Raw genomic sequence first — 288,110 nt, forward strand, 5'->3', positions numbered from 1 at the left:
TTAATTAGTCTTTTGTGTATAGCATGTGTGGACTGCATAGGAAACAATGGAGGAGGGAGCAGTACCATGCTAACTCTGCCTCTCACACCAACAACACATACTCAGTCAAATAGAATAATCCCTTGTCTAACTCATGACAGCTGTTCCAGCTCAGCTGAGAGGCTCAGCCTGGCCCCAGGCATGCACCCATAATTCAGCCAAATCATTGATGTGCTATTAACACTGTCTCATCTGAAACCAGAACAGGGACAGGGCACAGTGCAATTCTAACCACTCCTTGCACCCACCTTGCGTACAGAGTCAAATTGCAACCCATGTATATTACCCAGTACATGTGGTTGTGCTGCTTGGTAAATAAAACATGGTGATATTTCAACCTACCTGATGTGGTCTCAAAAGAAATGAAAACTCAAATCTGGCCAGTCTAGGCTGATTTCATCTCAACTATTTCATGTTACTAAAGCTTTGCAGACTAGGGCCTTTCTCAGGTTCCTGAAGAGCCAACAGATATTAGGGCAATTCATTTTTGTATTTTAAAACATCACTTCATCTTGACTTTATTTTTTTTCAGTCATCTTGTAGCACTGATCTATTCTGAACATCTGGACAGTGAAGAGGGGCTGATCCTCTTTCTTGGGTCATGTCTGCATTCAACATCCTGCTGACAAGATGGGCTCACCTCTTACACTCCTGTTGTGGTTTAACCCAGCTTTCTGTGTGGGATGGAGGAGAGAATCAGAAAAAATAGATAGAACTTGTAGTTTGAGATAAAGGTTATTTACCAAGACAGAGATGGAAGAAACGAATAATAGTAGAGATGATGATATACATACATACATGTGTGTGTGTGTGTGTGTGTGTATTTAAAAAACAAGTGATGCACAATTGCTCACCAACTGATGATCAGCCAGTTCCCAAGCAGTGTTTGAACTCCCCGTCCAACTTCCCCTTTATTATACTTCATCATGATGTTGTATAACATGGAATATCTCTTTGGCCATTCTAGGCCAGCTGTCCTGGATCTGTTCCCCTATGGCCCTTGTGCATCTCCAGCCCCACCTTGCTGACAGGACAGTAGTAGAAGCTGAAATGCCCTTGGCTCTGTACAGCACTGCTCAGCAACAACTAAAACATCAGTGTGTTATCAAAATTGTTTTTCTCTTAAAGCCAAAACATAGCATCATACCAACTACTATGAGGAAAACCAACTTTGTGCCAGATGAAACCAGGAAAATTCCTTTAACTTTCACCTGATTAAGAGTCCCGGCCTGAGTAGCCAAGTCTTCAGATCTACAACAGATCCTGAAGTTATGAATACAGTTTTCTGACTTCTTCCCAAATGTTTTAATGTTTCTGAGGCTGTTCATCATTAGAAAGGAGTGCTGTGCAGAAAGACTGTGTGTCTTCAGAAAATACTGACAGATGTTGTTAGCAGGAGAGCAGCGCTGAACATTGGACTCTTTGAATGAGAGACTAACTATACTAGCAAGTTAATGCCTTATGAAGGAGATCTGACAGACCATTTAGGAATGTCAATAGAATTTCCAAGAAAACAAATATTATTTGGGTAAATTTCATTAATTTAGGACCAAATTTTTCTTCCTAGGAACTAGCACAACTCAGAATGGCATGTGCTGTATCCATATGACAACAAAGTAAGAAAATTGCCACTCAGGCTTAGAAAATGAGCCTTCTCCATTTTTTAACATCCATTTATCCAGAAGAAATCATGTAATATCTGAAATTACACAAGTTATCTGGAAAAAAAAAAATTGTATTGAATCACAGAAGCTGTCAATACAGTCATAAGGTTCGAAGAAATACTTTGTTTTCAAAAAGGAATCATGTTGTCTTTTGCAAGGATCATTCTTGTAGCAACCCATAAAAGTATTGCAGTACATTGCCACAGTATCCAACATTCTCTAAAATGATTTTACCCCTTCTTATTGTAACTTGCTATTTCAAGGAATGGTATTTCGCCTACGTGTTATTACAGCAAACAATTAGTAGTAAAATACATGAATTAGTATCTACTTTTAAGAAATCAAAATTTGAAGAATTATTCCCATGTGTTTGCATAATAACAGATAACTTACTTGAACAGTTCTAATATGTAAATTCTTGGTTTTGCCTTCTTACTTTATATATAATTTCTAACCTTTACCTTTTATTAATTTCTGCAAAGAAGAAACCAATGCCAATACAGAAAAGGCTGCTCAAAAGAAGAAAAACATATAATGCTTGGTCCAGCAATATATGCTTAAGACAACCCTAAATAAAGATGAGAATGGTCTATCTTACCTATTCTTCTCTTAATACAGTTTTGCTTCTCAGGAATGACTTTGTACAGTCTAACTCAATTCATATAGGCAGTGCTGCTGCTGCTACTTTTCTTGATGCTATTTATAACCTTCACAAATTATGTTTAGGAATTACTCACGGTTTCTCATCCTTGGTTTTCTTTTGCTCAGTTTTAGTCTATTATTCCTATTTAAGCTCCTCCCTTTATTCTTTTAAGTTGCTGTTGTAAATCATGAATGTAAATACAGCTACACAGACAGTATTCTTTCACACAGTTTTAAGCAGGCAAAAAAATCGTTCAAACCAGTGACAACTTCTTACACATCTATAATCAGTGTAAGTTGCTTCACAGTACTAGAGTTGATTGACTTATTCAGAATGAATAAGGTACCTGATGAAGAAAATCCTGTTCCTGTTCACAAAGCATCTGCAAACTGGTCATGATTTCTGTAGATTTGTTGCTGAATTCTTTGACAAATTCCAATATGGAGTTCAACCTAATGGTTGAAGTAAACTATTCACTATTGCCTATACTTCATTTAAAGTTGTGATTGGTGGCTCATATTGCATATCATTTCTTCAGTCAAGAGAAACGAAAGCTTATGGGCACTATTCAACAGTCAACAGAAAACATTGCTCAGGTACAAGTTTGAAATGAAAACTCACTTAGGTAAAAACACATAAAACTCCTCATGAGTAAACTGGTGGTGACCCAAACACTCAGAACAAGTGGGTACACACAAACAGACCACACTTTGTCAGAGATTGTTTGTGAAAACATTCTCAGGACTTCTTTTGGCTAACTTTGCAGAAATACTGAAGATGTCTAAACATTTCACATTCTTTAGCATATTGGAAAATAATACAAAGCTATTCTTTATGACTGTGAGGAAAACCGTAGAAAGGACACATTTTAATACATCAAAAGATAAGAATCAATACACAATGTAGAATTTATGAGGAAAACATTTGAATCAAATAGATAGAGTTCATTAGCAACAAAAAAAAACCTGTTCTCTGAAATGAGGTTGATGAGGACATCATCAGTGTGAAAAGAGCAATTTTCAAGAGCAATTATGTGACTTTGATGTCTTCTTGATAAACTAGATGTTTTTCCCTACAATCAGGGCTATGATTACAGTATATAATCCACACTAGCTGTAAAACTGAGCAAGTATTGAGAGGGCAACGAACTAACTTCTCGCAAGCTATAGATGTCACAAGGGACTTGCTGCACTTAATGAAGCCGCCAGTACATGATCCTCTCTGTTACTCCTCACACGGGGATACGAGGTTGTGCTTTCACTCCATTCCAACTGCAGGAGTCAGCATATGTGCGTCAGAGTTTCTTGTATTTGTATTGGCTTTATACCATTGTAATCACTTTGCCTGTATGGTTTTTTCTTATAACAAAGGCCAAAACAAGGAGATTAAAACTTTGTTCAGGAAATTAGGAATTTTACAAAGCTAATGCAAATGGAAGAAGATTCCTAGTTTCCCTCACATTTAATGACTTTCTGTATTACTGCTAGAGCAAACTCTTAATTAACAATGATGTCCTAGCAGGTTCTTATTCTACATTCTCTTACAGGAATATAAGGCATTACGCTGAAAAAGTAGAAACGACAGAGCACCAGTCATCACATCTGCTATTCAGGAAATTGATCCTTCCGCCTGTTACTCTTCCTAATCTATAGATTTTCCTTTGCAAATTTATCTACCAAGACTGAAAACATGTCAACAGCTACATCTTAAGTGCTTGCAGTCACTGGGCCAATCAGAAAACACACCCATGAAGTTATGACCGAGTTGTCAATGTGAGAAACAAAGTGAGCCAACTAAAAAGGTGTGTATGATGCAGTAATGTAAAGGTTTGGAGCATCATCAATTATCAGCATTGCAAAATGAATACTATTGCAAAACACATTTCAGAGACAGTGTGTACCAGTTCAGCTGCTCCCCTGATTCACTCACGCCTACAATATGAACAAGTATCTGAAATCTCACTGTACGAGAGAGAAAATATGACATTTCTATATCATTTCATGAACGGGAGTGTAACACTTCAGTCTCCAGAAAATCTTGGATTTGTTTTTTCTTGAGCAAGAGACAAAATGCGGTATGACAGTTCACGAACTCATTTCAGGAACAGTCCATTTGAAGTGTAGATTTTGAAGTAATGATTGCTAATGAACCACAAGCTATTAATCAATCAATCAATCAATCAAGATCCAAGTGACTGAGAGCTTTAAACATTTTTAGAGTATAACCGAGTAGAATTGTAAGGTCATGTTTACACAAATGTATGTTCAAAGCACTCAGACAGCAAGTTGCAGGAATCTGGGGAAACAAGGGGCTCACTTAATGTGAATTTCACTATGGGATTGGCTGATGCTGTGTTTGCTTGCTCTCTTCCCTTTCTGTGCTGATTATTCCCTCAGTTTTATGTTTCTCATTATTTTCTCTAGAACGATCCACTGCTTTTTCTCTGACCTTCACTCCACACCACAAATCCATTTCTTCAGCACTCTGTTTGAATTCCTTTTTTTTTTTTCCCTTGATGAAACTAGGTCAGCCTTGCTGTCTATGCCCACCAGTGCTTGGCATATATTTTACTCTTTCTGGCTACTGTGCACACATGCAGTCACCACAGCTGCTCCTGTATCCTGAAGGAGCTGAGCTGTTGCCAAGCCAAGGACAACTGACTTCTTACTATCAACATCTAAGGTACCTCAAGCTCCCCCCTCCAGCACCCCTTTGAGCTCAAAAGCATTTCCAAAAGCATAGCCAAGTTTGAGAAACATTGATCTCACCTCCAACTGTGGCCAATACCAGATGCTTCAGAGAAACAAGAAATCCTGTCTGGAAAAATATGCCAGAATTTGCTGTGATCAGATGGACAAAACCTACAGCTAAAGGAAGATGAAATGTCTCTCGTGCAAACAAGACCCAGAATTTGACCCTAGCCTGAAATATACAATATATTCAACAACATCAGATTTGGAAAGAACTTCTTTATGGAAGGAATAAAAGAAAAACCTTCCAGACATAACCTGGAAGAGAAGGATTTTGTTCATTTTGTTCACTGCTGATTTACAACAGTGAATCCTATCCAGATTTTCATTTTAAGCTAAGAGTTTATCTTTCCTGTAGTGTCAATTACTTGATATGTTTCTACCATGCTATTTCTACCACATTGTTTGTTTTCTAAACTAAAGGAAGAGAAGAATATCTCTCATTTTTGTGTCTTAGTTCTAAGAAGAAAATACAATCTTCTCACACAATTTAGCACATGATTCTAGATTTTCTTACCTACTCACATGCTATTTCTTTACAAAAACAAGGCTACCGTAGCCAGATACTGTACTGCCTGCAATGAAGGACAACGTATCACCATCATTTGCATTATCTATACTGTTTTCTTCACAATATTATGTCTTATATTTTATTTTTTGGCCACTTCTGTTTTGTTCTCTAAGGCACATAGTGCAACAACTGATGACACTTTGTCATGCTGAAAATCAATCTTTTAATTCTCTTTTGTCTTTAACTTGCAATCCATGATGACACTTCAGGTGAGTACCTTTTTAATAACTTTCTGACAGACTACGTCAAAGGCCTTTGAAATTCCAGATAAATCTTTTATATTAGCCTCTGGGGCTCAGGAGGAGTTAAAACTTCCCAGAACCTTAAAAAGTAAAGGTACTTCTTTATGGTCTAATTCTCATGAGAAAATTTCAGATAGCACTTCAAATAATATCTTAAAAATACTAAAACCATTTCATTTTCAAGACCATTCCCACACACAAAATTCCTAAAAGTGGCTTGTATCAGAACTCTTCAGGTGAAGTACTACACTTGTACATTTCTCACTATTGATATTTCAAGCATACTGTTGTTTCTTCATACATCATCACTCTCAGAAAAACGTTCTTTGCTCCTTCATCTAAAATAACAGCAGACGACATACCTAAGATTTTCCAGATAAGCTATTATTTCTGTACAGAACATCAATTATCCATTCTGCTAGGAGCCACAGATCAGATGGAGGAAGAATTAGTAATTTTGTCTTAGCAGAACTCTTGTATCACCAGTGGCTGTCTACATCTCTACTTCCAGTCTTGATTTTCAGCAATATTACAGATTTAACAGCAAAGTTCTTATTCCTATCTCACTCTGTTGCAACATTATTAAATGTTAAAATGCACAGAGGAATGTCTTATAAGTTCTATCTGACAGCTGTACTTCTTTAGCTGGAACAGATAGAGATTGTGTGTCCTTGTATCTCAGCCTCTCCCCCACATTTCCAGAAGGCAATCCAGTGATTTCTATTTCAAAGAGCTGAGTTTTGTTTTCTCTCCTAATTTATGCTCCCTTCTCCAAGACAAATGAATAAATGAGTCACAAAAACAAATTTGTTAAATGAAATGAATAGACTAATGCAAAAGAAAAAACATCCATAAATAAGAAATCACTAATCAACACCACGATCATTTAAACTTTGGCAGCCCCTCTGAGATGCATACGTAGCCAAAAGGAAAGATGGGACAAAATAAAAAATTAAGTACTTTCTGATGCTGGAGAAAAACAGTGAAATTAAATTGCAATGTGTGTTAGCTCTGAAAATAAAGTCAGACTGACAAAACAACCACTATCTTTGTCTTACAGCACATTTATAACAGTGACAAACACTCTTGCAAAAAAAATTTCCAAATTATGTGTGCAAACATTTAGCCATTGCTTTGATCTGATATGGGCCTATGAGGTTGTTTTAATCACATGCACATCCTTCACCACTCTCCAATTTCTAGGTAACTCTCATTCTTATACTATTGACTAGTGTATCTGTACAGAGGATAAATAATGAAAAACAGTTGTGTAAATTAAGAAAGTATAGGTTACTTAAAAAAAAAAAAAGACTATCAGTCTTTGTTTTTATTTAAGTAACTGTTGAAATAGCTCAAGCATTTTACTGTTTGTCATTTGTAAGTACACGACCATTCCTTTGAGGTTAGCTGGGGATATTACTTTTGCTAAGTCTTTAAAGGCTAATATTTATAAATCTTAATTAAGAACATCATCATCAAATCACAGACACTGTACCTGACATAAGCTTTGTTTTGCACAGCTAGACTTTACACAAAAGCCGAACTGCTGACACACGACTCTGTGAGCATCATCCTCAAACAATGAAAACAAAAGCTCAGAGACACCTCCTCAATGAGAGCTGACACTAATGTTTTATAATATAACCCAGCTATAGATAAGCAAGTTTACTGAAGTACTTGCAGCCAGAGGGGCATTTGTTATATTTAGCAGCTATTATCAGTTCGGACACTGATACTGCTGAGTTGTAAACATCAGCTAACAACTTCTCCAAAATTAAAGTTAGAAAAAGACCTGTAATCACCAGTAAGATTTCTTCTCCTGGCCAGTTACCTAACTTTTATTGTTGTACAAAAGAGAAATTACTTGATTTCACTGTTTCTGCATACATACTTTACTGAAGCTCTCTTCTGCCTCAGGCATTCCACAAGTTTAATTCAATTATTCTCAGGAAAACTGTGGAAAGCAATATTCATATGATGAGGAAAAAAAAGTGGGTGTGCTAAACCTATTATCCATCTGCAGAGTTATTCTCTCACCTGCCATGAATTGGGTCCCTAAAGCCAAACTTCACTGTATTGTAATGCTGCTCTCCTTCAGATAGCACTGATGGTCACTGCAGTCATTACAGAAAGATTGTTTTCTGTTCTTTACATTAAGTATCAGCCTTTTTACTTTCCCCAGAGCCCTTCTAATTTGAGGTGAGATGAGATGATGCTGCTAAACAAAGTGACAGAAATTCTCAAAGGCCAGGTTGAATGGGGCCCCAGCCAGCCTGAGCTGGTGCGTGGCAGCCCTGCCCACAACAGGGGTTTCAAACATGGTGGACTTTAAAGTCCTTTCACACCCAAGTTATTCTGTGATTCTATGAAATATATGAGTTACACCTGAGAGCTGACTACAGAAATAGATTATACTTACTATTCTTCAGAAAAAAAAATAGATTTTGATATATTTTTTAAATAAATTTTTGCCAGCTTGGAATGAGTAGTAACAATTAAGATCAATTTTTATTATAAATGCTTATTTTCATTTCTTATATAAATGGTTACTCAATAAGAAGCATCAAAACATTTCTAGGAGAGGAAGATGTTAATTGCTCACTGAGATAATGGAAGCTAAGCACAAAAAATAAAGACTCATGATGCATATGAAGGAATTACAAAAGGCTTGGTTTCTTACATTACTCATGAGTGACAAAATCTCAAGAGAATTTTGCAAGTCATTTTAAGTGTCAATTAGACTGCCATGCCCAGAGACACCAACACTTTTCCATCTCTCCTCCTGTATTGCATTTCTGTACTGCTGCATTTCCTCAGTGCTATTGGTCTAACAGAGACTCAGAAGCTTCTAAAATAAAGCCTAACACAAATGAAACACCATTACATTCTGGAAGAAACCCCTTCGGGAATTTCAACTACCTAATGATGTTCTGGCCCACATAAGTTTGGAGAACTAGGCAAAAGTGAGTTTATATCACTCTTATCTTCCCTTCCTGTGACATGCATTACTGTCCTTTTTAAGCAGCTTTCCTGCAGTTCAAATCATTTTTTGAATGCAGGATTGCCAGCTCACAGACAAATATCCCAACCCGAGCATTGTTAATGCTCTTGCCCTACCACAGGTGCTGAAAGCTGCTCAAGGAATGTGCCAATAAATCTAGCAGAAAAGCATTTGTGGTCAGGGAGGCACAAGGCAGATGCAGTATGAGAATTAAGGTTTAGCACATCAATATTACTATCCCATTTATATACTGCAGATAAAACCCAATGCCACTGAGACAATAAGGTCCTCCCCTCAGACCATTCTCTGCCTACAATTTGAGCAGTCCCAGAAGAAACTATAACCAACAATGGAAGCAAGAACATAAATTAGAATACTTCAGAGAGGAAAAGAACAGCCTGTACCTATGTCTGAAAAAGATTTATGCACAAAAGGCAATCAAGGAAAGCCAGAAAGTCTTTCTGAGAGCTGTAGGTTTCCTCCTCCTCCTCCTACTGCTAAGGATTGCTGAGTGCTCTGCCAGAAAAGAAGTGAGGCTGTCTGTCAGGAAGCAACCCTGACCTGAGTGGTGGACAATGGTAAGGAAACTGGCCTCTGCTCACTCTCATACAAACTCTACATGGAATATTACTTCACCACTGTGTCCCACAGCCAGGCACTTCATAAATACAAGGCCTTTATCCCTTAAACATAAGCTTGTATTAAAAAAAAAAAAAAAAAAAGAAAAGAAAAAAGAAACAAAAAACAGAAAACAAAAAAACCTTACCTACTAGTCATAACTCTTACGTGTCCATAATCAGTGTAATCAGACTGGAAAATGCTGATAACTGTCCTACTGAATATATCTATTGCCACAGTCAAACATGTTATTTCATAAGGTAAATCACTTGAATAAATAACTTGAATAAATGAAGAACAGCATTACAAAGAATGGACCATTTTTGACCTAAAACGTGATCATTCCTACGCATAGAAACAGGAATTAAAACAAATGCAACATACTGTTCATAGTCATCTTATTTTTCATCTTACCACTTTCCATGAACACAGTTTTCAATTTATTTTTTTCTCTTTTACTGATAAGTGTAGAAAAAGACGAGAGAGAAAACTGATTAAGGCTCTGTCAGGCCTTGCCACATTTAATAATGGTGAGTTCAGGCATTGCCCTCTAAATCAAACAGAAGTTAGCAATCTGAGCGCTAAACTTTCTCTGCTGCAAATAGATCTTTGCACAGACAAACCTTCAGGCCTGCAAGGAGCTCACCAGAGATTTGGGATATAAATGACCATGATAACCAGCATGATGCAGAAGAATGAAACATGAACTAAGGAATGAAACAAAGGAAAGTGGTGCCTTGAAACAGGGAAGAATTCCCCTCGTCACGTCACAGCAGAACTCTGAAATACTGTGTGTAACAGTATGAAGCATAAAACAAAACATGAAGCATATAAACAAAAGAAAGATTTTTAGATTGGTGGTTACTCTCTACTATCAAAGGAGGTATTTGCATAGCATATAAATTTTATTTTTCCAAAGGGTGTTACTACACATGCTGTAAAAGCAAGATGACCAACCTAGATTTTGAGATGAAATGCTAAGATCTGTGTTAGATTTTGCTGCCTGTGCTTCCCATGCATTTCCACTGAAGGCAGGTTGTATCTCAACATAAAAATTTTAATGACTTTGACCTTCTTTTAGTCAATCCAAAACCTTGGTTTAAAACTGCAGCCCCAAAGCAGAGTTAACCTTGTGCTGAAAAAAATCTTCTGGTTAGCATACTTATTAGTGCCATGGGAAGTACATAGACTGGGTGGATGATTTTTCTTCCATCTAGCTTTTGCAATCTAAAATGTAGGCTTATAGTGAACACAATTAGTCCCTCTACAATTTAGAAAAAGGCAGGGCGGCCAAATTGCAGGGGTGATTTCAATTCACGTAAAAAAAATTTTAAAATTGGGATAAGCATCCCTCTGGAAGTGCTTAGTTTTCACTACTGCCTACAAAGAAAATCAAGACAACCTTGGGAAGACACATCCAAAATCTGTATAGCAAATACAATAAGAGTAATTCTGTCATTCAAATGAATAAAGGCAGATAAGGAAAAACATTAATCTCATCATCTATGGGGTCCATACAGTTACAGGTATAATTTTAATTCTGTAATACAATGCTATATGATTTAAAGATTTCCCAGCAGACAGTTTACAGTATTCTTCCCATTCTGGCAAGCTTGTTCATAAATCAGAAGAACTAAGAGCTGAATTTGAGCCAAATAGTTACAGCATTGTGACAATTTAAAGAAAATTTTTCAAAATAAACCCAACTAATTTAATTCACAACTTATACAACTCAGAAAGTGATTTAAATGAAACAATAACCACAGGAAAAAAAAATCTTATAAAAAAGCATAAACGTCCACACAAAGACTTAAAAGATACTAGTATAAGCATTAGAGAAAAAAATAATATTAAAAGAGGTCTGAAGAAAAGATGGGAGAAATTACTGAGCAGCTCAAAGGAGATCAATGACAGTTTATCATATTTGCATTCTTTTTCTAAGGTAACTTTAATCTCTTCAAGGCTAAAATCCCTAGCAGATTCTTCAAGAAGCTTCTTTATTCTAGATAATCTGTCTCCTCAATGGGGGTGGTCTTTTGCAGCACTTTGGCTAAAGGATGTAAATGATGCCCTGAGAATTTTATTGCTGGGTGAAAAAGCAGACCACATCTTCATTTTCTCAGTTGTGAGAGGTACGTGAATTAAATTTTGACATACATATTTTATAAATGGAAAAGGAGACCAACGTCCTGTTTAACTTAGTCTACAGGCCTTTACTTAGAAGTATCCTCATTACTTGCTTATTTCTTCTTTACTACAGAAGGTAACAGCAATGCAACAGGAAAAAATATTACCCACTATGTTAAAAACTGAATTAGATCATGGTTCAGTGTTATGTTTTCTAGTCACTTAGTACACAGTTTTTGGGTTATTGTAGAGAATGCCCCCTCTTTTTTGTTTTTTCCTATGTTAATCTAAAAGAAACATAAATCCATAGAACTATTTATTAGAAAATCTATTTCAAAAACAACATTTGCAAAGCCAAATGAGGACTTTCAAATGTGGTGAAGAATACATACTCCCAACACAAGGCCATGAAGATAGTCCTCATGCATCAGCATTGTGATGAAAAGATGTCCTTCTAAAACACACCGGAAAAAATCAATAGTTTAACTAGACTGTTGTTTCCAGCATTGGACATTGCTGCTTCCAAGGAGAAAAAAAAACTACCCAAAGGAGGACTAATTTTGAATCAATACATCACTGAACAATATTTTTCCCCACAATAGATTAGTCCATACTCTGCAGAACAAAAAATGAAAATAAAAAAATCCTGTGATTCTTTTCCAACACGAGCTTTGTTGATTTCATTGTTTAACCACAGAAGCAATTTATGTTCTAGAATTACAATAACTGTTTCAATATTCAATATTCAGTAACAATTAGATCCCCCAGACTGGGCTACATCTTGGATATAAAATGTATTTTCTTTCTGAAAAGCTCTCAGGGAAGTGAACTGTCACTCAGCATGCTAGAATCTATAATTTTGGTCACAGAGGATCATTTATGAACAAAAGCAAGATAAGAAGCACTTTGTAGAACTACTCTTAGAAATGCTTTTCTTGAAAAGAACCTTTTTATTTTGTCAAGGACTCTAGGCAAAAATGAGACTAAAACATCTTGAAATGTAACTAACAGCATAAACTAAATCTCGCACTTTTAACACAGTCATTTTATTTGCAGGCTAAAGGAGAAAAAACACAGGGGAGGAGAGACGTTACTGAGAAACAAAGGATATGTATATTTAGGAAAGCAACATCAAGACCATTAATACTGTATGTAAACAATACCACAGGACTACAGGATTTTCCCCAGTGTATCACAGAAAATGTCACCTCCAAATATTTAATTAGATAAATTGCCTGCAATTGTACTCTTTCAGGTGATCTTTTACATCTAAATGTAATCCTTACTGGTCTATGTCACCACAGCCTTTGCTGCTATAAATCTTACTAATGACAACATCTCCACAGCTTTTTTGTTTCGTACCCTAAGCACAGCAAAATTGTCAGATCAGTTCATGAGGAAGTGACAAGCTATTGTTCTTCCTTGCATTCCTGAACAACTCATTAACACAAATTTAATGCCCATAACATTTTAGAGGCTTCGATTAGGTATGAAAGTATCACTACTCTGTGTAAGGGATAAAAGTGTGCCATCACTTCACAGAATGTAACTGAACGTGTACAACACTCAGTTATTATCTTCCTAATTGGAAACTAGAAAAAAACTTGCAGCTTCATTAAAAGCAATCCCTTCCAGCCCTTCCTTAAAGACAAATATTTCTGTCTTGAGGAAAAATCAGTAAATTATTTTATGTCAGTCAAAACAGAGTGGCACACTGCTTCATGGTTCTGTAGCTTCTACTCAGATTCAGCTGACTATAAGCTATAAAAATACCCAAGGGAAGTTAGTTTCATTTGGATTAGCACACATATTTAGTGTATAATAACTCACAATACAGAAAGAGCTCATACTGGGATTGAAAGAATGCCTTTTAATAAAAGAGATCTGGATTGCAATGAAGCCATGAGAATTTCTAGTCAATGGCGTATGAAACACAATTTAAAAGTTGGTTATTTCACAATCTTCGGTACCATTGTAAGAAATAAATAGTCTTCACTTTTTCACAGTGCATTTCATCTGGGAGAAGTGAGGAAAAGGCCATTGAAAAAACAAGTTGTCCTATAGGGCCAGCAGCAGGAATATATTAGTAGTTAAAACATGTTGAACCAGTGAGGTTTAAGCAGAAGATTACAGTTTGGTTTTCTGCAAAGTGTTTCCTGAGGGGCCTAGTAAGCCAGTAGCGCTAGACGTTTTTCAGTCATCTCTTCAGCTTTAAGGTCCAGTACTTTCTTCCATCCAGAAAGCTACTAAGAGAGAAGTACTACAAATACAGTTCAAGTACAGTGAAAATGATTCAGGGATAGGACTGCTAAGGTCTGCAGGAAGTGATAAAGTTACAATGTTGTTGTATCGACACAGAAAAATGGATGAATGAAAAAAGAAAAGGCAGGAAAGAAGAATTTTCCTCATAGAGGCTCTTGCCTGAGATTTGGTTGGGGAACTCATTCTCATCTTCCATTGTGACCCTCAACCTCAGCCAGTTTGATCTAACTCCCATCTGCTCCCCTACCACAGTCAACTCAGAAAGCATGGATTTCAGAACAGGCACATCACTCCAGTGCTCTAAGTAAATGAAAATTAATAAGGCTACAGAAATTCAGTATGATCAGCTTGTAACCTACCAACCACATCCACCTTCAACCTGTTGCAGTTGTTACAGGTTTCAGTTTATAAAACCTGCACATTTTTCTTGCAAGACTCCCCAGCTGAGAAGGTATTCATCACTGCTTCGCAGGCAGCTTCTGTGGCTGTAAGGCTGAGCATAATTTCTCAGTCCTGAAATGCTGTTCCAGTACATGTTAGTAGTACTCACAGATTTCCTGAGCTTTCAACAAGATTCCTACAAGTGGCAGTAGGAATACATCTTTACTCATTGAAACACTGAGGCATCTGCTTAGTATTTCCTTGCAAATCAAACCCAACAGGAAAGCCTGCAGGGTTTCAAGGCACAACTGAAGCCTCCTTTCTCTGGTGGAGACAGCGTTTACAGCATCTTGTTTGCATGAATAATGCAAACCATGAGGGTGATGTTTGTGCACACTGAAAAGTAACAGCATCTTGCTACTGTGCAGTCAGTGTCCCAAAGGCTTTCAGATAGAATTTTCACAGTTTACAAGCACAAAATGATTTTTCTCCTAGCTGCTAGCTCTGAAAATTTGGAAAGTTGGTCTCAAATTCGGGCAAAGCTCCCTTTTATTGCACATTGCAAAGATTTTGTGGGCTAAACTGCACTCTAAATTACAGGTATGAAACTGCATTTGTCCTCAAGGTCTTTGTTTCTGCCTTGGTAATTTGTCCCTGTAGCTGAAGCTTCATAAACAATTGTGGCTAATGTATGAGTCAGATGGAATCCATTTTGCCTTTTTATAACTGTGGGTTCTGTGATTTGAGCAGAAGTAAAGCTATAATAAAGCCCTTTTATCTGCAAGAGTGATAACCATCATTACTGAGTCAGAAAACGTCATTCCCACTCTTATATCTCAGCAGTTACAACTTCAGGAACTACAGAGTATTAATTGCATAATGAGGGTGGACTTCCTGAACAATTTCAAAAAAAAAACTTTTGAAAATATAGTGAAACCGAAAAGTTAGAAAAAATACCACCTTTCATGTGTGATCTCTAGCACTGGTTTCACACTACCAATAAACATAAAAATCCCAATGTTACCTTCAATGCAATCATTTAGTGGAGGTGTATGTAGCTGAGAGATAACTCACATTTCAGTTGCATATAGATCCTCACCACAGAACCACAGCCCTACTTGCCTGAAGTCAGTGCTCCTGATAACGTGTTCCTGGTAGCTTCTCCAAATCTATACCTCTCATGAAAATCTGTTGTTACTTAAGGTAAACCCCCAGCACTCTTTAGCTTACATAACCTTTCTGATTCTGAGACATGTAAAGTGATAGCCAGATTATTTCGATTTCTTCTCCAACAGCGACTACAATATTCCTTTGGAGCTACGCTCTATTAGGCAACACAAGCAGAGATCAATACTTGGATCTTTATCTGTTTCAACTTTATTTGCTTATTCCCCTCTGTGCTTTCTGGGAGAATGATATCTACTACTTTCCGGTTTACAGCATTTTGAACACACCGAGAACTGTTCACCTGAATACTGAACTCATGTGTGTAGAGCAGAAATTAAGATAAAACTTTGTTTTATAGATGAAGAAAAAAAGGAAATTCCGAGCCTTTTCCTTAGCTTTAATATGATTGCATCATATTATACCTGCTTTACACAAGGTAAGAAACTTCACGACTGAAGAAAGAGGCTGTAAAGTCTCTGTGGTAAAACGTGGGACAAGGCCCCTCACCCTGCCCTCCTCCCCAGTCTCTAAGTGGCTGTCCCTCCATAAGAAGCTGCTGTCCCTAGCACTTCTCAGCAGAAGTGGAAATCACCTTGTCCCCTCTTGGGCTGGGTGCTGATCAGGAATGAGAAGCAGTACCTCCCCCCAGCTCTATCTTTTAGGAACTGAGCACAGATGGGAGAGGGCCAACTGTTGGTGGCTAGGTATTTCTTTGAACTTTCACATCTCCACTGACAGCTGTGGGGAACTCTAAGCTCCACCAGCTGTGACTAAAACTAGGAGTCTCTGCTAGCATGTGTCTGAACTCATGAGCTGCAGAAGGATGCTAGAGCCCAGGTACTGAGCTATGCTAATGCACCTCAGAGCACAGCCCTCTCTGCACACATCTGTGTGATTACAACCCAAACACTTTCAAGTCTTATTTTAGGTTCCACAAGAATGAAGAGACACATCTGGGGCAAAGGTATGAGAATGCAAATAGCTGAACTCTACTTCCAGCATCTCCATACCTTCCTGTGTGTCCTGGGAGTTTACAACAGGTCTCCTTGCCTTCTTGATCATGAGCAAGAAGCCCTCTCAAGATTGTTATAAGCCTTAGCTCAGTTGAAGAGCAAATATTCAGAGGATCTTCATGGAAGAATCTGCATTAGCATTCATTTTTTCAACATGCCTACTAGCTCATGTGTGATTTAATAATGTGCTTACACTCTTCAAAGGGATATTCATGCTTTATAGATAAGAACACATGCAAATGCATTGTTGGATCAGGATCAGAGTATTCACCACCAGATGGCACCCACAGGTGGTCAGTTTTATTATAATAGATAATCATACTTTTATTATTTTTTTCTGGTGCACCAGTGATTAACATGAGAGCGTTAGACTCTCTTGGCAGCTATGACTGTTCTTCCTTTGTCAGTTTAAGACAACCTAAGTCATTTTAAAACCATATTATTTAACATTCTTATCTGCATAGGCATGTAAAAGCAGGCTTGTCTTCAGCGCTATATGTAAACTAGACACGTGCCACACCACTATATTTCCCCCTTTTGTTTATATTCACTGTTACAACAAACATTGTTTGCAGATCTACCACAGCACAATAGCTTTCATTTCATATGTACACACTCCCAAATCACACACTGGAGACTGAGATAGAAAGACCACACAGCATCAGAGGCGCCGACTTGAGATGCCGTAACTGCTTGCTGTTGATCATGTCATTGGGAGACACAGGTTAATAAGAAGGTCTGAGCACAATGTCTGCAGCATTTCCTTCTGAGAACTTACCAACAAATCATGTCAGTCCGTGCAGTGTCAAGCTGTTACCATGTCAGTAACACAAACTTTGATTTATTGTACACATTTCCAGGGCCAAATGCCACTCTGCTACAATAAGAGATGTTCTCAGGCATACTGAGAAACTGAATCACACAGCTTTTAACATCTTAAACTTAAACTTAGTTTACTTTAGCTTAATAGGAGCTATTGTCAAACAGAGTGGGAGGCCACTAATCCCCCAGGTGTTCATAGTTCTTTGTCAGGCTTTGCTAGCAGAGCCTGAAAATGTGTTCAAATGCATTAGCATGTTCTAGTCACAGAACTTCAGCATTACAAGGCAGCAGACCCCATCTACTGGCATCAACCCACCCTTATGTCTTACTAAGTCACTCAGTGAAGGAGTATAAATAAATGGGAGAAAAATCAACACAAAACCACAGTGCTACATTTCCTTCTAATGATGCAGAAAGCACCTAGATCTTCGTGACAATGCACTGCCATATTGTCCAGACTCCTATGGTACATCTGTAGTCATATCATCACACTTCTCCTAAACTGTCTCCTGTACATATATTCTATTCCTTCACAGTTTCTCCTGCCTTAATCCCTCATATTATTAAGATATTAGGAATAATTTATTCACACAAGTGGTAAAGGACTGGAACAGGCTGTCCAGGGAAGTGGAGGACACTTAGGGACATGGTTCAGTGATGGATTTGGTAGTGTTAGTTTGATAGTTGGACTCTGTCACCTTAGTGGTCTTTTACAAACAGTTTTGTCATTCTATGTAAGCCACTATTATTGTTAATAGATCACAACCATTTGTGCTGTTTTAATACAACTTCCGGTAAACACTACCGGTGAGATTCAATATACATAAATACAGAAGGATACAAGCAAGGAAAAACAGTTCCACATCTGCAGGCGTGGTCTCAGAGAAGATTACCAACAAGACTGAGGTCTTAGCGTTCAGTAAATCATTGGAGGAAAAAAAAAAAAAAAAAAAAACTCAGCATGACATTGAGCAGGAGCCAAATGAACAAATCAAGTATCAGAATCATGAGAAAAGTAATAGCTAAAGCAAAACGCCTCTACATCACCACATATCTCTTCATGAAAACTGTCTGCCATTCTTGCTTCCGTCTCCATATCGGAAAGCAGCTAGAAAAAAAGACAGCAGAGAAGGAAAACAGCAATGAAGCAAATTACAGAAGTTGCCTGAAGGCAATTTCAGAATGGCTCCCATTATAAAGAACCAATAAAATTACTAGTCTCATTTCCAGTGTCCAGCTGAGGGGGGATTGCAACAGAGATATTTGAAACTGTGAAACAATGAACAAGGAACAAAGGCTGAGAGGTCACCAGCTGAAACTAGCCAGTGGCAGGTCAAAAGTAGGCATGGTAGAAATACTCCCTATGAAAGAGGAAGTCCTCATAGTACATTACAAAAAAAAAGGAAAATAATCACATAGGAAGAATTAGTGAGCACAATACTTTGCAGACAGACAAACTCTTTGTCCTGCAGATATTCAAAACAGGATGTAAGCAAAGAAGACAGACTAAACAAAGCAGAAAAACCTAGTGTTTGGCACTGCCTTTTTACTGTCCAAAAAACTTTTGTTGTATATCCCAAACTACAGATACAAATGAGCTCTCATGGAAGATAACCAATAATTAAAATGGACAGAGTGTGAAATCTTAAACAAAAAGTGTCTCCAAAGCAACATAAGAAAGTTTACCTGGAGGTTTCTCAGTTCAGTAACTCTCAAGAAACTGAGCTGGCCCATTTAATTTATTAGTCTATTATCCCCAAAAAGTATTTTTATGCAGACCTAGCAACCAGAAACTACTAAGACTCGTTGCTCACATACTGCTTCTGCACCCAGGGTCTCCCATATACTTAAAGATATGTTTACATCGGATATACTAAAAACAATAAATTACCTTCCTCTTGCCAAATCACATCTACAAAGAGCAAAGAGAAGAGCCCTTGGTTCTCTGCCCTAGTGCAGAAAGACTCCTGGACACACTGATGAGAGAAGCAAATTGTGATAGCTTGCTAAGCAGACATCCACCTAAATCACATTAATTAGTTCTTTTTAGTGACTCACATAATGCTGCACAGTAGCAGAAATGCAGCACTGCAGTGCACAAATGGGATATTACAGCAAACTGCTAGTGGGGATTTTTTCATTCCTGTTTGTCATAGCTCTGAGTGGATGAAAAGTGCTGGTGTTCTCCTGACTATAATGGAGCAGTAAAGGCTATCATCTCAAAAAAGCAGAGGCTTTGGCACAGGAAGGAGATGAATAGAGAAAACAAAAAGTAGAAATGAAGAAAGTACTAGATTGGTTTAAACCTAGAGAACTTAGACCATGCCGTTCACAAGTCTGGAAACTGACCACAGGGTAGTACAAACTGGAAATTCAGATGGGTCTGCAGATTTTAAGTTCTATGTATATATTTATTTATTGTAATACTGATCCATACAGTATTTCATTCAAAGTGAGCCTTTTAAATCATTAAGAACTGTATAAACACTTGAACACCAAATTTACCTTTCCCAGTCACTTGTCTGATTAAGCTGACAGAAGAAGTCAGCTTAATCAAAGTCAGAGTAAAATAAGTTTTGTTTTGAATTATGTGCACAGCAGCTTTCTCTAGGCTATTTCTGGACTTTTCCTATGCTGCAGGTGTTGGGAAGTGGTGGTTTAGACTGCTGAGGCCTCACAAATGGTCTCTCAGCAAGGGATGAAGCATCCCTTTGGAGAGTTAATTGAAAGATGCAATTCCACAATATCTATTCAAGGCCAGAGCTTGAGACAGTTCAGCCAAAACAACTATTGATAAAGCAACCAGTATCCAAATCAGCTGCTCGATTCAGCTCTCGCATACCTTAATTTCTATTGTGCTTGGGCTCAAATGGAGAAATCCTAGCTCCCTCCCCTTCATTCCCACCACACAAACTAGCCAGTTCTGGAAATGTAGCACACTGGGTTTGGTTCCGGTGCATAAGTAAGTCCTGTACTGAATCTCAGACCTATAATTCTTACATATAGGCTGACATTTGCATGATCTGAGTGAGAATATCTGATTAGACCAAGCTGCATAGCCAGAAATTGTTTGAAAAGAAGAAATGTTTATAGATTTAGATGCTCAGACAGATGCATGCAAAACCTGCAAATTGTGTGTTTGCACACATTTAAACCTTTTTTTTTTTTTTTATCAGGTTAGAATGAGTGCTCTGTGAGTGAATGAGCATCTTCTTCCTATCAGGAGGGCCAGAACAATTAGCTAAGTCTAAGCAGAATGATCAGGGCATTTTGTCTGCAAAATCCATTCTTGAAGAGTGTTGATGGATAAGCAATAAATAATACAGTGGAAAAAGGAAGAGTACTACTTCACATATGAATGTTCTCTTTCCAGGCTCAGAATTCAGACCTTTCACATACAATGATGTGTAATGCCATGCCCATCTCAAAATAAATAAGTCTACATCAGATTATGTGGTCTTTAAATTTTCTGTGTAAATTGGATTAGATTAGATCTGAAATTCACTGACACAAGCAGTGAACTCTAAAATGCTCTTTTCATCTAGATATTATTCAGAAAAGAACTACACTCAAATTACTTTCAGTTTGGACCAACACAAGTGTCAAATGAAGGCCAATGCAAAAGAGCACATGAGGTCGTGCAAACTTATTTTCATTCTCATAAAATACTCTCCAGTATCTTAGATATAGGTAGCAGCTATTTCGAGAAGGAATGCATACATCTCCATCTATGTCTTTCCGAAATGATTTTCTTTACTGCACCTGACAGCCTTTGCAGATCTCTCCACAAACTATAAACGTAATTAATTGATTGTGGGCTTTATTAAACTATTCCAGCATCATATGTGCAGCTGTCAGCTGCTGTGCTCAGTTCTGTCCCTCAGAGCTTTGTCTTTCACATTTACATTATGCTGCACCTGGAAAACATTTTTCACCATTACTAGGCACATATAAACAGTAGCTTGAAAGCATAAATAAACATACAGAGGGACTACTCATTAAGACCTAACGTCAATTAGAGAAAGTCTTCAGCGCCATACAGCTCTAGACATACAGCAAAGGATGACTTTTCATCCATTTTATTAATCCTGTGAAAATTTACAAGTCTCCAGCCTGAAATCATCTAAGTCTCAAATTTTCTCTTCTATAACTCATTCAATTACGCCAAGTGTTACCTACTTGATGACTGTCTGTATTCTTCATAAGAAAGCGATGATCATTTTCCATCTCATGCTCAAATACGCTCTGCATTCTACCTGGTGAAGTACTGTTGAACTGACGCAATTTCCACATCTAACATAGCACTGCAGATTGTCAAAGTTTTCCCATTTGTTTAGCTGCTGAAAATGTATGGCAGAAACTCAGAGTCTATCTGCTGTCAGAAACAGATGTCAGTGAATGAACGGTGACATTATTTTCCTTTCCTCGCATATTGATGATCATCAAACAAAATTACAACTTTCAGCTGATCTTGTACTTCTAAAAATCTACTGAAACCTGCTTTAAATAAGAGCTCAAAAGGCAAGAACCAACTTGTGGACCCAGTTTTCTAATAATGAGATCAAAAGTGGAAATAAAAGAGTGCTTTAAACAAGTAATAATAATTTTTAAAATCTAATAATGTAGTAAAACTCTGGAGTAAACTCATATTCTACCTTGTCTGATTAATGCGTTTTGGCACAAAAGAGCCCCAGTCTCCTCAGTCAGCACCATTATTTAAGCTAATAAAACTCATGAAACGATATACGATATGTAAAAACTGCAGAATGCTAATTACCTCAGGAGACTGGTCCAAATATTTTCCATACAGATAGTTTTTTTCCCTTGAATCTCAAAGTTGGAAACTTTCTCATTCATTTCCTTTTTCCCTAAATCTGCAGTGCTTTTCTCCTTCTCCATAACTGTAACAACTCTTGCTATGTAAATGTGCATTTACAAAAAAAAATATATATATATGATATGAAAATAATTTCCTTGTAAAATAATTTTAAGAACAGAAATATATTTATAGTAGTAATATTTAAAGGCTCCCTTTTTTAATACAAGCTATTGATTTTAAAATTGTGTTCATCAGAACAGCTAGTTCATATTTTCCAAGGCACTTCAGACATCCTGATAAAGTTTAAGTGCATAATCCTTGCTCAAACAAGCACATTTCTTTACATAATCCTTAACCTTTTTATATATTTTACAGTGCCTAGCTGTCCAAAAGCCATTCTTGAATTTAAAATTGTATATGCACCCCTGCATTCAACATAGTAAAAAAGCCCTTTTGCAATTTATCTCAACCCAATTTATCTGATGATTCAGCAGTGCTATTCCCTTCCTATGGATGGCGAAACATGGTTGGAGGGTGCAATGCCACAAGTGGCTGAGCCAAAGTAAGTTTGTGCTACCCAAGATTGGACAGGTCCTTCATTTTTTACTTCAGTTTGTGTATTCCTGAGGTCTTCCTCCTCTGTGAGAGCTCACAGGGTCATAACAAGGCAGAACAGTGAACTAATCTGGTTGAAAACTACTCAAGAAAAGAACTGAGATTAAACAAAAATTGAGACAGGAAGCATCCTTTTACTCTATGTTGCTGCTTAACACAATGAAATCTTTTATAGATTCCCCAAGGGCTGAGAGCATACAAATGAGATCCCGTGATACACGCCACACACACATTGCTGTTGCATCTGGGCTTGTATATCAGCTGTACTGTGTAAACATTACCACAGCATAAATGTTTAATAATGGAGTGAGACAATGTGATTGATATAACTAGAAAGCAAATCCAGTTGTGTATTGACCACACTATTCTACTTCCCCTGCAGCCTACCTCTGGGACTTAATGAAACAAAAGGAGTACATTAAATTTATGCTGACAACAACAATAACAACAAAAAAAACATAGCAAGGAAATTTTAGCTATTCCAGGGACCATCTGTAAATGTTAGTTGGCTTATAGCAGCAGTAAGCCTAAATCTTTATGGGGAAAATGTGTGATGATGTAAGATGGTCATCCCAAATGCATGGATATAAAAACTTTATAGTACATCACGCTTTGCAAGGCACTATAAAAGTTTTATAGCCATGCATTTGGGATGAGTGGTTTGCTCAGGAGTAGTGGAGCCACAAGTGAGTTATGCAAGTCTTTACCAGAGAAGTGGCATAGAGCATAAACCTTTTTCTAGTGCTCCATACCATCTCATGAAATATCCTGGGGATGGACCTTTTCAGTTTCCAATTATGTTTTTGCTGTTTTCTCACTGGAAGAACAGTGATTGGGAGCTACATTTCAATGAATGTGCAAAGAATGACAGAACTCACTTCCATTAACAGTGCCCTTCAGCAGGCATTTACATGATGAAGTTCTATCACTTCTATTTGTACTGTTGAAATTGGACTTACAGATGCCTGAGTTATTGCTATCAACACAGATGTGAAAGACCTGTTCAGAAGAAGTAAGGAAGAAAACAGTGGCAGACATAAATTTGCAGAACAAAGTCTAAACCATCCCCTCTAGACTCCTTTTACCAAACTCTGTGCGTTGTAGGTATTTTTTGGGGTTTTTTGGACCAGCCAATACAGAGCACAGTCTAGGAAAATTGCTCCTTTACAAATTTGGACCCTATTGGTTTTCATTATCTTTAGTATAAGCCAATTAATTTCTGTCACCTTCCCCACCTTACACTGGGCAATATTAACCAACAGGCATTTCCTCAGATAACTACTTGAAAGGAGTGCTACTAAATACACTCAGAAATTAATCTCACATGCTCAAAGGGAACCTGGACCCACCTTCAAAGAACTATTTGGGAAGCCAAACAGTCTGGAGGCCACCATAGAGTGTCTGTATTGAATTAAGCAAAACTAAACCTCTAGAATTCAAAGCAAGCATGGTTTGCTGAAATTGTTTCTTTTTTTTTTTTTTTTCTTCTTTTTATGCTTTTATGTTGTATTAGTTTTGTATAAAAGCACAGTGGTGGGTTTCTTCAGGGTTCATTTAGCTCTTCTATGAAAGAGCAATGCCTTGAGTACAGGCAATTTGGTAGAGAGCTAGTCAGCTCGGCTTAGTTAGCTGGCTGTCCTGGAAACAAGCAGCAAGATAAGGATTACTGGAACCTTTTACTCAGAAAACTGGAATTGATTTTCTAAGAACTCCTACTCTTCTCTTTCATCCAAACCAGTCAAACTATTGGCCAATAAATCAAAACTACTTTGAATTGATGCACTTCCTTCCCTATATCTTTTTATCTGATAAAATACAATTATTGGGATCCGATGTTTTTTTTCTGGTTTGTTTTTTGTTGCTTTTTTTGTTTGTTTGTTTTGTTTTTGTTTTTTACTATTGCTGAATATTGGGACTTTGGTCTGTGAAAACAACATCTTCAGAAAGCTATTAGAACATACGCAACATGTAAAATATGCCGCTGCATGTATATATATATATATATATATATATATTATATATATATATATTATGTACAAAGCGTGATTTTGATCTGTTCTGTGATTTTATGATTATTTGAAAGCATAGCACAGTTTGAAAAGCAAACAATCTTCAACTGGCAAAGAGATGGGAGAACATAGTCATCAGATAAGACGTGTATTCTGTGATAAGTTTAGAAAGACCTACAAAGAATACAAAAAGAACAAGAATAAAAGGAAAAACAAGACTGAGTAGCTCATGCTGAGCAAGAATGACATATGCAAAGTAAGAAAGTAAAGCAAATTAGTTAAAAATGTTATATGAAAAGTAGGCTTATTCTTCTTTAGGATACAATTTTTATCTGAAAAATACTTTGTAAAAAAAATATGATATCTTCTCCCCACAGACCTGTAGCCAGTGCAGTCTACTTTAGAGTCAAAAAAGTTTTAAATGTGTTCTTTCCACCCATGTTCACATACCAAAAATCAGGATAAATGCACGGAAATTATTTATATTTCTTGTTTCCATGCATCAACAGAACCAATTAATATGATCCAGCTACCAGAGCAAAACTGCAGAAAAGACAGGGCTTTACAAGTGGCAATACAGGACCGACCAGTTCAAACACCATAGACTTACTGTGGTGTAGCTGAAGGCTTAATTTGGCCCATGGTGCGCTCAGATGCTGACAGTTACATGGAAGAAGAAAAGAGCCCAGTGTGAACTTCAAGTCCAGGCTGAGTTCACAGGGGCTGACAGGCAAGAAAAAAAATAAGCACCTTTTTCACTGCACACTGAAGGCATTTGATATGAAAATGATTTAGGGATGACAGGCACAGAACCCCACAGTGCCATTTTTAAGATCATTTTTTCAGTGTAGAGCTGCACTTTAAACTGCTGCCAGATAATCAAAGGCTTTTGGAACATCAAATGATACTACAGCTACCTGATGCTATTACCTTTTTGCAAGAGACTATCAATTTATGTCACTGAAGAGAAGAGTAGGAAAAGAAAACAAACAAAAAGAAAGATGAAAGGATGAGCCAATTGCTCTCTCTTTTCACACAGTGGCATGATCTAGGACAAACTATCAGCACGTGACTTCATAAAAAAGGTGAGGAGAGTCCAGAGTCACCCTCACAGACAAAGTATGGCTCACAAAATGCTTTGGGAAGCTTTCTTGAAAATGGTATGTGCATCTTGCACTGAAGTCAGTGTTGCATGCCTCAGCATGGACGCTTTCCCAAACATCTAACCTTGATCCATAACCTACTAAGAGCTTCTGCACTAGGAAACAACTCAATCAGCGTAGCAAGGCTGGGGAAAGAGATGTATTAATCACTACCCATACAACTTTGAGCTGTCAGCCTCACACTGTTAGACACCGAGGCTGTGCAGGGATCTTACACAGGTAGCAGAGCCTAGTGCAAAAAGGAGAAGCCTCGTTCATAGAGCTTCTTATAGAGCAGGAATTACCTAAGCCAGTTTAGCACAGGGGCCAGCACGTGGAGGAACTGAGTGAGGCAATATTTAAAAATAGTGGGAGGGCAAATACAGAAAGGACAAAGAGCCTTTAAGAGTCCTGAAAAGGTTGGTCAGGCAATGGCACCCCTGGCATCCTTTCTCAGTTTTCAGCAGGTTCTGCTCCACTTCTTTTAGGGAAATTAACACAACTTCACTCACAGAGAAGCATGAGATTAGATTAAGGAAAATATTCACATAACTGTTTCCAAGACCCTTTCCATACTGATTTTTCCTCTACTGCTAAATGGTAATGGATCTGCATTAAGGAGGACGCTGGACAAAAATCACAGGCTTTTGGAACTGAGGATTACTCAGTGAGACTGAGTAATCTCACATACTTGTTCTGGAGATGGAAGCAGTGGGCCTGGTTTGGGTTAGATTTTTACCTTAGCACAACTTCAGTGCGATAGCCACTTCACATTTAAATAAGTAAATCAAGTAAACCTTTTCAAGACAAATCCACAGAAGGAGAACAGAAAGATAACTAATGCTGAAATCACAACCACATCTAAGTGACAAATCAATCATTTTTAGGCATGTGAACTACATATGTGAATACACAAAAAGAGAAGGAGGTGAGCACACTATGTATGCCAAAACTCAGAGACTTGGCATCCACTAGCATTTTTTCTTATCATGAAGTTAATATTTCATACAAGAATGCTTTATAACATCCATTAGATTTTAATATATGCACACACACACACATGTACACACATCCTTAGCTCACTGTCTTTTTTTTTTTTTTTTTTTTTTAAAATCAACACATGGTTCAACATGGAGCAACCCCCTAAACTTGCACAGGGAGACTACAAGTACTATTAGATAGATTGAGCAAACTCACTATAACCCTTACATATGCTTACTATTTCTCATTATAATAGAATGGCTTAGGTCGGAAGAAACTTCAAGGATCATGAAGCTTCAACCCACCTGCTGTAGGCAGGGCCACCAATCTCCATATCTAATACTAGACCAGGCTACCCAGGGTCCCATCCAACCTGGCCTTGAACACCTCCAGGGATGGGGCATTCACAACCTCTCTGGGCAGCCTGTTCCAGCACCTCACCACTCTCTCTGTAAAGAACTTCCCTCTAATATCCAATATAAATCTTCCCTCCTTCAACTTCAAACCATTTCCCCTTGTCCTGCCATTATCCACCCTTGTAAAAAGTTGACTCCCCTCCTGCTTGTAGGCTCCCTTTAGGTACTGAAAGGCTGCAATGAGGTCACCCCACAGCCTTCTTTTCTCCAGGCTGAACAAGCCCAGCTCCCTCAGCCTGTCTTCATAGAAGAGGTGCTCCAGCCCCCTGATCATCTTTGTGGCTCTCCTCTGGACCTTCTCCAACAGCTCTCTTTCTTGTACTGGGGGCCCCAGACCTGGATGCGGTGCTCCAGATGGATCCTCACAAGAGCAGAGTAGAGAGAGACACAATCACCTCCCTCTCCCTTCTGGCCAACCCTCTTCTGATGGAGCCCAGGATACCATTTGCTTTCTGAGCTGCAAGAGCACATTGCTGACTCATGTTAAGTTTTTCATTCACCAGGATCCCCTCAGGTCCTTCTCTGCAGGGCAACTCTCAAGGATTTCTCCTTCCAGTCTGTGTATACACCTGGGATTCCCCCGGCCCAAATGCAAAACCTTGTACTTGCTATGCTGAACCACTTTAGATTCACCCAGGCCCACCTTTCAAGTCTGTTGAGGTCCCTCTGAATAGCATCCCTTCCTTCCATTGTGTCAACTGCACCTTGCTGAGGGTGCACTCAATTCCATTATTGATGTCATTGATAAAGATGCTCAAGAGCACCAGTCCCAAGACAGTCCTCTGGGGGACACTGCTTGTTACCTGTCTCCACCTGGGCATAGAACCACAGAACCACCCTTTGTCTGTGGCCTTTCAACCAATTCCTTATTTACCAGGTGGTCCACCCATCAAATCCACACCTCTCCAATTTGGAGATAAGGATGTGGTGGGGGACCACATCAAAGGCCTTACACAAGTCCAGATAAATGACATCAGTTGCCTTCCCTTTGTCCACCACTGCTGTCACTCCATCATAGAAGGCCACCAGATTGGTTAGATATGACCTTCCCCTGGTGAAGCTGTTCTGACTATCTCAGATCACACACTCATTCCACATATGATCTAGCATGTCATCCAGGAGGATCTGCTCTATGATTTTCCCCAGGCACAGAGGTGAAACTCACTGCCCTGTAGTTCCCCAGGTCCTCCTTTCTCCCTTTCTTATAAATGGGAGTGACGTGACCCTTTTTCCAGTCACCCAGGACCTCACCTGACAACCACGACTTTTCAAATATGATGAAGAGTGTTATATAATATTATAAAAGTGTCAAGAGCTTTAATTGGTCCTATCCCATTCTCAGTCACCAGATCACTGATCAAACTGAAGCTCTAAGCTCTGCAATGGGATTGGTGCTGCTCAACACAATGCTGCCTTGATACCGATGCAGGCTATCAGCTAAAATGCAGTGCAGACCTCTGTCTTTCCACTACATACTCACATATTTGATTAAATTGATCATTTCTCTGATAATTGATCATTTCCTGCTTATCTTGCCAGCTGAAAAGGGATTAACCTATTATTATCTTTGCCATTCAGAAATGGGTGCTTTGAAGAAGAAAATGTCAGAACAAAGAGGAAAATGTGTGCAAATCTAGATTTGAAAACTAACTACTCCCATTAATCTCATTATTTAAAAAATGTGTTTAGTTCCCCCATAAATAAAGCTGAATTAAAATACCACTAGGCTTGTTTGAACAGGTCCAACATCCCATGTGATTTAACTTTTAACTGTACGTAATAGGGAACTGGAAAAGATTACAAGATGATGAAGAGCCACCTGTGATCCTGTGATATATCAAGCTATGTGATGACACAGGATGTGAAATTCAGATCTTCTACTGAATCCACATTTAAGATGTGACTGGTTTTAAGATGAGACTGATGTCTCTCCTTTGGAGGGTGTGGGATAAAAAGGGTTTTAAAAAATTAGGCTAATATTAAAAAAAAGTATAAATATATATCAAATGGAAGTTACCAGGAAAATTCCTCTGACAATGGAAAATGCCCCCGATAGAAAGGGTAGAAGCCTTATTATTTGAGCCAGTCAGTCCGTTCAAGACTGATGTTCAAGAGCTGTAATCACACTGATAAAGCAATGGGCTACATGACCCAAAGCTTTTCTGATAATTACATGGCATTTTTCCCTTCCACACACTAGTATACATGCCCTGAAGTTTCAGACTGAGTGTTGCAGATGAAGATGAAGACACCCTGTAATCTGATCATAAGAGATTCCTCTAGATAGGAATTGCACCTTGGATACACATCAGCTTGCCACAGCTCTCCCTCCACCATGGAATGAGCTGGACCAAAGAACCATCCCTTCACCATTTTCAAGCAATAAGGACAAACTCCTCCAGTGCCTCTCAGGACATGGGCCAGTGCTTCCCTCACGCCAGTGAGACCAATATGGCTCTACAAAGTACAAAAATAGCCACAGTTTTTAATTATAACGGAAAGGTGAATTTAAATTTGATAGTTTCAATTCAGCACTTCATATGGTATGATTTTCTGCTTGTCCCTGTGATACCTTAGAGGTGCAAATACAAATATCAATATTTTCTTTTTTATTAGAATAATAAATGGTCTTCAACTCTAGCTTAACATTAGTATTGGGCATTAAGAAAGTTTTCTCAAGAGAACATTCAGAAAAATTATCTTCATTTTGGAATTAAATTTTCGATGAAGACAACAAGTAATTGGCACAAAACTGACCAAAAGAGAATGAAGTAAATTTTTTTCATTGGCATGTCGTGCTTCTCATATGGCAAATCACCCTTAAATGCAGAGAGCCAGACAGCAACATTACTGTGATTTGAGAAAAGTGTTCACCTTTCAAATACTACCTGCATAGATGAAGGATAACGTTAGATGCACCAGATCTTTGTGTTTTTCTGTTGAAAAGTTCCATGAGATCACTGGCTTCTACTTAATTCCAAGTCATAAATGAATAGATAAAGTGATTTATCTTTTTGCCTCATCTGAAGGGAAACATTTCCTAGCAAGACCAAAGACAAAAACCTGAAGGCTATATCCATACTAGTAAAGGAAACGTACCAGGACACATTTTCTGTCCCTAAGAACAGCTGACAAAACACAGCCATGTCTCTGCAATTAAGTTCGCTTAGCCTCCAAAACAAAGGTCATCCAAACTGCCACAACAAGCATAGTCCCTGGCTTGTTCTAAGCCCCTCACTGTATCTGGACAACGATTCAGAAAATGCTAACTATCATGGGCAAAAACAGTGCCAGGGATCTTTCTGTTTGTGAATGTTGTACCATTGTTTAATTCAGCAGCTTAAGTGTAGCCTAAATTTCAGTTATCAGAAATAGATTTTAAATCTAGAGAAGTAGCTGCAAGGTAGGAAGTTACATCTGGAACTATCTTTAGAATGAGTGTCTGACTCATTATGAAAAAGAAAATCATTGTGAAAGTCACAGCAGGATTAAAAAAATCCTGACATTAGAGAGCTGTTCAGATCAAGGTTATCTGGGTCTGAGGCTGTGGTTAAAGTACCTACGTATCTGAAATGCTCTGTTGACATTAGTCTCGGCTAACAAGTATCAAGTACTCTCCCCCTGTAGTCACCACTGTGAATATTAACAAGACATTTTTACACTGTCAATTTGCTTCAGCAAACAGATGCAGAATATGTTGTACCTGGAGAATTGCCTCTGAAAATCTTAAAAGCAGCATGAAACTGACCATATATATCCTCTCACTTATGAATGAAACCAACTCCAAGTCCTTATATCCTGCTCTGCAAGATTACAGAGGAAGATTGAACCACATAGCAGTAATACAGAGTTATTATGAGCTGCCTCTGATTAGGTAGTTCAGCCTACATCCAAACATTTAATCAAATACTGAGCAAAAAGATCAAAGGGAATTAAAGATGCACAGCTCTAAAAGAAAGACTGAATTTCTTTCCTCTTTTCCCCCTGTGATCCTCAAGTCCTTTTATATCTGTAGGAATTGCTGAAGACAGTTGCCAGCAATAAGAGTTCATTCTACATGCGCTTCTGAGCTTCAAAATGAAGCTCGAAGTTCAAAATCCTCGCAGTCCTTAGAAATCTGTATATTCACTATACTCTTAAAGTTAAACCTAAGCAACAGGTAAAGTACATTCTTCAGATGCTCAAGAGAAAACCAACTCACAGAAGGTAGGAATCCTAGAGTGAACAATGAAGCATAGCAACTGCTAAGCAGAGTCCAGAGAGGATACCAAACTGCATTTCATCTCTCCTAAATCCTATACCTCATCTCACTTCCAGAGCTGCAACTACATCTCTTCTTGCTTTCGCAGAATCATGGGCAATCATGGGCATTATCCCTGCATCACCTGTTACTATAAGAGGTTCTGCATGGGCAAAGGCCTGCAAGCCCACCTGCTTCTCCCGTAGGGACCGAGGAAGTACGCAGTGAGCTTAGTGTAATCTCTCAGAAAAGGCTGTAAATGTGAGCAAGCACCCAGTCCAAGCCAGGTAAAAGTAAAACATGAAGTAAAAGTAGCATCTGTGTGATGGAAAGTCCACAGGCAGAATTCTGTCTCAAGGATGTACCATATTCTCAATGTTGTAGTAGCTAGAAAGTTTAGGAGAAGTCTCATGAAACCTCTCGTTCACTGTGATATCTGAATTAGGGGCACGTTGCCTTACTTGTTTCTTTATGTCTACTTGTGTAGACACAGAATCACAGAATTGTAGGGGTTGGAAGGGACCTCTAGAGATCATCGAGACCAACCCCCCTGCCAAAGCAGGTTCCCTACACCAGGTCGCACAGGTAGGCGTCCAGGCGAGACTTGAATATCTCCAGAGAAGGAGACTCCACAACCTCCCTGGGCAGCCTGTTCCAGTGCTCTGTCACCCTCACCGTGAAGAAGTTCTTACGCACATTCGTACAAAACTTCCTATGCTGCAGCTGATGTCCGTTTCCCCTCGTCCTGTCTCCACGTACCACTGAAAAGAGACTGGCCTCGCCACTATGGCCGCCACACCTCAGATATTTATAAACCTGGATCAGGTCCCCTCTCAGTCTTCTTTTCTCAAGGCTAAACAGACCCAGCTCACTTAGCCTTTCTTCATACGGGAGATGCTCCAGTCCTTCACCATCTTTGTGGCCCTCCGCTGGACGCTTTCCAAGAGATCCCTGTCTTTTTTGTACTGGGGAGCCCAGAACTGGACACAGTACTCCAGATGAGGCCTTACCAGGGCAGAGTAGAGGGGGAGGATCACCTCCCTCAACCTGCTGGACACGCTCTTCTTAATGCACCCCAGAATGCCATTGGCCTTTTTGGCCACGAGGGCACGCTGCTGGCTCATGGCCAACCTGTTGTCCACCAGGACGCCCAGGTCCCTCTCCTCAAAGCTCCTCTCCAGCAGCTCATCCCCCAGCCTGTATTGGTGCATGCAATTATTCCTCCCTAGGTGTAAGACTGTACACTTGCTTTTGTTGAACCTCATCTGGTTTCTTATTGCCCAGCTCTCCAGCCTGTCCAGATCTCGCTGAATGGCAGCACAGCCTTCAGGCGTGTCAGCCAATCCTCCCAACTTCGTATCATCAGCAAACTTGCTGAGGGTGGCCACTATCCCCTCATCAAGGTCATTGATGAAGATGTTGAACAAGACCGGACCCAGCACAGACCTCTGGGGGACACCACTGGTCACAGGTCTCCAGCCAGACTCTGCACCACCAACGACGACCCTCTGCGCTCTGCCAGTCAGCCAGTTCTCAACCCACCTCACTGTCCACTCGTCTATCCCACACTTCCTCAGCTTTGTTATAAGGATGTCGTGGGAGACAGTATCAAACGCCTTTCTAAAATCAAGGTAGATTACATCTACTGCTCTTCCCCCATCCACCCAGCTTGTGACAGCATCATAGAAGGCCACCAAGTTGGATGAGCACGACCTCCCCTTGGTGAAGCCATGCTGACTACTCCTGATAACCTCCTTTTCTCCCAGTTGTCTGGAGATGGTATCCAGCACAAGCTGTTCCATCACCTTTCCAGGGACAGAGGTGAGGCTGACAGGCCTATAATTACCCGGATCTTCCTTCTTGCCCTTTTTGAAGACCGGAGTGACATTGGCTATCCTCCAGTCTTCAGGGACCTCCCCTGTTACCCAAGACCTCTCAAAAATGATGGAGAGCGGTTCGGCAATGACCTCCGCCAGCTCCCTCAGCACACGTGGATGCACCCCATCAGGTCCCATGGACTTGTGGACCTTAGTACTGCCTAGGCGCTCATGCACGTCCTCTTTCCTGACTAAAGGGAAGTCTCCCATTCCCCAGACCCTCTCCCTAACCTCCAGGGTGTGGGATTCCTGCGGGAGAGCCTTTTCACTGAAGATGGAAGTATCCAAGATCTGAAACTTAAACAGCTATTTGATGCGTCTGTATTAATTAACTGCTTTCTTCAACTTCAGCTGTTTACCAAAGCTCTGACCCTTGAACTTTATTTCCTTACTAATCTTATCTTTTATAGAACTCTAGGAGGCTGATGCGTAGGTCAGTGTCACCAGGGTGACTGCACAAAGTAAACCTAATAATCCAGCCTGTTTTTACATATTTACATAGAGGGTAAGAGCAAATTCAAGAGATTAATCCGCTTGATCTTAAAGGACATGCGAACACACTGTCCTGATTTTTCTAGATGGAGTCCTACTTTCTCTAGCTATGCCCTTACTGTAAGATCCTAGTAGTGATATAGTAAGCATTATTTGAAAGATAAACAATTCATTTGAAGGCAATAGCTATATGCTAGGGTAGATAGAAATTTCATAACAAAAGGCTGAACAGTTACTTATTGAAAGTTTGCGAGGTTAAAGTACCTTTAAGCTTCTTTTTTGTTGTTGTTCTGAAATATTTCTGCCCCTAAGTATGTCAGCTCTCCTTCTGCTCCACAGGCACTGAAATTATCTTATTCCTGCTCCTGATCATAGCTAACAAAAGCATCATAAAAAACAGAAAATGTAAGGACTGGTAGAACAGAGAAATAAGGCAGTGTGATGACTTCTTCCTTTTCTTGTTCCTATATATACCTAACGTCTGTTCTCTTCCCACGTGCTGAAGGCTAAAATTGGAAAAGTCAACATATATCACAAAATAAATGAATGAGTAAATAAAAAAATTAAGAATACAGTGGAAGCTCTCTTTACTATTATATGAAATTCAGCTGAAGTAAAGGTGGGATGGTAAAGAGGTACTTTCCTCTTAGGCAAAACTAAAATGTCAGTATAGATTATTAGTTAAAGCTGTGTTATTCTGTGCTCATTTCTATGCAAAATAAATAGATATATAAAAATTCAAGTTTAATTCTAGAAACAAAAGCATAGATGGGGGATAAGTTCCAACTATTGTTTCTTTTGGGGAACTGGTATTAGCAACCTCTCTTGGCTGATAAAGCTGAACCTACATTAGAACATTTTGCCTGTATAGTTACCATAACAAACCTTTCCCATCGTTGTGTGAAGCCTAGATTAGAAATCAGACAGAGAAATGCTTATTTGCCAGAGAAACTGCAGGAAAAAAAAAAAAACAAACACATCCATTTCCTGCATTTAAGAAACATTCAGCCCTTACTCCACATACATGAGGTATCTAAGAGGTATCTATACTATTTATAACTACGTTAACACACACCCTTTGCCTTTCTACACACAGCCACGATCTCTAAATTCAAGAATGGGACAGTGCTCAGGCAAACAAGCAGAGGCAGACTGCTCAGACTTTAACCTTCTACAATACATGCTGCTCCTAGTGAACTAGAATCTGATGACTTTATGTGTATCCCTAATTGGTGATGGACAAACATGTGGCTAAAACTTATTAACTGGTCAGCAGTGCCAAGACAAATGAGCTGGCCATGTTGGTATCCATCTGCTCTGGGCATGAGACTAAGTTTGAGAGACTGCTGTGAAACACCGTCTATGTTACAAAATGACATACTGAAATGTTCTTGTGCTTCATGCTCACCAAGACCTAAATTGACTGACAATTCCCGAACCAGACAGCATGGAGGGATGTGACATCATATCTAAATCAGAACCAAGCACTTTTTCTAAATTACGTAATTCCCTATACTTTCGCAAAAAAATATTATCAAAACAGAAATGAAGAATTTGCACAATCGCTGCCATTTATTTCCAAATAAGCATACAATAACATGAATCATTACGTTGGTTTTTATCATTTCCTACTGAAATTCCTCACGTCTAATAATCTCTTTTTAATTTCTACCAGAAGCAGTGTTTCTTTTCATGATCCACTTCTTCAGTTCTCCATTTTTCTCACTGTGTAAGAAAATGTGTCCCAGCCCCAAAACTCACAATTTCCTTAAAAATTGTCTGTAATTTTATAATTAGAATGATACAGTGTAACAGCATAGCAAGGGGAATTGGAGACTGACAGCGTGAAAAAAGCCAGATTTATATCTTTATCCAAAACTAAGAAATTTGGTTTGAAGTTCTATTCTATTCTTCCAAATTCAACTTTAAATTTCCATTTTATTTCTGTCATATTCTGATGTTGGAAAAATACAAAAGATCAGAAAGCCAAGAAAGCTTAATGTCTTAATGGTATGCTCAATGTTTTTGGAAACGAAAGTCTCAAGAATTCATTTTTGCAGCCAGCTAAGGTGGTTGGAAAATGCTGTCTTAACTTCAGGGTTTTTTCCAAGCTATATTTTCAATGTTTTTGATATTCACGTATATCAAAATAGATCCCTCTGTGCTTAACTAGATCCCTAATCAATTCACGAGGCTTTTTACATCACTGCATGGTACTGCAGTATTCACAACAGCTTTTGCCTTTCCAGGCACACAATTCTCCTATACTTCTGCAATGGAGATTAATGCAAGTATAAAACTGAATGCTCTGTTCTACCAATTTAACACAAAATAAACTGTTGGGCTTTAATCCCACAAAGTTTTATAAATCTAAGAAAATTGCTTTTCTTGAATTATATGAAAAACCTCAGCAATCTCCTTCAGAAACTCACCTGTGGTTTTTCAGAACCAAGTTGTTAATCACACAGTAACATATGCTCTTCATTGTTGTTAGAGATAAGAAGATGGTTATTTAGCATTGCCTTCTGCAGCAATAGGATGTCACTCGTACAATTTCATTTGCAATAATATCCACCTTCATGATCTGTCCTCAGGGAAACTTGTTTTGAATCTTGATAGTCTTAAAGAAAAAATTCACCAGCACATACCGTCATTGTGGTAACCCAGCTCATTTCTGCTGGGTGGCTTTGAATCACATGCTCTGAGTAAGCCAACAGCACTGAAAAGCTTTGGGGCACTCCATTACACTGCCAGGAAGCCCCAAGCCTGCTTTGCTGGCTGCATTTGAGCTGCTCTGCCTGCACCAACTTGTCTTCACTTGAACTCCTGATTTAACAGAGTACCACTGTTCTGGAGAGTGAAATAAAAGCCACACAAACCAAGTAACTAGAGAGAAAGTTTTTGAATCTGAATGAATCCTGATGCAATATCTATCAAGGATTATTAGTGCCACAGTGAAGAATTACAAGCCTTCCTGCTTGACAGACATCTCAATCACTGTTGTCCTACTTCCTTACCATTGTGCTGTCCTAGTTTTAGTTTTGCAATTATAAAGTCTAGCCTCATTAACCACATCCCACCTATCAAATCATCTTATGTTCCTAGTATATTGTTTGATCGTCCTAGTTCTATTGTCCTGTGTCATATAGCTTACCTTTTTCCATTAAATTTACTGTTCTTACCCTAGTTCCTTGCCTTTATCTTCTATTATGTCACTGTTTAAGCACTGCATATGCATTTGCATTGACCTCTGTAGAGTACCTTGCATACATAGAATATTTAAGAGAGTAAAATAATCAAGGACAAGTAGAGTTTATATAAAGTTACCCTACAAATGCAGTCATTTTTGCTGAGGCCACTAAGGAGTTATTCATACTTCACAGCAACAATCTACTTATCATACAAAACACAAAGGAAGACATGTTCCATGTCCTTATCTAAACAAAGTTAAGGATGTTGTGGTACAGGTTACCTGATCAGAAGGAAGTAGGAGGTTAAGACAACTTCTTCAGAAAACTGGACAAAAATCACAAGCCCTTGTCCTCATGGGGTACTTGAATAACACCAGTATCAGCTGGAGGGACTTTACAGCAAGACACAAGCAATCCAGAAGTTTTCTGGAGTGCTTCAGTGTCAACCTTCCAACACAGAAGTGGTGTTGTCCAGCCTGGAGAAGAGAAGGCACTGAGGAACTTATGAATTAGGTTGTCACGGTTTTGCTGTTTGTTGTATTCCACATCATAACCAGTGCAGTGAACTGGGAAATAAAGAGTTAATGCTGCAGCTCCAGACTCGAAAGAGAAGACTGCTTCTTCATTTCCGACTACTGGGGAGAGAGGAAGATAAAACTGACTGGAAGTCACTGGACTATCTCTTTGCTCCCTGGTGGATCAGAGTAAGAACTTCAGTTTTCAGAAACTCTCAAATTTATTTGATATATTAGCATCAATCCCAATTAACTTGCATTTCCAGTATTATAATTAGTGAACTGTGTTTGTTTTCCTCCTTAGAGCATTGCTGTGACTTTTTTGTGGTTTTTTTTTTTTCCTTCCCCTTTCGCTCCCTTTCTCCCCTTTTTGGGCTGATGAGCTTGTGGGCCTGCTGTCTTCCTACCACAGATGCAGATCTAGAGATAAAACCACAACATAGGTGCATAAGTACCTGATGACAGAGAGCGAAGAAAACAGCCAGGCTCGGTGTTGCCAAGGACAAGAGAAAATGAGCACACACCAAAGTACAAGTACATAAGAACATAAGTACATAAGAAAAGTGAAAATCAATGCTAAATACAATGGAGCAGGTTAAGCAGAAAAGTTTTAGAGTTACCATTCTTGGAAAAATTCAAAATCTGACCTGCTCTAGGAGACCCTGCCTTGAGCAGTAATTTGGAACTAAGTGATCTCCAGAGGAGCCTTCCAAACTTGGCCTTTTTTTTTTTTTTTTTTTGCCTTTTTTTTTTTTTCTTCTATCTTTATTCGAATGCGCAATGAGCAGGATCCAATCACCCAGCCTTAGGCACCTTATTTGCACTTCCTTTGGTTCTCCAGATTTAAAGGTCAAAGTTCCCTCTCTAATCAATAGAAAGAGGCTAATGTCTTCAGTGACAAATTTTTATCTGTCTAAGCAGTAGGGGCATCTAAGTTGAAGCACAAGGCTGTTAGCTGAATTAGACTGGAATTTATCCATTGATTTTTCTGCTGACCAAAGTCTACAAATCCAAATATACTTTTCAATGGAGGTAATCTGACCAAAGTTCAAGTGTTGCACTTACCAGAGAGTTATTATTCAAATAAATGGAGCTAGACAAAAGTCTTATCCATGGCTGAGTTTATTGCATCTTACTGCCACTCAGCTGATGCACTTACCCTTAAGTAAATTTTCTATACATCTGAATCAGTTCCAAGCGTGGAGGTTACATGATGCAGATGAGCCCATTTAATATTTGCTATAATCAAAAAAGAAACCCATGTATGTATGCAAACATACATTTTGAATGTCACCTTTCTTACCTCCACAATTCTTCCTCTACAGCACAAGCAGTAACCAATGTCTAACACAGAAGGAAATTTTTTTTTTTTTTTTTTTTTTTTTTTTTTTTTTTTTTTTACTGTTCCACTAGATTGATTTTCTACTATTTGAGCAAGTTTGCATTGGCTTGGAGCAAGATCAGAGGAAGCACAGAGCCAGCTCAACAGAGAGGTCAAGACTGCAAAACGAAGAGTGAAAGAAAGGAAAATGAGGCAGAATGGGAAAGTGGAACTGCCTTGGAGGTATAACCAAACCTCTAGACTGGCTCAAGCCTGTCACATAGCTTTAACCCTTAGCAATAAAAACCATATTTCATAACATTCTCAGGCATAAACAGGTGAGAAATTGAGATTGTCTGTCATGGACAAGAGAGAATACGGCAAATGAGAGCTTTCTTCTTCAAGCGCAGGGACAACACAGCACAATATATACAGATGCTCAGAGATATGTTCTTCACTCAGGACTTACACTCATTGTTAAACTTGGACATAGTTCCACGGAATCAGAACTGCTGAGAACAGCATGCTGCACCAGGCAGTACATAGCACTGATCTGTATCTCCCAGACTCCATTGCAGTTAAAAAAAAAAAAATTATTCTCAGTCATAATGCATCAAAAACAAACTTGCTGAAGAAAAAAAAAACCACAAAAAAAACTCCATAATATATAACATGAAATACTAAATAATAACACTGTTAAAAGTAGCATCTGTTCATTTAATTCTATACAAACTTTTAAAACCCAAATTCTCAGAGTTGAATCACTCATGTAAGAGATAGAAATGCAAAATCTAAAAGGTCGTTTTTGTTTAACTGCCCTGCATAAATACCATAGCCTGTCTTTTTCAGCACTATCCACTTTTGTTTAAAACAGGGCCTAGGAAAAAGCTGTTAGAATTCAGTTTTCTCCTGGTATTCAAGTGTTGTTCTAAACACATATTGTTCTTCAAATATTTTTATTTGTGTTGTGATGAAATGCACAGTGAAACTATTGAATATATTTTTTTAAAATAACAACTTACTAAATTTTTCACTCTGGTGCAATAATCATTGTCTTCCAGTTATGCATTGGGCAAAATGTTTGGAAAAGCTGAACTTAAAAAATTTCAGTAGTAACAAGTAAAGCAGATTTCCAGAGAATGTCACTGCATAGCTAACAGCAACTTAATGAGAGGTTTTCTTGGAACTGCATTTGGAAAAAAAAAAAAAAAGTCCTGAGGAAGGAAGTAGTTTCCCAGCCCATAAGTATTTGTTTTATTTAACTACTTCAGTGCTACCGCATGATTTTGCTCAATGCTAGTCAATACTCTTAAAAGTAGCAGACAGGCATAGTATAAAGGATGGTACATGCTCCAAAGTATATGTACACTAAACACAACCAACCTATTTTTGGGAGGAAACGAGGTTAAATATGGAGAGAAGAGCCACACTATGAGGGACACAAAAATATTCCTTGGCCTTTTATTGAGTAAAAAGACAAAAATAAATAAATGATGGTATGTTCAAAAGGCATTATCTGCATCATGAACGCTCAAGTAGTAATGCTGGAAATACCCAAATAATTTATCAGGATGGTATCTCTGATAAAACAGATTTTATTTGCAATTGCAAAGGCAGGCATCCTGCAAGCAGGAGAGCACGCAGAAAACACTGTTACATCTTTTATGCTCTATTACTCGACTCCCATCTCTTTCTCCCCAGTTCCTCATTGGCTGAGTACTTCAGGGTCACAATCTTCCTGACGCTCAACTAAACATACGGGTACTGGATAAACATCAATTTTTGCTAGCTAAGCATGTATCGCTAATTAGTTAACTTCTCACATTTGCTCATTCAACACTCAACCATTGTTTCTGGACATCTGCTCACCCTTTCATAGAGATAAGCTTGGAAGGAGGGTAGAGGGGAGTATCTTCATGTCTGCATGTTGCATCCCAACCTACCCAAAGAGCAAGGCAATCCAGTCTTGTGTGGAGGCCCTGCCTGTTTTGGTGTTTGTTAAGTCTGTTTTCCTTTTGCTGAGGGTCTGTTATCCAAATAGAATAGCCCTACAACATGCTTTCTAGTCCATAATACTATACCTATACTGCTTGCAACATTTAAAACTATTGCAGTTTTGCAAGCAAGAATTAATCACAATTCAGCAATTAAGTTTTTAAAATATGTTACTAACATATGGTATTTCTACTTTTTCACATCAGCTATTTCTAAGGACAAGTTACAGAAATACCAATACATTGTGCTCTACTTCTTCAGATTAATTCACTCCTTTTCAATATCTAATGCAGAAACAACATTCCATTCTTACAGTAACAAAATCTTGTGCTGCTATACAGAATAAGACTAACATTTTAGAAACAGTCGTGATTCTGATTATTCTTCTAAAATCTGTGTTTCAGTTTTCTATACTTGTAAACCTAAATATTTTAGAAGGCCACTGAATCCCTGTGTTTCACAAATTCAAGGCAGTTCTCACAAGGGTAATGAGGTTTCTCTGAGCCTTAGTTGTGTTTCTTCATGGAAACTTCACCTTGTATTTAAGGGACACACTTTCTATCAATGTTTTATAACAGGACAAGGGAACATGGTTTCAAACTAAAAAAAGGGGCAATTTGAATTAAGAAAAAAATTTTCATTGTAAAAAAAAAAAAAAAAAAAAAAGAGAAGGGAAGCACTGGAAAAGGTTGCCCAGAGATGTGGTGGATATCTGTCCTTGGAGATAATCAAGGTGAGCAACCTGATCTAGCTCTAGGTGTCCCTTTTCATTGCAAGGGAGTTGGACTAGATGACCTTTAAAGATTCCTTCCAATTCAAATGATTCTTTTAAAAATGTTTTAATATTCATGTCTGTGAAGAGCATAGAAATAACATCACATGCTCCTCTCAGAAGTAGGCAAAAAGAAAGGGCTTCATATCTGCAACAAAACACACATACCTCATAAGGTTATATTGGGAAGGGCTCTATTTGGGGAGTATATTTATTCATGATGAAGCTGTAAGAAGTGAGTTTTGACATCCAAACACTAATAGAATAAATATAGTGAATAACCAGGCAAAAGACATGGTGAACTAATTCACTTAACCATGAACAAGTACAGCTTCTAGAAGAGAGATGCATAGGGGAAAAAATAACATTGGTATTACCTTGCTTGTGAAATTGAAGTTGGGTGGAAGCATATACAAAACGACAGATGAGCAGAACTGTCCAGCCAATTAAGGACAACAGACTTAAATGAAGCAAAGTTTAAGAAATTCGGAGAACTAATAGCTAAGACCTAGTGAGTCAAATGTTCTTTAAAGAAGAGGAAACAATCTCATCATGGGGACAGAATAAACTCAGTGAAGGTAGGTGGCTAAAATGATTGATCCTGCTGTGATCTTTGCATCAAATCACATAGAAACTATAAGTCAGGTGGAACTGATAGAAGTGTTTGAAACAAGGGCATTTACAGATATAAAAAAAAAAACACAAAGATCAAAGTCCAGAATGAGATATCACTAGAAAGAGAAAACAAGCAGATTGAGGTGGAAGCCCAAGTGAATATTTCCTGCCCCGCTGAAAATAGCAACCTGTGATTCAATGTTACTCTAGAAAGAAAAAAAAATACCATCTTAATATATTAATATTAATATATTAATTAAATTAAAATTAATATAATTAGCACAAGTGAAAAAGGAGTAAGAAGACATCAGATGCAGCAGACACTTTGATAAATTAAGTTCTTTCACATCAGTTGTGCCTAATGAATCTCACTCTTGTGTGAAATAGCATCTGAGCAATCTCAGAAGCATTAGTTGTTGTCACTGAGATATCACAGAGAATGGAGAGATAGTCCATAAAATAAGGCAAATGTGGTGCTAAAAAAAAAAAAAAAAATCATGAGGGCAAGAAGGAAGACAAACAGCTTTTCCTTAGGGAAAAAAAAAATAAAAAAAAAATGAAGGGAATAATCAGTGTGTAAGCCTTAGAAAATAACAGCATGATAAATAGTAGTCATGAACAAGATAAGCTGATCTGCTCTTCCTGTGACAGAAATTATGCTTTTCATAGGCAGAGCAGAAGCAGTAGTTTTGAAATAACTAGATTTCAGTGTGGTTTATGACATTGCCTCACCTGATTCTTTTAAGAAAGCATGAATTAGATGGTACAGCCAATGGATTCCATAGAGGCCTGTCCTCAGTCTTCTACAACTTAATGCTTGCACTGATGGTTTGGATGAAAGAACTCTTACTAGATATGCAGCAGAGGACACATACCAGAGGACAGGACAAGGATTCTAAAGCCTCTTACAAAATATGACAAATGGTCAGGAAAAAAAAAAAAAAAAAAAAAAGGGGCACAGCAGTCAGGACCTTTTAAGATCACTTCAGTCTTCCCACCTATGACACTTCCACAAAAAATGAAACCCTCTAGTATAGCATAACATTGCAGCACAGCTCTTCCCTCAAGTGCTTTCCTGCTGTTATGAAGGTAGAAGTAAGGGCTGAGTGCTGTCTTCCAATCAGCACCCATAGAGAAATGATCTTTTCTGACCTCCCTCTTTGGACACTGACCCTAGAAGGAAAATCCATTCAAATACTGAACATGTGGTATGGTGCTTTGACACTTTAAAAATGAGAGAACTGTATATCCCAATTTCTCTAAAAACATTGTTTTCCCGTATTTTCCTCACAGAATTTAGGAAAGAAGAGGGAAGAAAAAGCAGTATGATATCCACTCAGTAACACCAGTGAAATTGATGTACAAAGTAGTTAAAGCAAGAGTCAAATCAGGACTCGTAAAGTCATGTGGACAAACTTTACTTCCATCTCCCAAAGAAAATGACCAAATAAATTCAAAATTCAATTCAGCAAAAGTGGCAGAGCAGTTTGGGTAAATAAGGGAGTTTTTGAACCCTGGACAAAAGATGTCACAGTGGTTATTTCAGGGAACAGCACATGAAGGCTTTTCTCTTTCTGTGATTGCCCCACCCTCTAATTTGCTAAGATTTCTCCATGAGGCCTCTGTACTTCTGAGAGAGGCAACAGCTCTGCAATTTTGCTTAGTATGCATTTGAGTCCTAGACGCAGATTATTGATAAAAATATTGAAGAGAACTGGCCCTAAGACAGGGCCCTGTGGAATCCCACTACTGACAAGTCACAAACCTGATGCAATTCCAATTACTACAACCTTTTGAGGGTAACCTGTCAGCCAGCTGTTTCCCATCACATTATGGTTTTCTCTAGCTATGTACTGGACATTTTATCCAAAAAGGTACTGTGAGAAACCTTATCATAAACTTTACTGATATCCAAAATGTAACATTAACTTGTACCGTAATAGCTTCACACCCTTCCCTTTGCTCTGAAGCATTTCATACCACTTTCAGAAAGACCTCATTTCACAAAATGGCCAGTATGGTTTGAGTCAAATATAATTTCAGGTTAAAAAAATACAAGCTATCTATTTAATGGATCTCCTGATGCTGTGGAGATCTTTGTTATACAAAACAAGTAGAAAGAATACAAAGTCATCAAGAAGAAAATGCTTTGAAATTACTGAAGAAAATCCCAATTAAAATAAAACTTTCAGCACTGCTGTTTAATGATATTACATCAATAGTAACTGAAGCAACAATTATCAGAGTAGAGTTATTACTGAAATAAACAGCTTACATGTATTTTTAGATATAGAAGTCAGAATACCTTCCATTGTTGCATTCTTGAATCTTTCACATTTAAGCTAGCTACAATGCAGCAAAGTTCACACTGCAGTAATAGAATATTGATTGTACAATGCTCACAGACAAAGAACTCATGTTGCTGAACTTTATACACATGCATGTTGTTACAGTAAGAAATTCTCATCAATATTTCTTGCCAAATATACCCAACCACCACAGTGCCTGCTGGTTATTTAATTATAAGATATAGAATTTTTCTGGTAAGTTGTCAATTATGCATTAAACTCAAATGTCAACAATGGAAATCATCTTGAGAAAAGAAAAAGATTAAGTGTTCAAACTCAGGAACATGTAATGTTCATTTAATTCTACTACTTTGCTAGTTTATTACTGCATATGAGTAACTTCAGAGTTGCCAAGAACTTCCGCAAAGATGAGTAATGTCCCTGTAGTGCAGATTTCACACCAATTCCAAACAGCTTGCATTTTTGCAGATCTTCATTGGTTTGAAGTCCACTGTTGAGCAAAGAATAAGGAATCTACAGTAGTCACCATGCATGCATTATTCCTCAGAACAGTCTCCTGATATATTTCCTCAAAACAAATCAAAAGCATAATACAGGACTAACTTGGGACTGCTTGCCTCATGCTCCTTACTCCTATTTCTCCTTCTGAAGACAAGCCACGTATCCCATCCCACAGCTGCTGGCAGCTACATAATTTGCAGCTGCTCAGCTCCTTGCTTCTGTTTCATTGCTGAATTTTAATCAGCTTCTAGAAGAACCTCTTAACATCTCTATGGGTTTTCATGACACAACCATGAGTATAATACCAATTTTACATTTTTACATGAACTTTAAGGCAAAGTGGTTGTTACATATAAACACATGCATAGCCAAGTTTCGGTTTGAGATTGTTTCATTGCCTGTTGATGTGGAAGGGATTAGGTATTTTGTCAGCGAGCACTGACAGTTCTTAGACAAAATACTGGACTGATATTTGATCCCCTAAAACAATTCCCATATTTGTTTGTTTTTATTTCATTTAGAAGAGTATGACATTATTCTATTTCATTCACTGAGCAATATCCTATCAACATTGTCATAGGAACACACATATCCATTGAGCATGCTCTGAAGTCGTAAATTGAGAAGGCTTTACACTATTAAAATCACTGTAAACAACTTCAAAAATACTCAGAATACTTGTCGTAACTTGTTTATAAACTTATGTGTACTGTGCAATTTTACAAATAGCTTGCACACTCCCACGGTTTTGTCTCTAGATACATTACAGTACCCTATGGAATACTGTCTACCAGTAAAATAATAGTATAGAGAAAGATCCTACCCCCCATCCATTTTCTTCTCTTAAATTATGTTGCTTTTCTACTCCGCAGAGAAAAAACACTGATTTCCAGGTCACATGTGCTGCTCCCTACCAATTACTATTTCCCACTTCAATATGTATCAAGAGGAGCAAAAAATATATATGTATAAATAGATATAACTATATATAAAACAATGTATTTGCTTTCTGTCCTGCTTTCCCATTAATCATTAACTACAAAACTTGAGTTATGATTTATGTTAATTCTCCAGAGAATAACTCAATACCATCAGTCACTCAACTTCAATTTCAACTTTCAACCAGTAAAAAAAAAAAATATTTCCTTTAAAATACTTATGGTTATTTAAAAAATAAACATGTCCAAGTCATGTCAAATATTTGCTTTTTTGATTGGTATTCATTATGGTCTTCCACATGATTACCTTAAAAATGTTTACAGAAGATGCTACTTGCAACCAGCTTTGTAATTCTGGATTGCCTCTTCAAGGCATTAGTTTCATATACCATTACGTAGAGAAAGATGCCATTATTACCATAATTCATTAGAATGGTCTAATGCCAAATGAAGCAGCATTTTTTCCTCCCCACAGACAATTATTGTTTTTCTATTCAGCAAAATTGCACTAGGTAATATTTTCTTTCAAAAAAAAAAAACATTGTGAGAAATAAATTTGATTCTGAAATACAGTACAGAAAAAGCCTGGAGGGTTTTTAGATTTGTAACTTTGTATTTGAAAACTTTTCCACAAGATCCAGCTTAACTAATTTTAAGCATTTTTGAAGGATAAGTTCACCAGCTTTATCTACCACTTAAGACAAAAAAATAAAAGGACTTTCTCAACTAGGGGGGCTAATTTCCAAAAATAATCTTCTTTTACTTGATTTATATATTTTTTTTTTTCCTTTGTGTGTGTATGGACAAAGGACACTAGCAGAGTTTTCATTTTGACAGCCACATTTCAATAGCTGTCAGGATTCAAAAGACAAATGTATCAAGTCTCCCCTAAGTTGTTCTTGAGATCCTTCAGACAGAATAAAAAGCCATAGAAGAGCTTTTGGGATTAGCCCCAAACCTTTTGTCTAGTGGACAAGGAAGTTTTGCTCTAGTAGGTAGAAGTAAGAAAGCTTCAAGCAGGATAATATTCTTTAAACCACTGAGATCGATTACGTTCCACTTCTTTCACCAGTTCAATTCCATGTGCTTGAGGAAATTTACTTGTGGTAAACAGTAGCTATCTGGGGACCGCACAAGTAGGAGGAGGTATAAAACAGGAGATTTAGTTCTGATTACCCAACATGAGCAGACGTCTGAGCTATTTCCCCAACACACACACAGGGTCTGCTGAGCCCAACATTTGTTGCCAGGCCTCTTCTTCAGCACATTCTTGTTCAAAAGATTCTGTATTTGCATAGGCAGAGTTGTGAGTTGAAAGCTAAGCATCATAAGACTTCTACTAATTCAACAGAGCAAATCCACCACTCTTGCACATTGCATGGAAAAAAATAAATAAACAAATTTGATAAGAATAAGAATAATAAAAGCGGAAGAAGGCTCTGAGGAGCCTCAAGAAGTTCCACCAAAAAAAAAATATAAGAAAGGCTTTTCACATTATGGAAGCAATGGCTGCAGTGCAGGTGATGAAGAACAAGATTGCTCAAGTTTCAGTAATCTTTACATCCCATGAACAGCAGCAGTTAATAGACAAAAATAGCCCACATTCAAGGGACCAAGATGCTGTGACATAATGCTTATTTTAGGACTTCTAAAACAGAGATATGTTACACTGGGTAACAATTGGTTGCTCTTAGCTACATTCCAAACACACACAAAAAGAAAATTACAAATCTACAGTGTTAGTATCATTAGTCAGTTATGACAACAACAACAACAAAAAAGGAAGACTGCTGTAAATCATAGTACTGACAATATTCTTCAACATATGCTCAGTAATTAGGGTCTTACAGAAAATCTAAGATCAAAACCAATGGGGCATAGTAACCATTGTGCTCTGAGAGCACCAGCTAAACTCTGCAGACGCTTCTCCTGCATTAAGATACCCAAGAATACTAAAGAAATATGAGTTTAGAGATACACAAGTCCAGTCAGGACACTCACTCTCTTTTTAGTGAGAGAAAGAAAAAGACCTACAATTAGTTCATTAACAGAACTGAGGCAGACCTAAGGGAAGAGCAGATTACATTTAGACCCAAAAGACTGTGTCAACTACATTTTTGCTCTAAAAATATGAATGTATCCAAAGCAAAAATCCACATGCCACAAGCATTAAAAGTTCTAAGAAAGATTTGTCAACTTACACAGCAATTGATTCTGTACCATCTTGCTATTAAAGAGCATGCCAATAAACACATTTACCACCACCAGGTTTTTGCATCAAGATTCAGTTTGTATAGTCAAATGAAATGCAGGCAATCGTTTTTAGAAATAGTGTAAAATGAGGGTGTGTTCCTGTTGGCTGGTGACACTACCTGTATAGACTTTGTGGGCACACAAGCCATGCCAGTGCTATATCTGAAGTGCTCATTATAACTACCTGCTTTTAAATAGATACATTGCACTTCCCAGCAGTTCCCAGAGGAACTGATCTGTAAACTACAGCCATAAAAGGTAGGGTTAAAGCTACAATAAATTTTGAACGTTTCCCCCCTCCTCTTTTTGAATGGACATTGTTGCAGCCCTGATTGTTTAACTTAAGCCTCCTCCTTCCTCCTAGCCCAGCGGAGAGCTTCCGTGATTTCTGAGGTCCACTCACACAGAAGAGAGGCCTCCTCCTGACAAGTCGCTAACAAAAAGAAATCAAAACCTACCAAATTCCATTAATATATAAACACATATGCCTGCAACATCAATAAGGGGCCTCACCATTGCCAGATCTTCCACTCTGATATCTCCCAAAATACAGCACTGCATTAAGACAAACACATGCAACATTAAAAAAAAAAAAAAAAAATCAGGTTACATGCTTTAAAAAGTATAGGAATTTTCTTGCCCAGAAGGGAAAAACACTACTAATCAGTAAACTAAAGTTCTAGTCCTAGTTCTAATTTAATACACTGATGTGAAGCCTGGAAATATACCCATGTACAAGAAAGCATCAAAATGCCTTCAGAAACATGTAAACCAGGAAAATACCAGGCAAGCAGGAAATAAATTTTTAATGAAAGTTATATCTGGCCACAGAGTTCAACAGCACTCTATTGCCAAGGGTATCTATCTAGAAAGAAAACAACTGGGACATGTTAAAAATGAAAGCATAGTCTATCAGTGTCAGTATAATATTGAGCAGATAAAGGGATGTTAAGGAGGTTGATGGGCAGTTGTCTGTTAAACAGCAAGCTGTAAGGAAACACATAACTGTTTCAATAGCAGATAACAACAGGATGCAAAAAAGGGTGAACCAGCATAGGCTATGCAGGCAAAGCAAACGCTGCTGTGGTTAGAACAATGTTTCACCTTGGAGAAGATTCAGAACTGCCTAGTGGCATTTAGGATGAAAGATTATTTATTTATCAGATTGCAGTTATTGTTGCAATACACTGACTTGTCATCAATTCTAGGATGATTCTAGGTGTAGATAGCAATAAAACCACTAAAAGTGGAATTCATGAGTAGTCAGAAGGAGAACATTTGGGAAAACAATCTAGTCTTATATTTGAGGAGATTGGAGTAGACAGTTTGCAGCCCCATGAGATGCAATAGAAATTCTGTTAACTTTGAAAGCATCCAATTGTCTTACAGTTGCAAAAATGTACCTTCGGGACAGAAATAGTAATATTACTCTGAACAAGCAACTTGAGATCACTTTCACTTTCTTTTCTATTTTTTAAACTTTAATCACCAACTCCTTTAGTTAAGCAAAAATACCACTTACAACTTGCAGAATTCCTTCCTAAGTAAAGCAGTCCTTGCTGATTAAATATTTACAAAACTTAGTGTTCTAAAATACTCAAGATTTGAAGTAAATTTAACTTTATATGTGCTAACATTAGGTTTGTGATATTGCAGCTATTAATTGTTATTCTAAAGTCATTCCAAACATTTTCTGTGCAATGCTATGCTTCCCAATTGTATGTGTTTATATAGGTCTGGACAAGCAAGGATTGTAAGCAGGACACTGAATTAACATCTTCACTAAACAATTCTTTTTATGCATTCCTGCAGGTCTTACAGATGTATTCTTTTCTTATGATTTCAGTCAGTTTTAATCTCCATTTAATACAATTTATCTGATCTCTTTTTATTGCAACCTATCTAAATGGCTCATTCATTAAAAAAAAGCATTTTTCTTCTGATTTGCAGATTGCATAAATTTAAACATAATGTATTCTGCATCAGCTCTCTAATAAGATAAAACATATAATGGCATTATACAGTAATTTGGATATTTCACTGACTTTATATTCTGGCAGTACGTTTCATGCCTCATTTGATAGAAAACTCATTAGACTAGTGCAAACCATGCTTCAGTGCAATGGGTTCAGACTTTCCCAACTTGAGCCCCTGCCTCTTTTCTGTACTTTTATGCTTGAGCTAATAAGATTGCAAACTTGTACTCTTCTTTTTGCTCTGTTCTCCTTTATGTACTATTTATTGGTGGCTCTGTATTCTGACATAGAGAGAAAAGATGAAAAGGGAATTATCCCTTTGGGATCATAGAATGATGTTGTCCTTCTTATAACCTGCATTCTGATGGAGCATTATATTTTACTGAGCTCTCAGTTTGTGAGAAGAGCATTTACTATAATTCAGAAATATCAATAGAGAAGAATACCCAAGAGTAACCTGCTGCAATGTTTCAAACTCAAATAAGAGTTTTCAGATAGTCCATTAACAACTTCTAGATAAGGTAGTTGTTCTACCAAAGCAGTGGTGTTCCAGCATTGCAGTTCTGTGAGACCACATGGTGCACGAAGCCTGGGAAACAAGCAGAAGGAACCTGAGTACCTTCACAGAGGTAAAGGGATGTCTTACTATATATAATCTGCAGCAGCCACTGGATCCCGAAAGCCATTGTCGTGCCTCTTACTGCAGCTCCTTGGCAAGGACAGAGCAAGTAATCCACATCTTAATCCATCCTGAAGATGTATTTACAAAGCTTTATGAGGAAAGGCACATGGAATTACCCCCACTGATTTTACCAGGATTTGGTAAGTCATCACTTCCATGGTACATGTTACATTCAGGTGTTAGTGATATTGCAACTAAAACGAGCTGTCAAGTCACAACAGCACAAATAGGGAAAGAAAGCTATTGGAGTAATTTATAGGTCAATAAATGGCATGGATGAAAGGGAAGGAAAATGATCTTGTAGTTATTCAGGATTGTCTGTAAAGGATAAGAATTTGAACAATAATATAAGTTTGCATAGAAGTGGTAGCCAGGGTTACAATTTCACTTTATACCTGTGATACCATCTACAACTTTGTTAGTCATTTCAAAACAAAAGCAGTAAGAATATTAAAGTTGCTATATTGAAAATAAAAATAATCAGAATAAAATAAAAGATCTGACAAAGAAAATAAGCCTGTCCTCTTTTTCTGAAGAACATTTGTCTCCCAGGATAAAATTGCTCAGTTCTAGATCAGTTACTAATTTCTGAGATACACAGGTATTTAATATTCTAGAAGTCTAGAAGTTTTACTAGGCATCATCTTACCACTCAACTCCTGGTGAATTCTTCTGACTGCTTTGACTTTGAATTTCAAAGCACTGGTTCTCCTATGTCATGACATATGGTTTGTCTGGATCTAAATTATTTCTTTGGTGCATCTACAAATAATGTCAAGTTTTATCTAGAGATGTACCTTACTATAAAATATTAACCTTCATATAGAAGTAGAAACAAAAAGTTTAATAATGAATATAAACTATTTCTGCACGGCACATAACAAGTAACAGTCGCTGCATAAGGCTTTTGTGGTATTTATTGGGAAGACCTACATAATTTAGCTTTGTCTATTGCTTCCCTTAAGTAAGGCAGGCATCTCATACTCACACTGATGAATTCTTTATAGTACACCATCATATTTCCTTATACATAATGAATTGTGATGACTTTTTTTTTTTTTAAGTCATGTGCCTTAAACACAGTCCTATGCACTTCTCTTTCCCTGATGGACTGAAGAAAATACATGAACAGAAAAGAGTAACTGTTGACATAGCAATGCTTTTAATTATGCAAACACACGGCACACATTCTCTTTAACTTAAGTTATGCTACAGTTGAATAATTCTGGCTGAGCAGATCTGTTTAAAATGGTTCCAGTGTTTTAAAAAGTTATACATAAAGTAAGAAGTGGGAGAAATGAAAGTAGTATTTACTATAGGGTCTTTAAATTAAATTATGCCTTTTTTTTTTTTTTTTTTTTTTTTTTTTTTTTTTTTTTTTTTTGAGAAACAGCAATTCTGCCAACTAGTCTCTCCTTCAGATTTAAAGTTTTCAGGTTAAGGTCACATCTGTAACACCCTATCCAGATTTTTGAGTGAAAAGGTGTTAAAGAGAAATTGTGTCCCAGAATATGACAACACAAAAAACCAACATTATTTGCCTTCCACAGTGTCCCTCCTGCACTCACTTCACTTCCTTTACCACAGATGATTTATTTCAAGAGCCTTTAAGGTTCTGTGACCACGCTGCAATATTCTGAAGCTAATTAATCTGCAGCATATTTGTAAAAAGCAACTGCATCTCATTATAGATATATATTGCCATAGAGAAAGAGAATCTTAATCTTTCTAATATCTTGTTTTATGGGGTTTATTACATAGCTTCTGGCATGCTACTTTTTCATGTTTTTGACTGTTTTTCTAATGACTGATAAATATTCTTACTGAGATGCTCAGGTGAATTCATTACTCTGTTTTAAGCTATTTCAATTGTGATTATTAATGCCTATGAAGTGTAACCAAGACTAATCTGCCCATGCGAAGTCTAGGTCAGAACAAGAGCACACAGCACTGCCTGGTCCCCTGAAACAGTGTCCACAGGCTCACATGGTGCTTACCAGCTACTCTTAAATCCCAAAAGTAATAGTAAGCGAGAGAGATGGGACACTAATAATGCAGATCATGTGACAGAGTTAAATATTAAGACAACATCAGAAGTTACCCTAATATAAAACAACCAGCCATTTGGTGATTGTTTTAACACCAGAGCAGGTGTTAAAATGTGGGATTACAGAATACTAAAAAGGAATTGAGTTACATACCATTAATCATGTTGACAACAAATTCTCCTTCCCATATTCTATTTTCCATGTACTATTTTTTCAGTGGTAGGCATTTATAGCTACTGAATAGTGTTCTCTGCAGCTGAAATGTAAATCTTAATTTTTTTTTATTTATTAAAAAGGGAATCTACTGTTCAGTTCTGAAAAATTGTTTTTAGTTTTGTTTTTGTTTTTTTAAATGTTGACACTTCAGTTATACGTGGAAGACCCAAACTCTAATTCTTTAATCTAAGCAAAGCCTGGCTAACTCAGATTTTTTATTTGCCTTAATCTTCTCTTATTTTAAAGATTTTATTTTAAAGAGGTTTTATAAGTCACCTATGGTACTCTTTAAAACATACATATATTAATAATACTGAAAATAATTTTTGGTAGAGTTTGAGAAGCAACTGCTACACATGCAAATACTCACAGCTGCCTGCACGCATGATTATCAGTGAACAATATTTGTTTCATTTGTGATCTGTTCTTTGCTGATTATTTCCCTCTCCATTTACATTATTTCAGTTACCCAATTAAAGGCAAGATACAATACCATATGATAGAAAATTTTGCAGATCATAAATATTCATTATGAGAAGTTGCATACAGAACTTCCACCTAAAAACTACTCAACCAATTTAGTAACTAATTATAAGCAATGAATACTTGCATGGAAATTATGCACAAATCATACACAGAGAAGGCCAGTTTTAACTGTAACATATTCACAAGGAGTACAATATGCATCTCCAAACCATATACTTTTCTGCTCCAAATATATTTTCCCCAAAATAGTTGGGTTTCCGTGGTTTTTTTTTCCTTAAGCTATTTTTGTTTTGCTATCAGTAATTGCAGTATTCACACTGCATAGAAGAAAATAGCTAATTTAGGAGAATGAATCACCAAACATTTTCACAGCTTGTCAATATAATATCAATACTGATAATTGCTATTGTTTATGTCATTAACAACTCATTCACATGGAGCTGCTTAACAAAGACACGTTATCAGGTGTGATATGTGGCTTTGACACACTCATTCTGGATTCCAGAAGGGCTACAGACTTCAAGGGAAATCTCTCCTTACTAGCTTATCAAGCTGAGCTGTTGAAAACTTGACACTTCCAATTTACAGAGATATATGCAAACCTTTTCTTTGGCATGGATTCATGTCTCCTGAATTTCACTGTGAGCTTTAGGTTTGAATTAGCCCAAACTCCACAGTTTGGACTCAGTAATACTCAGCCAAGATTGTTAATTTATGCCAAATTCACAGAGCTTTGAATTGTCTCCATCTCTTGTTAAATCAATGCTGTACAGCTGGCTTAAAAATTGGCTCCAGTCTGACAGTAAACTCTCAAATTAAATCTGATTCAATTCTGTACCCACAGTAAACCGTGCAAACCATACTGACAACATGAGGAAATACTTGGGAGTAGCAACCCCGGGGTTAATGAGAAGAGCACGCAGTTCCAAGGACCAAACACCTCTTTCCAACTAGTTCTTTTCTCAAGTGGCTTCTGGATCCATATGGACTCTAGGTAAGGGAAGCACACCTGACTTTCTGCCACTGTGATTCTTCCTCCCCAAGCACCATCACACTTTCATTTCACATACATCATCTAGCTGATCTGTCCTCATCACAATAACAATCAATATATAATCTATAATCTATATAACTAAATTTCCAGGACAAAGTTCCCAGATATAATTTTTCATCTGGATCTGAGCTGCTTGAGGCAGATCCATTGTTGTGCCAGCTATCTGTGGGTCTGTTAGCACGGAAAGAGAGTTGTCCCACCTTCAGCAATCTGCACCACCTCCATTCTCTCCTGCATGGTGAGAAGAGGCATTTGTGCTACAGGCTGCTAGTGATAGAAGCCAAGCATGCAACTGAGCCATCCAACAGAAGAGGTCAGAAACTCCAAAACTGGGCTGAGCTAATGAAATCAGGAGCTATTGTGGGTTTCCCCTGTGCTAAACCTGCATCAATTCTACAGGCAGCAAGTTAGTGTCAGGAAAAAAATAAAAATAAAAAAAATGAAGCCTGCTGTATCTGAGTATTTTTGTTACAAAGTTTAAGAATGGATTTGCTAAAACTGAGACGCAATTTTGAAAAACAAATACTTTCTAATTATGGAAAGCAAAGTTAGTATTGCCCAGTATTTAAAAAAGTATAGCCAACTAACAAATTTATCTTGCTGATCCTAAATACAGACTTTGTCTTCATTTCAATGGTCCATGACTGATGTATGTATGATGTACTTTTCCAAAAATAATGCCTCCTATTTCATTATGCTGGCCCACAACAGCTGTAGATAGTGGTGGTATGACAGCAGAGATCAAATGTTCCCACCAATTGTGAAGTGTAACCCTCTGCTACATTTTTTTGTATATGACAGAGGGGCAGTTTAACAAAATAGCATCCAACACAAATGTGAATATGGAGCAAAAGTTGTGGAACTAAGTTCCTCCACATGAAAAAAGTGACATGGATTGACATAATCATTATAGCAAGTGTGAACACAATGAGGAATTGGGTTATTTATTTCAATAGCAATGACAACAACGTGAATGACAAGCCATATTCTGGATAGCCAGGCAAATTTTTATGATCACATCATACAGGCTCTTTTTCATTGAGAAAAAAGAATATACAGCTAATGGTAGTGAATACATTGAGAAATAGTGTTTTATAGCTCAGAACTTACTCCATCACATAGTATTATTGCACTTTTTGAATCTATTGTCATTTTCATAGAAATCAGAGATGGCTACTTTCAGGGTCACCTACAAGTGTGAGTACTTCCATAGAGAAAAATATATATATATATATTCTGAAGTTTGCTTATCAAATGAAGAATAGACCCTTAAAATCATTTTAGAAGTTCTCTAATTTCTGCTTAGATTTTAATTCCAAAAAATAAAAATAAAAAATAAAAAATAAAAAAAACTATAGTAACTACATATTCTTTTCCACCTGCATGCTTATCTGCATGTAAAGCAACATAGCTGCTTCTGACAAATTCTTTGCAATACCAGTCAAAGCACTATTAGGAATACCAAAAGTCACATACAGGAAAAACTCAACTCACCCAGCTGATGATGATAACCTGTACAACATTCCTTCCCAGAGAACATCCTTCATCCAGGAAACATTCCCCCTTCAGAGGCTAGCCCTTAAATGTGCCCAGGGAGGGTGGACTCAAAATCTATGCCTTCACATCACCTGTGAAACACAGGTGAATTGCTTGCATATGTGCTTCCTGGGCTAGCCATACTCCTTCACCAGGTACTGAGTCATCAGTTCAGGACACGACCTAAAAGTTCCCCTACACTATACTTATCTATAAAACATTCCTGTATTTGAACATATTCACAACTCCTGAAACAAGGGATATTTAACTATATTGTAAAGTTAATACCATCAGAAAATTCCAGCTGATGTTTAGATTAAACAGGAGACAATAAACTTTAGCACAGTGTGCTCTCAAATCTAAGCTATAAAATTATTTGTCTTAAAACAATAGCTGTTATAAACAAAGTGATACAAAAGTTAAGAAAAAAAAGAAATTTAATCTTTGAGTTTTCTTAAGGGAATTTCTAGGGAAAAGCATACAAGTCCTGTTTTCAGTTTCTAGATGTGCTTATAGCAAGCAGTGCACCTGCTGTTTGCTTCAGTGCAGTGTAATGCAGATGAGCATCAGAAACTGGTCTGAAAACTGATAAGCTTAGTTTATTCTCCGATTTTTATTTTTTTATAAAAAGGAAACCCAAATCTATTCTTCACAATCAATGTCTTTGCCAGTAAGCTCTGTAGTCAAATCAGAAAGCAAATAGCTCTGGAAGGAGAACTGCCCCCGCCTTCCCAGGAAGGACCTTCTTGTCCAATAGGACTGGTGCCTCAACAGACTGGTGGGGTTGTTTGCAGAAGCATCCACAACTTGCCTCCTCAGTTTGTTTGTGAAAACCTACCTAACCACTCTTCCTGGTATGCATGGCACTCACAGAGAGCTCTGAAAGGATGAGAGACTTGGAGATTTGAGTTAGCTTGGCAAAAAAAGTAAGACACCTGGTGTTTTAGTCTCCTCATACTATATCAGTCCTCTCTCTCCTCCACTGCTCTCTTCTTACTGCTCTCACTACTTCTCCCTACCCCATCTGCCTTTCTGCCTGGTATCAGAGGATAACTTTTCCCACACAAGGCCTCAATCTGCGTATGGCCACTAAATGCCAGCTAAGTCAGAAGAAGCTGATAATGCCAGAGATAATAAGGAAAATTATAGATTTTAAAATTTAAAAATAAAGCTATGTTTAACACCAAGAATGGAAGTAGTTTTGGTTTGTAATAGGAACTCTGTGTGCCTTCTGCTTACAGAGAAGTATTCCTTAACTGAATGCTGTATCAAAGGACTGAAATCATCCTAATGGATAATTTGTGTGTTTAATATGTTCTTGATGTGCTAGGACAGCTTCTATCAGTTCTTCACATAGTATTAACATTTCAGCCAGCAGTCATTCACTGTATTAACACCCTGGATTTTCTGGTTTACTCAATCTTCTACTGTTTAACATGCCACCATATACTTTCCAGTTCTGCCCTACGATCTATTTCCTTCTTTATGCCAAACTTAATCCTTTTTCACATTCAATTTATAAATACTTATTTGTTTTATAGAATTATTATGCTAATTCTAAGTCAATTTATGATCATTTAAGGATGCAGTTATGATAGTATAAAAAATGTTATTGTTTTCACTGAATTGTAGCATTTACGATATAGCTATTTTTATGAGAGATTAAACACCTCCAAATTTATAAAGGCTGTTATGTTTTTAAAGACAAAATTAAATGATAGCAAGAAGAGAGAGAAATCAATACATCCAGACCTAAAGTAGATAAAATCTGGTATAACTAGGGTGATCTTTTTTACAGAGAGAAACAGGAAATGAATTCTCTATAGTGCGACACAAGCTTTACATCAGGATAAGCAGTGCTTGTCATCCAGCAGAGACAGTCTGGGTTTCCCTGTCATTATACAGGAGACATGTAGAGAAGAAACCAGCCCAAGAATTTTCAAGATTTGAGGACACATTGTGTAGCTTTGGAAAAAAATGGACAATTATTCTGTAGTATTCTGGAAGGTTTTTCATGCAGGCATTATTCCAGAATACATTGTTTTTACTATTCATGCATGCTGGTCAGTTTGTGCATGTTGACGGTTCCCTGCCAATAGGAAAAAAAAGTGGGAGAGAGAAGAAAAGAGCACAATGGGAGGAGAGACATGAATCTATGAAACTGAGACTTTTTGAAGGAAGAAGAGTAAATTTGACATTTAAAAAGTGAGCAAAATCATCTGTCTGATCACGTAGGAGAAGTCAGGACCTTCTGTGCACGTAAGCAAAGGGATATGCCATTTTATGTATGCTGCAATATGGAAAATTAGGGAAGAGGAGAAACTGTAGGCTGTTCCTCCAGATAGCACAGCATGATCAAATGCCTTTCTGTAGACTTGGCAGAGATGTGTAGAATTAATGAGTTAATGCATTGCTCTTAGCACCATCACTAATACTAGCATGCTTACTGCACCCTGGGTGAAGCCATCCCCTGAAACAGAGGAAAGAGGTAAGGGAACGGAGCATATGCAGCAACAGCTTGATTACATTTTTACAAGTAAAAATGGAAAACCCTAACTCAGAAACCCATCGGCTGCAGCAAGACATTGTGACTCACACGGATAATGCCTCGCTTCCAGGAGAGGTGAGTGGGCAGCCCCCAAGATCCAAGTGTGGCTGAGGCTAGGGACCATGCACACACACACACACACACACACACACAGGCACAAGTAGTGGAACCCTTGTGGGCTTTCTGCCACAAGCCCAGAGGCTCCATCTCTCTAAGAGAGAGGAGCAGAGAGGATATATTGTCCCCAGAGAGCTTCTAAAGGCAGGTCAGGGAGAGTTTCCTTCCTTCCAAAAGGGGAAATAAGGCCATCCTATGAAAATCAAAGGATTTACTGATTTTTCATACTTCAGCAAGAGATAGGATGTCTTATTTTCATCCCAGTGAGCTATCCCAATGGAAATGCTCTTCCATCCTATCCTTTTCTTTTTCCTGCTGATTTTCTTACTCTGGTCACGCAAGGGTGAATTAGTATGCAAGGTGTTAGATAGAAGGGAATGAGGCAGTCATAGGTGATTTATAAGAGGAGACACTGGCATCGAGGATAACATAATGCAAACAAGAATACTGAAGCACAGAAAGAAACCAAAAGACCTACCTTGCCTATGAAGAACACATAGGTAACAAGTTAAAGGGGAAAATGAGTTTCCTCAACACCAACCAAAGGCAAGGATATGGACAGAAATGTCTCTACATCTTCTTACAGATGGTGTCTAAACCTACATCCAGCCCTAAGCAATGTCAATGTTAATATACACTCATTACTTTGAAAGCTCAGATGACTCATAAAACAGGAGCTAAAATCTTCAATTTCCCGGCATTATAGTAACATTTTATTAGTTAAGACTATAATATGTAGCAAATTTTCCTCATCATCAACATAACACTTTTTTCATGCTACTGAAATGACTTAGTAACAAAAGCTCCATTTCATTATTGTTATTTTTTTTTACTGGCTGCCATGTTTTAAGCTACACCATCATCATCTTTCTCAATTTCCTTCACTTTAGCAACAAAGAACCATGCAAGTGTAGCTACTTTCTTTGAGTGTCTCTGTAATATTGAGAATTTAGTTTTGGAGTTTCGGAGCAGCAGGGATAGGGCATGCCTCCGGTTTAAGGAGCTCAAATGTGGGTATTTACTGACCAAACTTGCATGTAACTTCTTCGGCTGGGGCTAAACGCTGCTCTGAATTCTCATTAGTGGCACTACATATGATAAGTTAATATTTCAACTATATGTATGGCAAATTTCAGCAATTCTTTTTTTTTCTAGGAGAAGGAAATTGTACATAAGTTCATATAGGGGCACTTTGGTTGTGCAAAAGCACTTATGTACCCTAGAGGGTATCAGTTCTATTACTTGTAATGATAAGATAACAGCTTGTACAAGTGCTTTTTTTATTTTAATTTCCACTCATGAGAGCAAATAATAGCAGTAGATACATCTGCTTTTTCTCTTCAGCTGCCACATTGTCTGTGCTGCTTTATCCTTGTCATGGGTGACTGCTGACATCTCTCTTACAAAAAAAAAGATTGGAACCACCGGAAGCAAAGTTGTAACAGGTTGATTGATTTCTGTCAGAGGTATTTTATTTCATCCCATCCAAAATGAAGTATTCGAGCTCTTCTCTGGTTACAGAACTATTTACTTGTTCACTATTTGGTTCTAAGGATGTCACATGTTTTTTTGTGAGAAAAGATAGCCAGGGTTATGTTGCTTTTCATGTTGCTTTTTCACATTTATTTTGTATTATTAAGAGGAAACATTGCAAACTCTTTCCCAATGTAGAGTAATTTCTGCATGTAAAAGGGAACATCTGCTCCCACTGCATAGGCTGTGATTTTCATATTGATTTATTATTTTCTTAGTGACTAATAACTCCTATGTCTGTTTTAATGTGACCCAACAAAGCAGATAACCCTTCCTCTCCAGATGAACCTTGACCGAAAACATACTAAGACACCTCTGTTTCCCTACACTAAACACTCAGTCCTCCCAAAGCAGGTGTTTGTCAAACCAGTCTGGGTTGCACAATCTTCTTCCCTGCTGACAGGTTATTCTCAAGGTTTTATATCCTTAAGGGGTTCCTGCAGTTCCACCTCCCTCTACAGATAAAGCCTTTTCTATATATAGATCTTTGTGGAATTCTCTTAATATCTTACCTCATCATCAATTAGTGCATGCAGAGATGTATGATGTCTACCAGAGTACTCTATAGAGATTGATTTGAACAACAACAAAAAAACAAATAAATTCAGCAAAGTGTGAGATCATAATTTATCAGATCATCCACTTCAATTAACATTCAAATGATGTTTGTCTGACTTTGCAAAATCTTTCAAAAAAGAATGTCTTGGTGAATAAGGTAAACTATATCTTGGCAACAAATGGAGATGGAAATTTTTTCTTCACTACCAAAATCAAAACAACATAATCCAAATGTACAGCCCTATTGGCAAGCAAACTAAGCAACAGACTTTATTCCTTAAGGGCTTTCCACCAAACTGGCTTGCCCTTGGAGTGCTAAGGACAAGGTTCCCTTGGTTTCCTTCATTCCCAGAGACTTTGTACAAGATGAAAGTGACAGGAGCACCAAAAAAAGCAGAACAAATATTGAGATAGTCAAAGTTTGCAGCACTCACTGCTCAGGTAGAAGACTACTAAAGTCCGTAAAATTAAGTATGACCATGACAGTTTTATTGGGACATTACTTGCCATGGTTAGCACTGTGCTGCATTCAGCTGCAAGCCTGGCTGATCTCTATGGATTGACTCTCACCTTCAGCAAGGACGCCTTTGGGAAGTTTCAGCTCCAGTTCACACTCTCACCAAGGAAATAAGCTGAGCAACCAAGCTGAATTATTTTGCCTCTAACAATTGCCTTCTGACTGTAGTGTTGCTTCGGTGGTGCTCTGTTTTTTCTGTTTTGACGATCCAAACTCAGATGGAGTTTTCTGTCAGTATATCAACTAGCGCCTGCTAACAACACAACAAACAATCGGAGCTGGCTGGGTACTGACATTAAACTGCCATCTAGCATAGCCAAATCTGATGATGTACTCTTTGCAGCTACAATATTTTGGCCTAACTGTACCATCCAGTGACTCCTCATTACATTTCATTTTCTATGTTTCTATGTCACTTTCTAACTCAAGTGGCAACTCTTCTGCCTTCACTATCCAGTCTGGGCTTTCACTGCAGACACATATTTAACATCTTGTATCATAACAAGAGTTCTTATTTTCTTAATTTCCTGCTTATTTGGATTTAACAAAGCCTTGAGAGGCCAATCACAAGAAATTTGCAGTATAAGGAAGTAGAGGCACAGGTGGCCTCTCTAGTCAAGGAATTATACAGCCATATTTACACCAGCAAAAAAATATAGCATTAGGACAATGAATAATTGCAAGAAACTGAAAAGGGGAGCTCTGTATTCTGCACTCTGTGATGTCTCCTAGAAGTTGCATATTAATCAATGATCTTTGCCTGGCTAAAGAACAGGAGGAAACTCACACCTTGATTTTCATAAGAGGCAAGACTAAACTGCCTTCTGACTTACTGTTGACCTTAAGATCTAAGGCTACATGTCCATTTGCAGAGAGCAAATTCATGTTAAGGGCAAGAACCTTCGGCTGCCTTTATGCTCTGAAAAACCATCACAAGTGCACTTTGGTTCCTCCCAGTAACTCATTGGCTCAGTTTGCAAGTAAAAGTGAAAGTACAGAGCAGACAGGTTTCCTGCCTACCAGCCCAGCACAATTTTATCCTTTCAATCATGCACAGCAGTATCAATGCAAAAGTTAACAGGCCAAAGTGAGCACATGCAGGAAAAAAACAAGACCTGGTCTTTTTGCAAGGTGTCCTATCACAGCAGGGGGAACAGATGGAAAAATCAGCAAAATTTGAATGCACAAAAACACTGCTCCATCAGCAACATGTTACCTATTTGAAAATATGACCTTCCAGCCTCCTTCTAAGATCACTGGTTTAACACTACTTTATATTAAAAGTAAATGTCAATTAAAAAAAAAAAAAAAAAGGTAAGAAACAGGTCTGATACTTCTGAATTTGTTCCTGAAAAGGAAAATTTATGGCTGGATCATTAGAAAGTCAATTTGCAGCTGTGACAAACAAGTAAAGAGTTATTCAAGTCACGGTATCACCAATAGTATTAATGATCTTGGTAATGAAAAGCTGATGACTTTTAACAAGTGTTATCTGACACACAAAATAAATACTATTAAATATGAAAAGTCCCTTTGATTACATGTAGGGTTTAGAGGCTTGTGAAAAGCAGGCAAATTGGTATGCTGTTGTCTTCCCTACCTGTCACTGGGCAAAATAATGCCATAGCTCAGTTACTGTGAGCTCCACAGGTGCACAAGCCTTGGCTCCAAACAGAATGTGGAAGCACGGGCTCTCTTTCTGAATCTTTCCATCGGAAAACAATAGGTTTAAAGCTACTACAAAAACAATGCTGAGTTGTTTTGTGTAACTAGGTAGCACAGGCAACACAGGTTCCCAGCTAACAAAGATGTTTCCACATGTAAAATGGTTTAGCTCTGTATTTGTTATTCCTCTGTGAGAACCTTGCAGAGCTGCTTCTACCGTTTTTTTCTTCTAGGATGCTGAGGGTCACAAAGACATACTGTATGTCTTTAAGGAGAGTTAAAAGGCATGGTCAGATAGTCAATTCCTGACCAGGTTTGTAATTTAGAATTCAAGAAGCTTTTGTTTCAGCACCTGTGATAACACTCTGCTTTAAGGCTTTTAAATGCCAAACCTGCTTTTTCCTAAAACAGTAAATGCCTGCTTAAGAAAAATAAATCCTGTCCAATCTTCACACTTCTTTATGTGTATGTTTTTAAGCTAACTTTTAAAGCAGCACATAACAGATGAGATTCCTTATTAGCTAACATGCTAGCTCGGTGATTCTCTCAAGTTCTTTTGGTGACTGAAGTTTAACAAATCTTTTTAAATAACAGAGACACTTTCCACTACACTCACTCTGTAGCAGAAGTACAGGAGAGAAATATGATTTTCTAAAACTGCACCTCCGACTACATATTTTACTCCATCTCGTTAATGGATTCATGTAAGAAGCCTGATCTTTTACCTAAAAAAAAACAGTTCATACTTTTTTGGAGGGTAGACCTTGGATGCAAGGTGTATCTCACAGGCAATCAGAGGAACCCTCCAACTACAGAAGGATTAAAATCTATGATGAACGATTTTCTATGGCAGCATTTTCTTAAATAAGTTTAATATAAGCTTTGATTAAATTGGACCCTTGATGCATTTATGTCTGAAAGACATATATAACAAATCGATTTCTCCAAAATAGGATAAAAATAAAATTAATTTTAATAGTATATAGACATTAACAGATGACATATTAAAAAAATTCCCAGTTCCATTTAACAGAGAACTAAAACAAAAATATTTCTGGGATGAAGTCCTCAGAACACCTGCTAACCAGTCTGTAGTTTCATAGAAACATAGAATCATTTGAGTTGGAAGGGACACTTAAAGGTCATCTAGTTTTCCTGTTTTCTGAGGAAGGAGAAATGTGTTCCTAGGGTGTATATGTATAATACACATATAAAAACACTTGGAGTGTTTATATGCATGCCCTCACATACCTCCTGCATAGCATTTCCTTGCCTTTAAGAGGAAACACAGGAAATATCTTATATCTTGATCTTATAAATCAGATTGTTTATTCATAATTAAAATTAAATCTAGACATAGTTGAATGCACGGGAAGAAAAAGGAAGGGAAGGGGGGAGATTCACAAAGTGTCTTCAGTTCACATAGAAATTGTTTGAAAATAGAAGTAAAATCAAAGTCTCTTCCCTGACTTCCTAAATAGCACATTAACTATATTTTCTATCCTGCTCATTTTCACTTCTCTGCCACAGGCAGGAATTATTTTGTAGGAGTTGTTTAGCTGTGCTTGAATCATTAAGAATTGAATATCATTTTGAGTGCCTTACAGGTAAGCATCTAAGCTGATTTGAACTGCCTGTGCAAACTTCAGTAGGAACTGAGATTCTGTTGAATCTTACAAGAATGATGCTTCAGTTTGGTGCTGTCTCTTGCTCTGGAGTCACATTTGGTTGCCTTCAATAGAATTATGCAGTACAGTTTGAAAAGTTCCACTCCTAATTGACCAAAGATACAGGACCTGACTCTGCAAAGTGCAGTGGTTTTCCTGTGAGATGCATTTCTCCATCAGCACTGGGAGCTGAGGACAGTCAATTCTTCCAAGAATTGCTCCACACTGCATAATCAAGTCTATTTCAGCTTGTTACAATTCTATGTATATTAATTATCATCACCATAGTAACGGACATAAAGTGCATTTGACTTAAGAAGGAAGCACGATTAGTATTTTGTAGTTCCAATTTAAAATGTTATTAACCTTTCAGAATCATAACCAGACACTCTGAAATTTTTAAATGATACAGTATTTAGTAAATTTTGAAGCTGCCTTCATTAAAATCATTGGAGGAGTAAAGACATGCCTTTGGCTTTTAATAGGAACAATGCAAACTCCTAACTACTGAACTAGCCACAGGAAAATTTTGTGAATTATAGGGTATGATATCCCATGAGAATATGAAAAGAGTCTCACATCTTTCCAATTATAAAGAGCCTTTCGTATTTATTACCTTCTTCTGCTCTACTCATTTGTGAGGCCAAAGGGGATATTGAAAGAAGGTTAGGAGTGTGTCAGCAAAAAATCACTGTATGAAAAGGGCATGTGGATCATCAGATTATTGGAAGGAAACTAAAAGTTTAGCATATTTGATTCAGGAACTTTTTGTAATACAAACTATAGGCCACATTAGTGTTGCCAGACAGAATCAAACACTAATTCTTGGTAATTCTGGGACCCAATCACACTGTAGCAACTTGTTAAAGACAAACATGTCTTCAAAACAGCATGTACCAAGCTGGCCAAGTGTATGGACAAATCTGTCTCATTTAGCAAGGGAAGGATCTCATTGCACAGCTCTTTGGAGGGGGAACATGGATCAAACTTTGCTGGATGTCCTCCAGAAGGGGAATCCAGCAGATCAGCAGAGCACTCAGTGCTTACTGCTACCTCCAAGCCTTGGTTTCATCACCAGAAAAACTGCCATCTCTAATGGTACACTATCAGAAGGAAGGTGTTCATGATATCATCTGGAGATCTGGCCAACCCTATTAGGCATAGTACAGCAGATAATGTACAGACTCCTGAAAAAAAAAAATGTTCTAGCTTTCAGGAAATAGAATTGTAAACAGAAAGTATTAATGGTTCATCTGCTTCACAGTATGTTTCTCTGCTTGTATTGAAAAGTAGAGCATAAAGCCTCCAAACACAACACATCCCATGAACAGAAAAATACCTCATGTTCAAATACTTCTCAACAGATGCATTTTAATTTACAAAATGTATTATATTTTGCCTTTTATACAAACCTACATTAAAATCACACCTTAGAATCACATGCAGATTAATAAGTATGTATATTACATGAATATCTGTAAGGTTCATCACAAACAGAATGTGAAAGACCAACCGAAACTTAGTTATAAACCACAGGAATATTAAGATTTTGTCTGGTAACAGCTTCATAGTATGTTGTCTGGGAACTCAAATGATGGTGATTATTTTTTTCACAGTCTAAAACAAACCATTGCATTTTTTTCTGTGTGCAAAAGCAACGGCTGAAACAAAACTCACAAGGAACCATCAAAAGTTTAACATACATAGAAATGCATAAAAAAATTAATCTAATGCTGCTCGTATGTTATATTAAGTAATTTAACATTTGTCTTACAGATATATATTTCTCACTATATTAATTGTCATCAGAGGTGCAAAACCACTTTTTTTGAGCTGTAGAAAGCAAAGTAATGAATAGCAATAACTACATGCTTATTTAAGACAGAATTTCATTCAGCTCAGAACATGATGGTGTATCTGTATGAATACTGTTTTTCATTTGAGCAATATTTAGCATTCTTCTATCTATTTACACATTTAAAATTCAGTTATTATAATAATAGGAAGGCATCCCAGGGAAAAAAAAGGATGTATTATCCCTGTTTTGTAGGCAACTGGACAGCAGAGATGTGTGTCAAATAACAGGCACAGGACAAACCAGTACTAGACACCAGTACTAAATCAAATTTAGGCAGAAACTAAAAGGGAGGAGAGAATAAAGCATCAGATCTTGATTAATTATAGCAACATACTGTTGTAGAAACACACTGGAAAACGTATAGACTTGGAGCAGGGGAACACTGATTTTTTTGTTATAAGAGCTAGAAGAGAGCTCTGCTCCAAAGCGACCAAGTGGTTCTGTACTTGTTTCAGGTGTGGATAGAACAGGTTCTTGGCTGTGGGCTAAAATAGATTCCTAGGGATCCCTGTATGCAGTGTGAATGTCCCAGATACTCACCTACTACTCACTCTGCTGCCCTTCAATCCAAATAAATAAATAAAACAAATATTTAAAAACTCCATGCAAACAGGGGATGAAAAAAAAAAAAAAAAAAAAAAGAAAGAAAGAAAAAGAAAAAAAGAAAGAAAAAGAAAATACAAAATATTTTGTGGAAGGAAAACATCCAGGGAACTATATTCAGAGGAAGTATGAATTTTCTGACAGGTATATATTTCTCAAAATCATGCTAAGTACTACTGCTGCTGTATCTTTCCATCAGAGAAATATGGAACAAGTAGGGCTGGGAAATGCAGCAAAATGCAGCCACCTGTAGATAGTAGGAAAACCACAAAATATTTCCTGAGCAACAGATGCCTGTGTTTAGCTTGATACAGTGATTGAGGAGAAACAGGAGACTGAAGGCTGAAGAAGGAAAAAAAAAAAAAAACCACAAGAAAGATTCAGTGCTTCACCCATTGAAGGATTAAATGAAGAGATGTCTAAATAAATAAAAATGTAAATCTGAGTACATATGTATTTCTGGGAGGTATAAAATGCGCTGAATAAGCAGGAATGTATAGATTTTTGTTTTCCTTGATTCAGGTCCACATTAATATTTCCAGTCTTGGAAATCTTATCTCTTGCTGAAAATGAGGTGCTACTGACAGAAGGAGTTTCTCCTTTCAGAAGTGTTTAGCCTAAGGGTCTGAGCTAAAGTGAATATGAATCAATAACACCAAGTGAAACAAAGTAAATAATGGAATCAATGGGAAAACTCCCATTGAGTTCAACTGTCAGTGGACTACAGATGATGCTATAAGGCAGTAGGAATATATCCAAAGGGAGGGAAATCTTGAGAGAAAAAACGATCAGGATAAAATGTTACTACATTTCTTAGTATGATTAAGAGCTATGAAATGAATTCAGCGGTTCATTTCCACAATGCCCCTAATGGGGATGTAATGACCAACCTCACCAAGGGTCCAGACACTGCCAAGGCTGGTAGGAATGTGCTACAATTGGACAATAAAGCAAAGCATTACTGGAAGAGAAGATATAATCCTTGATGGCTGTGTATATTAGCAAATATATTTCCTATAGATGATGACTTTTATATTTAATTTCAAAATAAAAGAAAAAAAAAATCACTCAGCATGAGAAATGCACTAGAAGGCATAGATGGTACTGTAAATATGAAGACTGAAAAGACTGTTTTTTTCTGTAAGGTTTTCTTAGATCAATGCCTGAAAGAACTGAATGGTTTGTAATGACCAGTTAAAAAGTGAGACAGAATCATGTGAGAAAAGCTGGATTATATGTGAATACAGAAGATGAAAGAAAGTGTACGATAGCTGCAAAAATATTTCTGCTAATTTTTTATAAATATTTCCTCTGTCATTCAATTTTTCCTGCTTTCCAGATCACTAGAATAAAAGGAGCTTGGTGCATCCCTTCCATTCCACCATTCTCTTCTTGTCCACAACCTTTAGAGGATCCAGAATTGCTAGAAATTGCCAGAATATTTTCTGGCCAAGAGTTAAGCACTCAGGGCTGCTTACACTTCAGGTTTTTCAGACGAAGAAGTAAAACACAGGCTGTTTAACTGGCTTGTTCATGGTCGTAGGGAAATCTGGAGCAGAACTGAAAAACAAACCCATTTATCCTCAGCCAGCATTCAGCACTGTAGCACAGAAACCACAATTTTCTCACTACCTCAGTATTATCACAAAAGCTTTACAGGAACTAAATTCTGACAAAATAATCACTTACTCAAGAAAGGCAATCTTCCCTGGGAAAGTCATGTTTTAACCACCGGTTTCATTCAGTCATCAGCTAAACATGTGATAGCTGTGGTGTCGAGAATCAAGAGCTCAGGTTTGGCAGAATAAGATACAGAAAAAGATACAAGTTCTTTACTACCATGACTCACCTGCACTTCATGGAGAGTAAAAATTATAGTAATTGTCCTCTGCATCACTGGAAAGTCCAAGGCTTATTGGGAATGCGAGGGATCATTTCTCATTTCTAACTGCTTGTTTTTCTCCACTTTCTGGAATGCTGTTACTGACAGGGGAAGAACTGCTGGCTGGTCACTCCTCTGAAACTGTAAAGAAAAAATGAATTATCTGATTACTTGTTGCTCCTAACTGAATAGATGCTATATACCGTACAATAATTATTCTGTTGAAGGAAGGTCTTGCTAAAGCCACCTAGCATCTCTAGATAATGCAGCCAAAAGCATTTTCAGTTGTCATAAAATGAGATATAGTCACTCTCTTAGTGTCAATTTTTGCTGTATGGTTGTGTGGTAATAGCTTTGTTCAAGATGTTTAAGATCTTTGTGTTTGTTCTGAACATTTCTGAAGAAGAATATTAATACTTTGGCAAAGATCCCAAACTCATTTTTTGTAATGAAGGCTGCCCAGTAGCTGGATGAGTTCGAAGGATCCTTGTCTTTTTTAATTCAAGACTGAATAGCATTATATCTTCTTTTGAATGCTGGCCTACAAAACCGTCTGCTTGTATAGTTGTTCTAGATTTCTCATTTTTTCAGACTTCACACTATGTGTCTGTTTTTTAAATTACAGTGCTGTAATTCACACCTGCTGACATGAGAGAAATAACTGAAAAATCGTAATGCTACTAATGTGTTCAAGGGAGATCAGAGATTAATGCCAAATTGTGATTTTTATACAGTGGGTGGACTGAAACCTGCTGATGAGAGATACATTAAGTCACTGTATGGAAGCTTTGACTCACCACCTCCCAGTGTTTAGGCTCTGCTGGCCTATCTTGTGGCTTTACTGTGGCATGTAGAGTACTTGGGCCTCTCTATGATTCATCCAACAATGAGCGAACTGCTACCAGCACTCTCCCATCTCTGGGTAACAGTGTGGGCACTTTGTGAACTGAGCCCCTAGAATTTTCCAGAATGACTAAAACAAAAGGACGATTGAAACATATACCAGAAACAAAACTATCCACCGCCAAGAAAACTGTCTTCCTGTGACGTTTCTGTTAATATTTCTTTAATAAAGTTGCTCATAAAACATTTGTATAAACCAGTATGAAATGATGTAGACCTTATATAGCAATTCCTTCTGAGATTTCCAACACATTCTTTCTCACATGCATCCTACCATGACCCATCAAAACATCTACATACAACTTTGCCATATATTGCTAAGAATTTTTCACAAATTTAGAGCATGAAAATACCCTGCAGGAGACACTTGATGGCTGCTCTAACCTTCTTTTGCCCTTTTTACAAATAGTGCCGAATGTCATAGAATAACAGACCAGCTGAGGTCGACAGGGATCTCTGAGTCCATTTGGTCCAACCCCTGCTCACATTGCCTAGGCCCACATCCTGGCAGACTTTGAAGATCTCCAAGGAGAAGACTCCAAAGCTTTGCTGAGCAACCTTTGCCAGTGCTCCGTTACCTGACTGCACAGAAGTGCTTCCTGGTGTTTGTACAGAGCCATCTGTGTTCCAATTTGTGCCCATGGGCCCTCGTCCTTTCACTGAACATCACTGAAAAAAGCCTGGCTCCATTCTCTTTGCACTCTCCCTTCAGGTATTTATACACATTGATAAGATGCTCTCTGAATCTATACAGAGTATCTATGCAAAATAGCTATTACAATATAATAGGTGCAGTCTAAATTGTTCCAAATGTAGTTCCTGGTATGGTTAAGCCTGTAATTTAAGAAAGTTTATACATTCTCCCTAAATAACTTAAAAATTTCATTTCTGGCAATTGGCTTCTTTAGAGTTATTACAAACTTTTTCCTAACAAGAATAAAATAGGAATCACAGAGACACAAGAATTGGTTCAATTAAACCATAGAATTCTAGCTTTATTTAAATAATACTGTCTGAAACAAGTTTCCAGAGCTTAAAAGCTGGAAAGATTTGTGAGTAGTTCAGTAAACTACTTGTTGCTCCTTTGCTGGACTCTCAAGGGAGAAATCTGAAAAAAAATAAAAAATACACATCTTTGCAACACACCACTAAACTCAATCAACAGTGTACTCAGTTTTAAAAATGATATGGAGGAACTCAGCTGTAAATTGAGTGTCAGTGTTCTCTTGCATTGACCACAACAACATATTTGTCATAGTGCTCTGACAGTCGAACAAGCACGCATGCATGAATGATGCTTAGGGATGGCACTTGTGTATGAACTGTTTCCCAAAACTTGTTCAAGGACATGTCACCCTTGGAATGCACAATTCCTAATTCTGTCAAGTTAGGTGTCTCCGTGGATTATCTGCCAAGTAATTGTCAGTTCTTTAACCTAAAAATGTCTGGGGACAACTCCAAAGATCAATGGGAACACAGAGATATTTTGGCTTCGTCCTCTCCACATGCTTACCTCCCTTCAACTGCAGGTTTTTCCCACATTCTGTTCTGCTTTCATTTCTAGATCTGTACCAAACAGTGACCGAGCCCCAACCTGGGGTCACACAGGGTGGATTTGAGCTGACTTACACTGAGCAGTGCAAGTCAAGATGACTATAGTGAAGCAAAGCCTGTTACAACAAAAGTATGTTGAGAGCATTCCCAGCCACTCTTCAGTCTCCTCCACCCTCCTGTCGGCTACCACCAGCCCTCATACAGCACTGCAGATCAACTGCCTTCACACATCTCTCTGGCCCTCTGATCCCACTTGGAGAGTTCCTTCTTCACTCTTAAGGATCGTAGCTCCCAGTAGCCTGTCCTGTGGACACCTCAACTGAGGTTCATACCCTGTTTTCACTCTAGTTTTACTGGAAGTACAGAGAAAGTCCTGATGGCCTCCTCAGATCACAGCAATGAAGATCACCAGTCACAGTCAGGGCCATGCAGACCAGGAAACACTAAGCATGCATGCCAAGGGTACAGGAAGTCAAAGACGAGAACCAGTAAACATATCCAGATTCTGAGCAATGCCAAGATACATGTGCATGAGGTGATCACTGGGGTCAGGAACACATGTGCAAACTCCAAGAACACAATCATCTTGTTTTCACAGAGTCACAGAATCAAAGAATCATAGGGGTTGGAAGGGATCTCTGTGAATCATTAAGTCCAACTCCCCTGACAAAACAGGTTCCCAGTAGGGGAAAGGGACAACACTGACCTTAGAGAGACCTAAATTACCATCACTTCTCCTTGGACTGACTCAAATTTCAGCAAGGTGAAGATGATGTAAACTGGGGAAAAACAGGACAACAAAGCATATCAGCAGGGCATAGCCAAAGATTTGGGTGAGGCTTTACTCCCTAATCTTAGCTGTGACTTTCTCTGTGGTCAAACTGTGCACTGTCATTTTGCTTCACATTGGCTGCTTCTCTCACCTCACTCCCGATTCAAAGATGCAGACAAATAGAGGTAAAAATGCTGTGCAACAATTGTAGTCTCCCAGTGTTCAAAAAGTGTATCATTTTTCTTATGATACAGAAGTAAAAATAACAAGTTCTGTGCTTGTTGTAAGAAATAATATGCCATTAAGCATTATTAAATGCACCAGCAACCAAATACTATTTCATCTGAATCTCCCTCTTCCAGAGAGAAACTGAGATTAGTTTGAGCAATTACTGGAAAGTTATAAAATAGTGTGTGTTTTGCTCAGGAAAAAATTGTAGGTAATCTTTGAAATGTCTTGTTAAAACTAGTCTCCCTGTACTATCCTTATAATTTGTCACTTTTACCCAGTCACTAACCCAGTTATCTGCTAAAGGTGCAGAAAGTTGTCCTTTACTCAGATGGAAAGAGCTTTTCCTCATAGCCTGGATCATGTTTAACTGCTAGAGTGAGAGGAGCAGGAATGCCATCCTGGCAATGGGCATGGGGTGATCTTTTATCAGGCTTTGCACTGGCCTTTCAAGCAGCGGAGGTGAGGATCGCAGGAGCAGCAGCAAACAGTAAGCTGTGCCAGCCTCTTGGGTGCTCTGAATCTTCAGGTAAAGGGGACCTGTTCCTATTGCACCTCCCTTTTGTCCTCCCATAGCCTGCAAGCACAGAGGATAACCATGGGGCAGTTATGCTGTAACACACAAATGAATTTGCTTTATGGGCTGTTGCTGACTTGTGGAAATTATGGCTCTCTGCCATATTAGCCGGTCCGTAGCAGTAATAAAGCAATGTTCTAAATTAAAAAGGATTCTGCTGCTGCCCCTGCTGATGGAAATAAAACATTTATTGGAAAATAGTTATGGCATATAGATAGAAAAAAATAGTTAAGTTTTCAATGCAGAAAAAAATATGTCTTTTCAACCTGGGAAAAAAAAAAAAAAAAAAAAAAACAACAACAACAAATACGCAATCAATTGTAGTCTCAATTATTAAGATCTTCTAATATCAGTACCTTGAGACTCGGGAATAAGGAACATGATTGCACTCTTTACAAAACATTCCCATATTGGATATGCATGTAGCACCTGCAACACCCTCCAAATTGTGCCCCATCATGAACTGTTGTCCATGCAACATGAAGGAAAGCTGCTCTGAATGAAAATCTCTCTTAAATTGTTCCAAGGTTTCAGTTAAAATGAAGATAGAAAATCCAGAGGGCATTATGCAATCTTACTGAAATTTGTTAAATTAATGCTATATGTTCCAATTTGTCCCTTTTCATAAAAACTGTAAAAATGTTCTGCCATCTCCCATTGTTCCCTAGGATTCTTTTACAGCAGATTGGAAAGGCTGAGATATTAATTTGGCAGTAGGTTTTTCTTTCTTAAAAAGAAAAAAAAAAAAAAAAAAAAAGAAAAAAAAAGAAAAAAGTATTCAAAACTATATATATATATTTTTTATAAATCATTATTTTCTGAATTGGACAAGTTGTGCTACAACTGTTCATTTTTTAGATTTTTTAAATTTATTTGTTTATTATTTTTTTTTTAATACAGTATCAAAGCACTACAAAACTCCATGAAATACAAGCAAAAATTCTATTACTGAGACTTGAATTGTGGTCTCAGATAAAAGATGTTGGCTAATAAAAAGATGAGCACTCATAAGATATTCAAGAAACTGCTTTGGTTTATTCCTTATTCCAAGAAATACATTCATGCAGACCCATATTTCACCTGTATAAAATACAGAAGACAATTCCATGCTCCTGCTTCTAGATCAGCAAGTGCTTTCTCCTTCCATCTCTCCTGATGCCATCTCATTTCCCTGGTGCTCTGCTTCTTTCAGCCACTTGGCCAAACATCTTTCATTCAATTAAAGAACCCATGTGAAAAAATGAACGCCCACTGATTTTAAACCATGCTAATGGGAGATCCATGACTTTATTTTCTGGCTGTTCTATCAATGTTTGACTTTTATGAATGGTCCACTTTTAATAACACTGTTGCAGAACAACTGAACTCCAGAGCCCACCCCAAAAAAATTGTTTAAATGACCTGTCTCAGAAAGGAGTTCTGTTTTCTGCAAGGTTGTATTTAAAATAGACATCTCTCAATTTGTTGTTAAAGACACAGTAACAGCTCTGCCAACGGTGCTGCCTCTTGACAGGCGATGCATCAAAGATGAATTTGCATCTCCCAAAAAGCAGAAGCACCAGAACACAATACTGTTGATCCCTCCTGCAACATAAGCCTTGTCCTTCCCAAGTGCTTCAGATCCATATCCTATTGACTTGGGCCCTATAAACCCCAGTGCTACAAAAGGCAATCAGATTTTCAGCTTCTGTTTGTGTCGGTTTATTTTCTCCCTGATCTTTAGTAGGATACTTAAGTCACATACATTAAGGATGATACCACGGTTTGTCCTGACTTGACCTATATAGCATGGTGGAGGTCTTTGCTATATGTCCCTTTTCCCTAACAATGCATATGTGTTGGAGCTGTGATTTCCTTGGAAACTGAAGTACACTGAAGAGGGGTGCTGCATGAATACACATCTCCTGTTCCTGCAGCAGGCACCCGGGCCAGTGAACTGGGCAGGGCTCCCAAGCAGTGCACTAGCTTGCTCCTTTTGCTTGTTTCACAGTTATTTAGGATAGCAAGGAAAAATAAACAACAATTTCTTAGGCAAAAAAGGTGTTTAACCTGTGTGAGATGGTGATGTTTTTCAGGCTACATTAAGCTTGACAGTGAAAAATCCACTCCCTGTAATTGCAGATGTAATAACTGTAGAAGATCTAAATTAAACTGCTTCCTTTAACTGAAAGCTGTGACCTAAGCCTTAGTAAAATACAAGATAACAAGAAGGTTCCCTAGAATTCATTCACAATGATAATTTAGTGAACTGCAAATTAAAGCAAATTGAAGACCAAACTGTTGGACTCTTAAACAAAAACACTCATAAAAAACCTTCCCAAAAATGTCTATTTTCTTCCCACAAACCTGTAATGCAAGAGAAGAATGGATTAACTGGTGATACTTCCCTTAGGTTTTGTTCCCAATACATTAAATTGCTGCAGAATCAGTACATTCAGAATTGGTTCTACAAAGCTATAAAGTTCCTGCCAGGATGAAATGAAGCTGTTTTTCGTTAATACAATGACTAGGAATATTACACAAGGCCCAGTGTTTATTTCTAAACTATTTCTTTATTATAAAATTTATTTTTTTATACATTGCATCACAAATATTGCATGCATTATAATATGCATTTTGAAAAAACAAACCTTAAATATTACATCGTAAAATAAAGATACTTTTAAGGAGTTAGCTTTTTGGCCTTTTGGCTAAGATAAAAAGTATTGTAGTGTAGAGTTCAATTGTGCTGAACTTTGTCGACGAAATGTTTATGTGAGATCACAGTCCAATCCTCAGAGACTTAGCTGTCTGGTTCTTTCAGTTACTGTTGATATAGAGAAGAAGGAATTGCATAGCTCTAGTAATAAACTTTCAACTTCCAAATAATACACTCTAACACATTAGTCCACTGGTATTTAGATGACTGAACTTCTCGGTTATACTACAGGTACGGTTATTTGTTTTTAATCCCAATTTTCTATGCAAAACTTCTTAGTTTATCATTGTTTTCCAGAGAAAAAATGTCACAAATTCTAATAATCAACAGTTTCTTGTGATTGGTTTGAATGTTGCATGTACTGAAAAACATTTTCTTCCACTGAACTGTATTTCACGGTTTATATAAAACAGTTATAATTGCAAATAAGAAAAAATAAATTTTACTAATACATATTCTATATTTTCATACCCAATGCAAATAGAATGTATAGCAATTCTCAAAGGAAAAAGGCTTCTCCTGCCTCAGCAAAGTCTTTAGAATCATGCTTGACGCTGTGCTTAAAAAGAAGATCATGACTTAAAGTGTTCACAAATCAGGGCCAAGGAGATAAGTGCTCATCACTGTGAAGTGATGAATAAGCATACTAAACGTACTTTGCTATAAAAGGTAGCTTTCAAATCACAAAAGATATGAAATTCACCTTTGTACAATGAAAGAAGAAAATATCTAAGTCCAGGTACTAAATAATAAATCCATCAGGGATTCAAATGACTCTGTTAATTAGTAACAGAGTCTGAAATTTTAATCTCTAGGTCACCCATTCAAAACCAGCTAAATTCAGTAATAAAAGGTTTCTGCTGCTTAATGACAGCTTCCAGAACAAGCAAAAAGAGTGTGTTTAAGGGTAGCCTGACAAAAAGCCCAAGAACAGAGGGAGCCCTTTGATTGCAAATTCAGTAATTTGAAAGAAAAGATACTTGTTAACATCAGCCTCGATGCATCAATATTTTTCCCCACACTAATGGAAAACCTGTAACAACATTGCATTTGAGGAAGCTGGTTCTTTGCAATGATCCACATGGAGGGAGCTTTCACAGGTACAGTGCTCTTGAGTGACTGAGTCATCACACAGGTGTGGCTTTCATGGAGATGGCTTTTACAAGAGGGGAATTATTTTGTCAGGGTTATATAACAAGCAGTGGCTTGAGGGGAAAGGAAAAATCAAAGGTAGCAGGGAGCTGACTCTATTTTTTCTGCATCAATTTTTAAAACCTTAACTGTACAGCCACCAGTACCTAGTGTGCATGTTTCAGAGTGCATGGGCACTACCAGATTAGGCGATGGATTTTCTATTGCCTCTTCACAGAAGAAAATGTCCTTGCAAAGGTGAAAGGCAAAGGATGATCAGGACTACGGGGTTCATCCTCAGTAAGGAGTAGATGAATACTCTTAGGGGGAAGATGGGTCAACTATAAGCGTTACTGTAAAAAACTGGTAATGAACACCAGCTTAGCACATCTGACCAGAGCTTTTGAACCAGATCTGTGAGGGAACTTGTCAGAGATCAGTTCAGCTACTGCCCATTAATTCAATGACTGGAAACTGCATACAAGACATTTTACTCTGTGCTTGTGAGAGGATTATGAGAGAAGAAAAACTGCTTTCACTAATGGTTCATGCTTTATGAACAAGGGTATGAAGTTACTAGCACATACTGTTATCAGGCAAGAGTGGTCTTTCTCTTGATATTATATACCAGCTCATTCACCTCCCTTCTTCTCCATCTGATTCAGAAAATAAAATCTCTGGAGCTTCCTTACACAACTAGTGCTTATCTGCTGCTGCCACATGATCATTACAGGTACTACCCTTCAAGCTCAGGGGGCAATGAGCACTTCAGGTTGGAGTAGCCAGTACATCTCAACAGCTAAAAGCAAACTGTGTGGCGTGGTTGACGTGCTCAAGGGATGGGATGCCATCCATGGAGACCTAGACAGGCTCGAGCAATGGGCCCACATGAACGTCATGAGTTCAACAAATCCAAGCTCAGTGTCTTGCACGTGGCTCGTGACAACCCCTGCTATCTGTACAAGCTGAGGGATGTAAGGATGGAGCACAGTCCTGCTGAAAAGGACTTGAGGGTAGTAGTGGGTGGCAAGCTGAATATGAGCCAACAATGTGCCCTCGCAGCCCAGAGAGCCAACCATACCCTAAGCTGCATTAAAAGAAGAATGGCCAGCAGGTCGAGGTGATCTACCTTGCTCTGATGGAGCTTCACCTGGAGTACTATGTCCTTCTGGAGACCTGAAGTTCTCAGTACTGGAGGGGCATAGAGTTGGAGTGCACCCAGAGGAGAGCCACAAATATGATCCAAGGGATGGAACACCTCTCCTATGAGGACGAGTTGAGAGAGCTGGGGCTGTTCAGCCTGGAGACAAAAGGCTCCAGGGACACCTGACAGTGGCCTTCCAGTATCTAAAAGGTGGCTATAAGAAGGAAGGGGACAGATCCTTTACCAAGGTCTGTTGTAATGGGACAAGGGGAAAGGGCCTCAGACTAAAAAAGGAAGATTTAGATTGGACATAAGGAAGAAATTTTTTGCAATAAGGGCATTGAGACACTGAAACAGGTTGTCGGGGATGTGGTGGAGATATTCAGAGTCAGGCTGGACCAGGCTCTGAACAACATGATCTTGCTGTAGATGTCCCTGTTCATTTCAAAGGATTTGGACTAGACTCTTTAAGGGTCTCTTCTAACTTGAAAAATTCTATGATTCTATAGTTTTACATACATCTGCAGATGGAGAGAAAAAATCTCTTCCAGAAGAAATTCAGAACAAAAGCCAAAGGCAGCTGCTCTTTATCACATCTGAAAGAGTTTATCTTTCCCCAGTGACTACTGAGGAGTCCATGGAAATGTCCCCTACTAGATTAATGTTAGCTGCACAGAATATTTCCCTTCTTCCTTAGAAGTGTATCCTTCTACATTTGTTTAATTGTCTGTTTACAAGCAGCCAGAAAAGAAAAGGAAAGAGAAAAATTGACTATCTACAATTTATCTTGCTTTGCTTGCAGGCCTTTTTGATAATGTTTAATAACAACAATTTATCTTGACAACACTTTTTATTTTACATATATTTGCTGGAGCATTTATTGTCTTGAACTCCTAAATTATAGGCACAAGAGAACAACAGATAAAAACAATAGAAAAGAAACATAAACTGATTTTAACGTCCATATTAAAAATGATGGAGACAGATTTTCCCAAGATACTATGATTCAGGCCTTTTAGGAAATCATGAGTCTATACCTAAAGTTTACACTTCATGGAAAAATGAGGGAGCTGTTTTAGACCATGGAATATTATAGAATACTTTCTGACACCTAAATTTCACTACATCTCAGATTAAGTTTCTCTGCAGCCTTTTAGTGTATTTTAGTATAACAAGGACAATAACTACTGTGAGGCAAAATAAGAGTGAATAGTATTCTTGGCTACTACTATCTGGGCACAAGGAAGAATATGGAGATGTAGTGGGATCACAGATAAGAACTTGGTTAAAAAACACTCAAAAAAGGGTCAAATATAAATAAAACTCTTCTTGTTGTGTGCCTTCACTTATTAGTATTTCAGTCCTGTATTTCATCACAACCTTAAAATTTGTTTTCATCAAGCCCAAACATGGACCCTTCTGACTCAATACTTGAGACAAAGCTAAACTGAGACACATTTTATATATATATAGAACATTACAGCCTGACCTCATAATCCATTTTGATGGGTACAATCAACTTCAACATAATTGATTACAGGATTAGATTTATGTTCACAAATATCTGAGTTCTGCACTTAAAAAAATAAAGCAAAAGTACAAGCATATTTGCTTGTCCATTCATTACAGTTTTATGTCTTTGAATAATGTCCACAGCAGAGTTTTCAGGGGCAAGATATAATTATTAATTTAGTATTGCATTGGATAACTTACTTAAAACTTTTATTCATTTTTCTTTTAAACCAAAAAAAAAAAACAAAAACAACAACAAAAAAAAAAAAAAACAGCCAACAACAACAAACAAACACAAATGAAAATTGATTTTTTCAGTATACTGCTTTATGAAAAACTCTGTTGGACTAGTAGAAGAAAGGAAAAAACTGAGTAAAAAGGAATCTTACAAGGGGCAAATCCCCCACCTGGAGACAAAAGCAATATGGTGTACTTATGGTCATGGAAGTCTTGCCTATTTAATCCTACAGTCCTGTTTTAAGAAAAAGTCTACAGTGAACTAAAACCTGTTCAGGTCTTTTTAGTGATTCTTTGCTGAGCAAATAGCTCATTTAGGGAACTACTTTCTTTCCTGGTACTTCTCTTTCCTGTGGGAAATTGTTAGGAAATATATTGTCCCTGTTAGGTTTGTACAGATAGTATGAGAGAGAAATTTTAGCACTGGCTATTTACCACTTCATGAGTCTTTCACCATTACAAATGTAATCCAGTGGATGCAAAACAGTAGCAGTGGAGTAGTAAACATTGGAAATAACATATTACTAGCCCTTCAAGTGACATTTGTCTCTGCATTTTAAAATGTCATTTATACATTTTTTCATTACTATTATAATAATTTCTGGCTGACACTTTCTTATTTTAACACTGTTTATTCTCTCTGTTTCCTAAATGCTCAGACTCTTACCGGTAGTCCATCTAGTTCTCCATCTCAATGATAGACAGCTCACATTACATGTCCTCAGTTAAAAATTAAAGAAAAACAAAAGATAAAGACTACTAGACAGGCCTGACACAGGATGCAGCTCAGCAATTTCTATTTATGAATCCATTTTCCATATCCACCCATCCTGTTTTGGAAAGGATGATGGAGTAACTCACTTTAGTTTAATGCAGTAAACCAAAACAACTCATTTGGATTCCACATCTCTTAATATTATTTGTATCTGTTTTACTTAGGCATTTAGACATTCACCTTTGTAGATAGTTCATTGCATTAATCATCCACAAGCCACTTCACAAACAAGAGTGTTAACTTCTGCCCTAGTGGTAAGTCATGCTTATTAAAAGATTCAGGGAATAAGGCACAACTCACACAAAGAATTTTTTGTCAAGGTTGCAGAGCGCATGGCTGATACTTTGTTACCATTTAATTCAATATCACACTATGTAATCCAACTGACTGAGACAGGGCAGAAGAAGGCAATGTCTAAGAGCAGTAATGGTAACAAAATCAACCCTAAGGTGGAGCTGACTCATAATTTGAAGGGTTTATGCTATTTGGGATGTCCCATGTCTACACATTTGACTATCAGTTGCTTCAGCACAGGCCACATGGTGAACTGGGTAGCATGCTTTGTCCCCTAAAATCCATATTGTTCTCTGGAGCTACAGCTACCCTGTCCTATTACATTGTCCTTACTAAACTTCTGACCACTTATTCTTTCTTAGCCTTGAAGGGCATTGGGAGAATTTCCTCACTAGAAGACATCAAGCCACTTCACATCTAGCTGCCTTTTGCAAACTGGTCACTCAGCAGCACCCACTCAAGGAGAAGAGTTCCTAATCCCACCTCCTACTGTACATGCGCATACACTGGGTTTCTTTAAGAAGGATCATCAACTTTCAGTGACAGCAAGAGGAGGAAACTGCTTCATTCCTGCACGAACAAGCAGAAACTGCCTAGATGAACTGCCCTGGCTGCCTGTATTTTCACTAGTCACTGTGCATCATCCTAGTCAACATCTGTATGATCCTGGGTCGGTATAGCAAAGCATGTAGAGCATGTAGAGGAAGTAAGAACTAGCTGTTTTTAGGCCTTCGTCTTATCTCTGGCTAGTGCAAGAGACAACAATAAAGACGTCTTGTCCCGGACAACAAACATGGCTTGTGACTCCAGCTGGCAATAAAAAATATCTAATCTCCCAGTAGTTCATATGCCATATGGTCCATATTCCATGGAACACTAATCTTGTGTTCATTCTAGTTCAAGCCTGTGATTTCTCCTCATGGACTGATGAACCTTGAAGGATGTAGCAACATGGCTAGCTCCAGGCTAGGGGAGATGTTTTCTTTTGCGTAGGCTACAAAAGGCTGGGAGAGTGCCAGCTGGCTGGCCTTTCAGGACACTTGAAAACAGGGGCACACTGTAGCTAAATCTGTGGCCTGAAAGCCTGGCACAAACCCATGTTGCTAATCTTCCATTTTCACTATGAAGTGCTGGTGGACAATGGCTTAAATGAAGTTATCTTTCAAGATGACCACGGGATGGCTATGTGTGGCAGAAACACATCTATGATGGAACAATTAGCTGGAAATGAAAAAAGACCTTTCTGGTAAAAGATGTGGTCCTCAAGAGGCCTAGTGGAAATCTCTCTACAGCCATGGCGGGACTGTGAATAGGACAAAGCTGCTGAGAGGACAAGTCAGCAGAATACTTTCCTAAGGCAAAAACATTTATGGGTTACAGCAAAGCAGTTATATAAACATTTTGATGAAACTGTGGTGAATAGAGTGCTACTTTTTATTAGTATTATGCAAAAGGTTTTCCACTGACATTCCAAGACAAACATTTGCCTCATAATTATTTTTCTGTCCAGTTGAGTTCTGTGCTATCACACTGTTGCTGAAAACTAAAACAGAGGAATAAGAAAGAGGCAACAGAAGACAGAAAATCTTTCTTTGAAGAGATATGGTGAGGTTGTAGCAAAAGATAGCATGACACCAAACTGTTTCTGATAAAAATCTTTAAAGACAATTCCATCCATTCTTTTTCAGTATGTTTCAGCTCTCACAGAAGGCATGGTATAGGTCACGCCAGCCCAAACCCTTACAGAAACATGACTTTTTCCTGCCTGCTAAGTAGGATGGATTAAGTCTTCGTTCCACTTGAACTGGAGAGAACAAATTACTTGAATCAGCCTGAATACGATGTGGAAAACTTTGTTGTCTATTGGGGAACACTCCTTACAGAAAATGAACAAAATCCTAATTTTAAAGATTTTTTCATGGGTAATTTGCAAATCAATATTTTCCTAATATAGATTGAACACGAAGCTGTGCGTCCATTGAAAGAAACTTGATCTATGCTAATCTTAGGGGAAAAAAAGTGGAATAACAGGTAACAACTTCATTTAATGGGTGATTCTAGGAGCATAACGACCTTAACCAGATGCCTCATTCAGTTCTGCCTGGAATTTGTCCTCTGTTTTCATGTACATAAGTTAACAATTAACTTATTTTTCTTCTTTCATCTGTTGATTCAAATACAGAAGGAGAAGAACACACCAAGCTGTTTTCATTTGAGCAAAATAGTCAGTGCCAATGATGAATCAAAACTCAGTTTTGATAATAAGGAACAGGCATGAACATTTTGCAAAAGTAGAAAGTAGTCAGTTACTGTTTAACCTAAGAAAATATTTGATAGTATCTCTCACAGTAGGTATATTATACAAATATATAAATATTCAACCGCTGTTACAAAAAAACAACTATTCACTTTACAACTTTTTTTTATTTTTTTATTACAATTGCAATACAAAGTTTGCAATTACTTTACAGATTTATTCAAGACAAAGATAAGTTCCCATCCTGTTCCCTGTGATGTTAAAGGAAACATATTATATGAAAGGTAAAGACATACAAAGAGGCATGAAACCATGTAACACTTACATAACCTTCTCTCACTTGTACTCCAACTTGGAGACTTGATTTACATGTGTTTACCCTTTTCCTCAGACAATGCTCTCATTCAGTTCCTTCTTATTTTTTCAGATACACTACCTGCAGGAAGACCTTCATGGAAGAAGTACTACTCCAAAAGGAAAAATCTTTTCTTTCTTCCTCACCAGTTTCTTTGAGTCATGAAGGGTTCGCTATGAAACATTTGCTTTTGACTCAGCTATCTTTCTCTTTCAGCACTGAATATTTTCCTGCATCTCATCTTCAGCAGAAAACTGCCTGTCTGAATGTTGCTTGTTGCTAATTTACAGTTGTCATTCCCGAGTCTGCCCAGGATTCCATACTGCCTGGTGTGTTCAGGGTACCTAAAGCATTCAAAAATGCCTTACATTCAGGAAAGCATTAGGCACTGAAAGCTAAGCATTGCAACAATGGACCAGAGGATCAGATGACACTAAGGCAATAATAGATGTTAGCAAAGCAGAAGGCGCTGCTGGATATAATATGCAGAGATCCGTGTTTCAGGAAGACCAGAAAAACAAAACAAAACATAAACAAAATTGGTCTAGGATAGATTCTAAGTGGTGTACTACAAGTCCTTGGAGTAGTAACTGAGCAATGAAAACTAGGAGAAGAATTCAATTTCTAAGGAAATCAAAATAAAATGTTGCACCCCAAAACAGCATTTCATTTAAGGATATTAAATCCAACTCCATACATTACATCTCACTGTGGAACAGCATAGTTTTTATTTTTTTGCTGAAGAAAATAAGACTCACCATAATAGAGACAAAAAATATATATGTTGGTATCATTATTTTCCCTTTCTAGGTTTTCAATAAGAACCTGGTTTAGCCAAACAGCAAGAGCAAAGGTCAGATTAGCTGTGATTTTTTCTGCATCATTTAGTCCAGGCAGTAAATCAAACAAGGGAGTTTCAGTAGGACAAAAGATTAGAATTGAACTGAGGCTGAAAGTCCTGGATTTCATTTAAAGAAGACAAATAATTCACAACGATAGAAGATCTGAGCAGACACGTGTGTGGCACTCACACATACACCAGCTGGCATTATTTAGCTATGAGCCACACCACCATGAGTGATCTTACCAAAAAAATTCACGGTCAATCAGGTGCAAGCTGGACACATCTGACTTCACAGGATGCATCAAGATGAGTGAGACCACATATAAATAGAGATATAAATTTCTAAAAAGAATTCCTAGTCACCAAAGGGCTTTTGTGGTTTGGATTATGAGAATGTGCTGAAGAATGATGGAACTGGCTGCAAAAAAAAAATGGCTGTGAAGAAGAAATGTGCAGTGGGCCTAATTGAGATCAAGTGGAAAAGAAGAGAAGAAAAAAAAAAGCAACACTTTTTTCTAGATGACAGAGTGGAATATTTTCAATAGGAACAGTAAGTGAAGAAACTAACTAAATATACAGGCTCTGTTCCTTATAAAACTCAAGGCTGTTAAAACCTATAGGAGAGAAGGTGACTTTTAAGATAGACTCAAAAAAGAAACTAAATTTGAAGTAATGCCTCAAATGGTGTACAGTCAGTAAACCACATCTGTACTCACTCTGTTAAAATGTGCTGTTCAGCAGAATTAGGGAAAAAGCCATTGTGCACCGATGTCCAACAGAAGTACAAGAGCACCACCTCAACTATTACATTACAGCAATTTGCATAATCTACATGGCACCACACATGGTCAGGATGCTAAGTAACATTCTCAGCTGCATGTGTTTGTTGTTGTCTATCTGTTTGTTTGTTTGTTTGTTTTGTTTTGTTTTTTAACTAAATAGCCAAGGAGCCATTGCATACGGAATTAAAATCTTATACTAACCAAGTACACCTAGCTTCCTAGCTAAAATTCACTGAAAGGATGTCAGCAGAGAGAAACTTCTGTTGCTCTTTTCATTTCTTTTGTTTTCCTGTCTATCCCTCGCATGTATAACACCATGGTTTTGTTTGCTTGCTCTGAGAGACTGCAGAAAGTCTGTAACAGAAGCAATTAAAAAAACATATGAAAAGCTAGGAGTGTGATAGTCGCAAAGATGCCACTTGAGGGTGAGTATAACTTCATGCCAATACTATACACAATCCCCCAGAGGGTCAGAGATCAAATTCTAGACTCAGACTTCTTGTGATGCTGAGGAAAATGCTTTTAATCTTTCATACTTTTATAAAATGAGAGTAATTTTTTTTTTTTCATCTGGCAGCATGTCTTGCAGGTCATATTCTGTGCCTTCCAAAATATTGGGGAAGAAAGAACAGGCAGAGCCTTTGTGCCCTTAATTGGGTGTTCAGCTGGATTCTTCCCAATAAGCACTGCCAGCTGCATGTATTACAGAGCCTTCATTTTGAGAAATGAACGATCCTCTCCCTCAAGTGGAGATGGAAGGAGTCTTGAAGGATAGTTTCAGAGGTATCGGTAGAAAAGAAACCTAACATAGCATTGATGATCCGTAGTACAGAAGGAGTGGAGTAAGAAGTTTTACAGGCATACAACTTCACACACCTGGTACATTCCTGCAGTATTTATAAAGTTTGGATATTAGCCAAAGTTTGGATAAAGTGTGGATATTAGCCATATTCATCCTGTATGTTTAATTAGAGGAAATGCTTGTGAAAGAATGCCATAGAATTTCATTTTCTTTCTTCTGTTATTCACCTTCAAAAAGGAGGGTGGTCTTCAATGCTCATTTCACTTTGAACAAATGAAGATGATGTTTCCCACCTCTATGGTTGGTGCCAGGGCTTTTTGGCTGCAGGCTTCTCTGTGAGGTGATTGTTCTCAGTTTAGGGCTGTTGAGTAACACTCCTTAGGGAAAATTCTCCTCTTTGCTCTCAGTGACTTGCACTCCTCTCAGAGTTGTAGCACAATTTCAAAAGGGAGGGTGAGGAATGGATATTCTTCTCTAGGATACTACAGCACACCAACAGAGGTGGATTTGAATCACTTGAGACTATAAAATGTGTTGAATACAGATCTCCAACTTCCTGAGTATATGCTCTAACCACACAGCTCCTATATAACTGGCCAGTGTTTCCTTCTTCTGAGCTGTACAAGAAAAGCATGAGACAGTCCCTTGTACTCAAAGCACTGAAGACCGAGCAGCTTTTGCAGCTGTGAATCACACTTTCCTCACACAGTGAACCCAGAACTGCAGCCAAGTGCCAAAACTGCAGAGACAGGCAGTATTTCATACACATGTGGTCTTCAAATTGCCAAAGCCTCTTTCCAAACAGCACTTGGGATGTTACAAAGCCTGTCTGTGAATCCTGGGAACTCTCTGGCTTTGTCATGGTACTTACTCCAGGAAGAACTAGAAGGAACTTCTTGGATTTGTGAATCGTGTTCCCAAAGGCAAGCCTGTTAAAAGCACCTCTGAAGATCTGGGCAAAAGTACTGTGTTTTGAAAGGAAGCTGCCAAGAAATTTTTAAAACTGGTCTTCACCAGAACATCATGCTGTGAACCCCTGGTAAGGGAGTGGTACTGTTACAACCTCACTACGTAGCTGCAGGATGTATCAGTCAACATCTCTGCCTCTGCTGGATGTGATGATAAATGGGTTGACTGCTGATACTCTCCTTATCTGTCCCACATATCTCTTAGAACATACTGCCTAATTCTCTATCACTAGGTGAGATCTAAGACTAGAACCACTCCAAATTAGGTACAGCTAGTTAAAATGTTTGGATATGGGAAAATAAACAGCAGAGGGTTTGTTTTTTTTTTTTTTTTTTCATGTCTTTCAGTCAATACTCATTGAATTTGCCCAGTGAGAACATTTATTATAGAAAAGGGCCTTGTCTCATGATTACATAAATCTCTCTCCCACCGTCTCTCATGTATCAGTCCTACCTTTCCATAAATGCCTGATTTGTGCATGATAGTTGGGAAATGATTCCTAACCCTGCAACTGAACCCAGAGAGGAGGCATTTCATTCTCAGCCCAGTATTTTGTTGGCATAACCACTGGATAGGGCCCAACCTTACTCAGCATAGCAAAACAACTGCCTGAAGGCTTGCTTTTTTCCCATTAAGCTGATGTCATCCAGGATATAACTCAGCTCAATTAGAAAAAAAAAAACAAAAAAAACAAACACTAAGCCAGCTCAATGTTCCCTCTAGGTGGATGTACTCTGCTGACAGTTATGTTGAAAGAGGCCCGCCCTCCCAGTGCAAGCCCTGGTGCACGTATGGGTGGGCTTTGCACTGCTATCATTAGGGGATTACTGCAAATGTTAGGCTTCATTTGTTCATGGTTTATTGGGATTACTTGATAGTATTTAATGTGGTAGCCTATCAGTGAAGATTAACTTGACAGCTGTGCCGTCTGTCAGATACAGTCAAAACTGAGCATGTACAACCCTTGGCTATACTGCTTAAATTTAAGTTTTTTTTTCTTTTCCCTGCATTTTCCTGTTCTTTGCAATATTTTACATGGTTCTGTCTTGTGTCTACTGTGAATTCTGACTTAAAACAAAGGACTTGTACAGTAATGTTGGGTTGAAGCAATATTTTTCTTTCAGTCTCCATCGTCCTCCTATTGTGAGCAGCTCCATGTGCCAATGACTGGTCCCACTGTAGAGCTCCCAAATGACTCTGCTAGTAACTGTAACATCAGATGGTCACAACAGGAAAGCTCTGCATACAAAATTCAGGTTCTGTTCAGAGGAGGAGGTTATTGCTGTCCTTGGAACAATAATCTCATTTGCAGAGGCTGGAGAATTTAGCAGCTTCTGCCTTCACATAGAAAATACTTGTTGCTTCCCACACACTCAGAAAAAGAGCAGGATGTCCCAAGAAGAGTGCTGAGGCACATGACCTCCTGTCATGGGTATACATTTCACCTCCAGCTCTCACCTTGGACACTAAAACCACAGTGGGCAGAGGGCTTTGGGCTGGAGCACAGGAGCAGAACCCAGGGCAGTGGGAGGTTCTGTTCCTGTGAAGCTCTCAGAGTGCTCTAGCAACACGGCAACCTAAGGAATTACTGCAGAGGGCTGAAGAAAAGCACTTATTCCAGCAATAAATGCTGCTCCCAAATATTATCACATAATTAGCGACGAGTTTTGAGGGCAATCTGTGAAAAATACTATACGCCCACAGACACAGTGATTGAAACAGAAAACGTTCACTGAAGCTGAGTGTGGTATTTCTCCATTTAGGAACCTTTTTCATTAGTCAACTGACTTGCAGTATGTAAACTCTGCATCTGCCACCTTAAATGTTCCTTTCCAACAACAACAACAAATGAACAAACCAGGCAGAGATTCTTATCTCCTTTTCCAAGCGGGCTGAGTCCTTCCATCCCAACCAGTTCTTGTCTTGGCACAGCTCATGGGCTATGTTACACATTTCTGGGAAACGCGTGTCAAAATCCTAGTGCTTATTGTTTGGTTTAAGCAATCGTTGCAGATCTAACTGTGGGGAAAGGTAACTCAGGGAAAAAAAAAAAAAAAAAAAAAGTAAAAACTGAAGGAAATCACTGGTTTAACCAGATGCAAAATTGTAGCCTCTGATCTTTGGAATCATCTATAATCCTGAATTTTCACAGAAGCGTTCACCAGTATACTTAAGGGAGTTTTGCAGGAATCAGTCCAGCATTTAAATGTAACCGTCTCTTCCAGACCTGTTTTTAATTAATCTGTTATATATTCTAACTACTAAAGAATGGGATTTAGAGAAGCGCTGGGCAGCAGCCTCTCTCGATTCCTATTAAGTCAATGGTGAATCTCCCCCAAATTCCTCTGGGAGCAGAAGGAGGCCCATGCCAGGCCCATTTTCAACATCTCCTTTTTGCAGCTTATGCAACGACTTCTCCCTGCCCTTGTTCAAGGCTCAGGCTTCCCTCTACCGTTTTTTTCCCCCTTGCAAAACAAAATGATGCAAACACACAAAGTAATGCGTCGGCATCGGAACTTCTGGGAACAACCGATTTTGCTGCTTTCCCGTGATGAAGCGGTTTGCCTGTGGAGGAACCATTGCCATCAGATCAGCAGGGCTGACCTGTTGTCACAGTGCGGGTGGGCTCCAGAAAGTTGGAGATAACACTGCGTGTGCCACCCAGCCTGTTCCTTGCGTGTTTCCCTGGCTCTCCCATTCCCGCCGCTCGTTTTTGGTAAGAAAATACCTCTCTCCCTGTAATAGGCAGCGGGAAGACACCCAACCCCGCTCTGCTCCCCGCGTGTGGACTCGAACGCCTTCGTGCGCACTGTCGGAGCCGACCGGCCCAACTGCCGGCAGCCCACCCCCCCCAGCCGCGGGTCCGGCGGGGCGTGGCGGGCCGGGGCGTGGCTGGAGGGCGGGTGCGGCATGGCCCCGCCCCACCCCCGCTATTGGCCCGGCTGCGGCTCCGCCCCGCCCCGCCCCGCCTCCGGCCGCCCGGCAGTTGTTCCGCGCGGGCGGAGCGGGAGCGGCACCCGCGGCGGCGGCGGCGCGGTGGAGGCATGGGCCGGAGCTGACAGCGCCCGCCCCGCACACGCCGAGCGCGCTGCCGGCGGGGAGGGGAAAAGTTGTCGCGGCCTCTCGGGAAACTTTCTGTCCGCCGCTGCGGCGCGGAGCCGTCCGGTGCGGTCGGGTCGCGTGGCGTCGCGTCGCTCCGCTCCGCTCGCAGCGGGGAGCGCTGAGACGGCGGGGGGGCCATGCCCGCCGCCAGCCTGCTGCCGCTCTTCGGTAGCGCGGCGGGGCCGGGCGCGCTGGGCGGTCCGGCGGGCGGCGGCGCGGGCGGCGGGGGCAGGAAGGCGGCGGGCCCCGGCGCGTTCCGGCTGACGGAGAAGTTCGTGCTGCTGCTGGTGTTCAGCGCCTTCATCACCCTCTGCTTCGGGGCCATCTTCTTCCTGCCCGACTCCTCCAAGCTGCTCAGCGGCGTCTTCTTCCACTCGGCCGCCCTGCAGCCGCCGCCGCCGCCGCCCGGTTTCCAGCCCCGCGCCCCGCCGCAGCCCGGTGCCGGCCCGGCGATGCCGGAGGAGGCGGGCGGGGCGGGCAGCCTGGAACGGATCCGCGCGGACCACGAACGGGCCCTGCGCGAGGCCAAGGAGACGCTGCAGAAGCTGCCCGAGGAGATCCGCAGAGATATCCGCCAGGACAAGGAGAAACTTCTGCAGGACGCCCGCGGCAGGAAGGAGGCGGCCGCCGCCGGGCTGCCCCAGCGCCCGTTCCAGCAGCCCGTGGGAGCCGTGGGACGAGAGCCCGCCGATCCTGCCGTGCGACAGCGGAGGGACAAAATCAAAGAGGTGGGTGGCGGCGGCACCGCGCCGGGCAACAGGTCCTGCCCTGCCGCCTCTTCTTTCTCACTCTCCCCCCGTGTCACGGTGCCGAAATCCCGAGGAAGCGCGCACCCGGGCTGGGAGAGGGGAAGCGGCGAGCTGGGCCACTAGGAGCGTCTGTCCCGCACCGCAGGAGCAGCACCGTCCGCTTGGTTATAGCGGTACGGCATCGGGTGGTGAGCGCTGAGTGCCTCCCCGAAGCGCCCTGTCCGAGCTGTGCGTAGGTAGGGCTGCCGCGAGCCGAGGGCTTGGTAGGGTCTTTTCCGTAGAATAAGGGTTTTTCTATAAAGCTGTATTTATTTCTGTAAATATAGTTCAACTTCATGCCGTTACTGACGCTTTTGCTTATCAGTTTGACAATTTCAGCCACCTGCTGGGGTTACGGTTAGTAAATTAATAAGTAGTGTGTGTTTCCCGTTCTGTGGTGATGGAGATGAGATAGGGAGCGAGGCTGTAATAACTGAGTGTTTCCGTGTTGGTGAAATACAGTCAGCCTTTTTTGGTTTTGTTTTATGATGTGTTCTTACAGAGCAATCGGAAAAGTGGACATTTTCACTACACAGAACTCTCAGATCTGATACCGTGCTCTGAGCATCAATGAAACTGTTGTAGCAAACTGTGTACGGGATCATAAGCAGAGGCAGATTTGGAGAAGGGGAACTCTCCTGAGTGCATAGTACAGAGCACAACTCGAAGTGTGCAGAGCCTGTGCTCTCCTGTCTGCAGCCTCCCTAAGGCACATTGGAGCAATTAAAAGTACCAACAAACTGTTCCCTGTTATCTGGAATTGCCTTGTAAAAGAGGTTAGAATTGGCATATTGATGCTCCAGAACCTATGCATGGCATTTGTTGTACAGCAGAGCAAAATGCGTAAGCAGGATGAAGGAGATAATACTGAGGAATACTGCTGATTTTGCAGGGCTAGTGCTGTGCCATTTTCTCCAGTGGTGTTTTAGCATATATGTGTACAAATATGCTTGTGTGCATCTATCTGCATGCTTGCGCATATGAGAGGTAGATGTATCTACATCCATACAAACTCCAGAACCTCTTCATTATTTTTCTTTTTCTTCTCTCCCATCCTGTTCCTCTTACTTTTCCTGACTTCCACCTGGGAACCCCTGACAGCAGTGGAACCCCCAGACCAGATGTTTGGCAGCTGTAAGCACAGGAAATGATGGCAAAGAGACTGCTTGTAGTTCCCAGGTCTTTATTTTTTCCTTTCTGTCTCAGTGTAATTCCTTAACACTGTGTTGTTTGTGGGAGTTTTTTTCCCTCCCTGATCAGCAGGCTGACTTCACATGTTTATTTAATTTCTCTGTCTTACTGTACCTTAACCAGTTTGATTGGATTTTATTTTATTTTTTTTTAAGGGAATACTCCTTTTCCCTGACCTTAAAGCAACGTTTCCTATTCTATGTTGTTTCATGTGCTTGCCTTTCTGATACTCTTCTCCCTGTTTTTCCAAGCTCTTGTCCACTTCTTTGTGTTAATACACTACTGTCAGACTGGAATTCCAGTCTGCAGGCTTCTTAGGTATAGCTTTATATTGTAACTTTCAAAAATGTGAACTACACACTAGAGAGAAGCTGTGGAAATCTCCTGTTACAGCATGGCCATTGCGTGCTGGGATTGTAAACTGGGGAAGAAGTTGAAATAAATGTTTAGCTCTAGTCAGTACCAGCAAATATAGTTTGCAGCCACAAAACAATAAAATAATATGATTGTGTAATTTCTTAATGAGGATGTGATATAGAAATTTTAACCTCTTTTATCTATGACATACTTTATTGCATTTAAAAAAAAAAAAAAGAGGAACTTGAAATAGATGGGAATATAAAGATTGCTGAACTTTACTTAGTGTCGAAACCAACATACTATGGCAACTAACTAGAAAAATAATCAAGTTGCTGTAAGCTTATCGAGTAAGTCAAGCACTGGTAAAGGCAGCGAAGCAGATACCTCATGTTGCTGCCATTGCGCTTTGCCCTTGTGGTAAGGAGAAGCCTCAGCCCAGTGCACTGATGCCTGCTGTGGTGCTCCTCTGGTTTCTCTTCTGATTATGAGTTGCAAGCAGGCACTGAGGGAGGCTCTGGCAGCACCTCCTGCCCAATGCTTCCTGTTGTAAAGCTGCTGTCAGCTGCTGGTGGTTGCTGGATTCTGTGCTGGCTGAGCTGATGCTGCTCGTGCTGTGCACCTTCATCAAGCTGTGTGTTTCAGGGAGGTTTGAGCAAGGAGGCACAGCTGCTCTCAGGCGTGTCAGTGGGGTTGTGTTTTATTAGCAGTAACAGCCCAGGCAGTTTACCTGTTTTTCCATGACTTGGAGCAGGGCTTGGGTACCTGGTACTCCTCACACTGCTCTCTTCTGGTGTCCTGATAAGAGCTCTGGACTCTGAACGAGGAGTCTGTGGTTTCTACTCCTGTTCTTCCACCTGCTGAGTGGAGTAGCAGCCCCTGCTTTGAGCAAGTACTCCCCATCTGTGAGAAAACAAGCTGACATTTGTCCAGTCTCTGCTGTTGTCACTGTTGGTTGTGGCTGTATGTTAGAAGTAATGAGGAGAAAAACATCAGGGAAGACTTGCAAGCACATAGACAGTTTGGGAAAGGTGATGTGTACAAAAGCAGCATTAAGGAGAACATAGAAATAGTGGGGACAGACGATGAAAACGGGAGCTCTGTTTCAATAAAGGCAACCTGACTTTGAATCTTTAAATTTCATTACTATCCCTTCTGGGAGGGTGGGAGGAAAGAAATTGAATTACTTAAGTGTTAGGTAAATAACAAAGATGGAACTCTTTTTATTTCAGAGAAAAGGAATAGAAAACAATGAATGAGCTAGCACAGGTACAAGTACCAGTACAATCCCATTAGTGTAGTGTTCTGCCTTGACTAATTCTACAGAGCAGCAAGCTATTGGTGGGTTGTGGCAGCAATGCAGCATGCTGCTCCTGCAGAAGATAGCTGGTTCAGAGCCTGCATGTTATTGTATGATGCCGTTCAGACATACATGCCTTCAGGATAGTGGTGGGAAACTGGAACTTGATGTCCATAGTGCCATGACCTTGCTCTCAGTGCTTGCACAACTCAAAGCTGTTGCAGTCATCTAGCAGAAGTCCTGGAGAGGAGAAGTGTATTCCCTGATCCTATGTTTCTTGTGCTGTCCTTTGAGACAGCACAGCAGTCACAAGGCATCAGAACAGACTTAGCAACTGAAGATTACTTCATGCTGTCTTCCTATACAGAACTGAATTGGAGTTGAGTTGGCAGTATGAGTTCAGAGTTTCCAAAATCGTAAATATTTATTTTTGTGGTGACTTTTAGTTGGAAATCATTAGATTAAGCAAGAAGTTTTAGCGATCTTGCTAAAGGGAAGTTCAGAAATATCTGGAGGAAGAAAAGCTCATGAACATGGACATAAAAGGCTAATATGCACTTGACATAGCAGCGCTTGGCTCTTATCAGGACTCTCTGGCCTGTGAGGGGGCATGGTGGTGAAATTGCAGGGGTGGCTTGTGTCGAGGGGCTCCTCCTGCATGCTTGCAGCTCCCTGGCTGGTGCTGCCTGGGGGGACTGATGAATGTGCTGGGAGATGTTTTCCTTTTATTGATTTTTCATTTTATTTTTTTTTTAAATGAGGTAAGGTGAGTTCACTAATACTTCTTGCTGTCAAAAGAGGAGGAGAATCTCTTCTGATCACTTACTCTTGCCTACTGCCTCTTTTGAATGACTCCTTGGAGCCCTCTGGAAGTTGCTTCAGCTCACTGAACCAACAGAGAACTGATGGAGAAGGAAAACTGAACAGTTTTCTGTCAAGTTGAAGGCTTTCTTGAAGGGTCCTCTCAGCAGTAGAGGGCTGAGGGAATGGAATGGTGGTAGGTGGGTGAGAAAGGCACGAAACTTCTCTGTTTTAGGACACTGGCTTCTCCGTTGCATTTGAATTTGCAATGTGGCATTTGCAGATGTGAGCGCTCTGAGGCAGGGGAAGTGCTGCACTTTGGAAGGCTGTTGCCTCTTGACTCTTTTTCTCAGAACAGAAAAAAGGAAAAGAAAGACAGGAGCAGTAATTGCAGAACCCCCGGCTCCTGCAGAGTGCAATTCTGTGCTTTCACTGTGAGGAAGCTGTGGGAACTTCCCTGGGTAGGGGAAGAGTTAAACTGCTGTGTGAAAGTATGGAGAGATTTGGGTTTCAAACATATGGAGCCCCATTTCCTGATGGTACAGATCCTTGTGTTCATAAGGATGCAGTGGAAGAAAGAGAATCTATATGTAATGAGTAATCAGGTAGTGATTTCTGGCAATATGTTGATGATGCAATTCACTTCTGAACTTCCCTTCAGCTGCTCTGCAAGATGCAGACATCTTGCAACTGTTTCTCAAAGGAGTTTAAAATGTATCTTAGTTTTTTTTTTTTAACCCCTAAGTTTTATTTTTCTGCCTGTAAACTTCAGTGTTTTTGTATCCACTAGTTCTCTTTGAGGGTTCTACTGTGCATTCCTTCCGGACAAATGCTAGTTTTTGTGTTTTTTAAATGTTTGATAGTGGTTTATAAAAGACTGCAAGAAGGTGAGTTAAGTGCCTGAATACAGGGAATGCAATATGATGTGTAGGTACCTTTTACTTCTAAGCTAAGGGCATCCTCTGGGGCTCAGAGGCATTTTCTCAGTGTTTGTTGGAAATTCTATGCTCTTCTGGGACATGGATATTATTGCATCTAAAATGCAACAAAACAGTGAACTAAATAGCTGGCATAGGGATAATAACACTAGAAGATGCAGAGGAGCTGCCGATGAGTTACTAAGGACATGGGTCAGTGACTGTTCAGCAGTGTCTGCAGGCCTACACAGAGCCATCCTAATCTGCCAGCTAGCCAGAAGTCTGCCCATGGCTTTGCTGGATTCATTGTTAAATGGGGCAGGGAGCTGAAATGGTGTTGTCTGAGCACAGGGGAAGGAAGCAGTGGACCTCTACTAAGTTAATGTGTTTGGAAGGGTGGATGGTGTGGAGAACAGTGGGACCATGTCGTGTTTTTGTCCATGTGATGTGGCATATGGCGTGCCTTTGCCAAATTAAGTGCTTTCCTTTGGGAACCTTAATGTCTTTTTACAGAAAGACATTGTTTCAGATGAGTTGTTCTGGCTGCCTGTGATGGTTTTTGTTTGTTTTAGAAGTATCAGTTATGAGAAGGAGGAATGTTTTGGCGTGTGACAGTGTGCGTGCTTGATTGAAATAGGACCTTTACCTATTGCTAGTTTGTGTTTTCTGTCCTTACATCTTTCCATGAGCTGACCTGGAGAACTGTTTACTTTCCTTATGTTCCAACTTGGTCTGCATTCTCCACAGGTATATTAACAAAACTTGTGAGTGTTCTATGGATAGAATGGGTACTGAATCCTTAGAATTGTGGGCAAATGAGAAGACTTTAAATGTTCAGTGGAAAACATCTGGCTTTCAAAAAAAAAAAAAATCCAGCACATGATTAATTCTTTAGCTGAAAACCATGTGCACATCTTATGCAAAGGCAAAACCTAAATTCCAGACACACAAGACTCTTCATGAAAGCTAAATAAGGTGATGAAAAGGGGCGAGGTAAAGCTTAAAATGGAATGTGGTCTGCATTTTGGCAAAAGTTATATTCCCATGGTGATAATTTTGTATTTAACATTAGTGTAGCAGCCTATGGCAGTGATTTAGTATAGAGAAATGGAGTAAATCATAATGTTGGTGAGTACAACTGCTTAGGGCTGTAATTCTGTGCTGTGGGTAAACTGAAGCAGAAAAACTCCACCTGTTTATTAGAATCTACTATTAAGGCTGAAAAATGTCTATCTCATTCAAGCAGAAAAATGCTAAGAGTGGTAGACAGGCTTCAATAGCTTCTTTGAATGTTAATGAAAGCACAGATCTATGAAAAGAAGATCGTGGACAGACAGCAGACAGCACTTCTTATAATTAACTTCATTATGCAGGCACTTGTATGACTGCTGGACAGATACCTTTTCTTACAGCTATCTGAAATACAGTGCTGTAAGAACACTTCAGTCTCTTCACTTTTCCTGTTCTTTCTTTTTTTCCCTCCTGGTTTTGAAGAGCCAGCATAGTGAATTCCTGTAGTTCTCATCTCAAATAAAATGCCTTAACATGTAGTTCCTTTATCTTCCCATTAAATAGTAAATAAATGTATCTTACCAACTTACTTGGCTGAATAAGAATCTAACACTTTGGGAAAGTATTCATTGTTTGATTCACTGTTTGCTGCTGTCTAATGGTACAGACCTTCTCTGGCAATAAACTGCAGCCTGAGATAGTACAGTGATGCTAAAACATTCTGCTTTCTAGTAAGCAACTCAGTTATACAGAGGTATCTCTGCATTAATTATGTTTTAGACACTCTGTTTTGAAGGGTCCTGTAGATTATTTTAAAGTTATTCTTAGAAATGACCTTGTAGAACAAAGAAAATAATTGTTTAGGTGGGCCTCGGAGATAAATAATATGGGCAGTGTACCAGGTAATCCATATACTGGTTCCTTTTTTGTGTCTGAAATCCAAGAAATGTAGCATGTGATAAAAGAATGCGTGCACACTAAGAAGAATCTGTCTTCCTATTTTCCATCACTTCCTATAACCAAGCCTGCAAGTCTGCCATGAAAATATAATTGGCGAGTAATAAAGCGCATGCTTCCTTGCCTGATACAGATTAAGCAAGACCTTTCACAGAACTGTGCTTAATCCCTTCTTGCAACAGCTACTGGGCAGCCTGGCTGCCAAGCAGGGGAGCTTGTGTGGCAGGGCCCAGAGGGGCCTGGGCCTGGTGCAGGTGGTGCAGTGTTGAGGGGGGAGTGGTGTGCAGGGCCGGGCCCCAGTTCAGTTCTTTGCCTCTGAAGCAAAGGCTGTGCTTGGTTCTTGGCTGTGCTGCATGCACAGCCAAACAACAACTTTGCTCTTGTTTACGCTGTGGGTTTGCACCTGGATTGTGGAGTCAGGCCCAAGGCTGCAGGTGGGCAGCTGTGGTTTGTTGTGCTGTGCTTAGGGCACTGGCGGTGGGCATTGCAAAAAACACCTGAAATCAAATGCTCTGGTCTGACTCTGTTCTGAAGGGAAGTAAGTAGGGAAGTAAAACCCCAGGTTTGCCTTTCTTGCATCTTGTTATCACCACTTTGAACTCTGTGGTAACCTAGAAATGCTCGCATGAAATTACGCAGCAATTGGCTGTAACTCTACACAGTAAGCTGGTTGGATTTCATAGCTGGTATTTATGAAGATACAGGTATTGCTCATTCTGTGATGCCTCTAATTTTAAAAGCTTTTGAAACAGATTGGATGAGCGTGTAACCTGCTGTTATGTTCGTACAACAGTTAGACTTTCACAGCCCTTGTGGGAACACTGAGATATGTAGTCTCTTAAGCAAAGGTAACTACAAGTGTAAAATCTACTTTCATTTGTCCTCCCACACTCTCTTGGAAACTATAAGTACCTTGGCTTTGAAATTGCTTAGAAATAAAGCAAGTGAATGGAAATCTGACTTGTAAGATACTTGGACCCTTTTTTTTAATGCAGGGATCTAAAAAGGTAGGAAAAAGCATGGAGATGGGGAGAGAAGATAGGCAATATTGAGCCAAGGACCAAAATGATGCTGTGCCAGAAAGAGCTGGTGGCTGTACTGCATCCAGCTGTTATAGGACCTCCTGTGTGCTCTTCAAAAATTCTTTCAGAAGAATCAACATTTTTTTTTTTCTGTGATGCTGGGCAGAAAACAGGAGTTGAAATTTCAAAGTAAAAGCATGCAGCATATGAAGGTATATATGGTGGCACTTTTGTTACAAGCAGTGCTGTGTATTCTGTAAGAATAAAACAGAAAAGAAAGAGTGTCTGATACGTTCTTCCAGAATTTTACATCACTTGACTTGTGTCGAGGTGAACTTACTGCTTGGCAACATAAAACTTTTTTTTTTTAATTCAAAGTCTGTGCTTTTAAAACATAGCAATGAAATTGTGTTCGATCAGTGTGGATTGCTTCTTTAATTAGTATTCAGACCACTGCAAGGCTTTTTTTTTTTTTTTTTTTTAGTATCTACATATTTTTCTTTTACTTGCTTCACTGCATAATAAACATCTATGTGCCTTTTGAAATTTCTTTTGTTTAGGGACTGCTTTCTTCCAAGGAAATAGGAAATAGCTTGTGTAAAAGAATATCAACCTTAAAAAAAGCATTTTGCTTTCAAAATGTTGTGCTCAGGGAGATAGTAATTTTACTATTCCCTGATATGCACATGCAGACTCAGTCTAACTCTGCAGTCAGTTTTCACACTGCCTTTGAGCACTGACATCTGTTGTTGCACTGAATGGTGATACTGATAAAGCTGTGCCCACTTTACTGTCTGTAGGGAAATGTGCTGCTTGTTACTGTGGTTATAGTTCTCCACCCATCTGTGATTCTGAGAACTGCACTTCAAATTTTGTGTCGGACCTAGACAGTAATACTAAATGCTTTAAACTGAAGCTTGAAGAAGAGGAATAGATGTTAATAACGTTGTGGATTGACTCCCCCCACCCATCCTGCAACAGAAAATGTGATTACCATTTAGACAGTAGGAGATTTATATCAGTTACACATTTGAAAAGTCATAATACTTCAAGGCTATGTATTGCTTTTTGCGTTCTGGTGAGACTGTCTGAAGAGCCACCATGGGGGAAAAAAAAAACCTGCTACATAACGACAAGCTGTAAGTTGTCTGATACTTTTATGTCTCACTCTGTAAAGCTCTAGGGTAAGCATGGTACTGAACCTGAACTGACTCTAGAAATGTGTGTGATATTGTCAAGGGCTAAAGTGATATCACAGATCAGGAAGGGCATTTCAAAAAATGACTTTTCTAAAGAAAAGCCCTTAAGCCTCTCCATGCAGTATTTTAAAAAATTCAGTGTATTTAGACAGAGAGAATGATTTATTTGTATCTCTTTCCTTATGTATGTCATCTGTACAGCTAAATACTTCATGCAATTGATAAATGACAAATTCTCTTGTTTGTAACTGAGGATGTGGTTTGTTGGTGGCAACATCTGATTTAAATAAGCACATCTAATAAATACAGATTTATTTTTCTTTACAAATTGTCAGCTATGTTGAAAAAAATAAAATAAAATTACATATATATTGCAAGCAGAATCCAGATCAATAACCAGTTTTTCTTAAGTCAGTGTATGAATCTAAACCTTGCAGACAGTAGGTGGTCTGTGAGAAAGCTTTCAGACTTCATGGAATCTGTGGTCTCATGCAGCCTGATGATGTGAAGGCACTGTAGAGGCACCACTGGTCTGCATTTATATATGCTGTGATTTTTGTTCTTTCTCCCAACCTTCTTACTGTATAATTTTGTCACTGAGGAATTCAGGCTTTCTGCTGGACCTCTGGTGGCCTCTGGTCACTGTCTTGAAGAGCTGACTTCAAAAACGAATCAAGTTGGTCAGGCTTGAAGTCAGGTTGGGAAAACCTCTGAGGACAGAGATTCTTTGGCCACTCTGGGCAAACATATTCCCATGTCTGTGGACTCTTATTATTATCAAGTTAGATTATCATTTTCTTCTTAAGTGCTTCATCCTTAACTTCATTTTCACTTATTCGCCTAACGTCTCTCCCTGATAAACTCTTTGCCACTAGGAATGTGGTAAAGACCAGAGGCCAAACAAAACAAAACAAAAAAAAAGCAAAAACAAAAATCAACATGATTGCTTAAGCCTTTTCATGTCCTTTGTTTCTAGTTTTTCCAGCCTGTTAAGCAGCAAGTTCATTTTGTTTGGTCCTTTTGCTGATGTTTCTGTAGAGGTACTTTCTGTCCCATAGCCATTTCCAGCTGAGCTTTGTTAAACTTTTGTCCTGCTGTAGAGCAGCTCCTGCCTGATCTTCCTCCCTGGGCTTCCTTGGGAGTTTGGGCTCACCTGCATGCTCCACATCCAGCCCGGATGAACTCTTTGGCCTTAGTGGCCTCCTGCCAAGAGCCATTCCTGTGCTTGGAGGTCATTGAGGTCTCCTGGGCACCCCTACCCTACATGGATCTCTTCCATGAGATCCTGCAGATCAGGTCCCTGCACAAATTGAGCTTGTTCCACAGAAGCCCGCCCAGGGCCTTTTTAATTTGCCTTTATTTTAGCTTTTTCATGTTCTTAAACTCTTCTTTTTAGCATCTAAGTAGACCTATGGTTTAGACATTTATCCTACATGCATAAATTGTTTTGAAGTGAGCTATTATTGTAAGAGGTGGGGCAGCAAGGGAAATGACATATGGCCTTTTCTAACTCTTTTGCATCTATGCTTCTTTCCCAGTTTCATTAGGCAAACATAGTAGGTACTGAGCGTTAGCTGAGTTGGTATCTTGAAATTTTTAAAACTGAGAAAATATTTGCTGGCCAAACAAATGTGGTTAATACAGGGAATTCCAACTTCAATTTTGAAACATAAGCTATTGATGAAAAACAAAACTTAGTTACTTAGTTGTAACTTTTGCCTCTGGTGGGTAAGAATGGGTAACTAGTATTCTGACATACTGTGAGAAATGCTGTTAAAGAACTGTATGGCATTCTGAAGCTTATTTCCTCTGCATGCCTCTGATGAAAGTGTAAGATGTTTATTCATTGCAGATATGAAACTTGAGACGTGAAAGATAATTTAGCACAAGTTCTAAGTTGGCAAGTATGAAGCTTATATTGTGACTGAAATTTATACTATTGAATTAAATTTAAAACAGAGTTCTGATTGATTTCTTTGTAAACTTAAAATTAGCAAATGTAAGTAACTTAAATACTTGGTTTTTAATTATTTTTTCACCTAATTCATAAGACTTACTGTATGGTTTTCAGTAGACCTTGTAAATATTTTTACAATAGGGTTAGATTATTGCAGTACACTATCAATTCATGGGAGTCCAACTTTTTAGTATTAGATTTTTTGTCATTTTTGATATCATAAAGAAGTCTGGCTCTCCAGAAGCTTGGTTTTGAAAATTAAGTCCTTCTTTATGTTTTCTTGTCCTCCCTGTCCACATTCACTGGTCATTTCTGAAAGCATAAGTTTCCAGCATCATAGTGGTAAAGAAGCATTCCTTCAATTTGTTATGACTGTTATGATTCAGTGATGTGGGAAGTAAAGCTTTTTCCAGCGATAGCAGTGAATATGTAACCTTCCTTTTGCTTCAGCTCAGTGATCCCTTGTTATGGGATCACTCTTATATGCGTTATGTAAGGTGTTCACCTGTAACTTTTCCTTGTCACTTGGAGCAAAGGTAGGAAAAAGTAGCTGTAAAACCAATATAACTACTTATGATGGAAACTAATGAAGTTTGAGGAGAGCACCTCTGAGCTTTGGAAAAGAGTTGAGCCTTTTTAACTTTGATCAGATTTCTTTTTTCTCTTAATTTTTCTGCAGTGCCTGTGGATGATGGTTTCATTTCATCAAGAAAATTATTTTGAACGTATTTAGCAATCCAAAGCTTGACCAGTGGTCGTGTCTTCACTTCTGCATTTTTTAAATCCATTCTTTGAAGAAAAAGTTCAGCATGTGATTTTCCTAAGAAAAACAGGTCCTGTTGTGTAAGCTAACCAAGTTGTACTACTTGGGTCTCTTGCATGTGGAAAGAAATTTTAGGTGGGCAGTCTTCTGATCTGGCGGTTGAAGGAGAAAAAACAAACAACAACAAAAACAGAAAACAACCAATTTTGTTAGCTATAGGCTTGACCATGAGATGTTAGAAGGATGCTAATATTACTCAGTTGTTTTAAACATACAATTGTGCACTGTATGATGTTATATGTGTTTATTTTAGAGTGACTTTATAATAGCTTTCTGGTGTGCTAATTTCCTATCACTACATTCTGTGAAGAGGACATGGTGTGGATGTTTCATTTTCTTTTGTTTCTGCACAGTATTTTTGTGATGCCTATTTTATTATTTGTTTACAGTGGGGAACCTTTTCTACTTTAGATTTGTGCCATTTGAAAAATGCAATTTTTGTTTGTTTTCTGAAGAAGGAACAAAGCTAGCAGCTAATGCCAAAGACAGATCTCAAAAAAAAAAAAGAAAAAAAAAAAGCTTTAAAAGTCTCTGTGTCTGTTTGAACACATCAGAACAAATAAATGAGGATGGGATCTGATACCTTCAAGTCAAGCATATCTAATGAGGCCACGCCTCATCTCCACACAGGAGAAAAAAAAGAAACAAGTCCCGAGAACTCGTGGCTGATTTTACTGCACCTTCACCAGCAATTATTCCCTTGTATTTAGAATTCAGTGTTGCTATTAGTCCTGTGCTATGTGGGGAGCTTCAGCTGTAAAATGAGCTGTGAATGTGCCTTATCAGAAAATAGTTTATTCATAATTTCTCTTTGATATTCTTGCTGTACTTTAATATCCAGTTTCAAATATGCTGTTTACAGAAAACATCCTGGGAGGCAGTGTAAGTACTATAATCAAAAGAACTGGAAATGTTATCTTTTCTACCACTCCTTCTAAGTACTCTCAAGGAAAACAACAACAACAACAACAACAACAAAACCCAAACCAAATAACAACAACAACAATAAACACACAAAATCCCACCCCCAGTGACCAACACTGAAATTTCAACTTCCTTAAAATAGACATGAACTTATCTAAACTATCTAAGTTCTCCAAAATTGAAGGAGAGAGACTTGGTGGGCTATGTGGTGGGGTAAGCAACAGCAGAAGAATGTGGTCATGTGCTGTATGTATATTCTTTTATTTACTTTATAACTTGGATAAAAGCCAGACTAACTAAACTGTGGTGCACTTTGCATGATGTGTAAAAATGGTACCCTGTTTGAACAAATTGATTGCAATAGTTTGCTCCCTGAAAGAAAGCTGGTGGACACATGGGATCACCAGCCAATGGGGGCAGTTGGATCCTTCCAGCTGGGGCAGGGAATTACTTTTTCCCAGTGCCTTTAATGTAAGGATATCTGTGGCTGATGGCTGGCCTTTCACCTGTTTACCTATGGCATTCCAATGTTATTTCCTACTGAGAATGGAAAAAGATGAAAATTTGGACATTACATGGATGAGTGCTTCTTTTCTTTATGACCGTATCTGTCAGCTTCAAAGAAGGCAAATGATACTATCTGGGGGCTGCCATTTTCTTCTAGAAGGAAAAAAGCAGTAAGCAGCTTTGGTTAAAATCAATGAGAAAACCACCAGACTGCAAACATTAAACAGGTTTTTCAGTGTATGTTTTGGATGACTGTAATTTTTGAACTTGAGTTTAGTTAGTGCCGTCAGGAAACTTCAAACGCAGATGTGATTCTGATGTGCTGCCCCTCACAAACCATTCTTTTTCCATTCTGCTTGACAGCCCCTTGCATTTAGTTTGCAGTCAGATTACAGCACTTGCTTGCACCAGCAGGCATTATTGATTTTTAGAAGTGTATTTTTGATGTTGACTTTGAAACTTCCTTAAAAATGTAAAATACTTGCTCAGTATTGTACTTTGAGAGTTTCTTGCTGTGATTTCTAGTTATTGCCTATTATCAAATAGCAGCAGTATCGTATTATAGGGTAGTCGTGCAGTCAGATAGAGGAATTGAATGCACTGTTGTGTTTCTGGCTTTCAGTCATCAGCCACAGGCACTGATGTGAGATGAGCCTACTTGCTTTAGTCAAATCTTCTGTGCTAGGACATTTAAAAAGACTGGACTGAAAACTAATTTCTCTTCAAAGAAATGACAACTTTAAAAGAGTATAGGCTATTATTAATGGGTACAAGTGGAATACGAGGAAATGAGTCTGTTCTGCTCGGTGAGGTAGGACAATGATGGATCTGGTGTATTTGTTTTCGTGACTGATAGGTGAGACGGTAAGATTTCTCTGTAAATATCCACATCAGCAATTTATTATCTTCCTTATCTGCTATCGGTAAATTTTTAACTTCCAGTTAACCACATCAGCTGAAATTTGTAAATAGACTTAACCTGCTATGGTTATAACCACCTACAAGTGTGTTTTGCCACCAGCTGTTACTATTAAGAGCTGATACTGTGGCAGCAAAATCACTGGTAGTATGCTGTGTTGGACACGCTGTTGAGGTTTTGGTTTTGGAGCTCTGTAGTTGTTCAACAAAATGTATCAGCCCCTCAGTTAGAGAGACTAAACTTTACTTAAGGCATCTCAGAGAACTGATTTTTTTTTTTTTATTTTAAGTGCTGCTTCAGCCCAGTAGCTTTTTACTTAAATGACAAACTAGTTCAGTCAAGTCTGAATCTTTTGGCCACACAACATCCTGTGTTTTGACTACTATTTTAGAAGGTTCCACTTCCTTAGTACAGAGAACCACCCTAATTGTTCAGATAAGTCAAATTTTGACACATTTCTTTACACTCAGCTCATATTTCAAATACATACTGGTTTGCTATTTCATAAAATACTGATCAGATAAGCATATGAAAAAGGTAGAAACGAGTCAGTAAACTCTTAAATTGTCTCCTAAGGTCTGTCTATAGTGGACATTATATATATATACATACATATATATATTCTTTAAAATGGTATACTGCATATATATGCCAAGGAGATAGTTCAGTGCTCAAATTTAAGAGCAGTGGGGTATTTTAAGATATTCTGAAATAACTCACAGGAACATGCCCCAGATTCAGGATAAATTGTTAAAGTGAACTTAGATGTGCTCAAACATAGATCTTCAGGTTATCTCTATATGACTCCACAGTTTAAATGGAAAAAAAAAAATCCAGAAATCTAAATTACAAGGATGCAGAGGCTAATGGTGCTTAATTTCTGTGCTTAACAGAAAATAACTTGGAAACTAGGATGTATTGTGTTGTACTGTAAAGAAGTGATGTTTGGGCCTTCCAGAATGTCCTGTTTTAAAAACTAATAATAATAGTTACTATTACAGATTTAAGTCACAGCGTCAGATAAGCTATGTATGGGCAGCCAGTCATCTGTACGTGGAGAAAATATAAGTCAGGGTTTTACAAAAGTGAGCAGACAATAGATTTGTAAGTGTGTTAGGATTTTTTGTGTGTTGTGTTTTCACATGGCCATTAAGGGATGGAAGTCTAAGTTTATGAAACTGGAAACCAATGTACCTTTCCTGTGTTAGCCTTTGATGCAACACCAGGGAGTGTTTCAAATAAATGAAATGCTTTAAATTCTTATAGCAGAGTGAAACATTCCACACTTTCATCTGAAAATGTATTATTAAAACAACTACATCTTCCGTTTTCATTTTCAAAAGGAGAAATTATGAAAGAGTAAGTTCTGGAAATGAAACATTGCAGTTTTGAGAACACTGTTAGAAGCTGTCTAAATAGCATGTATGTTCTACTTCTGTCTGCTCAAAAAAAGAATGATTTTTCTGGAGAAATGTAACATTAGAAGGATTGAAACCTCTGTTGTCCTAAGCTGTCATCTCTGAGGCATGCTAGTTTAATATGCTCAGTGTTACATTTGAATCTTTAAAACTTAAAAGCTTCGGCTTTCTGTAATTTGATTGAGATCAGTAAGTGCATGGGGATGGTGAGATCATAGGCAGCCAACCGGCATGTCAGTAGGAGTAAAGGCATGCTGGTCATGCATGCAGTGTAGGACTGGATTCTATGATAATACATAGGTATTTTATGTAAGGTTTTTAGCAATGGATCTTACAAAGCATTTTGGAGAGCATGACTGCTTTCCCTGAATTTTAGAATTCAGGAACTAAAGTAGATTTAAAGCATTCTTGCTTCTTCTAATACACAAATAGCATATCATTAGAAGTAAGCTAATTTACGCATCTCTGATAGTCTATTCTCCAATACAGAAATCATTGCCAAAATACCTAATAAATGTTTGTATATAAATGTTCAAAACTATTGGACTAAATAGATATAGAATTTTCCAGGAAAGTAACATAACTGGGAGAAAAAGATAATAATAAAACATAATTTTTTTAGTGCGTTTTATTTGAGCCTGTTCTGATAAATATTCCTACCTGTCCAATAAAGGACACATCAAATGAAACTGCTAGGTGACAAAATCAGAAGAAACCTGTTAACATGTGGTGTTGTCGAGCTAAAGAGCCCTTTCTCTGGGATACTTTCTCTGGGATATTGTCAACGTCAAGAATGTACAGTTCAGAGAACAGTCAGGTAATTCCATGAAAGAAGACTCTCCTGGGGATTGTTAATCACACAGACATCCCATCTGGCCCAGAATGTCCCAAACTCTCAATTTCTTAAGACTGATAGTACTGATAAGAAGTGTTTTGGTTTACTTGTCCTGTTCTTAAACTTTTATTAGGGACAGGAAGCTGTAGTAGATAAGCCATTCAGAGCCATCTAGTGTTTTTAGAGGCGAGGGGGGTGGGGATAGGGGTCTTTGCCTGGTTTCTACTCAGAGAAATCACTGTAGATAAACTCTAGAACTATTTCCTAATGGTACAAAGAGCATTCTTAACTGTCCTAATTAAATTACATTAGCGTTCCTCAATAGTAAGTGAGCTAAAAGCATGGGGAAAGGCCTGTTTTGTCCTGCATATTGTTTGGACGTTGGGAGGCTCCCTTTGTAACACATGGGAGATCAGCCAGGTTCCTTCTTGCTATACAAGTTGGATCGAGGTACAATGAGAGAAAAAACAGATTTCATTTCCCCTTCAAAGGGTATAGGGGTGTTTGGAGGCGCTGCTTATCCCCTAGCGGCTCCAAACTCATGGGTTGTTTCTCCTTGCATTTTCTTCTCTCGTTTTTCCAAGTTCTTTCCATTAGCCATTCTCACTGCTTCCCATGTAAACAGCTCAGCCCTGTTTCCCTTTCCATGCTGACCTCATTTCTGTTGACTTTATACTTTGATGATAGAGTGTCCTGGTAAATTCTGTTAAGTTGCTGCTCCCTGTTATCTATTTATCTATTGAGCTTGCCCTTTTTTGTGCTGTTATCTCATTAGTGGTGCCACAGGACAAAGCAAGCCATCTGTGTATGTACTGCTACTCCTCCTCTGTTATCTGCAGCATCTTGCACTTGTTCCTGTTATCTTGTCAGAGGAACCACGAGTCTGGGTGGGACTCTGCTCACCACCCAAACATACAGGAAGTTTTTTTAGTTTATAACTTTGTGTTATTCTGGACTAACGTAGTTTATATATACCTCAATGTTTACAATATAGCAATATTTATAATGAGTCTTTATATCAGAGTAATCTCAGCTGTTTGCTTTGGAGGTGAGGGGACCCAGTATTTGGAAAGAGAAAGACTTATGAGAATCAAGCCCAGAGATAGACTGAGAACACTTGTGGAGGACGGAGGGCAAGAGATCTAGGGAGGAAATATGAGACAGAAAAAAATATTTACTTGTTTTCCAAAAGTGCTTCACCCAAAATAGAATCTCCAGAATTTACAAAATTTGCTCACAGGCAGCCTGTAAACCATAAATGAAAATTGACAGGGTCTGTCAAGCAGAGTGCTAGGGAAGCTCAGCTCTGTGCCTGCTCTGTTCCTCACCCATCAGCCTGCCTAGAAGGGACTTGTCAAATCCAGTGAAAGAAGCAAGTGAAATTGATGCATGTGGGGTGTTTTATTGTTAGCGGTTGTTATGCTTTACAGAGGGGTAAGGGGCAGCTGGTTTTTAAACATGGATAGTTGGATTTTTGACAGAGAATTTTTCAACCAGCTGTAGTCTACCAGACACGTAACTCAGTGACTCAACATAGGTCAAGTTCCATTTTTGGAAATTACCGTGGTAGTTTAGGTATTTTGTTTTTGCTTTTGCAAAATTAGTAAATGCTTTGATTTCCTTTGAGTAACTTGAAATAAAATGTGGAGTCAAAAGAAGAAGAGAAGGGAATTAAAGGAAAGGAGAAAGGAAACTGCTCGTGTTTCTCTTGAGAGTTTGTTAATGGTTGGCTTCCTGTTCCCCTTGTTTCCTGCTTAGGAGAGGCAGAACTGTCACATAGCTGTTTGAATGGCTGAATTATGGAGGAGTAGCCTCTGTCTTCTGTATCTGTGGTACTTCATGTATTTGTGTAATGTACCATATATACTAAGAAACTGGTAAGTTTAGATAGCAACGCAAAGCCAAAACTTTTGCCTGCTATGGAGTAAGTCTCTTTTTGGTGGGTTTTGGTGGTTATACCCCTACTAAAGCTACAGTGTGTAGAAGTTGTTACAGTATTAGCTGTGTTACAGATCGCCATCATACAGCAATGTTACAAGTTAGGGCAGATGGGAATTATGCTCCATTTGCACTGTGAATGCTATAATGCATTTGGAGTATTTTTTGTTAAGAACCTAGCAACTGTAATATGAAATCTGGGCCCTCTCATTTTCCTCTCTTTTAGCAGTGATTCTGGAGTGTTTGCTTTTTCAGTAACAAACTTAATGATTGTGTGTTTCAGCTTCTCTTCCCTTGTACAAAAACAGTCAGGGGGAGCCTCTGCTGTCTGAATGCTTTTACTTTGTTCTTATTCTCTTTTTGTCCCTTTACAAGTAAGTAGAGCTAATTTTTCAGCCTTTCCATTGAGGAAAATATCTCTGTGCCTCTTAATTGAATTCTGTTTCCTCTATATTCTTTGCTGCCAGGTGGTGATTAGAACATAATACTGGCATTTGTCTTGGTTGGTGTTAATTGCACATCAGTTTTATATTTTCCCATTCATTTCCTTGTACAACTGCACCAGATTTCTTCTGCCTGTCGTGAAAGCATGAACAGGCATTGTCCATAAGCCTGTGACAACCCTTATCAAATCCATGCACATCTGAAGAAATATTAGCAGTACTGTAATTTCCTATTTCCGTTAGAAAGGCTTCTGGCAGGGGTACAGTTGGATATGTAAGAAAAACATTGTGTGAAGCATTAATATGCTATTCATAGCACTGAAAGAGGTGCTATCTAGAGGTTAAATTACTTCTAGTACCTAAATGCAGATCTGTATGCATTTTTAAGGTCATCTTAAACTGTAACTCTCTATAAAGGGCATCATTGTCTATATATACCTTTTTGTGTAAACATGTTATTTCCAAGGTGTTTAACTCCAGCTTAAATGTGGGAATTATTTGTAGGTCACTCTGAAAGTAATGTCTCTTATTTATTTCCATGAAAACTACAACAGATACAAGAGCATATTAACATTATTTGATAGAGCAAATTTTCAGCTACAGAACATTGTTTTTCAACATATTCACCACTATTAGCTATGCATTTTTGCCAGTGAAGAACAAGAACTGCAGGTCATGCTCATAAAAATCTGTACCAGTGGAGGTGACTCACTGTCGCCACTGCTGAAATGTACCACCCGCTGCCTGATTGTGCTCACATCCACTGTTTAGTCTCCATAAATGTTCAGAAAGCATTGATGAATGAGTGCTATTTTTTCCAGATGGAGGAAATCAGTGACACGCTTTTGTTTCATACACACCTCCATTCTGTCAGACTGGCCCTTTACTGCCATCTGTCACATAACAGTGAAATGTAGTAGAATACTGTTGGAAAGGTTCAGCTTTTACTGCCATGCCACCACCCATCAGCCCCTGATATCATGAGCAACATAATAAAATAGGAGGCATTACTTTCAGAGCAGCCTTCATAGATACCAGTTGGTATATTTATTACTTTTTTTGCAGATGACTGTGTGTGAACTGGAATGCTAAGTTAACTTAGAAGTCTAGTGAGGATTGTGTAACATGGATACTGTGGTAGAGGAATTAAGCAAAAAGCTTAAGGTCTGAGCATTGCATATTTTGAGAACTTCAGCACTGGTTGTGTCAGGATCTACAGGCCAGATAATTACATAGATGTTGCAAGAAGATAATTGTTACACAAAGAGTGATAGTGTTTGTTTGCAATATCAATTTAAAATACTAAGGCAAAACTACTAAAGATGAATTGATACTCATTTTTTTTGTTATGGTGGCTCTTTTGCTGTTGGTACAGAGAGCAATTACTAATTTACAGAAATGAATTTTTGCCTCAGAAAAGTTATTACCGTGCAGCACATGTTTCCTAGAAATACTGGAGGTCTGCAAATAGAAATAAATCTTAAAATAATTTACTATTGGTTTCAAATGCATCTCTAGGTGAGTTGTTTGATCAGTCCTAAATAAAAAAATAGATACAAACATGAAATGGGCGGAAATCGTAATTTCGTACATGACACTGTATCTTCATTTTTTTGCAGAAGTCTGATTGTTGCAATTATTCTTGAAGCTTTCTATACTAAGACAGTAAGAAGATAGTAGCAATAAGTAGCTCTTAACTTGCTGTCAGAAATGAGCTGAGAGCGTTTTGCATAGCTGAAGCAGTTTATGCAATATAGAAAAAAATCTTGACATATTTCTGATGGCTTGGAAAAATCTTTAACAACTCATAATTCTCCTCTGGTATATCTTGGACTGGAATGAGAGTTGCATACTTGTTGACAGAAAGAACCACTGAAAGGCTTGGCTTGGAGGGGACCTCAAAACCCATCCACCTTCAATGCCCACCAGATCTGGCTGCCCTGGGCCCCATCCAACCTGGCCTTGGAAACCTCCAGGGATGGGTCACCCACAGCTTCTCTGGAAGCAGTTGTTCCAGTGCCTCACTGTCCCCTAAGTGAAAAATTTTCCCCCTTTATATCTAGGCTGCTTCCCTGCCTGGCTGCCCCTACTGCCATTGCCAGGGATTGTAGACTTTGCATTTTTCCCAGCTGTGCATCAAGAAATTCCTCTTAGCCTGTTTCTCCTGAGACCTATCTTGGTCTCAGAATGGCAGTCCTGATACTCCCAGGTGGAGTATCCATCTGCCTTCTTCCACCTGATGTCACCTGCAAATGTGGTAAGAGTGTCATACCCTCCAGCTCATCAAGGTGCTTAGAAAATGATTTTAAGAAGTGTGATGTATTAATATTGTCTGTTTGACCTCTATATAACTGTTTTTCAGCTGTTGAGAAACAGTTGAATTCTTTTGCTCTAATTTCAAGCTATTGGGTCACATATACTTCTCTGAGCATTATGGCAATGATGCAGATTTAGCCTCTGATCCATGCTGCAATTAGGTCCTGGATTAATCTATGTAAATACTCTTTAGCAAGTTGGCACTCTGACTTCTAAAAGTGCAGTTTCACCATAGTACAATAATGAACTTGAGGAGAGGGATGTTGCAATTTCTTTAATAACGTGCTGGAGAGCGGAACAAAAGGGAAGAACCAATTTGGTGCAGAATGGAGAAGAGAAATTACAGCTGAGAGCTGCACATGGATGAAAATTTTATATGGACTACTCTGGTCTGACAGCTCTTGTCATGAGCTGCTGGTTTGAGGAATGGGTTAAGTGTTTACTGGCAATAAGTGGTGTTTTGGATAGCTTAGTGCCCCACACTTCAAGAATGCTAAAGAATGTGTGAAAGAAAAGAAAATGCAGTTAAGGAAAAGAATGCACTTAGAAAATACACCTGAAATTTAGTTTTCAGTGCCAGACTAGAATCCTATTGCAGCTACAGTTTTTTACTAGTAAGAATACACCCTTCTGCCTCCTGATTTCTGAAGTGTACTCTGGTAGGGATGCAGGATTGTGGAATGAATGTAGACTTATTCTACTGAGGGGGAAAAAATACTGTTGGATTCTTGTTAGGATTTTTGTTTGTTTCTTTTTTGAATAGCCTCCTAGAAATTCAAACTGGAGGCAGAAAGGAGGAAGAATAAAGTGAGGTACTGAGTGCTTTGGACCATGGCAGCTAAAGGAGCCCTGCTCAGTTTTTCTGATCCTGGTCTGATGAATGCTTAGCATTAATTGCAAAAAGAGGTGAAAATCTTACAGCCTTGAGACAAGGGAAGGTATAGGGAAGAAGTCCAGCCCCAGCTAGCTGAGATAAGAGTGTCAGCATGATGTGTGCCACCCGTGCACGTTCATCACTGATGTAACACGCTAAGAAAGATAACAAGAAATTCTGTCAGTGAATTTGTGCAGGAGCTTCAGCAATCTTAGTGCCCACTGATATGCAACAATATACAACTGTATAAAGTTGTTTATATTAAAGAGGGAGGAAAATAATAAACAGGTTCTTTGAAAACATTTTACTCACTTTTTATGATTTTAGTCATGCTGAAGTGGTGACTTGAGTCACCTTGGTATTCGTCACTTCATATGGATGTGTTGTGCACTGAGCTTATTTTTTTGTTTGCTTTACTCCTGCTGAGATTGAGAATTTCAGTAGCAGCATGGCTGATTAGTGCCAGGTACCTACACACACATAGGAGATGCAGTCTCAACTATGAATAATTCATAATTTAATTAGAAGGAAACCTTACCAAATAGCAGTTTAAAGAACAGCAGGAAGAATAGAGGAGAACAAAAGCGTGGTTGTATCATGCAGTTGAGGGAGCCTCCTTCTTTACCCTGTTCAGTTCAAGATTTCTTGGAAACTATAACAAGTCATAAGTAGCCCAGGAAAGAAAGATGACACTAAGTGGGATGAGTTACTGTTTAACAGTGTTCTTCATAGGAGAAGTATTTCCACAGATTGCTTCCTTTTTTTTCGCATTCGCTTTTATGACATTAGTCAAATTATGCATAAACTTCAGAGGCTGATACATATTCTGCATAAGATCAAAGAAACATTAGGTTTTTGTACAATTTTGCAATGCTTCTCTAAGTGAAAATCAGCTTTCTTCCTCGCTATTGTCAATAATGAACAATGACTTGAGTTCTTGCACGTTACTTTATGGTGTGATATGTTTCTCTTTTAATGGATGTTTCACTAACGCAAAAGTTATGTGATAATATTTAAAAATGAACCATCAGTGGAAAAAAAAAAACAACAAAAAACAACACCAACATTGGAGCAATCACTATTTTGTCCATCATGAAGTTTAAATAAATTAATCCAAATTGCTGAAATCATAAATTTTGTGAAGAAACAGCATCCAGAATTTACACTAGTAAAACAGAAATAATTTTTCAGTCCATCTGTCAAAGAGTCCATCTGACTTTGCCATTAGATTTTGAAGATGATGTACCTTTGGAGAAGTACAGTGGTCTTGGGTGACAAGCTTTAAGCTTCAATTTTTTTCTGAAATCTTGGTAACAGTTGCTGAAATGTAAGATAGGGGCTGTATGGAATCCATTTCCATATTACTTAGAATGCTCTTTTGTTGATTTTCTTCCTGTGTATCTATACAGATGTCAGTGGAATCTGTAGCTATCTGAAAATAGAGCATCTTCAACATTTATGTCAGCTGTGTTCAATTTCATAGTGCTATACTTCAATACTACATCTGCATTTCTTTTTTTCCTACTGATTTAGTTACTGAGAGTGTGGCGTTGGTTCCCCCACTAATAATTGTGAGTTGGCTGTCAGAGTAATTTGACAGCATCTGCCTTGACGCTTTCATCAAATATATGCTTTCAGAAAAAAAAACGCTTAAAATGCCTAGAGCATGCACTGAAATCCTGGCTTATTTGGATCTTCCACCCCTCCTTCCCCCCCCCCCCCCCCCACACACAAAATATATCATTTCAATCCCTTGGTTTTAAAAGGAAATGAAGATTTCTTTCATATCTTTTTTGCTTGGTATACGTCAGGCAAAAGAAAGCTGAAGTTGGGTGAATTAAACCAAAATTGAGCTAGAAGCAATCTGCTTGTCCAGCTTTGGTTGGTTTAAGGTAGAATAAATACCTCTATAATGGACATGCGTACCTACATGACAAGTTTTTTGACCCATGTTTCCCTCCATAGACTTGATAATTTCATCTGGCTGCAATTAGCCAGATCTTAGGCTTCTGGGAATGCAAGGACAGTGTTCTTCATGATGATAATTGTGCATTGTTCATGCCTTATTTGGTTTCATTTAGAGACGCAGAAGTTCTCAATTAGGATTCCTTGGTGCTGGAACCAATAGTTTCTTTTTCTATTGGTGTTGGGATTGTTTAGAGGAGAAGCAGACCATAGATACCCTCTTGATCTGAGTGATACCAGTGTTTGGAGTGTGGAGGTGAGCTATGGCTTCTTTGCAAGTTCCTCTGCCTTACCGCCCTGTGACCTTTACTAAATTGAACTGTGCAATAGCTTAAGCACTGTAACCCAGCTCAGACTTACTGCAATGCTATACATCTAGGTGTATCTTCACTTACTCAGGAAATTCATAATTGTAGATATGCTTCACTGTTTGATAAAGAAAGATATGTCTGAAAAATGAGTAAAACATTTACCACTGAGTAGCCTGGAAAATCGTACAATAATTTTCAAATGAACTCTTTATTTTTATTTTTATTTTTTTTATTTTATGCAGACATATCACAGCATCAGGGCTTGTGTTCTTATTAATTGTTTTTTATACAAAAGTCTTGTTTTTGTGTGTGCCTGTGCATTAAACAAAATAGAGAGTAATGAAATAAGTGCAGAAAGTAAACTTATCTTCAAATTTCCTATTCTGTTTAGTTAACTTTTGATTAGAATTCATGTTACAGAATTAATGGAATAATTTATCCTTTTAAAATGTGTATAAGAATGAAGCGCTGTGCAGCTTGGTCCCTTGGTTAACAAATGATGCCCACAGCAGCATAAGATGAATATTAGCAGGATAGTTTAATACTCTGCTAAAGAGGCTTACAAGCTACTGTGAAGAGTAGAAAATACAAGAATAGAAGCTTATCTGTGACTTAATATAACACATGTGGGAATAATACTTAGCATTTCTGTCAGGCTTTCCATATGAGAATTTTGAAGTGCTTTGCAGTACAAGTGATGAATTAATCCTCAGAATAGTTCTTAATGTTTTTATTTTCCCTCTTAGTTTCTTTTCCATATACAGAACTTGGATTTCTTAATTTTTTTTGTGTGTGTGTGGGCAATGAATTATTTTGTGGGATTCTGAAATGCAGGAGTTTGCTCATATATCCTTTTAAGACAGAATCATATAAAACATTTCATGATGCAATGTGCATTTTTAGTATTAACAGAGAATCCTGTTGGTTGGCTAGCTTTGATGTATTGACATCATTACATCTCCAGGTATTTCCACTCAGAGTGCTGTGTTTCCTATGCTGTGGACGGTGCTTTCAGAAGTACTTCTGAGACTGAATGGTTAAATACTTCTTAGTTCCCAGTCCTTCATTCCTGTGAAAAGGCAAATAAAACATTTAGACAAGCATCTGTATGTTCCCCACTTACCACTGGAAAACAGTAACTGGGGGTTCTTGTTAACCATTCCATTAACTAATACAGCAGCCTCCTTTGAGGTTTACTTGGCTGGGGACAAATTCTATCATGAAGTTCTCAGAGGAGCTCAGTCTGAATATGCTTATGAGTGTGCATGTCATCTACCTGCTAAGGAGGAATGGTCTGGTCCCTCTTGGGCAATGACTGTTAAATGCACAGTGAGAGCATGTAGATTGCATTTAACATTGAGGAAGTGGCACTAGAGAATGAGGTTATAAACACCAGAAATCTGTCAAGCTCCTGATTTGCAATAGTCTTCCTGCTGACAGGTAAGAAGTGGCTATATACATATATGAAATTTCATAGTGACAGGATTTATGTTACACATCTTGAAGTAGAAAAACAAAATTCTGTTGCCACTAGAGCAAGGGAGTGTGTTATCATTTGCCTTGTTTTGTCAGATTCATGGAAAGATATAAACAGTACACAATCAAATGAACTTTCTTTGGATATTTGAGATTTTTTTGCTACTTTGTTTTTGGAAGAAGAGACAGTAAAATGAAGAGTTTAGAATAAAAATCTTTTGGTTATAAGTGCTAATTTTTAACCTCAAATCAAATTCTGAAGATGATTCTACTTACAGAAAACAGGATCTGAATATGAACTGATTTGTTGATTTTTGTATCTAGTTTTCTCTTGGTCTTCAATCAGGAAACTGAGATTTTGCTTAAGACAACAACAGAAAAAAACGCCCAGACATGTATCACTCCTTGGACATATCTACGTATCTACTCTGATAAGATTAACTACAAGTAATTAGCAAAAAAGTAATGACAGTAGAGCACCCTACATCTTTACCTATCTAGATACCTGATCTAGAACAAGTCTGAGCAGGCAAAAAGCTGTAATTACAGAGATGAGTTACTTTAAAATCTGGTGTGTGTGTGTGTGTGTGTGTGTGTGTGTGTGTGTGTGTGTGTGTGTGTGTTTCCTTTAGTTTTCTGAGGAAATTCAAGGCAGCTATTATTAACTGATATACTTCCAGATGGAAGAGACACTGGTACATATTACAGTTACCTGCAGAACTGCAAGAAAAGATTGAAATGAAGAGTTTGAAGTACTGTCAAAGTAATAATAGTGAATGATGACAAAAGTTAAAATGGGTATGCTCTGAAACAAGAGGAACTTCCAAATGATTTCACAGTGCAGTTCCTAATCCTAGAAATAACATTATGTATTGTGATATACAAAACAATCCTTTTGCTTCTTGTTTTCAAAATGTAGGTTATTCAAGACAAGGTCAATAAACTCAGCAAAATAGCCTGTATTTGTTTAGAGATCTAATAGTATGCTAATCGCTGTTACAAAGATGGTGAAGCATGGACGTCGTATTTCCACTAACTTCCAAGAAGAAGGGCTGTGTTGCCAAAGATTACTCACAATGATTAACAGTGAATTCCATAAAAGAGTATGAAAAGAGCTCATGTATGCAGCATGATTTTATGAGAACTGATTGTGAGTCAGCTTAAGGAGTTCATACAATTTTTCACAGAGAAATCCTGATTGGTGACCTTGTAATACCTTCAAAGGTACTGTTATGCTTACTAATAAGAATTTCTGGAATGCTTGTGAAGTTTTTCAGCTGTATTGCAATTTGGCTGCTACTTGAGAACTGTGAGAACAATTGAAAATTGGTCTTTTTCTGAGCCTTATTTAGATGCAGTAGGTTAACTGTAATGGACATGGAAAGAAAGTAAGGCTTCCCAAAACTTGAGGTTTTGCCACTGGTTAATGTAATGTTGTCTTCATACACTGGGGATGCCACATGAGATTTGTTGAGTTGGGTTCAGCAACCAAGCATCACACTGCTGCCTGGGGAGGTGGAGCAGGAAGAACAAAAGTGAGAAAGGATTGAGGTAAAAATGATTTATTAGGGGAAGGAAAGGGGATGAGCTGGGGATGAGAGATGCAAAAGTCATTGTCATTGTCACTGAGTGGTCTTAGGTGCTGTGGAGTCTTGCTTCAGCTGGTCTAGGACAGCTATCTTACCTGTATCCCTTCCCAGTCCCTGAGCCTACTTGTGACAGACAGGGGAGAAGAGGCAGGACTGGAAAAAAAGAGAAAGCATTGTTGCTGTGCATTCGCAACTCTGCAGTAGATAAAAACACTGCTGTGCTATCAGCATTATTTTAGGCACAAATTCAAAACAGCACTATGTTATGAGGAATGTTAATGCCAGACCTATTATGGACATCACCCATGTAAGTTGACTTGTACAGGAGGAAAGTTTAAGTGGAATGTGTCCAGCCATTGCTTACTAATTCTAGGGACTTCAATCGTTTCCCTTACTGATGCTGTGAAAGAATTAAGAAGCTTTAGTTACAGCAACAGGAAGGAGAAAAGCTTCAGGGAAACTAGACTTAAGGAACATATATTCCTGCTTAGGAATAATTTAAAAGATGGGGAGGAGGGGAAGAAACAACATGCAAAATGTTCAGTGTAGACTGAAGATTTTTTTTAATCTAACAATAAAGATTTAATTGAGTAGACTAGCAAGCTATTATGTGTTTTTTTTTTTTTTAAAGACTTTTCCTGTTAGAGTTTCTCAAAGGTCTTATTCTGTTAGATGTCCAGTACCGTTTTAGTCTTCTGCTTCCTTCTCTTGGGAAGTGTTGGCATGGTTTAAATGACTCTGTTGAGAGTTAGCATGGTGCTATTTCATGTTGTGAGAATGCTTTTTCTTTAATATTGCAGTTCTGAAAGGTACTTAAATTATTTTCCTGGCATCTTCTCTGACATCTCCATAGCTTGCATCTTAACTGCTGAAAATAGATCTTACTACGTTCTTACTTTCATTCCACATAGTACTGCAGTAGTTTGCATCAAAATACCATTACAGTGCTGATTCAGCATCACTCATTTTCAAGCAGTGTTTCCTGCTTGAGCTCTTGGGTACTCCTGTTTGAGTAGAAATCTATTTTGCACATTGCAAGTGGCTTATATGTCCTTCTGAGACATTATGTTACAGTGTTTTGGAAGATGGCAATAGCTAAAATAAAAACAAATGGTAATTTGTAATCAATGATCATAATACTTTGTTTGGCCAGCATTCCAGCTGCTGTTATAAAGGTCTTTGTTTCTGCTTTGGGAGAACAAACCTCTTTGATTTATGTTAGTTTGTGTTGTTTTATTCTATGTTTTTATTGATGGTTGTTTTGTTGTGGGTTTTTGTTTTTAATTAATTATGTTCTTTTGGCTGAGAAGAATCGTAATATTATCTTTCTTTAGCTCTAAAGGAAGTTTTGGGAAAAAAAAAGAAATGCACAGATCCTATCATGAATAGTGTCACACTCTCACTTTTTTCTTCCAAATCATTGCTGATACCAATTATAATAGTGTAATAGCACACTTAGGTAGTCTCCAACAGAAATGAGATGGTATTTCAATATTTTCTAACTTTTGAAGTAAAAATTCTTGCATCATTTTGTTCTGAAGACATAAAAGCAGCCAGCTTACTAAAGAGGGGGGATGCTACATAGCCAAGCAGTCAGCTACAGCTTCTTCTGAATGGCCTATGGCATAGCTCAGAAAGGGATCTTGCAAATGTAGACTCAGGGTTTCTCAGTGAGCTGTCAGGCTCATCTAGATTTTTAGGTTCAATGAATATGTCTTAGCAAAGCTAGAAGAACTGAGGAAAATACGTCCATGCAAATGTAATTCTGCCTACTGACATCCTGGAGGATTAATAAGGAATTTATTTGAAAGCACTCAAGTGAAATAATTTCATTAGTTAAACTGTAGGGAAGTTTGAGAGTATCTGGAATCATCTGGCCAAGATCTGTGATGTTCATCATTAGTAACTTCTTACAGAAATGCTCTCAGTTAAGGTGAGATTTATTTAAAGTTTCAAGTACTCAACAGCACTTATTCAAGGAGTCAGAAGAAGGGCCTTGATGACAGGAGGGGGAAAAGAAAAAAAAACATCTGGAGATACTTTGGGGAAGTCTCATGCAAACAGAAAGGTGAAGACTGCAAGGATAGTTGAATTTCTCCAAACAATTGTTATAATTTATTTCTAAGCTTCCAGTGCTACAAGTCTGACCTAAGCAAATGCTTAATTATCTTTAGTTTGGATCTATGTAAATTGCTGTGCAGTATTTTAGAACTTTTTCATTCTTACATGGAAAATAATACTATTAGCAGATAGGAGATTCTTGCTTATATGAATCTTGATTCCTACAGGGTGAAAGTGTATAAAGCCCTTCTGATGTGCCAAATTCTAGAAATTGAGACTGATTGCTAAGTTTGAAGCACGAACTGTTACTCCATGGTCCGGCAGTGCTAAGGGCTGTTGGTGGTGGTTGCTTGTATGTTTTCAGGACTAGTACTTATCTTTTGTGCTCTTTCCACAGTAACACTGAGTCCCAGTAACTTTTTGCTACATAGGCAGATGCTTGTCTGGTTGCTAGTGGTTACATTTGTGTCCAGTATACTGAGTAGGTATTTCTGCAAAATGGGATGACTTTCAGAAATAAGAGTGTTTCTTTAAAATCTAATAATAACTATTTTTAGAAGGTAGACTCTACTGTGTGGGTTCACTTCTAATCTCACTATCTGTAGTTGGGCTGGATGATCTTTGTAGTCTCTTCTAACATTTATGACTTTATGGTTGACCAACAGAAAATGGCTTCCATAAAGAGCTCACATTTGCATTTACAATGCAATATGATCAAAATGTAAATCAGTTGGAAAAGCTAAAGGCAACGGAGGGAACATCTTGTAGTGTCATGCACTTTGTGAGTGTTTTGGCTGAAGTAGGTTTGGAACTGTTCCTGTCTTTCCTGCTTGGTTACTCTGATCTCTTGGCGATGGGACAGGACAACAATTATTCTAAAAACAAGAATTTGCAAAAGTTTCTGATCCCTGAGCTGATTTGCTGTGGTGATGGGTAACCACCACCTCTTCTGCAAGAGAAGGAACAGGGATGTGCTAGGATGAAAATGAGGGAGAAAATCACTGGCTTGTGCAGTCTTTATTTTGTTACAACCAGAATCTTCAGTCACTTTCAGATCATTTAATTACAAATTTGATATAAATAAATGTACAGTTCCTTGCAGTGTTCCTAGATTAAACAAAATAAAAGATCTCCAGTGTGATTTTATGAGAAACTAAGCTTTCACAAAGCATAGAAAATGTCAGGTTCAAGACAGATCAGGGATCTTTGAGAATTTGTTTTCTAATATATAAAGCTGGGCATGCAGGACCTGCACATGACTGCAGAGCAGAATAAATCTTGTATAACATGTAAAATTACTGGAAAAATTAACTGGTAAATTAGAAAATAGCTATATGCCTCCCTTTCACCAGGAGCTGGGATTGCAACACAGACATAAAGCCTGTGACGTGGCTGCCTGTTGCCAGGTCTGCACTGGGACAAAATGCCTGCTCCAGAGGGAATCTGAATGAGGGACGTGGCTCCTGCCAGCTGGTGCATCCCTGCCGCCTGCAGACATTCCCACACAGACTCTTATTGCCTTTCAGCTAAGATCTGACACCAGGCACACTTTCTGGTTGAAAATGCTCATATAGTAAATGTTGACTCCAATTTTTGCATTTGTGAACTTGACCCTGTAGATGTTCTACGGTAAATTAGCATTCCTGAATTCTTCTGTGGGATAGATGCACTTTTATGCTTCTATAAATAGCAAAGAATTATTTTTTTTTCCCCCCGCAGGCATAGCAGTACTCCAGAAAATCTGTTGTCATTTATTGTGGTCTAGCCTAATGTGGGTTTTTAATTGACATGATTTCTCTATGTAATTTGAGCAACAGAAAGAGGAAGAAAGAAAGCTGAGGATTACTATTATCAGTGTTTCCTAAGGCTGTTGCTTTTAAATGTAGGATTATAACTGCTATTTAACAGAATTATCCTTGGCATGCATGGCCTCAGGAAGAGGTCTGAAAGCAAGGGCATAGCAGTGCTGTCAGCTGACAGCCTGAAGCAGTATCTTTGAAAAGGTCTGAAACCATCATTTCTTGTCTGGAAGATGACCTCTGGCTTTCCTAGCTCAGTTCTGCTTTGTGGAAGTGGGGAGGAGAGGCAACATAGTGGCATAGTCTTTCCTGCTCTTATGTAAATTCAGGTTGCTGAGGTGACCCTTGGAGAAGATTCCTCCTGAGCAGAAGTTTAAGGTGATGCTGGCCTAGAGAGATGCTGGACCTGCTGGAGCAGCAGGACATCTCCTGGCTGCATACACCAGCCATCCCCTAGCTTTAGGCTAGGTCTTGGTTGATCATGGTAGCAGAGAGTGATTAGTGCCCTGAAGTGGATCTGCTGCCAGTTTCTGACATGAATGTCTTCTGCTCTTATTGCAGTGCTTTGTGCTGAATTCCCTGAGTTTTCCAAAGCAGTATTTATTTGTGGTGCAACTCTGTATGGCAAACATATCTTTATAGCCATGCTTAGTTGTAAAAGTTGTTGGTTTTTCATGCAAAATCGTATATCAGAGTAGCTATGGAGGCATTCAGTAGCACTTATAGTCATAGAAGAGTATATCACTATATCCTCAAGATCTCTCCTAGATGTCTTGCCTGCCCCGCTGTAGCTATTATACTCACTAGCTGTGTTAAGTTTGCATCAGCAAGTTTTATGCAAGAAAGTCTCTGCCAGACTGAAAACTGTGAATTGCTGTTAATTTTGACCATAAAAATATCTGCTCTAGAATAAACAACAACAAAATATTTCCATCAGTTTAAGAGAGGTACGCTTAAGGGAAAGGAAATCATACTTGAATTAATTTATAACATAAATTCATTTATTAAATATTGTTTATTATAAGCGTGCAAATACCAGTGACAGATAAATCCAGCAGACATAGAGCTCTTATAGTAACTGCACCACTAGCATCCTGAAAACGGTGCTATTGTGCAAATATTTCACAGTTCTAATGCATAGAACATGAATTTAATGAAGCATTGAATTAAATATATTTAATTTTGAGAATATTGTCAAGTCAGTATTTGCTGTGGCTTCTTGCAAAATCAACATTATAATCCTGCTTTTGTTTCCCTACAGATGATGAAATATGCCTGGGATAATTATAAGCGTTATGCATGGGGATTAAATGAACTGAAGCCCATATCTAAGCAAGGACATTCGAGCAATTTATTTGGTGAGTAGAGTGTATTTTTGTGCTTAGTGACGTTAGCATAAAACAGTAAATCAGCTGAAAAGATTATAGGTGATAAACACGTGTTCTTTCTAGCCTTTGTGATGCAGTGTGGTGTTTCTTGCTTATTTTATGTATAGCAAATAACTATTAATGAAGGTGATGCTGTGACTTATAGACTCCTTTTTGAATGAGAATAAATGGAGTATATATCATTGCTGCATGATAAAAAAGTAGTTTTGTTGCATTAAATACTGTTCTGCCTTAAAACTTTTCATACAAAGTGGAACTCATTGACACTAGAGTCCATAAGGCTGAAACCAAAAATACAAGTGGGACAGGTTCAAGAAAGATCTTGTACAAGAAACCAGCATTATTACTAGATACTCTCTACAGCCATGAAGGTAATTGAAGCTCTTTGTGGTTTCTCCAGAGTTTATTCCTAACACTTGAAGAAATTTGTTAATCTGTATCAGTCAGGCTCCTTTAGCAGGCTGTTTTTCTTTCATGAATGTATTATTTGGATCTCTAAATGTTACACAAGGGACGTTTAAATAACACCCAAGTTGTTATCAGTTTAGAACAGATATGGGGCTGAAAAGCTCCAGCAAGAAAAGCACACTGCAGAAATCCAGTGTAATGAGGCAAGATTTTTTACTGTACAAGTGGGACAGAGGTTTGGATAAACAGCAATTGAAGGGCAGCAGCATTCTGTGAAAGTTTGAGAAAGCAGTCCTACAAATTATCATCTTTGGTATTGCGAAAAAATGATCAAACTGTTTGACAGCAATCTTTGTATTCAAATAAATTCTGTTTTCCAAACAGAAAGCTGAAAAATGAACTAATTTCTGTAGCTGAGGAAAAGTCAATATATTATGTTGATTTTAACAGGAACTTATTTTGTTGAGTGTGTGGAAAAGATAGCTTCAAGTGGGAACAGTTCCTAAAACAGCTTAAATAGAGCACTTATCAAATTCTCAACTATATTTAGAAGTTGCTAAGAGACAGCAGTTGTGATTATGAAAATAATTTTGAAAATATAGCATCTACACTGATGTTGCTGCACTCATTGTCTACCCAAGATGACATCCAAAAAAGTTACTAGGTAATGATAATACAGTTAAGTATTGAATTTTAAATATTAACTGGTTGCGTGAAACCAAAGTACTTTGGGCTTCTGTTGTCATGGGCAAAACTAATTTTTTTTTTATTATCTTCTCTCACAGATAGTTTTACAGTTTAATATCAGATATCAATAACTGTTTAATGCAATCCTGATTGCTTTATTTTCTTGGAGGAAAACGGAATGGTACATAATGTCTTAAAAATTAAAATGTTTAGTTTAATTGGCATCAGAAGCAGTATAACATTTGAAGTGATTTGAGTTCATAATGATGCCTCATGGATTTTCAGAAAAAGCAGTAGGTATATTGACTTGCGAAATTTTTAAATGGAAGTGCTGCAGAGGCTGCATAAGAGTAAGTCTTCAAGGCACTGTTTTAGTGTGTAACAAGAAAGTGTTGGATTTGAAAATAAAATTACATTTAGAAGAATAAGAGCCAGAGTTAGTCTAATTACAGATCTCTTCCTCATCGTGGCCTTCTAGAATAAGAACTTATTACTGAGGAGATTTCCTTAAGAAAATCTTCACTTTTATTGATCTTTGTGGCAAATCAAAATAAGTATTTGTTCCCTTTCTGATGAATTGCTTTATGAAATACTGAAGAGCAGCATCATAAACTACCCTTTCCTGGGTCTGTATTCTCATAATTTATTTATTTATTTATATTTCCCAGAAGCAAATCCTTGTTTCTGTAGTATTGTTTTCAAATCACTAAATCTAGTCTGTACCTTCATGTATGAATTCTACCAATGGCTTTTCCATTTTCTTAAAGAAATAAATACCTCATTGTGGGTATCAGCAGGTTCCAGTGCTGTGGTTCAGTGATGCTTAATGTTGTGTAGGCTGCAAACAGCATAGTTCTGACACAGAAGGGGAGAGAGAGCTATTTTCCAATGATGTCGCTTGTAAGTTTTTGGAGGTATAATGTAATGATGAGGCATTTTGTAAATAATCATGGCTGTTGTCTTGAAGGCTCTGAAACATAAAAATAGCATGAGAGTTTAACAGGCTTAATTGTACATAGATGTGATTGTTAGTCAATACCATCATGAATTTGGCAACTTGTTTAATGCAATGTGATACTATTGTTAGGCTAGGAGGAAAGGGAATATTGCCAGTGGGCTCATGACAGGAGAAAGCTGGGCAGAAGCCCAGATAGTTCTGATCTCCAGGTCAGATCTTGATGTTGCTGTTATTCTGGGAGCAGAATAAGTGGAGGATGGAGGGGTGTATTCAGTAAGTTTGAGGAAGTTTTCAGACTGGAGGACATTCATGTGAGAGGAAGCAAATTGTGCTCCTAAGGTGTGCACACTCAAAATAATGTATCTTTTAAGGAAGGGATTAAACATATATTGAGCTGAAATATTTCTATTTCAAGATGAAGCCAAAGCCTCATTCTTGCCTCTGACCACTGAAAGTCTTTTTGTGATATCCATGTAATGTTTTGTTTTCTTTTTAACTGCCATTCAGCTTTTAACATGGTATCTTGGCAAGTAACTAACATTATTGCAGGTTTTTTTGTTTACACCAACGATGAAGGATTCGATTAAAATAACATTAAGGCAGAAATGAACTGACAGTAGTTGTTGTCTCGGTAGTATTTGTAATAGTTTAATTCCATGAAGTTAAGTGTACAACTGCTTCTAGACTGATCAAGTAATTCAGAATAACTGAATTAGTTTTGTGCTTGCCTTCTACACTGATAGGACGTTTGCTATGTGTAATAATGGTTCTTTATAAATTGTAATTATTCTTTATAAATCTTTTTAAATTGTAATTATTTTACATTGTAGAATGTAACCCCTACACAAATTCATTTTATTTGTTTTATTAAAAAAGTGTTTTATTAAAATTCATTATTAAAAATGTATTATTAAAATTTATTTAAAAAAAAAAAACGAAATACTGAAGAGTGGCAAAGTTGCAATTGAATGATGAGCTATCCTTCACTAAATGTTCTCTACTAATATTAAAACCAGTGAGCACTGCTTGTAGAGAGCTTTCTCTAGAAAAAAAAAGAGCTCAAGCTTGTGCACTTGAGCTTTGCTAAAAAGTTTTTATAATTATCTGTAACTATATTTCATGTACAGTATTCCAAATTTAGTAATATTATAACTTGTGGACATAGTATAATTAATCTCTGCTACTGAAAAGGTACCTTTTCTGGAGGAGTAGGAAGAACGTAATAAGTATTCAAACACTATGTGGCTTAGAACTGAATTTTGTAGTTTTCAGAGTATTGAGGTTTCACAAGATTTTTAAAGCCTCCCAGTACTCATATTCAAAACTCCCTTCCAGTGAATACCAATGCATATTTTTGAGCTAATATTTTATTAATATTGTTCAAGAAATGTAATTTTGCATTGTTAAAATAATAGCTGAATTTAAATTGAAAAGCTTCCAACATTTCCCATCCTCACTCATCTTCACTGTTGCTGCTGAAGTCCTTCAAATTATGAATTTCAGTATGCAGTTTTAATTTTAGAAGTGAGCCTGACTCCTTCACAAATAAATTAATAGAAGCTTATTTAAAGAATAACATCATCAGCTATGTGGATGAATGGCTCAGCCCATCTGTGAAAGGAGGTCATGCTTTAGAACTACTGTTGTTTTGTTGTTGTTTTTTTTTTTTTAAGTTGGTCAGTGTGAAGGCAAGGAAGTTTATTACCTTCTCAAATTTCCAAAAATCTCTTTTGGGGCTGTTAATGGACTTTTGAAGTACTCTTCCAGTAATGCTGTGGCCATGCTCCCAAGTTACTTACTGCAGCCCTGGGAAAATCAAGTGAACAGAGTGACAGTTCAGCAAGGATAAGTTACCCAAGGCAGTTAATGCAGTGGGAAGCTGCAGGCAATTCTGTGAAACCAGTCGGATTCTTTGAGAGATGATAATTGCACTTTAAAATAGCAAATGGGATATAGATATCTAGATTTGAACCGATAAATAAGTGGCATGGGAGATATGAATCTAGTTAAGCTCAAAATAGATATTAAAGATTGGAATTTGTTTGGTATAATATATGGAGGTCCATTAAGAGTGACATTGATAGAGTGAATAAGAATTTGTTTCTTATAGAGAACACTATCCTTTGTGTATGTTTGAAATATAAATCAAAAGGTGACATGTTCAAAACAAGCAAAAGAAGAGGGTTCATTACAAAATGTGTGGCTGAGCTGCATGAGTGCCAGAAGCAATGCAGATGCCAATGGCTTCCATGGAAAATAGATGAGACAATGGAGGAAAAATTCCAAGAGCAATTAAATAGACAGAAGAGCTGGCTCTAAACTGCATAAACCTACAAAATACTGGAGATGGAAGAACATTCTAGAAATATTACTGCATTGTTTCATGTTGCGCGCATGAGAAGCCAGATTTGTTAAAATATATGTAGGCTTTTTCTCCCCATTCTTACCAGCTGGTAACAATGACTGAAATTGGAAGCGTTGCTAGGGGATTTGCCAGTATCTGAGTACATTTCATGTTTTGGCATGTTACATCTTAATAACCATGCCCAACACTTCAAATTTCCTTTATTTAAAGGAAATCACTTCTTAAAAATCTAAGTCAGCTTTTGAAATGGTGCTTTAAGAAACCTACAGATCTAGTCAAAATGTTAATTTTGTCAAATCTATATGTATTTTTTAAAAACATTGAGAATAATGTAATTTAAATTTTATTGTACGCTATGTATGGAGTTGGAAAGAATTAGATGTTTCATTGATTTTTTTTTTTCTTGTATTTAATGCTACAAAATATCCAATCTTATTTCTCTTATCAGGCAAATCTAATCTGCTCATAGTGCCTAGATTAATAAAAAAAAATGTGATATTTCTATATTTTTGGCTGGAATTGTAAGTATAAATTGACAAATAGAAGGAAGAAAACAGCAGAAAATATCTGCTTTGTCTGAGTTTCTTCAACTTACAATAAGGTGATTAAACAAATTTGCCTCAGTGGCTGAGAAAACAATGACAGCTCTGAAAGATCAAGGTGGGGCTCAGTGCAAATTCAACATAGCTATGTATAAATTTTTTTTTCTTTTCCACAGTAGTACAAAATAGCCATTAAAACAGTTCTTCTGATAATTTAAGAAAATTGTTCTCGCCCTTTACTTGTGTATGCTGAATTTCCATCACATTAAAAATAAATAAATATATGTATATATACATGCATATAAATATCACATAGTAATTTTCACATTTCAACTTAGAAACACAAATATGTCACTTTTTCTGGAAGAAAAAACAACGTTCTGTTCATCTTCTCTGTGTATGCATGAACAAGAAGTTCTAGTTTATTATGCCTATTGGATAGTGAATTATTACAGGTGAGAAAGCAGATTATATAATTACAGGAGGTCACTTCATAATACATTCCATTCCTCTCAGTTTTGCTCTGTGCTTTTCTTCAGTTTTCTTCCATTCCAAGTATGATACCAAGTCAGAAAGAATAAAAGTTAATTTCAAGAAGGATAAGGGGAAGGCAGTATCTTTGTGTAGTTTCCATTCTTTTTTAGGAAATGCATTAAGACAGATTTCTGAAACTCTTCCATGTAGCATTTTCTTTGATGTGCTTGGAAATTACATTTTTTTTATCTGATTCACAAAAATGCATGCAAATATATACACATGCATGTATATTATCCAAATATATTTGGTGACAAGGAATGTGGATGTTCCCATTCTCGTATATGAGGGCTGGGAGGAAAACTATGCTGCCAAAAAAAATGCCTTGTCTAAAAGCCTGAGATGGACAAATAAAAGTTTCTTGGCCTACCCTTCAAACTGCTTGGCCATGAGCCCGTTGAGTTTCTTAAACCATATGGCCACATACACTTGTCACAGTGCTGTCCTAACAAGCTTGTCTTCCAAGGACAGTAGTTTTCCCTGCACTATCTCCCTGGAAACTTGTATGAAGTTATTCATCCTGTGACCACACTTTTTTTTATTCTTCTCTGCTCACTTACTCTGAAGGCGCTACTCCATTCTCTAATGTAGTCTAAATTTCTTATTTGTGTGTACATAGCTTTGTTGGATTTTAAAAAAGATATTGTTAAATTGACTTATTGCTCACTATGCAGGGAGAATCTAAACCGCTCTGTTTATCCAGCTATTACAGAATTCTAGATAATTAGTCGTCTTGAGTCATCATCCACAACAGCAGTAGTCTTTTTCAGATTCTTCCAGATCATTGTTGAAGTTACCACCTTGTTGAACTTGAAACGATGTTCTTTAGATGCTGCTAAATAGTCCATGTTAAGTTACATGTTGACTGATTTCTTTTGCTTTCTTTTCATTAACTATCTTGTAGGCTATTTTACATGTTCTCTATTAGTTACTTAAATGGAAGAAGTGATGCTGTTAGTATAGGGGACAGACAAATGCAGTAGCAAGTTTAACAAAGGAAGTAAAATTGTGGTTGTTTCACCCTGATGGACAGGTAAACACCACAATTCTCTCATCTCCCTCCTTGAGGGAAGAGAAAATGCAATGGAAAAGGACTGAGATAAAGACGGAGTTTATTCACCGCTTCGCGTCGTGAGCAAAACAGACTCAATATATTGCCTATAACTATAACGAACAAACAAGAAAAATGAGAAACTGAAAGCAAGCTAAAACCACCTCCTCTCCTCCCCCGCCCCCCCATCATCTTTCTACCTCATTCTTCTGTGAGTCATGCAGGGAAATGGGAGCTGTGGTCAGTCCATAACACTGTATATCTGCCACTCCTCCACGGTCACTCTCTACCCCTACTCTTCATGGGATCCCTTCCAGGGGATGCTGACCTTCCTGAACTGATGCTATGTGGGCTTCCCATGGGCTCTTTAGACACTGCTCCAACACATCTCTGTACCACAGACCCCATTCTCCAGGAACTGAACCATCATGAGTTCCCATAGGCAGCAGTTCTCCCAGCCCTCCTGCCCCAACATGAACCGCTCTTCATGGGCTGCAACTCTGGCCCAGGGCTGCTCCAGCAGAGCCTTTCTGTGGGCTGCAACCTCATTCAGGCTACATCCACTGCTGCACCATGGGCTCCTCTATGGCTTTACTTGAATATCTGCTCTGTGTGGTGCCCATGGGCTGCAGGGGGATAGCCTACTTCACCACGCGTCTCTCCTGGTCTGCAGGGAACTTCTGCTCCATGCTTGGAGCTCCTCCTGCACTCCTTCTGCACTGACCTTGGTGGCTTGCTCTCATCTTCTCACTCTTCTTTTTCAGCTGCTGTTGTGCAGCAGCGTTTCCCTTTTTTCATTCTGTTCTCACAGAGGCACAGCTGTTGCTTATAGGTCAGCTCAGGCAGTGATGGGTCCCTTTTTGAGGTGGCTATGATCTGATGTGGAGCAGTGCTGGGTTCTGCTAACAGAGGTCACTCCTACATCTATCCTGATACCAAAACCTTGCCACGTAAACCCAAAGCTAGCATATATGAGTACTTGTTTTGGAGTTTTTGGTAGAGATTGTGTTTCACTTTGGTAGACCTATGCATCTGATTGTCCTTTTTATTATCAATTATTCATTTCAAGCTTACATTTTATGAATTTCAGTCCATTTTCTGTACCCTGAGTATACAATTTCTTGTACTATTTGCTAAATAAATACATAATAACTTCAGGTGTATGCATTTACTTGAAGTATTACTTGTGATAGTTTCTTTCTGCCTAGATCAACTGTGGAACGCTGACTTGAGGATTGAAGCTTTGCTGGCACTTTTTTTGTAAATAGATGTTAAACCAATTTATAGCTGTTCTTTAAGCATATAACAGGACAATTGTCCTGCCCAAATATTATGTCTTATGAAAATGAGCATGTATTTTAAATGCCTAGGAATAATCTTTGTCTATTGTAGACCTTGACTTCTACGTAATTTTTTGGGAATATTGCATAGAAGCTAACAAGACTGATAACTCTATTTAATTATTTGTCTGATGTGTTCTGAGAAACATAGCATACGTTGGCTTGTGATATATTTGATTTTAATTCATAATAACAAAATGATCATTTAACTTCATTATCTTTTTTTTTTTTTCCTCCTCCTCTTCTTTGTCTGACTGGTTATAGATGAAGAACTACACAATTTCCTTAATACTCTTAAGTTTGGATTATCCTGTCGGCTAATTTAGCGCAAACTACAGTTGCTTACAGGTCGTAACTGGCTTCTAACTGGCGCTCAAACATCCCTCTCTGTGTTCTTTTATCTTTTCTCAAGACTGTTGAAGTGTAACTGTTTGAAACAAATTTAACTATTTAAATCTCATTGTCTTCTGAAACCTTCAGAATAATAGATAAGATTTTTTCAAAAATATACTAGAGATTCTCCCATTCTTTTATCTCTGCTCAGAAGGGATGTTTCTAGTCAAAGTAGGCCACACTGTGGTTCTGTGTAGGCCAGAGTCAGGATAAAGTAAGATTTGTGCAATTCCAAGGGCAAGTTCTCTGTAAGGTTGAATTCTCTTCTGACTAAGTAGTGAACTGTAACTCAAGCACTAGACCTTAAAATTGAAAGCATGACTGGAGATAGTGTTAGCTGTTTTGCAAAGTGATTACCAAAGAAAATGTCACTGCATTGAACCTATCAAAATCCACTTAAGCAAATCGGGTTGTAGATTATTTTTCTTTTAGGTAAAACTCAGTTGAAAAGTTCACTATGAGCTGCTTTTGTGTGTGTGTAATCACTAAATATGTATAGTGTTTGCAAAAAGGTTCTTAAGCGTGTTCTCTAGCAGTTTTCTGTACTCATTCTCATTTTCTCATGAGCTCAGTGAAAGTGTAAGTTGCTTGAACATGTTTAAGAGGATGAATTTCCTTTAATATGAGAGGAGGGCAGTCATGTTCCAAGTAAGCTCTGAGAAGACAGTATTCTCTTGTTACCAAAGTACGCTGCAGTTTTATTACTGGAATATCTGGAAGAATATATAAATGCCTTTTTTTTCACAGTAGGAAAGAGACATTCTGGAAACAATGATAGATGGTACAAGGAATCGGTAACTGCCAAAACAGATAAATTGTCTAGTTTTATTACATGTATGAAGTAACTTATAATAATCATAGAAACACAGAATGTCTTAGGTTAGGAATGGATCTTACAAATCATCTAGTTCCAACTCCTTGCCATGGGAAGGGTTGCTACTTACTTGATAAGGCTGCCCTGATCAAGTGTTACCTACTATTATATTTCTCAGAGGATAAAAATGGGAAGTTATTTCCTGTCTGCAATCTTAAGTTGAGAAAGTAATGTCAGTCCTGTTATACAGAGACCTCCATTTCACAAGGAAGGAGATTACCACAATAATGGTGAGCTGTCATGGTTTTATGATTTTTGTTATCGGTATTCCGTGTCATAACATCACGTAGTGCACTGGGAGTTAAAGTGTTAATGCTCCAGTTCCGGGTACTGGTCCCAGAAGAGAAGAAGAACTGTATTCTTCAGAAGACTGTTTGCTGTGTAGTTATCGTTTCTGCTCAGGGGGAACAGATATGAGGCTTTGGTAGGTCATCTGACATTGCTTTTTTCGATTATCAGCCTCTCCTCCCTGCTGCTCATCCTGACTGCATGCATCACTTCAGCACTAGTGTAAGGCCTACAGCTTTCAGATACTCTCATTGTATTTGGTTTATTAGCTTCAGTTCTAATTATATTGTATTATAGTGTGTTATCTTGCATTCCGATACCATATTTAGTAAATTAGTTTGTTTCTCCTCAGATTGTTGCCGCTGTTTTCAGTCATTCAGGGTCTCCTGTTTCTCTTTTAGAGAAGTGTGGATTTGCGAAATCCCTCTGCCCTGCTAGTTACGGAACTGGGCCGAACCAGCCTGTGAACCGTTGACATGAACACAAAAGAATTCACTGAAATGATTAACTTCTGAGTCAAACATGAATAATTCAATCCTGATGTGTGGCAAAAGTTTACAAACCCAAGCTTACTTTTTTCTCAAACGTCTCAGGACTATATTCAAATTCTGTGAAGTTCTTTGCAGCTACTCTCTTGTTATTTACCAAGGGATATCTATTCCTGATTGAGTAATCAATTATCCACCGGAGTCATTAGCTTTGCTGGAGAAAGAGGGATTAGATCTAATGACTTTCTCTGGTTTTGCAACCTAAATTATTTTGCAGGTATAAATGGTTACTTCTGTGTCTAGGGTCTTCTCTGAAGATTATCTTAATAGTAGTTTGCATTAATTATGAAGATTGCTGGAGTTAAATTCATAAATTCCAAATTGAATAAATTGACCCAAACTGAATTTTGTACAGTCTTCAGTAAATAGGAATCAAAACTCTTTCTAGACAAAATGCTGTTTTGAAAAGGTTGTCATAAATTTCAAGGAAACATGGGAATGTCATTTGGGATCAGTTCATTTTCTCCTCCACCTTCCACAACAGTCTTTTAGTACTTCCCTTAGGATCGTGAACACATATTTAATACATATCAAAGTGAACATATGGGTGACGCTTCATTTTGCAATCTTACTTGAAGGCTGAACTAAACTGACTATTATCCATTGCTGCAAAAGAGGTAGAAGGACACTACTTGCACAAATGCACAGAACTTTCTCTAAAACTCTTCATCTGGCAGTCTCTTCTAAGCTGAGAAAGTCAGATGTATACATGATTACCTTTGCTCCCCATAATGGTATTATGTGCAGGCTATGTGATGATGCATAATATCAGAGAATTTTTTTTTTTTTCAGAGAGGATACTTGAGAAAGGACTAGCCTAAATGAAATGTGACCATCGCTTATCTGCTGCTTAAATCCTTGTACGTTATTGAGTATAAAAATACAGAAGAATTATTTTTTCAGGATCAGTCATTTCTCGATGAGATTAATTATCTTTTGTGAATTGTATTTTACAGTGAATGGTTTTATCAGTGTTAAAAAATGTAAAACCATGGCTGAAAATGCAGTGCATTAGAACCACCCTTCAAAACAGACTTAAGTGGAAGAACTACTTAAATATTGTGATATTGTGTAGCAGCATGGAAATCAAATTTAAGGCTGTGAATTACTAGTTGCCCACTTGAAAGCCTATATTTCTCATTTTTAATTGGATTAATTAAAAATGAATTTTGAAATTAGAATTAATTTGAATTAATTAGATTTAACTGAAAAGCTTTCTGTTGGAAAGTAAATAACTGAATTTATTTATTGCAGGTAACATTCAAGGAGCAACAATAGTGGATGCCCTTGATACACTGTACATCATGGAAATGAAAGAGGAATTCAAGGAAGCCAAGGAGTGGGTTGAAAAAAACTTAGATTTCAATGTGGTAAGTAGTGTTAATGATTAATACTTAATGGTTTGTTTAGTATCTAAGAACTAACCTAACTGAGGACTGGATTGTAATGTTGCAAGTATGATATCAGGCTACAGCATTTAGATAATCAATAGCTAAAATGTAGCAAGAAGCAGGAATGTATTGAATTTACTGCGCTGCCTAGCGGCAGTTTTTCAGTTTGAGAGATTTATGTAGACAGGAGGCAATGAACTGAGCAAGGAAAAGGTAATAAGGGTATTGTTGTAAAATTTGCAACAAACTTTTAAATGTATTTGGATAGAATTATCAGGACTTCAATGCAAATATTATTTATTAGCTACATAAAGACTTAATAATTTTTCTTTCTGAAATATTCCGTAAGTTAGACTTACATTTAGAGAAGGCTACGCGTAGCACATAATCATTTAAATTCCTTGGAGTATTCCGGTAAAGCTCAATCCCATGACTTATACTGAACTCAGCTCAGCTCAAACTGCTTTAGCCACATGAGGCACTAGGTCATTAAACCTGCATGTACAAATCATCCTATTAACTGGTAAGTATGCACTTGAGAGTTCATTTATAAAGCTTTTATTCCTGAAATGTTCTTGCACAGAACAGCTAGAGCAACTATAAAACTTCAGTTAAATTGAGAAGGTCTGGTCTTGGTCCTTTTTTTTCTTCTTTTTTGTGGGCATGAGAATGTAATATAATTATTGGGTGCAGAGAGATAATGGAGTAGCTCTACTGCTCAGAGTAGTCCCAGTAAAGTGTAATAAAGCATTGTAGGCACAGTGCACTGAGCTCTGTAAACCTCTTGCAGTTAAGGTGCATCATGGTGGAAACACTTTTGGCAAACAAAGTACTCTTTCTAATGTATAAAACTCATGTTTAATTAGCTTCTCTTACATACTTGAGAAATAATTATCAATTTAAGAAAGAGGTATTAATAAGAGAGGATATTATATAGTTTATATAAACAGCAATTTAGCATGCATTTATATTTATGTTAATGATATAAATACAGAATATTAAACTGTGCTTCTGAGTAGCATGATATGTCTGAACAACACTAAGTATATCCTCAGCGAAAGAATATTTCTGTAGAAATTTTTATGATGCAAAATTTTTGTCTCTTTATCTTAGCATTAGGAACTAAAAAATGTAAGAACAAAATATCATAGAAAATAACAAGACCTTCTTTGAAGGAAAAACTGAGCTCTGCTTGGAGGAATGTTGTAAAACCTGTAAAGTGATTTACATTAATAACATTAAAATCATTATTTTTTCAGAGGTCTTGCTATTGTTTCTGTTGCAAACTTCTTACAGATGGTGCTGCCTTACCATTTCTGCTCCTCCTGTTAATCTAAGCATTACTGAGGAAGAATCAGTCAAAGCTATAAGATTTCTGTCCAAATGTCTGCAATTTTGTATTACATTAGTCAGTCAGTGTAGTAATCCAACAGATTTACCAACACTACTTTACAGATAATAATGTTATGCATCAATAACAGTATCTGAAATAGTGTCCTGAGTTCAGCAGCTCGCACAGTGTTTTCATAACACTTCATAGTCAGACAGAACTGAATTAATTTTCCCAAATTTGAGTGAGGAAATTAAAACAAGTAACACCAACTTTAGAAATTAGTTATTACTTTCAACTTTAATATTGGTCGCATAATCTGTTTGTTTAGTGACAGAGTTGAATGAAGCTGCTTGTTTAGTTTTCCATTTTAAGTTCCAATTTCGAATGCTGGTTTGTATCTCAGTCTTACAGTGAAAAGACGGAAGTTACTTAATGCAAAGTACACAGGACCTTTTTAAGTATTTAAAGTGAAAGCATAGCCATGTTTCAGGCATTATGAAACATTTTCTGCTTTAATATTGTTTGTATATTATTACTTATGTGTGTTTCATAAGCCCTTTTCCTATGAAATTTATTTGGTTTTTAATAATTGATACGTAGACCTACCTTTAAAAGCTATTTATTAGAAGTATTAGAAAACACTTTTATTTTTTTTTAATGTTTCTGGTCATTTCCTAGGTAATGACTACTTAACTGGCTTTTAAGGAAGCATATTTGACCTTAATTTGTATAAATAGGATTGGATTTTCTATACATTAAATCTTGGAACTGCTCTTTCTAAATCTTTAAGATATTCTTTAAAAAATCACTGAGTGTAATCTGTGGAAGAATCTTTTGAGTTTGTATTCTAGCGCAATGCAGCTGGATAATGGAAGCTATCTTCTCTAAAAATTAATAATACTTCAAATACTCGGTGTATGTCTTGAACCATTTGGCTAGCATTATATCATTCTCATTATGCAGTCATAAAAGTTTCCAAATTTTACTTTGTAATGTAGCCATTAGTTTATCTGCACAGAAGGATTTTTAGAATAAAGATGTCATAGTGGGAAATGGCATCATTACTTCACATTAGATTTCAGTTCCTCCATTCAATAAATTTTCTGGCTTCTCTGTTTCCTTTCTTGAGAAATATAAACAAGTTTCAATCTAGGAAGAAAAGTCTGGATAAGTAAATGCCACCCTTCTTGGTAAACTTGTGAGTGAACTTGTTTGGAAGCAACCTCATTTTGGAGTACAATAAGCTGAGGCTGTTTTCATTAGAACTGGAGCTGCCAGCCCTTTGTTTTTGAAACTGAGGTATCTACACATTGCAGTGCTCAGTATCTATGCATGTAACTACTGAAATTCTTTGTATTTGATACCTTGCTGAAGTTTCAGTCAAGCAAAACTATTCTTTAGGGATTTGCATGCTCTTGTTCTGTTGATATTTTAAGAAATGTAGACATACTCAGACCTTTAGAAATATTTGACATTTAGCAATGGATAAATCCATGGCGTTTGCATCATAGAGGTGCACTATGTTTTAAATAGCTTCACATGTGTGGGGATGTATCTTTAATCTTCAGTTAATAAAGTTGAGGATATGCTCTGACCTCAGCACATGCTACAACTGAGGAAAAAAGACACTATATTTTACAGGACCACTAAGGAACTTGATTGTTTCCTATCTATAACTACACACTTCTGTGCGCTTCTCTGTTTTTATTTTTCCCTATTTGCTTTAGGGCATGTACACAAACAAAGCACTCGTAGCTTTCTGTAAGAGTTTCTCTACCAACAGCCAACTTCTACTTCATACCAGAGAAGAAAGGCTATCAGACTTTGGTGAAGCAAAATGAACTCAGCCTTGGGAAAAGAGATTAAAAGAGAAGTCTCAATAAAACATATGAAGAGTTCAGGAGCCAGTAAGTAATGGTGGAGGAGCTTGGCCGTTTGGCACAGCACTGGAGGTTTAGGAGCTGTTAAGGACTAGAATTGATGGCACTTCACTTCTGTACCTGAACACTCGATCTTCTTTAGGATGAGAGGCTAGCAGATCTGTCTTCTGAGTTTGAGGCAGAGGAACAAGCAGGAGAAGCATGGGGAAGGCTCAGAGCTGGAGGCTTGCTTTTGATCCTCCTCTCTGTTATGATAGAAAGATGGAAGTGGTCTGTAACTAACTGGATGCAGAAGATGAATTTAGTCTAAAGTTTTGGGGAAGGGAGGGTAGCTCAACCTCCATGCTTAAATGAAGCGCCCTCTAGCCATGCTGAACTCCTTCCCCTCAGAAAGATGAACTTGCCCATACCGTGTATTGGGAATGGTCTTTGACATATCCTATGTCCTCAGTCATGCCTGGACTGGAACAATGGAGACCAAAATCTGACCAGACAGTGCTAACAATGAAATGCAAGGTTGAACAGTGCTTAGATTCATGCCTTGACCTGTTTAGCATTCTAAAGTGGGTGAAATGAGGCAGGACCAGAACAGAGAAAAGGTGTGGAGCAGAAAAAAAAAAAAAAAAAAAAAGAAAGAAAAAAGAACTTGTTTGGGCAAAGAGAAAAATTGTTTCCTGTACTAGAAAATTTCTCAAAGCTGAATTTGAATCCTGACTAAAATAACTTCCTTGCTGTTTTTTGGAGGACTTTGCTATGTTTGCCTCATCTCACTCTATTTTGGCCAAAATGGAGGATGGCAGAAAGTTACGATTGCTTACTTGGATGGAAATGGTAGAGGTCTATGCAGTAGATCTATCTGTGTGGATATAATTTGACTCTAATTAACGTTTTGTGTGAGTACTGAGTCGTTGTGCATTATCTATCTCATCAAGGATACCTTTCCTTCTTAGCTTCACAGAACGCATCTCCTTAGAAAAGAGCTGATGCTGTGCTGTGGGAAAAGTATTAAGAGCTCTTCATTCTTTACTGAGTTGGGGAACTGCTTAAAGAGAAGGGAATGGTTAAAATGGCAAGGATAAATTAAGGCTTCTGTCCTGCCAGCAGCCTTAAGCAAAGCTGTTTACAGAGGTCAGTCACTATCTGATCTTATAAACCATCTTGAAGCTTGAAAGCTTTGCTTATAGTATGTCTACTTTTGGCAACTTGAAAAATGTTTAAGAAGTACAAAAACTTGAAATTACATACATCTCTGCTGCCATGTGCACATTAACATGCCCCTTTTCCAAGATTCCAGAATACCAAATATTACTTACATTTAATTAACAACACTTTGTGCATTTACGTTTAGTAGTTTTGTTTAGTAATTTAGAAGTTGTATAGCATGGAAGTCAGTAATAAGACAAACTTTTAGAATGCAAACTGTCTATTTCAAACATCAGCATTTACAAATTTTAAGCTTACTGTGCTGAAACTGTAAATATTACGACTGAGGAGTAATTATTTTTAACAGTCCATAATCTGAAGTTCTCTTTTGGAGACATGGATTTTTTGCACTTCATTCTTTTTTTCTTTCCCCTTTCTCTTTAAATGAGAAAATCAAAAAGATTCCTTATACAAGATAGCTTTCCTTCTTAAAAAGAAACAAAAACCACGTGTGGGAGTTGTAAGTAAATGGACTTCAAGTATGATAGGTCAATGAGGGAACTTAAGAAAGGCAGCAGTTGAAGATGGTTTGTGGGACTATTTGTTCACTAGTTTGCAATATAGATTATTAGTACACTCTAAACACTAGACATCAAAGTGACTTGATTTTGTTTTGATCACAAAATATTGTTTTGATAGGTTAAAAGCAGATGTTGGCAGATTTGTTATTAAATGCAGTTCTTTTTCTGCTAGTGTTCATTATAACACTGTGTCTGTTTAAGGTCTTACAGTTTGCTGTGTGGGTACAGCAGTAAGCTTAAAACAACATGCTGTGTAGTAATAAGGCTTTGATGTTTTCAATAAAGGTTACTAAAATTGCTTCCCTTGTGAATGGGAACTGAGTGCAAACTGCTACCAAATTTCAGTTATGGACTATGAATTAAACTTTCTTTCTACAGTTGCAAGTAACTGGAGTGTTGTTAAATTACTGTAGATTAACGTAAACTTCTTCATATCTGTTTTTCACTTTCTGGACTGCTTGAAAATGCCATGTTTTGTTGTTGTTCCCAACCTTTGTGTTTAAGTGCAGGAATATTATTACTCAATAGTAATCGCTAACTACAAGTACAAATCATTTCACTTGAAACATGGTCCCTTTCAGTCTATTTTTTCAGTCTAGGAATTACGTACATTATTCGGTATTGTTCAGTGCAGGGTCCCTGGAGTTGTATTGTACGGCTTGTTAGCCTGCAGGATACAGGCTGTTTGTGAGGGATGTTTGTACAGTGAGGGATGTGTTTGTGTGTAACTAACTATTCCTTATACATAGGAATAATATATGGAAATGTACGTGAGAAGATTGAAATTTTATTACACTCATGATGACATCAGAACAGGAGAACTGAATGGGGAAAAAAGGTTGGGAATTAATCTGTACAATGACAAAGACTGAAATAAATTGTTGGTAGGATTGAAGCCTTATTTGGATCTTTATGAAAAACAAGAGAGGGAGTTATTTAACAAATATAAATTAACGTGCCCTGATTACTGTGAATATATTCACCCACATAAAGGCACACAGTAATTTCCCTAATTGAATTGTGAGTGACAGAGCAACTACCAGTGCCAATGAGTGCCAGGTGGAAGCTGATAAATAAAATTGTACTTCATTTGTTGTGTTATAAGTGCGGGTTACTTCTCATGAGAAAACATAGATAAAACCTATCTTGGCTTTGATCTATAACTGTGGAGACGAAGATTTTCAGGAGGAAGATATGCTATGGAAATGGTCCAGAGGATGAGAGTACTGATCTTTAGGAATCTGGAGCAGTTGTGTAAGAGAAGGCTTCAGGAGAGCCCATCTGACAAGTAGCATTTTTTATATGTACAGTGCCTAAACATTAAACTCAAAAACAGCTGGCTGAAGCTTCAGCAGTGTACCAGTTGTAGACTTAATCTTCCACTTTACCAAAGTGATGGAAATAAGGTAGTGAGATGCAGCTAAGATCAGGTTGATCTGTCACAAGTTTGCAAGTAAAATGGAAATGCAGAGTAACACTAACTAATGTAGCACCTGGGATTTCTTTTTCTCTCTTTTTTTCTGTCCGGTAATTTTTGATGCTTTTTGAAGCTTCCTGAGGTACAGTCAGGTTCCCTTTCTTTAAAATGATTTAAGTTAATAATCTTGCTAGTTAAGTTTGTCAGGTACTGCAGCTTCTTGTGGTATATCTGAGTACTGAACTACAGTTTCTTCTCTGCTTAAAAAACTTCTTTCAACATTTCTCTTTATCAGGACAAAATATAGTATGCTCAGCTATTTCATTCTTGGATTATGGAGACTTGCTTATTTACTTAGATGTGTCATAACATAGCTAGGTTAGAAGGACAGGATGCTAGTGGGGGCCCTCAAGCTGCTACCCTGAAATGTGCTGACAACACTGCAGCACACTTGAAATCTTGAGAAAATGAGGCATATAGGAGAAGACAACAGAGAAACTGATTATAAGATACAAGAAAAAAAATTATTTCTGTAAGTATAATGAAGCACTGGAACAGGTGGTCTAGAGAGGTGGTGAATTCCCCATCCTTGGCAACCCTCAAGATCGGGCTGCACCGGGCTCTAAGCAACCTAACTGTAGGTGTCCCTGTTCATTGCAAGGGAGCTGGACTAAACAGCCTTTAAAGATCCCTTCCAATTCAAACAATTATATGATTCCATGATTCTATTTGCTTGAGTTTGAGAATGAGCATTCTCCACTGTATGTAAATAGATTTGGTTTGATTTTAGCCAGCAATATAAAGAATGTTACATCTCTTTGTCAGTAAATATTGTTGTCTTCAGAATCTAATCAAGAAAACATGAAATTCTATGAAGCTGTCATCTTTTGCTCCTGTACCATTTAATGGATACATATGGTTATTTGTACTGTTTTTCTCCAAACATATGGTAAGCAGTAGTTACAGTTTCCTTGAATTTTGGATAGTACATAAGGCTATCCCATTTATGATCAGAAGATCAAAAAGTGAATCAAATCAGATCAAATATTTATCAAGTGTAAAATAAAAGCCCAAATTACTCTCATACTTCAATTAACGTAAAAGTTGTGGAAACAAAAATACTCTGTTCCTATTATCATAGAATTATAGAATGGCTTGGGTCAGAAGGGACCTCAAGGATCACCGAGTTCCTACTCCCCTGCCACAGGCAGGGCCATCCAGGGCCCCATCCATCCTGGTCTTGAACACCTCTAGGGACAGGGGTCCTCTGACCATCCACAGCCTCTGTGGGCAGCCTGTTCCAGCACCTTACCACTCTCTCTGTAAAGAACTTCCCCCTAATATCCAACCTAAATCTTCCCTCCTTCAACTTCAAACCATTTCCTCTTGTCCTGTAATTATCTACCCTTGTAAAAAGTTGATTCTCCTCCTGTTTATAAACCCCTTTTAAACACTGGAAGACTGCAATGATGTTTTCTTGCATCCTTCTCTTCTCGAGGCTGAACAAGCTCAGCTCCCTCAGCCTGTCCTCATAGAGGACGTATTCCAGCCTTCTGAGTATCTTTTTGGCACTCCTCTGGACCCTTTCCAACACTTCCTCATCTTTCCTGTATTGGTGGTCTCAGACATGGATGCAGTACTCTAGATGGGGTCTCATGAGTGCAGAGTAGAGAGGGACAATCACTTCCCCATCCTTGCTGGCCACCCCTCTTCTAATGGCGGCCAGGATACCATTGACCTTCCGAGCTGCAATAGGTCAGTGCTGGCTTCTGTTCAGTTTTTCTCAATAGACTACTTCTTCATGTGAGCATTCCATTTAGAGATAAGTGTTTCTTTGATAGGAAATTACACAACCTCTAACCATTTTGCAAATTACTGTAATCTCTGTGATTTCCAGGTATACTACTAGCCTGGTATAATGAGTTTAAGAGTAACTACCTTATGAAACGTAACAGCTTTCAAATCTTCCATTCATGAAATGCCTGTCCACTTCATTCATCATATCTGCCTCAGTGTCTTGTGTAAAGGTTTCACATGATGATTTTGAACAAAGGGTCAAGGATGTGTGCAAGTGAAGTATTGGAAAACTGCTAACGTTAAAAGAATGATTAGTTTCAAGAAATGTCTTGTAAGATCAACACTTCAGTAAACATGCAGGATTACAGTGCAGTTAATCTTTGAGGTTCAAGTAAAATCTTTATTCACACTGCTGTGTCACGTGAAGTTCAGTCTGGATATTAGGTAAAGTTTCTTCACTGAGAGGGTGGTTGGGCACTGGCAGAGACTCCCTGGGGCACTGGTCATGGCCCCAAGCTGCTGGAGTTCAATAAGCACTTGAACAGTGATCTCAGATGCGGGGCTTGAATTTTGGGTGATCCTGGGTGGAGCTGGGAGTTGGACTTCATGATCCATGATCCCTTCCAACTTAGGTTATACAAAGATTATTTCAAAGTGTTCTTTTTGTCTATATCTGAATTCTAGAAGCAGATGTCAGTGTGTTTTCCTAACAGGCCTCTGTGTTCCTTGAAAGATCACAATAATTCTGACTTAAATGGCCATATTGCATCCAGAAAGGTAGAATGTAGGGTTCTGAAGATAAAATACTCAGCTCATGTATCACTTAATTTACTTGGATCAAATCAAACATTAATTTCATTCAGTTCTTATAGGAAATGCAACAATCTGAGATATCTCATGAACTCATTCCCTTGTCTAATACCTGCCTCTTTACAGCTTCAACTTTCCCACATCAAAGAAAAGTTTTTCTCCTGTGCTGAATCTCAGGATTGTAATGGAAAGAATATTAATTTCTGAAGCAGTCTGTCAAGCGAAATACAAATCGTAGGATTTTCTTGAAAGGATATATAAGGGTAGTTCAAGTTCCAAGGAAGAGCTGTCCCTGCCACACCTTTAATCATCATTTATTCTGAACAGCCTTTTTAAAGTCAGACCAGATCTCTACAAGCTATTTTCTGTACTGGATTTCATTAACATAAACATCCTTACTTATGTTCTTACATAGGTAGCTGGCTTAGTAGCTAAACTAGTGTACTAGTTAATTCAGATTTCTAGAGGATTTAAATATTTTTGTATTTATATCCCCAAGTTAACCGTGTACTTTGATATGATTAAAAAAAAAACAAACACGTGCATAGAAATTTTGCACTAGTTAAAGCTGAACTAAATGCTTGTTTACAAGTGTTTCATTCTACGTCTTGCTGGATTCACTGACACAGAATGAACACTTGGAAGCAGAAATATCACATAAATTTTTATACTACAAATTAAGTCCAAAGAGTGTAAGTAGACAAATATCATGAAATGAGTAAATGAGGAGAATCTGCAGAGCTTTAGTACCTTTAAGATAGATAAACAAAGAAAAAAAACCCTTTTGTAGTCTTGTGCACTAGAAAAACCTTCTCAGTTGGCAATCTCAACACATGATGTCAGCTGTGTGCTTTCTATAGGCAGAGCTATGTGACTTTGATTATTTGAATTTTACTTGTGTGTATAAAAAAATGAACAATATATGTGTATGTGCATACATACATGAATTGTATATAAATCAGAGGCATTCTATTAGTCAAATTCTCAATTTTTAGAGGAGGAGCTGCACAGGCGATTTTAAAAGAGAAGCTATGCGCTTAAAGATAAGTGAACAAGCACTGTAGCAAGTCAGTGAGTGTTTTTATAAGTCTTAACAACTGATGAGACACTGAACAACCCTTTGTAATGTGCTTAGATATCTTTACTTAAAGTGCCTTGCATACTGAAAACTGAAGAAATATGTCTAATAAGTAACTTAGTGCTGTTTTCATCTGCTAAGGTAGTCTGCTAGAATTTCAAGTCCATAGAAAATAGGGGGCAAATTCTTCCCTCCTGTTAAGATTGACATCTGAACATTTAAAATGGAGAAAAGTAAAATAGCTAGATAAATGCGAAGAAAGCCTACAAGCAGGAAGAAAATACAGCAGCTCCACTATGCATTGATTTCTACTGAATACAGCTATAGAAACAGAAAAATAACTCAATAGAAGTAAAAGGAACTCAGAACACATGAACATAAAATGCCTTATTTTTGAACCTGAAAGCTTAGAAGGACAGTGCCAGTTTTCTACAGTAATGCAAAAATATAAGAAGTAGTATTACATTCAAAAGCTAAAATTAAGAAGCTTCACTAGACTAGTTTTTCAACTAAATGTCTCTTTGATGATCAAATCATAGAATTGCTCAGGTTGGAAAAGACCTTCAAGATCGTCAACTCTAACCAGAGCATAACCATACTACCCTTATTCTCACAACCCATTTTATGTTGTACACTAGTATAGGACTAGAATTGATTTGGTCAAGAATTGGATAAGGTAGTGATCATAAGAATAAGAATCTTCCTTTAGATTTATATTTTAAAAGACAGACAAGCATCTGCTTTTCAAGGGAGGTAATAGCTGAATCTCTACTGCTAAATAACAACAAAGGCAGTCTGTGTAATTGGTAAAGACCAGGCCAGCTTGGTAAGGTCTGCCTTTGTCGCAGTGAAAGATCATCTGCTTCCTAGTGAATTGATGCCATGATTACATATAATTAACTCATTTTCACATAACCTACAAGTCCCAATTTAGAATAATCTGCATTTAGAATGAGGTAGAAATATTCTTGATAACAACATTCTGACCAAGAACTTCCCATATGATGTCTGAAACAAGATAGTGTGAGGTGAGGTAGCGTAGGACGAATGATCTGAGAGAATATTTTGTGTGTGAGTTCTGAATTGCCTGTAGTCACTGGAAGTGCTCGCATATGTGGATTTATACAGTGACTCATCTAAGTGGAAAAGAGGAAAAGATAAACTGTACGAGAATAATTGAGGTGATATTTTATTGAAGAAGAGAAGGAAGCACTTTAAAATGCTGTAAGTTATAACGTTGGCTTTCCCTACGTATTTTGTGTTTTTTTTTGTGTTTTCTGGTTCAATGCTTGTGTATGTACTTAAAAAATAAAAGAATTCTTTTTCTACTGTAGCTGGAATTACCACTTTATGTAAATATAATCAGAATTTATAATTGCAGTACAGAGAATCTTTCTTACCGAAAAGTATCAAGGAATAATTCTATGTCTGTTTATTTTACCAGAATGCAGAAATTTCAGTATTCGAAGTGAATATCCGTTTTGTTGGTGGACTACTTTCAGCTTATTATCTTTCAGGAGAAGAGGTAAGATATTTTCACGTGGTTTATTTCAAATGTCATCATCTTGATAGATTGTTTTCAGGTTAGCAACCTGTTTTATTTATCAGAATTAAACTTATTTAGACCTTTGAAAATATGACTTATATGGTAAAGGCCTGTCCAGTGGCTCTTACTGCTTCTATTACTACTATGTTAATTTGTATTAAGGTTTTTAAGCTTTTACTTTATGTAAGTGTTAATGTTTTTCCTTAGTTGAAACCATTCTAAGTATGTCCCTACTGGGCTTTGCGTTGAAGCCTAGTGTTGAAGTGTGTAATTACGGAGCCTCTATGCCACTGTGCTGGCACATGGTGTATCTGCTTCACAAATCATTTAGGAGCATGTCCTTTAGTTCATATCAACTACACCTCTGACAAAGCTGTTGACTTTCCTGAAGCTGGAAGCATTGACTTTCATGGAAAAGACATGTTAAGAAAGAGAAGATAACTGTATGCTTATGTATACTTACATGTGAAGGTCTTTAAAGCATTAATATCCCATTACTTTCTATTGTCTTCTTGTAAATAGTTTTATAGGTCTTGTGATAACACTTGTCATGGTTTCTAGAGAAGATAAAGAAGCACTTTTTGTCTAACATACAGTTATTTCTGTAACATATTTAGTGAAGGCCATACTAAGTGACAGGAATCATAACATTTAAAAATTTTAATTTGGCACTTAAGTCTTTAATCTTACTAGCTCTATTTCTTGTTCCTTGTCTGTGGATTATACTAATGTTTTACTGCAGGATTAACACAAGTTAAAACTCTTTATCTGCAAGTTGAATTTATCTTGGGATTTCATTAAATCCAAATCACAGAATCAGAGTTGCAGAAGTTGGAAGGAATCTTGAGAGATCATTGAGTCCAACGCCCCTGCTAAAGTAGGCTCTCTACAAAGAATCAGTTATTGGCAGTAACTCCACAAAAGCCTAAAAATGTATAATTTTCAGTCATCTGCAAAATTCTCACATATTAGGCAAAGATGTATTTTGAGCCCATTACATTAAATAATATTAAATTTAAAAAAAAAATCTATACACCATAAAGTTTAAAATGGTGATAAAAGTTATCTTAGCAAGTGCTATTGGGTTATGTGATTAAGACAAAGTAGTTATGAGGAGACAATTTTTTTGCTGACAATATTGCCTAAAAAAGCTTACAATTTGTTTCTCATTATCCTATTCTGGATTTAGGCGATACTGAAAACACTGATATTTTAAAATATACAATTGTTTATGTTTTAGCTTTTAAAATTTGCTGAGAAAAAACATGCACTTAGACTCATTTCAAATTCACTCTTAATGAAAAAAAAAAAGACATTGAGAGGTGGTTAGTAGTTGACTTCTTTGCCTTTACTAACTATTGTTTTACTTAATGTTACTTCTCTGGCTCTTGAAGGAAATCATTTGTTCTTGTACAATAACTTGGCAACCAGAAATAAGCATACCTAAGGGTGTTTGCAGAATTGAAAGTTCTTCCAACTCAAAAGATTCTACGATTCTGTGAAGGAAGCTTTTTCTAAAGACAAGCTGATTTAAAAAAAAAAAAAAAAAAAAAAAAAAAAAAAAAAAAAAAGCACATTTGCTTAGATTAGTCAAAGCAAGGAATGTAGAGTAAAGGAAAGATGATTAAGTATTTCCAGTTCTGCTGGAATTTCATAAAGTGAACCCATGCAGCTGCTAAGGAGTGACCAAAAACTTACTAAAACATTATAATCAGGCCCCCTTCTTGGAGATCTTTGAGCTTTAACCACAGTCTCTTTATTGTGCAGCATCTGTGATGAGATATTCTTTTCTCTCTCACTATGAGAAACCCCTTGCATGAGCAGAAGTTCAAGGATGATGTCTGACTCATGTAGACAGCAGAGGAAAGAGCTTGAGCAGCACAGTGTAAGAAGGACATAAAAATATTAGCGTGCAAAGAAGGGCAACAAAGATGGTGAAGGATCTGGAGGCCAAGACCTATAGGTGAGGTCTCCTGATTTGTTCAGCCCAGAGAAGAGGAGGCTGAAGGAGGCCTGATGGCAAGCTCCAGCTTCCTCACAATGGGAGCTTTTCCAGTATGTTTTAATTAACTGGTTGTGACAGAAACAGAGAATATTTCTTGGCAGACAAGAGTTGGTGGAGGACTGTGTGTGAACCTTTAAATAAAATGGCAACTGTCTGCCAAGAAATGCCTAAGCCATTTGTCATCAGTGCTGTTGATTTCATTTATATGTTGATGGTTTATATCTTGTGTCTGTTAATGTGCAATCTCATTTTCAATCAGTGCATATTTTTTCTCCTAAATAACACACAGTCATTGCTTCTCAACTATTTCTTCACTTTTACAAGGTAGTTTTACTATCATCTCTGGGTCTGGATTTTATAGCAGCACTGAAATTCAAATAAAGCTACTGTACAAATAAAATGAGGAAGCACTTAGAACAAAAGAAGTTATTTCATATAATGCATTATTAAGTAGAACATTTTGCAATGGAATGGAATAACGCCTATTCTAATAATGATTCTTGTAATTAACAAAAGCAAAACACAAAGCTGATACCTATGATTAGGGAGAGGCCTGAGCCCTTACAGTGTGGGAAAGACACTGTCCAAGCCAGTAAGTGTTTTTCTTTACCTGATAGAAATCTCCTATCTGAGGCAGAATGATGTTCCTAAATAATAGTTGTCATAGTGACTTAGAGAGAGTAACTCAGTGTGCTTCCTCACATATCTCTTAAAAATCCTTTGCCTTTATCAGATGTGGAGAGACTTCTTGATTTGCCTCTTAAGTCTAAGATACTGAAGCAATAACAAGCTGCTACATGTGGGAAGAGCTGGGTGCAGCTACTCGAAGGCAGACAAACCATCCAGCAGTATGTAGTTTCCCATGTTGTTGGGTCTGTCCTCCACTGGTGCTGCTGATAGGCATAGCAGGGACTGATGTTGCCAGAGTCCGGTTGCTCCCACATCACTCTTTATTATATCAGTGGGCATTCATAAGGGAATGGAACCACTTGCATACAGGTTGTTCAGTGAATTAAACTTTCTCAGTTAAAAGCTCATTTAACTATTTAAAACTCACTTGTGAATATCTTAATTAAAGAAGTCTATGTTTCATTAGAAGTGACAGAAATAATTATTGTTTGTACTTCTAAATTACATTCCCATGGGTAATGATCCAAAGCTGCAACATATTGTATGTTTCATAATAATCTGTAAGTCCTAACTACTTAAGTAAATCCACCGTGCTCTGAAATGAATTAGGAGCATAGAAGTTTTAGATTCAGCTGGTAAATTCCCAGATTCCCTTGAAGATTTTCTGTTTTCTGAATGGGATGACTAATTGTTTGGAACGTTTTTGGTTTTTTTTTTTTTTTTTTTTTTTCATTTAAAATATTTTGGATTCAGCAGCTGTTCTTCCTGTATAATATATCCTCTTTTCTGGGAGTAGGGACAGTTGTCTTCACTGGAGGAAGATAAAATAAAGTTGATATTGATCAACTTGATGTTTATATTGCCATTTCTCTCTGTGACATGAAGTAGAAATATGACAGATTTTTAACTACTCTGGCAGAGTAGGGATATAGATTCTTTTGATTCAGAGCTTCTTTTGTCAGGCTGGCCACAAAAGTTGCTGACTTAATATAATACTTAGTCTCCACCATTTAACTGTAACTATTTTTATCTGGATCTCCTTCTTTTATAGATGGATCACTCCATGGAGAATATTTAAATTCCATTTAAAAAACAAACAAACAAAAAAAACACCAACATATAATTCATGATTTACCAGTCTTAGTAGCAGGAGAATTAAGTACTCCTTACCTGTACAAAGGTATCTGTTTCTGGCAATCAGATAATGTAAATTTTAATATAGATCCCTTGGGGATCTTATCTCACCAATATGAGAATTTACCATGTTTTATGTTCTGATTCCTTTCACTTAACTTGACACTAATTAACAAGAGGACTTTTCCTCTTATGTCATGGAAACTCGATTTCTGATGCCGTTCGAAACGTCAGGCATAGTGTGTATCTGTTCGATCACTTCACTGTGAATACCACTTTTCTTCCTCTTCACAGACTGATAGTATAACTCCCTGTTTAGTAGAAAGTAAAAGACTTCTATTGCATGTAGTTTTCTTCAGTGTTGTTTTAAGATTTGGGTTATGTTTGCTACTTCCTATCCATCTGCTGCTACTATAAGTGATGCATCAGTTGTATATCAATATTTCAGTGGTGTCACATTTTAGTTCCTTTAGTGCTCTGAAATGATCCTGGTGATTTGTTTTCATTATGATTTTCTTTTGAATTTCCATATTTTATAGAATCCTGGAGTCAATCAGCTTGGAAGGGATCGCAAGAGGTTCATCTAGTTCAATCCCAATATTGGAATGGTGCATTAGGGTTACTTTTTTAAGAATCTCTTCAAGAATGATTCCTAGTGCAAACAGATTTTCTCTTTCAAAACTTGAGTAGTACCAAGGTGAACCTTTTGTTTATAACAGGGTGTTGAATTGGTGTGTGAAGCACCAGTTAGCAGACTGTCAAACTAAGTCAAGAGCTACTCTTTGTCTTATAACCTCTGAGTTTCTGCAAGAAGTCATCATTACAGTGTATAGAAATGTGGTTTATATCTGCTCTGATGAAGTACTTAAGTCTGCTCGTAGTATTTCAGTCTCTTCATCTTTAATAATAATAGTCCTAATACTGATCTTTTTCTTTGCTAGCTGCATTAGAACGTACGACAGAATCCCTATGGGCTTATATTTTGCAGATGACCTCCTAAGATTTTGTCTTCTTAGACAATCTTCTATTGTTCCAAGCTGACTGCTCTTCAGTCCCATTTCTGTCTCAGGTTCCTGCTATTAATAACCATGACTACTGATTATAAGCCCGTCTCAACTTAATAGGTTCCCTATACTCTGAAAGCTTCCTCATTCCTGGTATTCTCTCCCCTTTTTCCCAATGCTATTTGCTTAGCTGCCATATGCAACCCTACCTCTCTAGATAGCTGCACACAAAATGCTGAGGATGTTTCAAAGAACTGTAACAGAGATGCTCCTTTTCACTTTCATACTTAATGTTCCTTCTGTCCCTGCTCCGGAATTATTGATGGCACATATTGCATACTTTGACAGGGAAAGCCTATCCAAATGAAGCCTTGTGGAAGCTCTGCAATCTATTTATCTGCCGAGCAATCTATTATCATCACCAACAATTTTTGTACATTATAATAAACACTTTCACCTACTGTACTGATGTAAAGTGAAAACAGTGGTAACTCACATCAATTCAGTAAATTGCTAACTGCTGAAGTTCAACATAAATACATTTTTCTTTGAGCTGTCTGTATTAACATGAATACTCATAGCAGTGATACCCAGGGCAGGAAGGGCAAAGCAGCTGTGTTGAAAAACCTGTTTCAGCTGCCATTTATAAACCTCTACCAGGAGGAGAAAGAAACTGGGAGCCCTTATTTGGGTCTGAAAAAGATGAGTTTAGAACTGACCTGAATATTTATTCTTTATCACATAATGGATTTTCTTTTGCACAACTAAAAGTACATTGTGTGCTTGGAGAGTTCTTTTGGAAAAAAGAAAACAACTTGGTTTGCCTAATGACAGACTTATTTGAAAAGTCTTTGCATTCATTTAAAGTCTTCAGAAATAACTAAACAAACACTTTATTGCTCATTTCACTGATTTAAACAAAAATTCCTGCTTACTTCCAGACCTACCATAGCTGGATGCCAAAGGTAGTAAACTGTTAAATGGGAGAATGGATGATAATGAGTAATATCTGATTGTAACAGCTGGTGTGGTTGACATGAACACCTGAGCTATCCTATTAAATAGAACTGACAGTGAACTGGTTTGTTTATTCTGAGGACTTGGCTCTCAACCAATTCCCGTAGTTTCACTTCTTTGCAGTTGTGAAGAACAGTTGAAGAGGGGCACGTCTGAGGGTAGTAGTAGCATGGGTGCTTTCCTTTTGAGTAGCAGTTCTAGATAGATCCAGAAGAGGAATTGTTTGTGTGATATGCTATTAACAGTCTGTCCACAGACCATGTATCTGCAAAGAAATTTGCAGATATTTGTCTTTCACTTATCTCAGTATTCAGGTCTGTCATTTTGAAGCACCAAATGCAATTTTAATAATAAAACTGAGTAAGAGAAGAATAAAATCATATTGTCTGAAGAGTTAGTAGGATTGTCCTGCTCTGAAAATTTAATTAAGAAAACTTACAACAGATGGTTAAATACAATACTCCTGGCTCTGTGGAGCTAGTTGCAAGCAGTGTTAGCACTGTTGCAAATATACTATCTTTATCTAAAGAATCATGACTGTACATAAGCTTACAACCAAAAATCTCTTATTTCTGCAAATGAAAGCAACATCGGAGTATCTCAGCTGATGCTGACAGGGGCAATAGACGGTCATTAGCTTGCCCTCTTTTAATCTAGGCTACGTCAGAAATATGGAAAATGAATGTATTATAAAAGTTCAGTTAGATGGCTCAGAAGTAATAAGAAAGAAATTGTATTGAATCATTTAACTGATTCCACTTCCCCCCCTCCCCCCCCCAAAAAAAAAAGAAAAAAAAAATACTGTGCATCTTCATTTTCTTCTGGACATGCATTAACTCTTCATTTCTTCATCTCTGTATTTCAGAATGTTTAGCTATTGTTATTATTATATATTTTTCTTATTATTAATAATAATATGATTAGTTAAGACCCCATTTTGTGTTCTGCCTCCACTGATTGACTAATCTGGAGGTTACTTTTCATTAAGTTTGGAGTTAAGTAGGCCTCCTCTCCTTATTAGCTTGGTGAAGATAAAAGTATAACTAGCAGATGTCTCTAGCAGATGTCTCTAGTTTTCATTCTACAGGAAAATATTAAGGTGTTCCATCAGATTTCCAAATTTGACTTTCTCAATTAATCCTTCTACTTTTGTACATTTTTGTGAAAATTTAAATTACTTATATTAAAGAAATTGAAGTATACCATAAAATTGGGAAATGTTCCTCCAGGAAAAAAAAAAAAAAAAAAAAGAGAGAGAGAAATTAGTGAAATGGATGAGTATTAGCTACAGCCTTAGTCTTTTTATATGAGCTCATGGGATTTGGACCAAGGAATACAGTTATACGTTGGAGAGGTCTTCTGAGAAAAGATGCTTTCTTCTTTTGTCTGACAATATTGCACGTGAAGAGTAATTCTGAAAACTGCAACTCTCCTGGGGAGAAACTACTGTCATACTTCCTATTCTTGCTGAACTTTAAGAAAAGAAACAGTTCCTTGCAGTAGAAGACTTACATTTACCCTAGGATGTCATGGCATTTGTTGAGAGATTCTGGGAAGATGTTCTAGTATGCATCACACTCCAGGAAGAGGTTAAACAAATCAAATTCCTATTTAACCATCTAGTCTAAATCTACCCTCTTCCAGTTTAAAACCATTTCCCCTTGTCCTGTCTCTACATGCCCTTCTAAAAAGTCCCTCCTTAGCTTTCCTGTAGGCCCCCTTCAGGTACTAGAAGTACCCTTCAGGTACAACCTTCTCTCCAAAATGGAAAGATATGGATATGATGGGTTGACTATTCAGTGGTTGAAGTGGTAGTGCATGATCTAGCTGTGTGTGTTCCTGTTCATTGCAGAGGAGTTAGACTAGATGGCATTTAAAGATCCCTTCCAACTCTAGGGATTCTATGATTCTATGAAATTGGCTATTTGAATGATCAGACTAGAGATTCATTACAAAACACCACATTCTCTGCCACATGGAAGTCCTGGGGCTTCAAGTTAACTGAAGATCATTGAGAAAATTGAATGCCTCACATCAGAAGCAGACGTTATTGTTATTTTTGCATGTTCTTTATGCCTCCAACAATAGGTACAGATAATGCCATATTTGCTACAGAAGACATATACTTTTAGCCTCCTTTGGATTTAGCAATACATCTTGCCCAGCAATCTGAAACAGATACAAGCAAGGCTAGTTGACTTTATGCTTGTTGGCATAAACTTTTGGGGTCAATTTATGGGAAGTGCTAATTGGTCTGGCTTTGGGCTGTTTGTTTGTTTGTTTTTGTCAAGATCATGCTTTTCAAACAACAAAAATCTGAAACATTTTTAAGGAAAACTAAGGAGGACTTTTTACTTCTAGAAACTGCAGGAATCCACATGCTATTTGTGTGCCATGTGTTTGTGAAAAATGCAACCGTTGAGTAATGTTGATAAATTTTGTGGTTGATAAATGAATCCAGTTCCTGTCTCTTCTGTGCCAAAAGCTTTTCTCTGCCATACACAGACTGTATTTGCACCCTATGTGCAAATGATTGAGTAGTAACTTGGAAAAGATGTTCATATGAAAAATCCTGAGCCACTTCCAGTGCAATTGGTGCCAGAGGGGAATTTTGGTATTTGGCAGGTGATCACCCCTAGAAGGAGCTATCATGATTCCTTGAATTAGTAAATATAATATATAAAATACACAGAAATGGGCAATTTGCAAACCTTTCTCAAGCCAAAAATTGAGAAGAGGATGAACGAAATCACTTAAGTGAAGACTTGAAGGATTAAAGAGAGGAGTAATATTAGCGCCAGTGCTGCTTTTCTCAATGAAAAATACTGTAGAATATATTTAAACAGCAAATTTAAGTTCCTTAGCTCACTGTTTACATTAGAAGTCTTTTGTAAATTAGTATTTTAGTTTTGTATTTCCACAGGTGTTATCTGGTTATTTATCATAGAATCATAAAATGGCTTGGGTTGGAATGGACCCCAAGAATCATGAGGTTTCAACCCTCCTGCACAGGCAGGGCTCCCAACCTCCAGATCTGGTACTAGATCAGGTTGCCCTATCCAACCTAGTCTTGAACACTTCCAGGGGCAGAGCATCCACAACCTCTCTGGCAGCCTGTTCTGCTCTCTCTGTAAAGAACTTCTCCCTGGCATTCAATCTAAACCTTCCCTGCTTGAGCTTAAAACCATTCTCTTATTTTACCACTATCTTGCTATTATTTTACTAATTAATTTTCTATTAATGCATAAGATGTAAGAGGTCAAGAGGTAGTTAAGATATTCTGAAGAGCTTGGTTTTTATGTTTATGTACGTCTGTGATGTCCTCCACTCAAACATCGGTTGCTTGTTCAGCCACCTGACTTTGATAATCTCTTCAACCAATAATTGATTAGATGGTACAAAGCAGGCATTCTCATAATTCACCTTACTACAATAAAAAAAACCAACCACATGTAAACAGACAAAACTTTGAAGTGAACAGGGAAGACCATTTCAGCAGCAGTGTGACTGAAGCAGAGTCATTTTTCAGTTAACAAAAAACAAACTTCCTTCTGGCATCATGGGCCAATTCTGTTGCATTTCATGAATCAGATACCTTGAACTACAAAATGACTCTGTAACCATTAATCTGAAGAATTGAATGTGTCTGTTTTTTTTTTTTTTGTTTTCTTCAGCCCTTAGGCTGTCATCTACTTTTGTAGGCTAAATAAAATAACAACATTAGTTGTTTGTGGAAGCTGGTTCAGTTCTGCTAGTGGTTTAAAGTTGTGATTTTTTCCTTAGGGGGCATGTCGTCCTTAATTTTTGCAAGCATAGCTAGATAATTTTACAGTCCAGTGGATCCTCAGGATCATTGTGTGATAAGAAAATGCTGTGAAATTCATTCTTTTCCATTTTTCTTTAAAAGTCTTTTTTTTGTTTTCTTCAAACCAACAGCTGCAAAACAAAGTCAGCAGCTCACAATGACATTTCTTAAAAGATTCTATTTTCCCAACTTGTTCTTAAAAATGCTATTCATAGTATACAGACAATTCCAATCTTTTTCCTTTTGTTATGCAAAAGTTGTGAACAACTCAGGCCTTCTCATCAGCATTTGCAGCTTGTAGGGTATCTCTTGCAAACATCAGTCAGACTGTGCTCAGTCTTTTCTCTCCGCAGTTGCTTTTATTTCTATTTCTATTCAAAAGGGATCAACAAATAATCTTATTGATTCTAGACAAGATCAATAACTCCTGAGATGCTGCAGGCAAACATTGCCAGACTGCTACAAGGGACTAGGGATGGTAGTCAGAACAGCTGGGCAGATATAGTCTAATATTAAATGCCATCAGACATTCTGATTTGCTCAAAGATTGTTTGCTAATATGATTATTAAATGGCCCAATGATGGAAGAACTTAGTGAGATAGTGAGAATTCCTTGCTCAACCAGTTCTTTTTCAATGGTCTATGACAGTTGGTGATTGAAGAAATGAATGTTGATCATTCTAAGTCATGCTTATAAGACTTTTTTTTCATAACCAGTTCCAACTTGAAAGGCAGATACATTACTGCCATGTTTTAATTTGCATACTACAAACTAGAAAAATAATCAAGCGAAACCTACTTGGTATTCTTTCTAGGATTGGCCATGAGAAGTCTTCAGTCAAACAATAAAATGAAACAGTAGAACTATGTCATGATTTTGGGTAAAAACAAAAAGAGCTCATAGGACTGTCATGCTTTGTTTTTTCCTCCTCCTTGCATGAAGTGTGGAGAGGGAAAGAAACATAATAATTCCTATTAATGATAATATGTATACTACCTCAAAACTTTATGATTACTTCTAACCATCATTTCTTCCAAATATACATTGCATGTATACATACATTCAAAAATAATGTAATGCTCATCTTTGGAAAGACCATCTCATGGCTATTTATTTATAGGAATGAATTTAAAGTTTAACTGTTGGGAAGGGGAGGGGGAACCCAAACAATTCTGTAGGAAATTCAGAGAAACTAATTGATTTGCCCATAAACTTATTACATACTGGCAGCACTGCTCTTCAATCAGAGCAGTTGTTTTTGATGTTTAAGAATTGGAAATGTCTGCCTTCTTATATTTTAGCCTCTTAGTTTTATACTTGTCCAGTAAGAGAAATAGTCTCAGAGTAAACAGTGAGTAATTGAATTAGTCTGCCTGATGATTTAACTTACAACATAAAAGCAGCTTCTTAAATTATGGTTTTCCTCTCTTGAAGCCTTCTCTTTGGCTTACATTAAAAGAACTGCAAGAGTGTTCAAGTTTTTTATATTTAATTTTAGGAAAATACAAAACCACTTTCTTTAGGTTTGTTTTGGATACACACATTATTCATCAGATAGACCAGTGACTACTGTTTGTCAGAGAAATCTCAACAGTAATAACACACTGAGCTAGGAAAGCATCATTATCCTTTTCTACTATACAAGAGAGTTTTTTTCTAGTTACATTACTTGTGTAAAAAATCAGGAAGAAGGTGTGTGGTCTTGTGGAGACAGGAACTAAGAAGGATGTCAAATTTTAATGTTCCTCTCCCCTGAAAAATAGCATCTCAGAAATGCGTAATCAATGCAACTGCTAGTGCTACAGAGCTCGCCTGACACAGAATAAAGTAAAACTGTTTGAACAGCGCTGCAAATCCAGTCTGAGTTTACTGAAATTACACGTTCTCAATCCCATTGCATTTAATGAATTTTGCCAAAAGAAATGAAAAATATATTCTTTGGTTTTAGTTGTTGTGACTGAGAGTACTGAAAATTTACAGCCGGAGCAAATAAAGTTCTTGTTCCTTTTCCATATATCTAAAAGTGAGATGGAAACAGTTTGTAGCTGCTTGTTGCATAGGAAGGTCAATCAGTTTTATGTCTGATAACATGTTCCTAAGTGATCCGTTCTGTAAATCTATCAGACTAACAGTGGGCATTGTCTTTGTACTTGCAATCATTTTACTTTTTGAAATATTTATGATGTTTCCAGTATCTGAGGTCATAAACTTTGGAAATTCCTGTTATCAGCTTTAGTGTAAGAATTAAAAGAACCTTTTATTGTTTAAACACTGAATAGCTTTAATATACAAAGTTAATTTTGAATATTCATTAAATCTGATATATGTTTAAACAATAGAAGAAATGCTCTAAAATATTAGTTTAATTTAATCTTGTATCCATGAGCACATCCAATTAATGGTCAGTGGAATTGCCAAAGCATGAGCAGAAGCAGAAGATCTCTTTAAAAGACATTAGAGTAAACTTTAATGCAAATGAAAGTACTTAGGCTTTTTGTATTTAATGAAGACAAACCCTCTAATTCTATGCCCAACATCATTACTTGTTCTTAAACAAAAGTATTTAGACATGTCTGTTTGGGTTCTCATCCTTTTTTCCTGGGCCCTAATCTGCGTCATTGCAAGTGAATTAGTTTACCACTTGCTTCTTTCTGGAGCAAGTCACCATTGCCTATAAAAGAGGTAGGAGGCTCTGGACATCGCTGATTTGTTCCAGAGTCCACTGAAACTGTGCTCTGAACAAAAGTTCACTTAAGACTGTCCCGTGACACTGTCCTGTACATGCCCCCGTGCTGTGCTTCAGGCTATATATAACTTTCACCTGTAGCCTCCAGCAAATACAACCCTTTCGCTATCTGGAGCACTTCGAGTCGGGGGGGAAAAAAAGAAAAAAAAAAAGTTTTATATCTTGGGGCCCCAGCACAACCACTGGAAAAACAGGACAATTGCTTTGCAGCAACTGGCACAGCCCTCTTCAGAGGGAACAAGCCCTGAGCTAGGTGTAGAAGAGCTAGTCTGTGCTACCTGGTCTGTGTGCCAAGACAATACAGACTCTGTCAGAAGTTTTAACCATTTGAGGGCTGGCTTTTGAGTGATACCAGTACCTGATTTACTTAAAATACTTGTGATGGTGTCAGATTGAGATGCCAGATTGTGTGTTGATTCAGGGAGATTCCCTTTTGATAGGGGCTAGAGTAAAGAGACAGGGTAGTTTGTTTTTTTTTTCCATAGGTTCATCAAACTGGCAAAATACTCTCTGCAGCTACCTGTTTGCTATAATCCAACTCGATGCTGATAGAATATGGGAGACCTTGAGCTTTGGAAGGTAACCCCCCCCCATCAATGAACCATGCAGAGAATTGCATTTTTGTTGCTTTCTCCCTGCTCTGGTCTGCTATTTGAAAATCCCTTCATTAAGCTATTATTCTAATTCTGGAGTAATTTTGGGGGAAAAAATGAGTTGAAGAACAATAAAAGTAGGAACACTCAATATCCTTTACATGTTGTTGTACTTATATAGTTAATAAGCATTATTTAAAACTCCATTAGTAAGTGGAACAATCTTGCAAGTATCATAGAACAGCAGCTGAAACAAACAGCTCTCATTTGCTGTTAGCTAACATTGAAAAGCAAACAGAAGTTCCTTTACCTATAGAGTGATTTTTTTTTTTTTTACAGAGTGTCTTTTGCATGTGGTCTATGATAATAGTTTATAGTATTTCTCTGAATCACTTAATGGTGTTGGAATTAAAAGATAAAGTCAAATTTACAAAGCTAGGAATGAATCTTCAGTTAGCATTTTATGCTACATTAAGAATGTAATTATTGATTCACCATGTAATAATGTTTATTAGGCTTCTCCACCCATCCCTCCCTTTTACACAGATGGTGTTGCAAATCACCTCTCAGCGGTCACCTGCTTGAAAGGAGAGTTTCATATGCAAAGTGTTATTCTTTGTTTAGATATAATAGTTTGCAAGATGTAAAATGAGGCAGCTATTTAAATTTGTTGTTCCACCACTTGGTCTGGATATACAAGATTAAATAAAAAGAAAATTAGGAAGCAGATGCTTGTGGTTTAACAGATGAACTGTGCTAAAAGATATTCCTCATTACTGGTGGATATGAGTAATTTTACTGGGGCAGCTGTTTCCTTAATCATGAAAAACACAAATCTCTAAGATGGCATCCAGATGTTTTCTGTATTGGTTCACAATATAATTAGTTTCCATTGTGTATGCATTATTTCTGATTCTATTCATATTTACTTATGTCCAATATATTTTAAAATACACGTATCATCTAACTTAAGTATAGAAGACCTGAGCGCTAAACATATGACACATGTTGTTCTCTCAGCCCGCATGCCTGGTGCTAGTCCAGTGGTTGCTCCTAGAGATGATGGTGTTTGTGTCTCTAACTAGCATCCAAGCACTTGAATACCAGATTTCTGTAGGTTGCTGGAAGTTTTGTTTTGTGGGGGTGAAAGAGGAGATATAGGTCTGTAACATGAACCCTGTCCAAGTTATCTGCATAACAAACAGGTAAAAACAGATTTAAAACTTAGATTGGCTCTTAGGTTTGGGCTTAGTTTTCTCTTTTCACTGATGCTGCTGACAATTTTAATTCCTGCTAGCTTGCCATCTGCCCTTGGCAGAAACATCATTTGACGGGAGGTCTGGGACTTCAGCCTCTTCAGTGATTCATTTCTATTTCTGACAAGACATAAGAATGGCATCCCAAATCTTTGATAGAGATTTACTTACCCTCAGATATGTTATAATTTATTTATTTGGGGTTGTGTGGGATTTCAGAAACTTAAAATTTAAGCATGGCTTTTTTAGGCATGAGTCTTGCTACTTGTGGTTTGGATCTCTGGAGCCAGCTGCCATAGCATGGTTGATCTGCACATATGTAGCAAATTCAGGTCATTACTCACCTTGCAAACTACACTGTTTGTAAATTAAGGCCACCCTGAATTCAGGGTGAGGAATTCTTAAAGGCTTTTATACCTAAATCATTGCTTCTATTGCAGGCAATTGTTAAAGTTTAATTTATTCATCTCCACCTTTTCTTAAATTATCACAACAGAGGTAATAGTAAGTGATCAGCTCTTGAGCTTTCTAGGTGCTAATGTGTTGTAGCTTAACTTTCAATTGTGAGTATGCATAAGCTTTTTAAAACAGTTAATGGTTTCTTGACATTGGTAGATAAATTAGCAGTTACTCTAACGAAAAGTTCTTTGTAGCTGAGTAAGCAATCTTAAATACATATAAGTATCAAAAAAGGAAATAACCAAATATAAGTAGACCAAAGTCTTCCTTTATGATTTTTTTTAATTCTACTGCTATTTAGCAATTCATTCTCATGATTACTTTCTGCCAGTTTGTATATTTACTAGTGACTTTCCTTGAAATAAACTTTTTGATCAGAAAGAGTTTAGATTTTTTTTTTTTAGTTAAAAAAAATTCTGAAGTAATTACATGTGTTAGCTACTGCTGATAACTTGAGGGGTTTTATGTTCTGCTTTGTTGCTATGTACATTTGGATTAAATCTGGAAATCTCTCACTAATCCAGTTACTTCCATTTGATTAATTTCTCCATAGTATTTTCTACCGGGGAGGGACTCTTCATGGTACTACGTGATTTCTTTGGTACAATAATCAGCTAGAAAAGAAAATTAATTTTCTTGTCATCAGTAAAACCATAACAACAACAACAACAAAAATTGAATACAGGTTTTTTTCAGAGTTGTAATTAAATTTTTGTAATAAGCATCTTTGCATAGATTTGCTTCAGAAGAAGATATTAGCTTGATGTATGTTTTAGCTTTCTTAATAGGATAACAGATGCTTTTCGTGCTCTTCATTGTGGAATAATATCCATGGATATTATAGCATACTGCTTATTATGTGGTATGGTCCCTACAAGCTTGGAAACCAGCAGGTTCTGGAGTATCCTAAACAAATCTAAATGCCTCTCTATTATTTCCACACATTTTGAAAAAGACGTATTGCTCTAATATTTTACAAGTGAGATGGAGTTGTGGCTCACAGAAACCACAGGCTATCTGAATCTCCCATGACTGCAGGGTCCAGGGTAGTTCTTTGCATACTTGAAGATCAAGATTTTTGAAAGCTGGAAGTTGCTGTTCCCCTTTCTGAGCTGACACATCACCTTAGGTGCCAAGAGCTCTCAAAAGCTCTAATGAGTGCTCTAATGCCTGTTGCTGTCATGAATGTATTAAATACGAATTTCAGATTCCCGTAAGGAAGAGCTTGTTAAAAACACTGTCCTGTGGCTATTTCAGCCTTCAACTGAGATAAGAATTCTCCTGCAACTGCAGGATCTACATTTTCCAGGTTCTCTTATCTGGAAACCAGTGTGTGTGTCTGTCTTTTATAATTTTACACCCAGCACTGTGTGGCAGCAGATGCTTAACAAGATTCTGGGAATGGCTGAAGATGGTGATTGTTTTTAAAGATAATGTTCCTCCTGCTTTATTCACCTGATGTTGTTCTTATATGTGAGAGGTTTGAATGAAAACTAGCACAGCTTTGAGGGTTATAATGAGAGAAGAGTGGTTGAGATTATTTATCTCTCTGAGTCTTTTCGATGTAGCTCTTTTCTGGGACTTTTCTGATCTCACTTGACTCCAAGAAGCCCCTCTGCTGTGCAGTGTATCAGCTCTCTGTGCGCTCCCTCTGCCGGCATCCCTGTGAGACAAGAAACCTGCTGGGGCCTTCTGCGTGTGGCCAGTGATTGGTGGCTGCTGCGTGGAAATTCTTGTTAAAATAAAACCCTGCTTTGTCCAGTCAAAATTCTTATCTGAGGGTGTGGCAAACCACACTCTGTAAGGAAGTCGAATTATGCTTTGTCATGATTCACTTTTCGAGATCAAAGTCAGCTCTTCCCTTCCCAGGCCGGGCTGCCCTGCGGGAGGCTGCAGCTTCAGCCCCGCAGGGATGTGAGCGCTCTAGGTAGGGGGTCTTGTGCAGGCCCTGTGTCTCTGCAAGGGGCCTACCAGCATCCAGCCATGTCCCTGAACACAGGGAAAATACTCAAAATGGATTCTCCAGCACTTCTGGATGTGAGTGCACAATAAATACACTTGCAGCTGCGTAGGTCCGAGGTGGTGTCTGGTTGGACTCCAGCTGTCAGTTTCTACACCAAAGTAACTCATTGCAATGCCTGAGTTCAGAAGTGTTGCTGACTTGCAACACAGGTCTTTAATAGCTGATTTGGCTCAGCCAGAATTCAGTGAGGGTTGGCTGGAATTAACCCCCAAGCCACTTTGTTAGAGTCAAAGCAACAGGAACTGTAAAACAGATCATTGCTGCCAAGTTAATGTCAGCAATCAGATATCATGCCAAGTTTTCATAAACATTGGGAAATATCTTACAGGAAATTGTTTCACATAACATAACAAGTATCATATCACTTGGTATTGAAGATAGTGGGATAATTCATCTTGTGCTGTTTAAAGTATTTTGGTATCTCAGGTGGAACATAGCAATTTTTGTAGCATTTTTAATCTGTCATTGTAAAAAATAAAAAAAAAGCAAAGATAGCAAAAATCCTGGATTATCTTTTAGTGAAGAAGGTATTAGAACAAGATCTTCCTAAAGAGTTCTTAGTTAGCAGATCACTTTAAACATAAATCAACATTTGTTAGGCTGAAAGGATTTCTATTCGGTGTTCTGAAGAGAAGCAAAGCAGCCTGTCTTTGTTCATTTTCTGCTCCCGTTTCCTGCTTTTGCACTGAAATATTCATTCCCTACCCTACTGGGAAAGGCAATCAGGTACAGGAAAGCAAGCAATAAATCTTATTTAGTGGCTTGTCAGTTTTTATCCGTAAATATAAAACAAAAAGGAAAAATGCTTAATTTGATAGAATTAGAAATGTGGAGAAAATGTCTTCGTCAATTAAAAAATAATACATTAAGAAATAGAATTGTTTCCTCTGATTGCTGTTAAATTTTAATTTCTTGTTTCACTGGTATGGAGCATACTATGCTCTTTTTAAATTACTTGTGCCTCATATATTCCGAGATATTTCTTTGTTTCCTGTGTTTTCTTTTCTTCCTGATTAGCAATTAAGTGTGTGATGAGGTAATCTAACACTTTCAAAGGAGTTCCTCCCTTTGGGTTCTTTTTTATTATTATTAATCTAGAGGTAATAACCATGCTGCACCCTAAAGAAAGCCAATACTGCACCAAATGACAGTCCTGTGGTTGCACCTTTACAGGTGCATGGTACAGTTCTTATTCAGAGAGAGTATTTTGTCTAAGTAAGCCTTCATTACTGCTGGATGAACACGCACAAGGAAAAGCCAGAAAACGTCCTTGAGACTCTCAAGATAACCATTGGAATGGGAAATTTTGCTGTAGGCTTTTTCTTTATTATATATATTGTCTTCCATGCTCTGTCATTTTTGCATTTCTGTACATGCCAGCAGTGGATATCATACTTTTTGCTTACCAAAAAAAGACTTAGTAAATGAAATTCATATCAAGCAACAGATATTAAGTAGTTTCTATTTGTTCACTTTTATGAACTGAAAAAATATCTAGAGCTGTACAACATTTATTTCTTAGTCTAGAAAAATTAGAGGTTACACTAGTTTTTCCTGTTACTAAAACACAACTTGATTTCTTTATTAGTCTTCAGTTTCTTACCCTCAATGAAAGGGTGCAGCTTTGCTGTATGAAGCTGCTATTTAGTGTGTTCAGTCATTCACAAAGTTTTGTTCTATTCTTCTCATTCTTGCCTATACCATTTTACTTGATAGATAGCAATTTAGCAATCGCTTGTTCAGCCGTGTTAGATAGTGTCTGTAGTCGACTTCTTTTCAACTTTGAAAAGAGAAGGAAAATACCTAGTATGTATTAGTAATAACTTGTTGAAATTGTCTTGTAAACAAGAAGTACATTTTCACCTGAAGAGTTATCCCAAGATTGTATAATGATTCAAAAATCACTTTTAAAATCTATTTTCCTAGTTATTTTTCTTTTTTTTTTTCTTTTCCTTTTTCCCTGTTTCTCAGACTGTTTCCTACATTAAAAGATGGTTATTTTGGAAAAGAACGAAGTTAGAATGCCCAGCTTCAATGTGTATTCAAAGCGCTAGCAATTTCTTCAAAGCTGTGTCCTCATCATGAGTAGTTTTGACTTTCCTTCAATATCTGTAGCTGGGGCAGTGTTTCCTTACCAATTCATATCAGATGTGTTTAGATAACTGTTACTTTTGACATTTTTATGGAGTAGGCAAGTTTTTTAAAATAAGAAATTAGCTTGTTAATTTATAGAAAAAATGGAATAGAAAAAAATGTGAGAGTTAGTAGAACAATTTGAAATTAAAGTACTGATGCTGTTTAACAAATATTTAGTTGAGAAATTAGAATGCATTTTTGTCCAGAAGCAATTAATATAATAGAATTCTTTATGAGTTTGAATTTTATTGGTGACGAGAGATAATACAGCCCACAGCAGACTAGCTATGGAGCCTTAGGCCATTACCATCCTTGATGTCATGCTATGATTGAACATGTATGTGCCTTTTGAAGGGGTGATTGCCTCTTGACGTTAAATACAAGTCTAAAAAGTATGTATGACACATCGACAATCTCCAGCTTCGGTGTCCTTTACATAAGAAAAAAAAGAGTTAGTTTTATGCTGTGCAGCCAATAGATGCCACTACAGGAATTTGTGCTCATTTCTAAGGAGGTTCATTTTGACTGCTCTCCTGTTAATACCTCAGTGTTTCAGAGCAGAGATGCTAAGTTAAACTGATACATTGACCATACCATATATTGTGAAAATCTCAAGAGAGCTCTCTTGTGCTGAAAGAGCAAAGCATGTGTTTCAGTTTAATAGCACAGGTGAACAAATGCAACTGTGTGGAGTAACAAGGGAAAAGCTTGTGGGCAAATTGTAGGTCACTTTCTCCTCTCCAGTAAATCTACTGGGAGTTAACACAGTTCTGCATCAGCTGTTTTTACTGTGTATCCCACAAGGTTTAAACCTTGGGAAGACTGAATGATGTGCTGTCTGATGATCACAAATCCATGACTAATTCTTGTCAGAATCCACACAATCAATAATCTGGGAAGTCAGAAATAACATGAATTCTGAAGGGATTTCCAAGCAGATTGTTTTCCCTGCTGCATCATTTCAGTTTTCTCCCAGCACTCGCAGGCACTCCACTCAGCCAGAATTTACCTTCAAATTCTTTAGCCTCTCAAAATATCTGTAATTCCAAATCTAGGACTACTTTCACAGAAACCTGTGTCATATGAAGAGACTGTGGAGTAGTTTGGAGGTTCTTTACGGTAACATGATTGTCCCAGAGTTTTAAATTCTCTTCTGACCATATTCTTAAACAATGAAAACCTTTTGTCCAGATAAGCTGTGGATGCCCTATCTCTGGAGGTATTCCAGGATGGGGCCCTGAGCAGGCTGATCTGATGAGGGGGCAATCCTGCCCACAGTAGGGGGTTGGAACTGGATGGTCTTTAAGGTCCCTTCCAACCCAAGACATTCTGGGATTCTGTGATACTCTGTCTAAAAATATAGAGATGTTTCTTTTGCATTGTTTTCTTTCTCTGATAATTTACTGCACTGTATTTGGCTGTACTGTGAGTTGCATCAATTGTTCAAGTTGAGTTCTAAAAATAAATAAATACAAACCCATCATACATATATTCAAGGGGAAAAATAAATTGAAGAGTCATTACCAGAGAGAGAAGATGATGAAAGTGACTTCACTATTCTGGCTATTACAACTGAGTTAATGCCTTTCACTTTTGCATTGGGTTTCAGTGCAATCCCAAGGAAATAGGCCTTGAGCATCTACATTCTGTGATCTCTGTATAGATTTCTATATTTAAGTTGGAACAATTTTGCTTCTTATTAGAAGCTCTTTTACTAAAGTGCTCAGTGCTCCAAAGTCAGGCTAACCTGAGCTGAGCTGGCAATCAAAGGAGAGCAACATCCTATTTGTTGTAGTGTTATAAGCTATTTCTCTTATCATAGAAGTTCCTGATGTTAAATTGTTTGTAATTCTTGTGGGTGTATGTTATGCATTCAAGGTCTTTATTTTAAAGAACTTTTAGCTAAAACTCAGTTAACTCTTCTATCTGTAGGAGTATATTCCAATTTCTGTATTAACCACGGCATTGATATCAATCTGGGTGTAAGCTGACTGAGTCGATAAAGACTATGATGCTGAAAAAATATCACTACAATACCATTTCTCTTTTTTTTTTTTTTTTTTTTTTTTTTTTGGGCAAGAGGGGGAGGTGTTGCGTTGTGCTTTGTGTTTGCCTTGGATTACCTGTGCAGCACATTCACCACACAGCAGGTACCTGGTGATCCAGCCCAAGTTCCCATGGCATACTTAACAAATCCCATCACTGTGAGCTGACTCAATCAGAGCATATGCAGTGCTCCTGTGACAACATCCCTGTGCCCAGGGAGGACATATCATCTTGGGCAGGCAGCTGTGCTGGCCAGAATGGACTCAGCAGTTCACTCAGCTAGTAAACCCCCTGCTCCATTGCAAAGCAGAGCATGACCAATCTCACTGTTGTCTCTGATTTAATGCTTTTCTTGCCAGTGCTGTTGTCTTGATGTCTTCACCATGTAACCCTGTTGTATGAGTTCTTATGTAGTCCATGGCATACACTAGCTATCCCCCTATTATGCTGAAATAGAAGACTGAATGTGCTGCTCTGTTTCTTCAATCGCTAAGGAAAAAACAGGAATTCTTTGTTGAGCTGAAATATCATTTATTGGGAACTGCAATGAATTTTCTAACACTTTTTTCTTCTTAACTTCCAGATTTTCCGGAAGAAGGCAGTAGAGCTTGGAGAGAAATTGCTGCCTGCTTTCAACACTCCCACTGGGATACCTTGGGCATTGCTTAATATTAAGAGGTAAAACATGATTTTTGGTGACAGCATATAAAAAAGTTCTCTTGAAACTAAAATCCTTTGCCACAGGACTACTGCAGTTGTAGCACAGTTCTAATCTTTCCAGCGAGGTAAAATTTGATGTAAGATCCTTAGTTCTATAACTTACTCTTTTAGTATGTTGTTCATCACTTTTCCCAAAGTCCTACATTGGTTTTAGTGTTGTTATATGTACAGTAGTTGCAAAAGGATGGGTGCTACTCTGAAAAGGTAAGGTGTCCAGCTGCTTGTACTCTTATTTTTACCTGTTCTCACTTGCCATTGTTAGTCCTTCAGTAACTAGTATATCAAGAAGCAAGAGTAATTACTTTTTGGTTCTCACTCGCTAATGAGAAGTGTATATTCTCTCAGCTTTCATAATACTGCAAATAATACTCAGCATCACCCATTACAAGAATGTGGAGTACTGCTTGTCAGGGAGAATAAAGGAGAGTTTCTTCTCTCCATGTGTTGATGTCATGTGTTTTTATATGTTTCTTTGTTTGTGTGATTCCCTCCTTAACAGTAAGCATCTTCCCCTGTTCTCTGCTTAATGTATATTCATGGTATGCCTTTTTCCCACAGTGGGACATGGACTGGTACGCTTGCTGGGTTGGCTATCTGTGTCTGAGGATTCCCAATAAGCTCCTCAGAGCCAGTCCTACAGAAATCCCTAGCATTGTAGTTTGGGCAGGGTTATCTCCCATCTTTCTTTCAGACAGAAAAGATGCAAGAGACCAAGAATATGACAGTGTGCTAGGGGCAGGAGGAAGCTTGTTCCTTGTGGACTTTTTCATCACTGAAGGAACTGATTAACTGCTGCTTGGTGATGGTCCTCGTAATTCAAGTAGATACTTATGTGCATGTTAATGATTTATTCTCAAAAGATTTTAATGAGTTCTGCACAAGTTAATTGCACAATAGTTTGAGCTTTTTCATTTGTTTTTAAGCTGTTACAAAAGTTTCCGAGTACAAAATCCTAGCATACATCTGTAATTCCAGCACAACAGCACCTTATACTACATAGTATATTTAAATATTATTAATGGTATTCAGGCTAAAAATTTCTTATATGCAGCCCTTATCTAAATCCTTAGCTGCCTACTAAATATATCTTTTTTTTTTTTTCCCAAATGTTTCGAATTCAGTGGTGGATCTTTTTGATTTTGTTCCTAGCTTCTCTCATAACAAATACTGTGGGATACTGCAAAAGTTGACCCCAGGCAATATAAGATATTGATTAAAAAAAAAAAAAGCTTGGGGATCCATTTGTTATCTTTCACCAAAGTGGAAGAAAATCTGCGTCAAGATAACTTCATTTGTTATGGCAGCAAGTGTTGTTACATTCAGTGTTGAGTTCTTGGTTGTTCATTCCGAATCCTTACACATCTGTTTAGATTTGACCTTCAGTAGATGACAATTCCATAATACCATACGTAAACAAATATGCTGTCATCCAGGCTTAGGAAATGCTAAGCCATTGAAGCCTGAATATATTACAGATCTAATATGCCTCATTTCTGATTAGTATTTTATTTGATTTTATTTTGATTTATGCTTCAAACTGGAGAACATTGACAACAAATTGTGGATGTCTGGTTATTTTTAAAAGACTATTTTTGGATTAACAGATGAGCTGAGTATTGGTTTCCCTAGGCAAATATTCTTCACAAAATAGCTTATTTTCTCTGCTTATCCTGTAATATCAGAGCCAGACTTGCTCTCTCTGTGTGTGCAAACCTTCTTTTGTCTTTCTGTGTCCTAGTATGCCAAAGGCATCCACCTTAAGTCTTGTAATCTCTTTCTTTTCCATTGTTTTTCTTCGTTTTGTTTCTTTCTTCTTGATTCAAAGACCATGGGACACTTGCTGTCTACTTGTGGAACCTTAATTTTCAAATAAAAATGTCAATTGTACTTTTTCTACAGCTAAAATTGTTAGCCAATTTCTTGAGTATGTTTGTTTCTATATGAAATTTCACATTATCACTAAAGAACATTTTAAATAATTAGATTGGGAGTTTGTAGTGGAATGTCCTTTTATTTCTTTATAAGTATTTAGGCTGCATTTCCGCAGTTTTTGATGTTCCTGATATTGCCCTGTATCTTCAACTCACTTTCAGCATGTTTTTCACTCGCAGCTGACAAAGCTACTTCTTAAAATGTATTATTCCTCACATCCAAAAGAATTCTTTAGATATTTTGTTCTCAGTGCTTGTAAAACTGCAACTACTACAGCTTCTTTAAATACTATACTAATGTTTATGATTCTTTATTTTTGTTCTCAGTGAGCCACGATAAACTGACTTATTCATACTAAACTTTTCAATTCCTTTTCTCTTAAACTTCAAGTAATTTATGACTGAGCAATTGTATTGATTAGGTGTTTCTGTAATACGCATCTCCAATCTATAGGAATAAAAAATTCTGAAATTACGGTCCTCCTAGATAGTGAGTTAAGTAATCTTAAGAAATATCCATCTTGTGTCATGTTCATAGTGTCAAGTAACCTTTTTAATATATCTACCCTGTAACTATTAAAAAGGAAACTGTATGTGATTTGGACTTTTGAGATGGTGCCCAGCTGTGAAATACAGGGAGCCCAGTTTGTTGCTGGTCTATTGGACTACTCAAGAAAATACTTCTCAGTATGGGATCCTGTACAATGTTTTTTTTTCTTTTGGATGGAAAATCTCTCTTTATGTCACTTTTTTCACCCTTTTTTTTTCTTTTGGAAGTAAAACTTTATCCTTTTTTTTCCAATTCCTATTAGTTCTAATAAGATTAAACTACTGCTTTATAATAAACAACCTAGAAGCATTCTTCTGTGAAGGATCATGGTTTCCATAAAATGTTTGCTCTCCATGCACTGCTCAGTGGAATCGCTGTTTTAAACTTATTTATTATCCCTTGTATGCTAGTATGTAGCAGTACTATTAGCCACTAAACTAACTGGCTTTTTACATAGAATCAGCCCATAATATAACCTCTCAGCACATCTGAAATTTTGTTATGCCTTACATCTATGAAAAAGCTTTTGTCTGGACTAAATAATTTTTTGTTGTTGTTTTTTTTTTTTTTAATTTCTGGAGACAACAAACAAAGTGAGTTGTTTGGACCTCTAGCTTGCTTCCTAGTGTTGTTACTGGGAGGATACTATGTTTTTTTTCCTGGCTCCATGAGAGAGTGACTGATTTCAGCATTAGCGGATATGGGGACGATGGGAAATCCTGTATAGAAGGAAAGGGCCATGAGGCGTGGATGGAGTATTACAGAGCAGGAAAGCTTAATGGAAGTCAAAGGGGAGGAAATTAAAATAAATTTGATTAATGTGTGTTGAAGTCAGGAAGAGATAAGATTTACTTGACATAAACATAAAATGTGTACTGTGTCTGATGTCAGCCAAGAATTCTTTGCCTTTTACACTTTAGCACTGATTATACATTAACAGTGGACCTGAGCTGAATTCAGTATTACATATTTTGCAAAGAGAGATTGCAGAGAACCTGCTAAATTTTTTGAACAAAGTTGTTACTCATTTGTAGGTAATCAAGAATAGAAGTAACCAAAACTGCAGTGTTTTTGCTATTGAATCTGGCCAGCATGTCTTATTCTTATAAAACAAATTGCACTTGATTATTTATTTATTTATTTATTTATTTATTAATCACATATTGTACAGAATATTCATGTTAGGCCACAGACCTTGCCAGGCCTCCATACTTGTACAAACATTTTCTGAAGCTATGTATGACTCTGGAATCCCATGCCTTTGTTCTGAGCAAGATGATGCACCCACAGAGCATCTTTTTTTCCTCCCACCTTTTTTGAAGAAAAAATAATGCCTTCTTAATTTTTCATATCAGATCATGTTTCTAAGGCAGAACGTGCTTTTTCTTTTGTCTTTCCCCTTGGATGAAGTTTGAATGCTTTAGGTTTTACCACCACCTCTTCCCTAACAGCGGCATAGAGAAGAAAAGCTCTCCCCTAGCAGGCCAACTTGCTTTACAACAGGTTCCAGGTGCTTTTGACAAGAAGGGTTTTGTGCTATAATGCCACAGTGTAGCCAGGGGGGCTAAGGCGCAGGTGGTGTTTTGTTTTGTTTTGCTTTGTTTTGTTTTGTTTTTTTGTTCCTGTGAGACATGTACTTCGGTATTTCAGGGAATTTGCAGTCATTTAAAGAAACTTACCTGCCACAATCTTCCATTTCGTAGGAAATGTGGCTCAAAAATCAGCAACTAATGTATGAAGACAACAGAACCTGCTTGAAAATATTTTAACATTTCAACATGATTCCCAGATTCAAAACATGTTTACAGTTCATGTGCCTAAATCACACAGAAATGGGGTCTCGTAATCTCTTTAATCCCTATTTTGTTTGGAAAGCTTACTATTTTCCTAAGAAAAGATGCAGTTTAATGCTTAACAGAGTGGCTTTCTTCAAATTCTGGGACTTTTAAAATGTCATAATCAATGCACTTAAGGTTATATTCCTTATGATTTGTAAAGGGATCTTAATCCACTGAGAAAGCTTGAAAATATGAAGATAGGATCCAGGCAACTAAATTCAGTAATTTGTTTTTGGACATCTTAATTCCCCCTCTTAATTTATCAGAAATGTCAAACTATGAATGTTGCATGATATTGCAAAATTTTCCTAAACACCATGTTGTCTGTATAATATTATATTCTTTAACAGAGATAGTGATTCATGCGTTTACTGGTCCTAGTGACTCATCGGGCTTTTCTAAAAGGGAAAAGGGAGAGGGGAGGAAAGTTGAAGAAAAAAGAGGAGAGAAATCTCACACATTGTCAGAAGGTTAATGTAAATTTTCTGGTTTGCATTATTAATTCTAACATCTAAATTAAAAAAAAAAAAGATTACAGAGCTAAGTATAGGTTATTCAAATCTGACTATCACTGCAAAAAGAAATGTGTGATGTTAAGGGATTGTAATTAGGAAAAACTTGCATTGCCTTTACTATTTGTCACTATAAGGCTGGGCAGAAGTTGTGTTTAGGTGGAATCTTCAATTTTATCTTTTCTGTCTACTCTGGGCTCAAAAAAGGAATCTAAATCTTTAGAGAAAGGAATCTAAAGTGTCTTAGAAAATAAAGCTAAAAGTAATCTTGTATGCATGTTTGACAAAGGCTTATGTGTGTGGTTTTGGCAAATGCTTCACTGGTGCTGTTAACTGAAGTGGTAACAGTATTAAAAAGGATTTGGATATTGAGTAAAACACTGATATTTCCACTGTTAAAACATACTGATTGAAACCAGACTTTTTCCTACAGGCATTTGGATCACAATGTGGATTTGTACTGGTTGTGGAATGATAAATCCTTGCTGAACTTCAGCTACGTAAAAATTGTTTTTCTGGTGCTAAACACTTTTTGGGGGGATCAGATTATTTGCCTTCGTAGAGGTATTGATCTCTCCCTATTGGCTAAAGAAGACTTTAGACAAATTATTAAAATAAATAAATTTTTAAATTAGGAAAATGAATTCCAGCCTGATTTATAAGTAACCACTGATAAAGACTGTTTCAGTAAGGGTATATCTTTTCAGCACTACCATTTTAAGTGATGCTGAATCTATTGATGCATTGCATGGTTCAGAAACAACTTTAGAATTCTTGAGTAAGTACAATGCAATATTTACCTCAAAAAAATGATTTTGTTTGGACTCTACATATCACCATGTTACACTCCATCAACTTCTGTCTTAGAATGCCTTAGAATGCTACAGTAAGCAAATTGCTTGCCTTTTCTTTGCCTTATTTGAAATGAGGAGTCCATTCTGCACTGAATGACTAGTGTCTTGTATTCAGTAAGAATCAAATCAACTATTCTTAAATTTATAGTTATTGAAAATAGCAGCATTCCTTTTTTTCCCTTGAGTTACCATAAATAATTCTTCCACATTCACAGATGAAATAAGTAAATTGATCTGAAAGTATTACTAAAATTTGGGTTTGATGTATTGGTGCAGTTTTGAGGACAGATATTTTGGATCTTTGACAGTGTCTAATTTGCCACTACACAGTGCAAGGATCCCAAACTATAAAAATATTTGTGAGATCGGGGAGGGAAGGGGAAGAAATAAAGAACCAAGAAAAATATTTTTTTGCAAAACTCCATAAGGTTAAATTGTATTATTTAGACAGCAGTTTTAATTCAGTACTGTAAGCATGAATTTGTATGAGAAACTGTCCATTGGTAATAGTGTATCAATGACTTGGGACCTATTGTTGCGTATCTTCCTCAGTTCAAGTGCTTTTTTTTTTTTTTTTTTTTTCAAGGGAGAAATATTTTGGTCCCAAAATCTAGGTTTGAGCAGTAACTCCCTGGAGTTTACTAGTTCACTGTAAAATGAGTGTGAATAATTAATTACAGCTTAGTAAATACCATACTGCTGGTGTTTGTAAAACCCTATGCAGGGATTAGTATTGTGATCCCATAGCACTAACTGTAGGATTGCAAAGACTTCAGAGATCCCTATGATGATAATAAGAGGTGGTGCTGAGTGTTTTAAAACAAAACCAACATTGTGATGTTCTGCAGAAGCCTGCTAGTACAGTAGAATATTGGTCTTCATTTCATGGTTTTGTCCCACTTCACAGCAGACATTCTCACTGGGGTATCAAAACATCTTTCAGCTATTGTGAATTTTCATCTTGTTCTTTAAGGACAGGAAATGACTTTTTTTGTTTGTTTTTTGTAATAAGGGTAGGTAAACTTCTGAAAGTGGAAGGGACATGAATCAGGACAGGCAAGTTACACTGTTTTGTGTTTTGCCTTAGAAAAAATCAGAAGTCAGCACTTATGGTATATACAGGGAATGCTGTGTACTGGCCAGGTGTTTTATGTTTTTTGCTGACCCAGATGTAAATTAACCAGGCCCTGGTTGAAACACAGCCAGGATTGATGGGGAAAGACATAGGGATTTGTAAAGAAGAGCATGAGGAAATTTTATCAGATCCTCAGTTTGCTTCCCAATATTTAAAATTGCTCTTCTTCCCATAAGAAACATGCTTGCAAGGTTTGGAAATTGCCTTTATGGAAAAGAGGATTTTATAAATCAGTACACAAATGTTGGTGTTGCTTGTGGTTTTTCTTTAGCACCTAACTGCTGCTATCCCTTTGATATTGTCAAGATAATTGAGAGCTCCCTGCATGTCTTGCTCAGGAGAAACAAGGGATCCCCTGGATCTCTATGGTTGTGCTGAGTTTTCAGGTGTATTTGAGAGCTGAGCATGCAAGCGCACAGGACAGGGCCTAGCCAAAGGTGAAACACAATTGTATGTCTCACCAGCACAGCATGAGCCACCTCTCAGCTCTCCCTGAGGCAAAGAGATGGTGTTTGGCCACCTTCCCCTCCCTGACCACTCTGACTGCTGGAACCAAGACTCCTTGGTGTAAGCACAGTCTCCAGAACTGGCTGTAGACCATTTCCCTTTCAATTGCTTGTATCGTACATCTCCATTTTTTAATTTGAGTCCACCAAAATGTAGTCCTATAGCAGACAAAATGTGACTGTTGGAAAAGGCTTCCTTCAGAAAAAAAGGAAGTAAAGTCACACAGACTTTGAGTTTCATTAAATACCCAAAATGAGTACAAGCACTCCTCAGTCACTTCAATTTGAGTCACTTCATGGAAACGCTTCAATTAAATAACAGTTATGCTAGAATTGTCTTACCTAAGAAGTTTCTAAGTGACAGATGATCAAGAGACATGTATTATTCACTTTGTGCATTTGATATATGTACATTTGCATGATTTTGCCTGTAAAATCCATCAGACCTTTCTCACTAGGGACAGTTTTAAAGGGCCATGAAGAAAGGAAAGAGCATTTGAAGATTCACTTGTAATTTTATCTGGAATTACTTTGATACTTTTAGCTGGACAAATTCTCAAATCTAGCATGGTTTTAATAAAAGTAATAATCTCAAAGTGGAAAGAGTTTAGGCTGTTGTTTGCTTTTCCCCTACTCTTGTTTAAGCATCTCTATGATTGGTGGATAAGTAAGAGTAGAGGGATTCCAAGCCTTTGATAGTCTCACTAAATGATTGGCAATATTGTGTGTGATACCTAAGCATTACAAGACTACAGAAACAAGATTTTTCCCTAGTACCAAAAGAAAGTCCAATTTTAGATGCTAAAAAAAGCACTAGTTTAAATATGTGACTAACATTTGTAGCTATTTTACAATATTCTAATTGTCCTAAAGGAGTAAGCATGAAGAAGTATTGCTAACTATGTTTTATGGAAATCATAATCAAGTAGAGATTCTTCTACCTTCTTCAAAGAAGACTACTTTCTTTTCCTCACTAAGAATACTAAGAGTAATTGCTTCAATATTATTCTAAGTACACTATCCTTTTAAAATGGATTTAATACATATATATGTACATATACAAACATATGCACACATGTATATGTATAAACATTTATACATACTTATTGATAAAGATTTATTTGTGATTTTATGGTTTCTTATTACTGCTGATACAAGAGAATCTCTCCTTAATCTTCTCTGAACGATAATCATCTGGCTGAATGACTGAAAATCTACCTGTAGATGTCATGCTTCATGTATCTCCCAATTAACTATTTCACTTATCTCAAATAGAAGCTTTTCTCTATAGCACTTTATAATTCTAATAATGCTCTGAAACTTTAGTTTTGTGTATTTAGTTTTATTATAGCCAGTGCTGATAGGTGTTTTGCATGCTTTTTTTTTTTTTTTTTTTTTAACTTATTTAGTTTTAAGCTGACTAGCCATAGCTGCCTATGATTTTGTTCTTAATGGTTTCATTCAGGAAAAAAAACTTTTCATGAATAAATCAAATATTCTTTCATCTCAGTTTTCTGTTTAATACCCTATTAGGGCCTTAAAATATAAAATAGGCATACAGTAGAATGCATTCTTCTCTAGAAATCAATCAGTTTCATCAGGGAAGCGAGAATATTCATGCAGACTGATTTTAGAATTTTTAGAGCTTTTGAAACATCATTTATTTTAACATAAACTAAAGTTTATTAATTGTTAATTGTACAGTTATGTTTAGCATCTGGGAACATTAGGAGAGCTTGCTTTAGTTTTGGGAATCTTAAAGTGATTGAAGGATTATTGGCTTCCTTGTTTCCACCTTCAGCTATTTTAACTGTGGAGTAGGTGCTTTTTAGTAGTATTTCTTCAGGTTTATGATCAACTTCAAACATCCAGATGAGAACAGAACATGTCCTTGCTTTTAAATAACAATCTCTGCATTGAATATGGACAGCAGAAGTGCTTTTTTTCTTACTTTCAGTTGTCTAGTGTTCATCATTAAGATGGTGCAGTTCCTATTCTCTGCTTATAATGTCTCTTGACCTGATTTGAATCCTGAATCTAAGTTGCAAGTGGCCATTTGTAGTATCAGTTTTTTATTACAAGATTCCGAGATCATCCAATGCCTTTATTTCTGTTTTCAGTAAATCAATAAATAATTCAATCCATCATTATCTGTGGTCTAATTTATGTATTTTCTAACCCTACCACTCCTCTTCCATGCCTCCTTCCCTCTTTTAATCTAAATTTTATTATCTTTATTTTTGAGGAGAAGCACACCAGTGGTCATTTTCTGTTTCTTCTACTGAACTGTGATTCTGCACTTGATCCAATATATTTAATAAGAGAAACCTGAAATCTGATATAATATAGATATATATTTTATAAATAGATGTATAAATATTGATACATTTGTATATAAGCACTTTGCACTACAAGGCAAGTTGGGCTGATTTAGACAAATTTTGGAGAAATAATAAATTGTAAAAAGAAAGCAAAAAATTGTTCTTTGATGCTGGAGGCTATCTAGACTTAATAATGTCTTATCTCCCATTTCTCTCAAATACAGAATTAAGTGTTTTTTACGGCTCCCCAGAGCACTTGAGAAACTAATATATATATATATATATATATATAAAAATGCATTTTCAGCCATCATTAGCTATTGAATATTCAGTCTTCCTTTTCTAGCACCTGAGCTGATGACATGAGTTTTGTTATATCAGATTGAGTAGCACAGATTACTGCTCTTGGGCAACCATGATGTCATGATGTTGTATTTCCAGTAGTGCTACATCCATTCTTTTCTCTTAGAAATCTTGGGGGGAAAGGGAGTGAAAAGAATTAATTTCTAAGAAGCAATGAGGCTGGAGAAATAGAACATCTTTCAGGTATAAAGGAAAATAAAGTTTCATTTGTTTTACTTGATTCTCTTTTCCTCGCAAAAGAATAATTGAATCATCATTCTGTTTTATAAAAGTGACTTTTGATACCAGCGTGGATACTGAAACAAAAAAATGTATACTCTTTGAACTCTGCATTAATTAGCTTTGACTTCTTTATATCTGAACACTCTTTATCAAAAATTTGGTGCACTATGATCCTTATAGTTGTTTTCCCTTAATAGTTCTTATAAATTTTGCAGCTTGTGCTCTTTGAAGGCCAGACACGTGTGGAACACTTCTAATTGTTTCTAATGAGAATATCAGCTAATTAAAAAATGCTTTCTTAACCACAGCAGCATTTTAAACATTAAAAAAGTCTCAGCAGTGTAATCTTTCAATGCAACTACAAATGAAACATCTTTTGTGATTGAAAATATGTTGGAATACAGTATATTTTGAAATCCAAGTCCCTGACTTCTGTCATTAGAAAATTTGTTAACAGCATTTTTAAGACTGTAGTTTTTCTACTACCCAAATTAAGTCAAATTATAATTTATAATTTATTTGCCTTATTACAACATTTCATTTAAATGTCAGAAGATACAGCTTCTAGCTGGGATATTTCACCAAGAACTGTGCACAGAGCTTTTCACATATGGAAATAACTACAGCAGTTCTGTTCTGCAGCATGAATTAACAAAGATTGATTGCAATCTGTTTTTATTAACTCAAGGAAGAAAAGCAGCATAGCAATATTAAGAAAATTAATTATAACTTTCTAATCTGGTAATTAGCGTGCAACTGGGCATGAGTGCTGTTAGTGGAATTCAGTGATTTGGCAGTCCTGACAATTTATCATCTCTTTTAAGGTGGATAACAGTTTTCTAATCTTCGCTCTTTTTTTCTTTTTTTTTTTTTAAATTTCTAAATGTTTTTCACAATTTAGATGTTAGATATGCCCTTTCACTATGGTGATGTAAACTGAAGTACAGAGGTATTCTTTACAACCCCCTTTTATTCTTTTCCAGTGTTGTAATGAAGTTTCTCATGAAGCAGTTGTACGAAACAGTGATTACTGGTAATTGACTTGCATATGTTGAATATTCTTAAAATGCTACTGAGAATTTAATGTACCTTGTAAATTGAGAAGCTTCCAATTAAATAGAGTTCTTAGGATAATCGCTTTCAAAACTAATCAAGTAATATAACGATGTTAATGAAACTCTTATTGACTTAATTGTGACAAATTAATAAACCTAACCAATGCAATTACTTTCATGGTTATATTAGGTTGCATTTTTCACAACCAATCCATAAATGTTTTTTTCAGAAACACAAAAGGAATATAGAAATTATGTAGCTGTACTAAATTAGCATGACAAAGTGACTTGAGTGGAGGAGTGTTTGTGCCCTTCTTGCTATCTTTATGATGCATGAAGGTCATCTTGAATCACCCTGTGCTCTATGCCTCTTGTCTATTAAGAAACCAAATGCTACTGAACAAAAATTAGAAGTAGGGTCTGAACAGTGGTATTGATAAAATATTCTTAATGTCTGTCTGAACAAAATAATGTAGTCTTGTCAATAAAATTTATCTTTAGTTCTGAAGTCCAGGAGGTCTTCCAGAAGCAAATTCAGTCATATAAAAATGCCTCAAGGCTTTTTGTAATGATAAGTTGTTTTTCCTCGTAACGTAGGTATGTAATGTTAACCCTAACACTGAAATCTTTTCATTCTGTTTGATAGATTGGCCTTTATTGTCTTTTTCCTTCTTTGTCTTTTTTATAAAAACAAACTTTTTTTTTCCTTTTCTCCTCATTGCTTATCAGTTGTGTATGCAGATAACTGGAAGGTGATCCTCTTTTGTGTTGTTCAGTTTCTGCTATGATGGACAGTATGATATTCATATTGAGAAAGAAACTAGAAAAGAAGATACTCAATTCTTCTGTCAGGAGAAATAAGGATTATTAAACAATCTGTATCTGCTGAGTTCCTTCTGGTTTTTCTCTGTTCTGTTTTGCATTGAGTTGTTGCTAGAAATCCTGTGCACATTCATACCAATGGTTTGCCATTATCATATCAGTGTTGTAAGGAGGTGAGACAGACTCAACTGAGTATTCCTCTTGCTGCAATGAGCCTGCCTGTATTCAAATGATTATCAAGTTCTGTGATGGCTAAACCTGAACTATTTATTTTTCTAACAATGCCATATAATTTGGAATGACTGTAGTAGGGAGCTAATACCTGGTGAGTCAATCTTAAGAATGAGCTTTCTTATGAGGAAGTATTCCATTAGCATGTTTTGCACAGACATGTAACTCAGCATGGGCTGACTTGTATAAAGGCAGAAGTCTTCAGGAACTCGTAAGTGTTTCTTCTTGTTGAAGAAAGCAAACAGTCTGACTTTTTACTCCTCAGTTTAGAGGACTGATGAGGAGAATCGTGTGTTAGTGTTAGGTGGATGCATCTAGCTGACATCCAAAATATGCTGTATATCCTGTGTTCTTGCTGAAATCTCACATTAGAAATAAAGCAATTTTGTGTTTACTGCTTTTTTGATGAGCAGACCTTGCTCACTTTTTTGTAGATCGTGACCAGATTCAACCTGAGGATAGGGTGAACGTAATTTTTAAAGATGTACCAGAATAGTTGGTTTGCTCTATTTTAAACAATCCACTGCCCATCAACAAGCTGCAATAAAATCCTAGCAGTAAATGTGAAAGACGCAGGAATGCCACTATAACCAGAGGGTAAAGAAAAAATAAGGCTCGTTAGTTTGAGAGCTATTCAGAAGGAAATGAAGAGAGGCTAGTGAGCCAGCTAAGCATTTTGTTCCACAAAATTTGCCTTCATTGGTTTAAATTTCATGTTAAAATTACATTTTTATTGTTACACCTCTGACACATCATTATGAGGAAGTTAATAGGAGAGAGCAATCCCTCTGCAAATTAAATGAAAGGCTACTGGTTCCAGCTGACATCTCTGAAACTGCTGCTTCATTCCTCGTAGTAGTTCTGAGAGAAATAAATGAGCAAGTATTCATTATAATTGAGCTTTAATGATAGCCATATGCTATGTATCTTGTAATGGTGCTTGTGTTGTGTGGTTTCTGTATAGTATAAAAAAAATGTATAGTATGTCTGTTAAAGACTCATTAATGTAACTGTCTTGATTCAGTACTTAGCCTTGCTGGAGCTTGTGTGTTTTAAATATCTCCCAGTAAGCCACAGTCAGTACAGCAAATCTGACAGTCTTTCTGGTTGACCTTTCACGTTGTCCATTTCATGTCATATTGCATTCTTTATAGATAATGAAATCTGTTGGAGCAAAGAAGATTCTAAGTGTTTCACTTGGATCTTAATTATTTTCAAATTAATACTTTCTAACAGATAGTTGAATGCTCACTCTTTCAGCAATGCTGTTTCACATCACTTCATAATTTTCTACTGAGGTCACAAATAAATGATTTTCTCTCTAATCTACCTGGAATCGGTTTTGTAAATTAATTTAATTTTGCATTGCTTTTTTATTATTCATAATTGTCTTAAAAGCTTTTAGACTTGGCTTTCAAGGCTTAAATGTTTAGTAGCATCCAAGGTTTTAATGAGTGGTACAAGTTCACAAACTTGGTTTTGGGTGAACTAAACTTCAGGTAGTACTTTAAACTGCTTCTTTTTTTTCTACAGTTAGTGAAGTACTAAACAGTCCATTTTGTGAATGACAGATTTGTTTGTCTCAATGATGTAATTTGATGATGCTCACCTTAAAAATAAAAAAAGAACACTTTACGGTCTTTACTTGTTTCCTTCCTCCTCCTAAAATGCACAGTGGTGGGATGTTCTAAGTGTTTTACTACTATTTTACTACTATTTTCAAACAAGCTTAATTCATCAAGAATATGTAGTTTAGCTCTCTATTGCTTTATTTCATGAGGGGTTTCAGAAATAAAATAAAATTAAATTAAATTAAATAATCACAGGAAGTAAGGCAGAATTCGTGTAATTACTTTGTATGTTCTAATATTGAAGAGTCAAGCTACACCTAAGTTCTTCCAGGTGAATGTTTGTCTAGCCATTTCTTCAAGATCTCCAACATGGAGTTTCCATGCTTTTTCATGGAAGCTTGTATCACTGCTTCTGCCTTCACTGTTGGGAGTTCTGGAGATTTTGTTTGTTCCTCATGTCTGTCCTAGAATTTCAGTACTTTACTAATTCAGTGAAATATTTCTTCCCTTTTACATGTTGGAACAGAACTCTTGTCATGTTGAATCTGTTACCTGTTAATAAGAATAGCCCTAGTGCCGTGCTTTCTTTGTTCCTAATCATTCTTGTTACTCTTCTCTAAGCTTTCTAAAATTTGTCCCTGTTTCTCTTGAAATGTTGTTAGTGTTTGATATTGATCATATTTCAAAAAAAGACCTATAAATCTGCAAATAAAACAAGCCCTTTAAAACTTTCATCCCTGAGATCATGTTTAAACCACATCATCTGCCCCATGGCATGGCTTGTTTGCTTAACATGCTTCTCACTTCCTAAAACTTCTTCTCCCTTCCTGCTTCTCCAGATTCTGGGGAATGCAGCAAATTGCTCAGTAGTTTTGTGAATTTTCCAGGTTTCTTCTTCATAAAAGTTTTTTGAGTAAAAAAAAAAAATACTTGTTTTCCCATAACAACTGGTGATTCAGCCTGCCAGTATAAGCTAGATTTGTTTCCCCTACTCAAGAATAACAGAATGAGAAAACAAATGTTATTTGTTTGATTAATTGACATCAATTTATATAAATTTTGTGTTATACTGAACCACATTAGTATCTGATCCTTTTTGTTTCATTCTCTATCGAGCCTCTTGAAGTAAGCAACCTCTTTATTTTCTCCTCTTCTTCTGTACCTCTTTTGTATGAGCCTGATTGGTTTGTCATTTGTCAGTCATGTATTGACTAAACATGCCTTCCCTACATTCAGAGTGTTAGAAAAGAGCTGTAGGGAGAGCAGCTATAGCATAGGTCATTATTTGTACTTGCCTATTCCAGGGTGAAGGACAGGTTGGCCTTTTTTATTCCATCCCCTAATTCACCCACGCATCAAAGACAATTCAGGCTCTGGTTTCTAGCTCTTGATGCCCTTTGGAAATCTGCCTACAGGAAAGAGACAAAAGTCAGAAAAGGGAGCCAGCTTCACTTTTTGCTTTTACTCTGATCTTTTGGGCAAGCTGTTTCTCTCATAATCCCCAAACTGCAATACAATAAGAGTTAAGAAATAAATCATTTTGATAGATGAGACAGAATTTAAGTCACTCTTAAGAGATGTAAAATAGTTGCTCTTGATGTTTTATGAGTTCCATAATGCCCTGTTACTCAAAAGCTTTCTATTACACAAGAAATAATTTTGCACTTTTCTAAAATATTTATTTAACTGACATTATCTTTCAAAAGTGTCACAAAGACTCATCAGGATGCCATATCTTTACAGAATCTACTACTCCATTCCTGTTAAGGTCTTCATTTCAGTTTGAAGAATAAGTGTGGTGCACATTTCTTCACTGAAGCCATTAAAACAGTGAGAGATGGCAAACAGCAGTTCAAACCTTTTACCAAATGTTTTGCTACTTTTTCAATGTGTGTAATAAAATTGTGCGCTGGTGCAAGAAAAAAAGAACAAAAAGTACACATTCTGTCTCCGGCATGACTCCAGAAATCTGTTTTCTATGCCTTTGATTGTTCTATCATTTTAAATGGTAATATTTTCGTGCTCATTTCACTTCATCCTTTATTATTTTCATTATATTGATTAAAATTCCATTAATTTTAAGAAAAGCTTATTTCACTACTTAATGCCAGCTCCTTTATTATCAAATAATCTCATTTGCAAAATCCTCCAGCAAATAACTTAAGTGTGATCAAGACTATTAATGCATGGGCTGCGGTTATTTTTTTTTAAGTATTACTCTTAGAATAAATGTTTGGTGCTTCCAATTCTTCTGTTCTATCAACGTAGCTTGTATCTTTCCGCTTTTTTTGTATCAATTAAATTATTTGGTAATTTAATAGAAAACTCCTTCCCTTCTTCAGGATACTCACTACTTTAAAGTGTTATTGTATCCTAATATAAAATATGTATTATTGCAAAAAGATTAAGAAACAAAATCAATTAAAAAAATAATAATACAAGCCTTGACTTTATTTAGCATTCAAGATAATGTTTGTCTTTTATGTTTTATTTTTATTCTCCTTGTGGTATAATCAAATTGTCCTGGATCATAGTTTCTGGTGTATGTCTGAGAATTAAGCTGTATGGGCTGTGCTTAGCTATCTCAGATAGTATCATTAGTTTCTTATAAATAACTCATCTGTAAGATGAGCAGCAGCTGTGTAAAAATATTTGTTGCTTCAAGTAATTTATAAGTAGACTGAAGGTGAAATTTGGGGCTCGGTGCAATGCAACTGAACAACTGGTAGCAGAGACTGAATCAGAGAGGAAGCTGTGATGGGGTGCCTTCCTTCCTAAGAGAAAAACCAGTTACGTACTAGATTACGTGTGTTTTTATGTCTGATATTTGATAGATAGTAGAAAATACTCCTGTTTATTTCATTCATTAGTTAACAGATTTGATTGCATTTTAGCCCTTGTTTAACCACATGAACAATGAGACAGTTTATTCATTTACAAAAATGTGATCAATTTAAATTGTATTTAATGAAACAGTATTGTATCATGTTTGGGGCACAAGCATGACATTTAAAATCAGAAAATGATAAATAATATCAGTGTATTTTACAAGACTAGTTATATGCTTGAAACTAATGTCATTTGAGAAAAACAGCAGTAGCTTCTTATCATGAAATTGTCTGAATTATACTGAATAATGTGTCTTGTGTAAAGTGGGGGAAAATAAGTTTGTAAATTATTTTTAACTAAGGACTTCCTTTATAATAGTTCAATTTAATCTGGATTCTCAAATAGATTGAAGGATAAAACTATGCATAAACTATGACATAAACTGTGTTGGGAAGAGGATTGAGAAGAGTCAGTTTTTTTCTTTGTATTGCTGGTTTCCAGTAAATGAACAAGTTCCCAAATCTCAATGTTATGAGTTGAAAGGATTTATATAATGCTAGTGGTATTTCAGCTAGGCTGCATGAATTCTCAGTGCAGGACTGAATGAATGTTTGTTCCTATTTACTACTCCTATTTACATATGGGATTATTTTACCCAGTCGGTCTGAAATGCCTTGTGTTTACTTCTAAAGACTGTGCTTAGTCTACACTGCATGTAGAAACCACTCAGCTTCTTCCCTAATAGGATAAGTAATTTCTGTGCTTAGTGTTGCTATTGAAATGCATTTTGTCCTCTCCATTTCAACTCTGGCTTTCCACTCCCTGCATCTTTGTCATGTCTGCTATTATTTTAATGTTAGTTACAGGATCTTAATGTTTGATTATTATTGAAGCCACCAGAAGCTTTTCTGTTGGTTGTGAGTAAGGATCAAGCTCATAGACACTGGCACTAAGAAAACCAAACATTTATCTGATCCCAGAATAAATGGATTTATGTGACACAGCAATGTGTGTGTAAGGAGAAAGAAGATTGAAGCAGACTGGATGAAAGGGACATTTATACTTTTCTTAAAGCATTTGTCAAAACAGATTACATCGTAGCAACGCTAGTCTGAAAAAGACTACTTCAATTTTTTTATCCAGACAAGCTGTCTGTCTCAATGAGCCAGATTTCTGTTTCCGTACTGCTGCTAAGAATCTGTGAAAGCCAGCGCTTGAAGGGAGAGGTATCCCTCAACAACAGTGGTGCCTCTGTGTTATACATGTTTAGATTGATAGATATAGATCTGTAAGTGCATATGCAAGTGTAGTCTATGGCATTTGTAAGTTAATGTTATCATTGTATGAACGTCACAGCTGCAAGTCTTGCAACAAGCTGTCCGATATCTGAAACTACTGCAGCTATATTAGAAGGAGGAATATCTGATTGTCAGTCAGGATGTAAAGGAGGCCAGGGGGAAGGACAGAAATTTGTAGCAAATCCTCAGCAGGAAAAAAAAAAAAAAAAAGCTTAGCCTAAATGTTGAATGTTGGAAAAGTGATATAAAACTGGAAGCAGAGTTTTATAGAGATGTACGGAGCAGTGTAGGTTAAGAGTGCTGATTGCAGTGGTTATAATGGGTTAATGCAGAAAGCATTCTTATGCTGAATGAAATGTGAGTATCTGAATGAAGCTTAAGACTTGGACAAAGTTAATTCGTCTTCTGTGTTAAAAGGCATGGCAGAGAGGAAGAGAGCATACATGAATAATGTTTGTCATGGACTCTTGCAAAATTCTTCTTCTTTCAACCCTCTCCCAGTGAAAACACCATGAAATATGTTTTCAGTTGACTTCTCAGAGACATGGAGTTTTCCATGGGGAATGGGAGATTTTTGTTTGTTTAGGTTTGGTAGGGGGGAATTGACTGCCTCTAACAGTGAATTACACAAGTTGTAGTAGGAAATTGTGTTCTAACACCTTCTTATTGCACTGATATCAGAACTCTAGACTTCTATTCATGACTTTTCATTTCCTGTTATTTTCACTTTTCTTCAGGGACTTGATTAAAACTACTCTGTGCTGGTTATTATCCACTGCCCTCGTCTTCTGTGCTGTATTCCCTCTTGTTATTTTAGCCCCTGGAAATTAACTAATTAAACCTTTAGTGCATAAAATAATAAGAAACACGAGTTGTTTAGTTTATTCAGTGCTGTATTGTCAGACATATGTAGGACTGTGCTGTGCTCAAATAGATAACTTTAATCAGAAATTATTACGTTAGCAAGTACAGTTTTAGGTGGTGACACTGAAAATTACCTGTAAGCACTTACCATGTCTAATAGTGATATTTGAAATTTCACACAGCCAGCCTATGAGTTATCTCTCCCTTTCTCAACCTCTCTTACATGTGGACACATACACAAGCTCACTGTTCATAAACTCCATTATTTTACTTCACCATGCCAGTTCCACAAGCTTTGATTCCCCTTTAGAGTAGCAGTAACATGTTAAGTGTTATAGGGCAGATAGTCACAAGGAAAGGGTTGTAAGATCTTTGATGATAAAGTCCTAAAGAAAAGCAATGTATTTCCTCTGAGAAATGCTGCAGGAATCTGACATAAACAAAGCAGATGAATACTTGGAATGAATGGGCTGGTGAGGTTATTTTAAGCATCACTAGGTACATTGCTAGATCACTAGATCCAAATGTTCAGAATCCATGTATCAGATCACAAACATAGTACTCAATGGTGTCTGGTGGTTTTCAGAGCCCAAGGAAGGAGTGCTCTGTTTTTCGTTCTCAGCAGCTGTCAGACCTCAGTGCACACATAAAGCATGATCTTTCCACAGGCAATTTCCCTGGCCTCTACTTATTCTCTGCTGCTCCCTAGAGCTAGATGAGGCTGTTTCTTCTTCATCTTGGTTCTCCTTTCATTTCGGTCCCCACCTGCCTCTTGGCTTCTCCTGCTCCTTCTGCTGCTGTTTCCATTTGCCTTGGTGTCCACTCACATCACTATTCCCCAGCTGCCATCATGACTCTGATCTTAGGACAAACAAGAATTTTTCACCATGCAGACTGGTCCTGCTGTCATGAGATTAAATTTTAATGATGTTATTGTACAGTGTTTTTTCTACTGGGCTGAGCACTTAGAGGTGTGTCACAGCCCATGACTTGGATGTGCACACTCCTCCAACACCTCTACTGAGACAACCTTTCTCAGAGGTAGGAACCAATCCTGAAGGAGGCCACAGCACAAGCTGATATCACATGCACTTTCTGCTTCCTTCCCACTTTTCTGTTAACAGTGCTCCTCAGTCTCTCTGTTCTGGCCAGTTTACAGGGAGACCACCAGTGGAATGGTCACCTTGCGAGAGATGAGCCCACTTGAAACATACTGCATGATTGTTTAGCAGTTTGACTTTTTGTCTGCAAGTATTGTAAGGAAATAGTTACTATTTCAGGACCTTGAAAGGTTGCTGGGTACATTTTTCTACAAAGGGGAAAGGTAAAATGTTGAGAGGAAGAGAGCTTTTGTCCTTGGAAAAATTAACCACTCTGATAATGTAAGAAATGTGCGTAGGTACTCTAAGGTGTCTAAAAAGCCTGTTAGTTCTCAAGAATCATTAAAGTGTTCTGACCAGTCCCATCTTCCTAAAACTGATAGGGGGAGTGTTTCCTTCTCTCTTGCCCTTTTACAGACAAGTCTCTCTATTAGGTCTGTGGAGGTGTGCCATCTACATCAACTGAAAAACCCAATGGACTCCATGGAGAAAAGTAGGGTTCTTGTTTTCAGAGCTGTTCTGTTAGCATCTCTTCAGAGTTGTCCTAATCGTTTCACGAATTATGAATGGTCAGATACAATACTTGACATTTCCTACCCTCATTCTCAGCCTTCAGCCAGATGATGATGAACACGTGCCTCCCTTACAAACGGATGTGTCTCCTGCACTGGCAGAACAGAGTTGTCAGGAGATCAGCATACATTAGTGCTGACACTGCATATGACTAGGCAAACAGAGAAAATTAATGTTCTCAAACTAATAGCTCCTGGGCCAATAACTCTTCATTATCTCACTTGTTACAGTATACAAACCATTTGTGTTCTGCCTGACATTTCAGCATAGAAATGTTTCTGTCCCCTGTAGTACTGTAAAATTGAGTAACTACTTTTGTTGCTAGTCTACACACTGCAGTTGCTGATGGCAGTAATTCACTATCTGCATCCTTCTGCTAAGTCAGCATCCCTAGGAATCACCTCGCCAGGTAATTGCTGGCAGCGATTGGTCTTTGGAGGGGGCAGCTCAGCTGAGCAGGAAGCAACCAGCTGGGCAATGATTAGGCAGGGGCAATGGTTATTCATTCATCATCACAGATGAAAAACTAACCAGCTGTTAGTACGTGCCTGAAAGATTCTCCTAGCACCAAGGAATAAAACAGACATCAAAAAGTGCCATGTAGGCTAGCTACCTAATTTTAGTTTCTTTCTGTGCTGTCTTCAGCTATTGAGATGCTGTGTGAGAGATGCTTAACCAGGTTGTCATAATTTTCCTTTCTCAAAAAAGAGATGCTGTGGACAATTCAGGGCTCCAGCAGCTCTCTCTGCCTGGCTTGATGCTGCTTGGAGGGAGATAGGGATCACACAAGAGTGCAAAAAGTTATTTGCAATATAGCAAAAGTTGGACTGTGAGGTCTTTCATGCTTGCTGCTAGGGCTAGAAACAGAGCTACAGACCTAGCCCAGTCACAGGTTCTCCATTTGACTTTGCAGGCAAGGTGCCACTGGACTTGGGATGAAAGCTCAGTACCAGTGGCTTGGACAAGCCTGGGATTTCATTGTTCCTATCTTTCTTTCATAAGATAGGAGTGCAGCTCATTCATACTATGGGGAAAACTGAAAATTATTAAATATCTTTGAGGCGTTAGCAAATAAATCATCAATTTCACTGTCTGTGAAGGCAGACCCTTACACCAAGATGCTTTATGTTGTATCTTTGGGGTGAGGATATGTGAAGGAAACAGATTAATAATAATCTGTAATTTATCCTTTAGCATTGCCTGTGCACTCCGTAGTACGTGTTGCTTTTTATTTTAAAAAGTGTAAGCTTCTAATTATTATTTTTTTTTTTTTGTCACAGCTTTTTTATAGTCATAAACCACAGTTGAATAGCAATGTCAGTTAGTTGCAAGAAAGAAGAAAGCTTTCAAGAAAGGAGACAGCACAGAGGTTTGCCGCAAACCTTTTCTCAAAGGCATCAACACCAACTCACCCTATAAATTCCCCAGTTTGAGCTGTGGCATTGGATATAACCGCTCTCTTAGCAAATTGGAAGCAAGGGATCAGCGTTGGCTTCTGGGAACAGAGGAAGCCGCTCTTCATTAATTTTTATGATATATTGACAAACGCTTCCCTTTGAGGCGAAATAAAAAATCATTCTTATGAAAGCATTTTCAGAGGTGGCAATCCTAAATAATGCATGAAACATTAGTTATTCTGTGAAAATAACATCTGAGAATAACATCTTTTTTGCTGCCATAGTGCTGCTTAGCTAATGGAGTCATAGTATGCGGTTCTAGTAACCATTAAACATTTTTTTTTTCCTTTATTAACTTAATTTTATGTTGAGGGATTTTGTTTTTTACAAAGTTTATTTAGAACATATTGAATGTTTGGTTATGAATCCATTTCTTTGTTCAGTAATGAAGAAAGCAAGTAAGTTTTATTTAGCATTTTGACATAGTTTGTGCCATCTTTGACTCCATTGCAACTTAATCTTCTAAACATATATATTTTTAAATGAGAAATGGATATTGAGCATGTAAATGAAAATCTGACTCCTTTCTGTCCTCATCCATTTGTTCTAAATAGACTTTATTTATTTACTTAAATCAAAATATTGTTATGAAAGACTGGTGGTGACAGATAAGAAATAGACTGAAAGCTTTTACAATGTATAAGCATTTTACTAGCAATGCCATAACTAGTCATTATGTAGCCATACTGGCTTTTTTATTAAATAAAGGCATTTCTTCATACAAAAAATAAAATAAAATAGAGCTATACATGAAAATAATGAGCAATTTTGCTGAAATGAAATATGCCCTTAGAGATTTTTCTCACTGAACTGAAATAATGGAGAGAAAATAGTAAATTTGACATTTATTACATCTACGATAGAAATGTTAGATATGTTCATAATGCGTTGTGTTAAGTAAATCACAACATGTGGCACCATCTGTACGGCTTTGACTGGCTGGGTATATGGATATAGAAAATTCATGTACTTTTACTTTCCATGCCAAAATACTGCAGAAAGGTTTTCTTTTCTTTTCAGTTAAATCTGCTCAATAATTATCTTGCAATATTTTTTATAAATGTCATTTAAAAGGTGGCCCATCCAAAAAAGGACCATTAATAATAAATTGTGAGCTAGGAAAATCTTATTTTAGAATTAAATTAAAAAAATATATAACAGTAAAAATGTGTTAACCTCTAGTGTTACTTTTTTTGCTATTTATATTAATGTGCAGAGAGTTATAAAATTCATCCAATACCTGAGAAGTTAATTGAAATCTTGGGGAGATGTGAGCATCTGTCAAAGGCTAGCTGTGGATGAGCTGAGTCTCTCTGGGTTTACTCGGTGAAGAGAAGGACTCCATCTTTAGCTAAATCTCTTCTATGAAGTGATTTAATTCAGTTATCTCCCTGTACAGATCATCAAAGGATCCCTTGAAGAGATTAATTTCTGTGACTTGGACTTCCTTATACTTGTATGCTCTCCCATTTCCGTATTATCAGTTATGATTGCTTTCTTCATTGATATACAGTGTTAGTAGGCTAAATTACACAAGTCTTGGATATAAGCAATGTAGCTGAATCTCATGTTGTTATAATTTTAAAGCTGAAACTTGAAAAAGTAATTATATTATGCCTGCAAAATAATCAGGAGTTTCTACTAAGTACCTATACAACCACATGGCAATTCAGGCTTCCTTTGGGAGGAAAAATGAGGAATGATGTTTTCCTTCACACAATAGCTAATTTTACTTTATTTCTACTTATAAGGTGCACACACGCAGAGGCTGAGCCTCCAGGTAAAGCAAGAAGTGTCTCCTCAGGGAACTGGGAGGGGAAGATGGATAAAAAATATGCAAAAAGCTGTAGGAAAGTTTGTGTGATTTTTCCGTCACCCTTTCCCTCCTTTTTACCTCTGCCTGGGAAGGTCCCTCTCCATCATGGATAACGGCTGACTGAGTAGAGTGAGGTATGTGAATCAGGGTCTGCAGGCCGGGCTAGGTGATGTCCTGCACATGCAGATTCCTTTTAAAAGAGATCTCCAATTGTTTTCTCCAGGCGTATTTTCTTTTCCTATAGCACTTTGGGAAGTACCATTCATTTTCTCCAAGCTGAGTCTCATGACTCTGGTGAATTTAAATGGACTCTTTTTAGTGCTATATTCTGATTTTTGTCATAGCATTTTGTATTTGCACCTACCATCATAACTGAGTAGCTTTTTTAAAATAGCTATAAAGAGTTATTTTCATAATTAATCCTAAAGATTTGGATAACAGCAGCTCTCAACACTTCAGATTGCTGTTGCTGAGTCCCTTTTATTCTATCCTTTTACCTTTTCTACTGGCCAATTCTGCAGAAGAATACTGACTCATAGATTATGCTTTTGTATCTTGCATTAAACATTGATATTTTGAAGTCTTACTCTATCTCTAACTTTTGGAGTCATCCTGATACCCTCTGGGAAAGGATGGAGAATAATAAATTGTCTGCAGAGACTGAAACAGTGGTGCTCACTGAAGGCCAGAATTTTAGGTGTTTTGACCCACTGAAGTATTCGTGCAGTATCCCTGTGGGTTCACTGTTTCTTTCAGTTGAAAATTAGTTTATGTGATGTGATTAAAAAATGTGATGTAATTAACAAAATATTAATAATCTTGCAAATATTATTGTTTCTCTGAGTTTCAGTAGTTTTAGAAAACTTGAAAATCTCCTTGGATATTTTTAATCCTTTGGAAGAGCTGCAGTTCTGATACTTTTTGTTCTTATGCACTAAAGAAACAACAGTGGTCTGCTGCAAAAATACTGAGTTGAGTTACCAGCAGCCCATATTTCCTGAGAGGAAATCACAACTGTGGTCCTACTACAATATGCTATTTGATCCACATCCTCACTTTAGAGTTTACATAACCACATAATTCTAGTATAATAACAAAGAGATAAGTTCTAAAGGTGTACTAATATTTTACAAGAAAAGAAAAATTTTATGAATTTCAAGTAATATAAATAATTTGATTCTAGACTCAATAGCTATAAGTACTTTAAAACAGCATCCTGCAAACTGATGCTGTTTTAGCACTAGTCTGAAAGTTCAAACCACAAGGTTAATCAGTGTAGCTTCTTCTTACTCTGTGAGATGTAGGAAGAATTTTCTGTTTCTGTCTGATGTCAGTACATAACAGATGCTTAGCTGTAAAGAATATTAGCAGAGCAAAACTGAAAAATCCAGGTAATAGAAAGGGTGAGTGTCATACCTGATCCCTGTTTCCATCCTCCACGTGTAGTATTATGTATCTGTCTCTTTCTGCAGACTGTATTTGTCAGCGTACAGTTAGGACTGTTAGGACTCAGGTGGTGTTTTTCTCTATTCCCTCTGAGAGGACCAGGAAGGCCCATCTCATGAACACAAGCTGTGAGTCTGATGCAATTGAAGGAATTTTGTTGTTTTTGTTTTTTACCATGGATTGGTTTACTCAGTTTACCTCGCCTGATGGCTGCTGATGGGTCTTACTTCTCCCAAAGGGGGAAACAGATCCTAGCCTGTCTGGGAGCTGGCAGTGCTCATTGATAGGGGGAAGGGGATAAACCAGGCTCTCTAGAAATGGGGATAAGGCAAGGGACTCAGCTGAAGTACATCTACACCAATGCACACAGCATGTGCAACAAACATGAGAAGCTGGAAGCCTGTGGATTTTGGAAGCTCTTTTGAACAGAAATGGTGGAGTTCTCAATTATAGGTGAAGTCAGAAGGGGGGCTGCTACTTTGGACTTCTGGAGGGCAGACTTCAAACTATTCAGTACACTGGTAGGGAGAGTCCTTTGGGGTTCAGTCCTGAAGGATAAAGAAGTCCGGGAAGGCTTGACACTCCTGAAGTAGAAAGACTTACAGGCACAGGAGCAGATTGTCCCCCTGTGATATAAGATGAGCTGGTGGGAAAGAAAACCAGTCAGTAAGAACAGGAAACTTTGAGGCTCCAGGAGAAAAAGAGAGTCTATCTCCTATGGAAGAAAGAATGAGCAGCTTGGGAAGAGTACACATAAGTTGTTTGGATATGAAGGGAGAAAATTAGAAAGGCAAAAGCCCAGCTTAAGGTCAGCTTGACCAGTGGGGTAAAAGAAGAAAAAAATGTTTTTACAAATATTTTAACAGTAGGAGGAGAGCTAAGGAGAATCTCAGTCCTTTTTTGGTTGTGACAGGGTAACCACTGAAAATAAGGAACATAAGGCAACTGATCACAACTGGTGTTCCCCAGCAATCAATATTGAGGCCTGTCCTATCCTATATCTTTATTGATGACCTGAACAAGGGTATTGAATGCAACCTCGGTAAGTCTGCAGATGACATCAAGCTGGTAGAAAGTGTCCATCTACTGGGGGATAGGCCCTCAGTAGGGCGTTCTTATCTGAGGCTAGATCACTGGGCCGAGGACAGTGGGAAAACCAAGTGGCAAGTCCTGCACTTTGACCACAACAACCCCAGGCAGTGCTACATGCTTGGAGCAGAGTAGCTGGAAGACTGTGAGGAAGAATAGGACATGGGAGTGCTGGTTGATGCTTGGCTGAACATGAGCCAGCAGTGTGCCCAGGTGGCCAAGAAGGCCAATGGCATCGTGGTTTGAGAGCAGAAAAGTAATCATTCCTCTGTATTCAGCCCTGGTGAAGATGTACCTTGAGTACAGTGTTCAGTTCTGTGCCCATCATTACAAGAAAGACACTGAGGCCCTGGAGCGTGTCCAGAGAAGGGCAACAAAGCTGGTGAGAGATCTGGAGCACAAGTCTTATGAGGAACAGCTGAGGGAACTGGGTTGATCAGTCTGGAGAAGAAGAGGCTCAGGGGTGACTATCACTCTCTACAACCACTTGAAAGGAGGCTGTGGCAAGATGGGGGTTAGCCTCTTCTTCCACATAACTAGTGGCAGGACTAGAGGGAGTGGCCTCAAGTTACACCAAGGGAGATTCGGGTTGGAAGTTAGGAAAAATTTCTTCTCTGAAAGAATGATCAGATGCTGGAAAAGGCTGCCCAGGGAAGTCACCATTCCTGGAAGTGTTCAATAAATATTTAGATGTTGTACTAAGGGCATTATACAAAAGGACATGGTTTAGTGAGTATATATTGGTATTAGGTCGGCGGTTGGACTGGATGATGTTGGAGGTCTTTTCCAACCTTGGTGATTCTATGATTGATTCAGGATACATAGTGCCGTTTGCCTGTGCTTTGTAAATGTACTCACTCTTTATAATTCTTGACACAGATGTATTCTTCCATTTCACCATTTTATTTCCTCACTATTTCTTTGTTGCTTAAGGTCTATTTTGTTTTGAAATTATATGATTTCTAGAAAATTCCTAGAGAGATTGAAAAAGAGCACCCTCTTCTGTTTCCTTTCTTTTTTTAAGCTTAGAGTCCATTAAACTTAAAATGAAGTCTAGTTTCCCTGGTTAAAAAGCATCAGAAAGTATGAAATCTCTAGTATTCTGTATGCTGAGCGCTTTGTTGATCTGGTAATATTTCTTCAGGAGCTGTCTATCTGCATAGCTGTGTGTTCTTGAATATCACCTTAAAGCAAGCATAAATTTAAATGGAGCCAGAAGCAATATTGTGGCTATTGCATTCGCATGCTCATTTATCTGCTTTGTTACTCCAAAAGATGAAATATAAGAAAAAATATTAGACATCCAAATTGAGGGATGCATGGAAAATATCTGAATTGCATCCTTCAATTCTACTACTTGTTGAAAAAAGCTTGTCAGTGTTGACTTAGAATGCCCGTCAGAAAAAAAAAAAAAAAAAAAAAAAAAAAAAAAACAAGCAAATATTATCATAACTTTGCAGATTTGCCAGAAATACCTTTATATATATTTTTCTAAACAGCTGTCCCAGATGAATATCAATAAAAGATATGTTAAAAATTACATAAATGCAACATAGACATTTCTACTTGTGCTGCACTAAAAGTAAAGAAGTTTTTTCTCTCAAGTCATCTTAAGCAAGGGAATCTTCCACTGATGATAAACCTTGCAGTGATGCTCAAGTAAACATTGCTGCATGCAGAAAACCTCTTGATAGCTGTGTTTGGAAAGTTATCTGATTAACAAAACACAGTACATCAAAATGTTCTGACAGAATGTGTTGATACCAGCAGAAGTCCTGGTGGAGCACAGGTAGGAACTTAATATGTTTTCTGCCAAATTTGGTTGATGCATTGCTGCAGGAACAACTCAATGTTTCCACTTTGAGATTTATTGAAGAGTTTAATAGAAAAAATGATGGGCTTTTGCAAGTTGCATCACAATACAGCAACTTTTCAAAACCTTGGAAAATTTCACTTTGTTCTGGTCAGCTCTGTTTACCAGTTTTTAAGTTTTAAGTTTTTATGCCACCATTTGGAAAACTTTTTACCCACAGTATTTGAAGCGCAGAAAGCTTGCAAGCCAGTTGGGTTTGCTTTCTTTATTTTTGTTTTCATCAAATGTAAAAAGCACTCTATTCTTTATAAAATTGCTCTTAAAATGTAATATTCAGATCCCAGAAAGCTGTTGTTCTTCTTCTGTTGTATAAAAGCTGGCTTGTGTGCATCTTTGCAGAACCCTGACTTGGTTATTTCATTGAATTTCTCTGCAAGATTAGAATCATTTTTCTCCTTTGGAGTTTTGGGCAATCGTGCATCAGAGGACCTCCATGTGTCCCAGTCCTTGTGTCTTTATGGTCAGGCAGGAGAGCTTCAACTGTTTGCTCAGCCAAGTTCTCTCTCCACTCAGCACTCAAGTAAGCTCAGTTAATGCGGTGTTTGCAGTCTGGGAAAAAAAATGTGGAGCATCCCTATGGGGAAATATTTGGCAGATGCTATGGTACTTCAGAAGTGGGGCAATGTAAGTTCATCTGTCAGGAGGTAATATTATGGGTTTATTTTTGGTGGCACTTCAGTGAGCTTCAAAGCTGCTTTCAGCTCAAGGCCAGGCTGCCAAAGGTGTTGCAAAGTTTAAAGCCATGGCATTTAAGTAGAACAGAGACGTTCTTTATTTGTCATCTTTATTCTGCTTTTAAAGTTTAATGATTTGGGATTATTTTCATCGTTTGAGTAACAGTTTATCTCAGGAAGAGTGCTCACTTTTCATGGTTGTGTAAGTGCTAACTGATGACTCTAGTGACTGCTCATGTGCTAAAGTAAATTATGCGTGTATGTCTGTAATGCTGTTTACTACTTGAAAATAAGGATGAGACTTAGCACTTAATAACATTTGTGCTGATCTTATATGCTATTATTCATCCAGCTCAGGAAAGTTTTTTCTTTAGTAATTTATTTTTCATATCTTTTCTTTAAAGTTGGGAGGAGAGATCTGAATATTGCTGCTGAAAATTTCAAAGAGAAAAAACTTCTTTTTTTAATGAAACTTTAACAACCCTTTTCTTCTGAATTTCAACCAGCATTAGTTTGTACTGGGGATTTACCAATAAATGTGCTTTTATCTACTCTTAGTACAATTCCCAAGATTAATTTTACTGTGAAATGTCTTTGTGTTTTAATTAAAACTGACATTAGTCATCCTGCTAAAAGCATCCAATGCCTGAATATCCTACTCCAGTTAAACTCTTAGGTGTTAAGTAAGATATGCTGCATATATTTTTAAGTTAAGACTTGTGATGTATACATGCAGTAATTTAAGTCTGTCCTTCTACTTTTCCTTCTACTTGTTCTCTAAATAAGAACTATTAGAACTGCAGCTTGTGATAAATACAGGGAAAACAGGTGAGGTCTGAGAAGATTTTCATTGCAATTTATTTAATTGATGTTATACTGTGAAACACTGATACGTCGACATGCATTGGAGTTATATGTAAGCTAGAAGACTGGATTCCTGTGAGAAGCAATCTTACAAACCTTAGCAAAGCTGGACTGAAGTAATTTGAGGTCCTATGATTAATCTGTGGAAGGCTGCTGAAAGCATGCTTTCCCACACAGATGTTTTAAATTCATCATTTTCTTTTAGTAACCATATCTATTACACATATTTTGTTAGCATTGCGTAAGATACTCATGTTTTCTGTTTCTCTTCTACCTTCTTCCCTTGAATAGTGGAATCGGTCGAAATTGGCCCTGGGCATCTGGTGGCAGCAGCATTTTGGCAGAATTTGGGACTTTGCATCTGGAGTTTGTACACTTGAGCCACCTGTCTGGGAACCCTGTCTTTGCTGAAAAGGTTAGACTGTTCCTTAAAAATTATGTTCTAAAAGATAAATCACATGTTAGAGTAATATTTCTAGGGATAGATTTGTTTGTTCAGATTTGGATTTTTCCATTTGGGTTTTTGGGGCAGACGGGCAAGAAGCATCCACAAGCAAATGTAAAGGATAAATTAATTGTCTTGTGACATTTGTGGTAGTTAATGTTTAAAATTTCTTCTGCTAAGAGACAACTAAAGAGTGATAAAAGCGCATGCGCACATGTGTGTGTGTGTGTGTGTGTGTGTGTGTGTGTGTGTTAAAAATTCTAGCCTATGCTTCTTTTCAAAGTGGAATCAAGCTATAGCTGCAAAAAGCAGGAAACATGTTTATGTAAGCTGCTCTTAAAACCCTTTAGAGACTGAGACTTCACAGCGCACCGAGACAAGCTGTTCAAGGTCTGGTACACTTGATAAAGAAGAAACACTGGAATAAGCTTTGCATGGAAGTGTTCATATTATTCATTCAGTTAGGTCGAGGACTCCTTGCAGTCTGCATTTAGACACTGGCTGTTAGCAAAGCCACATCAAGATGCAGAAGGCAATTTGTGTAACATAGTAGAAATCCTTCTAATTTATCATTTGTCTTAGCGACTAGTTCAGTTATCTCTAAACTTTAAGGATGTAAAAATAAAGCAATCAGAACTTTTATGTTACTACTTCTGATCCATGGTTATCATGATCATGTTTCTCCCAGGTTGCCATCTTTTAATTTTTTGTGAAAGTTAAATTTCAGTCTAAATTATTTCATATGCTTTGCAATGAATTGTGCTACTGGATACATCTGAACTGTCATTTTATCCAGGCCACTTATTTGTGGCAAGCTCCTTAATCATGCTGATGGAAAGCTCAGGGCTGGATCAGTTTCTTCTGGGCAGTTTGGATGTAAGAAGCTCAGTTCCAGCAGTGTTCTCCTTTCCAGACAAAACTGCCTTACAGTTCACTTCTGTATCTAGACTAGGTGATGAGCTTAAGTATTTAATACCATTTATGATCTGGGAGTATGGAGAATATAATGCTGAAGTAGCTGAGCTTAGTTAAGTCAGCTAGCTTCCATGAATTTCAGTACACTGTGGAGGGGCGAAATATTCAGTGTGGTAAGAACTTAACTTTGAAGATTTCTTCTATTGTGTTTCATTACTAACAGTTGGCACAGAAACTCCAGCGTTTTTGAAGCTTATTTACTCGATGATGTCAGCTTAGAGGATCTTTTTTTAATAATAATATGATTACATAGAGATATTCAGACACTGTGTATACATTGAAGTATTTGTACTTTGAAACTTTTGTACTGATGCTGTTTTATTTTGGGGAAAAATGTATCAGTGCTCAGTATTCTATACCCTTCCAATAGGTAATGAATATTCGAAAAGTTCTAAGTCGTCTGGATAAACCAGAAGGCCTTTACCCCAACTATTTGAATCCCAGCAGTGGCCAATGGGGCCAACGTAAGTAGATCAATTCTTCAGAACTATGAGCTGTCAGACTGCTGTCTGCAGTTGTTAACTTCTTTCAGTCACTTATGTGTTTTATTGATTCTTTGTATTGTACCTGAGTTACACAATGCAAAAAAATGCATCTTTAAAAATAATGTTCCTACTTGCTGTACTTTAATGTACATTTATTTGAGCTTTCAATATGGCTTGTGGAAGCAAGGAGGCATCTGAATATGTAGTTTTGAAAAAGAATTTGTAGACTATAAAATTATTTTATTGAAAATCTTAAGTGTTCTCTAGAGTAGCTGTTTAAGGAAACATTATCATCTCATCTGAATCAAATTTCACAGTTTTAGCCAGGTGTGGCTCCACTGGCGATTAAAAAAAAACACCAACTTTTTGTGCTTAATATCAGCTGTGATTTCTGTTAAACTTTAATGCCAACAAATGAGGAAGCAAACTAGAAAGAATGGTCATAGCATTAATTCTCCAGAAATCATTATCAGAGACACCAGAATTAGAAGCATTTGAAGTCTTTGAACTACTTTGCTCTTTTGTGATGACTGGGCATGTATGCGTTATACATTGCCTTCTCCAGTCTTTATCCCATGTTCAAAGCCAAAGCAATGTGCAGGAATACAGTCTTGGAGACCCTACTTCTTTCTCCGCTTTTCCTGCTTACTTTCAATTGGCAATTATTCCACTCTCACAGTCATTTACCATTTTCCTTCCCTCTATTATTAAAAGAAAAGTAGCAAGATGAAATATCTTGATCTGGAAACAAATAGGTAGATGATATGGTTCTGTTGTTTATCACTGCTGGGGCTGGTTAGACCAGGTAGAAATAGATAAATAAATGGGGAAATTCTTGGATACAGTAGTTTGCAGTGCCACAGGCCTGTGGCAGCTCAGTGCGTATAAGCAGCTGGCGTGTTTGTACTGGCTCTGAGGTCTGTGCTTGCTTGTTGCCCATTTTGGTTTAACATGGCTTTGTAAAATGGTAACACTTTCCGTTGGAAGTGTTTGTTCTAAAGCCCTAACCACTGAGTTTGATCAGAAGACTACCTTCATGCCTTCGTGACCCTGTGTTCAGCCAACTTCAAATCCTCACTGGCTTCAGTCAACCACAGAAATTCAGCTTTTTGGCACTGGGCTAGCCAACAGCTTCCCTGATTTGCATCAAACTCTCTTATTTAGTGCAATAGTATTGAGTGTCCCAAGGAGCATTACTGATCTGTGGCATTGCGGGTATGGCATTAAGCTTAGTTCTGCAATCATGCAGTTATACTTCTGGTGAGCTGGACAAGAGGGGATCTTGCTAGTAGCTGCCACCATTAGTGGCTCTGCCTTATTTGTTTTATAGTAGTCAAATACTGATGCTACCTCACAGCATTTGACATTTCCCTGTTTTTAATATAATTGTGTCTTATGTACTCCTCTCCCACATTGAATGCCAGTTTCTGTTGGCATATGCAGTAACAATTACAGTTTATACCACCTTTGCTTTGCAATAGCTTGTAGTATTGACATAGAAATTAGCTTCCAGCACATGAAAATGATGAACACAAATGCTGATGCAGGTCAGTCCCTACCATGCTGAAACAGCAAAAGCAAATTTGATCTTTACTTGTTGCATCTCTTCTGATTCTCTTTCAATTGCTTCTGTTTACAGACATTGATTTTTTTCGATAGTAGACCATCAGAAGATTTGAGAGATATTTTATTTGAGACTGCTTTTTAAGTCTGTTTTCAGTTGATTATAACAGGAAAAGAAAGCCTAGACCCGTAATTGGTACAAGACAGAAACATTTCCTCTCAAACGTCAAGTGGGTGGGGGGAGTAGTTTCTGAACATTTCTTCTCTAGTAATGCTGTAACTGTGAAGGGCGCTGCTGGATCACTGCCATTGTTCCTGTAAATTCATTTAGCCCTTGTTATTTTGACAGTAAATTGACAGTGATTTGCTGCAGCATGTGTCAGTTGGATTTGTCTACTACAATAATGTATATAATAACAGGGCTTATTATTGATGAAACTATGCGTGTGCTATTTAGTTTGCAAATGTCAGAGGTTTCTATGGTAATTTATTTAGGAAACTGTAAAGGTCATTTAAATGCTGCTGTTCAAAGATCAGCCTTCCATCATAGAAAATGTTCTCATTTTTTTTAGGAAGCTTCTTTTCCTTTTGGATCATGAACATTTAATTAAATAAATGGTATATTCTTTACAGAAAATTAATATATCTCATTCAGAAGAGGAGGGGGTAGGAAAAAAGCAGCCTGTAATCCAGATTTGATGGCACAATGTATTTGTTAGACAAAGGGACAGAATACACTGGGAAAAGTAAATTATTTTTTGTATGTGATGGGCTATGGGAGAAAGAAAAAAATAGTTATAATAAAGTTGGAATAGAAAAAAGTCCTAATACAATTTGAACAGAAAAAAAATCTTATCTTCTGCAGTTGCATGACTTTCCAGTAGGCAAAAGCATGCACTCAATGAAGAGATGATACTAAAGAGTCCCAAAATAAGTATAATCTGTATTCTTTTAAATTCTACCAGAGGCATAACTCTGAAGTTAAGATCAGTGAGGTATTGGGAAGCTTGAGGTCTGTACCACTGATTCTCCTGCATCTTGCTTTATGAGCCTGGGACGTGTTCTGCTTTTCTCATGCCCAGGATTTTGTGAAATGACTCACTGACTTGCAGTGCAATATGTGGTATCCACATCTCCATCCTGGATGTCTTGAATGAAACTGTCAAGCTCCTTCCCTACTGTAAAATTGACAGTTACAAATGATTAGTCCCAGTAAAACACTTAGAAAAACATTCAGAGAAGACATTATACATGCTAAGTCCCTTAATGTTACAAGGCAGTATCAACTTCAAAAAGAAAACTTGGTGCTCTTGGTTTAATGGAGCTTAAAGAAATACACTCTCTAGCTGTAGTATTTTATGCACTTAGAAGGTCTATGCTGGAATCATACGGTAGTCCCTTAAAATTTTGCCAGGAATCTTCTAGAGTCTCTTTGAGAGGAAGCTAATGCAACTTTGTGCAAGCAGCTAAGACCACCAGTAATTTCTTTGTGGCTTGTGCAATGATATTGAGTGATTTGACTTGTGTTTGCAGTGCCAAGTCCTAAATGGATCCAATTAGATAATTACAGTGCTTGTAGTTCCACAGTGTTTCATGTAGTAAGCATAGGACAGAATAAAGCAACATGAGAGCAATAATCTTCTGTACATGTGACAAAGTTTTCTTTTCCTACAGAACCACTGCTGAGTCCTGACAATCAACTAGACATTGAAAAACATAATAGTATTTTTAAGCATAGAGAGAGATTGATATTTTCAAATACCATAAAATAAATAATAAAATAAATCTGCCTCAATAGTAGGGGACTAAAACATTTGGGCTTTTTTTATGATGTGTCTTAAATGACACATCATTTGATATACAATAAACAAAAGCAATGCCTACATGGTAAGAGGGGAAAGTAATTTCTCAAATTACACAGCATTTTCTACTTTTTTTGATATTTTTAAGATAAAAAAACAAATTGGGTTAATACATTTTTGTATGAGATAGACTACTAAACACGAAGTAAATGTTATACATATAAATTCTTGTTTCTTTTCCATGAACTCCTGTGAAAAAGTCAGCAATGAGACATCTTTAAATGCATTACCGCAATTACAAACTATAATTGTATTTTATTGTCTGTGCTAAAGATGGACTTGCTGTTGAACTTCTGTATTGCCTTTTAGATCATGTCTCCATCGGAGGGCTTGGGGATAGCTTTTATGAATATTTGCTGAAGGCATGGCTGATGTCAGACAAGACAGATGAAGAAGGCAAGAAAATGTATTATGACGCTGTTCAGGTAAATGAGAGATTTAAATCTTCCTTGCCATTATAATCTAATCTCTAATAGTCCTAACAATGTGAGAGATTTATGTGTTTGCCACCAGAGTGTGCTTTTTTAAAATGAATTAGTTTTTCGTTTTTTTAAGACTTCATCAAATATAAATGATAAAGGAATACGGCTACTGAAGGAAGTGGAGGGAGAGTCTTGAAGTATAGCAAATTTTCTTCTACTGAAAAATGGTCATAAAGTATGCAACAGAAATTAATCTAGAAGTAGCTCTCAGGTAGAAGTTCAATATTTCCCTGAATTTTCTCTATATAGATACTTAATGTCTTTTTTTTTTTTTTCCCCATATATTCAGAAGCTAATTCCTCTTTTGTGTTACAGCCTCATACTTCAGCCACTACAGTATTTTGACTGTAGTCAAAGGAGGGATCAGTGTATTATGGTAGATAATATTAACAGAAAAACAAATTTTGTTACACAATGCCTTTTTGTTACAAGAGGCATACGTTTGCCAACCTCTGTGAAACAGGCAATTATTCAAATTGGACACAGGAGAAAGTTCTCAAAAATCAGAATTGTTGATACTTTTTTTTTTTTTAATGCTTTGTTTTATTTATGATCCTGCTAGTCTGCAATTTGCTTTGTTATTGATGGTATTTCCTTTAATATACTGTTTTTGGAGAAATAATACTTTTTTGACACTGGATTGAAACTTGTGAAGCATTATGTTTAAATCCATATTTACAGGCTTCCCTTGCAGTCTGGGCAAATGACCCATTTTCTCTGTTCTTTGCTTTCATATGTATAAAAAAGAGGATAATATTACTTCTTTTTTCCCCTCCTTTCATCTGTTTTGAGTGTAAGCTCTCTAGGTCTGGGACTTTTATCTCTTATTAACTGTATGTATGTACAGTGCCTCAGCAGACAAGACTTCAAGATGCCAAGTAATATCTGCTTATTCTTTCATACATCTGGAAATGCAGTCCTTAGAGAAGAGACATAAGTCTCTTTTTACTTCCCACACAGCAAAAAGTGGTGGCATTAAAAAATACAGCCCTGACTCACTGGAAGTACTTTTTTCATTAGAGAGAAAAGTCATATGGTGATGATTTGAGGGAGGATGTGATCCCTGCTGGTAGTACATTTGACAACTGAGCATCCTCTGCTAAGAAAATCCTGCCTTTAATTTTGTAAGTGCAGATTTGGATGCGGTCAGCCTCATTTCCACTGATAACTGAGTGAAAGGTGGATTTTAAATTAGCTTTCAGTATATTTGAAGTTATAGCATAAGAACAGTGATATTGTAATAGCTCAGCCATTAGGTTAGCAGCCAAAAAGCAAGAACAAAGTATCTGGTAATACAATATCAATTCATCTTATTGTGAAAGGCATTTTGAATCACCTCAAAGTCTTCTTTTACTGGTTTAACAATGTCATTTCTTTCTTTTAAATGCATTCTTACACAGAGTAAGTGCTAGTGTATAGACATGTGCAATAAAACAAGGCGAGTTGCTCTTCTGGAAGATGCTGCAGGCTGAACATTGCTAATGCAGTGATACTGTACATCCTGCTCCCTGTCCCCTAGGGAATGCAGAGGAATGTTGCTGCCCACTGCCAATAGGGATCCAAGAGCAGCCACGCACTTCCATGGGTGGTACTTCTAAAGCCGTGGTCTGCCTTCCCCTGCTTCCAGCCCAGGTTTCGGGTGGGTGGTAAAGACTCAGGGGTCTGGATCACTCCTGAGCAATGCACGCGAGTGGGGCAGAGGCCTGTATGCTCTTCCCTGGACGATGGAGGAAAGGGCCAGGAATTTGTTCTGCACAGCTCTTGCAGCCTGCTTGGCTGGCTAGGTGTGTCTGTGTGGGTATCTGAACTATGTTTGCATTCTCCACTTTCTGTAGTGCAGTATATCTGTATCAAAGAAAGAGTACATGCAGCATGTGGAGGAATAGCTTGATGTAATGTAGCTTGTCCAGATAACAGCATCAGAGCAGCTGCAGTATCATAGAAATTGCAGACTCTTTGGGCGCCATTGACATGCGAGGTTCTTTACCAGAGTGACTAGTCTGTTTTGAAATCCATCCTGAAATTGGCTTTATTGCTATTGATCCTTTACTTACCTAAATTGGCTTTAATTTAAGTGTCTGCACAAACTGCAGTCTTTCATGACTAAGCCTCCGCATTTTGGGCATTCTGAGTCTGCGTCATATTTTCTCAGATTAATTTCCCTCAGTGCTTTCACCCTCTTTTTAAGGCTACACCAAAGGGAATGGCACACTTATTCCCAGCCATTTGTTCCTCCATATTTCCACCAAGTTCTAAAAGTGTGACGTTAGGACTTGATGCCTAATTCAATATCTCCTGCTATCCAGAAACCACAAATGAAAATACACAATGAGATACCAAACTATGCTTAAAAGCTTTTCATTTGCTTTATATTTATTTTATATGAATGAGGTGTATATTTGGCTGATGCTAATTTGAGAAAAGTTTATTTCTCATGCAAAAGGGACAGAGATAGACTTTTGAATACCAGAGCACAGTCTGAATGTATTTATAAGGCCATCAGAGAGATTCATAGACTCTAGAATTTGCATAAAGACAAGTGTATGTATTTTTACTGTAAGTTATTTTTTTCTTTTGAAAAGTAATACATTATTTTATATATTGTCCTTCACATAATTTAGGAATAAGAGATCTTCTTAAGCTAGTTTAAACAGAAGCATGCAACATCTCCTAGTTATAGAACATGTTACCTATTTTGAGGATTTTACTGACCATAGAACAAACTTTCAGTCTTTGCAAGCATTCAAGAAACATTTCTCTCTTTTCAGCTAGCACAGTTGATCTCTGAAGGACAACTGATTAGGTTCAGTAAAATAATATGATAACTTAGAGCAAAAATGAACCTTCTGGATTCACTTTAGTCTAGCAACAGCAAGTAACAAGCAACTGCATCAAATCGTCCTCTCTTGAATGCCAGCCCTCATTTTAAAAGTTGAAGAGTAATTTTCCCATTACTTTTATGCATATGTTGTCTCACACTCTTGACCTTCTGATACCTGTTTCTAATTTTCATATTATATATTTCCTGGTCATTGCCTCCAACTTTCTATATCCTAAGTATTTCTTCTCTTTCTAACTGCCTTCATCTCCTTCTTAAGTGTATTTCTGAAGAAGCACCGTATCTAAGGGCTCTAAAGGGAGAGGTACCTCATCACAGCAGAACTTTATAGAAGAAGGAGAAAACCCTCACCAGCAGCTCCCAAGCTGGTTCAGTTCAGCCAGCAGTGGCCCCGTGGTATCAGAAAGGAAAGCAGCTGTGTTCTGCAGAAATGGTGGTGTACTTTTAGACATTCAGACTTACTAATTTCTCTCACTGGTTAACAACTGCTTAGAAGTAACACTGTGACATGGGAAGTAGTTATCTTCTGACAATGTGGAAATAGAAAATGGTAGAAATAGCTAAAAGGCTAGGTGGTGTGAAACCTGGTGGCAGCCATTTTCTGCTGGATTTCAACAGCACACACCCGAAATTTAGCCTTCTGCTAGACTGGATAAAGCTGTTAAGCAATGTCATAAACTTTTTTGGTTATTAAGGGCAAAAAAAGCCGATTTTTGCCTCAGAATTTTGAGTATTCAGAGGATCTCTTTGGTTTGGGGATTTTGTTTGTTTGTTTGTTTGTTTTTGTCTCAATAACTGTTGAGAGTAACCTTGATACATACTCAGGGAAGCTATGTGAGGAATTTTTATTTATTTATTTACTTATTTTGGAAGTAGTGGTGGTGTATTTAATTGTTGAAATTAAGCAATGAACATTTTTCAGAGCTGTCCAAGAGTTCAGCCATTCAGATAAATAAAACAAAGCCACGCAGACTCCTTTCTCATTGAAGTGAGGGACCAAGCAATGTGTCGTTAGCAAAATGAAACATGATATTGGCAGGTAGGACCTTTTCATCTCCAGGGTTTCAAGAGGGTATATTTAACTGTAGTGACAGGCTGGTGGTTGCTCTGGGTTGACTGCAGTTTCCACTCAGTCACTTAATGTGATTTGCTTTGCTATTACAGTGATCCTAAAAACTACATAACTGATATGGACAATGATAGAACTGCAACAACTCAGAATAATTTTTCATGCTGAGTAAAGCCAAAAGTACATTAATGAATTGGACATTGACTATTTTAGCACTTCTTGGCACTTAAGGAAATAGAAAATGGGATAAATCTGCATCAGCAGACAGCATGACTCAATAGGAGCTGATCTTCCTAGTGAAGAAGTTAGGGCTGTGGACTCATTTTAGACAGGGACTCATTTTGTCTATGACTGAAGTGTATGAGAATGAATAAATGTGTGGTTTATTTACATAGTTTGTCAGATGCTTTGTTAAAAATATTTATCATACTGCTGCACTAGTGTTCTATGTGTAGAGATACTAAAGCTGCATTATGCAGAAACACAAGATTCATTATGCTTACGGACAAGAACATCCACAGGACTTGATGCTCCTTTTTCTTTCCCAAGTTAGATTTCCTCTATTGTCAGAAGTACGGGAGGAGTTTTGAGACTGTAACAGAAAGCAAAGCTTCTAAAGCCCAAAAAAAGGCTTCTGCAGCTTTTTATGTTAATGATTTTCTTAGAACTATGCAATCTCTGTTTTGGACTATACAAAGTACTTTGTTGTTTGTTTGCTTGTATATGGACTATCATGAGAAGCAGCAAACTATCCAGTTGTTGGAGCTCTTGAAGGAGGATTTTAACCAAAGGAGTCTTGCAAGAGAAATTGTCCCCGTTTTGCCTGGGGCTTTGCTCTTGTCATTAGAAAGTCCTGTCATGTCTGAGCAGCTGTATCCTTAATACTTGCGCTGTTTTTCTTTCCTTCCCAAAGGCTAATACAGCAAAAAGCTTGCCAGGAGGGTCAGATATTTATTCTGGAACATTCAGAAAATAGATAATATAAATTTTTGAAAGAGACTTGGAGTTTTGCTTTGATTCTGTTAATACTGTTTGAAGAATGAATAAATTTTGTCTTCTGGTAGCAGACAGCATTAAGTACCTTTAGTGCAAGAGCATTGGTGCTCTTGGAGACGCTGATAGGCCTTTACAGACAAAAATACATAAGTAGATTTTCAGGCAAAAGTAAATTATCAGCCTTCCTCTAGAACTTAATCATCTTTTAGGGATCAGATGGATAGGTATCATAGCAGTTAAATGCTTGCCAACTTTTCCATTTTGAAAATGTAGGTATCTCCATTACTTCATTTGTATTTCATTTCACATGTGAGCTTGTCTTTGTAGCATGTCAAGTCCAAAAGGAGTAAATGCTTCACAGTGTTTCTTATGTCAAAATGTTTCTCAAGCAGAAACCATCCCACTTTTCTTTGGCTGAATCATTTGAATAATGGTAGCAAATGCTCAAACTTCCTATTTTATGCTAACTTCTCTGTCAGTATGCTTTCACATGACTCATGTATCTTGTAATACTTACATGAGTTCAATACAAAATTTAAGTTTAGGAAAAAACTTGTGCAATGTGTTTTCTACCATCTTCAAAATGGCAGTAATAATGGAATAATGGAAATTTCAAATTTTTCTCGTTGGAATGAGAAATAAACTCATTGAAATTTTGGACAAATGATACATTGTATGAATTGTGAAGACTGGTGAAGAAGTACCTGTTGCATTAGATCAACTCAATACAGGGAAGATGATGAAAGAAACTCAAAGTCAGTAAAATGGGCATGTGACATACAAATTCAAAGTATGTGAAACAACCACAGTAATCCTGACCTGCCTGCTTTGTGCTTGTTCAAAGCAATAAATTGTACTCATACAGGCCATAAATACTAAAATAAAAAGCAAAAAAAAAATTGCCACTTTTGAATTCTTAGAAATATCATGTTGTAGAATTCTCTTTCATACTCATCGTTGCTTCAAATTGTCAAAATACTGTTTAAGAAGATCCCTAGGGGAAGAAAAATGTATTAAAAGTGTGGACTGAGATAATTTATTGTGTTTTATTATAAAGAAGCATACAGAGTTGTAATTATCCCCAAGGCAAATATCATAAGCCTTGGAAGTTGAGAACAATGATGATATTCTTGAAATTTCAAATTTATTGCTGAAGGGAAATGGATAACTCTGGCTTGCAAGAAAGTTTTATCTCCAGCTACAGTGACATCTTGAGGTAGGAAAGGAAATGTCTGGGTTTTGTTCTTTAAATATATGTAGTTGCTGATACTCACTGATCATAATAAAGCAGTTTTTTGTAAAAGGAGAGTTAAAATATATACATGCTTGAAGAAGTAGAGTGTAAGTTTTCACTATATTTTGTGGTTTATCATTTGTCATCTCTTTTCCTTATGCAGAGTTAACTTTTTTGTATTGTGTATTTTGAATTTAGCGATTTTCTTAGGTACATGACATTTTTACTGAGAAGCCTACATCTGCCCCTACACTTTTCTTCCTTGGTGACATAATCCACCATGAGAATACCCTCTACTAAAGGTTATTGATATTTTTTTCCTTTCTTAATTCATTTGAACACTAAGATTACTTAAATTCTATATCATCCATTTTGCTCTATAAGCAATCAAGTTCTATGTCCTAAACAACTCAAAGGACAAATGAAGGACTTCTCTCAATCACAAGAGGAAGAGGTGAGGAAAAGACTGTTTGTAACTGTGTTTTGTCCCTTGCAATCCCTGGAGGTTAGGAAAGCTGACAGACTAGCATCAGAGAATCCTGTTTTCCTGAATCACAAATAGTGCTGGAGACTACGTGGGTGAAAATGGAAATGGGTAACTAAGAAACAGATAGGCAGAGGCATAATTTTATCATGTAAATTGATGAAAAAGATGCCAGAAGTACTACAAGGTACACTTGAGTCACAATACAAAATGTAGAAGGGACTACTAGTGTTTCTAAGTGAATTTTCAAGCATTTTTACAGTTATTGTATTGGAGAGATAATTTCCCACAAGATGGGGAAAAAAAAGATAATTTTTGGATGCCCGGTCCCTAGAGGTGTTCAAGGCCAGATTGGATGAGGACTAGGCAGCCTGGCCTAGTATTAAATGGGGAGGTTGGTGGCTCTGCATGTGGCAGAGGGGTTGGATATTCATAATCCTTGAGGTCCCTTCCAAACCTGGCCATTCTATGATTCTGTAATTTAGCTAAAAGCTTAATTGCAGCGAGGAATGTAAGCAGAGCATTGCATAAAAGCATATGAACACAAAAACTTCCAGGAACTGAATCAGTCATAAGAGTTAGTCTGGTTAAAAGAGCTTAGAAGCATACTCCAAACCACATACCATACAGCCCTTACATGAAGTGAATTTTTTTGTTTTAATAGCTGGCAAGAATTTATTTTTCTTTAGTCTCCCTTCCTTCCTTTCTTTTTTTGTCAAGTATAGTCTGGAGTCAGATTATCTACATCTTTTTTTTTCCAATCACTGGCAGGTAACATCATCTCTTGATCCCTTTGAGAGCAAGCATTTGCAGCCACTTTTTCCTTGCAACCTTTTATGTTGCACAGGGTTTCTGCATTACCTTGATACAAAAAAAAAAAATCTAATTGATTTGCAGAAACACATTCTGTAAAACAGTTACATGAAATTTCCATTTACTTAAAAGGAAATCTGTGCTGGCTCCTAACAATTAGCCATCAATAATGTATTATCAGCTCATCAAAGATCACATTCTCCTAGCCTTTTGGATTTTTTGCAGATATTGTCTATTGGTTTATGTTGAGCATATTCATTGCAGTAAAATTAAATAATAGTCTCTACAGTGAAAATATGACACAACCTTATTTACAAATAGTGAAACTCAGAAGGGGTTATTTGTAGACAGGCTCTAAGATATACTGGAGCTGTGCTTAAAATAAATGTGTGCCTTTTTGAAATGTGTAGATAATTATGTCAAAACGAAGGTAAATTGATTCTGAGTATGAAATTGAAAATTAATTCTGCCAAATAGAAATTTTCACTTGGGTGGATCCTTATCAAATTGCTACCTAATCTTCCTTTATAATGACTTGTTTTAGCAACTTCAGTTTCTTGCCAGAACTTCACCCACAGCACTGCAGATAGCAATCAGCATTTTGCTATGAGCTCATAAGCCCAAGCTTTTCATCCTACTCCTCAAGTTCAGACACTTGTTATACTCTCGTTTAAACTGATAGTATTTCTTCCTCATCCTATTATTTTCTTAACTTTGTCTTCATATTTTTTTACCCTTAAGCATTTGTCCATTCATTCCAACCAGTGTTTTAACCTTGTTCTCTGGACCTCAAGCTTATTTAAAAAACAAAAATCTTTGTTCAGTCTGTCCTGATGGCACTTAAAAGCTGTGTGAAATTATCTCTAAAAAAAAAAAAAAAAAAAAAAGAAAAAATGTTTTATGTTCTGTTTAAAAAGTGCTCACAGATTTAACCTGTAAAAGTATTAAAATGTTTAAATTGAACTGTTTAAAAATGCCAGCGGATGGATATTGAATGGCTGTGGTACACTGAATATAGATTCTGAACTGATAATTGAAAGATAAGTGATTTTTGTTTATTAATTACCTTAAAAATACTGCAATATGCTAATGCATTATAAAAACACTACATTATTCCAGAAGTAGTGCTTTATCAATATTTCAAACTAAATTCTGAAATCCAACTGTACTTAAGCTGGATTTTTGGGGAAAAGGGAGGCATTACCATACATCTTAAAGTAAATACTGTCACCTGTACAGTTTATAATTTCAGAGAATACATTAATTAATAGTTATGGTGGGGATGTTTTTACGTGTTGTACTCATGCGGGCTATAGATTTATTAATATATAAATCATTTACATTTTTGAGGCTTTCTAAATATGCTGATCTTTCATAATGCTAAATATTTTTACTATCAAGTTCTTTGAGCACCTCAAGTATTGTGTTCAGTTTTCGGCCCCTCACTACAAGAAAAACATCAAGGCCCTGGAGTGTGTCCAGAGAAAGGCAACAAAAATGGTGAGGGGTCTGGAGCACAAATCTTATGAGGAGAGGCTGAGGGAGCCACTCTAAAATTCAAACTCTGCAATTATACTGAAAATAACAAGGCAATTTGAGAGTCCATAGAATATATAACAACTGCATAATTAAAATAACTTTAAATAAAATGCTTACATTGTGAAGATAACTATAAATAAATATAAGTACTAGTTCTTAATAGGGCTCATTAATAAAATCATTATAATGTATACTGTTCTCTCCAAAGGATGAACAATTTGGAAATTGTTTATATTTTGCAACCTTTTAATATCAGTTAGCATCAGGTTATTTTTGAATGCTGGCTTCTGAAATTGATTTTAAAATTTCTCCAATTGATGTTATCTTTTTCAGTTTGACATTTTATCCAGAGACAAAAAAAAAAAAAAGAGGGGAACAAAAAACATAACACTGAGAGGCTTACTGGTATATCAAAATCCATTTTCATGCTAGAATAATAAAGTCTGGTGTGGTTCTAGTACTTCTGAATGCGTATGATCACTGTTATTTCTGTCAGGTACAGCAATGCTTCAGTTTGTCTATCATTTAAAAAAAGGCAATATAGGTAAATTTATTTATCAATCAAATTTTAATTTGTTTGTTTTTATAAAAGGTTCTTAATCGATTGTTAAGTGACCAACAGCGCAACAGGCATTAACAGAATTGTTGATTTGATGAGATGGAGATACCCTGCTGAAAGATCTAATGAAGCGTCACTAAATTAAAACTTTTTCATTTCTGAACTTGGTTTTAGATTACTTATCCTGGAGAATGCCTCAGTCGTCTGAAAGCTATTTCCCACAAAACAGTTGTGTGTTCTAGCAATAAGGTATCCTATTGGAGTACACAAACTGTTTTACAAAAATGTTACAGCACACTGAAAGATGTTGGAAGCTTTCCAATAATTTCTATCTCCTCATAAATTTCACCTGTTTATACAGCAGTACATTTTGTAGCAGATTCCATGAACTCTGTTCTATCAGTTCTTTAATTTTACATTAAAGTACTTCATACCCAATGAGATAACTGAAAGAAAACACATTTCAAAGAATATTATTTTAAAAAGCTGTACCTAGGTAATCCACTACTAGTTTTCCAACCTGATAGAAAAGCTTTTTGGTAATGCACTTGGAATACATGACTACAGTTATCTTCACATCACCTTAACCCCTGTAATTCTTTCATCTTCCACATTGGAGTATGTTGTTTGGATGCTTAAGGAATACATTTCTCATCCCTTCCCCCTTTGTGTTTAATTACTCTTTCTATAGGTTGATTTACACAGGATTTGTTTAAAATACAGAAAACTTCATTATTTACTGATGCTTTAAAATTTAGGTATGTTTTCACTTGACATCCAATGCTAAAAGTATATAATCCATGAGGAAACAAAAAGATTGAGTATCTTTCTAAGACAATAGCGGGCCTGGAGGCAGGCAGAAAACACCCTCACTAAGTGCTTTGCACTAGTGCTAGTGGAAAACAAACTATATCATTTGATGTGACATTCTTGCCCCCTCACCCCCCAAAAGAGCTGTGTAGTAAGTAAAACCTGTAGAATTATTCTGCTGATGCTTCTGATTTACAGCAGATTTTTTCAAGCTTATGAAACAGCCTTTACAGATGTTTAATTGAGAAGAAATAACTATAATCAATGCCTTCTCATTATTACACATTGTTTTTAATCCTGGCTTTTTTATTAACAGTTCTCTGTACTGATGCTTTATTAATTTTCTTTCTCTTGTACAGTGCATGCTCAGTACTGTTTCTGGATCTCATGATTTCAATAGAATAAACCAGAACACTGGTGGTTAAACTGGACGTGTGATAGAGATGTTAATTTCCTCTCTACTACCCTTTAAAGGCAATAACTTAATTTGTCTGTGTGTTTCTAATTAATATGCTCCCCTACATCACCACCATTGTTTTAATTCTATTCCTCTGAAAACATATGGATGTTTTTCTAGATTTGGTAATCAGTAACCAGACATTGCTATCAGCACCCACTTCTAATTCTTTCCCAGAGATGTGTTTCTTCTTCTGCTTAGTTTTGTTTTTTTTTTTTTTTCCCCTAGAAGTCTCAGAGTCTCTGCTCTTGATTATGGGGGGATTCAATCTTGGGGGGAAATTCATTGGTCTTGGTTGGGAGTGCCATATAGTCCCAAAAGCCCAGCATTGTTTAGTACACTGACTCAGATGTTTTGAATATGAATTTAGACCTGCATATAATACACATGAATTTATATGAATAAACAAATTCGTTCTCAGAGTTCATTTTGGAAATATGGAAGCTAAAGTAATTGCTAATCATTAAAAATGAAATTATCTGAAGGTGTTCAAATTAGGAAGGAGAAGAAAAATATTATCTGCTACTTTACTTTTTAGGCCTTTTGTTTAAACTACACTGTGTAAATTGCTGAAAGTTGTGGCAGTGTTAATCATCATTACCAATGTATTCTAATCTATGTTGATTTAGCTACACTTTGAATTTGTGCCAGTTCATCCATTTTACCTTATAAGCAAAGGCAACACAGAGAAAAAAACAACTGACATATAAAACAGTCTTAAGGTCTCTGTTATCTGTCTTGGTCTTTCATGCTTTACCAAGTGGAAACTTTTGATGATTAATAGTAATAAATAATGTGCTTCCATAGGCCATAGAGACCCATCTCATTCGAAAATCAAGTAGTGGACTGACATACATCGCTGAGTGGAAGGGTGGACTGCTCGAACACAAGATGGGACATCTGACTTGTTTTGCTGGAGGCATGTTTGCTCTAGGAGCGGATGGAGCACCTAGTGACAAGACAGGCCATCACATTGAGCTTGGTGCTGAAATTGCTAGAACTTGCCACGAATCCTATGATCGTACAAGTAAGTACAGTATCAGAGAGTTTGGTTTTATGAAGGCAGCCATCAGTGTTTAATTCACAGTGGTGAATAAAAGTTAAATCATAGCAAAACCTCTTCATCCTTTCTCTGATAAAATGCTGCTTTGATTCAGAAGTAACTTTAAGAATGGCTGCTTTGTTTCATAAATAATTTCTGTACATCTGAATTATAGCTACTCACCGTAGTAACTCTAACATTACAGCTTTTTTTTCCATGTTGCCAATTTCTTCATAGCCAAATATAAGTGAGGGAAGTGATCTGTTCATTTATGCATCATTAATTGTGCTTTATGCGCCAAAAAAAAGAAAAAATTATTCTCGATTCTATTGGTACAATACTGCAAACAAAGGATTGCACAAAGAAACTGAATATCTGTGCAGGAAATTTCTTTGGATTCTTTCATCTTATAAAAATAACCCTGGCAGCATTTCAGATCCTAGAGTGTATTATCAAGTTTAACAGAGAAAAGTGAATATCCTCATCTTTTAAGGAAAACCTAATATGTTGCTAATTATATAAAATTGCTCAGAATGCAAATGTTAACATCACTGTTCAAACTGGAACTGCTGTTTAAGGCATTGATAAAAAATAGCTCTTGAGTATTGTGAATTATTTGCAAAATATTAGAAAAAAAACTGCTGTATCTGTCAAAAATTATATGCATTTTAGGTAGCATGCCTTGTGTGGTATGAAATGATAATTAATTTGGCAGGTTACATGATTTGAAACCTTTTAATGCCTTTACTTCAGCATATGTTTTTATATTGGATAGGTATGAAACTGGGGCCAGAAGCCTTCAGATTTGATGGTGGAGTTGAGGCCATTGCTACAAGACAAAATGAAAAATACTACATCCTACGACCTGAAGTCATAGAGACCTACATGTACATGTGGCGGCTTACTCATGACCCAAAGTACAGGCAGTGGGCGTGGGAAGCTGTAGAGGTAACGTTCTAGAGGTTTCTTTTCTTACTAAATTCTAGTATCTTGGTATGTGAGCTATTGAACAAAATCTGGATTTTGTTTAGCAGTTGAAGAGTAAGTAATCATTTTAAATCTGTAATATCAACTCACATTTCCAGAGATTTACTAAATGAAATAAGATGAATTTTGACTGACTCATCTCCTGTTGGTATTGTATACTTGAAAAATACCTTGTGATTTTTCTTTATTAAATATTTCCCTGATCAAAGTCATATTTGAATGTTCTGCTCAAGATGGTGAGTATTGCTGCATGTGGACGGAAAGTGAAAATATGATGTATTTGAGTCTTGGACATGGAAATAAGTTCTATGAAGTGTATTTTCTATAATATAGGGATGGGATCAAGAAAGCCAAGGTGCAGATGGAATTGAACTTGGTGGGGGACATGAAAAACAACAAGAAGAGATTCTTTAGATACATTGGGCAGAAAAGACAGGCAAAGGAGAGTGTATCCCATCTGAGAAATGGGAAGTGAGAGCTGGCCTCCTCAGACATGGAGAAGGCTGAGGTAGTTAAGGAGTTCTTTGCCTTGTTCTTCATGGCCAGTCAGGCTTCTCATGCCTTTTGTATTCTTTAATCAATCTTACTGTTGGACATGATACCATTGGATTTACCTTGTTTTGTCCTCCAGGCATGGGCTTATATTATGCTTCCAGAGTTCACTTATTTTCTCCTCACATTGATGTTGTACTTCTTAAAATATCTGCCTATCACTCTTTGTCTGAGATTTTTAAGTGGACTGAGGTCTTATGAGAAGATTAAGGAGGCTAAAGAATATTAAATTTTGTGGCTCTGTATTCTAAAGAAAAACACAAAGAAAGAAATGAAAACTCTGCAGTGTTTTCTTATCAATGACCCCTCAGTCCTTTGCAGAGCTATTGCCTTCTGGGGTTTTAAAATCATTCTGTTTGTCAGTTTGTCCAACACATCTTTTTTTCTAGGAATGTATGATTGTAACTCTTCAGAATGGCCTTCAAGTAGACGTGGAAGCTTGCTCTACAGTCAGGGAAGAACACATTGACTTGTTGCACAATTATCTGTCCCTGTGAGACCCTACTAGAGAGCTATTACTAGATTACAATTCCATGTATCTGGCTGCAACGTGACATCTGCAGCTACCTGGCTCCCCATACAGCAACAAAAATCTGTAATTGTACTTCATCTTCACTCTCTGAGATACTGAATGTACTTCAAATTTGTGCAAAAAGAGCATTTCAATTTTGGTTATTAGATACTCATAAGGAATAAAATTCATGATAAAATCTGCTTTCCATAGTGAAAAGATACTGATTTCCAACTCTTTATTTCTTGTATATTCTGTGCAAATCTACATCTGCAGTCAACCCTCTATTTAGCTAGGTAGGGTGTAGTTATTTAGGAGGATGTGTTTACTATCTTCAGGTGTTAGCTGCATATGTCTTTAAATGATGTCTTGCTGAGTTACTGATTCCAAATCTCTCTTTTTTTTTTTTTTTTTTTTTTCCAAAAGCCTCTACTATAGAGTGCTGTTCCATACTTTCTTCTTTCCTAACATCATCCATATGCATACATTTTCATACTGGACTCTTCCCAGGCAGATTATAATTGAAATGTTTAAAACTACTGTTTATGGAAGTCATCCCACTAGGCTTCCGCAGTGCCAAGTGTACAGTGTTCTTTCTCCAGATGCTTTTCCTGACTCATTGTTGCTGTCCACACTGTTAATATTGTTATAAACAATTAAAATGTTTTCCTTATTATATTCTTTTCAGTTGATTTGTTTGATTCAGTTTGTTTGTGTTTATTTCAAGTTTGTACACTTATTTACCTTCTTACTGCTCTCCCTATGTTCCTTGTTTAGCATTCTTGTGGCTACTTTAGTCTAGCTCTAAAGTAATGCTTTAGAGCCCATCTGTGGCAAATGCAGCTGGTCTCATTCTGTACAAGCCTATCTTCCATTGTCTTAATGTACAGCTGCATGTTTCACAAAAACAGATCTTGCAGAAGCTATACAGTCAGCTGTAGGTTTCAAATATTTTCTCTCCTGTGATGTTTCTAGCTCATACAGCTCCACTTCATGATGCTTTTTTTTTGTTCCAGCATGTGTCGTGATAATTTACCACAGCTACTTCACAAGTCCATAGAATTACCAAGGTTAGAAATGACCTCCAAGATCATCCAGTCCAACTATCCACCTACCACTAGTATTTCCCCACTAAACCATGTCCCTTTGTATAGCATCTAAATGTTTCTTGAGCACCTTCAGTTCTGCTCACTCTTGCTCATTCTTGCACCAGAGAACACATCACTCTATCCTTGTGCTCTCTGGGAGTTCCCTACCCACTGAATATGGGAATTCCAGTTACTAGCACTGTTTTCATTAAGAGAAAGCAGAGACCTAAAAAAAAAAAGGAGGGGGAGTGACAATCTGTCCATTTGCTGTAGTCTGAAAATGCTGAGTTTTAGGTATTTCATGTCCATTTTCAACTCATGACACTGACAGTAATAATTCATGTTTGTTTTCTAGTCCCCATGTAGTAAGAGGCTGCACCTGTGCCATGATCATGAACTGTTAAACTCTGCAACACAGAACACATCTTTTATTTTAGTCTCTAACGTTCATAGTCTGAAAAAACACTCTTGTCTCTCCATTATTTTGTACTCTGGAGGCTTGCTTTCCTACCTCAGTTTGTCCAAGATCTGTATGTACTTCAGTTTCTGGAGAAAATGCAATGATAACCAACAGCAAAATCCACTTCTTCTGAGTCAGAAAGATTTCATCAGCTTAGCTCATGAATTATAATTTCTGCATTATAATTATGGCACGTTTTGAATTCATAGCACTTCCTTTGTTTTTTTCTTTTATGAGACTTTGAGTCTGACAGCTGGTTCCCACTTTATTTATGTTTTCCATTACTAGCATAACTGATCTTAGCCACTCTCATTTTCCAAGGTCTACTAATTTAAAATGTGTTAAGTCAATTCTCCTCACCTACCACTGATGCACAGTAAGTATGAATGTCACTGTGTTCTGAAATGGAAGGCACAGGCGCAAAAGGACATTCCTGCCAGATAAAGAGTGATTACAACAAATATATTTTTTGTGGTACTAATACCAGATGTTAACATTTTTTTTCCCATTAGTGTAGTGCAAAGTAGCTTTCAGGGGTAAGATGATCCACATTTGCACAAAGCAGATACCACCAAAGGGCTAAAATGGTGCAGGTTAATCTCCTATTTTTTATCACAGCAGTGTATTCAGTTGTGTATATGGTATCTCTCTACAATTAACTCTGGTGATCCTCATGAGGAAAGCTCTAACTACATATTAGAGCATATAAACCCAAAAAAGCAATTTGTTTTATTTTGCTTCACCCTGATTAGAATGCAGATGTTTCCTTGAATACTAGCTTTATCCTTCAAGTTCTCCTTCTGCTGTGCCTCAGAAAACATAATCTTGTGTTTGACATTGAAAATCCAGGCACAGATTCAGCATTTTGAATTCATTGCAGGTTCAAGTAGATGAGAGAAAAGGAATACCAGCCAGGGGAAATTACTTGTTTAAACTTAAGTATATTTGTCACTTAGTAAAACTGTCCAGGAAAATTAAAGAACCCTAAACACAAAGAGAGAAGAAAAATAGGCCTGTTATATTTTAAAGGATCTCTTCTGGAGAAAAATGTCTTTTAAATGTACAATAGGCAGCTTACTCTAGTGAAAGCTATAGAGAGCCTGACATGCAAGCTAAATATATGCAGATAGCTAACCATACCTCCAGCATCAAGGAAATATAGGATATCTACTCACAGCAAGACACAGATCTTGAACAGGTTTTAGAGCAGGTGGAAGTGATAGATACTTCAGTAATCATTAGTGACGTTTAGTCCCATCTTTCATCAGAAAATACTTATTTTGCCTGCTCGCTTGTTTTCAGGCGTATCTTTCTGCCTTTTCATTAGTTTTTGCTATATGTGGTTTGAATCGAATTTTCAGAAAGAAAATCTATACATCTCATAGTCACTTCAGTGATATTTGTAATAACTTCAGAACTGGAGGAACTAGATGTCTGATAGGATTAGAGCCTTTCATCTTCTTCTCAGGGTTTTGATGAAGCTCCTGGTATTTCTGCTTGAATGTTGTTACTCCCATGCCTATTTCCACAGTGATCGCTATGTTGCAGAGGAGGGTGGTCCTGAATTGACATAGTCAGCCATCATGTTTACTGTCGTTTTCCTTGTGAGAAATTATTTAGAGGTGAAGACCATTTGGATTTGTTTTTGAATAATGAGTTGTTAAATTAAATCATTGTAGATTCTCTCCAGGATATTTACATTGTCTGGTCACATAGCTTTCTGCCTAACAAGAAACAAAGATTTTTTCAGAAAGTTTATAGGACCTAATGCAGAAAGAAATACAGTCTCAGCCCAATATCAGATGTTTCCCTATCGAAAATGAAATAATTGAAAAAGAAAAACCAAAAAAGCCCTTAAGAACTTACACAAGAAATGGACAGTTGGCTTCCCCTTTCCAAAACTAAGGAAAAGAAAGGAAAAGACTGATCTTAATCGTAGTATTCAGTTCAATCACACTAAGTTGTAAGCAGTAAAATACGACTGGGAAAGGTGTCTGACAGGATCTCTGAATGCTGTACAGACAAGCCTATGACAGAGAAGGTACACTATCAAAAATAGAAAAAAGAAAACAATGAGTAGTACATATATATTTACACTGACACAACAGTATACATTTCCCTCTGAAAACTGGCTTGTATTCACTTATTTTATGAATTTATCATTTTGATTCTCTTCTTTAATGTAAAACTACATGTGTGTTTTAAAGAGATTTCTGTCTGGAGCTCTATCTAGTTTTAGCTCTTGATCAAATAAAATTGTCAGAAACTCATGGTAGTTACAGTGTTATTTTCAAACAATCAGAATGTGACAGATTATTCATATTATTAAACATCTTGTCTTTTCTCTTTTTTTTTTTTTCTTTCCCTCACCTGTTTTTAGGCACTGGAAAAGCACTGCAGAGTAGATGGTGGCTATTCTGGCATTAGAGATGTTTATAGTAATCATGAAAGCCATGATGATGTGCAGCAAAGTTTCTTCCTTTCGGAGACACTCAAGTAAGTTAAGAAAGTTCCTTTCATTAATATCAAGTAGTTCTGTGTATCATCTTTACAGACAAGTATTTACCATTAGTACCCTTGACATTCATTTAACAAAATCTGACTGAAACAGTAGAGCTTTTCTTAGGTGACAGGAAGTCAAATTGCCTTTTTTTCCCTCTTCTATGTCAGGAAAGTAAATTCTATGACTTTTGAAAATTATCTTCTGTTAAAGAAACTCAGTAGCGTTTGGTGAGAAATTACATCTACAAGCATTGATAGGTTTTAGTTACATATGCCAACACCAGGGAAACAAATTGAGAGCACAGAGGACTTAACAGGCATATATCACGTACTTTCCGTTTTAAATCTGTAGAGTGAGGGGGAAAAAAAAAGCAAAGTTGCATGGTAATCTCACGCATCCTGTTAAGAGGAAAAAAATAAAAGTCTTTATTATATACCGCTGTCTCCAAAATTATTAATGGAGTGAATAAAGTTTTATTTAGGTGATCTTCAGAGGTCTCTTCCAACCCCTATGATTCTGTGAAAAGCCTTCACAGAAGGATAGTGATTCAGAATAAATTTTCATTTAGTAAGGAGAGTTTCACCCCTAAGATGTCTTTAATAATCATGTTAAAGAAGCTACTACCCTGTACCATTATACTAAATAAAATGATTTATTTATTTATTTATTTTTATTTACTGCTGGCTTTGATAGATCCTGTCTTAATAAATGTCTATCCAATCTTTTGGTCCTAGTGCTAGGACTTAGCTTTTATTCTTCAGAATTCCTAGGCCAGATGTTTCTCTCAGAAGTAAGATAGCATTGGACTATAGTGTTTTCATTACTTCACCCTGATAAATTGAACATTCAGAAGGAAAATATATATACATAATGGTTATATACAATCAAAATAATATGTAATAACATTACAAAGGATAACGTGGAAATGAGATAAAGTAGTATTCAACCTTGATGGCCTCTATCAAAATAGAGGAGCTGGGCTGTTGGTCTCCACTGTTATTGCCATTGATTCCAACCTGAGTGGAGTAGCTTTGTGCTAAACTTTATTATGCTAGGACTTAATACTTTCTGTTTTGTCAGTGGTTTCCATTGATAGATTCATCTACAGAAATCAGGCATTCATGTTTTCTTGAAAATGATTGTTGTTTCACTTTCTTGATATAGTCATATTTCCTGCTTTTTTTTCTTGCCAGATACTTATATTTGCTATTTTCTGATGATGATCTTCTTCCATTTGAGCACTGGGTCTTCAACACAGAGGCTCATCCCTTCCCTATTCTTCGCAAAGAGAATGGGAGTAAAGAAGAAAAAGAAAAATAGATCGAGTTTTAACTTGTTTCATTCTTTATGTTTCTTTCCAGGACTTGGGCATGTGATTTGATTTTAAATCCTTGAGTTAAATTTGTAAATCAAATGTTTTGCAGTCTGTTTTCTTTAACAGTAAATATTTATGAATGGACCCAAACTCATAAAACTTCAGTCATCAGCTGGACCACTTTTTAGAAGAGAAATACATCTGTCCAGATTTTGCTAGTTTGCAGTGTAATCTTGGCCAAAAAGAGCAGAGGGTCTGCATGTTACTAGTTTCCAGTTATACTTTTAATTTGACTGCAAAATTTTTTCTCCTCCATGAGGAGATGTCTGCTTTAAGCTGTAATATTTTGCCATGTTGCAAAAAGCCATATTGAATTAAGTATATAAAGAGCTTTTTTCTTTTTCTTTTTTTGTTCTATGTTAATTTGTTTTGTGTGTCATCCAAGACAAATATCGTGATTGTGAAGCCTCTTCTTATGCGGGTCTATCATTAAAGTAAAGTATCTGATGTATTTCATTGCCAATGAAGTCTACATAGGAATATTTTCATCTCATGCAGACACAACTCTGAAACTGCAGTATATGTTGGAGTTAGTCTCAACTAGTTTTAGCACATTAGTTAGCACAGTAGTTTTTCAGGTTTTTATTAGACTATTACTGTAGAGTAAATAATTTCTTCCCGATTCTAAGTGGAGTTATCCTGATGCCTTTAGTCAGGCCAATATGGAGAAAAATAAGATAATCATTTCTTATTAGGAAAAGGAGTCTTGCCATCTTTATGTTTTTAATCCAGTAGCTTTCATTTGTTTAGATGGTAAAAAGACAAAACTACTCAATGAATTTATCATTGAAGTTGAGCTGAGAATTATACCAGAGACAATTTGGTTTTCCGTGACTTTCTCAAGCACTCAGACTGGTTCAAACTCAACACTAGTCTTTGTACTTTATTGTCACAAAGCAATTTAATATATCTTTATGAATAAAATCAGATATTCAAATGCCTTGAAGAAAACTCGTCTCCTTCAGAGAGAAAATTATCCAGCATAGAATTAAAGCTTTCTGAAAGCACCTACTCTGGCTCCTGTAAGTGTCAGAAATGCAGTATGTTGTAAAATAGTCCTTAGATTAGAAGCTTAGTTTACTGAGAAAGGTAACAGTTTTGCCAAAAATGTTTTATTTTGTGGTATCACCAAAGGGAAAAGAATCAGGCACAATTAATTCCTTCTTTTACTTAAATGTAGCTTGGAGTGTCTTACATTGTTTTGAAGTCTACAAATGTTTTCACTCAGTGAAAGGATGAATTTTATACATTTTGAGTAGAGTACAACACCTGGCTTCCCATTCTGAGAAAGTGCATTATGAACTGATTTGATTGCAACAAAACAAATGGTTCTGATCAGTTATCTATTTTAAACCTTGTAAGCTGTCTATCACACATACCCAGGGTAGCTAATCAGAGCTGAGGAGACACGGTTGTTTAAGCATTACAGAGTACATTTTACTACCTTTTTCTCTACTGATATTGGTTTGCAGAATAGGCTTTACTTATGTGGAAGCCAAAAGCAAAGATAACATTACATTTTTATATATATTGGAGGCTGACCCATAAACTTTACCCTCTGGAGTGTTTAAAACATCACTGCCTATGTGGTTACACTGCAGCAGAGAGAGAAGACAAAGTCTGCCATGTGGGCTGCAAAAGACATTTCTACAGGGGGCAAGGCAAGAGTATCTCCAGTGGCACTGATTCTTCTTTCAAAGGCCTGGCAGAGCTGTGCAGTCATAGATGGAAGTTAACAGAAGGACTCCACTGAGCCTCTGCGACCCAGAGCAGGGAGAATGAATATAAATATATGTACAGTTGCCTAATATAAAGCCTGCTTGGATGGAATCTGCAAGTTGGCTTGAGATTTTTTGCTCTTGTGCAAAAGTATTATATTTTTAATGTCTCAGTAACAGCATGAGAATAAGTGAAGAAGAAATCCTTGGCCCTCCTCTGTTGAAAAAGCGGAATTCCTGCTTATGTTGATAATCTGAAATTTGTAACTGCGAAGTACTGGAGTATTTCACTGTATTTCTTCAGAAATTTATAAGGGAGCTGTTTTTTTTTCCCCCAGTTACAACCGACAAATGATAGCTATCTCTCTACATACACAATTATCTTCCCTCTTAAAAAAAAAAAAATATATATATATATATATATATATATACTTTTGTCTTATTTATCTTTATTATGTCACCTGCTGCTGCCAACCACATGATAGCACATGTGCTGCTATAGGCCTCGTATCAGTTAAATGACTTCAATAACTCAGACAAAAAAGCAATCTTTGAGAAATGCGTTTTGTAAGCCTCTTTTTACATGTTTTTCTTAACAATGGTATGCTTCCCCCCAGATGTGTCCAGTGATCTTGTGTTTATTTAATGAGCTTCAGAGAAACAATGGAGAACCTGATAAGCTTTTCTTGTTTCAAAAAGCAGGCAAACACAAAACTGTTGTATGCATTGGGTCCTATGTGCTTAAATACGTGTCAGAACTGTTTACTTGTAATACAGACGTTCAGTATGAATATTTTTTAGTTTGATAGTTATGATGATTTGAAAGAGCACAAATTTGATGTGACTGGTATTGGTATTCAGGTTGTATGTACAAACTGCACTATACTGTACTTTTTGTAAACAAATGTAAGTAGACAAGAAGATTGTACAACGTGTAGATCTGCCAACTGTAAGAAAACTTTTCATAAAATGAGAGTATATTTATTTTGTTTTTATTTTTTTTAATAACCCCAAAACACCAAAGCTAGCGTAATCATTTTGAAACAGTCACTACTTACCAGCCGTTGTTAGATTGCTGAGATAGCATTCATTTTATTTCCCATTCACTTAACTAGCTGTGTGAAAGTGGCTAGCAATGGTTGCTTTGTGTTCCCACTCATTCATAAGACCAAAAGAAATTGCATTATGGAGGGGTATAATTTTTGCGTAAGCACGCTTGCCTATCCTCTTTCCACTTCTCTGTAGCAAAATAACACATTTAAATCTGCATATGTTAAGTCCTAAGAAATAAGTCATTTTAAAAGGCAACCATACTGTTTCATGGGAAAAAAAAAATGTTCTGATCATTTGTGAAATATGTATTGCATATTTGTTGATTGTACACAGATTTTTGCAACGTCCTATGGCTCACTGTTTCTATGGTGACTTCATCATACATATTTTCCATTTCTGAGACATTTAAATTGGTTTTGATTTTTGCATATTCCATTTAGTCTTCTCATCTTTATATAAATCCTGAAATTATGAAATACGTAATAGATCAAGATGCTTAATTTTTAAGAACTTATATTTGTAAAAATTTCTCTATTGTGAATAAAGTCTTTTAATATATCTGTTCAACTTGTTCTAATTTTTCCTAAGTACACTGCAGAAGTAACTACAGTAACTTGCTGCATAGCCTGGTTTGGCTGCTATACTCATAAATTTTTATCAGCAGATTGATTACACACAGATTAGTACTCTGTATTCATTTAAATACTTGTGTTAATACTCAGTTAATTTTAGTTAGCTCATAGAATCACTACCACAAAAATCGGTTTCTAGAATTCAAAGAAATCTGTTCTCCCAAATGTATTTTGCTAGAAAGTAATGGAAGTGGGAAGCTTGGAAGTCAGACAGCAAGCAAAGCAAAGTGAAGGTCAGTCACTCAAATTCACATTGCAAAGTGCCATTTAGAAATGCCATTTAAAAACAAGCACGTGGGTTGAGATGACAAGTCTGTCAAAGAACCCAGTGCTACACAACATGTAATGAAACACTGTTGTTAGCCCATGCTCCAAAGGAGAGAGGAATAGTTGTCATAAGAACTGTAAACTACACTTTGTGTCAGAAGGCTGTGCCATTAACATCTCTCATCTAAACCTTGAAATAACAGCCACGCCTCATAGATAAGCTTGTTTTCTCTGACTAGTAGAAACCGTCATCGAAAGATGATAGTAAAATAAACTGCATGATTTCACAGAACAGTCTCAGAAGCATCTATTTTTATCTAAAGACTTACTCATCACACCTGTGCAAGTAATTTTTCAGGGTAGCTATTTGATCTAGTGTTTCATTTTTCCAGCACAGCTGTGCATGCACAATCTTCATAGTGGACAGAGAGCAGCCCCTGCCTGTAGCTGGCTTCAGGGTCACATAAAATGCTGCTTGATGAACAATTTAAACACAAACTAATTCAACACTGAGATGTAGATACAAGTGTAGGTTTAACTTTTGGCTTTTACGTGCAGTTTTGTCTCCTTCTTGAGCAGTAATTGGATGTTTCATGTAGTTTCTTTTCTCCCAAAGGAAAGGAACTAGGACTGAGTTGATTATTAGTCAAGATGTCAAGTGTCAAAAAGCAGGCTGCCAAACCCAGGGAACAGTCCCCCAGCCTGAGAGTTCATGCACGTCTATCAGGAGAAAGCACAAAACAGGTTTTTTGCTCACTCTTGGCTTCATGCATTTTCACGCGTGCAAAGTGGTGGCTGCCACATGTGATACAGCTGCAGAACAGGTCTAGCTAAGAGACCAGCACACTGTTAGCATTCAGCACTACTCAGAAATCATTGCTTTGCCTCACTGTTCAGGTATCAACTCTGCTACCTGCATCATCCTCTGATTAAAGTCACTGTAGATCAACCTTCCCTTTGGAAGCCCTTCTCTGAAACTCTCATACACTTTCCAAACTTTCTGTGCTCACCTCATGGTGGATTTGTGATAGGTTCTTTGCCTTTCAGTTTCCACTTTGATATTTTACAGGATACTCTCATTACTGACATTTTGTCCTCTCACTTCAGTTGTGCATTGCCTTCACACTATCATTTAGCATAGCACAGAGCTACTATTAGTCTTTACTACCTAACAGTACAAAAATATAAATAAATCATCAACATGATTTAATCATACTATCATATTCTGACCATTAAATTATCTATCATGGAGTATAACCCTAGGGCACAGGGATTTGCTGTATTGTAGAAGCTCTGAGAGGCACACATGACAGAAGAGCCCAACATTATTTATTATGTAACCCATGTGAAATATTTAAAGAATTTTGGTGCTGCAAATTAGTGATCCTACAATAAGTTAGACAAAGTACAATGGGTGACCAATGGGCTGATGGGCTAGGCTCAAAGGCTTATACTAAATGGGATTACATCAAGTTGGCAGCCAGTCACCAGTGGGGTTCCATGGGGCTCCGTTTTAGGGCCAGTTCTCTACAGTGTTTTCATCAACAGTTTAGATGCAGGACTCGGTCATAGACTCATAGAATATCCTGAGTTGGAAGGGACCCACGAGGATCATGGAGCTCAACTCCTAACTCCGCACAGAACTTCTCAAGATTAAAACCCAGTGTCTGAGAGTGCTGTCCAAATGCTTGAATTCTAGTAGCTTGGGGTTGTGACCATTGCCCTGGACAGCCTGTTCCAGTGCCTGAGCATCCTAAGGTGAAGAACCTTTCCCTAACGCTCAACCTGACCTTGCCTGACACAGTTCCATGCCATTTCCTCACGTCCTGTCACTGCCACCAGAGAGCACAGCTCAGCACTGCCCCTTCACTCCCCTCATGAGGAGATGTATGCTGTCATGAGGCTTCTCCTCAGCCTCCTCAATGTTGAGCAAATCAAGGAGTCTGAGTCATTCCTCATACAGCTTGCTCTCTAGGCCTGTCACCAGCTTCATAACCCTGTTTTGTACCCTGTCTGATAGTTTTATGCCCTTCTTATGTTGTGGCACCCAAACCTGCACCCAGTGCTGAAGGTGAGGCTGTGAAGAGCAGAGCAGGACAATCCCTTCCCTCACCTGGGGTAGAGTTGGCTCCTTGAGCTGCCAAGGCACACTGCTGACTAACGTTCAACTTGCCATCAAATAACACCTCTAGATTTCTTTCCACAGGGCTGCTCTCTAGCCTCTTCTCCCCCACTAGGTATGTATACCCAGGGTTGTACCCTCCCCGGAGAAGAATCCAACACTCGCTCTCATTCAACCTCTTACAGTTGGTGATTGCCCAGCCCTCTAAATTGTGATCTCCTGTGAGGCCACTTTGCTCTCAAGACAGTCAACATCTTCTCCCAGTTCTTACAAATTAGTGCCACTTCTTCCTTGAATTTTAAATCACTCAACTTGCAGAAAGATCTGAAAGACCTGGTATCAGCCTTTCAGTATCTAATGGGGGGCTATGAGAAGGAAGGAGACAGGATCTTCAGCAGGATCTGTTGTGATAGGACAAAGGGAGATGATTTCAAACTAGAAGAGAGATTTAAATTGGATATAAGAAAAAAGTTTATTACAGTAAGGGCAGTGAAGCACTGAAACAGGTTGCCTAGCGAGGTGGTGGATAACCCATCCCTGGAGACATTCAGGGTCACAGTTGCACAGCCACACTGGGTAGGGCTCTGAGGAACCTGATCTAGCTGTAGGTGTCTCTTTTCATTGCAGGGGAGCTGGACTAGATTGCCTGTAAGAGTCCCTTCTAACTCAAACTGTTCTGTGATTCTATGAAAAGAAATAATAAAAATAGATTAATACCCTTGCTTTTTTTGTCCAATTGTATGGTAAAAATTGTGTGAAAATTTTTGGCTGCATGTTGCATACAAGAACCTTAAGCTTTGTCCCATTCCTTCCACTTGCAATTTAAAATATTACAGCAGCCTATTTCAAAAGTAGACTGCGAAGAACTGCAGAGCAGTAGGGACAAAGTAAAAGGAGGAGCAAAACTATGCCCAAAGTTGTATATACAAGGTTTGTATTTCCATTTGAATGAGGTTTGGCTCCTTTGTTTAATAAATAAACTGCACACATTTTATGTTACTTTAAATATTAAGCTACAGTTCCATGGTACATAAGTAAGCAGAAACGGGACTAGCTACAGAAACATATTTTGCATGACAATTCCAGTCACCGCAGTTTATATAACACTGCTCAACCTACAGCTACTTGAGGATTTAGAAACGTCCCAAAGATACCACCCAGAGATGGCAAGGTCAGCAAGAACAAATTAACACTGCAACACTCCATAGGCATCCTGGGTAGGAGCTGACAAACATCAGATCACTGAAGCCTAAGGAAAGCAAAACAAACTGACTCAAAATTTCACAAAGGGAATTTATCATCCAGACACGTTTAGTGTGCTGAAAGGGAGAAGAGGCTTAACCAGCCAGCTCGAGTGACTTAGAGCTCTTTCTTGGTGGCTCAGTAACCAGGGACCTCATGTTCTGCCTGTATAAGGCAGAGTTTTCTGCCAGCTGGCATGGCTGCCTGTGTCACTGGTGTCTCCTGGCCTCCCTTCTCCCAGCCCCTCACCTGTAACCCAGCTGATTCCAATGGCATGGCCTTTTGTCCTGGAACCATGTAGCAAGGAGGCTGTGACCACTTTGGAGCCATCACTGGTGAATTTGAAGCACTTAGTTTCAGCTGGGACAATTTCTTCAGAGTGACTGCTATGATGCTATATTTTGTTCCTGGGTGAAAAACAGCAGTGATAACACACCAATGTTTATAGCTGCTGCTAAGGACAGCTGACTTAAACTGGCTGAAGGGATATTCCATATCATATGACATCAAGAAGAAAGAGTTTTGAAGTGCAGATTCATCTGGCTCTTTTGCTGCTCAGGGGGCTATTTGGGTTAGCAAGTGGGAAGCAATCATTTGTGCATCACTCGTTAAATACATTCATATGTACACACACATACATACACACAGTCATAACTACCACTCTTTTCCTTTTCTATATCTTAGTAAATAGTTTTATATCAACCCACAAATTCTACTTCTTTTAATCCCAGACTCTCTCCCCCATATCACTGGGAATGAGGAGAGTGAGCAAATGATTGGGCGGTGCTTAGTCAGTCACCTTCTACGTTAAACTGTAGCAGGCATCTTCTGTTCAAGGAAGGGCTGCTGCTCAGTCTGAAGAGAACTGAAACCTATTAAGACTATGGTACAAATCATAAGGAAATGTCCTCTATTCACTGCTGCTATACAAGAAACTGAGGGCACAGCTAGCTCAGGGAGTAGTTTTGCTATCTGTAAGAACCTATGGCTCCTTGGCAATGCACCATTTTCAGTGTCACTTTTAGTTAGAAATGTTTTTTCCTGTAACCAACACTGTCATCTTTTGACCAGAAAATCCATCCAAAAAACCAGAGGCTCAGGTACTCACATGGGCAGTGAAAGATGCAGGTCAAATGTCAGTAAGAGTTGTAAAATGCCACCCCGTGTCCTACCCTCCTGGACCTCCCTGCCCCACTGTGGTGCCTACTTACATGTTGTCTGAGCAGGGCCCAGAAACAGGATCAAAGTGTCCAGGACTCTCAGCTGCCCGAAAGGCAGGAGCCTCACACAACACCACTCCAACCAGAGCCAGAGGGAAGCAAGCTTACCTAAGGCTTGCTGCAGTCAGGGCATTTCTCTGGAAACTCCTTATCTCAAGTAAGAGCACTGCTTTATTTTTCTCCAGTACTTTCATTTAGCAGGAATTTACCAAAAAGTAGCTTCAAACATGCATTTTCCACTGCCTTTACAGTGGAAAACCAACTCTCACCACGCTGATCCAGCTGACTGGGAGCCACAGTACAGCATACACTGACCAAGCAAGCACAGGCCAAGCAAAACTTGCACAAAAACAACCCTCTGGTCATGCAGCCCAGAAACCTGGGCTCAGTGTCTTGGGTCATGTGCAAACAATGCCAGGAGAACAGAAAGAAAGGAGGAGAATTACCAGGCTGAGAGCACAGGAACTTCAAAGAAAAATGCTAGAAAAACCTTCAAGTCTCTTAAGAAAACTTATTTCCTCTTTTTCTCACAAAGCACTTTTCTACCATAAGTATCATTGTAAGAATACGGACAGATAGAAAACTAATTAAAATACAACTTTATGGTCTGGTGGGACAGAGACAGGAAAAAGTGAGTTTATCATCTTATTGATCACCTCTCTCTTGACACCCACAGATGCAAATAAGGGGGAGAAGATAAGGTAGGACCTACATAATGAACAATGAGTCAGCAGGCTTCCCCAGGGTCTCTGAGCCAGGAGGGATCTGAGCAATTTCTGCAATGGCCCTTGACTACTGTGGTAAAATTTCCATTGCGGTACTCAGTTCTTGAGTGAAGCCAGTTGGTGTTGCACCCACATCTACAGATCTGAAAAACTGTATTAGGTTAAAGGAAATTAAGGCTACAGAGAAAAAAATAACTTGGCATTCTTGTTTCACATTTATCTCTGAATAACCAGCAAAGTACAATTTTTATTTAGATCAGAAATCGAATACATTTGTCCAGTAAAATGCTGCTGTCCACATATTACTTTAACTCAAAAATGGAATGCTTCTCAATAAAGAAGAAAAATCTCGCAGAGTGTTAGTGTTTTACATTATATTTACAGATGTAAGCAATCCTTGCAAGTATCCACTTCTGCGGCAAGATTTGACAGACTTTAGCATAGAGCTCTTAGCATAGAGTCTCAGCATATAATTCTCATTACTTGCTGTACAAAGGCAAAAGGAGGAGGAGAAACAACCTCATATTGAAGTGATTGGATATTTTCTGACTGTAGAGTTAATTGGTTGTTCATGATCATGAGTTTTTTGAGGCACTCAGTCTCCTCTCTTTATACATACACTGTCATCATGATGGGCTAACTGGAAATTTTCTTGCATCAGTGAGCATTTTTCTCTCTCAAAGTAACTTATACAGGAGAAAAAACAGCCCAATTTCAGTCAGCAGCCAAACTCCCATTTCTGTGTACTTTAGTGAAGTCAATTTTTCACCCAGAGAAAACATTTCATACAATTTTACATGGAAATTTATGAAGCAGATATAGCCTAGGAAGCACTATGAAAAGAAAGCATAGGTGCTTTGTCTTTTCTTTTTATTAATATCCTACAGATGATCTATTTTTAAAATGCAGTTATTTTAGAAGATAAACACTGTGTGGATTTATTCACTTTCAGCAAACTATACATTTTCTTATAATTCAGAACTATGTTGCACCAGCTGAAAAAAAAATCAGTGACTTCATTTCATCTGATATTTGGCTTCTTTAGTTAAAGTGTGCATGTCTTCATATGAATGGCTTCAAAAAATTTGGAGCTTTATTTTCTCTATCACTCTCAAATATTTTCATCCATCACATCTCTGGCTCTTTTCCAAACTCTGCCAGCACTGGCTGCTTGCATCTATAAAGTATAATCTCCACCTTTCATAATTTGCATGCAAAATCCTGCAGCTTCTTTCTATTTCTCAGTAGAGATTTAGCAGCCAGGAATAATACTGAACTCCCATTTTTTGAGAATCCATTAATTTTATAAAATACACTGCAGAACACTTACATGCACAACATAAATATTGTATATTAAACTAAAACTACACTTGTCAGATAAGAGACCCTTTTGAGATGCATTATTAATAACCACCATTTATACTCTATAACGCCTTAAACGTAGAACAAGTTATGCGGACACATTCTCTTCCTGAAATGTTTTTTACTATAGGAAATATGATAAATTTAAGTCACTGGTCTATTGCTCAAACAAGATAAGGGCATAAGGAGATCAGTGTGAAAAGATTAAGGCAAAATGAGTTGCAGAAAGCACCATGTTGGATAAGAGACAACATCATAAACTTCCATTTGCATAAAGCACAAAGCAGGGTAAGGACAATAGAATCATTTAGATTGGAAAGTCCCCTGGGGTCATCAAGTCTAATAGCTAACCTAGCACTGCCAAGTCTACCACTAAAGCATGTCCCTACGCAATGCATCTACGCCTTTAAAATACCCAGAGTTAGTGATTCAACTATTTCAGCCTATTCCAGTGTTTCACAATCTTCTCCGTAAAGAAATTTTTCCTAATATCCAACCAAAACCTTGTGCAACCTGAGGCCATTTCCTCTTGTCCTGTCAGTTGTTGCTTGGGAGAAGAGACTGATCCTACCTCACTACAGCCTTCTTTCAGATAGTCGCAGAGAGAAATAAGGTCTCACTTGAGCTTCCTTTTCTCTAGGCTAAATAATCCCAGTTCCTTTAGCTGCTCCTCATACAACTTGTTTCTCTAGATGCTTCACCAGTTTCATTGCCCTTCTTTGGGACATCTTCAAGCAGACTAAGAACTGGACTGCAGTGGAAATTGCACTAACACTTCAGAGATTCCTCCTAGGGGGCCTGAGACGTGCAGCACAGGCAAGATCCTAGAGCTCACCCCAAGGTAGAAGTCAACCATTGAAAATATGACCAGATAATTACAGCCAGAAAAAATATATAAATATCATTACTCTGATATCAGCCAGAATTTATAGGCTGTATCGTGCCCCCTCATTGTGCAACAATTTACCTGCCACTCTACAGTGTGGTCATGGGCTTGGTGCTTTCCCACAGTACCTGTGGGTGCTCTTAGTGTGAAAGAATTTGCCTGCCTGCAAAAGCTGAGAATATTCTTGCATGGCTCTCTTTCACTGGCTTATTAAAATGTATATTATATTACAATCAATTTTTGTCTTACTCTATGTTAAAACAGCAAAAGAAACAAACTCCATGAGTTAGTAATTCCCGCCCCCACCCCCTGCCTCTGGAGATAGCAGTCATGGGTTGTTCATTACCCTGCAATGCAAACATTACTCGTGAGTCTTTATTCATCTCCCTGGCTCTCTGCTGAGCCTCCGTGACTCCACAGCCTGCTCTAACACCTTGCTGCCCCTTTTTGCTATTAAGTATGTAGCTACAGACTTTTTTGAAGTAAACATCTTAGAGACGGATGCACACAGACATTTTAAATGTTGGGATAGACAGGTATTTCCTCCAGTTCATATGGTTCTTTCTTTCCTGCCCAGACCAGCCTCTAAGCTTTTTTTACAGCTAGCTAGGTTTGAAAAGTCTTTTGAAATCCCAGTGGTATCGCACAACCCAGCCTGCAAAGTGATTGGATTAGTGCTGGTCCAGAGTGATCACTGCCGATTTCAGTGAGTCCCAGGCCAAAGCTGGCTGTCATGCTTAGTAATGAACCAAAAAATGTTGTAAATAACATTATTTACAGATTTGCAGCATGATGAACAGATTAAAAGCAGAGAAGCAGAAGGAAGCTATCGACACAGCAGCATCTTCTGAGTAATTCAGGGGAACATTTTAAAGAGACATAAGTCATCTCACCGTCTCCACCTACCAGAAATAATGTGTTAATTATTTAAGAGAACACAGATTGGTGCTCATCATTGCTACTCAGGAAAACTAAGAACACCACCAAAATGAAAACAGAAACATATAATTAAATTAATTAATGATAATGTAAGATTTAGCAACCTTGTTTTAGATTATTATAACCAGCCTTCAAAAAGACCAAGAGCAACAATTTCTTGTGAGCCAAAATAGAAATCAATCAGTCTTAGTGTTCATTCTTAAGAGAGTGAAAATGCTGAAAGCTACGTTCTTAGGCAGAAAACAGACACTTCTGTTATTTAAACTGTTCAACACCATTAAACAAACATTACCTGCACTGTGGAACCACTGAATTTTTGGTAGTACAGATTTTTATGAAGCATATACTCTTGACCGTTCTAAGAACAAAGGCTATGTCAGCACCCATCCAGTTTAACCTCAAACCTCTTAGAATCATGGAATCATAGAATTGCTCAGGTTGGAAAAGACCTTATAGATCATCAAGTCCAACCACAACTTAACTACCCTAACTCTAACAACCCTCCACTAAATCATGTCTCTAGCACCACATCCAAATGGCTTTTTAAACACATCCAGGGATGGTGACTCAACCACCTCCCTAGGGAGCCTATTCCAGTACTTAACAACCCTTTCTATAAAGAAGTTTTTCCTGATGTCTAATCTAAACCTCTCCTGGCACAACTTGATGCCATTTCCCCTCGACCTGTACCTGTCATCAGTGACAAGAGACCAACCCCGCTCTCGCTGTAAGCACCTTTCAGATATCAGAAGAGAGCAATAACGTTTCACCTCAGCCTCCTTTTCCCCAGACAGAACAGCCCCTGTTCCTTCAGTCTCTCCTCATAGGACATATTCTCCAAGCCCTTCACAAGCCTTGTTGCCCTTCTTTGGACCTGCTCCAGCACCTTAATGTTCGTTCTGTACCGAGGTGCCCAAAACTGAACTTGAGGTGGGGCCCCACTTGTGCCAAGTACAGGGGCAAGGTTACTTCCTACTCTTGCCTACCAAGACATTCCTGACACGAGCCAGGATGCCATTGGCCTTCTTGGCCACCTGAGCACACTTCTGTCTCATACTCAGCCAACTGTCCATCAGTACACCAAAGTCCCTTTCCATCAGGCAGCTTTCCAGCCACTCCTTCCCAAGCCTGTAGGGTTGTCTGGGGTTGTTGTGACCAAAATGCAGGACCCAAATCTTGGCCCTATTGGCACTCATACAGTTAACCCTGGCCCATCAATCCAGTCTATCCAGGTCCCTCTGTAGTGCCTTTCTCCCCTCAGGCAGATCAACACTCCCTCCCAACTTGGTGTCGTCTGCAAACTTACTGAGGGTGCACTCATTCCCCTCATCAAGATTGTTATTAAAGATGTTAAATAGAAGTGGCCCCAGTACCAAATGCTGGGGGACATCGCTCTGTGACTGGCTGCCAACTGGATTTAACTCCTTTGACCATAAGTCTTTGGGCACGGCCATCCAGCCAGTGTTTCACCCAGCAGAGTGTACGCCCATTCAAACCATGGGCAGCCAGCTTCTCCATGCGGTTTTTGTGGAGGACAGTGTCAAAGGCTTTACTGAAATCCAGGTAGACCACATTAGCAGTCTTAAGTAGACCACATCGACAGCCATAGGTAGATCACATTGACAGCCTTCTTTTCTCTTTCTGTCTCACCTTCAAAATTAACAACAACAACAAAAGAATAAAAACCAACCACAACAAAACCCTTTGCCATTTTCCTACATAGTGGGAAACAAAGTGCTCCAGACAATTTACGAAAAACCTCTTTGCTCATTTCACACACTTTTTGTAGCCACCTCCTCCTTGCCTGGTCTCTCCCACTTCCAGTCATCAGTGGCTCTAGACCGGAGCCACTGGTGCCAGCCAGCACCACAGAGCGGCCCTGAGCATCACCTAGCTCAGGGATTTTCCCCAGTACTCTAACTGGTAACAAGGGGAATTTCTTCATGTAGTTTTACTCAGTCTCTCTTTTCTTTTTGAGTTGTTCTTTTTTCCCATTTGTTTGGTTCGGGTTTGGGGGGTTTTTTTGGAGGAAATATCCTCCCAGGCACACTTCATTTGTGCCCCCAATCCTGCTTATTTGTCCAAGCAGGTACTTTAGAGGATCTTGTACTTCATCTGAACCTCATCATGCCTACTCCTGCAGGCTCTAATCTTTTCATCTAACTAATATATATCTTTAAAACCAAGGGATATTTGCTTTTCCTTCAGGATTACTTTCAAGCCTGTTTTCCACTCTCACTGTGCTCAGGACAGATCTGAAGGCTGAAAAACACTTACAGAGCAAATATATCAGCCACAGGAGCAGAAAAGAGAGAGGGAAACTCTTATTAAAACACAGCAATAGACCAGCACCACACTGAGTCCTATTTTCTCATGCTTCACATTGTGAAGAACAAAACCCTCTAGGAACTCACCAAAAAATTAGACCTGTATTTACAAAAGGGAGCACTTACACCAGGCACACAAAATGACTCACCCAGGTTATGCAGGCAGGCAGACAATCCCCCTCAGCACAGCTGCCAATTCTTAACTCTGTGCTGCTTTCCAGCTACTAAACAATATTCTTTCTCCCACTCCTGTGTAAGACATGAGCCAATTTTACTTTTACGAGACTAAATTACCTCTATTCATCTCCTGTCATGGTAAATGAGTTACTACTGAACTCTCATTTCTCAAAATTTTATTCACAAAGTCTTGTTTTTATAATTCAATTTACCTGCATGTGAAGAAATACATGCTGTTTACACAAGCACAAATAGATCGGGTGTGATTTCCTTTGCATTAAGTTGCTGTTTCTTTCATTGCAGGCAAAGAGATAAGCATAAGTAGTGGTAGAAGAAAGAAATTAATTTGAGAAGTGTAGAGGTTATGGCTAATATTTCTTAAACAGGAAAAAAAAAAAAAGCATCTTCGGTTTCAGCAGGCAGACTCAAAGACATTTCATCATGAAGTAACAGGTACAGTACACCTCTCAGCACATGGGAGCAGGCTCAGGATCCTCCTACATTCTCCCTTTGCCCACACCGACATGCTCTGAAAGAAGCAGCAAAATTGTAAAGCCATACAGACCACTCTATAAGCAGTTTTGTGTAATCAAGAGTCTGCAACGTGAGACTGCAAGAATAACATTAAATAAATTAGAAGGTGAAGACAAACAAGCAAAAAAAAACCTGAAGAGATAAAAGGAGGTATTTGTGTTTGTCTTTCACTCTTTAAATGTATCCAACACCTCTACAACGTTTCAGACCAGTCTCTGCCACTGAGACATGGCAGCACTGAGACCATGGTCTGACAATGCTTCTAAAAAAACAGTGACTTTTTACATGTAATTAATTTCTAAAATTCCATTTAGTTATCCTGTGTTAGTTTATCCCTTTCCAAGGGTTTTCTAAACACTGACAAAGATTTCAACAAAGTTTTTTCCCAACTGTGGAACACCTGAATTTCAATGACAATTACACGACTAAGTACTTAAAAATGCATAGAAACAAAATGGAGAGACTATTTATAGAAAGCCTTAAACACACAGCATGCCAGCTCCTTTTCCCAGCCAGAGAGAGGGTCAATTAATTCCATTAAGGATCTATAATTTAGGGAAATAAAAATGAAACCTCAATATATATGTATATAACTTTTGGCTACAGAAACAGTGATGTGGCCACATTTTCCAGGTCACCAGAAAAAAGGGGAAAAAAAGAAAGCATATCTTCAGACAAAGGTCATAAGATAGCAAAACAAAATTATTGTGTGTATATATATATATATAAAATGTGTATTTGTGAGAACCAGGTAAAGAAAATAAATCTTTAACAACTTTTTCTCCTTCACTAAGCAAAAATAAGCAAAGCTTTGAGAATTTCCTGTATTTGAGTTTTATTTTGGGGCAGAGAGAAGAGGAAGACTAGGATCTTTTACTAAAAAAAAAGTCCACTTCAGTTCAACTGATCTTAAATTCCCAAGTTTTTAATTAAAACATGGATCAAAATAAAAATGAATGCCAGCTGGGAAGACTGCACTTATCTGAAAACAGAGAGCAACCAGTCCAGAGATTTCCAAACCTCTCACGTTCAGGAGCCCCATGAGGGATGGAGGGAGCAGCACAGACCTGCTCATCCAGCTGGGCTGTCAAGTGGCTTTTATTTCCCTATGCAAAAGGAGTTGAGCAGACAGATGATGAGAAGATGAGGGGAGGAGGGCAGACATCAGAGGAAACAGATTCATAAGAATAATTTAATTTAGAACATAAAATTAATCCAACAAAATAGAGGAACAGATGCGAAGGGAGTTGAAACTCCATCTTGGATCATATCCCCTTTACTTTACTATACTCAGAATCTGAATGTGATCTTATTTATTCATAATATTTAAACCATATTAATTAAGCAATAAGATACTCCAGACAGCTTATTGTTAGGATTATTTACATAATGTGTGTGCTAAATGGGGAGGAGGAGAAATTAGTGGCTTCATCCTAAGAGGTGACTAAACGCCAGAGGAAACAATTTCTGGCTTCCTCTTGTTGCTGGAACACTTACCGTAGACAGTTTTTCAAAGAACTTTGCTAATTAAGAAATGTACTCATAAGAACAAATATTTGGTTATCTCAGTGTTGCTGTTATCTCCCCAGTGAAGCTGAGAAAGCCAAGGCAAACAGAGAGGAATAAGGAGATCGGCAATGTTTTTCCAGCTCTAACATCATTAAGTAGGTTAAGCCACTCATCTGCTTAAACTACAGGGTGACTGCTGTAGCTATGACTAGCGAATAAAAATCTGGATCAACTCTCTGGGGAGTCTGCCGGTTCCAAGTGGAAGAGGTGCCATTCTCTACTCTGTCATGCACCTAGTGCATGACATTGGGTTCTCTTACTGAGAGAGATCTTAAGGACCTTGTTTTGGTAGCAGAATCAAGATCTCACTGGTAGCCTTCCCAGGCTGCTAGCTTCTGCAATCCAAGCTTGTTCATTATTACACAGCTATGGTCTACAGGACCAAGATGAATTTTGCATATTATTTCTATTTGTCAAATTTGTTTGTACTTAAAAGCAGAAAGAAAGAAGGTTAACTTAAAGTTTACCTGAACAATTGGTGTAGTCATCAACAAGTCATTTTCACTGTCCATACATAAAACTCTCTTACTTTCCAACCTCTGCATTATCTTCAAGCTTAGGTGAGGCATATCTACAATTTCTTCCAGAAGGAATTACTCCGGGACTCACTTGTCTTACAGCTAAGTTTGGCTTGCAGGAACATCATTCATCTCATAAGTACTTAGGAAGAACAGGTTTGGTCATCTTCATGCATGCTCTGTTTCAGGTGCCTCCACTATTATCTTTATCATTTTCTTTTGAGATGTAAAGTCTCTCACAGGCTCACTGTTCATTACAAAAATGAACAACTACAGAACAATGCTTGTGAAAACTCAAAGTTTAATAAATTTCTTGACTACATTCACAAGATTTAGGGGCTGAGTCAAAGTAAGAGAACAGATCTAGAAAAAAAAAAAAAAAAAAAAAGCTTATTTTAAACAGTTCCCTTTTCCAAATGCTTAAATTTACTCTTATCATGGGATTGAACATAGCACAGTATTTCCGACCAACATCACTGCTCTCATAAGCCTTCTTTAGTTTGTTTGCAAATATTTCAAGAGAAAATCCTGCTTTTTTTGTGTACATATAAGCACATCACATGAGGATTGTCCAGTCACACTGGGAGCCCCACAGACATATTACAATGGTTGAGAGTGAGAATTTCATCATTCCTGCAGACAAATTTTTACTTTATCCATTGTGAAGTCTAGACACATCTTTACTCTTACAAGAGAAAACTATTTTATTGATCTCTTTTCAGAGACTAATTGAAGGAAGAAGATTTCAAAGGACTGGTAGGGGAAAAAAAAAATTCAGCCATGAGTCAGTTACTAACAGCATGCTAGGATGCTGCAATTCGTCTGTCTAGATTTGATATAGCAGCTCATAAAGATCTTCCTCTCTTGAATAATTTCAAAAGATTTTGTTTTTCTTGCCCTACCTAACATTTTTATATTGAAAACTATATTCTAAGTTACCCTCAAAGAAATATCTTGTCTATATATATGGCAAAAAAGGAAAGCCAGATTGCTATGCTGAAACACAGGAAACTTATGTTGGTCAGTTACAAAATGATACATCTCTCAGGAATGAAAAGATGTTTTGATGAAATAGAGGAAAGTTGATCTAACACAGTTACCTGGGATCTCAAATGCTATTTTAAATGGTGTCATTAGACAGTAAGGAATTATAATTATTTAATGTGTTTAGCCTAACCTCATTACAGTCTCCACTGGGAACAATTATGTCAGAATGCTTCTTGATCTTCAGAACTTAAGGTCACAGTGTTGGAGTCTTCCTGAGCTTGGCTAAAATCACTTCACTAAATCCTGACAAGGTGCTCTGCCTCCTGGCACAAGTTGAACCCACCTAAGAAAACTTCATTTGCAGCAGAGAAATGCAGGTGACTGCTACTGCATTCATCTGCCTGTCAACACCAGCCAGTGCCACCACACTGCAGCCCGAGGCTGTGTCTCTCACAGCCTTTTCCATCACAAAGGTTTCCCCAGACTGGGGAACTCCACCTTTCAAATCAGGGCAACTTTATTGCTTTCTAACTGCTAGAAAGCAAACCTGCCAGATATCAAGTGCTTTCCTAGCTTGTATAACCTCTTCCCTCTGAGATGGAAGTGTGTGTCATGAGCTGCAATTAATAGCTACCTGTGTATTTTGGAGAAACACACTGCATGCTGTGCCCAACCTCTAGCAAAGAAAGCTTTTCTAAAGCAATGATTCATACAGAGCAGAATACTGCATTTGCAGCAAATGGTCTGTCAGACCTATGTCTTTCAACATTATTTCTAATTTGTCAAGATCAGTCTGTAAATAAGAAATGTAATGTCAGGGAAATAAATACATAAGTTCCGTCACTGTTAACACAACTGCGGGAGATTTTCAAAATGTTATGAAGAGAGGCAACTGAAAAGATTATCTCAGAAACATTTCAGATTTTTTTTATATATACATGCGGTTGAACTTGATGATCTTGAAGGTCTTTTCCAACCTGAGTAATTCTATGATTCTATGATTCTATAGTGTACAGTTCCAATGAAAATGCATGCTGTGATTTCTATCAATCAGGTTTTCATTTTTTAAATACTACTTTCTTTTTTAATAATATAAATTAGTCTGTTCAAAGCTGACCTTTGGCATTTCAAGGATTTTTAATGCCTGTATGAAAAGATAAGAGAACTAACATCCAAAAGGAATTGAGGTGGGAGATGCCCTTCTCTTTTTTACAGTTAAAAGCAATTGCCAGCCAAAAGAAAATAAGAAAAAAAAACAGCGATGATGTTAGAAACAGATTCTAAAGAGTGACTGGAATCACAAATACAAGCAAAAGTCAAGTAGAAGAGGCTGCTTTTTCTTTCCATTCTTCCGTGTTTCATTGGACTTGGGTCTACCAAGCTCTTCTATTGCTTAAGGGTGGGAATAATTTTTCCACACCTAAAAAGCTTTTGAATTTTCCTGAGTATGACATCTTCAGTTCAGAGACATTCTTTTGCATTGTTCTGAACTAAAATCATGATTGATATTAAATAAGTATGCATATTGGTCCTGCTTCCTTGTAAGCTACTTAGCCTTCTGGAGAAGATTCAGAACTGAAATAATCTCTCCTGAGATTATCAGGCATAAAATAATTTCACCTGCACACAGAAAACTATTATGATTCATTTTCTGATTAGCCGAAACATAGCAAGACAAGATTAAGTAAATTAACCTACATAAAAGCAAAATATAACATCTCATCTGAGTGAAGTGCTGAAGTGGTAAACAAAGTGAATGAGGAAAATGTCATTTGTAAAATTTGTCCTGTGCATGTGTGTTTAAAAAAAAATAAAGTATTTCCTTTTTTAACCAAGCTATTATTATAACACAAATCATAAATTATATTTTACCTTCACAGATTTCCATAAAAAAACAATTTGGTAGTTACAACTGTAATTTGAAAATTTCTACAAGTCTGAGATAACATAATCAATGCATAACACAGGTTCAAATCACATCACCAATTTAAAACAATATAGAACAGTTAAATACATAACTTTGGGCTTTAATCAGTCTGCTCCAAAACTTGTGTCTGCCATCTCATAAAAAGTATAAGAGACAAAGACGTTTCCTGTTCACACAGGAAATGGGCAAGGCTTCCTTTCAAAGCTAAGCCAGCTTCTTTTAAAAAAGCAATTTCTGACACTCATGCAGGAAGCCTTATATCATTTTTAACAATTCCCCATGATGCTTCAGAAATTCTGCTTATTGTTTTCCTACAAGAACAGAGAAAATGTTTCATGGATAATGTTTTAGCCATGCATGCTTCTAGTTGTACGCTATCAATAGCCTAGTGTCTTCATTTCACTTAGTTGGGAACATGAAAGAGGAATATGGATTGAGTGAATTCTCCAAATCTGGCTGTAGATGTAGATACAGCTTTGGTTTAAGTTTTTGGGTTTTGTGGCTTCTGTTTTTGTAAATTTTAGTCCTCAGCACCAGAAAATACCAGTCTCTTCCAGCAGCACATTAAGCAACACCTTAACTTTGTTTCTCCATGGGAGAAATGTGCAAACTGAAGCTATTATAAGGCTCCCTGAAACACATCTCCTTCCACAGTCCTGATCATTTCCTACAGTGCTTCTCACTGCAGATTCTTCACTCTTTTCCCAATTCAGAACTTGCCACAGCCTCAGTACCATCTGCACTTGTTACTCTTCCTTATGTTAAGAAATGTCCCTTTCATCATCAGAACAGGCAGTAACTTTATAGCATTTAATAAGTTGGAGTTTCACGATTAACCTCCTAGAGGCAATTTTTGTCTCTGTTCATATACCCTACATATATGACGCATGGTTTTCAACTTCGCTACTTAAGCTTAAGTCAAGCTTAAGTCAAGGACATGGTTTCAAATAAAAATTTAATTAAAAAAAAAAAAACAGGCAATATCTGTTGTGAAAGAAAACAACAACAACGAAAAGTGTACATTTAATTAGAAGCAATTGTGTATGAAATGTTTTACACCCACTCCACGCTGCCTCAGCTCTGTAATTTGTCTGAGTGAGCTCCAGCAGCGCTGTGCTGCCACCCTCTGTCCTTCTGAGCAATTCTAAATACCAACAGTAACTTCGATCTAAGAGTCTCTGAAGGCTAAACTCTACATCATAAGAGCCCAAGATATCATGATTTGCTTCCCAAGCATAGTGAGCCACGCTGAGCATACTGTGCTTACTGTAACTTTGTGATTACTCCCGGCACAATTTAGGAAGGGAAGGGAAGCCCTCGGTAAGCAGTCTGGGCTAGGAGAAAGGGTCTCAGCAAAGCTGGCTTCTGCGAGTGCTGATCCTATTTTATTATGTTGGCCCATTATGTTATAGGTGGATGTTGGTGGTATGGCAGAAGAGGCTGAACCTTCCCACCAATATTCTATTAAATTGTGTTACCATGCAACAGATAGCAGCAGAGGAGCAGTCTGACAATATGGCATCTGACATGGAAGTGCCTACCGATCAAAAGTATGTCATTGATTTCCTCCAAGCAGAAAAATTTGCACCCACTGACATTCATTGATACTTGCCGAATATTTATGGAGACCAAGCAGTGGATGTGAGCACAGAAAGGCATGCTGCATTTCAGCAGAGGTAGCAGCAACATGAAAGACAAGCCACATTCCAGATGGCTTTGCAGATTTTTTACGAGATGGCATTCAGGCTCTTGTTCATCTCTGGTGAAAATGCATAGCTAACGGCAATGACTAGGTTGGAAAAAAAAAGTGTCTTGTAGATGAGAATTTACTCTATTGAATCGTGTTATCGTGCTCTTTGTACCTCTTGCAGATTCTATGGAAATAAACAGGAGGCATTGCTTTCAGAGCAACCTGCAAATGTACCCTCAGCTGCACTTAGCACATCAAGAAAGGAACAGAACTCCAAGATTATCCCCCACATTCACGGGGACCTTATTGTTTCTGCTCTGGTGATTTGGTTTACATTTTTAAAGTCATTAGGTCTGCCTCAGTAGCCCACATTTTCTTTATGACAGCCTTTAGTTAAAAATTAAGAGCTGTTACATATGTAGGTTACCTGCATTTGGGGTGTGTTTGACTATTATACTTTTCTGAAACAACTGGAAGAATGTGCTTTCCTTTGCATATCTCAAAAGCACTGAAAATCTTGTTAGTGTAAGAAGGCATAGGATCTTCACCACAATGATAAGCTTTCATTCATTTGCTAATATGAGCTGGAGTCCAGAGAAAGCAGACTACTTCTCAAGAGGTTTCCAAGCATTAACAATATCCCACCATAAAATAGCAAGCTCAGGTTGATAAGATTTTGCATTGTGCTAGCACTGCACCAACATTTCTAAAGCCATTAGGCATGCTTGAAATACAGATAGACTTTCAGGTGAGGTGAAGTCATTTTAGGGCAGGTGGATATTTCTAGATGGCTTTGCACCACCCTGTTCACCCTTTAGTATTTCACTGTTTCTGTTCATTTTTAGATTGTCTCCCCCACAGCACTATTTTGCCTTATGATGTTTGGAAATCATGAGTACCCTTTCGTACTCATTAAGCTCTCAGCAGCAAGTTGCTGTAATTGTAAAATAAGTCAGGATGTCAAAGTGCTTGGCAAGAAAAGCAAGCAGAAAGCACTGAAAGAGCACAAGGAAAACACAAGGGCATGTGTCAGCCCCTCCTTCTCAGGGCAGAGATGAGTTTATAAATTGGCCAGGGGTCACTACACAACTGCTGGAGCCAAACACCCTTTGGCAGGCTGCTAAGCTCTGTTTGGGTGGGAAGTGGAAGGGAAGGACGGAAAAGAAGACATTCTTCTGTTTTACTGTTATAGCTCCCAGACATGCCAAGCAGAAGGATAAAAGCACCGTCATCTTCAATTTAGGAAGGTCACTTCTGCTGGTGCTTGTGGTCTTCTCACAAGCTGCAAGGGCCAGAGCATACAAGCACACACCTGCCTAAGCATGCAAATAAGATCTCCTAAATAAAGACATTGTAGTTGTGAGAGGACTTCTGAGGCTAAAGGAGCACAGTAGAAACTATAATAGGTTTGAATCCACTTGGAGACTTTAGAATCACAGTCTCTAGAAACTCCCCATGAGATGCGAGTAATGCACATATTCACATGAATCCCCATTGGTACATGCAATTTACCATAGAATAGAACCAACAATTTCACTTACATCAATGATAGCATTTTTCCTAGAGGAAAAAAAGCACTCTTGTGTAAAAACAGTCTCTATTCATTGACCCTAAGAAGGCAGGCATTTCTTTTCTCCTCCTGTTGCTTAATAGTGTCTTCAAAATAGCTCTCAGAAGACAAGAACTTCCCTAGTTCTCTGACCCAGAGCTGCTCCTTTGTTGTTCCTTCTTGCAAATATATTCATTTTCCAAATTAAACAAAAACATACCACCAACATCAAGCCAGACTTTTGACCTTATCCTCTTTTCCCTCTGGCTCTCAACACAAGCCTGCCTGAGGCTCCACTGTTTTCAAGTACATCTTCTTAGAAACTAAATTGAAAGACATTTCATCCTGCTTATCTCTTATATGAAACCACTACCTTAACTCAATTAAAGGTTTAAAATTTAATTTAAAATATTTAAATTTTAATGTAAGTATCACACTTGAAATCTAATTTTCTGCAGCTCAGCCTTTTCAGTACCAAAATCCCTCCTGAAATCCCAGAGCAAAGTTTGTATTGAATTGTTGGAGCCATGAGTTAGGGGAGCAATGCTCCTCCTGCCATAAGCAAAGATCAGATTAGGAATCTGCAAAGCAAAGCAAAGGAACATGAATATCCATATGTCAATGGGTCCCAATAAGATGCATCCTAGAGTCTTGAGGAAACTGGCCAATATAGTCACCAAGTCACTCTCAATGCTACTTTAAAAGTCACGGCGATCAGGCAAAGTCCCTGGTGACTGAAAAAAAAAGGCACCATCGCATCCATTTTTAAGAAGGGTAGAAAGGATGACCCAGGGATCTCAGCCTCACCTCTGTGCCAGGGAAGATCATGGAGCAGATCCTCTTGAAAGCTGTGTTAAGACACCTGGAAGAGAGGGAGGCGATACAGGACAACCAGCATGGCTTCATCAAGGGCAGGTCCTGCTTGACTAACGTTGTTGCTTTTTATGATGGCATAACTACATCAGTGGACAAAAGTAGAGCCGCTGGTGCCATATGTCTGGACTTCCTTAGGGCCTTTGACGCAGTTCTCCGTAACATCCTTCTCTCCAAATAGGAAAGATATTGATTTTATGGGTGGACTGTTCAACAGTTGAGGAACTGCTTGCAAGATCTTGCCTAGAGAGCAAAGGTCAATGCTCAATGTCTTGATGAAGATCAGTGAAAAGTGGTGTACCTCAGGGTTCTGTACTGGGACCAGTGCTTTTTAATATCTTCACCAGTGACACTAACAATGGGATTGAGTACACCCACCACAGGTTTGCTGATGATACCAGGCTGTGTCATGCCATCAATCCATCTGATAGATGGGATGACTTTCAGAGAGGCCTGAACAGGCTCAAGCAGTGGGTACAGGTGACTCACATGAAGTTCAATAATCCAAGTGCAGGGTCTTGCACCTGGGTCATGGCAACCCCTGCTACAGTACATTCTGGTGTAAGGATGGAGAACAGCCCTGCCTAAAAGGATGTGGGTATACTGATGGATGACCAGCTGGACATGAGGCAGCAGTGTGCCCTCACAGCCCAAAAAGCCAACCATATCCTGGGTTGCATCTAAAGAAGCATGGTCAGCAGGGCAAGGGAGGAGATCCTGCCTGTCTGCTCCATGCTGCTGAGACATCACTTGTGACCACCGCCTCTCCGGGCAACCTGTTCCAGTGTCTCAACACCCTTAGTGTAAAAATACTTTGGAGTGGAGTAGAGTGGAGTGTTCAGTACAGGAGAAACATTTACCTGTTAGAACACATCTAGAGAAGGACAATAGTGATCCAAGGGATGAAACACCTCCTCTATGAGGACAGGCTGAGAGATTTGGGGCTGTTCAGCCTGGAGAAGAGAATTCTCCAGAGAGACCTGACAACAGGCTTTCAGTACATAAAGGGAGTTATAAGAAAGATGTCTGCTGTAATAAAAAAAAGGAAAATATTTTCAAACTAAAAGAGGGGAGATTTAGATTGGATATAAGGAAGAAGTATTTTTACACTAAGGGTTTTGAGGCACTCGAACAGGTTGCCCAGAGAAGTGGTGGACACTTCATCCCTTGAGACATTCAAGATCAGACTGGATCGGGCTCTGAGCAACCTGATCTAGCTGCATATTTCCCCATTTATTGCAGTGGAGTTGGACTAGATGACCTCCAATTGTCCTTTCCAACTCAAAAAATTCTGTGTTTCACCTTCTTTTTTTTTTTTTTTTTTCTGTCCTATCTCCATTATTTGATTCAATTACATTCTAATTCAAAGATCTGTATTTATCTGGTCAAGATAGTTGAAAACATTGTACTCTGATACAAAAGTCAGTTCGCAACTCCCTTGTATTCTCCATGGAGAAACAAAAAAAAAAAAAAGACACACAGGCAAACTTATTTGTACTTATAGCATCTGCAGTACCTATAACACTAAGCACTACATCTTCATCATGCACTGTGCAAAGCTATTGCCTGCTTTGCTCTAAAGCTACTGCCTGAGTTTCATGGAGAGCCTCTTCGTCCCGATGAAGATGTCCAAGGCACATGTGAGTGAGAAGAAGTCCACTATAGGGGTTATAATCCATAGGTGCTGGTATAAGAAAGGACATTGCTGTATCTAACCAACTTTGATGTGAGATCCCTTTAATCACCGTTACTCCTAAGGACAATTAAGCATAGAATTTACTTCTATATAGTAACTTGACTACTTCCCTCTCTCTCAACATGCCATCCTGTAGTTTCCCACTATTTAGAGGGAATCAGTCAGTAGCTGTAGCTCCTAAGAATGTTTCAGGACTTCAATTTTTGCCTAGCAGTGAGAGTTAGTTGGCAGAGATGGCAATAGCCTGACAGCCTTCTGCTAGCACTAAAGCACTGTCTAATGCACCTGCTATCAGAGGTAATTTTACAGAGAAGTGTAGAGATAATTTTTCAATTTGCTGCCTAGTGAATCAATTGCAGCTTAGTAATCAAGACAATGGCTGTAAAATACAATGTGTGGAGTGTGTAAGTGGAGAGATGGTTTCACACTGCAAATCTGACTCAGAGCAGAGTAATAGTATTTTCCCTTAAGCTTATGGAAACTCCAGAAGGACCTCTGAATTTAAATGAGTAGAAGCAAATTACAGCTGCTGATACTCTTAAAGATCCCTCTTACTTCTGATGAGGCCAGCAGGGAGATTGGTGTAGGCAGGCTTCAGAAAAAGTACTGTGCTGTAGAAAGGCATAGGTAGGATTACCCTCTTCCTATGGGAGAAATGAAGGAAAATTTAGAACTGATGCAAACTGGGCAATATCTCCAATTCATAGATAGCACTGCTACTCAGCACTTTAAAAAAATCTTTAAATGAAGCAATAGCATCTTGGAGGCAGTTCTGTCCTTGTCAGCTCAGTAAGTCTCACGTGAATAGTTTGTAACAAGGTTCTGGCTGAAATCTTGTTCTGTCTCTTAACTGCCATTTGATTGAAAAGGAGGGAAAAAGAGGAAAACAATAAAATAATTAAAAATAACCAATCCTGTGACCTTAAAGTGAAACAAAAATTTTTTGCAAAGTCCAAACAGGTAGACTGGGATTTCAATTATAAGCAAAGGAAATAATTCCTGTTTCCTCCAGTTTCCAAGAAATAGGGTTTTCTCAAAGACTGCCAGAATTCTAAAATATCAAGCTTGAAACTTTTTTTGATCATTCAATTTCATGTAAAATTAGAAGAAAGGCACTAATACTACACTAGTGTGCACTTCTAGAGATGAAGATGGCCTCTTGTACACCATCATTTTTAATTTATAAGTGATTTATGTTTCTAAATTTACATAATAAAAAAAAAAAAGGCTGAGGTTATTCTGTTTCTTCTATTCCAAATTACATATGTAGGACAGAAAATTTAAGAAGAGAATATATGAGCATTACATAGAAAGTAGAAAGTAGAAGTAATTGCAAATATCCTCTAAAGACAATGACTTCTCCCTGAAGCAAAGACTATGCCACTGCAAGAGAACAAGAGCAACACAATTTTTCAGTGTTTGCACACCTGTGTCCTCTAGACTCAGGCAAAGTAACATCACTGAAAGGGGAAAAAAAAGTCAGAGAGGGGACCAGTAGGAAAAAGAGAAAGGGCTGTAGACCAACAGACTACACTAATACCATGTATTTGAGTGGCTTTACCTAAAGGAATCTTAAATGGTATTTATAAAAACACAAGAAAATTAACAGCAGCAGAAACAGTTAGTTTGTAGCCTGCCTGGAAGTAGGCATTAGTTTATCTTGCATAGGACTTGTAAGAAATTATTTCTGTCTCAAGTTATAGACTACATGGGAAAGACAGAAAGGAAGCAATATTGCTGAAGTCCCAAATGAAAAAAAAAAAAACAAAAGAAAGAAAAAAGCTTATCCTGTTTAATTAGTCCATAGTAAAAAAGGAAGGAGACAGTCAAGTGAATAATTCCATGGCTAGTGCTTTGCCCACAAACCTATCCTTCCTTGTAGCCCCTACAGAAGACTAAGTATCTAAAAGATGCTTAAATATTTTTACGCTACTGCAATAAAGTTCAAGATTTGCAATTTCTTGCAGAACAGTGTAAAAAAATCAGCAAACCAGGACAGATGTAAGTAATAATGCAGTTGTATACAACTTATTCTATACAATTGGTAATTTATCTGTCTGGGAAAAGAGCTTTCGCATATGGAGTGCTGCTTATCTTGTTATCAGATGTTTAATTGAATCAACAGGCTAAAGTCCAATTCATGAACACATGAGATCAAGAAAGAGAGTTTGGAGATTTTTTGTTTGTTTGTTTTATTCATACATTAATTTGTATAATGGCTTTTAAAATCGGATCTCTATTCTAAGAGATGAAGTAACAATATCATTCAAGAAATCAAATACTACCTATTAAGATTGCTGCAGACATCTTAGTATCAGATATTCACTTCAGGTAGATAAATCTGAAGAAAAGTTGTAAAACCTAATATAAACTTTTTGTTGTCTTTGTTAATCATTTGTAAATGAGGATGGGGCTCAGATGTTCATTTCTCTAAATGCCAGGCCTAGATATAGAGCTGTGGCAGACTTCCATCTTTGTTACCTGTTACCACTTTGAACATTTGTAGCAGAAATGGTTAAGTCAGGGCATGAAACAGTGATTGAACACCTGGTAGAAAGGCAGGGCCAACCCAGGGGAGCTCAGCTGCATGCAGTATACCTGAGTGACCAGAAAGGGTGGAGCCAGGTTTCGCCCCTTCCCAGACCTCATTTAAGAGTTGGCAATGGAGGCAAAGGTAGTTCATTGGAGGGCTCTATCTACATGAGGCCTTTCAAAGGTAAGCGGTTGGTTGGTTCTTCCCCCTTTGTTTTTGTATCTATGGCTACTGCAGTTGTGCTTGTTCTCATTCCCTGTAGCCAGGGACTTTGCCACCCTCCTGCTATTGCTGTACTTTCTGTTGTGTTATAACACTACAATGTTTTAGTATGGTGTTAGCTAGTGTTTCCCAATTGTTATATTTTATTTAACAATGAAGTGATAAGTGAAGTTTGTTATAGGGCTTAACTGTAACAGGATTTGGAGATATTTGAAGATGTTATTGTGGAATTTTCACCAGAGTTGAAATATTTTCCATGTAACATCAGTAACTCTAGCTAATGCCATGCAATCTACAGCACTTCCATGTTTTCAGAAGTAGGAATGACCTGAAATTGGCTCCCAGATATAAGACTGAAAATAAAAAGAGCACTTATACTGCAAGCTATCTATGCTTTCACAAGTTAAGGAAAGTGTTTCTAAGCCCACAAAGGTTGTGCCATGAATCTCCCAGGACCTCAATTTTTCTCGGTCGCTGTCTATTCCACAAGAAGTGCCACTGCAGGGCACTGTATGAGAAAATGCACATGCCAAAATCAAGCTGGGAATAATCAGCGTTGCTTAAAATATCCTCAACCAGGAAAATACCCCATACAACCTTGATGGTTTAGCAATTCAAGTCTGCGCTTGGCACACTAGTAAACTCTGACTTTCCAGTTTTCCACTACTTGCTCACCAATCCAGCCTAGCCTGTGCTTATTCATACAGAATATTTGAGTTCAGAACTTGTCTCTGTAGCAGGGATGCAAACCTTAGTCTCTCATGTAACAGAGGACATCTTCCTGTTGCTCCAGTATAGTCCTCTCTCATTCTCTCCACTTATAAAGCTTAGCAATATGTACGAAGCCACATAGGTTTTTTTTTTATTATTCAATTATACGAATCCATAAACCCAGAGAGCACAGCTATTATCTGTGAGTTCACGGAATATAGGAAATTATTTCCAGATTTATTTATTTATTTATTTATTTTCAAATAAGGGAAATGCCTTGAACATTGCCAAACTTTTCTTCACTAAATACCAGCTTGCTCTTCCTGTATTTTGAAAGAGATGACACTTCTATCCAAGAGGCTCCCGATTAGTAGTTGGGAGTTCCATGTGGAATTGATATCCATTTATCTTTGGCGCTTCCTGATGCTTTGCCTGTCTCATCCTGACAACACTGGTGTCCAACAATCATTTTCACATGGATCTAACCTCCATGTACTAACTGGAAAGTTCAGGAACTGAGAGTCAGGTTGATTATTCTTTTGCAATGAAAGGTCATGAAGGTAACAGCAGCTCCTAAACACACTGGATCATCTGAGCAGAATCCTACCACTCCTAAAAGAACAGTAACGGCAATTTGGTAGTTCACAAAGACAGTTTCATTCCTGGAGACTATTAAAACTGGACTAGTTCAAAAACTGAGCTGGAGCACTGTATAAAGAAGACATTAAACAACAAACATTTGGAGTACAGGTGTCTGATCTGTACAGTACTTAGTAATTCAGGACATCCAGCATCATGAGATTTTTACTGAGGAAGAGTGATTAACATTTTATTAGACCATGTGTTTTTTTTTTTTATGTCAGATTCTAACAGGAAAAAATGTTTTCTTGTCTAGCATGTTTGCAGTTCTGTTTGAAATACAGAGAAAATACTTCTTAAAACAACAGTTCTGGTTATTTTCCATTTTATCTGGTGTAAGAATCTCTGGAACAAAAACTTACAGGTACTTTTGTACAGTAGGTTAATGTTCTTTGCCATGATCACTTTCAGACTTGGACTTCAGAAGCACCTCCCATTTCCACAGAGGTATTTCCATAGATGATAGGGGAAGTTACAACAACACAGCAGAAATGAATTAAACTCATTTTAAACAATTATGCTTCAATGCAGAAAAGATAATAAACAGTGGCTAAGAATTCAGTATAATACGGTCTAGCCAAAGATTTCTATGTAGAAACCTTGACTAGTAAGGGAGGCACAAGTTCTGAGAAGTCTTTTCAGTGTTAAAAATTTTTTTAAAGAGACAGATAGGAATGAAAAAAATTAATGAGTCATTCAGCAGTTCCCTTACTTCCAGAACGATACTATGAAGAGGGTAAGAGTGTAGCACAGAGCCCAACAATGAAGTAGCTGGACATCTCCTGGACAGCAGCACCGACAAGACTTTATTCAGCTACTTTCAAGTTTATAGTGGTTGTGAGGTAAAGAAGACAACAGGAGAGATTAAAAACAGCAATATACTACTGCAGATCTGTACGTTAATTGCTGCAGGAGGGTACACAAAGGGAGCAAGGCCAGGTGCATTTTTTCTTTTGGTATTTGTATTATTCTGAATATGTTCACTCTTCGCCTCAGAGCAGTTGATATCTGGAAAATGAGCAGCTATAAACCATAATTTCTCAGCAGATGAGACTTCAAACTCCTAGCAGTGTCACATGAGAAGTGGAGCTTGCCATAACAAATAGCATTCACAATGTACTTGCTTATACAAATAACCCACAAGTCAGTCTGCAGGCTGTCTGTATCTAGTTTCATGTCCTAAATCAAATCACTGAATACTGAACTTTTAAACTGATGAGTATAATTTTGGACTCAGTATCCAGTCATTTCAGCCTCATCCTTCATCTTACCCTCAAGGCAATTTGTCAGAGTTAGATCCACAAATGTGAAAAAAAAATAATAATAATAATAATAAATCCTTGTTTCTCATCTTAAACAAAAGTAACTGATCACCACATTAGGGGGCGTGGATGTAAATTCACAGCCTATTATTCCTTGTTTAAGTTAAATGAATGTTTAATAAAGGGAAATCAAGATTAATTTAGACAAAGGAGTACAAAAGCACATGGCTCAGCATTAGCTGTGAGCTACATTTGTAGTTTGTACAGAGGCAGAATTCATTCTATTCATCTACACCAAACATTTAATTTTAGGACTGAAAAGTCATCAAAGCAAGGCTTGGAGACTACAGCATCATCTTACAGACAACTGACCTTGTTATTATACACATTAAGAAACAGCTGAATTATTGCAGTCAACTTCAGCTTGTCTTGGATTTTCTATTGTGACCAGAGATGTTGGCTAACCTTACGCATACAGACACCAAAAAACAAACAAACAAACAAAAAAAAAAACTGAACAGTTCTAGAGGTTTTTCTCTGACCCTTATAGCAATTGCTGTTGACCATCTACATCCATATCACTAAAGCTCTTTCTCTGCAGAATAGTTGTGCCACATTCAGATTCCATATTTTGATCAGCCCTTGGCTTATACTAGAAGAGCACGTTTTGATCCACCTAAGAAGCCACAGACTATGCTTTCTTTTTTAATAAAAAAAAAAAAAAAAAAAGTGTCACAGTTACTGAAGTTCCAGGCATCATTTTATTTGCTGTTATAGACATAGATGTATGAATCCTGTTCATACTACCATTTAGCTCCAAAGCAGCACTGAGTGATTTAACAGTACCCACAATGGGATATGCAAATACATGCTTCTGAGCTTTTTGGAAGACTGTATTTTAGCAAGGTGGTCACAGTTTACTTACTTCCACTGTTACACAACAATCCAAGAAACATCTTACAGGTTCCTTATTGAGTAATTTGTGGCATTTATGTCTATCTACATTTTGAGAGTGATTAGTAGAAATACACCTGGATTGGCTGCTAACATCAACATTGCTACTTAGCTTGCCCATACAGCAATAAATGCAATAAATGCTGCTTCACTTTGTTAGTTAACTATTCAGAGCCTACTGGGTATAAGCAAAAGATTACAGACAAAACATACATTTGGTTGATGGAAAATGAGTAGACAGGGAAGGTTCTCAAATTCTCCCCTCGCAACCCAAGACAGGATTTGTTGGTGGAATTCATCTTCTAAATAGAGATCCAGCACGCAAGTTGGTGACTGCAACAGCTTTCCCTCTCTGTATTCTTCTATATTTCTCTGTCAACAAGGAAACAACAGATCAAAGCTTACTGGAAAGAACTGCTCTATCATTATAGTATAGAGAGCCTGGGCTTCATAGCAGCACCAAACTACCCTGATTGGAAGAGTTAGTAGACATCAATTCTTACTATATCTTACTATTCTTACTACAATCCCAAATATAAATTTGCACCACTGATGCTCAGATTAAAGAATTTTATTCTAGTGATGATGCAGATAATTTAAAAACAACCAAATAAACAGGGAGGGAAAAAAAAAAGTCAACAAAATGATTGGAAGTTAACTCTGATTAACCAAGATAACAGAAGACCTCTTCATAAAACAAGGCAATAGATCTCCGTGTTTTTGTAACTTATTTAGGTACTCTTGATTCCTGAAGCATACCTTCTCTACAAGGTGTCAGCCTGTTGCAGTTACTTCCCCATCGATCTATCTGCCGCATCTCTGGAAAGGTCAAGTGGAAAGAGGGCCCTTTCCAGCACTCTTTCAAATCACTTCATTCCCTTGTAGAAAGGGCGAAAGCTCTCAGGTGACAGGCTAATTAATTCAATCTTTTCAGCTGTGCGGAACTGTGACATTTATAATTTATTCAGAAAGGAAAATAAATATTATTTAATCCTGTTAAATACATTACCACATCCCTTACCAAAGTTTGGTACTAGAGTGTTTTATTCAGATGATACTTCAAACATTATTGTCAAATTAACGCTTTGCACATGTTTACTTTCTCTGCTTACTTCTTTTAAAAATGGCTCCAAATAAAATATATGCACTATAAAAAAAAAAAAAAAATAGGGGATTTCACAGCAGTAGCTGCAAACTCCTAGGCAGAGCTTTTGTAAACTATTTATTTATTATTAATTAATTTGGTAAATTATTATTTATGTCTTCCATAAAACAAGAGTTTTGGTTTCTGCCCATGAGACTGCAGCCTTTAAAACAGCATAATTATTTCATATTTACTTCTTTGTCAGCTGTGATACAAGTTCAGTTTGTTTTCTATAAAGATATGAGTTCTTTCTGTGTTCAGAAGGAGAGCTGAGATTTTCCTTCAACTATATGTATAAGATAATGGGTACTGCAGAGCGTTTTGGTTAAGTTTAGGGAAACTTTCTATGCTGCAAATATTTAGAATAATTTCTGATAGATGCACAGACTTAATGAAAACAAGTCAAATGCTGACTTGTTGTTTTACTAGAAACCCACTAAATTCTAAAATGCACGGGAAAGTACTCAAATGAGAATCCTAAAGCTGCAGTTCTGTGAGTCAGGTGTTGCAGGAGGTGCAACAGACCGAATCAAATGTTCTTTTCTTTCCATCAGATGAAGAAACACACAAAAAATCTCACTACCTCATTAGTAGGATGGGATCTTAGTAATGGCTTTAAGTGGACATGGATGATTCAACTATTAAAAATGCATCTATTTTGGATGCAGTCTGTCCTTCAGATAAAAGGATTCCTACAGACAGTCTGTCTTCTGTCAAAACCAGCAACCCGAGCAATTTTTCACCTGAAGGTATCTTTCCCTTAGACCAAGACAATATAACCATTTACCATGTAAGAAGGCCATGACAGTTGTGCAGACTCTGGTGCAGAGAGTTCCTGAGTCTACACTTTCCTGATAATAAATACTTCTTACCTTCTTCAGTGTCGTAAAATGTCCTAGATCCCTCAGAGAAATAATATACCTTTAATATTAATGTGGGGGTTTTTGTTTGTGTTTTAAGAATGAGAGTGATTTATGTAGGCTTTGTCAGTTTTTTTTGTTTTTGTTTAAGAAAACTATTCACTTTGTATGCCTAGAAATGTAATGTCCTTCTCAGTCTTACATTTTGAAGTCATCAATTTTTGTCCTCTGCAGTCTCCACAGGCGTAAGTTATTTTGGCAGATGAACAAGTACCAGCCAAAGCCTATACAACTTCTAAGTCCCACTAATCCTGCTGGTGAGCTATCACAGAATTTTAATGCTGTGATTGTTCTTTCAGCATTTACTAACTTTATACTAAGTTGTTCTGGAGCTATCATCATATCCTGTAATTTAAACATACCCTCTATCCCAATGTTTACTACCTTAATGTATTTAAAATAGCTTAACAATTTTCTTTTCAGTCTTAAACTTCTTAAACTAAACCAATTATTTTCTTTCAAGAAAATAAGGTCTCCACTCTTTCAAATCCTGATTGGTTATGAGGGCTTACATATTTTGGCAGTTAAACAGGTCTGTACCTATCTGGATCACATTACTTTGTTTAGTAGCATATGTGCTATTTTTCATTATCTTAGGATTGCATCTAAGCTTCTTAAATCAAGTTCATCAGATAAGCTTACATTTCCAAAGGTTTTCATCAGAAGCTTTGATTTCAGCCTCATTTAAATGGGTTCTAACTGCATTACTTGATTAAAAGTACACTCTTCTCTTTGTTTTAGTGTCATAGTAACACTACTTCTAATTGCTAGCCCTTTTCTACTGCAGTGTATTACTATATCACCCTACATATCAATAAGGGCTGGGCAAAGTGTGGAGTGAGAGCAGCTCTGCAGAAAAATACTTGTCTGTATTTGTGGACAAAAAACTGAACACGAGCAATCAACGTGTGTTTGTAGCCTAGAAAGCCAACCATATCATGGGCTGCATCAAAAGAAGCATGACCATCAGGGTGAGGGAGGTGATTGTCCCCCTCTGCTCTACTCTTATGAACATCTGCAGTGCTGTGTTCAGCTCTGCGGCTCTCAGTGTAAGAATGTGCATCTCCATATGAGGTCACAGTGATTATCAGAGGGCTAGAGAAATTCTCCTATGGAGGCAGGCTGAAAGAATTGGAGTTGTTTGGCCTGGAGAAGAGAATGCTCTGAGGAGAGATTATTGTGGTCTTTCAGTACTTAAAGAAGAAGAGACTCTTAAGAAAGATAAGGAGAAACTCTTTGTCAGGGTTAAAACAGCTGTATAAATTAAAATATAAATTTGGATATTATGAAGACATTATTTACTATGAGGGTGCTGAGGCACAGAAATGGATTGTCCAGAGATACTATGGATGTCTCAACCCTGTGTGTTGTGTTCAAGTCCAGGTTGGATGGTGCTTTGAGCAACCTGGTCTAATAGAAAGAGTTCCTACCCATATCACAGGGACTGGAACCAGATGGTTTTCAAGGTCCCTTCCAACCCAAAAGATTCTCTGATTCAATAATCCCTTATTTTCTTTATTTACTTTTCTTTCAAAGTGGGTCAGGTAGAGCAACGCTTGGCCAACTCTCAGTTAATTAGCTTTTCACAGTTTGGGTTTCATCACTCTCACATAGTTCATCTCTGATCCTTCTTTATACCCAGCAGGTTCCAGAACTATTGTCAAATGTAAAATGCATCCAAATACCTTCAGTTGCAATGTCTCCATTTTTATGTCAATGCACAGCTCTCAAATAGTGTGCAAATTTCCAAAAAACCAAGTGATAACCAAATAGATAAATATACCCTCTAGAAAACCTAATTTTCTTCAGCAAGAACAAGTTTCTTCTAGACATCCTTATTTACTTCCTTCTATTGCTTTATTGCCTCAGTAACTGCCAGCTGTTCAGCTTTTAAAGCTTTTCCCTCTTCTGGCTGTGCCCCATTTACCCTCTGCAATTAGCTCTGAGCTATAATCAAAAGTAGGGAGACTCATAATGGCAGCTGCAAGGTTATTCGTTTATTCATAACAGAGCTCCCAAAATGGAATTACTTTACAATGAAACCCACCATCATGCTACAAATGAGTGATTTCTTCACCCAGAGAAATCAGGAGAGCTCTTTCCTCACTCAGGGCATGCCTTGTACTGCTGGACTCGCTATAGATTCTCACACACCCAGCCCAGGAAGCAGAAAGTGTAAATGAGCAGATATTGAAGTCCAATCCTCTCAGAGGCCCTAAAAGCCAGCAGGGCTGCTACGAGATGTCTGGGCCAGTGCTGCGAACTCTGCCAACTGACAAGGTGGCAAGGAACTGCTGGTGGCAGAGGGCTGCAGGTGGCTATAACAAAATGAGACGCTGCACTTGACAGTGCAGGTATTGCAGAGGGAGTTTCTATCAGGGAGATGTGTGAGTAATGGATGGATTTCACAGAGACTGGAGAAACTGGAGGGGAGTAACAAGGGCATTTTGTAGAGCACGATCCTGCAAAGGCAACACTACACAGCATGTTACTGTTATCGTTTTTATCATAATTGCCACTATTTCTCCTTTCTAATCTGCAAGTTAGATGACAATTCAGGATTTTTACTTTCTTCCTCTCTTCCCTCCTTTTCATTTTCATTTACTTACAGAGTTTAGTGGTGGAAGGCAACCCATCCTTCTCAAATGACCTAATCTTTTATTCTCTTCTCATGTACAACCAGTGTCAATCATAAGTAAAGGAGAGTTTTGTTTGATTTCTCTGGCAGTCTTTATTGACAGTTTCCTGAAAGAAAAAGCAAATGGAATGAAGCAGAAGCTCAGAGAGAGCATGCATCTAGGCCAGCCTCAGATTCCAGGAGAAAGGATGAGCATTAAATCAGTGTCAGTTTTGGAAAAGTCCTGTCACCTTTCCCTTGCAAAGATAAATGATTTCAACTGGCAATGCAGAATTCTGCTAACCCTGGAGTTTGGTGTGGAGGGCAATGACTGGAATATAGTTACAGGGAAGCCTGGCAGGTGAATTATATCACACTCATACAAACTCATCATATGTATGTCATGTGCTTACAGTGGAGGAAGCAACCACCAGATGGCTGGAGACATGTCTTGTGTCCCACAGCCCGAAATACTATCCTGGGCCTTGAAAAGCAAATCCTGTGGCAACATAGACTCTCTATCCGATGATGTATGTTGTGGCAGACATATTTTGGGAGGCTTTAGTTTTAGTCTGCTCTTGCACCTTTCCCTCTAACTCTCAGGCCCACAGCACATTCTAAAGCATTTTTGCTTGATGACTTGTTAGTTGATGTTATTTTGTTGGTCAGAAGGATTCCTCGAGTATTTTTTCCTGTATGAGAGAAAATACATTATGTTCTCCTTCAGGAAAGAATTTTGCTCCAAAGAAAAATTAAAAAACATGACCAAAACCTGAACCCTGGATCTAAATGAAGCTGAATTCTCAAATTACCTATGCTAGGTTTATGGTACATGTAAGAAATTGAGCTAAGTCACAAATTAAAACTTTCTGATCACAGAACATTTGTAATTCAAAATAAGGTTGGCTTTGCACACTAAGAATTGTTACACAGAACATAATGTACTTCCATGTAGTCTTCCTTCAATTGATAGGCTGATGCAGGATATTCTTAAATATACTGGTAATTTAGTAAATAAGTAAACTTAAGTTTATGTAAGTATATCTTTTGGCTATACTGTTTACTAAAGTAATCTGGAGAAAATGGTTTGCTCTATCATTTTTCAAGATAAAATTTGAATGCATTATAATAAAAAATATAGTAGCATAATTTTATAGAAGATAATTTTATAGCTAATTTTTATGAATTCTGAATGTACTAATCATTAGTCAAATCACGTAATATAAAATAAGAGCTTTTAAATGACTTGAAGTCAAAAGTTTCCGAACATTTTAATCAATTAAACCTCATAATCCAATTGTCAGCCAGGTATTATTGACTTTAGTATGAAGACCTAATATTTAATACTACAATAAAAATAATTCACTTACTCAAGGTCTCACAGCATAGCCAAAAGAGATCTCCGTGATTCACTGATGCTGAAGAACAGATAGTTCTGTGCATCGGAGGGCTATAAACTCTTCCCATGAACAGTACAGGGAGAAAATAAATATTAACATGATTATATCCAGCTTCCTAATGAAAGAAATATTCCCAGATTCCCTGACATGCCTTCTGACAAATTCTAGACCATACAGACAGTTCACTGAAACTGGATTGATAATGGCTACAGTTTCTGACCTTGAACTCAACGTGGAAACCGTTTCTTGTTATGTCAACTTCAAGATTGCTGTGTTAAGAATCCTTTGGAAAAACACAAACTGTCAAAATTCAGTCTCTCATTTAATCTGTGCACTATCTGCATAAGAAACGATCACCGTTTGTCAGAAATTAAGACATTGATTTTCTGTGACTGCAAAAAGAAGCTGGTAGTTCACTCTTTGCTGCAGAGGAGAAATGATGATTTACAGTCTAGAAGGATTAGACTTGCAATATTTGTTCATTTTGCTATGGTTTGCAAAGGTCTGAAATTCAAGATTTGTATAGCAGATCTTCTCAAGTACAGAGATTTTGAGTTGTAACTGTGCTGTTGTGCTGTGTTAGAGAAGCTAGAGCCAGTATTTGTGTAATGGGATGTAACTTCTTCTTGGGAGCATAAGGGTCTTCAAATCTAATAGAAACTAGTATTTTGCTGTTTTATGCAGATGGTCAGATCTAGTTTCTTATCAAAGTACCAAAACTGTTTAACTACATTTATTTGAGAAGAAATTATATAAGTTGCCCTAGAAGTAATTCTTCCTGTTTATTTTCATGGAAACTACAACAGGTACAAAGAGGGCAATAACAGTACTCGATAGTGTTTTATAGCTGAGATTTTGCTCTATTTTTCAACATAGTCACCACCACAGGCTGTGCACTTTCACCAGCAATAAAATTCTGTGTAAAAATCTGCGCCACCTGATGCGGTGACCTACTGTTTCACAGCTGTTGTGATGTCATCATTGCTGGGAAAATATTGCCGACAGTGTCCATTTCTTCTTGATCCACGCAAGCAGGCCTAGGAGAGTCCATCAGCATGCAGGAATTCCATAGTGAGGAATCTGATGGCAGACATCTTTGTTCTTCTTCAGCATCATGGTAGAGCGCAGAGCAAGTCCAGGAGGGAGAGAGGCAGGTCCTGAGGCTTCTCATGTCAGAAACCTCTTCTTCTTCATGAAGAATCTGTTGCCAGAAAACCTAAACCTCATGGTTTTCGATTCCGCTTTTATCCTCCTTCTTCTGCCAATGTGGCATTCATGGGTGCTTGGGTAAGAGTCATGTGCAGTATCTCCTGAGATGGCCATCTTCCTCAAGATAAGTCCACACAAAAGACCGCTTCACAGCCATTAAGCTGCGGCTTATCTTTCTCTCATTGCCCCGGCCTTATCCATCTGTGTCCCTCAGTTCACAACCCTTGCCCAGGACTTGTCCATCAGTGTTCTCCAGAGAAAGGATTTCTCAACTCTTGCCCAAGACTTACTTAGACTTGTTCATCTGTGTCCCCAGCAAGCTTTGAGACAATGATGTAAAAGAATAATCTCTTACACACTTCATCCACAGAGGGCTGCATCTTCAACTTTTTCTTCTGTGGGGAATTTGCATGTTGTCATTCCATGGACTGCCATTTTGACTCTAGCTCATAGTGGTGACACAAAATCTTGTCACCAATAATGATACAATCCAGAAAGCTGTCACCTTCAGCAAGATATTGGTTCAATAAATCCTGACAAACTCAGACATGGTGCTCTTTCTGTTCCCCTGTGAGCATTTGTGGGACCTGCTGCAAGCTCTGTGAAATTCCAAAATTTACTCCGGGGTTTCCAACACATCGAAGTTGATGCTCAGCTCTGTACAGAGTTCTCTGGACATAATCCACTAATTCACATGGATGAGCGGATCAAGATACTCTTCATTTCATGATGTGACATCTGTGTATGGCTGTTCAGAATATGGTTTGCCTTTCATGTCACCATCACCATTGGTGAAAAGCACCATTCAACCCAGTGTGTTCACATCCATTGTTAGGTCTCTGTGATCATTCAGCAAGCACTGATGAATGTCAATGAGTGCAATCTTATCCTCATAGAGGAACTGAATTACATACCTCTGCTTCATACACTCTTCCATGTCAAACACTGTTTTGTCAGATGGTCCTTTTGCTGCCATGTGTTGCATGGTAACAAAATTTAAAAGAATATTGATGGAAAGATTCAACCTCTACCACCATACCACCAACATTTGCCTCTTTTATTATATTGCAAGCCAATGTAATAGAATTACTTTCAGGACAGCTCTCATATACTATGCCTAGAATACATTAATGACACCAACTTAACTATGTGCACTCAGTTCCCTTGTATTCTTCTCATTCTTTTACATACTTATTTCTACATTTATTTGCAGAAAGTGTGAAGAACTACAATATGATTTTCTCTTCTACTTTTTTATATACCTTATCTGCACAATGATAAACATATAGAGAGATATTTAACTCTATTTTTTTTTTTAATTATCCCAAATGTCCTTTGATGCGCCTATATTTTTCTAGATATTCTGGTGCCTAGAATGATTAGAGTACTGAAGAGGTAAATCTTATTGAATTTACTTAGAAAAATCTTTTCTTATTCTGCTCTATGCCAGAATGAAAGCTTTGCTGTTGTGTACTAGAACACACTGCATATCTCAATGAGAAAATTCAGTGCAGTAGTACTGGAAGACCTATGTTACATCTGACTTTCCTCTTATTTTGTTTTAGGAATGAAACAAATGGATGATTCAGTTTAGAAAATGGAGAGGTATAGCTTTCAATCCCTAATCACTCAAGCTCTGTGTTACAACTGGAAAGCTTCTGAAACATTAGTGGATTTAAGTTTAAATGGGGCTTTGTGTTATGAATTCTTACACACTGGAAGGAGAATAATTTGTCCAAAAAGACATCTGAAGAGACAACTGACGAGGTTTGCTATTTGCACCATCAAGGTGTACTGTACAGACAGAAGAAATTATATAACATTATGTAACCATTTCTCCTCCCTTCTGCTAGAACAAGCACTTGGTAGTTCAGGATGCAATGATATTCATTAAAGCTTGTCTTGTTGCTCGTCTGAGATATGAAAGTCTCAAGACACTGGGAATCACTCGTAAACTGGGATTAATGTTAGATTTCAACTGCAGATGGCAGCAAAACCTCAAATATATTTGCAATCTCACCCAGGTAACTGTCAATCCATACAGAAATACGGAAGAGCATGCTTTATCATGTTAGAAATAAAGAGTGCTATTAAAATAACTGGAAACACATTTGTTAAATTAGAGGGTGACATTCACTCACAGAAAAATGCAGGATAGATATTTCTGAGGTAGCTATTCTTGAGATATCTGTGCGAGTGGATTATGAGAGATGACAGCTCCCCAAGTGAACGTGCCAATCACTTGCATAGAATCCCAGAAAAAATGACAGTGAGTAGAGGCTGCAGATAGCCCCTGTCCACTGTCAAACCCTCTAGCAGTCCCTGTAGTTCTGCAATTAGCAGCAGGGGGATGGAAGTCTGGTAACACAGGAGACTTACACGTCCTTGTCTCACAATTTAATTCAAAATAGGAGACACTCACTGAGGACACTTACTGCCACAGTTATCAGTCAGAATGGAGACAGCAAATTTTCCAGAGAGGAATCTAGCCTCAACACATATATGCTGACAAAAGCCAAACGTAAGCGGTGGCTCAGTGAAAGGAGAAGTGTGGAAATTAAAAGTAATCTACTTCTGCTTTCACAGAGGAAACAGCTGGTGTGACACAGTGCATGAACCCTACCAAAGGATAGGCTTATGATGAAATCACTAAATTGAAGGTGTTCTTCAATTAACACTGATAGAACCCTGAAAATGGGAGGGGGAGGGAGAAGGGAGGTGTGTTTTCTAAATACAACTGAACCCAGTAGCTTAGTGGTACATTAGTGAAAAGTGATCTTGAAGAACAATTAAAAGTTTTACCCACACTACAGCCTGAATGATATTTTTCTATACTGTATTTCCAGGTAGTCTGAAATTGTTTAATTGCTGTGAACTAAGGGAACAAACTTGTCTCATTGGTAAAACATTTGTCTCTATTTCTGTGCTTTTCTGAAACAAAGCAGTGAAAATGCGACATTTGTCACGGAAAAAAAAAGGAGAAGCTAAACAATATAGTTGTAGGCAGCTACCCAAGCAGATCTCATTTCTTAACATGTCTTCCTCTTAAGGAGGGGATTTCAAGGCTCTTTTTTTATTTTTCTCACTCAGTTTTCCTCAGTAGAATCACTTACTGCTCTGTGCACAACCAATTTTCAGTACTAAGCAAGGAGTGGTCAGTACTACACTAGGAATGATGGGAAGGGTAGTTAAAAAGAGTTTTCGTTGGAAATGTCAGAACCCTGAGAGCACCCTTATATAGGCCTAAATGGTTCTTATCAGCTTCATCTGGGGCCTACCCCAAGCACTGCACACGGGCACAGGAACCTCATTTCTCTTTAGCCTGGGCTATGCTGGTGTAATGCCAGTCTTCCATTTCTAGCTCTGGCTCTGCCTCCTGGGTGCATGTGGAACTATACTACGTGTAGCTGGTCTCCTGGATGGTCACACATTGTAAGTTGTTTCCAGTCCTCCCTCTGGCCCTGCCCCTGAGATGAATTTTGGACCCACCCTGTGGACTGATCTCTGGTCCTGCATCTCCTTTAGCTCTTGCCAGAAGACCCTGGATGGACCCTGGCGATGACTCATCACTTCCCGTGTCAGGATCTGCCAATGGACCTGTTACAGCCCCCAGCTCCTCCCACCATGGTCTGATCCTGTGAGATGGTGCCTGGTGATGAAGCCACAGAGTGCATTGGGGTCAACCTTGGCTCCATGGTCAGCCTTCCTTAGAGAGCGGCTACCTCTCCCTGAGAACTGACAAGAAAATATCAGGAAGAGAGTTCATACTTGATTATGAAGAGTTAGCAATATTGCTCCCTTACAAGCTCCTGAGGAAAGAGAAGAGCTTACTCCAAAACTGAAGCAGAAAGATTGCTTTAAGTAAGACTTTTAATGACTTTGTAATGAGAAATATAAAGCTCTGAAGTTTCACTGGCATTTTTGTAAGTAACCTAATCTTCACTCATCATTCTTTGACAAAGTACATTCCAGACACAACCTGATTTGTATCTTGAATAACAACTCTGGGGCTAGTACAAACTGGTTGAACTACAGCAAAGTGACAGAAGTCTGTTTATACTTATTAGGTGGTACTGTGTTACTACAGCTTCTCAATATTTCACATTATTATCTCTACACTGAACTTGCACTATTTTGTATTACAGCCTTTATGGCTCAGCAAGTTACAGACAAACGTATGCAGCTCTTTTAGGAAAGAAAACACATATATATCTTTTGTCGAACCTTCACAGTAAATTACAGAACCATAGCTTCATTCAGGCTTCAAGATCATCAAGTTCAACTGTTAACCTGACCTGCTGAGTCCCATCACAAACCATGACCCTTAATGCCACAGTGAATGCTGACAGATCTTCAGATATGTAGCTTTCCCATAGTCTATTGTGAAAGCAAATAATTTTTATGTATTTATTTAGTTATAATATTTTCCCTTCACTTCCTCTGGTATGTACTTTAGCAGCAATGACCTTTTCTAAACACTACCTTCGAACTGCTAGGGGCCATTGCATGAAACAATGTGGCTTTTTGGTTCAAGACTCTTCCAGAGGGTATTTCATTAGGTTGATGTGCTTCGCATTTTGAAAAGTAAAATGTTTTCTGCTAAGAATGCCTTTCTCCAAAATGAATTAGATGAGCCAATAATAACACAAAGAATAATGCAACACAAATGTACATCGCAATATTCCCTGGGAAAACTAAACAAAACCTGAATAAAATCTGTATTAAAACAGAGCAGAGCTGATGCAAGGTTTTTGGCTGCCCTAGGCAGATAAAAATTGCTGTCCTCTTTCCTCATCAGTACTTGGTTTTTCAAAATTTTCCACCCTGCCCTACGCAGCTGTAACATCTTCAGGCTCTGACAAATGTTCCCTGACAAATATTGTATGGGGATGTAAATCCTCAGGTATCTGCAGTGTCTCTGTTCCAGGGGATGCTGCTCCAACAGCAGCAATGTCAGAAAGGAACATACATCTAGGTTTCTACTGCCCTGACCCATAGCCTAAGCTATTAGTATGAACCCTAACTAATTTAACCACAAAGAAAATAATTACACTTCAAAATTTATACCTAAAACACCGTTAAAACCTTCTCTTATTGAGTCAGTCTTTGAGTCTTTGGTTTTTGACTCTCAGTCATCTTGTTTACAGACTATAGGACAATTGAATAGTCCCAACTTTAGAGCTGATCTAAGACAAGATTTCATGGCACATGTAGGACACGTGCAGATGTCACATTTGTCACACAAAATATTCTCAATATACAAAGTGTACCTACAGATTTGCAGATTCATACTGCAATGACTTTTTTTTTTTTCTGGAATTGCCACAGATTTCTGAGAAAAGTTCCTTATAAAGAGAACAGCAAGTTCCTTCTGACAACTTCGGGGTCTTTATCAGAACCTCATTACAACACTGATTCATGGGTACAACACAAGTATTAATGTCTGTGAAGTGCAACATGAAGGAAGCAAATGCCTTTTCCAGGCAACATACAGGTCTTAAAAAAAAAAAAATTAAAAAAAGTACTCTGACACTATCATGTTTGTAATTTCAATATTATTTTACATTCTAAATACAGCCTGTGAGATTGGCACCTTAAAAGGCAACTGAGGATTTTACTTTTATTTCATATGAAAATGTTAGTAATTTTTTCATATTTCATCATTTTTCTCAGAGTAACTATATGGAAATTACGTACAAATATGAATTTATAAATAATACAGTGTTAGAGAAAGCTGTATTTTAAGGTACACAAGACAATAAATACAAAAAAAAAAATATTTTCTCTTGAGATTTGGTATATCTTAAATGCTTTTCCAACAAAATGCACAACTCTCTTAAAGCCGTGTATACACACCAGATGTGATTTCCAGCATTATCTTATGCCAGAAATACACATAATGAAGAAGGATTTTCCCCTTCTTTTTCTATTTTATGCCTATTTACTGTTAACTTACTGAATATATAATTTATTTATTTATTTTTACAACAAGCATGTTTATACATATCTGCTGGCACTTTTTAAAAGGAGGTTTTACAGTACCAGGGAGCCACATTGCTCACAAAATAGATTTTCTGAAAAATCTGACTTACTTAAAGCTGTCAGCATTGTATGCTTCAGGCTGCAGCTAGTTGTTGCCTGTAGTCAGTGAGTCAGAAATACAGCAAGGCCTGCAGTCTCTAACAAGGTACACAGGTCACAGAACACTTTCCCTGCCAGGACAGCAAGACCTCATCTCTTCCTGTCACATTGCTCAGTGGCTGACAGAATTAATGTCTCACAAACTGAGATGATGGCATTCAGAAAGGCAGGAACACGCTGGGAGGTTTTGGTGTGAACATTAACTCATGCACAAACTCTACCACACATTTTAGTAGGCAACTGAGGAACGTGTTTCTCTTGGGCTGTCTTTCATGCACCCTGAACAGGTATCAGAGGCCCTCGAGCATTGCCTTTGGGAAGAGAAAGTACCCAGCAGAAGGAATAGATCAATTCACACACTGTTGAGCTGTGGCTATTTTCACTGCCATAGTCTTTCATCCAGCAGAGAAGATCTATAGGAGAATAAACCACATTATTCTGAAATTCCGTTGCCCCACAGTTTAAACCAACCTAAGCTGTTTTAAATGGCTTAATTGATAGAAAATTAAACCAGAAAGAAAAATGTACAGTCCTCTGCCGCTTTCACTACTAGCTCATCATCGAGTATGTCAAAATCTGGTGCTAAAACAAAGGAATTGAGAATGTGCAGCTCAGAGAAGAAACGGAATGCCATGGGGCCATGAAAGCACCAGCATAAGCAGACTCAAGTCACTATGGATTTGCATAACTGATCTGTCATTTCTTAAACACTTTAAAGCTGCAGAAACATACACTGCTACCAAAAGAAGCTGCTCTGTCCACCACCAAAAGCCTGCCCTGTGCTGCCATAGCTGTTTGTGCTGCTGTCCAGTGAATCCGATCAGAGTACTGATCTAGGTTAAAAAAATCCAGCTTTTCCTGGATGAGTTTTCAGTCAGGTCAGATTTGCAAAACAAACCAAACCTCCCCCAGAAAATTTTGTAGTCAATATCAATAGTGCATATTTTGAAGAGAATGGCATGTATTTTTTCATAATAAAGTGCAAACTGAGCACTAATCTGTGGAATTTTTGGTACCTCTCTATTTTTTCAATACACCTGTGGAAAGTTATTCCCTGAAAATATGTACATTTAAAGAGTCTCCATAGGAAAAATCTCTGTGACTAAAGTTGATAGCAAAATTAGATACTGAAGTATTACCTTACTGTCACATGCAAGAAATATCCTTTGAGGATTAACTCAATTTGCTACTATTTAACAATAGTAACAAAAAAGATCCATTTGTGCTTGTACGTTAGAGTGCAATATTAAAAGACATGACTGCATGAAAATTAACAAATAATACGTCAATATATTTGCAAGAACTCTAAGAAAGTTTGAGGCCTTTAATATTACTTATTAATCCTGTATACTTACACTGGTCTGATTGTGTTAGTGGTCCAGTATATTTCTTATTATCTAGCTATTTATCTCAATTTCATTCTACAGGAAAGTATCTAAATAAGATTAACACGGTCTATGTGCCACATATTTATTTTGTTCTTGCTACACAGTCCTATTCAGGTAAAAAGGCAGGAGGTTAGGCAGTGAACTGTAAAACTTACTTGCACAAATAAGTGACCTACATTTGCCAGCAAATTTTCATTGCTCTTCTTTCTCTAGCAATAATTTTAATGTGCTCTGTACTTTCCACCTATATGATTCCCATGAACTCTGTGTAGGATACAGCCACACGTAGTATCTCAAGACATTATACTTTCTAAGATGCAAGAAAAGATGTGAATGGTATCAGTTAATGGAATATGATCAAATCAAAGGGCGCATGTTTATAGACATGACAACGAGCTATGCTTTTCTTGACACCTATGTATGTAAACAGGTATCCTTCTATTTACTGATGCAAAGGAATTTCTGCTGGAACTATTTTTCCTGTTGCCAAAGGTAGCTCTGAAGAGGAGTTCTGTAAACTTCAAAATTGTATGCATGAACTCTGCACAGCTAGATTTACCTGCTGCATGTGGGAATAAAGCCACTTCAACACACCTGATTGATGAGCACAGTGACAGACACACCTGATGAGTCTGCCCTCAGATTGCCTCCAAGGAAGCCATACGCTCGTGATCAGGCATTTATGTGGAGATGGAAGGCACAGTGCGCACTGTCTACAGCCACTTCAGGGACCACTCTTTCTCCAGAATATAGATGAATTTTACATTAATTTAGGTAGATATGAAAATATACAGCTCTGTAATTATGGAAGTTCTGTATTTCAGTTCCTCACATTTTCAATACACATTGTAAAAGTTGTAAATGTTGCTAGGTACTCCCCAAAGTTCTCAGAAAGTTTTTCAGAGTCTAACTCTTGTAATTTGCAGGCATGCATTTGCCCATTGTCTCTTTAAGCATCTGAATACCAAATATATGACTAATTACTGTTTTTCTACTCTGTGTGCTTTATTAGTTTGAGTAAACTCTTAAACTCTATAAGCAGTGCATTTTTGAAGTCTCAGTGTTACCAAACATAAATAAATTAATGTTCCCTTTAGCAAGAAAAGACATTCTTTAGAACAATTGGATACCACAGTCTAGTGTGTAATGTGGACATTTTAACTGCAGCTACAAAAAAGCCTTTATTCCCCAGTTGTAACATTCAGAATGTATGATATAATTTAAAAATCAATTATTAATTTTCATCTGAACAGTTGTGTGTGCATCCTTAGTATCACCACCTCAAATAGTATGTGGCAGAATTGGAGAACGATTCAGAGATTGTCAACAAGGATGACTCATACCATAAAGCAGATAAGCAAGCAACTAAGCTAGGACTTTTCAGGAAAGGAAACACATCTACGTATAGTAGAAGTTTATCAAATGATGACACATAGCGAGAGTGTGATAGGGTTTGATTATCTATAAATTGGCAGGTACAATAACATCAGATGAAACTGAAAAAGCGACCATGAGAAGCACACTGTTCTTAATGCAATGGGTTGTAGACCTGCGGAACTGCTGTTGAGCCCTGAAAATTGGCATGGTTAAGGACAAAATAGACAAGAAAAGAAATCACAAAAGTGTAGAAAGGTCTGATTCAGAATGTCTTGGAATGAGAAAGGCTGATAACATTGAAAGTGGTAGTAGGAGGATCATCTGTGCTCCCTGTGTCATATAATGTAACTTACAAACATAATTATATCTATGAATATGCATAGGTATTTTCCAGTCATTGAATGTATTTATGTTCATTTTATGCCATTTCAGCCAGTGATAAACTCAGAAAATCACTGACATTACTGAATAGTTTGTTTGAAGATTTCTACTTATTTATTTGCTGTATAGACAAAATGTATACAGACATAACTTTATTCATAGCCTTTTTATTCCAATTGTATGTCAGGAAACAAATTGAAGTACTTATCCATTATTATCTTCTCTCTGTGTATCAGACATACAATTATCAGAAGTCACAAATTATGAGCGTCAGTGGGAAAGGAAATTATTTTCTATAAGAATAGCTGTAAGTGGGTGGGTGCACGGCTCGAGCCATGACTGAACAAATTAATCTGTTGTGTAGCAGAGCAGTGGGAGATGGAAGGACCAGATTTGGGAAGTCTCCAATTGTTTGTGCTGAAGCTGTGCAGTCTGCCTCAAAGTAAGAAGAGGTTTGGAGCTGAAAAAAAATTTGCTTTCTTTTCTCTATTTGGCCAGTTCTTACAGATTGCAGATGGACCTGGTACTTATCAGGCCTGACACAAAAGCATTTCATAAATAACATGTATTGGAAAAGATTGGTTGTAATCAGTCGGAATAAACAAGCCCTGTCCAGACAGAAGCTCCAGTTCAGCCCTTCCAGACATAGCATTTAAGAAGCGTTATCCATATTGTGACAGGCAGTTTGGGGATTTTCACACTAAGCTATAGTGCTTTGGTGAAGCATCTCAGCTCCAATCATGGAAAATCAAAAGTAAACCACAAACAAACAAACAAAACCCTGATAGATACAGATATATCGAAGCATTCCAAGAACCTCTGAACGCTTCTGAGGCCCCCGCAGTGGCTTTGTGTGTACTGTAACAAGAAGCAGTAACAAAAAAGCTCCGGCTACAAAGCAAAGGGGGCAGAGTGGTTTTCCAAACCTAAAACCGCCGCAGAGCAGAGGAGAAGAGAGCAGCCACCTGCTGTGCGCTGCGCTGCTCATGCGCGCAGCTGGCGGGGCTCGGCCGGCGTAGTGCTGCGTCCTGCGAGGACGGCGTGGAAATGGTCGTGGCTCCCAGGGTGCCGCCGTTTCTCGTAGGAGACTACAAAATGTCATTCGGAAGTGTCGTGCATACTGTGTGCTTTCTTGTTGTCCTCTTGGTGGCAGTCAAGCAGCTGTTCGCTCTTAGGATGGATGGCTCCGAGCGCTGCCCCTGCTTCTGAGGTACCTGGGCTCACGGTCTTTCTGCTTGTTCACGGAAAAATGGTATAAAAGTAGGCACTGAACAGAAAAAAAAAGCAAAGACTGTTTCTTCTGGGACTCCTCCAGGTAGTCTTCGTGGTGAAATGCCAACTGCATTTGCCCCGTCTTCAAACTGAAGGGGACTATATAATAATATATAACAAGGCTAAAATGGGCATAAAATTTCCTAAAATAATTCCTTCTATTGTCAGTCAAGGAAAGAAATAATTCATTCACCACGGCCCAACAATGTTCACTGAGACAGAGCAAAGACAGCCCCAGGTTACTGAAATGACCTACTTTCATCCTATATATTCACCACCGAGCAGCATTAAAAATTCTCTGACAAGTCAAAGAAAGACTGAAATTTGAAAGCGGTATGTAAGAAGTTTTAGAGCAGGAAAAGGCAACCAAGTAACACTATTATTATTATTATTTAATTATAATGTTACCTTGAAAAATCTTGAGTGGGTGTTATCACTGAAAACGTTTGGAGCCCTCTATTAGCTTTATGCTTTACTTTTCTGTTGCCAAGACAGAGCAAGTGGCTTTCCTGGTAATTCTGTTGGAACAGATTGTTTAAAAGAGTGTTTTTCTAATGAGGAAGGTTGTGTGTTTTCATTTAATGGACTGATTTTTATCTTGTAGGTTCTGGGCTTTTTAGCAAGTACTATGAAGTGTTGTGAAGCATGAGCAGTAGAGAAAGCCGGCTTTTCTGTTTTATATCTATGTAAGAAAAACAAGTTTTACCTTTTCAGTTTAAGAGATTGTTGATCGTCTTGGATGCTGACTGTCTTGGTGTCTGTGTCTTTTGTAATTGATTAAAAGACGTCTAGTTCAGTGAGGATGATGTCAGAATATGAAAATAATTGATTTCTCTGGATGCCTTTTACATTTCTTTTGTTCAAGCTTCAATTACAGCAAGACTACTTTTTCTAGTGAGGAAATTTAGGCCTTTTGTCTCTTTTCTGCAGCTTGTTTACCTCATCATGTATTTCTTTATAATTTGGAATATGAGCTGAACATTTAAATCATATTTTCAAATCTTTTTGATTCTTGATACATTTGATTAAATGTATCACCTACATCTACACAGACTAGCTCATTGGAACTACTGATTCACAAGTTGAACTGAATGGAAGAACTCTAATATAACTCCATTCCATTTACATGATGTATTTTTTATCATATAGAGAAAGTGGGAACCCACTAAAAACTGGTTTTGATTTTTTGTTTTTAGGAAACTGTTTCAAGAGACACTTTATTGTAATTACAAATAAGGCAAAACAAAAATCTAAAATATGAGGATCATCAGAACTTTTATAAAGAAGTTCACGACATGAAGTTAACCAGTAATTGAAGTCTTTCATTACATGGAATTACCATCTTCAGTGTAGACTCTATTCAGGTGTTGGGGGTTTTTCTCTTTTTTTTTTTTTTTAATTATGCCTATGCTAGTGGCATGCTGCCAACCGATGCATTATCATTTATCTTCTCATTCTTGTCTCCATCAGATTTATCCATGCTTCTAGCTTGTTTGTTCTCAGAAAACATAATAAACTCTCACAAGATTCTATGTGAAAAAAAAAATACATTTATTCAACCGTCATTATCATGTCACATTTGCTATATTTCTTCTCTTTTGATTACACTTCATGCCTTCTAAAACTCCGTCTCTAGTCTGTTAGTTCTGGTTTTGTTTCATTAGTTGATGAGTATTGGTTTTGTTTTGTACCTATCCTTACACTGAAGTAATCTAATTTGGGCAGGGAAGACAATTCTGTGCAGTCAGACTATTTGCTTGCTTTCTTATGCAAGAAATCTATGGATTGCTACTTCTGTTGGCACTGTACTACTGTGAACATATTTTTGTCTCCTCAATTAACATTTTAGCAGGAGTGAAGTTTGTGATAATTAGAGAGTAACAAGATCCAATTCTCTGTTACTCATTTATCTTAGTCCAAGTGGCACTAAGATGTGAACTGGGTATTGTTTTTTACTTAGAATAAATTAAACTCCCAATCTCATGCTAGAGTACCATGCTGCACAACATGCATAAACTTCATGCATAAGTCTATCCATTTCTGTGTTTTTCATTGTATTTCATATTTCTATTTCAATCATGTCCTCCAGTTGTTCGCAAACTCTGGCAATAGAATTACCTCAGTTCTTAAATTAAGAAAAGCAAAGGCACACTATTCTTAAATAGCTGTGTTTTGTTAAATTATTATTTTAGAAATATCATTTGTTACTTTGGCTATTGCTTTTTCTGGGAAAAAGGAATGTTTAGGAGGGTGAGTCAGGCAGTACTGTACTGTATGTGTTGCAGTTGCGGGACAAATGCTGTATATTCAGCTGGTTCACCTAGCAGCTGCTTACCAAAAGTGGCATTTAATGGTCCAAACAAAAGAAGGAACTCAAGGGCAGCATGCATGTCAGGTAGCATTTTAATAAAACAAACAAACAAAAAAACCCTATAAATAATGGGAACTAGTGCTTGTTGCTGATGCTTCCTATTGAGGCTAGTCAGGATGAATTTGCAACCATATCATTGCAGCTTGCTCAGACTGGAGAAGCCTTAGTGGGGATCTAAGAGCAACCTGCTAATATCTACAAGGGAGTTATCAAGCAGATGGAGCTAGGCTTGGTGCATAGCAGGACAAGATAGGTTCAGACGGATACAAGGATAAACCTTCTCTCCAGAGGACAGTTGGGCAGTGTAGCAGGCTGCCCAGGGAAGCTGTGCAACCTCTACACCTGGAGATTTTCCAGTCCACTTGGGCAAAGCCTGACCTCACATCTGAGCCTGCATGGGGTAGGAAGTTGAACTACATAGTCTCTCAAAGTCTCTCCTAATTAATCTATTATTATTTGGAATTATAAAGCTGTCTAGGAATGATTGATCTGCGTGTAACTACTTAGCAGAAGCATACTTGAAGTAGATTGCCCTTGGATTTAACAAAGGAATTCTTAGCTGACTTGGAGATACATGCTAGTAATTAGATGTCTAATGTTAAAATTTCACAAGACAATGTAAGATTTATTAGAGAGCAGAACTGCTATCAGCCAAAAAGAACCTTGCTTTAATATTCAGTGTTTATGTGAAACTTTGGCTTTCTTTTCTTTGCAAGTGGTAAGGGGAAGTAAAATCAATGAAATGAACTTTGGATATTATAATACATGGCATTGCTCTCATTCTTAGACAAGTTTATTGCCTTTAAACAGAACCATGGAAGAGTTAAGTTATGCTAAAATGAATTACCATAGACCTATATCAATTATTTCTATGAATGATATGTAATCCTGCTTTTCAGCTGTCATTTTACCAGAAAATGCTGCAAATATAATTTCTCACAGTCATTTGGAATACAGCTTTGGATGCATTTGTTAAAAGTTGCCCTACGAACTTTAAGTTTAAATTTGTATCATTTGTTGTGAAATATGCTGATATGCTGTACAGACATACAGAATAAATGTTGCAAAAAAGAAAAATATGTACTTGTAGCTTATAAAACAGTAATGAAAAATTTTTTATAGATATATGATGGAAGATTGGTTTGTTAACACAGTGTGGGAACTAAGGAAAGATGTAGCTGTACTAAGCAGAGACAGGAAAAGTGATGTTTTTGCATGGAGGCATAGGTTGTAACTGAAGTGCTCAGGAAGTACAGATGTACCAAAGAGAGAATGCCAGAATCCGAGAATAAGAGCAGTCTTTGTTTCATTATATAATAGTGAGATTGTCATTCTTGGTGAATAAGTAATGCAAAATTATTATAGGGATTTCTCACTTGCTAAGATGTCAAATCTTGATTAAATGAGTATTATGTAATTAGTCTCTCAGATCTGTTTTTCTTCTCTATGCTTGTCTTGGGATCATAACATGAAACTGATACTAGAAAGAACTTCTAACAGCATTGTAAAAATAGTTTTCTCTAGATGATATAGATTGAACTGAAGATCTGAAACTGTCTTTAAAAGAAAACAATGTTCAGTCCCACTAGCGACTCTAGCAAATAATAATAATCACAACCCTGTAGCCTAGGTTCTAAATTAGCTCTGCACCGTTAGAACTATCAACTCTGCAGTGTTCTGTGTATGTTAGAAGGGATTTGTCAGTAATATTCTGTATCTAAAACAATGCTGATAGACTGTTCCTCTTTTAGGAAGAAATTACATTTTGTCTAAGTTTGAATATTTGGGTCTAGGACTAGCATCTGGCGAAGCCATCTTCACCACTGTGCTTACTGAGGAAGAATAAAGTGCAGAAGCTGCAAGAATTCAAACAGAGGTTAATATTCTTTTTTCCAGCCATGTCAAATTCATTCCATTTTTCATACTTACTTTCTCAAATATGGAAATAATTGGAGCTGCAGAAATAATCATCTCTCCTGAGTAAACATGCATCTTTTTTTGCATATGGCTTTCTCTTTTATTTTTATCAAAATGACTTGACAGAAGAACGTATTTTCAACAGTACATTACATAAAATATTTTAAAGTAATTTTTTATAAATGGATTTTAAAATTACCTGGTGTTTGGCACAACATTCATTTCATTAGCATGGATGTCTGATACTTAGAAAGACAGAAGTGTGCTAGGTAGCACATTATAGAAATTCTAAGATATATGCATAGAAATTAATTTACATTTCTGCAGAGGGGAAATCTAGTTCAATTCACAATGGAAGGTATCAGTAGCCCTTTGATGCCATAACAGAAATTTTGCTAACTGTTTTCTGGACATTTTGATTTTATAAGAGAAGTAGCAGAAAATAAGCATCTTAATACTCTTTTGTTTGATAATTTCAATGATTTTTTTTCTTAACATTTTGATCTGACAAAGCTAAGCAAGTTCTATCAGATACAACTTGGAATTAGATTTTTCTTTCCTCTGAAGAAGTTAAGCAAGCAAGAAAATACCATGAAGTAATCACACTGAAATGGAATTCTCTTTTTCCACCACTGAGGGAATGAACCTGAACACTAATTTGGAGTCTCTTAGCTCTGATATCACTCTTTCAATTACATCAAAATATTTACAAACGACCAACAAGAAATATCCAAGTCAACTACCCATATACACACTACCTAAAGAAACTGAGGATTAGAATAAAAAATAGGCAGAGGTACATTTTGCTTCATTATTCATCACTGAAAAGGAACGAAAAATGTAAGGTAATTGGCAAAGCAAACACAATGAGGAATGCATGATAATCTTATAAGGCTGACTGATAATTACGGAAGAGCTGTTCCATGATGAAAACTGAGTTTGTGCAGGGGGCAGGCACTATTTCTGAATCAGACACTTTTATCCCTGAGTGATGTTCGATGAGAGTTGAGCAGCTGAATTATGTATTATGATCAAATAAATATTAATTTTTACATGAAGAATTAAAACATTTTAAATTAAAGAAAAAATCTTTGTATATCTTTCAGTAGTTCTCATACTTTGCAGATCTACTTGATGACAACAAAATCTAGATTTTTTTCCCTGAATATGAATTGCATCTTTTACTAGACTTAGATGTTCCAGATTTCCCAAAGATAGAACGAAGACTGTTTAATAGTCTCTCTTTCCTGTAAGAATTTTATTTCGGGATATGAATATCAGGTTCTAGTACATATCAGTACAAACTGACAATCTGCATTTCTCTATGTATTTGTATTATGTAGTTATGAACCATAATATAAATTGTTTTTATTAAAATGACTGTCCATTTAGGCAAGCACAAGTTAGTATTCTTTGTATATGTGTGTGTGTGTATATATATACACACATACATATACACAGATACGGATTAGATGTGATCCTGAAGGTCTTCTGTAACAGTAGGATATTATGGAGATTTATCTCTTAGAAGAAGGCTTTTTTGCACTACTTCTGCAGGAGTTGATCTGAGCCTATTTTTATTACAATTCCTGCCCTGGCAAATTTGACATGCCTCCAGAGTACACACTGTATGACAGCTACATGGAGTAGAATCAGTCCCTTACTTCTCAATATCTACTTGGCCTTGCTCTCTCTTTTGGGTGGATGCCAAATTGAGAGCTACTTGCTTCTATGATGGACCTATTTGTGCTGCCTCATAAGCTCTGGCTCTGAAAAAAAAAAAGCTTCTGAAAGGCAAATGCTTTTCCCCAGAGTAAAACCAACTGCTAGAAATTTAAGCTGTCTTTAGGAGAAGTGATACTATTTATAATACAAATATGTGAAGCATCTTTCTTTTCCCAGATAATTTCCCCAAATTTCTCTAGGTAGTCACTAAACAAGGAAGCGTAGTCTAGCATCAAAAAGCTTCCGTGGCAAAAAGTAAAGCAGCCAAATGCATTGTGTATGGGAATATGAAGGCTGCATAGACATGGAGTTTATTCATTCTAGAAAATCTTTCTAAAAGAGATGTATTTTTAGTGAGAGGAAGGTTATCCTCAATTTCTTTTGCAAATGCACTGCAAGTATGAATTTAAAATCTTATAAGCAAAAATCTGGTGTTTGAAGTTACACAGAAACACTCCTCAAAGTACTTAGAGAGAAGTGAAGGACTTTAAATACAAAGATTATGACATTAATGTCATAAAATTTACAAATACTTGATTTTCTTCCAAATTGGGATTTAATATTGTTTCAAATATCTTCATTGTTCTCCTTTATTATTTCTCTGAGTGACTTTCACTCTAAAATTTCCCAAATGTCACAGAATATATAAAAATCTAGGCAGCAGAAATATCCAGAAATATTACATGTCTACAGCTAACTTATAAGAGGGCTGCTTTGAAAACTGTGCTTCCAATTTTATTATATTGGTCCGAGTCATCACAGGCAGATGTTGATGGAAGACTAACACCAGTATTCGCTAAATTTTGCTGCTGTGCAACAGATGGCAGAGTAGGGACAGTCTGACAAAATAATATCTGACATGGAAGTACTAAGGAGCAAAGGTGTGTGACTGAATTCCTTCATGCTGAAACAGTTGTACTCATTGACATTCATCAATGCTTGCTGAACACTGATGGAGACCAAACAGTGCATGTGAGAATAGTGAGGAGTTGAGTGGTGTGTTTCAGCGGTGACGACAGTGATGTGAGGACAAGCCATGTTCTGATTGACCATGCACAGCTATCACACCATGAAATGAGGAGCATCTCAATCAGCTGATTTGCAAAAATCAGTGATTATGACCAGGGAACTGCATACGGAGCTGAATATTGGTTTCATTGCACTGGAAACTATGGTAGCAAAATTGCAGTATAGCAAAGTTTGTGAGAAGTGGGTCCCACGAATTCTCAGGAACAGAAACATCAAGAATGCCATATGCAACTTTTTCAGGACCTACTTAACCAGTATGAGATTGAAGCTGACAGTTTCCTGAATCACATCATTTCAAGTAATGAGATTAGTGACACCATTACGAGTCCAAGTCCATGGAATGATGACAAGTGGATTCCTCACCAAAGAAAATGTTGAAGACACAGCCCTCAGTGGGAAAAGCAATACACAGTGTCTTTTGGGACAGAAAAAATCCTTCCAGATTTCCTGAAACCCAGACAAATGATGAATCCTGATCGCTACATCACCACAGAGACTAAACTGAAGGCTTGAACTTCCAAGTAAGGCCAGAGGAGAAGAGAAACTTTCTCTTGGAACATGATAGTGTCAAGCCCCATACCAGTTTGAAGACTGTAAAACGCTCTGCCAATCTTGACTGCACTATCTTCCTACACCCATCACATAGTCTGCATTTGCTGTCTCCTGACTTCCATCCAATAAAAGATGGAGTGCACAGGCAGTATTTGCCCAGCAATTATGCTGTCATAGCAGCTGTGAAAGAGTGGGTCATCACTGCTGATGCAGGTATTTAAGAGTGCAGCATGCAGACTTTTTCATTGCTGGTGAAAATGCATAGCTAATGGTGGTGTCTATGTTCAAAAACCATGTTTTGTAGCTGAGAATTTGCTCTGTCAAATAGTGTTATTGTGATCTTTGCATCTGTTGCAGCTTCCATGGAATCAAATAGGAGGTATTGCTATTGGAGCAACGCAGGTAGAATGTGTGATTTTTATTACGCAAAAGCTGATCTCAGATTACTTGAATTCTCAAGGGTAAATATGTAACTGCTGAACTGAGGCTATGATCCTGGAGTTTAACTGGATAAAGACTTGGGGTGAATTTCTTTTTTTGTCCTTCAGGTTTTCTATTTTGGAGATTCTACACTACTTCATCACAATTTTTAATTTTAATTAATTACTTATGCAGTAAATCTTGATATTCCAGTGCTGGAAGTTGCTACTTTCCTTGCTGTGTTGTATGCGTTTTATTTAGTTTAAAATATTTCATTTAGTTCTGATCTTACAAATCAGGATATGTTTAATTTTGAAAAAATGGATTTATTTGAAAATCAATAGACTCTTGTGAGTGACTAAATTATCATATAAACAATGTTGGTGATATCAAGCTTATACCCTTGATACCCAAAAAGCAAGTAAATTAGATTTTATTATAGAAATTATGGGCACTTATAACTAAGGAATAAAGTAAAAAATGAACACTGAAGTAGAAATGACTATCACTGATATTTAATTTTTACAATCTTGACCTAACTATAATAATTTTCAAAAGATGCTCAAGAGTGTTTTATAAAGTATATGTGAAAAAACATAGCCCTCTTTTTTTTTTTTTTTTTTGTTGAAAATGCCTGCTCCTAAACTTCATAAGCAATAATTCCTAAATTTGTAGAAGAAATCTGTGTCATTTCTCTTACTCTCAAGAACATTTTTCAACAGAATAAGAAACATTTTCCATAATAATTAAAAATATACATACTTCTGTGCTTATAGACTGGTCTGATTATGCACCAAGCAGAAAGCTATGCCCTTGATGAAACTGTGTGTGTATTACACTGAAATTCGTGTCAATGCAGACTTTGAGAAGGATGTACTTTACTCATTCTCAAAGCAAATTTCTTACGCCTGTCCAGAACCAGATCTGTGCAACACTAACTTTGATCTCTTCCAAATTTTTAAATATTGGTGAGTTGTTTGGAATCCTGTTAAGATCTGTCCTGTTAAGATCTAGGGCCCCAGTGTTTTTCTGGATGCAGGCTGTGCTGCCGTTGTGTTGAGTTTGAGCGTAGTGGCATATTTTCAGGACTGACGCACTTAATCCGTATTTCTGATCAACTGGAAGTCTATTTGAGTCAAATCTGGATGACTGGCAAGCAGGCCTCAAAACATTACCTCTGCTAATAATAACAGTACAGTCAACAGAACTTAAAAGTATTTCAGAATCAGTTTCAAGGGACTACATTATGTCAAAGTACAACATTCTGATAGCTAGATTCTGGAGGTCAGTAATAATTTAAGTGCTCTTCTTTATCCTCCGTTAACCAGAATTTTTATGGAACACTTCTGTAAAATATAACTTTCAGTCAGTGTCATGGTTTTATGAACATGTATGTACAAATTCATCTTAAAATACTGCTGCTTTCAAAACATTTCATTTCAAGAGAAGCTTTCAAGTGTTTGAAGGGGATAGAAAACTTTACAAAGGACATTTTTATTTGAATTTTTATTTTTAATTGACACTTGTACAAAGCCTCTGGGGCCTCGACCCAATTTTAACAAAACCATAAATGCATCGCTCTTAATTTTTTGGAATGATGCCAGCCTATCTTTCTTCTTTCTCAAAGCATAACAACAATCCTCTTTGGAGTCCAAATCTGTATGCTCAAATCCCCCCAAATTTATTGGCAAGATGCAGTGATTTGAAGTCATATGAGTCAGGGAATAGACCCAAGATAATTGTGCGGATCAGAAAATCCTGAACCAATGTCAGAGATTAATTATTCACGTTCAAAGTAAAACCCTCCAAGCAACCAATCCTTGAATTTCCAATACCATCATAGTGAGAAATACAGCTTGCGAATGTTGTCAATGTTGCTTTGCAGAATAATCCTGAGGGCAGGATCAGAGCTATACCAGCCATCTGTTTGAACTTTCCTATTGTGGAACATTTCTCTATCTGCTTCCAAATGACCCCATTGGCAATGATGGAGAAGGAAAACCTGGGTAGTCCTGCAGCATATGGTGCCATGCTTGCACTGTAGATAAGACTTGCCACTCAATGTGGCTTTAAGTTATTGCATCCAACCATCCACAGATGACCTCAAGAAGACAAAAATGTCTGCATTTCATTCATGTTGTTCGTGAGGGTGGATGCCTTTTATAGGCTTCCTGAGGTCAGAATGAGTACATATGGAAGCCAGCATAGAAAGCAGTGAATTAAATCCTAGCTTAGGTTAACTCTATACTGGTTTTCCTATAATGAACAGGCATTTAATGTTAAATTAAACTGCTGAGAGCAGCAACTCTTAAACTGTGGGCTGATGCTGTAGCCATTTTTCCCTACTGATGATTTTTTTCCTGAAGATGCATAACAGATGTGATAAACACCAGCTGGCAATAACTATGCTAAAACCAACAAACATCATCAGCCAGCCAGCCAGATTTTCCCAGGAAGGTCAGTATTGTAAATCTTATTCTCAATCACAATTGTTTAGTATTGTTTATCATAGACTAACATTCTGAATAATGTTTTTATCAGTCAGAATTATTTTTAGATTTTAGCCTACAAAGCTGCTTTTCCTCCAAGAAGAAAACAAGGGTATTATATGTCTGTACAAGCAAGTCCAGCACATATAAGTAACATCAGGGCTGAACTGAGCAAGTCTTACTAGTATAACAAAATTATCTTTATTCAGTTACTATTGAAAGCACATGGCAAATTTCCTTCAACTTTTTCCCTTTTTGAGTGTTTTGTAACACTTGCATTAAACACAACTCAGCCTCACTCACAGCACTCCCTTGCAGTTACGTCCTTAGAGAAGCATTACAGAAGTTAGCATGATTATATGGGAAGACATGGCAAGTGGATTATACCACGTTCCCACAAGCTCACCATGGCAAATGCCATGTGCTTAAAATGGTGGAGGTAACCATTGGATGGCTAGAAACATATGCAACCCTGGAAGAAGGTATGATAATATACCAGAGGTTATTGTTCCTTTCAGTAGAAGTGCTTTCATCATTATGAATACAAACACAAATGTATTAATTGAATTAACTGACATATATTGTTTTTTGACTCTGAACGCTCTCCAAGTTATTTTCAGGGAAACGTAGGAATGTAAAAGACTGAGCATACAGATCAAGAACTTTAAATCAATCTGTTAGTTAATACTTCAATTTTTGTCATATCTGCCATTTTATCCATAATAAAAACGATTAAAAACAACAACAAAATATTCTAACGTCCTTGGATAACAGCATAATGGACAGCTAAGTTTACAGTCCAGTGAAGAAAGCAAGATTGGATCCCTCTTCTGCAGTAGAAAAGTCAACATAATAAGAACTATACTAAATTTAACAAATATTGATAAATTTGTGCTTTCATGTGCAGAAATATGTATACAGCAGAGAAATTATATTGAAATAAATTGAACAGAGACATTAAATGAAGCTTTCTTTGTATCACTAAATTTATCTACAGTATAAATCTAGAGAGTGATTTGAAACATTAAGATCAGTGTTTGGTCTACTGGGTTTCAGGGAGTGGAAAACAAATTTGATTCATACAGGTTTAGCAGGAAGAATGGCTTTTCCCTTAAAGTCTTTGAAATTCCCTGTGTGGGCCCTGCTTAGCAGACTTCATCCAAAATGAAAGATCTTTAGGCGTCCTATTCTTCACTGCAAAGGCCAAAACTACCCTAGAGGGCCCAGGTTTACACAACTAGAGCTTTTTGTCTCTGTCCTCCTGTCCGTTTGTTATTCCTCTTAAATTCTCTCAACTGAGCTGCCAGTTTTCCTGGTTTAGATTTGTGTGTGTGAAATTTGAAGGGATAGCTAAAATTTTAAATCTTTGCAGGTCACGTGAAAGACTATAAAGACTATTATATCCTGGAGCATGGAGCATCTCTCTTACGAAAAAAGGCTGAGAACCTGGGATTGTTTTCAGCCTGAAAAAGAAAAGACCGAAAGGAGATCTATCAATTCTCATAAATACCTAAGGGGTAGGTGTCAAGAGGATGGGGCCAGGCTGTTTTCAGTTGTGCCCAGTGACAGGACAGCCTCTCTGGGCAGCCTGTTCCAGTCCTTTGTAACCTTCAAAATAAAGAGTTTTTTCCTCATGCTCATATGGAACTTCCTGTATTGCTGTTTGTGCCCATTGTTTATTTGCTTATTTGAAGTGTTGTTCATTGTTTACAAACATAGAAAACAAGTTGGGCTATTTATTGATCTTTGAAAATCAAAAAGTAAATTTACCCCTCTTTATACAATTTAATACAACTAAATGAAGAGTCCCTTGCTACTTTCAGACTTTAAAAAAAAAACAATTGCTTTACATGATTTCTCATGCAGATAACTCAGCACAATAGATTAACCTCAACCTTGGCAATGAGGTTTTCGTGATAAAGTAGGACATTGTGGATTTAGTCGGTTATTATATTCCAACAGGTTTATTTGAACTAGAAAAAGTAGAAACGACAGCTAAGATTTCATGTTATTTTTAAGTGGTGAATTGTTATTTAATGAAAATAAATAAACATATAGACTCACATTGTGTCTATAACAAATGGATGGTTTAGCACTTAGTAAGAAACAAACGTCTATTTTGTTTTTAAAAGAGTCTCCATGTTTTAAGTGTTTAGTTATTAAATACTTGCATAATTCAATCATTAAATGAAAATGAGAATTGTGATAAAAAGCATTTATACTCATACATATTTGCAAAATAATTGAAAACTCACTATTTAGAGTTATTGCTGGAAGTTTACAAATCAAACATAATAAACTTGCAAATACCGCTAGGTCAAATTTCTCGTTAATTGTCCTTTCTGTAAAAGCTGCTCTGACATCTTTGGAGTTGTCAAAAGACATTATCACAAAGCCAGCTTAGTCTTTGTAACACTTTCTATCTATAAGGGAGAGAGGGGGTTTTGTGCCTTTGGCTTAAAACTTAGGCATACAGTGATTGCACACATTTGTCTTAGTCAAAGCTGTGATGAGATAAACAAAGCATTTTGTACACATGGAAACTGTAATGCACGTATAACATAAGCAGTTTAAACTTAAATGAAATTATTTCCTAGATTGCAAGCTCTGGTAATATGGTAAATATTTCATCATTTTAGAAAAGAGACACACATACTGAAACATATGAGTATAAAACATAAAGATGGAGACAAATAGTTATGCAGGAAAATACAAAAAAAAAAAAGTATACATACATTTTCATATAGGCAGAGTTGTTGATTTTACAACAGAAAAAGCAAAACTACAAAGTCATGGTAAGTTTTCCAAGTATGCTTCCATATGTATATATATATATATATATATGTATGTATATGTATATACATGGCAGATATATAAAAGTGTAATCTTAAAAGCATAATTTTACTAACAGTATTTTTCATTCTTAAAAATCTTCTATATGTGAATATACACACAAAAACCACTCCTACATTGAGCCTACACTTTTAGATGGATAGAAATAAATTGTCTGTCACTCACATAAGAGAGTGACAAGAGATGCTAAAGTTTTCACTTTACAGCTTTCATGGCAGCGATACACATTAAGAGAGCCCAGCTTCATTCAGTCGTTTCCCGTACCCATCAGCAGACACAGAGCACTGTCTCCTCATTTGTCTCTGGATGGTTTCAGCCCAAAGCCTGTGAGATCTCTGCATATCCTAATATACTGACAGACATGAAATCTCACCAAGAGAAAAAAGCACTAAGGTCCCTGCTATTTTGCTGTTGCTCTTTTCAACAGTGATCATGAAGAAAACAGGTTGTATGCTACAAGTGGAAATTAATTAATGGAAATGAGGTTAAGCAGTCGGCATCTGAGTGCTAAAGGCATAAAAGGTGGAAAGTAATGCTTGCAAATATTTTAAATACAAAAACTGCTACTAGAAGACAAGAAAAATAAAGGCATAACATATTTAACCACCTCCTGAATTTAAGAGCATCTAGACAAATTCTAATATTTGGCAACCCAATACACGAGACAGACAAAAATAAACATACTTCACTGTTTTGTCACAGCCAAAATGGTTCAAAACAATACTTGAAAGACACTTGAAAATGGTTCAAAACAATAATTTGGAGTCAATATGAATCACACCAAATGTGTACACTTCTCAGAAGAAAATGAAAAGAGCAAAACATATTGTCTCAGAAGAAATTGTGATAAATTCAAAACACCACATTATTTGAAAAATAATAATTTGAAATGTGCAGATAAAATGAAAATGCTAATAATTCCTGTAACTTTTGAGATTTCTAAGGGCAACAGTAATTTTAACCAGACATTCCTTAATAGCAGAGTCATTATTAGGTACAGCAAAGAAAGTACTCTTTAGCACAGAAGTTAAAGAAGCTTGCTTAAGGTCACACAGTCAGCCAGACAAAACCATTAACCGAAACCAAGTCTTTGGAATCAGTCTGCTGCTTTAATTAGTAATTTGACCTTCCTACGTATGGAAAATCATTCTTAGTCACTGAATTATTTTTTAATTTGACAAAACTGAATTAACAGTCTGTGCTATTCATAGATGTCATCTATGGACACATATTTGATACAGATGCTCCTAATATTCTTTCTACCTTTTATATTTCATCTGTATGAATCGTTGCCTGGGTAAGCACCATCTGTCCTTTGTTCTCTTTGCCAGAATGGGCCACTTCAGAATGAAAAAAATAAAAAAATAAATCAGTGTCAGAATTTTCTGAACAATGCAAATTTTGGGCTCAACACAATGCATCTACCTGAAGAATGAGATTAAATCACTTTTGAAACTCCTCAAAACAGTTGGGTTTACTAAGTCTTCCAATATACGAATCCTTTCCCAAATTTTGTAGTTTTTTTGGCCCTTTTTCTGAATTTTTTTCCAGTATGTTGACATGTGGAAATTGCAGACACCGGACCTCAACAGAAGTATTTCAGCTGCGCTCTCACAAATATCCTTTATGCAAAAGTAGAAGAATCTACTTGTACATTCTTTCTAGTGCCCCATCTGTGCATCAGGGAATCTCGTTTGCATCACAGCCTCTGACTTGCACTGCCCATTCACATTGAACTGGTTATTTATCATACTACATAAGCATGAACCTCTATGACTGAGACACGCTGTTCTGTAATCTGGACTTTCTCATATTCCCCACTACCCATAGAATCACAGA

General features: G+C 37.5%; 1 protein-coding gene across 1 annotated transcript; it reads left to right on the forward strand.

The window, feature by feature from the left end:
* The first annotated feature begins 90,043 nt into the window (after nt 1-90,043).
* Nucleotides 90,044-226,061, forward strand: MAN1A1 (mannosidase alpha class 1A member 1). Its single transcript, XM_085217400.1, has 12 exons — nt 90,044-90,911; nt 123,143-123,239; nt 134,512-134,627; nt 146,132-146,212; nt 167,672-167,766; nt 197,894-198,017; nt 199,393-199,486; nt 203,242-203,357; nt 215,022-215,241; nt 216,032-216,204; nt 221,235-221,350; nt 222,551-226,061. The coding sequence occupies exons 1-12, from the start codon at nt 90,321-90,323 to the stop codon at nt 222,675-222,677; spliced, it is 1,950 nt and encodes a 649-aa protein (XP_085073526.1). The 5' UTR covers nt 90,044-90,320; the 3' UTR covers nt 222,678-226,061.
* The last annotated feature ends 62,049 nt before the right edge of the window (nt 226,062-288,110 follow it).

Source organism: Meleagris gallopavo, chromosome 2 (assembly GCF_905368555.1).
Source record: "Meleagris gallopavo chromosome 2, MGAL_WU_HG_1.1, whole genome shotgun sequence".
NCBI classification, from domain to species: Eukaryota; Metazoa; Chordata; class Aves; order Galliformes; family Phasianidae; genus Meleagris; species Meleagris gallopavo.

What these genes read in the sequence shown, in the direction of transcription:
- MAN1A1 (XM_085217400.1), top strand. Translation starts at nt 90,321, where the DNA reads ATGCCCGCCGCCAGCCTGCTGCCGCTCTTCGGTAGCGCGGCGGGGCCG. An exon ending in GGAGGGACAAAATCAAAGAG is followed by an intron (nt 90,912 to 123,142) that starts GTGGGTGGCGGC and finishes GTTTCCCTACAG; the next exon opens with ATGATGAAATATGCCTGGGA. An exon ending in GGGCGTGGGAAGCTGTAGAG is followed by an intron (nt 216,205 to 221,234) that starts GTAACGTTCTAG and finishes ACCTGTTTTTAG; the next exon opens with GCACTGGAAAAGCACTGCAG.